The sequence below is a fragment of the Elephas maximus genome, chromosome 3, assembly GCF_024166365.1.
Source record: "Elephas maximus indicus isolate mEleMax1 chromosome 3, mEleMax1 primary haplotype, whole genome shotgun sequence".
Lineage (NCBI taxonomy): Eukaryota > Metazoa > Chordata > Mammalia > Proboscidea > Elephantidae > Elephas > Elephas maximus.
The window spans coordinates 141,225,380-141,513,737 of NC_064821.1; the positions used below are offsets into that span (position 1 = coordinate 141,225,380).

At 39.1% G+C, this 288,358-nt stretch overlaps 1 protein-coding gene across 1 annotated transcript; it reads left to right on the plus strand.

Annotated features, from left to right (window-relative positions):
* The first annotated feature begins 68,207 nt into the window (after nt 1–68,207).
* On the plus strand, nt 68,208–224,936 carry PLPPR5 (phospholipid phosphatase related 5). Its single transcript, XM_049875761.1, has 6 exons — nt 68,208–68,444; nt 136,762–136,894; nt 140,645–140,895; nt 185,878–186,054; nt 201,609–201,728; nt 224,729–224,936. The coding sequence occupies exons 1-6, from the start codon at nt 68,208–68,210 to the stop codon at nt 224,759–224,761; spliced, it is 951 nt and encodes a 316-aa protein (XP_049731718.1). The 3' UTR covers nt 224,762–224,936.
* Nucleotides 224,937–288,358: the final 63,422 nt, after the last annotated feature.

The window sequence follows — 288,358 nt, forward strand, 5'->3', positions numbered from 1 at the left end:
CTGACCTCTTCTCACACATGATAGTTTGATTTTTATCTTTAACTCTTGACTGTCCTAACAATGAACAATCCCACCATGGTTAATGTAAACAAAAGACGTAACCACTTTTACTTCATTTGCACTCAATCAGTATATGTGTTTGTAAGGAAGTCTCAAATTTACACAAATAGAGTTGATTTCCAGTAACTTATGTCATCTTTCTTAAAACCTTCTCCTTGCCACCTTACCAACAATGGTGGATAGCAGGGAAAATATAATTTGGCTTAATCCAGTAATTGATTTTGATTTGGTAATCTAAAATTTTTCTTTTTTTTTATTAATTAATTTTTTATTGTGCTTTAAGTAAAAGTTTACAAATCATGTCAGCCTCTCATACAAAAATTTATATACACCTTGCTCTACACTCCTAATTGCTCTCCCTCTAATTACACAGCACACTCCTTCCCTCCACTCTCCTCGTGTCCACTTGGCCACTTTCTGACCCCCTCTGCCCTCTCATCTCCCCTCCGGACAGGAGATGCCAACATAGTCTCATGTGTCTACTTGATCCAAGAAGCTCATTCTTCACCAGTATCATTTTCCATCCCATAGTCCAGTCCAATCCCTGTCTAAAGAGTTGGCTTTGGGAATGGTTCCTGTCTTGGGCTAACAGAAGGTCTGGGGACCATGACCTCCGGGGGCCTTCTAGTCTCAGTGACCATTACATCTGGTCTTTTTATGAGAATTTGGGGTCTGCATCCCACTGCTCTCTTAATCCCTCAGGGTTTCTCTGCTGTACTCCCTGACAGGGTAGTCCTTGGTTACAGCCGGGCACCATCTAGTTCTTCTGGTCTCAGGATGATGTAGTCTCTGGTTCATGTGGCCCTTTCTGTCTCTTGGGCTCATAATTACCTTGTATCTTTGGTGTCCATACTTCCTTGCTCCCAGTGGATTGAAACCAATTGATACATCTTAGATGGCTGCTTGCTAACGTTTAAGATCCCAGATGCCACTCTCCAAAGTGGGATGCAGAATGTTTTCTTAATAGATTTTATTATGCCAATTGACTTAGATGTCCCCTGAAACCATGGTCCCCAAACCCCTGCCTCTGCTACGCTGGCCTTCGAAGCATTCAGTTTATTCAGGAAGTTTCTTTGCTTTTGGTTCAGTCCAGTTGTGTTGACCTCTTCTGTATTGTGTGTTGTCTTCCCCTTCAACTAAGTAGTTTTTATCTACTATCTAATTAGTGAAAACCCCTCTTTTTCCCTCCCTCCCTCCCCCACCTCTCGTAACCATCAAAGAATATTTTCTTCTCTGTTTAAACTATTGCTCCAGTTCTTGTAATAGTGTCTTATACAATATTTGTCCTTTTGCAACTGACTAATTTCGCTCAGCATAATATGTTCCAGATTCCTCCATGTTATGAGACATTTCATGGATTCATCATTGTTCTTTATCGATGCATAATATTCCATTGTGTGAATATACCATAATTTATTTGTCCATTCATCTGTTGATGGGGACCTTGGTTCCTTCCATCTTTTTGCTATTGTAAACAATGCTGCAATGAACATGGGTGTGCATATATCTGTTCACGTAAAGGCTCTTATTTCTCTAGGATATATACCTGTAAGTGGGATTGCTGGATCTTACGGTAGTTCTATTTCTAGCTTTTTAAGGAAGCACCAAATTGATTTCCAAAGTGGTTGTACCATTTTATACTCCCACCAGCAGTGTATAAGCTTTCCATTCTCTCCACAACCTCTCCATCATTTATTATTTTGTGTTTTTTGGATTAATGCCAGCGTTGTTGGAGTGAGATGGAATCTCACTGTAGTTTTGATTTGCATTTCTCTAACAGCTAATGATTGTGAGCAGTTCCTCATGTATCTGTTTGCTGCCGGATGTCATCTTTAGTGAAGTGCCTGTTCATATCCTTTCCCCATTTTTTAACTGGGTTATTTGTCTTTTTGTAGTTGAGTTTTTGCAGTATCATGTAGATTTTAGAGATCAGGCGCTGATCAGAAATGTCATAGCTAAAAACTTTTTCCCAGTCTGTAGGTAGTTTTTTTACTCTTTTGGTGAAGTCTTTGGATGAGCATAGATGTCGGACTTTTAGGAGCTCCGAGTTATCTGGTTTCTCTTGTGCATTTTTAGTAATGTTCTGTATACTGTTTATGCCATGTATTAGGGCTCCTAGCATTGTCCCTATTTTTTCTTCCATGGTCTTTATCTTTTTAGATTCTATATTTAGGTCTTTGATCCGTTTTGAGTTAGCTTTTGTTCATGGTGTGAGGTATGGGTTTTATTTTTTTTTTTTTGCAGATGGATATCCAGTTATACCAGCGTTATTTGTTAAAGAAACTGTCTTTTCCCCAATTAACTGACTTTGGGGCTTTGTCAAATATCAGCTGCTCATGTGTGGATGGATTTATGTCTGGATTCTCAATTGTGTTCCATTGGTCTATGTATCTGTTGTTGTACAAGTACCAGGCTGTTTTGACTACTGTGGCAGTATAATAGGTTCTAAAATCAGGTAGAGTGAGGCCTCCCACTTAGTTCTTCTTTTTCAGTAAAGCTTTACTTATCTGGGGCCTCTTTCCCTTCCATATGAATTGGTGATTTGTTTCTCTGTCTCATTAAAAAATGTTGTTGGAATTTGGATTGGAATTGCATTGTATCTATAGATCGCTTTTGGTAGAATAGACATTTTCACAGTGTTAAGTCTTCCTATCCATGAGCAAGTTATGTTTTTCCACTTGTGTAGGTTTCTTTCGGTTTCTTGCAGTAGTGTCTTATAGTTTTCTTTGTGTAGGTCTTTTACATCTCTCGTAGGATTTATTCCTGATGCACTGCGAAGCCTAGCAACTTGTTGCTGCTTCTGCACAGTCTGTTGGTCCCCTGTCACTCAGATTGATTCCTTAATTCTGCATTTGATGCTCAGGGATTGTAGATTGTCATATGTGTAATTGATTCACTTATTTTTTCGAGTCTTTGTTGCAAGAGGGTTCAGCAGAAGCATCTGACTAGTTAGCCATCTTGGCCCTGCCTCTAAAATTTTTCTTTAGGTAACTGTACTATTCAGGTAAATTCTCTGTCAGATTTCCTCTTCTTCCCCCAGCTCCTTTCCAAGATGGTTTCAAGTTGCAAAATCAGGGGAAGTGATTGAGAGAGGGGAATATAAGATCTGCAAACACAGGCCCTTGTGTGTATTGACATACCATGCTAAAGTTTGTGGTTGGGGAATTTATTGCATCTTCTTTGATCGATAAGTTACCTTCACTTACTTCACTTACCAGAACTAAGAGGTCTTGAGTATGGCTGTGATATTCTTGGCTATAGCATTACTGAAGCCCTGCCAGATTTCTATGGAACTTCTAACAGGCACCATAGCTGGGCTCCCAGCTACAACCCATATCAACCCTGCTCCAAGGGCATGTGGTATCTTACAGTTCTTTCTATGGCACAAAGGAGTTAAAAGTGCCTTACGAGTTCTATCTAAGGCTCTCTGTCTAGAATCTCTACAAATATGGTGGGAGGAATACTCTCTAAGGTTATGTTCACCTAAAGGTGGACTTGTTTAAATAATTATTTATCCAGGACTCAGCCCGAGCTGTTATATCTCTCTGTTTTACTTCTAACGATTCCCGTTTGGTGTGGTAGATGCATGCATATGTCCCAGGTGTAATACAAAGGCAAACCAAACCAGTGGCAGTCATGTTGATTCTGACTCAAGACAACCCCACATATGCCAGAGTAGAGCTGTGCTCCATGGTGCTTTAAGTGGCTGATTTTTTGGAAGTAAATTGCCAGACCTTTCTTCCTATGTGCCTCTGGGTAAAAACGAACTTCCAAACTTTTGGCTAGCACCCACTGCTTTCTCCTGTCTGCACTACCCAGGGATGTCTGCCACATACATACAATACAAACCCTGTATCCCCAGCTTATGCCAAAAATATCTGATATTCTTTGATTTTTCCATTTAAGAATTGAGTTGAGTGAGGTATGCAGGGTCGGTTAAGCTTAAGTCACAGCCCATAAAACAGAACCACCACCAACAAGCGGCTACAAAAGCTTTTGTTTAAGACTGACTGAGGGGTTGAATCAAACAAGAATAATAGAGATACATTCTCTGGCAGGTGAAAAGGTGCATTAAAAGTATAAAAGTTGCTGCCAGTACTGTTTATTTTCTCAAGTCATTTGAGATTTTAGAGATGCCCAGTTTGTATTAAGGCAAATGAACCCCGTGAGATTTTAAAATTGTCGGCCCAGTTTTAAAATGTGGTTAACTGACTTGTTAATGTAGTGTAAGTTCCTAGGCCTGCATTAGGCCTATCAGTCTAATTAGGTTGCATGCCCACTGGGCACGGATTCTGAGTGCTTTACTAATGCTTTCTTTAAGACTCAGAGCATTTTCTGCCTCAGTAGAAGTCTTTTGTATTAAATCTCACAAAACAGTACTCAAATCACCACTTAAATATTGCAAAAATTAAAGCATATGATTTATGCAACTAATACTTTCACTCAAATTGAAAACTGGCCTCTGACTTTAAGAAAGGGCTTTGGGACTACTACATAATATTTTTGTTATTATTATTTTCTGAAAAGAATAAAGTGGAAAAAAGTGCAACAAAATGAGAGCAGTAAACTCATACGGATAATTACACTGAATGTAAATGGCTTAAGTGCACCAGTACAAAACAGAGGATGGCAGAATGGATAAACAAAAAAACAAACAAACAAAAAAAACCATGACCCATCTATATGCTGTCTACAAGAGACATACTTTAAACACAAAGACATAAACTAAAACTCAAAGGATGGTAAAAATATATATCAAGCAAATAATAACTAAAAAAGAGCAAGAGTGGCAATATTAATCTCTGGTAAAATAGTTTTTAAACCAAAATCCATCAAAAAGATGAGGAAGTATGCTATGTAATGATTAAAGGCTCAATACACCAGGAGGACATAGCCATAATAAATATATATACACTTAATGACAGGGCCCTAAAATATATAAAACAAACTTTAACAATATTGCAAAGGGAAACAGACAGTTCCACAATAATTGTAGGAGACTACAATACACCACTTTCAGTGAGGGGCAGAATGTCTAGAAAGGAATTCAATAAAGATATAGAAGATCTAAATGGCACAATCAACCAACTTAACTTCGTAGACATATATAGAACACTCCAACCAACAGTAGCCAAGTGTACTTTCTTTGCCAATGCACGTGGAATACTCTTCGGAATAGACCAAATTTTAGACAACAAAGCCAGCCTCAACAAAATCGAAAACATCGAAACAATACAAAGCATTTTCTCTGATCACAGTACCGTAAATTAGAAATCAATAACAGGAATAGCAAGGAAAAAAAATCAAATACATGGAAACTGAATAACACCTTGCTTAAAAGCCACTGGGTAATAGAAGAAATCAAGAATGGAATAAAAAAATTCATGAAATCAAATGAGAATGCAAACACATCTTACAAAAACCTTTGGGACCTAGCAAAAGCAGTGCTTACAGGTCAATTTATAGCAATTAGTGTTAACATAAAAAAAGAAGAAAGGGCTAAATTCAAAACATTAATGCTACAACTTGAACAAATAGAAAGAGAGCAGCAAAAGAAGCCCATAGACACCAGAGAAAAGCAAATAATAAAGATTTGACCAGAACTAAATGAAAAAGAGAACAGAGAAACAATACAAGGAATCAACAAGACCAGAAGTTGGTTCTTTGAAAGGATCAACAAAATTGATAAGCCACTGGCCAGATTGACAAAAGAAAAGCAGGAGAGGAAGCAAATAACCCAAATAAGAAATGAAATGGGTTATATCACAACCGAATCAACTGAAATACAAAAAAAGATCATAACAGAATATTATGAACAATTGTACTCCAACAAATTTGAAAACCTAGAAGAAATGGACAAATTTCTATAAACACACTACTTTCCTAAACTAACTCAAGCTGGGATTAAAAAATAAATAAACACACCCATAACAAAAGAAGAGATCGAAGAGGTAATTAAAAAAAAACCCAACCAAAAAAAATAGTCCTGTCCCAGATGACTTCATTGGAGAACTCTATCAAACATTCAGAGAAGAACTCACACCAATACTACTACAGACTAATATCCCTCATGAATATAGTTACCAAAATTCTCAACGAAATTCAAGCAACAGGAAATCAAAAAATAATTTGTCATACCAGGTGGGATTCATACCAGGTACTCAAGAATTGTTCAGCACTAGAAAATCATTCAACGTAATCCACCACATAAATAAAACAAAAGAAAAAAAAATCACGTGATCATCTCAGTCAACACAGAAAAGGCATTTGACAAAGTCCAATACTCGTTCCTATAAAAACCCTCAGGAAAATAGGAATAGAAGGGAAATTTCTTAACATAATAAAGGGCGTTTATACAAAACCAATAGCCAACGTTATTGTCAATGGAGAGAGACGGAAAATATTTATCTTGAGAATGGGAACCAGACAAGGATGCCCTCTATTACCACTCTTATTCAACATCACGCTGGAAGTCCTAGTAGCTAAGGCAATAAGGCAAGAAAAAGAAATAAAGGACATCCAAATTGGTAAGGAAGAGGCAAAACTATTCCTATTCTCAGATGATATGATCCTATACATAGAAAACTCCAAGGAACCCACAAGAAAACTACTGAAACTAACAGAAGTTTTCAGCAAAGTAGCAGGATACAAGACGACCATACGAAAATCAGCTATACTTCTCTGCACCAACAAAGAGAACTTCAAAAGGCAAATCAGAAATTCAATACCATTTACAATAGTCCCCTCCAAATACTTAGGAATAAATCTAACCAGGGAAGTAAAAGACTTATACAAAGAAAACTACAAAACACTACCGAAAGAGACCTACATAAATGGAAAAAAATACCATGTTCAACATTGTGAAAATGTCAACACTCCCCAAAACGATCTACAGATATAATTTAATGCAACCTTGATCCAAATTCCAACAGCCTTCTTTAACAAGATGTCAAACTAACCACCAACATTATATGGAAAGGTAAGGCCCCAGATAAGTAAAGCATTATTGAAGAAGAAAAAAGTGAGAGGCCTCACACTGCCTGATCTAAGAACCTAACATACAGCCACAGTAGTCAAAACAGCCTGGTACTAGTACAACAACAGACACATAGACCAATGGTACAGAATTAAGAACCCAAAGGTAAATCCATTTACGTGTAATTGATATCTGACAAGGGGCCAAAGCCCATTAAATGGGGGAAAAGACAGTCTCTTTAACAAATGGTGCTGGCCAACGGGATGTCCATGTGTAAAAAAATAAAATAGGACCCATACCTCTCATCATACGCAAAAGCTAACTCAAAATGGATGAAAGACCTAAATATAAAACCTAAACCGATAATGATCACGGAAGAAAAAGTAGAGGCAATGCTAGAGGCCCTAATAATTAAAAATAATAATAATAATGCACAAACACCAGAAGATAAACTTGATAACTAGAGCTCCTAAAAATTAAACACGTATGCTCATCAAAAGGCTTCACCAAAAGAGTAAAAAGAGAACCAACAGGCTGGGAAAAAATTTGGGGCTATAACAAATCTCTAAAATCTACAAAATTCTTCAACACCTCAACACCAAAAAGACAAATATGAATAATGCAATTAGAAAATGGGCAAAAGATATGAACAGACACTTCACCAAAGAAGACATTCACGTGACTAACAGACACAGGAAGAAATGCTCGTGACCATTAGCCATTAGAGAAATGCAAAGCAAAACTACAAGTAGATATCGTCTTACCTAATTGGCATTAATCAAAAAAACAGAAAATAATAAATGTTGGAGAAGTGGGAGGGAGATTGGAATTCTCATGCACTGCTGGTAGGTATGTAAAATGATGCAGCTACCATAGAAAATGATAAGGTACCTCCTCAAAAATTTAGAAAAGAAAATACCATACAATCCAGCAATCCCAGTCCTAAAAATATATCCTAGAGAAATAAGAGCTGTCATATGAATAGACATATGCACACCCATGTTCATTGCAGCGTACACTATTCACAATAGCCTAAAAATGGAAACAGACTAAGTGCCCATCAACAGATGAATGCATAAACAAATTTTGGTACATAAACACAATGGAACACTACACCAAGATAAAGAACAATGATGAATCCTTGAAACATCTCACAACATGGATGAATCTGGAGGGCATTATGCTGAGTAAAATAAGTCAATCGCAAAAAGACAAATATTGTATAAGACCATTATTATAAAATCTCAAGAAAAGGTTTACACACAGAAAAAAAAAAAAAAAGACCTTTAATGGTTATGAAGGAGGGGAGAGGTCAGGAGGGGAAATCACTAACTAGATAATCGTAGAGTAGCTTTAACTTTGGTGAAGGGAAAAACAACACACAATATAGGGAAAGTCAGCACAACTTGACCAAAACAAAGTCATAGAAGCTTCCTAGACACATCCAAACACCTTGAGGGGTCAAGGTACTGGGGCTGAGGGCCAGGGATCATGGTCTTGGAAGACGTCTAGGTTAATAGGCATAATGTAGTTTATAAAGAAAATGTTCTACAGACTACTTTGGTGAGTAGCATTTGGGGTCCTAAAAGCTTGCAAGTGGTCATCTAAGATACATCTACTGGCCCCATCCCATCCAGAGCAAAAGAGAATGAAAAAAAATCAAAGATACAAGGAAAATATTAGCCCAAAGGACTAAAGGACCCTATGAACCAGAGACTCCACCAGCCTGAGCCCAGAAGAACTAGATGATGCCTGGCTACCACCACCAACCACTCTGACAGAGATCACAATAGAGAGAGCAGGAGACAACTGTAGAACAAAATTCAAATTCACAAAAATGACCAGGCTTAATGGTCTGACAGAGACTGAAGGAGCCCCCGAGACTATGGCTCCTGGGCACCCTACTAACTCAGAACTGAAGCCACTCCTAAAGCCAACTTTTCACACAAAGTTTAGACAGACCTATAAAACAAACGGTAACATACGTGGGAATGTGTTTCTTAGTTAAATTAACTATCACCTAAAGCACAATAAAATAAAATTTAAAAAGTGAAGGAAAAAACCTAGGGCAAAGATCTATAGCTAACTTATGCACTGGATAGATGTGAGGCTATCAAACCCCTGTAGGATTTTATAATTCTAGATCTTTGTAAGAAAAGCATATTTTTTAAATTATACTCTATTATTTTTCCCAAAGCACAGTATTTTAGGAGAGCTGAAAGTCTGAGTGACTTGCTGTAATCTTTACAGAAGCAGACTGCCAAGTCTTTCTCCTGGGGAGTTGCTGGATGGGTTCAAACTGCCAGACTTTGGGTTAGCTGCCAAGAGCTTAACTTTGTGTCACCAAAAAAAAAAAAAAAAAAAAAATTTCTGTAGAGTCAATTCAGACTCAAGCTACCCTCAAATCACTAGCAACACATCAAATTCTCCAAGAAGTTGTCCAGCCAACCCACATAGAGTTGACTGTCACCTTCCCTGGTGGCCCAACATCTCCTTCACTCACTTGTGCTCCTTTTACTACCTCTAGCAAGACAGAAACACTTGCAAGGTGAACTTTTTATATGATAATTTTATTTTACTCAATCAAGACAGATTCCAAAATCAAAATCATTATACAAGTAAACAACACAGATGATAGACTCTTCCACTTATAAGGTATCTGAAGTTCAGCTAGTTAACTTTCTGATGTGGAAATTCCTTTGTAACATATTTCATAAGTAAATGATAAATATATAGCTACAGTTTATGGATATATATATTCTCAAGATATGGAATCATTTATTTTTCTTTAAAATGTTCTCCCTAAATTTTGAATTGCCAACAACTCAGGCATTTTCTCTCTCTCTCTTTTTCTTTCCCTCTCCTTCCCTCGGCTTCCTTTCCTCCCTCATTCCTGCCTCCCTTCCTCCCTCCTTCCTTCCTTCCCTTAACCATCCACTTTCTCTGAAACCTTGTGATAAATACTTAAGTGTCTCTGAGACTCAGTTACTTCACTAATAATACTGAGATAATAACATTGGCCTGTTGACGCTGTGTTGATTAAATAAGATAGCAATGTAAATTTTCAGCATAGTCTCTGATTCATGGCATGTACCCTGTAAGTCTTAAATTTCTCTTAACGAATAAAAAGTAGACAAACATTTTAACACTAAACACATATTCTTTATGGGCTGTATATTACCATGCCATTTTAGTGGCAAACTAAGACATGACCGATAATTTTTTTGTGTGTTTGAGCCATAACATTCTTTCCACTCATCATTTAGAATAAATTTTTAGAGGTTATTTATAAAAACCATAATGTATTTTTTCACAGTTTAATGAAAAAATAAATTACACACTATGCATCTAATAGAAAAAATTCATGCAAAGAAAATCAAAAGGAAGCTATTTATGTCCACTTATTCATGTGTTATTGATTACGTTGATTTAATTACACACAGTTACAGGATTTTAGAACTAAAAAAAAGAGCATAATTCTGGTCATCTCATCTTCTCCTGTCCTTGGGAGCATTAGTCCCCTTTCCAAGGGTAGTGCAGTTCCCAATAAATCAGAAACAAATGTGTCCTTTCTTGAATTATTTAGGGGTTTAAATTTTCCAGAACTTAGAAAACTTAGGAGGAAAAAGTCTTTTGCTTTATGTATTCCCTCGATTCCTATAATGGAATAGGGGAATGGCAAAGCGGAGTAAGAGAAAATAAGCAAGGGGATAATATCTGATTTATTTCACTCAATCAAGACAGATTCCAAAATCAAAATCATCGGACAAGTAAACAACAGAGACGACAGACTCTTCCACTTATAAGGTATCTGAAGTTCAGCTAGTTAAGTTCATGTTATTTCTGTCTTGCAGCATGTCAGTAGAGAAAGCACTAATTTTCAAATGAGAAGAAAAGTAAAACTTAATAGCATGTACTTGATCATAGTTTCCTAATCAATATCATTTTCTACTGGTTCATTTTATTTACCTTTGGGAAACTCTAAAAATGTGAAACTTTGCCCAAATGTGTAAAGATTTTTTCTGCCTTTTTCAATCTTAGTTTAGTTCTTAAATTTGATGCAAAATTTTCAAACGCAGAAAATGTTTAAATTTTATGTGTATAAGGGGAGCATTCAAAAGAGTATTTTGTCAGATCAAAAGTTCGTGATTTGTTCATATATTACATACAACAGCAGTCAAAGGGGATCAAAATCTGGCCCTTTCAATCCATAGAGCTTCGTCGCCCTTCTTTTCTTTTAACCACCACCCATCCCTGCCCGCCCCATTAAAATATCTCCACATAATTTATAGGCTAGTTAACAGTTGCTATTGAGTTGATCCTGACTCATGGCAACCCCATGTGTGTTAGAGTAACAACCATGCTCCATAGGGCTTTCAACAGCCGATTTTTTTGGAAGTTGATGTCCAAAAACCCTCCAATGGTTTGCACCACCCAAGGGCACCATCGGCTAATTATACTCCTCTCTTTGACAGTCTCTGTGGTTTCCTCGCCTCCTTAAAAAAAAAAAAATAAAGAAAATAAGACCCCATAATTTTCCTTCTATTTGGAGAGATCAACCAATATTTTGGCCCTTCAAGTTCCACCCAATCCCAGAATCCATTTCAAATCCACTTTCTAAGATGCGTCTCATATTCCTCTATTTGTAATTAGTATCTCTTCATCATAATCGCTTGTCAAAACTCCAACCCTGGTTAAATTTAATTTTGTTTTCTCTTCCTCCCCAAGCAGCTGAACAGAGCAAGATAAAAAAACAGACAGCCATGCTGACCAGTATAATTTTAAATCCTTCACCACTGACCTGAAGTTATCAAGAAATTTACCACATTTCCTTAGCTATTTCACTCTCACTCTTCTAGGTAAAGATTTAATATTTTATTCTCTCTGACAGAACACCAGTACCTCCTTCCCTCTCCATACTGTCTTTTGATGGGCTTGCTTCTTATTTTCTTGAGAAATCAGGCAACTAGAAGAAAAATTTTCACATGCTCTCACTACCAAATTTACCTACATCTGTACTTTTTTGTACTCACTGGAAACCCTGGTGGCGTAGTGTTTAGGTGCTATAGCTGCTAACCAAGAGGTCAGCAGTTCAAATCTACCAGGCCCTCCTTGGAAACTCCATGGGGCAGTTCTACTCTGTCCTATAGGGTCGCTGTGTGTTGGAATCCACTCAACGGCAGTGGGTTTGGTTTTTTTGGTTTCTGTATTCATAAAACCTCCTAACAATGATGAACTCATGAACAAACAAGTGGTGCCTCTAGGAACAAACACGTCCTTTGTGCATGGGGTTCTATTCATCTTACTCAAGGGTGTTACTCCTGCAACTGGTCCTTTTTCTCCCGCATCATTTTTTTTCCCCACCATTATTGGATAATTTTTGCCAGCACAAAACATATTATACTATCTCCCATCTTCAGGAAAAGCCTCCCTTAACACCACACCCCCCTCCAGCTACTACTCTATTTTTATTTTCTACATCTCTTCCTACCAAAATTTCTCAAGTGAGTTTTCCATTCTCACACACTCTACTTGCCCTTCCATTCCCTCTTGAATCCAAGAGGTTCATCAGAAAATTGGTCTATCTTCAAAATTGGATAGCTTCAAATGACATCCAAATTTCAATGTTTCACCACCTTCTCTACCATCACCCAATTCTGAAGAACCATCATATCTCACCTGAACTAGTGCTTTAGTTCCAACTGGCCTCCCTGCTTTCTCCAAAGCCCCTTCCCATGCACCCAGGGTAGTACTTTAAAAACACAAGTCACTCCTCTGCCCAAACCTGCCAAAAGTTTTACATGTAACTAAGAATGAAGTCCAAATCCATAATATGGACTGTCAGGGCCCAGCACAATCTGGCACTCTGCTAACTCCATGACATCATCTACTCATTTCTCATGCTGACCTCATCTCTCTTCAACTGTTCCCCTCTGGACACACTGCCCTTCTTGGAGATCCTTGAACACACCAAGCATACTCCTGCCTCAGAATTTTGCACTTGCTGTTCCCTGCTCTGGGAAGGTTTTTCCCCAACATATCAACAGGTTCACATGTCCAAAGTATATAACATGCAGTCTCGCCATCCTTGCTTCTAAGGAGCATCCTGGTTCTACTTTTTCTAAGACAGATTTGTTCGTTCTTTTGGAAGTCCGTGGTATATTCAGTGTTCTTCTCCAACACCACAACTCAGAGGCATCAGTTCTCCCATCTTCCTTATTCATTGTCCAGTTTTCACATGCACATGATGCGATTGAAAATACCGTGGCTTGGGTCAGGCACACCTTAGTTTTCAAGGTGACATCTTTGCTCTTCAATACTTTAAAGAGGTCCTTTGCAGCAGATTTACCCCATGCAATGCATCTTTTGATTTCTTGACTGCTGCTTCTGTGGCTGTTGATTGTGGATACAAGTAAAATGAAATCCTTGACAACTTCAATCTTTTCTCCATTTATCACGATGTTGCTCATTGATCCAGTTGTGAGGTTTTTTATGTTGAGGTGAAATGCATACTGAACTGTGGCCTTTGACCTTCATTAGGAAGTCCTTCAAGTCCTTTTCACTTTCAGCAAGCAAGGTTGTGTCATCTGCATAACACAGGTTGTTAATGAGTCTTCCTCCAATCCTGATACCCTTCTTCATATAGTCCAGCTTCTCAAATTATTTGCTCAGCATACAGATTAAATAGGTATGGTGAAAGAATACAACCCTGAAGCACACCTTTCCTGACTTTAAACCAATCAATATCCCCTTGTTCTGTCTGGACAACTGCCTCTTGATCTACGTAAAGGTTCCTCATGAGCACAATTAAGTGTTCTGGAATTCCCATTCTTCGCAGTGTTACCCATAGTTTGTTATGATCCACACAGTTGAATGCCTTTGCATAGTCAATAAAACACAGGTAAAAATCCTTTTGGTATTCTCTGCTTTCAGCCAGGATCCATCTGACATCAGCAGTGATATCCCTGGTTCCACGTTCTCTTCTGAAACTGGCCTAAATTCCTGGCAGTTCCCTGTTGTAGCCGTTTTTGAATGATCTTCAGCAAAATTTTGCTTGCATGTGATATTAATGATATTATTCTATAATTTCCACATTCTGTTGGATCACCTTTCTTGGGAATAGGCATAACTATGGATCTCTTCCAGTCAGTTAGCCAGGAAGCTGTCTTCCATATTTCTTGGCATAGGTGAGTGAGCACCTTCAGCACTGCATCTGTTTGTTGAAACATCTCAATTGATATTCCATCAATTCCTCGAGGTTTTTTTTTTTGCCGATGCCTTCAGAGCAGCTTGGACTTCTTCCTTCAGTACCATTGGTTCCTGTCCATATTCTACCTCTTGAAATGGTTGAATGCTGACCAATTCTTTTTGGTATGACTTTGGGTATTCCTTCCATCTTCTTTTGATGCTTCCTGGGTCGTTTAATATTTTCCCCATGGAATCCTTCACTATTGCAACTCGAGACTTGAATTATTTCTTCAGCGCTGAGTGTGTTCTTCCTTTTTGGTTTTCCATATCCAGCTTTTTGTACATGTCATTATAATACTTTACTTTGTCTTCTTAGCTGCTCTTTGAAATCTTCCGTTCAGTTCTCTTACTTCGTTGATTCTTCCTTTTGCTCTAGTTGCTCAACGTTTGAAAGCAACTTTCAGAGTCTCCTCTGACATACATCTAGGTCTTTTCCTTTTTTCCTGTCCTTTCAATGACCTCTTGCTTTCTTCATGTATGATGTCCTTCCACAACTCGCCTGGTCTTCAGTCGCTAGTGTTCAATGCATCAAATCTATTCTTCGGATGGCCCCTAAATTCAGGTGGGATATATTCAAGGTCATATTTTGGCTCTCGTGGACTTGCTCTGATTTTCTTTAGTTTCAGCTTGAACTTGCATATGAGCAATTGATGGTCTGTTCCACAGTCAGACCCTGGCCTTGTTCTGACTGATGATATTGAGATTTTCCATCTTCTCTTTCCACAGATATAGTCAGTTTGATTTCTGTGTGTTCCATCAGGCGAGGTCCATGTGTATAGTTGTCCGGCAGCCTACTTTTGAAAAGCATTAGCCAGTGAAAACCTTATGAATAGCAGTGGAACATTGTCTGATATAGTGCTGGAAGATGAGCCACCCAGGTTGGAAGGCACTCAAAAGTTGACTGGGGAAGAGCTGCCTCCTCAAAGTGGAGCTGACCTTAATGACGTGGATGGAGTAAGCTTTTGGGACCTTCATTTGCTGATGTGGCATGACTCAAAAAGAGAAGAAACAGCTGCAAACATACATTAATAATTGGAACCTGGAATGTATGATGTATGAATCTAGGAAAATTGGAAATTGCCAAAAATGAAATGGAACGCATAAACATCGATATCCTAGGCATTAGTGAGCTGAAATGGACTGGTATTGGCCACTTTGAATCAGACAATCATGTGGTCTACTATGCTGGAAATGAACACTCGAAGAGGAATGGTGTTGCATTCATCGTCAAAAGGAACTTTTCAAAGTCTATCCCGAAGTACAACGCTGTCAGTGATAGGATAATATCCATATGCCTACAAGGAAGACCAGTTAATATGACTATTATTCAAATTTATGCACCAAACACTAGGGCCAAAGATGAAGAAATAGAAGATTTTTATCAGCTGCTGCAGTCTGAAATTGATCGAACAGGTAATCAAGATGCACTGATAATTACTGGTGATTGGAATGTGAAAGTTGGAAACCAAGAAGAAGGATCAGCAGTTGGAAAATATGGCCTTGGTGATAGAAATAATGCCAGAGGTCGAATGATAGAATTTTGCAAGACCAATGACTTCTTCATTGCAAGTACCTTCTTTCACCAACATAAACGGCGACTATACACATGGTCCTTGCCAGATGGAACACACAGAAATTAAATTGACTACATCTGTGGAAAGAGACATGGAAAAGCTCAATCTCATCAGTCAGAACAAGGCCAGGGGCCGACTGTGGAACAGACCATCAATTGCTTGTATGCAAGTTCAAGCTGAAATGGAAGAAAATCAGAGCAAGTCCACGAGAACCAAAATATGACTGAGTATATCCGACCTGAATTTAGAGACCATCTCAAGAATAGATTTGATGGATTGAACACTAGTGAACGAAGACAAGACGAGTTGTAGAATGACATCAAGGACATCATCCATGAAGAAAGCAAGAGGTCACTGAAAAGACAGAAAAGAAAGAAAAGACCAAGACGGATGTCAGAGGAGACTCTGAACTTGCTCTTGAGCGTTGAGCAACTAAACCAAAAGGAAGAATTGATGAAGTAAAAGAACTGAACAGAAGATTTCAAAAGGCCTCTTGAGAAGACAAGGTAAAGTATTATAATGACATGTACAAAGAGCTGGAGATGGAAAAACAAAAGGGAAAGAACTGAAGAAAAAATTCAAGCCTCGAGTTGTAATAGTGAAGGATTCCATGGGGAAAATATTAAATGACACAAGAAGCATCAAAAGAAGATGGAAGGAATACACAGAGTCATTATACCAAAAAGAATTAGCCAATATTCAACCATTTCAAGAGGTGGCATATGATCAGGAACCGATGGTACTGAAGGAAGAAGTCCAAGCTGCTCTGAAGGTATTGGCGGAAAAAAAGGCTCCAGGAATTGATGGGATATCAACAGAGATGTTTCAACAAACATGCAGCACTGGAGGTGCTCACTCGTCTATGCCAAGAAATGTGGAAGACAGCTTCCTGGCCAACTGACTGGAAGAGATCCCTATTTATGCCTATTCCCAAGTAAGGTAATCCAACAGAATGTGGAAATTATAGAATAATATCATTAATATCACACGCAAGCAAAATTTTGCTGAAGATCATTCAAAAACGGCTACAACAGGGAACTGCCAGGAATTTAGGCCAGTTTCAGAAGAGAACGTGGAACCAGGGATATCACTGCAGATGTCAGATGGATCCTGGCTGAAAGCAGAGAATACCAAAAGGATTTTTACCTGTGTTTTATTGACTATGCAAAGGCATTCAACTGTGTGGATCATAACAAACTATGGGTAACACTGTGAAGAATGGGAATTCCAGAACACTTAATTGTGCTCATGAGGAACCTTTACGTAGATCAAGAGGCAGTTGTCCAGACAGAACAAGGGGATATTGATTGGTTTAAAGTCAGGAAAGGTGTGCTTCAGGGTTGTATTCTTTCACCATACCTATTTAATCTGTATGCTGAACAAATAATCCGAGAAGCTGGACTATATGAAGAAGAACGGGGCATCAGGATTGGAGGAAGACTCATTAGCAACCTGTTATGCAAATGACACAACCTTGCTTGCTGAAAGTGAAGAGGACTTGAAGCACTTACTAATGAAGGTCAAAGACCACAGCCTTCAGTATGGATTACACCTCAACATAAACAAAAATCCTCACAACTGGACCAATGAGCAACATCATCATAAATGGAGAAAAGACTGAAGTTGTCAAGGATTTCATTTACTTGCATCCACAATCAACAGCCATGGAAACAGCAGTCAAGAAATCAAAAGACGCATTGCATGGGGTAAATCTGCTGCAAAGGACCTCTTCAAAGTGTTGAAGAGCAAAGACCTCACCCTGAAGACTAAGGTGCGTCTGACCCAAGCTATGGTGTTTTCAGTCACATCATATGCATGTGAAAGCTGGACAATGAATAAGGAAGACCGAAGTAGAGTTGACGTCTTTGAATTGTGGTGTTGGCGAAGAATATTGAATGTACCATGGACTGCCAAAAGAACGAACAAATCTGTCTTGGAAGAAGTACAGCCAGGATGCTCCTTAGAGGCAAGGATGGCGAAACTGCGTCTTACATACTTTGGACATGTTGTCAGGAGGGATCAGTCCCTGGAGAAGGACATCATGCTTGGCAGAGTACAGGGTCAGTGGAAAAGTGGAAGACCCTCAACGAGGTGGATTGACACAGTGGCTGTGACAATGAGCTCAAGCATAACGATTGTAAGGATGGTTCAGGACCAGGTAGTGTTTCGTTCTGTTGTGCATAGGGTCGCTATGAGTGGGAACCGACTCGACGGCACCTAACAACAACAACATCATTATACTGACATACAAAAGACAGAATCTCACTTAATTACATCTGGAAGTATTTACCTAAATAAAGCTTTTGCTCTCTTTGGTGTGTACATTATTCTGAATGAAGGGCAGACCCTGAAGACACGTCAGTGGAGTTGAAAATAACCTAGCAAAATCTCCCTAGCCAAAGTCCTAAGAAGATTTAATCTGCTTGTTTCTATTAGACATAGTATATGTGATATTACTGGGATGAAGAAGACAAGAGCACAGAAATCAATAAAAAATAATCCAGCTTTCTGTTTGTGTGCCTCTTGAAGAGTAGGCAGAGGATTCACTCAATGATAGATTAGCTACATAAAACACGACACACGTACCCATTTAGTGGGCACTTTTGTGCTTAAATTCTTTAGTCTCCTTGGTTATAGAAAGCTGGACCAAAGATTGGCTTGCCTTCATCTTTCTCATAAAGTCAAGGGTGATATGCAGATCTTGAACAAATTTATTTGGGGATTAAATTATAGACCTTTTGATGTAAAAAGATAATTGATGTATTTTGCTATAATTTAAAACCAATTATACACTCCATGATTTTCTAACAGTGAACAAAAATAAATAATCTCAATCATGGTAATATTATCTGGAGTTAATGTTTTGTAACTTAGTTATTTACTTGGAACTTGTGAGATGGGAAACCAAATTATTTACTGGAGGTAGGCAGTATAATGATTATGTGCCTGCTCCTAACCTAAAGGTCAGGGATTCGAACTCATCAGCAGCTCCATGGGAGAAAGTTCTGGCAATCTGCTCCTGTAAACATTCCAGCCTACAAAACCCTACTGGGCAGTTCTACTCTGTCGCTTGGGTCACCATGAGTCAAAATTAACCTGACAGCACCTAACAACAACAGATTGTGATATAAGGAATCTACAGGAAGCCAAATATTTCACGTAGGGCTTTAACAATTTAATTGGAAGAAGGGGTTAAAAAAACAAACCCATTGCCGTCGAGTTAATTCCGACTCAGGGACCCTACAGGACAGGGTAGAGCTGCCCCATAGAGTTTCCAAGGAACGCCTGGTGGATTCGAACTGCTGACCTTTTGGTTAGCAGCCATAGCATTTAACCACTACATCACCAGGGTTTCCAGGAAGAAGGGGTTAGCACCCAGTAAGAGTCTACAGGTTTTCTGTCTTTAAAAAAAATCACAATCAATAGACTGCTTATAGACAATGGATTTTTCAAGAGAACATTAGAAAATTTCTGCCAGCTCTTGAGATAAAGGACCAGAGACAAAGATATCACATGATGAGCACTGCTGTTAGGCACTTTTGAGCTGAGGGAGGATTGGAGACTAAGACACAATAATAAGAGAGTGATATAAGTTGGGATAGAATGAAGAATTAAATTATCAGTTTTTAATTTTCATAGTATACAAGTTTGGAGACAGTGGTATTTCAGTGGTAGAATTCTAGCTTTCTATGCTGCAGGCCCGAGTTCGATTTCTGGCCAATGCACCTCAAGCACAGCCATCGCTTGTCTGTCAGTGGAGGTTTGTGTGTTGCTGGATTGGTCTCAGCAGAACTTCCAGACTAAGACAAAGTACGAAGAAAAGGCCTGGCTCTCCGCTTCTGAAAGTCAGCCAGTAAAAACCCTATAGATCACAACAGTCCAACTTGCAATTGATCATGGGAATGGTGCAGAACCAGGCAGCATTTCATTCCTTTGTGCATTGGGCTGCTATGAGACGGGGCCTGACTCAATGGCAGCTAATGACAACAACACAGTAAAAGATGGAGATTGTCTACAAATACCAGGTTAGACAGAACAGTTTAAGATTAAAGTGTAGTTTGAGTTGAAGTTTAAATGAAGGGAAAAAAAGAAGAGGGTAGAGAATTCCAAAGCAGGGCAATAGTATGAACAAAAACAAGGAAGGAAGAGTGGCATATAAGATGATAAAACTTGGGAGTTAGCATCAGGGAAGAGTGGGAAGTCATATGAGATCATTTAAAGAGGACCAGATAATACAAAAAATTTATATGTTTAGCATAGAATCCTTTGGAAGTAAATTCAATCTCTCTCAAAGAATGGTCTGGAAGGATTAGAAAGAATTACTAGGAGGGTGAGATGTGGAGTCATGGAGACCACATATTGCAACAATTTAAGCATGTGATGATGAAGACTAGGAATACTGTATGGAATATAAAGACCAAAGGAAGATATTCTTTCACTACTAAAATTAACCCACCCATATGGACTCTCTCTAATCCCTTTCATGTATTGCTTTTTTATAAGTTTCCTCACCACTTTATTTATTTTATTTATTGTCTATCTCTTCCCTCTAATTATAAACTGGTTTGTTTTTGTTTTGCTCTTCATTGTCGTATTTTCAGAGCCTAGAACAGTGCCTGGCACATGGTAGATACTCTCTCTCTCCCTCTCGCTCTCTCTCTCTCTCTCTATATATATATTTTGTAAATGAATGAATATTAGAAAATTTTTGAAGGAAGCAATGCTTAGCAGTAGATTAAAGAATGACAAGAAAGAAAAAACTAAAAAATTATTCTAGGTAATACAGCCTAAAAATTAAACATATGAGAATAATTGGATATTTTTTATCCAATGGACAGATTTTGTGGTTGGTTTTAAATTGGAACCTGAATAATATTGAGAAAGTATTATTTGTTTAGCCCTGTATATCTTGCATGGAGCACAACCCCTAGTACAAGGTTGGTGCTCCGTAAGCAGTGCTTAAAAGAATAAACGACATATTGGTTTTGAAGATTAGCAGAAGTGTTATATTGGGAATTGGAATGTGACTGAATAGCAGGAAATGATCAAGATAGGAAAGGTAAATACAAGAAGCTTCAACATGGAAGCCGTGTGGTTGGCGTGGCAGAGAAGTCTCGAGAGGTGGGAAATGCATAAATATTTAACATGTTCTCACAAATAATTTTGTGTAAAAAAACTTACTCCCATTTAGCCAAAAACATGTTTTAGCTAATTTAGAAATTAATTTTAGAAATTCACAAACCAGAGGCAGAGCATATGAACTTTAAACCTTTGAAGTTAATTTTATGTGTGTTTTTATTCATTAGGAAAATTTCTAAAAAGTTATGTGCAAATGAAATAAGGACGAATCTAATTACATTGACTTACATTAGAAGAGCTATTTTGTCTGCGTTTCTGACTGATTTTCAATTGGCAGTCCTTCGTGACACCTTCACCATTTCTCTGCCCTGCAAGATTCTCTGTCAATTAGTTGATAAACTGCCAGTATTTACCTTCATCAGGAGTTTGCTATTTAAAGGATGACTGTAATGAATTCTTCAGTTATAAGAGAAAATTATATTTGGGTGTATTGTGTTTTCTGAAGAGCAAGGAACATGTACCATTAAGCCTCAGAACTGTTTTAGGGTCATAAATTTATAAAGCATTTTTTTCATAGAATATGAAATGTAATAATTATTTTAAAGCACAGCAAATGCTGATGAAAGTTCATTAAAGTATGAAAGTAAGGTATAAAAAAAATAATAATGTCTTTAATAAGTGTAAGAATTTTACCAGCTCCGAATTCAAATTATCCAAGAGTGAGGACTTGATATGAACACCTAGAAGTACCATTCATTGTCTTCTGATCCATGTTTTTTGATCTTAAAACAAACTTGATACTTTTACTATACATGTACCACCCATTGCCTGTGAGTTGATTCTGACTCATATGACCTTACAGGACAGAGTAGAATTGCTCCCATAGGGTCTCCAAGGCTGTGAACCTTTGTGGAAGCAGGCTGCCACATCTCTTTCCCACAGAGTTGCTGATGGGTTCGAATCACCAACCTTTAGGTTAGTGACTGACTACTTTAACCCCTGGACCACATGGCTCTATTTAAATTGTGTTTGTCAGCGTGGGTAGGTATGTCTGCAGTATATAATTCAAGTGTCATGTATATGTATATATATGTATATATATATACACACCCACAAAAAAAATATTCAATTTATTTTACTTTTTTTTTCCTCTTTAGAAAACCTAAAGGTCATAGTTTGAGTTCATTTGACCCAATTAACAGCTTCAAGGAAATATTTTTTACACCATCTACAAAGGTTGGGAAAACAAATAACCTAAATAAATTCTGATTCTAATTCACTAACTTCTGAAATTACCGATCCAAAGACCAAACTGAGAAGGAAGGACCGGGAAAGTAGGATGCCTTGCCTTGTCCTCCTTTTTAGAGCCCCATAGTACTGATTCAAGTCGTATAGTTGGCACTCAATAAATAATGTTTCCTCTTCTCTGAGGCAAAAATATCAGCAATATGGTCAGTCATGCCTTGGGTGCCAACTCTTTTCGTATTTAATTTTCTTCTAAAACAAATGCCCTTCCCATTGTCTTCCTCGCCCTCTCTCAGCTATTCCCTTTCTCACACCAGATTTCAATGGTTTTCATGCTGGTGGTCTAAATTTCTTTCCCTACGCATCCCTGCCAATGATATAGCCGCAACCAGAATGATCATCAAACTATGTTTCTGTTCACAACTTTGATCTTTTTATAGATTAAATGATGACTAGGGATCAGGAAAAAATGTCTAGAAAAATACCATTGTATAACATACCCTGGTTATTATTCAAGACAGACTAGGTTATGCCTCAGTAACAAAAACTCCTAAAAATCTCAGTAGCGTTAAGCAACAGAAGGTTCTGTCGGTTTTTGTTTTGCTTTGTTTGGTTTTGCCTGTGTTACACATCCATCTCAAGTCAACCATGAGCCCTGTTCCTTCTTGTATTCACTTGGGGTTGTAGGGCAATATCATTGGGCCATGTTGAGGGAAATCATCACTGTCACCTAAAAGATCTCACCTAGAAGAGGCATGCTCCCATTCCCCTCACCTTGCATTGGCCAAGGAACATCACACACCCATGCCCTACTCCAAGGCGATGGGGAAGGATGGTTCCATCAGGTGCTCGGAAAGAAACAAATTACAAATCAGAAGAGCTGTTACGACTATCTCATCTGAACAGAACAAGTGTTATGTGTATATTATTTATTATAAATATAAATTTTCAGTTTAAGCTAGTGAAAAAGCACTTTAAAGAATAACCAAAAAATAAAACCCACTGCCTCCAAGTCGATTCTGATTCATAGCAATCTTACAGGACAGAGTAGAACTGCCCATAGGGTTTCCAAGGCTGTAAATCTTTACAGAAGCAGGCTGTCACATCTCTCTCCAACAGAGCAGCTGGTGGATTTGAACCAAAAAGCTTTTAGTTAGCAACAAAGCACATTAACTACTATGTCACCAGGGCTCCTTCTTAAAAAAAAAAAAAAAGAATAAAGCTCTATATAAATAAAATATATTATTATTATTAATGTATTCTAGTCCACATCGACTCATTAAAATGAAGAATTTTCTAATTATAAGGAATGATTGGTTTTAAAGTGCCCCTTGATTTTTTTTTTTTTTCAATTTCAGGAAGAAATTATTGAATACCTCCTGTTTTCTAGGCACTGAAACATAAAGATAGACAAGGCACAGCCTTCTATCAAGGAAATTACATGCCGGTAGAAAAGAGTCACAAGTAAACAATTATGGTATCAACAATTATGATAGATTGCATTAAATGTGTTGACAGAAACAAATGTAGGATAAAAAGAGGACACCAAAGAGAGAAATTGCACAAAGTCAAGTAGGGCTAGGCCAGAGTAGGTGACCTTGAGATGAGTCTTAAAGGCTGAAAAGAAGTTATTAGGTGCAGTGATGGCTCAGTGATAGAATTCTCACCTTCCATGTGGGAGAGGCAGATTTGGTTTTTGGCCAATGCATCTCCTGCACATACCCTGCCCATCTGTCAATGAAGGCTTGTGTTTTGCTATGGTGCTGAACACATTTTGCAGTGCTTCCAAACCAAGATAGACTAGAAAGAAAGGCCTAGAGGTCTACTTCTGAAAATCAGCAAATTAAAACCCTATCGATCACCATCTTTCGATCCACCATCTATCTTGGGGATGGCACAGGACTGGTAGTGTTTTGCCTTATTGTGTGTGAGGTCACCATGAGTCAAGGCCAACTGGATAGCAGCTAACAACAACAAATTACTAAGGGTAAGAGTATCCTGGTTCTGGTTCTATGCCATCCCAAGGCATAGAAACATGAGAATTGATTTGATGCTGAGAAATTACAAGCAGTTCTTTATGACTAGAGAATAAGATTTACAGGGGTGGGAGATACACGCAACAAAGTAAAATTAGAAAGGCAGGCAGATGCTTGTGTGACATGCCAAAGAATTTCAATTTAATCTGAAAGTTAATGATGAATGCTTTAGACAGAGCACTGTTGGCTGGGTGGATGATGGATCACCATTGTGCTATACAGTACCTGGTATAGGAATGGTGCTCGAAAAACAATCTTGAATAAATGAGTGAGTGAATGGTGACATGCAGGACAAAAGTGAGATTATCTCACCAAATACATTAGCCATTTTTCTAAAATTTTAAAATACCATACATTCAAGATAATAGTAATGTTTGTGATTAAAAAAAAAAAAAGTTGCTGTTGAGTCCATTCCAACTCATAGCAACCCTGTAGGACAGAGTAGAACTGCCTCATAGGGTTTCCAAGGAGCCACTGGTGGACTGAAACAGCAACTTTTGACCTTTTGGTTAGCAGGCGAACACTTAACCACTGGGCACCAAAAAAAAGGGCTCCAATATTTGTGATAGATGTTTCTAAATAAAGCAGTGACTCAGAAACGTAACTATTCATTTATACATTCATCCATTCATGAACTGATTTTTGTTCATTAATTCATTGATTGGACCTGTATTTATTTTATGCAAAGTACTGTGCTAAGTGTCATGAGAATCATATATCTATTGTACAGATTATTTCCTCTAAGAATTTTAGAATCCAACAGAAGAAATAAGACCCACACTTATGTAATTAATATGATGTGGAATGTGGAGGAAGCTATAAAAGAATCAAATATCAGTGCTTACTTTTGACTGGGGTTTATAAATGGTTTCTGGAATAGCATAGGTATCATTCAGGCTGGCCCTTGACACGTAGATTTGTTTTAAACTTTCAGCGATGGTGGAAGTAAATATGGTAGGCAGCAATACTTATTCCAAACAAACTACTCAATTTAGGTTCTTTGTTGTTGTTTATTTTTAATCTGTCACAATTATGAATCGGGCTAATTTTTAACAAAGCAGCCGATCCAGCAAAGCAGTCAGTAGATAACCTTGAATTTATTTTGCATATAAATGAGCTCTCATCTCACTAGCTATTCACATATAGTTACCTTTTCTGATTTGTGGAACAAGTATTGACGGTATCTTTTTGTCACCAATACTTTCAGAATATTAAAATTTAGCAACATTCCAAATGATTTTCAAATTGTACCTTTTAGAAAAGAAGTGTAACAGAGGGATTAAGTACATGTATAAATTTTTTTCATTTTCTAGCTCATTAGTTGGTAAAGTGCTGTCATTTATTTTATCCAAATAATTTATTAACCATTTGTTGCGTATTTATTATGTTCCAGACAATGTACCAAATTATTAAATAATTAATCCAATATTATATAATAATATCGGATTCATTAAACCTTTCGATTTCCCGGGTTTATCTGTTTGCTTTGTATGCCTTCTCTGATTTGATCTTCACAATGACAATATGGAAACCCCAGTGGCGTAGTGGTTAAGTGCTACAGCTGCTAACCAAAGGTTGGCAGTTCGAATTCGCCAGGTGCCCCTTGGAAACTCTGTGGGGCAGTTCTACTCTGTCCTATATAGGGTCGCTATGAGTTGGAATCAACTCGACGGCATGGGCTTTGGTTTTTTTTTTTTGGAATGACAACACGGGATAAATATTGTGATTGCCATTTTACCAAAGAGGAAACAAGTATAGAGAGTTTAGGTAAAATGGCCAATGTTGCATGAATAGTATGTGGGCATACAAGACCCAAACCTAGATCTGTTTGTTTCCCCCCATCAAAAATCAAGCTTTTAATTGGTGTATATATACTATTGCAGCAAAATGGAAAATTTGGCTCATCCCTACAGTCAACATAAGATATCCAACATACAAACAAACCAAGTAGTTTCTGAGAGGCATGAGTTGTCTTCTCCCTTTTGAAATCCCAATCCTTTGTGCTTTGTTGTATACTGAATGCTTAGGATGCATTTGTTGAAAGAATGAATAAATGAATGAATGAAGGAATGTAAATTGATACATAGAAAGATTGGAGCATCGGGAGACATTTTTGTGTAAGAAAAAAATTAGGAAGTTAACTGTCTTTCTCAAACACTTGTCTAATCAAAATGTCTGGGCTTGAACCTAGACCATCTAATTTTATCTCTATTCTTTTCTGTGATACCTCGGAGGCCTGCGTCCAGCACTGTTAGAGGAAAATGGCCCATAGACACAGACATGATACCTGTTATTTACTAAGATGACAATATCCTTGAATTCGGGGTTTGTTTCACATTTACTGTAAGGCTACACTGTCCTATGGCATGCACCAGAGAGGCAGTGTGTAGTGGCTAAGAGCATGAGCTATTGAGTCAGGTGGGATGGGTTCAGATTTAGGTTTTTCACTTTATGATGTGTGATCCCAGGGAAGTTGCTTAACCTCACTAAGCCTCAGTATTATTATTTATTAAATGGATGTAACAGTATCTAACCCATAGGATGTGAAGATTGAATGTGAAAATTGATTAAAAAATGCTTACCACAGTGCCTAGTATACTTTATATGGTCCAACAGCACTGCTTATTGTTTTATATCACCAGGCTTCTGAGAGGAGCTTTATTCAAAGCACTTTCCTAAGGGCTGTCCCTTTTGTGTCCTACTTTATTTTTTTTTTTAATCTAGCTTCTCAGCCAGTTCCTGTCAGCCTCAATCGAGACTTGCCTCTTGGGTTTGTTTGGCTGTCACTCCTGGTCTAATTAGGAGAATCTCTTGTTGACCTGTAGATTCTGTCCCCAGGAGGTCCCAGTTCTGTTTTTCCTATATCAGTACCTGATGTGCCTGTCTCTCCTGGAGGCTGACCTTGTCCTCATTTTACCTTCACTAATTCTCATTGGAGTCCCTGGATGGTGCACATGGTTAACACACTCAGCTGCTAACAGAAAGGTTGAAGGTTCAAGTCCACCCAGCGACACCTTGGAAGAAAGGTCTGGGGATTTACTTCTGAAAAACCAGCCATTGAAAACTCTATGGTGCAGTTCTACTCCGACATACTTGGTGTCACCATGAGTTAGAAATGACTCAACAATAACTGATTTGTTTTTTCATAACCCCCATTGATGCTGGAGGATGGTTATATCGGCTAATATTTATTGAAAGTTTTTATGAGCTAGGAGTTCTACCAGGCACTCACTTAATCCTCACCGTAGCCCTATATGTTAGAATAGCACTTTACAGATGAAGAAACTGAGGATCAGAGAGGTTAAGATGTCCAAAATTGCACTGCTAGGAAAAAACAAAGCTGAACTGTAAACCTAAGTCTGTTTAACACCAAATGTTGGTTCTTAACTATATAGTCTCTGCTATAAAGGACCTGCTAACCAAAAGGTCAGCAGTTCAAATCCGCCAGGTGCTCCTTGGAAACTCTATGGGGCAGTTCTACTCTGTCCTATAGGGTCACTATGAGTTGGAATCAACTCGATGGCAATGGATTTGTTTTGGTTTTTTTATAAAGGACTTCACGAAGTAGGGGTGGGGGGGAGGGGGAAGGAAACCATAAAATCTATAATTACAGAAAGTAAAATGAGTGAAATAACAGAAGTAAACATAGAAAACTATGTAGAAAATGAAGATGGGCTGGAATTCCCATTGTGGCTATCAGAGAAGGCTTCCAAAGGATTGTGATTCATCAAGTGTATGTGGAAATGTGTGCATTGTTTGCAAAACAAGTGAAAAAAGAGGGATCAGGAAGGGCTTGTATAGCATACAAGAAGGTAGAAATCTTTAAGATAGAGGAAAGGAAAGTATACCAAGAGAATAGGACATTGAAGCTTCCTATTTAAACAGGGGAATGATATAATTGGCTCTCACTCCAAAAAAGCAATGTGTAGAGGGATAAAAAAAAAACCCAAACCCATTGCAGAGGAGTTGATTCTGATCCATAGCAACCCTACAGGACAGAGCAGAACTGCCCCACAGGGTTTCCAAGGAGTGGCTGGTGGATTCAAACTTCTGAGAGATACAAATCCAGAGGTAGGGCGTGTGTCAGAGTCGATTGCATTAATATAGGGAAGAATGATGAGGCTTGAACTAAGGTGGTGAAAGGGAATGGGGAGGAAGGAGAAGATTTCAGAGAAAGAGAGAGAGGACATACCACCATTGCACTTGGGGCTGATTTAATACAGACATGAAGGAGAGGGAGTTCCTGGGTGGTACAAACAATTTGTGAACAGCTACTAATTAAAAGACTGGCCGTTTGAATCCACCCGGCAGCGCCATGGTAGAAGGCCTGGAGATCTGCTTCCCTAAAGATTTCAGCCAAGAAAATCCTATGGAGCTCAGTTATAACTATAACACATGGGGTTGCTGTGAGTCAGAATTGACTTGAAGGAAACAGGTTTGGTTTTTGGTTTGGAGAGAGAGGGAAAAAAATTAAATAACTTCCAAGTTTCCAGTTTGGTTCCCAGAAGCAAAGTGGTGCTATTAACTGAATTAGGGAACAAGTGGGGGAAAAAAAAAAAAAAAAAAAAAAACAGTTTTGGGGAAGGTGGGAACAACTAACAACTAATGGCTTTAATATTGATTTTGTTGAGTTTGAGGTGCCCGTAGGTCATGAAAGTGGAGATGTTGTTGCATGTAGGCGGCTGGAAGTCAGACCATCACTATGCTCGCCTCCTCACTGGGCTCCCTGCTTCTCCCTGTGTCCTCTCCATGTCTCTGCAGCCTATTCTGTACACACTAAGTTAAACAATGTCACGCCACTGTTTGCTAACAACATTTGCTAACACTGTTTCCTTCCCATTTCATTCAAAGTAAAAACCTACATCTTTACCATGACCTACAAGGGTAGACACATTGCATTGGGGGAATCTGTTGCAAAAGACCTCTCTGAAGCGTTAAAAAAGCAAAGATGTCACATTGAAGACTAAAGTGCACCTGACCCAAGCCATGGTATTTTCAATTGCCTCTTATGCATGTGAAAGCTGGACAATGAATAAGGAAGACTGGAGAAGAATTGATGCCTTTGAATTATGGTGTTGGTGAAGAGTACTGAATATACTCTGGATTGCCAAAAGAATGAACAAATCTGTCTTGGAAGAAGTATAACCAGAATGCTCCTTGGAAGTGAGGATGGCCAGACTTCATCTCACATACTTTGGACCTGTTACCAGGAGGGATAAGTCCCTGGAGAAGGACATCATGCTCGGTAAAGTAGACGGTCATAGAAAAAGAAGAAGACCCTCAATGAGATGGATTGATACAGCGTCTACAACAATGGGCTCAAGCATAACAATGATTGTGAGGATGGCGCAGCACCTGGCAGTGTTTCGTTCTGTTGTACATAGGGTCGCTAAGCATCGGAACTGACTCCATGGTACTTAACAACAAGGGCATACATAATCCGATGCTCTGTTAACCTCTCTGACCTCATCTCCTACTACTCTCCTTCCCATGCACTCAATTCTAACACCCCAGCTCCTTTGGTCTTTTTCAAATAAGCCAGGAAAGTTCCTACTTCAGCTTCTTTACACTTGCTGTTTCTTCTGCCTGGACTATTCTTTCCCCAGATATATCTGAAGCTGATTATCCACTTCCCACAGATCTTTACTCAAAAGCCATCCTCTCAGTGGGGAATTCCTTGACCATTGTATCTAAAAGTTCAGTCCTTGTCTTTCATTTCACATCTTTCTTCTCAGCTTTATTTTATTTTTTTCCTTTGTACTTATCACTAACACATGCTAAATTTTACTTATGTATCTTGTTTCTTTACTATAATGCAAGAACCATGGGAGTGGGGATTTCGTCTGCTTTGTTCAATGCTGAATCTATATTTAGATAAGTGCCTGACATGTAGGAGACATGCAATAAATATTTTGAATTAATGAATTAATTAATGGGAAAATCTAATCAGAGATATAGATTTCATGTAATCATTCATTCAGCAACTATTTTTTGAATTCTGTTATGTGCCAAGCATTGCTCTAGATTCTCTGAAATAACAGATAATGTGGTGAAAGTGATAATAATTACAGATAGTTAAATATGTGAGATTATAGATGGTAATAAGTGCTACAGAAAAAAAATTAAGTGAGCTATAACCTGTTGCCGTAGAGCTGATTTTGATTCATAGCAACCCTATAGTGAGCTAAGGGGGATGGATTTAAGAATCATGGGCATAAGATGTTAGAACCCTGTAAGTAAATGAGGGATCATATATGGTTTGTGATATGATGAAACATCAATATTTAAAGGATCAATGGAGGAAGAGAAGTCCATGAAGAAGTCTAAGGAAGAAATGTCAAAGAGATAGGAAAAAAGCCAGGAGAGAGTGGTGTTATGGAAGACAAGGGAACAGAGAGTCTCAAGAAAGAAAGAATAATCAGTAATGCCAAACACCTAACTCACAGAAGTCAAGTACTATAAGGATAAACATATGTTTATTGCACTGGGTGGGTTTATGTTTATTAGATTTTGGCATTTAGGTAAATTTACAAAGATTAATTTGAGTGGAGTAGTAAGATCAGAAGCCAGATTACCGTGAGCTAAAAAATATTGGGATATGAGAATGTCACTACAGTAAATATGATCCACTGTTTTTAAGAAGCTCTGATTAAAAAGAGAGAAAAAAGGAATTAAGAAGCTAAAGGAAACCATAAAAACTGTATTAGAACTATCTGGGATATAATCAGAGATTTGAATACCTCTTTCTCTCTCACAGTCTCTTTCTGTCATTCATACCCAGACACACACACAAAATTACACATTCACACATTCACATACTCACACATTCATACTGAAACGCACATATACCCACTACAATGGAGTTATTCACATGGGGTCACTATGAATAGAAAACAACTCAATGGAACCTAACAACAACCAGGTAACAAAGAACCTCAAAACTTAGCAGCTTAAAACATTGAACATTTGCTATCTAACAGTTTCTGTAGGTCAAGAATTCAGGCACAGTCTAGCTGGGTCCTATGCTCAGAGATTCTCACAGACTGCAATCAAAGTGTCCTCTGGGCCTGTGGTCATCTCAAGGTTTGACTGAGGAAGGGTCCACTTTTAATTTATCTTGTAAATATTTTATTCAAGTACAAAAAAAAAGAAAAGTAATCCCTAAAACTCAAAATTAAAATGATAGAAATGATCCTCACTATGTATCAAATTGGTGGTATAACCACATAAGGATGAACTATTTCAAGTTACTTTAAAACACAGGAATTTGAGTCTACGTCCCTAATGGGAAATACCCCTAAAAACAAACATGCAAACAAAAAAATGCCCCAACCTTGAAAACGAAAAAAAAAAAAAGTAAAAACAGTGAGTTATTTTCAGTGATCATATTGTTTGTGTTAGTGTTGATGTGATGTTGTTGTTTTGTTTTTTGTGTATTGTCGGATAAGGCAGATATGTAATTAATTATATTGATATCCTTGGGAAGTAGAATTTTTAGCATAAGAGGAAAGGGGAACAGATTTAAGACCAAAGAGGGTAAGTACATACCGTGTATTCCTGACTTTGAATTGAAATGCCTGTATAAACTCATGGTGTATTTTCTGCTAAAAAAAAAAAAAAAATTCTGGCTCTAGCCACTGAAAACAATTACCTGTTAGCAACAAGTAACTCCTAGCTGGATTTTGATCTCTAAATACCATTTCCCCCTAAAAGGAACCAAAGCGTCTTGGAAAATTAGCTGATTCTAGGCCTGGGAAAAAGCATGTATGAGATAATCCTGGACCATCTTATCAAACAAGAAGCAAGGAAGAATCTAATCATGGTAACTAGAATCACATCAAAAGCATCCAGGGACCAGAGGGTAGAGCAAGATGAGGAAGTGAGTGGATGCTCCCATTTACTCCCCCAACAACTAACCCAGTGAACATCAAATGAAAACAAGCACAGACTGAGATCCTAAAACTCCAGACAGCAGCTGAGGTGTTGAAGAGTCAGGGTGAGTCCACAAGTGGGTGAGAGGAGGAGCACGGATGGCATAGAAGCTGAGAGAATTTACCCCCTCACATCTGGAGCACTCACTCATTACGGCCATTTTGGGATGGGATTGGGCAACACCCCAAACAGGGAACATAGAAAAAAAGCTAAACTGAGGAAGCTGTACCCTGTTTTTTTAAAGTGGTACAAATTGGTCATGGCAGTTCATGGGTTGCACAACTGCGAAGGGGTAAAGGGAGACTGTGGTGGGGTGAGAGAGTGCTGTTGAATCTCACTGAGGCCCAAGATGAAAAGGCAATAAGAGTGGGAAGAGCTGTAAGGGCATTAGGATGAGGGGGATACTTCAGACAGGCAACACAGAGGGAAGCAGATGGCTCCCTGCCCAAAGCAAGACAACATGGGACAGCCTGTGTCAGGGTGCCCATGAAGGAGGGACATAGAAAGCCCCCCATTTTTGCCATGGGAAAGCCAAGCCCCTTCACTTATGTCAGCATTTATGACCAGCTGACACTCCCCACCTCAAATATATGTATTGAATTCCAGAGATCAAGCATGCAGAACTCTTGAATCAGCACTAAAAAAAACCTACAGATAAGTAAGCCCTCTAGTGGTTCTTAGGAGAAGATACCAAGCCCAATTGTGCTGGGCTGATTCTAACTCATAGTGACCCTGTAGGGTGGAGTGGAGCTGCCCTGTGGTGTTCCCAGGGCTGTGAGTCTTTGTGGAGGTAGACTGCTACATCTTTCTGCCATGGAGCGGCTGGGGGGTGGGAGTCACCGACCTTCCGGTTGACAGTTGAGCACTTGGCCACTGTGCCACCATGAAGACCAATCAAAAAATTTCCCATGAAAAATCAGAAAGCAGTTTTTAAAGTAAAAAATAAAAAAGATAACACAAAAAATCACAAGAGAAGGAGGTACAATCAAAAGAAAATTATGAAGAGGAAATTTCTTCTATGAAGGCCGCCAGACTAACAGAAAAAAAACAAATTGAAAAATTTCAGACTATGGTGCTAAATATATTTAAAGAAAGGAAAAAATACACAGAAAACAAACCAGCAGAGATCAGGAAACAAATGGTGGAACAAAACAAGAGCTTCAACAAGGTAATTGAAAACATTAAAAAAAACAAAACAAAACAAAACAAAGAAAACTGCTGGGACTGAAAAATAAAGCCAAAGAATTAGAAACAGCAAGAGAAACACTCAGCAATCGAGTTGAGCAGACAGAAGATAGAATGAATGAACTAGAAGACAAAATAACTGAACTTATCAAGTTTCAGAAGTAACAAGAGAAAAGAACAAACAAAAGCAAACAAACTCAAATGGAAATACGGGATTCAATTGTGAAATCTAACATCAGAATTATTGAAATCCCAGAGCACCGTGACAATAATAAAGGCTTAGAAAGAATTTTCCAAGAAATAATCAATGAGAATTTCCCAGACCTGAATAGCTGGGGAATATAGGAATCCAGCAAATATGGGAAACTTCACAAATCCCAATTAGAAGAAATACAAAAAGATTAACTCCACACCATATCCTAATATAATTCTTGAAAACCAAAGACAAGGAGAGAATTCTGAAAGCAGCAAGAGAAAAACACAATAAGAACCTATTGGAGGTGTTTCATAAGAATCAGTGAGGATTTTATCCCGGAAACCCTAGAAGCCAAAAGATAATGCAGTAACATATATAAAATACTGAATGAAAACAGCTGTCAACCAAGAATTGTCTACTCAGCAAAATTGTCATTAAAAAACAAGGGGGAAATCAATACATGCCTAAATAAACTGAACCCCTGGGAATTTGCCACAACTAGACCAGACCAGCTTTGCAAGTATTACTCGAGGGAGTACCCAAAATAGAAATGTAAGAGCATTAAATAAATACTCATATCTCTAAATGGGAGACAAATAAATAAATAGTAAGAGAGAGAGTGCTCCAAAAAACACAAAACACAGGCAATCGTAAGGACCAAGTATATAATATATTCATGGAATAAACTCAATAATTCAATCACTCAACCAGTACAACATCAAGTTTGTAAAAAATAAATACAAAGTAAACTTACCAAACACAGCTCGTGTATTCATGTTAATGAATACACACCAATAGAAATGGGGTAGCGAGGAGGATATCAGGAATAGATTTAATATGTTAAAGTTGTATGTTAACTGTTGTGCATAAGTTAAATATTGTTGCAGTTGTAAGTTGTGTAATTTAATGTGATAACCAGTAAGAAGTCACTGAGAAAAAATGCTGTAAAGAAAAGGCAGAAAGGCTCATCACAAGAAAGCAGCCAAATAAAAACACAAACAGAAAAATTGGAAAAAAAAAAAAAAAGACGCAAAATGCTCAAAATACAAATAGCAAAATGAGTAAGGTAGACACTATTTTCAATAATAACCTTAAATGTAAATGGTCTAAACAGCCCATGAAAAAGGCAGAGAGTAGTGAAATGGATTAAAAAAAAAAAATCATGATCCATCCTTTTGCTGTCTACAAGAACTACACCTTCGACATAAGACACAAACAGACCGAAAATAAAAGGATGGAGGAAAATATTCCATACAACCAGTAAACAAAAAACAGCAGAGGTGGCCATTCTAATATCAGATAAAATAGACTTTTTAAATAAAAATCCATTACGAGAGATAAAGAAAGGCATTATGTAATAATAAAAGGGCCAATCTAGCAAGAAGACATAATAATTACATAGGCACCTAAGAGCAATGCTCCAAAATACATGGAACAAATATTGACCAATATGAAAGAAGAAAGAGACAATGACACAATAATAGTGAGGAACTTTAACACAGCACTTTTAATTATAGGCAGAACATCTAAAAAGAAGGTCACTAAGTACATTGAGAACCTAAATAAAACCGTAACCCAATCGTACCTAATGGACATATATAGAACACTCCACCCAACATTAGGACAATACACATTTTTCTCCAGCATGCATGAATCACTTTCCAGAATAGACCATATGCTAGGACACAAAACAAGTTTCAGCAAATTTAAAAGGATTGAAATCATACAAAGAATCTTCTCTGATCATACCAGTATGAAGCTAGAAATCAACAAGGGAAAAATAAATGCATGCAAACTAAATAGTACACTACTAAAAAATTATTGGGTCATAGAAGAAATCAAAAGTGAAATTAAAATATTCCAAGAATCAAATGAAAATGGAAACGCAACATATCAAAACCTTTGGGACAAAGCAGAAGCAGTACTTAGAGAGAAATCCACGGCAATAAATGCCTACATTAAAAAAAAGGAACGATCCAAAATCATTAACTTAAACTGACAACTTGATTAAATAGAAAAGGAAGAGCAAAAGAAGCCAAAAGCTACCAAAAAAAGAGTAAATAATAAAGATAAGAGCAGAAATAAATGAAATAGAAAAACCATAGAAAGAATCAACAAAACCAGAAGTCGATTCCTTGAAATAGACAAACCACTGGCTGGATTGACAAAACAAAAAAACCAGAAGAGACAAGTGACCAAATTAGGAAATGAAACTGGTAACATTAAAATGAGTACAACAGGGATAAAGATGACCATAATGGATTACTATGAAAAATTGTACTGAAGCAAATTTGAAAACTTAGGTGAAATGGACAAATTCCTAGAAACACACTACCTACCCAAACTAACACAAATAGAAGTAAAAAAATTTTAACAGATCCATTACAAAAGAAGAAATTAAAGACATCATCAAAAAACTGCCAACAACAACAAAAAAAGCCCAGGACCAGATGGCTACACTGGAGAATTCTGCCAAACATTCAGAAAAGAGTTGACACCAACCCTATTCAATCTCTTCAAAAACATAGAAGAGGAAGAAATACTACCAAACTCTTTCTATGAAGCCAGAATAACCCTGATACCTAAACCAGGCAAAAACATCACAAAAAAGAAAATTACAGACCCATATCTCTTATGAACATAGATGCAAACATTTTCAACAAAATTCTAGCCAACAGACTTCAGCAACATATCAAAAAAGCACACACCACGATCAAGTGGGATTCATACATTACAAGCATAGTTCAACTTTAGAAAATCAATCAGTGTAATCTACCACATAAATAAAAGGCATTTGATAAAATTCAACACTGTTTCCTGATTTAAAAAAAAAAAAACAACTCTCAGCAAAATAGGAATAGAAGGGAAATTCCTCAACATAATTAAGGGCATATATGCAAAACAAACCAACAGCCAACATTATACTGAACAGAGAAAGGCTGAAAGCCTTCCCTTTGAGAATGGGAACAAGACAAGGATGCCCATTATCACCACTCTTATTCAACATTGTACTGGAAGTCCTAGCTAAAGCAATAAGACAAGAAAGAGAAATAAAAGGTATCCAAATCAAAAGGTAAAACTATCTCTGTTTGCAGATGACATGATCCTATACGTAGAAGACCCTAAAGATTCCACAAGAAAACTGTTGAAACTAATAGAATAATTCAGCAATGTTGCAGGGTACAAGATCAACACACAAAAATCAGTTGGGCTCCTCTACACTAATGAAGAGTATTCTGAAAAAAAATCAAGAAAATAATACCATTTACAACAGCCCCCTATTGATAAAATACTTGTTTTTAGGTATTAACCTACCCATGGACATAAAAGAAAATTATACACTGAAAATTATAAAACACTACTGTAAGAGACCAAAACAGACCTATGAAAATGGAAAGACATCCTGTGCTCATGGATTGGAAGTCTTAATATAGTGAAAATGTCAATTCTACCTAAAATGATCTACAGATTCAATGAAATCTTGATACAAATCTCAACAACATTCTTTGCTAAAATAGAAAAATTAATGAACTTTATATGGAAAGAAAAGAAACTCTGAATAGCCAAAGCAATACTGAAGAAAAAGAACAAAGCAGGAGGCCTCACACTCCCTGATACCAAAACATACTATACAGCCACTGTAATAAAAACAGTCTTGTATTGGTTCAACAATAGACACACAAACCAGTGGAACGGAATTGAGAAATCAGAATTAAACCCAGCCATAGCTGGACAACTGATTTTTGACAAGGGGTCAAAGTCCATTCAATGGGGCAGAAACAGTCTCTTTAATAAATGGTGCTGGCAAATCTGAATATCTACCTGCACAAAAATGAAACAGGACCCATACCTCACACCACACACGAAAACTAACTCAAAAGGAATCAAAGACCTAGATGTTAAACCTAAAACCATAAAATTCCTGGAAGAAAACATATGAGACCCAATCTTTTGTAAAAATTGGATAACATAACAGCAAATACAAGAATAGAAAAAGACAAAACAGATAAAGAAAATTTTTTAAAAAGCTTATGTTCATCAAAAGACTTTATGAAAAGAGTAAATAGACAACCTACAGATTGAGAAAACATCTTCAGAAATGATATATATTGTATAAGGGTCTAATCCCTAAAATGTATAGAATACTGTGACAACTGAACAACAAAAAGGCAAGCAACCTCATCATAACATGGGCAAAGGACATGAACAGAACCTTCACCAAAAAGGACATTCAAGCAGCCTAGAAACACATCAAAAGATACCATCATTAGCCATTAGAGACATGGAAATCAAACCTACAACAAGATACCATATCATATGGCTAAAATGACAGATGAAAAAAAAAAAATAGATAACAAATGTTGGTGAGGATGTGGGGAGATTGGAACCCTTATCCATTGCTGGTGGGACTGTAAAATGGTACAACCACTATGGAAAATGGTATAGACTTTTCTTTAAAAACTAGAAATAGAACTACCCTATGATCCAGCAATCCCACTCCTAGGTAAATACCCTAAACCCCACCCCACCCCCACAAAAAAGAATACTATTTAGTTGATTCTGACTCATAGTGACCCTACAGAACAGAGTAGAACTGTCACACAGTGTTTGGAGAACTGTTAATCCTTATAGAAGCCAACTGTCACATCTTTCTCCCACAGGGCCGTTAGTGGGTTTGAATGCTTTGGGTTAGTAACTGAGTGCTTAACCACTGCACCACCAGGGTTCCTTGGTATATAACCTAGAGACCTAAAAGTAATGACAAGAACAGACATACACACACCTATGTTCACTGATGCTTTACTCACGATAGCAAATAAATGAAAACAACCCAAGTGCCCAGCCATGGATGAATAGATAAGCAAAATGTGGTACATACATACAATGGACTACTATGCAACCATAAAGAATAATGATAAGTCTGTGAAATATATTATAACATAGATGAAGCTAGAGGGCATAATGCTATGTGAAATAAACCAAGCATATAAAGACACATATTGTATTATCTCTCTTTTATAAAAAGACAAGGATAGATATATAGAGAAACCAACATTCACTGGTGGTTACCAGGGAAAGGAGAGGGGAGGGAAATGATGCTTCAGATCATGGAGACTTGTTATTTCTGATGATGGAAAAAGTGGCACCAAATGTGGGTATAGTGAGTACAGTACAACCATTGGAAGAAATGCTGTCACTGAGAAGCACTCAAGAGAAAGGTTGCCTGTGCTAAAGAATTTGACATATACAAGATGGCAACAACTCCAAGAAAGACCAAAAAAGGAATGTTTGAGCACATATGGACCGGTATAGGCACATAATATATGCGTATGTACAGGTGTCTACATAGGTGAGAACAAATAGAAGTATGTATTAAAAAAAAATTTGCATTGCCATCGAGTTGATTCTGACTCATAGCAACCCTATAGGACAGAGTAGAACTGCTCCATAGAGTTTCCAAGGAGCACCTGGTGGATTCTAACTGCTGACCTTTTGGTTAACAGCTGTAGCACTTAATCACTGCACCACCAGGGTTTCCTAAATATGAAGAGGTATGTGTGAATACAAATATGTGGGTGCAGGCACATATATTCGTTGAATGTACAAATATGGATACTCCTCAGACATAAACACCTTCCAAGGTTGTTTTGGGGGTTTGAAAGCATGGTAGGATAGCCTCATGGGACAACTCAGTCAATTGGCATAACATAACCCATAAAAATCATGTTCTGCACCCTAGTGAAGTGAGTAGCATCTGGAATCTTAAAAGCTTTCTGGGAGCAAAAGCTCAAAGAAACAAGCCTACATGAGCCAGGACCTCATCTACCAAGAGATCAGGGGAACTAGATGGTGCCTGGCTACCACCACTGATGGTTCTAATTGGGATCACAATAGATGGTCCCAGATAGAGTGGGGGAAAAATGTGGAACAGAACTCAAATTATTAAAGAAAAGCCAGACAAACTGGAACAGTAGAGAACAAAGGACTCCCTGAGACTATGGCCCTGAGACACTCTTTAAACCTAGAACTGAGTCTACCCCCTGAGATCACCTTTTAGCAAAACAGCAGAGTGGGATACAAATTAAAGGAAATTACCTATTGATATTCTAGTAAAAAAATCTGTACGAGACTAAAGGTCAACAATTACTCAAAAGCAAAGATAAGAAGGTAAGGGGGCAGGGAAACTAGAGTACTAGAAATGACACAAACAGAACACAATTAAAGAGAATGTTGACATATTGTCATAAATGTAATTAATGTCACCAAAAATATGTGTGGAAATTGTGAAATGAGAAACAAACATGCTGGGTGAACTTTCACCAAAAACTCAATAAAATATTATTGGAAAAAAAAAAAAGATCCAGGGGCCAATGTATCCACCGCTCGTCTGTCATTTTGTCATACCGTGGTGGCTTGTGTGTGGCTGTGATGCTGGCAGCTATGCTAGTGGTATTTCAAATACGAGCAGGGTCACCCATGGTGGACAGATCTCAGCAGAGCTTCTAGACTAAGACAGACTAGGAAGAAGGGCCTGGAGATCTATTTCTTAAAAGATTGGCCAGTGAAAATCTTATGAATAGCAGTGAAACACTGATAGAGTGCCTGAAGATGAGCCCTTCAGGTTGGAAAGCAACTTTGGACATGTTATTAGAAGGGACCAGTCCCTGGAGAAGGACATGATGCTTGGTAAAGTAGAGGGTCAGTGAAAAAGAGAAAGACCCTCAGCTACATGGATTGACACAAGGGCTGCAACAATGGGCTCAAACATAGCAACCATTGTGAGGATGGTGCAGGATTAGGCAGTGTTTCCTTCTGTTGTACATAGAGTCATTATGAGTCAGAACCGACTCGATGGCACTATATATTCATATATATACATACACACGTAGGTGTATGTATATAAACTTAGGGATTTAAAAGTATTTGATACTTATACCATTGGTTACCTTTGGAGGATGCTAGGAAACAAATTTATTTTTTTAAATTGACATGGGTTGCTTAACTAAGAATTTTTCCTCTACAAACTGTGCAATAGAAAAACCGAATAGTTGATTAGGAGAACTATCAATATTTTTCAACCCTCAAAGAATTAAGAGATAAGTAATAGAAGAACATCTAAGGGGAAATCACCAGGTCAATGCCATTTACAGTGGCCCCCAGGAGGATAAAATACTTAAGAATAAATCTTACCAGAGTTGTAAAAGACTTACACAAAGAAAACTACAGTACACTTCTGCAAGAAACCAAAAGAGACTTACATAAGTGGAAGAACATACATTGCTCGTGGATAGGAAGACTTAACATTATAAAAATGTCTGTTCTACCAAAACCCCCACACATCTGTCAGTTTATCATACTGTGGGGGCTTGTGTTTTGCTGTGATGCTGGAAGATATGCCACCGGTATTCAGATACCAGCAGGGTCACCCATGGAGGACAGGTTTCAGATGAGCTTCCAGACTAAGACAGACTAGGAAGAAGGACCCACCAGTCTACTTCCGAAAAGCATAAGCCAGTGAAAACCTTACGAATAGCAGCGGAACATTGTCTGATATAGTGCTGGAAGATGAGCCCCCCAGGTTGGAAGGCACTCAAAAGATGACTGGAGAAGAGCTGCCTCCTCAAAGTAGAGTCAACCCTAATGACGTGGGTGGAGTAAAGTTTCGGGACCTTCATTTGCTAATGTGGCATGACTCAAAATGAGAAGAAACAGCTGCAAATATCCATTAATAATCGGAACCTAGAATGTACGAAGTATGAATCTAGCAAAATTGGACATCAACAAAAATGAAACATCGATATCCTAGGCATTAGTGAGCTGAAATGGACTGGTATTGGCCATTTTGAATCACACAATCATATAGTCTACTATGCTGGGAATGACAACTCGAAGAGGAATGGTGTTGCATTCATCGTCAAAAAGAATGTTTCAAGATCTATCCTGAAGTACAACGCTGTCAGTGATAGGATAATATCCATATGCCTACAAGGAAGACCAGTTAATACGGCTATTATTCAAATTTACACACCAACCACTAGGGCCAAAGATGAAGAAATAGAAGATTTTTATCGGCTGTTGCAGTCTGAAATTGATTGAACATGCAATCAAGATGCATTGATAATTACTGGCTATTGGAATGAGAAAGTTGGAAACCAAGAAGGATCAGTAGCTGGAAAATGTGGCCTTGGTGATAGAAACGATGCTAGAGATCGAATGATAGAATTTGGCAAGACCAACGACTTCTTCATTGCAAATACCTTCTTTCACCAACATAAACGGCGACTATACACATGGACCTTGCCAGATGGAACACACAGAAATCAAATTGACTACATCTGTGGAAAGAGACATGGAAAAGCTCAATTTCATCAGTCAGAACAAGGCCAGGGGCCGACTGTGGAACAGACCATCAATTGCTCATATGCAAGTTCAAGCTGAAACGGAAGAAAATCAGAGCAAGTCCACGAGAACTAAAATATGACCTAGGGTATATCCCACCTGAATTTAGGGACCATCTCAAGAATAAATTTGACGCATTGAACACTAGTGACCGAAGACCAGACGAGTTGTGGAATGACATCAAGGACATCATCCATGAGGAAAGCAAGAGGTCACTGAAAAGACAGGAAAGAAAAAAAAGACCAGGATGGATGTCAGAGAAGACTCTGAAGCTTGCTTTTGAGCATTGAGCAGCTAAAGCAAAAGGAAGAACTGATGAAGCAAAAGAACTGAACAGAAGATTTCAAAGGGCCTCTCGAGAAGACAAAGTAAAGTATTATAAAGAGATGTGCAAAGAACTGGAGATGGAAAAACAATAGGGAAGAACACACTTGGCGTTTCTCAAGCTGGAAGAACTGAAGAAAAAATTCAAGCCTCGAGTTGCAATAGTGAAGGATTACATGGGGAAAATATTAAACAACACAGGAAGCATCAAAAGAAGATGGAAGGAATACACAGAGTCATTAAACCAAAAAGAACTAGCCAATATTCAACCATTTCAGGAGGTGGCATACGATCAGGAACCGATGGTACTGAAGGAAGAAGTCTACACTGCTCTGAAGGCACTGGTGAAAAACAAGGCTCCAGGAATTGATGGAAAATCAATAGAGATATTTCAACAAACAGATGCAGTGCTGGAGATGCTCACTCGTCTATGCCAAGAAATATGGAAGACAGCTTCCTGGCCAGCTGACTGGAAGAGATCCCTATTCATGCCTATTCCCATGAAAGGTGATCCAACCAAATGTGGAAATTATAGAACAATATCATTAATATCATATGCAAGCAAAATTTTGCTGCAGATCGTTCAAAAATGGCTGCAGCAGTATATCGACAGGGAACTGCCAGAAATTCAGGCCAGTTTCAGAAGAGGACATGGAACCAGGGATATCATTGCTGATGTCAGATGGATCCTGGCTGAAAGCAGAGAATACCAGAAGGATTTTTACCTGTGTTTTATTGACTATGCAAAGGCATTCAACTGTGTGGATCATAACAAACTATGGGTAACACTGTGAAGAATGGGAATTCCAGAACACTTAATTGTGCTCATTAGGAACCTTTACATAGATCAAGAGGCAGTTGTTCAGACAGAACAAGGGGATGCTGATTGGCTTAAAGTCAGGAAAGGTGTGCTTCAGGGTTGTATTCTTTCACCATACCTATTTAATCTGTATGCTGAGCAAATAATCCGAGAAGCTGGACTATATGAAGAAGAACGGGCCATCAGGATTGGAGGAAGACTCATTAACAACCTGTGTTATGCAGATGACACAACCTTGCTTGCTGAAAATGAAGAGGACTTGAAGCACTGATGAAGATCAAAGACCACAGCCTTCAGTATGGATTACACCTCAACTTAAAGAAAACATAAATCCTCACAAGTGGACCAATGAGCAACATCATGATAAACAGAGAAAAGATTGAAGTTGTCAAGAATTTCATTTTACTTCGATCCACAATCAACAGCCATGGAAGCAGCAGTCAAGAAATCAAAAGACGCATTGCATTGGGCAAATCTGCTGCAGAGGACCTCTTCAAAGTGTTGAAGAGCAAAGATGTCACCCTGAAGACTAAGGTGTGCCTGACCCAAGCCATGGTATTTTCAATCACATCATATGCATGTGAAAGCTGGACAATGAATAAAGAAGACTGAACAAGAGTTGATGCTTTTGAATTGTGGTGTTGGCGAAGAATATTGAATATACCATGGATTGCCAAAAGAACGAAGAAATGTCTTGGAAGAAGTGCGGCCAGAATGCTCCTTAGAAGCAAGGATGGTGAGACTGCGTCTTACATACTTTGGACATGTTGTCAGGAGGGATCAGTCCCTGGAGAAGGACATCATGCTTGGCAGAGTACAGGGTCAGCGGAAAAGAGGAAGACCCTCAACGAGGTGGATTGACACAGTGGCTGCAACAATGAGCTCAAGCATAAAAACGATTGTAAGGATGGCACAGGACAGGGCAGTGTTTCGTTCTGTTGTGCAAAGGGTCGCTATGAGTTGGAACCAACTCGACAGAACCTAACAACAACAACAACAAGTTCTACCAAAAGCGATCTATACATTTAATGCAATTAAGATCCAAATCCCAAGGACATTGTTTAATGAGATGGAGAAACAAATCACCAATTTCCTATGGAAGGGAAAGAGGCCCCAGATAAATAAGGCATTTACTGAAAAAGAAGAAGAAAGTGGGAGGCCTTACTTTACCTGATTTTAGAACCTATTATACTGCCACAGTAGTCAAAACAGCCTGGTACTGGTACAACAACAGATACATGGACCAATGGAACAAAATTGAGAATCGAGACATAAATCCACCCACAAAGGAGCAGTTGATATTTGACAAAGGCTCCAAAACAGTTAAATGGGGAAAAGGTAGTCTTTTTAACAAACGGTGCTGGCGTAACTGGATATCCACCTGCAAAAAAATGAAACAAGACCCATACCTCACTCCATGCACAAAAACTAACTCAAAATGGATCAAAGACCTAAATATAAAATCTAAAACGATAAAGATTGTGGATGAAAAAATAGGGACAACGTTAGGAGCCCTAATACATGGCATAAACAGTATACAAAACATTATAAAGAATGTAGAAGAAAAACTAGATAACTGGGAGCTCCTAAAAATCAAACACCTATACTCATCCAAAGACTTCGCCGAAAGAGTAAAAAGACTACCTACAGACTGGGAAAAAGTTTTTAGCTATGACATTTCTGATCAGCGCCTGATCTCTAAAATCTACATGATACTGCAAAAACTCAACTGCAAAAAGACAAATATCCCAATGAAAAAGTGGTCAAAAGATATGAATAGATACTTCACTAAAGAAGACATTCAGGTAGCTAACAGATTTATGAGAAAATGTTCATGATCATTCGCCATTAGAGACATGCAGATCAAAACTACAATGAGATTTCGTCTCACTCCAACAATGCTGGCATTAATACAAAAAACACAAAAGAGTAAGTGTTGGAGAGGTTGTGGAGAGATTGGAACACTTATACACTGCTGGTGGGAATGCAAAACGGTACAACCACTTTGGAAATCGATTTGGCGCTTCCTTAAAAAGCTAGAAATAGAACTTCCGTACGATCCAGCAATCCAACTCCTGGGAATATATCCTAGAGAAAAAAGAGCCTTTACACGAACAGATATATGCATGCCCATGTTTATTGCAGCATTGTTTACAATAGCAAAAAAGATAGAAGCAACTAAGGTGTCCATCAACGGATGAATGGATAAATAAATTATGGTATATTCACACAATGGAATACTATGCATCGATAAAGAACAGTGAGGAGTCTGTGAAACATTTCATAACATGGAGGTACCTGGAAGGCATTATGCTGAGTGAAATTAGTCAGTTGCAAAAGGACAAATATTGTTTAAGAACTTGAGAAATAGTTTAAACGGAGAAGAAAACACTCTTTCGTGGTTAAGAGAGGGGTGAGTGAGGGAGAGTAGGAGACGGGCACTCTCTGATTAGACAGTAGATAAGAACTACTTTAAAACCCACCCACTTTAGGTGAAGGGAAAGACAGCACACAATACAGGGGAGGTCAGCACAATTGGACTAAACCAAAAGCAAAGAAGTTTCCTGAATAAGCTGAATACTTCGAAGGCCAGCGTAGCAGGGGCAGGGGTCTGGGGACCATGGTTTCAGGGGACATCTAAGTCAATTGGCATAATAAAATCTATTAAGAAAACATTCTGTATCCCACTTTGAAGAGGGGCGTCTGGGGTCTTAAATGTTAGCAAGCAGCCATCTAAGATGCATCAATTGGTCTCAACCCACCTGGATCAAAGGAGAATGAAGAACACCAAGGACACAAGGCGATTACGAGCCCAAGAGACAGAAAGGGCCACATGATCCAGACATTACATCATCCTGAGACCAGAAGAACTAGGTGGTGCCTGGCTACAACCGATGACTGCCCTGACAGGGAACACAACAGAGAACCCCTGAGGGAGCAGGAGAGCAGTGGGACGCAGACCCCAAATTCTCATAAGACCAGACTTAATGGTCTGACTGAGACTAGAAGGACCCCAGTGGTCATGGCCCCCAGACCTTCTGTTGGCCCAGGTCAGGAACCATTCCTGAAGCCAACTCTTCAGACATGGATTGGACTGGACAATGAGTTGGAGAGAGATGCTGGTGAGGAGTGAGCTTCTTGGATCAGGTGGACACTTGAGACTATGTTGGCATCTCCTGCCTGGAGGGGAGATGAGAGGGTGGAGGGGTTAGAAGCTGGCGAAATGGACACGAAAAGAGAGAGTGCAGGGAGAAAGCAGGCTGTCTAATTAGGGGGAGAGTAATTGGGAGTGTGTAGCAAGGTGTATACGGATTTTTGTGTGAGAGACTGACTTGATTTGTAAACTTGCACTTAAAGCACAATAAAAATTATTTTATAAAAGAGATAAGTAATAATCATCTAGGCAATAATCATCAATGGTTGATAATATCACTAGCAGAGAAAAACAAAGCAAAATAAAACAAAACAGATATTATGTATTTCCTAACAGAAGTACACACCAACACTTAAGAAGTATTCTTGCCAAAAAACAAAACAGAACTAGATCTACCTTCCAACAGATATAAATACAGGGGATGGAGAAACATATTAACTGACGTTGTTGTTGCATGCGATTGAGTGGATTCCAACTCTTAGAGACCTTATGGGACAGATTTTCATAATTCCATCCTTCTAAATGACCTTACCAATTCTGTTGTCTTAGAGTTGATTCTGACTCATAGTGACCCTATAGTACAGAGTAGAACTGCCCCATAGGGTTTCCAAGGAGCGACTGGTGGATTCCAACAGCCAACCTTTCGATTAGCAGCTGTAGCTCTTAACCACAGTTCAAATCCACCAGCCATTCCTATAAATTAACATAGAATTATGAGCAATTACAACCAATTGCCAAAACACAGATTTTTTTTACTGTAGCTACATAGTATGTTTTTTTTTTTGATATTTAAAAAATTTTACTGTGTTTTAGATAAAATCTTACAGAACAAATTAGTTATTCATTCAAAGATTTTATACACAAATTGTTTTGTGACATTAGTTGCGATCCCTGCAATGTGTCAGCACTTTCTCCCTTTCACTTTCCACCCTGAATTCTCAGTGTCCATTCATCTAGTTTTCCTGTCCCTTACTGCTTTCTTGTCTTTGTTTTTGGGCAGGTGTTGCTCATTTGGTTTGTATCCTTGATTGAATTATGAAACACATTCCTCACGTGTGTTATTGCTTAATTTATAGGCCTGTTATTCTTTGGCTGAAAGGTGGACTATGGGAGTGGCTTCAGTTCTGATTTAGGGTGTGGTCGGGGGGAGCATAGTCTTGGAGGTTCCTCCAACTACCACTAGACCAGTAAGCCTGGTCATTTTTTATGAATTTGAATTTTGTTCTACATTTTCCCCCACTGTGCCCTGGACCCTCTGTTGTGATCCTTGTCAGAGTGGTTGGTGGTGGTAGCCAGGCACTATCTAGTCCTTTTGGGCTCAGGCTGGTGGAGGCTGTAATTCATGTGGTCCTTTAGACTAAAATTTTCTTTGTGTCTTTGGTTTGCTTCATTCTCCTTTGCCCCAAACTTGCTGGGACCAATAGATGCATCTTAGATGGCCACACACAAGCTTTTAAGACCCCAGACACTAGTCATCAAAGCAGGATGTAGGACATTTTCTTTATGAACTATGTTATGCCAATTAATCTAGGTGTTTCCTAAGACCATGGCTCCCAACCCTCAGCCCCAGTAACTCAGTCCCTCAGGGTGTTCGGATGTGTCTAGAAAGCTTCTATGACTTTGCCTTGGTCAAGTTGTGTTGACTTCCCCTACATTGTCTATCATTTACTATCTAGTAAATGATTTTTCCCTCCGTTCCCCGACCCCGTAACCATCAAAGATTTTTTTTCTGTGTGTAAGCCTTTCCTTCGGTTTTTAAAATAGTGGTCTCATACAATATTTGTCCTACTGTGATTGATTTATTTGCTCAGCATAATACCCTCCTGTTTCACCTATATTGTAAAATGTTTTGTAGATTCATCATTGTTCTTTTTTGTTGTGTAATATTCCATTGTGTGTATGTACCATAATTCTTTATGCATTCATCTGTTGATGGGCACTTAGGTTGTTTCCACCTTTTTGCTGTTGTGAACATAGATGTACATATGTCTATTCATGTGATGGCTCTTATTTCTCCAGGATATATTCCTAGGAGTGAAATTGCTATGACATATGGTATTTCTATTTCTAGCAATTAAGGAGATGCCATAATCTTTTCCATTGTGGTTTACCAATTTACCTTCCTACCTGCAGTGCCTAAGAGTTCCAATCTCCCTGCAACCTCTCCAACATTTGTTATTTTCCGTTTTTTTTTACTTTTATTTTTTTAACTAGTCCCAGTAATGTTGGGGTGAGATGGTATGTCATTGCAGTTTTGATTTACATTTTTCTAATGGCTAATGGTCACGAGCATTTCCTCACGTGTTTGTTAGCTGCCTGAATGTCTTCTTTGGTGCAGTGTCTGTTCATATCCTTTGCCCATTTTTTAATTGAGTTATTTGTCTATTTGTTGCTGAGGTGCTGAAGTATTCTATAGATTTTAGAGATCAGACCGTTGTCGAATATACCACAGCCAAAATTTCTTTCCAGGTCTGTAGGTTCTCTTTTTACTCTTTTGGTAAAATCTTTTGATAAGCGTAAGTGCTTGTTTTTTAGGAACTCTCACTTACCTAGTTTATCTTCTGACGTTTGTGCATTGTCATTTGTGATATGTATTGTATTTATGCCATGTATTAGGGCCACTAGCATTGTCACTATTTTTTTGTCCCTGATCTTTATCGTTTTAGGTTTTACATTTAGGTCTTTGATCCATTTTGAGTTAGTTTTGTGTATGGTGTGAGGCATGGGTCATGTTTTTTCTTTCTTTTTTATATTTTTACAGATGGACATCCTGTTTGCCAGCACCATTTGTTAAAAAGACTAACTTTTCCCCATTTAATGGACTTTGATCCTTTGTCAAAGATCAACTGACCATAAGTGAATGGATTTACATCTGGGTTCTCACTTCTGTTCCATTGGCCTATGTGTCTGATACTGTACCAATACCAGGTTATTTTGACTACTGTGGCTGTATAGTAGCTTCTGAGATCAGGTAGTGTGAGGCCTCCTACTTTGCTCTTTTCCTTCAATATTGCTTTACTTATCCGGGACATCTTTCCTTTCCATATAAAGTTGGTGATTAGTTTTTCCATTTCATTGAAGACCAATTGCAAAATTTATTCCTTACCTGTACCTTTATTTGAACAAATTATAAAAATAAAAAATGAGACAATAGAAAAAAATCTGAATACTGAGTGTATATTGGATGATATAAAACAGTTAATATGAATTATTAAGTGTGATCATTCTTTTTTGTTTTATTTGAAAAAGTATTCTTATCATGTGGAGATATTAGTAAATTATTTATGGATGAAATGACATGTTGGGAATTTGCTTCAAAATAATCTGGGGGAATGGAGAGTGAGACTGATTGTGAGGTAATAGTTATTAGAGGCAGAGAATAAGAAGAGGAGGGTTTATTATATCATGCTCTTAATTTTTCTATACTTTGGGGAATTTCCATAATATTTTTGGTAAATCTAGGTGGTGGACACACAAGTTTTTTGGATATTACTTCTGCATTCTTCTGAATGTTTGAAATGTTTCTTAATAATAGTGGAAAAAGAAAAAAGTAAGGTAATTAGTACAATGCCTAGTATGTAGGACACATAATAAGTTGCAGTTTTTGGTTTTATTATTACATCCTTAAAGTAGCTAGTACCCTTCTATAACTCGATTTATTCATGCTTTCGTATTAAGAATTTCATTTTCAATTGATACTAACTCACTGATAAATCACTGAAATATCTTATTCCTCTTCTTCCTCCATAGTCCTATTTTTTAAATGGGAACAGTTGAAAATTGATAATTTCCAAACTCATTCTCTGTGCTTCAAGGTCCTCAAAGAAAATCATTCTTAATGATGTACTGATTTTATATGTAATCATATAAAATGTAACCAATGACTACATTGTTGTTAGCCTTTTGTTTTAAGTACAATTTTTTGTTAGTCTGCCTTTTGAAATGTTTTCATCTTTCTCAAAAAAAAGAAAAAAAAGTCATAACACATTACCGCTTTTCAATGACAAGTGGTAGGCCTTGTGAAAGCCTTGTGGGATTAATTTTAGGTTTTGCCTTCTTCACATGCTATGCTGATTCGAGGGGTCCCATGACTTAGTTCAGCCTGAAAACATGGCATTGGATCAATCAGTGAGTTTGGCACAACTTTAATTGCTCTGATATAAGACCTTAAAAAAAAAAAAAAGGAGTCATATTCATAAGGTATTTTTGCTGCTAAAAGAGAAAAATAAAAGTGTTTGTGTCTTTGACATTTTTCCCAAAGGGATAGGGAAGAAAGGGGTGGCATGGGGGATAGAAAGATTCCAGCAAATGGAGGGTTATGTTTCTTGGAGGCAGGGACCTTAAGGTCTGCCTTTCAACTTCAAAATTGAGCCTTGTTCTCATGGGAGTTTGGGTTTCCAAATTGCGATACCAAAGTCCCTTCACATTTACGTATCATTCTAAAACTCTGCTTTTCAATTGGGTTAGTGTGTTCTATTTTAGTACACTTCTCACTTTCTCTCCAATCTAAAAAAAAGACTTTAATACCAAAGCTAAATGAAAGTGAAAATGGTGCTTGTTTCTAGATAAAGTGAGAGCCATGCATCTTCTTGAGAACATTATATTTTTTATTGGTCTGCTTTTTCTCTGGCCGTCTTCTCTCAACTTTCCCCTGGTAGAGGACCTCGCTAGCTTCTTTTTGTTTTCATGAGTTGCTATGGCTACGTTTATCCTTCAGTCCCAGTGAAGGAAGGACACCTCCACAAAAGCTTGTACCATTGCCTATCTCACCTCAACCTCTTCTGTCTCTCTCAAAATCTACTGCCATGAACGGGTCCTTCCCCTTCTGACTCCTTCTTTCACTCATACATCTAGAGGTTCTTAATCATCAAATGTGTGCTCTGGCCTTCTCTTTTATGAGAAAACAAAACACAGTCTATACCTTGCTACCTTTTCCAGCCACTGTTCTATGCCCCTCACATTATTTATTCTCAAACTTCTAGAACAAATATTTTGGGCCCACTGCCTCTATTATCTTACTGCCTTCTGAAATATGGCTTCCTCTTTGAGTATTCCACAGAGAATAAAATTTTACAGCTCACCAGTTACCTAATTACCAAATCCAGTGGCTCTGACTCTCCTAATTCCCCTTGTCTGCAGATTCGGTCAGTGTCCTTTCACTTCTCAGTCATCAGCTTCTCTCCCTCCTTGACCTCCTTGACACTAAGAAATCTTCGATATTTTCAAACATTTTCAGCTCTTACTGTTCTACTATCCCTTACTCTTACCCTTATACTTAACTTTTTAAAATTGTCTGCAATATTGGAGTCCCAGGGGGCTAATGTACCTTAAGTGCAGTTACTACCCATTTGTCAGTGCTGCTATGATGCTGATCAGGTTTCAGTGGCATTCCCAGACTAATATGAACTAGGAAGAAAGGTCTGGAGATCTACTTCTGAAAAAAATCAATGAAAAGCCTACGGGTCACAATGGTCCAATTCCATTATTCATGGGGTTGTCATAAGTTGGGATCCAATTCAATGACAATTAACCACAACAACAACAAGGAGGCTAATATATAATAACATTTACTTGAAAAATTACACACAGGAATAAGCAAATGAATATAAACTACGCCTATAGATCCATAGCCAAAGGGGAATGTCAATATTTTCCACCTCCCCCGCTATCCCAAGCTCAGAGATTTAAAGAACTTATTCAAGGAATAAAAGTGTATCTCTAAGACAGAATTGTTGCCTGCCTACAAAAGAAGGAAGTGAATCTCCAGAACTTGCAGTCTTTAAATAGATAAGCTTTACCAAGTGGTAAAATGTGAACCAACGAATGCCACTATCACTCTCAGTAAAGTAAATCACTTCTCCTACTTGGGGAGAAATGAGCAAGACAATGAGGAGTGTTACTGTAGTGGAGGTCCCTCCACAAGGAAATATGAAGCTGTATATACTTACACAGTGTGGGAAAGTCTTCATTCTTACTATCTGGAATATAAAGTTGAAATACAAAGTATGAGCAAGAGGTAAGTAGGCAAAGAGGGCAGGGAGGAGCCTCCAAAGCAGCACTCTACACGTGCAAATGACTTATAATTAGAGGGGCATAGTGAGTACAGGCTGAAAACAGGCCAATATGGCGAAGTGCTGAGTTGTAAAATGCACTACTGTGTTTCTATTTCATAATTTATTACACCATTTTCCTATTGCTGAATATTTAGGTTTTTTCATCCCATCATTATAAATCATGCTGTCAAACCACAATGTTTTTCCTTAATTTGTAACTATTTTCTTAGTACAGATTGAAAAATATGCACTTAACAGGTCAAGAAGCCAGTTCTTGTTACATATCAGGTATTAGCTTTCTAATGAGGCTGTATGAATTCACATTCTACAAATAGTGTATGAAAATGTTCCCCTTAGTACATTCTGACTACCATATACATTTGGTAATTTAATAATTTGATACAATATATGGCATTGATTATCTGTAACTAATGAAGTTTGACATTTGTCCATGTATTCTGAGGGAGTGAGTGTTGGAGAAATTCTGCAACGAAGGTGAAATTGAACATCAATAGCTAAAAGACCTTTTGATCTGAGGCTAGATTCTTCCATTTATTCTACAAATACATGTGTAATTTCAGCCATGTGTCAGGCACGATGCCACATGTCAGATTGACCACAGAGCAATGGTTCCCAACTTTGGATGCACATTGAAATCCACCTGGGGATTATGAAAAAAATATGAATGCCTGGTTCCCACCCCTAGACATTCAGCTTAAATTGGCGTGAGGGGTGACCTGGGCAGCAAGATTTTTAAAAGCTCCCCAGGTAATTCCAATGTGCAGCAAAGTTTGGGGACCACTGCCAGAGAAAAGAAGGATCAAATCGCGGAATATGGTTAGGATGCAGGTGCTCCAAAGTGTATAAAAAAGGCTAAAAAAAGCAGTGTTTTGTGAGTCTGGAAGACTTCCTTTGTGCATGTTACTTCAGACAGTGGCTTTGGACAGTCCTGCTTGGATGACTTCAAAAGGACAAGACTAAGCATTTGGCAGAACAAGGCGCTGATGATAAACCAAATAGTTATTTACTATCTCAGTCTAAATCTTAGTTTTCATTTCAGAAGCCTGGGAGCCAGAGATGCATCAAATGTGACATCCTCAGTATCACTTGTGAATCAGTTGGGTTGAAAGGAGCTTTGCCTGAGTAAGTCATTGTTAAAACAGACTTAAGACTTTACTCAGTATGCCTGGTAAAAAGATAATAGTGGAATATTTTAAATGCACTTGATATGTTGGTATACAGTGGGTATACATTATGCTATTTTAAAATGCTGTATACTTGTTTATTTCCCCTCTTAATTGCTCTTCATAGAGTATCTCTCCCAGTAATTATATGTAAAGTGTGTGCAAAGATTCTTCTCCATCTCCTTTTGATTTAGTTATTGGAACACACAACATCTGCTAAAACTGAAGCCCATAGTCTTAGAAATTTTTCTTTCATTGTGCTCTCAGTCTGCACGTCATTAGTACAATTCACATGGAAATTCTGTAGAGATGCAATATTGCTAACAGATTGTACTTTCCCAGAAAATCTGACCCCTCAAATTTGATTTATTTAGCATATTTGCATTTTAATGGATTTTTTCTGAAAGGGTAATCTTCCCATCAAAATGGGCTGCTGTGATTTTACAGAGTAATTCACAATTTTTAACTCATTTATATGTGTTTATTAATGTGCAGTATGAATATTTGCACAATGTACAGGCGCATATGGATTATGTTTACCTGAAATGCATGGTTAAAATTTTGGAAGACTGAGCTTTTGGTATTTTGACTACCTTACAAATGTTAACCCTCCAGTTTAATACATTCCATTGAGTCAGTCTCCCGGTTTCAAGGTTAATAATAACAAGAGCGTGCATGGTACCCTCTGGTTTATTGTACCCTCTTCACATACATTAACTCATATAATAAAGTGCTCAGCAGTCCTGGGAAAGCTCAATAACCTTTGGAAGGTACAAGAGAACTGCTTAAAGGGTCAGTTCCTCCTTCTCCCAGTCTCTGTCATTAACCTTTCAAGGATGGAAGTCAATCCTGACTCAGCTGTTAGCTTTAGGTAACGGCAAATGGACATGATCAGTGGATGTTGCTAGAAGGTGATACACTATCTAGTAGGACCAGGCTGAATTCTGTTACTTTCTCTCTTCACTAACGCCAACCTCTGTCCAAATGCTTTTTTTCTAAGCTCAGTTGGCACAAATGTGGTTTTGTCAATGTTTCCTTCCCAGTCCCCTAGTTCTCCACAGGAATTGATACATTTCCTTCTAATCCCTGGGATAGAATGCCAATTGCTGCTACTATCCATCATGGGAAAGAGCTGCAGGACATTATTTACATTTTCTCCAGCTGTTGGATGGGATCTTCCTTTATATACAGTGATTTTTGTCTGAGATGTTCACGGTATTCCTTAGGATAAAACAAAATAAAACAAAAAACTTCAAAAGACCTTTGCAGTTATGTATCAGTCTCTATTGTTTCTAAGCAGCATGTTTTATCATCTTATAAATACAGATAAATCAGAATATGTACCTTTCCATATGGGACTACAAACTCAAAAAACATGTCACCTCCTTGTGAAAGAACCATAAAAATATCAAAAACTGTATTTTTATATTGAGGTCTTTTCTACAATCTTTCCATGCTTGAAATATTTCTTTTTTTTTCTTTTACTGACATGTTTTGTGTACAGTTATCTGAATTATAACAAACGTACAGATTCAGATAATCACCACAACCATTGGGAAGCAGAGCAGTTCCTTCACCCTGAAGAACGAAGAACTTTTCTGTGTCTTATAATCATACCTCCCACTTCTAGCCCTGCCAACCACTGATCTGTTCTCCATCACTATTGATTTGCCAGTTCAAGAATGACATATAAATTGAATCCTAGACTAGGCAACCTTTTGAAACTGGCATCTTTCCCTCAGTGGAATGCCTTTAAGATTAACCCAAGTTTTGAAGTTTTATTCCTTTTCATTGTTGAATAGTATTCTATTGTATGGGTATACCACAGTATATTAAAATATATCTTTTAATACACATAATGGTATTTACAGAATCAGCATGACATATTAAAAATTGTTAACCCAAGGCAATAGAAATGTCTTGGAAACTACCCAAAGATAGATTTACACACCAGTTCTGCTCCTTAGTAATTGTGGGCAAGTGGAAAGTCTCTCTGAATCTCGGATTTTGCAGTGGGGTGTAATGACACTTCATAAGATCCTCAAAAGAATTAAATAAGATAAAGCATGTGAAGTGTCTGACACATAGTAAGTAGTCAAATGTATCTGTCTTCCACCTACCACCAAGTGAAGATAGCATAATACATATTTTTAGAAATTTTTATCTTCCTGATTTTCAGGTGTGGAAACTCATAACATTAACTATTTTTTATAGTCAGTTTGTTAGCAAGTGAGATATAATCTATTGTGCCATGCCTTGTAGAGATCTTTGCACATAGTGAGTTCTTAATAAATATGTTTCTAAGCATGTTCAAGGCGATAGTTTGCATGCTTTTCTAGTAAAAGGTTATTTTATGTAGTAACTTCCTAGAAGCTAGGAATTTGGTAAACTTGCTTTGAATAGCACCAGCAAACTGGGGGTTTCATGTAATCTGATGATGATATGATAGATGCATATTTTACCTGTTTCCTGTATCCCCCTGGAGAAAAGAAGGTGATACTTAATTTCGTGACCATGGTACATATAGCAACCATATACATTTTCCACCTCTGGGGTTTATTGGCAAGCTACTCTCCAACAGACAGTATGTGCTGCATGCAGGTGGAGACATTTATAACAGTTTAAAATGAAAAAAAAAAAAAAATGAGTGTGTGCTACAAATTACTGCATTTACAGGGCATTGTATAAGGTGGTGCTGAATCAACGTTTTGGGCATGAAAAATAAGGATGTTGATAAAGTTATTTGGGACAGATATGTCCCACTGGACTTTTGGGGGGAAGATAGAGTTAGTGGGACACAGGTGTCCCTCTGGACTCTGAGGGTAGGATTGGTGAGATTAGGCAAGAAAAAAAATCCATAGTACCTATCCAAAATTCAAAGACCCTCAATGATTTAGTATGCACTTCATTAATGAAAACACATGGTATCAACAAAAAATTCAAAGCAGAAAATAATTGAGTCTTGAAAGGGTTAAATATAAAGGAGGCTTGGGTGGCCGAGACCACATTGGTAAAGCCCTCTGATGAAGCTGATTTCTAAGTACCCTTATCTCACTTGATACTGACTGGACTCCGTTACTTGTCAGTAATTGATTTGTTGCAATTGCTGGAGCGTAACGTATAGCTTCGTTATCAGTATGAGCAAGAGGAAGCAATTAAATTTCTGACCCAAAGATAAAAAATATGTGTGCTTTGCCCACACGCCTTATATTTTATTCATTTTATATTTCTGGCTGAACGAGTGAGCAAGACTGTCCCTCAGGTATCAACATTTATAGTATAAAAATTATGTTAAGGAGGGTTTCAGTGCAGTTGTAATGCCAAGTGAATCATTAAAGTTATGTGCCATCGATTCACTTTGAACTCATAAAAATTCACTTGGTCTCAAACTTAACTTTAAAAAGTTAAACTGGCAATCTATCAGATTGGAAGGCATAAATATCATAAAAAAGAGTAAATATAATTTATTATTTTTCAATGTAATAATTTATAGATCACCATGTGTAATGATCTTGAATAGGTTGGTTCACTTGAAACTGCCAATAATCAACTGTTCCTCACTTTTAAAAATGGTAATTTCATTAAAAACCAACAAACCAACAAACCCATTGCCATCGACTCAATTCAGACTCATAGCGACCCTATAGGACAGAGTAGAACTGCCCCATAGGGCAGTTCTTTTGGTTAGCAGCCGTAGCTTGCCGTAGCTCTTAAGTTTCATGTAGTTAAACTAATAAAACACTCTCATATTTCAAATTGGGAGAGAAATGGATGGATATCCCCAATCCTTCTCTAATCTTCCATTTCTGGTTCACCAGCCCACCTGGATTATCAAGTGTTAAAAGGATGGAGGAGCACCTACCCCACAAGCCTAGGGTCCCATCTACAGGTCCACTCAACACCAAAATAAAAATTCTGTATCACTAAGGAACATTTCCATTTTGTGCTACAGCAGAACTACAATTAGGCTAGGCTTAAAAGTCTGCAGATTCAAGTTTTAAATTGAAGCCTCTGTATGGTGTGGTACACTGTGTGTATTGTGTGAGGTGCTGCAACTATCACGTATTTCATCCATTTTGCCCCAAATTCATTTCACATGCCTGGAATGCTGTCATTAGTAATTTACTTTTTTTTTTTTTTTTGAGTTAGTAAGTCTTTGGAAACCCTGGTATGATAGTGGTTAAGAGCTACGGCTGCTAACCATAAAGGTTGGCAGTTTCAATTCACCAGGTGATCCTTGAAAACTGTATGGGGCAGTTCTACTCTGTTCTGTAGGGGCGCTATGAGTCGGAATCAACTCGACAGCAACGGTTTTTTTTTTTTTTTTTTTAAAGTCTTACGAGTGAAACTGCAGATACAACTGTTATAGTTCCTTTTGCAGTATAAGTTAGAATGTACCTTTGTATATGCTGTCTTGTTCAATTCTCACAAGTAACGACACATGTTATTATTAAGACCATCGTGTGAACTGTGGAATCCTGGGTGGTACAAATAGTTAACACTCTCGCAGCTAACTGAAACGTTAGAGGTTCAAGTCCACTGGGAAGCTTGGCAATCTACTTTCAAAAAATCAACCATTGAAAACCTATTGGAGCACAGGTCTTGTGTGACACACATGGGGTGCCCATGAGTTGGAATTGACTCAATGGCAACTGGTTTTTCATGAAAACTGTGATCTTTCTCACACAAACTCTTAGTCCTTGACATTTATCTTTGGATTGCTCAAGTAGACATGTAAAAACACAGGGTTTTACAGTGGAAGAACTTCTGGATTAAGCAGCGAAGCACCTATATTTAGGACATGCCTGAAATCCTTTCTCATGCAAAGTCATTTAAATACACTTTAAGATACAGCTACAGATAATCTCAGTAAAAAAGAATTAAGCTACTTGATTATTATAGAAGCATGACTTTGTTTCTACGGGAAAAAAAAAAAAAACTCGGGAACAAATTGGATTGGAAATTAGGAAACAGAGGTTCTTTTCCTTGCTCTGTGGCTTTATGACCTCAATCACTTTGGGATTTGATTTTTTTCTCTATAATAAATGGGATTCAACTAGTAGATCACCTCAACATTTCTTCTGACTAGTCACCATTAAAAACAAAAACCCATTGCCATGGAGTCGATTCTGACTCATAGCAACCCTATAGGACAGAACAGAACTGCCCCATAAGGTTTCCAAGGAGTGGCTGGTAGAATGGAACTGCTGACCTTTTGGTCAGCAGCCGAGCTCTTAACCACCGTACCACCAGGGCTCCAAGTCCTGTCACCACTGAGTACATTATAATTGATTTAGGGAAAATATTCTTCTTCATGCTTTCTCCAGTTTCCCAATCATCTTTGAGTGAGGCATTGTGCCATGAAGAAGGCAAAGAAGGGTGAATTGCCATTGTCTAGAGGGTTTTTTTCCATAAAAATTTCAGATGATTTTCAGAATGCTATTTTAGTGAAGAGGCAAAAATTTCTGGCTTTATTTTCTTGCTGTAATTTCATCATACTTGAATGGATTATTAAATTACTGGACTTTTCTCCCCACTAAGAGTTCAAAATTAGGAACAAGGAAAATAATTTTGGAAGGAAAGAAAAAAAATTTTTTTTTAAAACAATATCCTAATTACTGAATTGGAAGATACCACATAATGAAAATTTTACATTGTATTACTGTTAAACAAAATCATTTTGAAAGAATGGTTGGACAAGTATTTGGAAGAAAAACATACGACTGTGCATATTCTTTACTCTTCTGGTGATCACTTTTTGCTATTAAATAGGGTATTAATCATATTTACATTATTACAAACAATACTTCAATGTGTAATAATGTCTTCAGTTTAATCTAACGATAAGAATAAAATATTTAGTTTGTTTTTACTCACTGATGACTTGCTTTAATACTTCTTTTGACTCATATAGATCTCCCATAAAAACCCAGAAAGATAAATTGCAAAACCTTAATTAACTTCATAAAAATCTCATGGAATGGGATATCCTGGGGAACTACAGTTTTTATTAACAGAATTCTTCCTTTTTTTTGTCAGAATTCTTAACTTAGTAACCAAAATGTACTGACTATACCGCATTTTCCTTTGATGATTTGAGATTGGGACCATTATTTCAAAGCTCAGTTCTTTAATATTCATTGCTGTAGTAGTACAAGATGTAGAAGATTGATTTTCTACAAATGCTGATGGTAGGATAAATTCTAAATGTTGTTACAAAAGAAAAAATGCCTGAAATATGTGTGCTTTCTTGAAACAACACCAACCGCACTATTTATTTTGTGACTACTATATGGCAGAGGGGAAACCCTGGTGGCGTGGTGGTTAAGTACTACGGCTGCTAACCAAGAGGTCAGCAGTTCAAATCTGCCAGGTGCTCCTTGGAAGCTCTATGGGGCAGTTCTACTCTGTCTTCTAGGGTCGCTATGAGTCGGAATCGACTTGACCGCAGTGGGTTTGGTTTTGGTTTTTTATATGGCAGAGGGGCCCTGATGGTGCAGTAGTTAGGAGCTTAGGCTGCTAACCAAAAGGTCGGCAGTTTGAATCCACCAGCTGCTCCTTGAAAACCCTATGAGGCGGCTCTACTCTGTCCTATAGGTTCGCTATGAGTTAGAATCAACTTAACAGCAGCAGGTTTCAGTTTTTGTATGGCAGAAGAAATCCCTGGGTGGTGCAAACAGTGAACACATTCAGCTGCTAACTATAACGTTAGAGGCTCAAGTCTACTCAGAGGCACCTCAGAAGAAAGGTCTGGTGATCTGCTTCCAAAAAATCAGCCCTTGAAACCCTATGGAGCATAGTTCTACTCTGACACACATTGGATCTCCATGAGTCGGAATCAACTTAACGGCAACTAATGTATATGTCAGAAACGGGGAGGTGTTTTACCCACATATGTCTGATCCTCACAACTACCCCCAGTTGCCTGAAGAGTATCCCCAGTTTAACAACTACCCCCAGTTTAAGGAAGAATAAAACAGCATCAGTGTTGATTTGCCTCTCTTCCAAAAATGGTGTGCAATGTCCTACTGCTAGAGCCATGCCACTTAACTGAGGCTTCCAGTATGTGTGCACAGTCTGGTTTTGCATATATCAGGTTTTTACTAATCAAGATTATGAACAGTGATTTGTTTATATTTGCTTGATCCTAATTTTTAAAGTTTCTGAACTACAAGTTGATCATGACCCAGATACCAGCAAAAGGATCCATTTTGAGCATCTAGTTTCGGCTATTGTTTTATTTCGATCATTTACTCAGGACATTGAAGGACAACCAAAATAAATGCTGATTAGCATTCACAATCTGTATCTTTGACAAAGGACCTACAGCTGCAGTCAGCTTCGTTTGCCCCATTCATTCCATATCACTGCTAAAGAATCTTTCTTCCCAAAGTGCTGGCAGGATTTATGATTTTGCTTAGGATGGCCCCCATTGTTCATAACACAAATATTGACTTTTGGAAGCCTTCAAGTTGGTTTACAAACATGAAGTTACAAAGACACTTCAGCGGGATTCTATGCAGCATATTTCCAAATGGATCAATGAAGGTTTTGCTGAGCCGGCAGCGGCAGAATTAATTTTACAGAGTGTGGTGAATAGTAACAGTAACAGTAATGGCCATTTATTGTCATGAATGACCCAGACTCCGTACTACACCCTGGTGAAGTAAGCAGCATTATCCTCATTTGAGGATACTGCAGAAACTGAAAATTAAAATGACTTGGCCAAGGTCCCACAATTATGAGTCTACAGGGCTAAGATACCACTCAGGTCTGTTGAGCTCTCAGTTCTTGGGCTTGACCACCATACTTCACTGACATGCTCAAGGGTTTCCTTCCTTAATAATTGCTTTAAGTTATTCTCAGGGAGCTTGAATATTTGGAAATGTTCCCTGATTGTACGGATCCATGGATTTATACTTAACAAAACAATGTGTCTTTTCATGATCAAAACATGTGGGAAATAATCTGTATTCACAGATGTGGAAACAGTCCAGACAGTGATTGATCTGAGTTTAAGCTGAGTTGCAGTTTAATGTTGGGGGTGTAAATTCAGGACCTACTTAGATTATGCATTCCCTCTTCCTAAGGATAATATGTTTTCTAATGCAGAGTTTCCCAATGGTTTAATATTACTAAGCCTTTTATAAATATAAGCCATTCAACTTCTCTATGTAGTTAAGACTCATTACCTAATTTTAAAGATGGGCAAACCTGAGATACACGGAAAAAACACAGAAGCTAAGCAATATTATTACCATGTTCCAATTAACTTTTGCAAACTTTAAAAAATTTAGTTGCATATAGGAGTACACAATTCATTTATTTTTTCTAGCCGTATAATTTCTTTAAGCTCTTGTACTTGGCCCATTAGTGTTATATTTGTATCTTCAGTAGAGTATAACTAGGTTATCTAATAAAATGTATACTTTGTGATACTTGTTTTGAAAGTGAAAACTTAAAATATTGGAAATGTAGAAGAACAGAATAAGCTGTAATACAGTCACAGAGTAAGGAACTTTAAAGATCTCTCAGTACTCCCAGTTAAAGATAAGTACCACTTGTCCAGGTCAGAACCATCTGGCCTTTGAGAGAAACATACCATTGCAGCTGGAACCTCAAAGGCCGACACTCAAATTACTATACTAGCTGTTTTACTTCCTGTTTTCTTGAGAAAGCACCCACCTCCTAAAATCAAGCACTGTTCATTCTGTGAGGATGCAGTACCACATGATGTCAATTATAAGAGATCAAGAGTGTAATTCCAAATACTCCTAGCTCTCTTTAATTTGCCTTTGAAGAAGTTGTATCTTTGAACTTATCTAGACATTTTTAGATTAGGTTGACCAGTTCCACAATTTATTTCTTATTCAAGTTTCAGGAGTACTTCCTATAACAAATATTCTGGGAGTTAGAAATGCAGTGTATTTGTTCCTTCCCTAGATCTGGTTCATAATTAAGCTGTTAAGGTATAGCCTTTTTAAGGCCACATTTAATAATTATTAGAATGAATTATTATTATTTTTTTTTAGAATGAATGATCAGATGCCCTTAATTGTTCAGGAAAGCAGTTAACTGGTTTATTCAGATAACCTCCTTCCAAATACATTCCCACGAGATCTTGTTCCAATCTATATGTTAATATTTAAAGTTCCTCATTAGTACAAAGTCATCTAACTTTTCACACTCCTGAATCTCTTTAAACATCTCTACCTCAGGTTTAGCATTATGAATGCAGGGTTGCGCATGCGTATGTGTGTGATTGTGTGTTTTGAGACGGAATCTACTCTTTTTTTGTGGCTTCCCTAATTACTGTTTTATGTAGAGCCTTGATATACCATCATCTCACTTATATATTGAAAGCATGCTTTTTTCTCTGTTTTGATATGTGTTTTTGTTGTTGTTAGGTGCCGTCGAGTCAATTCCGAGTCATAGTGACCCTATGTACAATACATGGAAACACCACCCAGTTCAGTGCCATCCTCACAATTGTTGTTATGCTTGATCCCATTGTTGTAGCCACTGTCAGTCTATCTTGTGGAGGGTCTTCTTCTCTTTTGCTGACCTTCCACCCTACCAAGCATGATGTCCTTCTCCAGGGACTGGTGGTCCTTCCTAATCACATGTTCAAAGTACATGGGACAAAGTCTCACCATTCTCACTTCTAAGAGCATTCTGGCTGTGCTTCCTCCAAGACAGATCTGTTTGTTCTTCTGGTAGTCCATGGTATATTCAATATTCTTCACCAACATCACAATCCAAAGGCATCAATTCTTCTTCAGTCTTCCTTTTTCATTGCCCAAATTTCACATGCATATGAGGTAACTGAAAAACACCATGGCTTCTTGGGTGAGGTACACCTTAGTCCTTGAAATGTCATCTTTGCTTTTTAACACTAAAGAGATCTTTTGCAGCATATTTGCCCAATGCAATGCATCTTTTGATTTCTTGACTGCTGCTTCCATGGGTGTTGACTGTGGATCCAAGTAAAATGAAATACATGACAACATCAATCTTTTCTCAGTTTATCATGATGTTGCTCATTGGTCTAGTTGTGTTTGTTTTCTTTATGTTCAGGTGTAACCCATACTGAAGGCTGTAGTCTTTGATCTTCATCAGTAAGTGCTTCAAAACCTCTTCACTTTCAGCAAGCAAGGTTGTGTCATCTGGATAACAGGTTGTTAATGAGTCTTCCTCCAATCCTGATGCCCTGTTCTTTATTTAGTCCAAACTTCTCAGATTATTTGCTCAGCATACAGATTGAATAAGTATGGTGAAATGATACAACCCTCCTGCACACCTTTTTTGACTTTAGAAAATTTCCGGAAAATGGTTGAGTTTTCATCTTAGTTACCAGAAACACATGGAAACCAACATTAACATTTCATATCTTTGTTGGTCCTTAGAATACTCAGGCATCTCTTCGCCAAAAAGATTCTGTTAAGCCAATGAAGGCTACAACCTTGGTCCTAAATAGAATATCTCCATTTGACTTTCCCATAGTCACAGATTTGTTCTATGGAACCCACTTTAAAACAATCCTGGAGCCATGTACCAATCCCTTCGAGTAGACACCTTAGGTTTTTCAAAGTTAAATAGGAAGAATGCATTCACTTATCTGGCCATCCATAAATATGAAATGCTTAGTTACCCAAGGATTATTTAGTTTGTTGTTGCACTTGCTACCACACAAAGGAGGTGGTGCAATGGTTAAGCTCTAGGCTGCTAACCAAAAGGTCTTAGGTTTGAACCCACCATTTGCTCCCTGGGAGAAAGATGTGGCAGTCTGCTGCTGTAAAGATTTACAGCTTTCGAAATGCTATGGGGAAGTTCTGCTTTGCCCTACAGCGTTGCTATGAGTCGAAATTGACTCCACTGCAATTGGCTTTTTTTTTTTTTTTTTTTTTTGCCAACATAAAGAACCTCTCACCCCAACGTTTGTACACTTGTCTGTTATCTGTGGAAGAGACATGACAAATTATGTAGACAAGGACTATATTTTCCCGTGCTTGTCTAGCACATTACTAGTACTTACTAAAGATGAGTATTTGGTGCCTGTGTGTGTGGGGAGGGGGGGAGCTGGTTAGAACTGATGAATAAAAAATGAATAGTCCCCTCAAAATTAATGTAAGCATTTATCATTGTTCATGATAAATATGATGGGGGTGAACCACTTGAAGTTTAGAAACAGAAGAGTTGTAAATCCCACATTTTTCACCCTAGAATTTCCACTATGGTAGGAGGTGGGATGGGGAGAGTTTGAGGGACAGGACAGTGTTTTTGTCAGGAAAACTGACTGCTATAATATATTTGAAAGCACAATGATGCTTTGGGCATAAGGCTCAATTAAGAATTTAGGCAGGATTCCAAAGTATTCTTTGCATTTGAAAATATTTTTTTTGAAAAAAAATTAGCTCAAATGACTTACAGTATAAGAAAATAGAGTGAAGAAACACACTAAATAAGCACATTTTAGGGGTCAGGTACTTCATAGATTCTCATATTATCTTCAAAATAATCCCAGAGGTAACAAAAATTGGCTCTTTTTGCCCCTGAAGAAGCTCAGGCTCAGGAAGGTAAAGTAACCAGCCTAAGGGCACAGAGTTCATGCTCTTTCATCCACCTTTCACTGTTCCTATGAATAACCAATCTGCTGAAGTATTCGTCGAAGGGGAATTTAATATTGATGTCCTTAAAACGTGTATGAAGATCCAGTATTAACTTTGAATTTTAGCACTGGATGGTTAGTCAACCATCAACAATGCTATCTGACCACCTAATAGGGACAAATAATGTGTATGTTGAGGATTCTGAGGGAAAGTAATATCTTATTCCTGAGATTGGATAACATCTGAAAGAGAAGACAGGATATGCACAAATCTATAGGAAAAAAATATACGCCCCTACAGAAATATGGGTATGTTCACAAGCATTTTGTAAGCAATATGAATGAAAAGGAAGTAACTGCCGATAGCTATTGGAATGAACTGGGTTACTTGAGTTAGGTTAGATAAGTTTAAGTCTAGAAGTTAAATTTTATAGAATTAAAACACTATATAGGTGCTTATTATGTGTCATACATAATGAACAGATTATCATTTAATATTCATATTAACCCTGCAAAGTAGGTACTAGTATTATCTCCATTTCCCTAGCCATGAAACTAACGCAAAAAGAGGTCAAGCAGCTTGCCTAGGCTTCCAGAGCTGGGAAATGGCAGAGCTGGGACATGAAATATCAGTGCCAGTGGCCACCAAGTACTCCGACTCATGGCAACCCTGTGCATATCCGAGTAGACCTGTGCTTCACAGGATTTTCAATGGCTGATTTTTCAGAATTAGATCACCATGCCTTTCTTCCAAGGTGCCTCTGGGTGAACTTGAACCTCCAACCTTTTGGTTTTCAGCGAAGTGTGTTAACCATTTGCACCAACCAGGGACTCCTGGAGTTTGAACTAAGGCAGTCTAATTCCAGAGTCACTGCTTTGACATGATCTCACTTCTATGTTAATATGTCCATGTAAGTATGGTATGTGGGCTACATCTATGCACAGGCATGAAGATTGTGATTCTCCAACCCCAGACATAAGTTTTATATGTGAAAATGCTTGTCTATTGTTCTCAGAGGAGGAAATTCATTAATTTATTCAACAAATATTAATTGAATCCTTACAGTGTGCCATACACTGTTCAAGCTGGGGACAGATCAGTGATAAGACAGAAAGGGACCCTGTTTTGTTACAAGCACAGTGATAAGTACTCGATACACATGAACAATGCATTACAATGCATTTTAATTTTCAAAATAATACACACTTTCATTGGTTTGAATAAATCACCTACATTAAAAAAAATAGAGTCTTCTTAATCCAAAATTACCCTCAAAAGTTAATACTATTCTTCCAAAACTATTAAGTAGGATGGCGTGGGGGATTCCTATTTAGAACCAGAGGAGCAGTTTAAATACCCTTACAATCTTGGAATGATTTTCTGAATGAAACCTTGACATATATCCTTGTCATAGTTACATTTTCTAATATGGTAAGTCACTCTTGTGTTAAATTTAAGAGCAGTTTACTCCCACTGCCCAAAACTGCTTGTTATATATGTTGTTCAGTGCTGTCCATCCAGCAACCTGTAATTAGTTGTTGAATATTTGTAATAATGTGTGTTCTACATTAAAGAAATCAACACAGCCATTACTACCTCATTCTCAAACTACCAATCATTTGCCAAATTTAAACGGTCCTTTTTTGTAGCCTAACAATGATGTTTTTCTTGATAATAAACTCTCATCACTAAAAATCATCCAGCTCCAATTCTTTAAAATGAATTATCATTCTAGACACCTGCTAAGGTAATCCTATGGTTTAATTAAAAGGGCAGGACTCTAGGAATATTTTCTCCCATTGCCTTGTATATACATTATTTCTTTACCTGCTCACCAGAGTGGAAGCTGGGAGCTGTGTCAGGCTCCCCGAAGCGGCCCCTGAGAGTCTCTGCCTAAACTGGTGTTTAGGAAGGGACCCACAGAGATCACAGAAGGGCGCTTTACGTATATGCAGACCTATAACTACATACATACCCACGCACACCCGTGCATACCCACATATGGGTGCATTTTGCATGCGTGCGGTGTGAGCCTTCGTTGGTCTCCCACATATTTCCTGACTCTGGGGAATCTCGGAATCGCTGCAGTTCTTTGTAAATGAAGGAATAGCGAGATGAGGCATATTAGCCCTTTTCCCTTCCCTGGCGGCTGGCACCGCTGGGTCCCAGGAATCTGCAATGCTTCGTCTCACAAGCAGCTAATAAAGGGAGACTGAGAGAAGATGAGCAAGAGGAGAAAACGTGAACGAGGAAGGGGCTGATGTACAAGAAATGATGTTTCAGGAACTACCGAGTTATGATTTCTGTATTTTCTCTCTAGGAAGCTGGAAGGGAGGCAAAGAATCCTGGAATCTAAAATCCTCTGAGAATTATGTTTCTAATCGAGCCTAGAAATTACCGCGTTCTGTGCGGGGCTTGTGGACTCCGAGAGAGCGCCGACTGAACGCACCGGCTGAAACTCGCCGCGCGGCATTGAGCACTCTCGGCTTTGGAGGGGTTTGCGCTCCGAAGATGCGTCCACGCAACCATTTTCCCAGGCGCTGTGCGGGTTTCTGAAGCCGCCCAGCTGCTGCCTCGGAAGGGAGTTTCTAGAAGCTCCATCTCTATCTACTGCTTCTCCCCCCGCCCCCGCCTTTTTTTTTAATTTTTGTTTTTTACCCCGACAAGGAGCATCTCCAGCTCCACAGCATCCGCCCACTGAGGGGTACAGGTGCCACCGTCCCGGCTATTGCCACCGGTCCGCCGACGCCGCCTCCTCCTGGCGGGCCTGGGGGCTTGACCTCACGCTGCTGCACGGCGAACGGTCTCGTGCCGGGGTGCCGCGGCTGCTGTCGGTCGCCCGGGACTACCCGCCCTTCCGCGCCACCCCGCGCCCCCGCGGGCGGCGCTTGCGGCGGGCAGGGGGCGGGGAGGGGAGCAGGGACTCATCTGGGGGTAGCCGCCTCCTCAGCAGCCTGTCGGCACCTCGACACCCGAACCTGCCTCCGCCTCTTCCTCCAGCGGCTCCATCCCGCCTCCCGCGCCTGGTCTTCCCGCCGCCCCCGCCGCCGCGCCCCCTGTGGCTGCCTCGGCTGAGCGGGGAGGGGGCCCGCCGTGTCCGTTGCCCGCTTCGGCCCGGCCCGGGAGGCGTGCATGCCCCGGCTGCCCGCGGCGCTCACCAGCAGCATGCTCTATTTCCAGATGGTGATCATGGCAGGGACGGTGATGCTGGCGTACTACTTCGAGTACACCGACACGTTCACCGTGAACGTGCAAGGCTTCTTCTGCCACGACAGTGCCTACCGCAAGCCCTACCCGGGCCCAGAGGACAGCAGCGCCGTGCCCCCCGTGCTCCTCTACTCGCTGGCCGCCGGGGTTCCCGTGCTCGTGGTAAGCCCGGGGCGCTCGCCTTCGCCTCCAGTTCCCTTCTTTCGTCCCTGGCTTTCGGGCTTGAGGCCCGGGTTAGGATCGGGGCGCGGCAGCCTTTGCCTTCTAAGTTCCTGCAAGTTGTTGGGAGCCCTTTCCCAGAGGACATTCTTCTAGGGGGCGTGAAGGGCGGGTGGGAAGGAAGCCCCCATCTCTTCCCGCACGCCACCCCCGCACTCCCTGCGGTGGCTGCGGTGTTGGGTGATGGGAGTGGGGGATGGGAGCTAATAGGGACTCTAAGGAGGTGATAGGTGGTGGTCGGGGCTAGCAAAGAGGAAAGACATTGGGATGAGTCTTCATCCACTGTGTGGCCTGGCTCCGCTGACTGCTCTTAGCCTGGAAGATGAGCAGGAGCAGGGTTTGGCTAGGAGAGTGGGATCCGTTTCTGGGGGTGTGAAAGGGACGCCTGCTTCTGGAGTCGGGGCGCGTATTCTTATTTTACCACCGTCTTCCGTTTCAAGATGAGGGCACAAATGGGACCAAGTTGACCAGGAAACAAATACCCAAAACAGAGTATGAGAATTTGTAAATGAAGCGGCCCACAGCAGTGTCTTGCTGAAAAGCAGCGCTGGTGTTTAAACTACAAGAGCGCTTCAGGATGTGTTTAAAGGCAGCCCTACTCCCTCTTTTTTACTCCCTGGGCAGCTTAAGTCCTTTTCGCTTAGAGCCTGGCTGAGAGTGCCTTTGGATTTATGGACTCATTCTGAGTATGTGTGACTGACTGTACACACACACCCATAACTATATAGTTACTGTTATAATAATCACATAATAATTGACATATGTGGATATGGTACAAAGTTATTGGGGGGAGAATTAGGGGTTTCTTTAGAAAACCTGCTGCATTATGATTTCTTTGACAATGTCTTGGAGGTTCCCTTGCTGTAGCCCTGCCTCTTTTGCTCTGTTTAACAGATAAAAAAGAGAAAATTAGAAAGTGAGAGGAAAGGGACAATGAAGTTTTTATTTTCAGTGGCTGAATGTGCAAATTCTAGTAAGGAATGTTAAGAACATCTGTTGTATCCATTAGGTTTGGATATTTGTCTTTTCCTTGATTTTAGGGGAAATGATTTAATAAAATACAAAATAATGAAATGTCCCTAACACACACACACATACACACAATGGAATTCCACAAACCAACCAAGGAACTTCTTGATAACTTCAAAGCAACTTTGTTTATCACATGTACTGTGATAGTCGACTTCAGGTTCAGCTCCAGCGTAATGATTTGAAATGTGTTAGACTTCACACTGGAATGTGTTTTATTCTTTTTTTTTTTTTAGTATTGTAATTTACCAAAACGTAGCAGAAACCCCAAATCCAGGTTCATGTTTGTGTTCTATCTCCTCCACTTGAAAAGCTGGAAGAGGAAAAAAAAATTAGTCTGTTTCTTAGGGCACCTCTAACAGAATAGCTCAGGGATTTTTCAAGGATGTTACAAAAAAAAAAAAAAAAAAGCCTGTCATTGGTTTGGTTGCAACCATAATCGATAGTGGCTGTAACTCATCGCTTGGTAATTCCTGTTCTGTGTCTTATTTAAGTGAGATAGTAGTTTTTGCAATCCTAACCATCCATTAACCATCCATTCATAGTTGCAGGTGCCAGTAAGAGACAAGAACACATTGGCCCAAAGATGCTGACTATTCTCCACGTAGGGGTGAGAGATGCCTAGGAGGGGAAAGGTAATTAGTCATTGTTGAGCGTCTACTCTGTGCAAGGCATTGAGTGGGCATTGTTGTTGCTAGTTACCATAGAGTTGAATCAGACTCGTCGTGACCCCATGTCTGCAGAGTAGAACTGCTCCATGGGGTTTTTATAAAAAAAATTTATTTATTTTGTTTTGTTGAGAATATACACAGCAAACATACACCAATTCAGCATTTTCTACATGTACAATCCAGTGACATTGATTACATTCTTCGAGTTGTGCAGTCATTCTCACCCTTCTTTTCTGAGTTGTTCTCCATAGGATTTCCAAGGCAGTGACCCTTCAGAAACAGATTTTCAGGCTTCTCTTCCAAGGTGCTTCTGGGTGGGTTTAAACCACCAGCCTTTGGTAGCAGCTGAGCACTTAACTGTTTGAACCGCTCAAGGACTCCTAAGTAGTCATATCATAGTCTCATACATTTCTCACGGCAGCCCTCCCCAGAGATATTATTTCCAATTAACTTTTGAGGAAACCGAGGTTCAGATAATAAATTAAAAATACCTGTAAACACTAATGATGGGTGTGATATTTGTATGTCCACGAGACTGACAACCAAATGCCGTGCTATCTCCACAGCTCCAAAGATCATGTTTTCCGAAGGAAGATCAGAGATGGCTGATGGGCAGGCATGGAGGATATAAGTGGGAAGATATTAAAAGGGAGGTTCCAACTTGATCTTCATGTTTTGACTTTTAGTTCTTTTAGGCACAAAAGAAGGGATTTGGGAGTCAGTCTGAAGTAAAGGAAATGTTGAGTTTTAGAGGACAGCCATGCCATTTGTGGAGTTATTACTTTTTTTCTGGATTCTTTAGTAGGTTTTCTACATACCCTTCTCTCCCCACATACAGCGGCTGCACCCCCCTGTGGTGGCTGCAGTGTTGGGTGATTGGGAGGTAGATGGGAAGAAAGTGGAAGTGTAAGGAGATGATTGGTGGTGGTCAGGGCTAGGAGGGTTTGCTGTGAGAAATATATGAGACTATGACTATTCAGGAAACCCTGGTGGCATAGTGGTTAAGAGCTACGCCTGCTTACCAAAAGGTCAGCAGTTCAGATCCACCAGGTGCTCCCTGGAAACCCTGTGGGGCAGTTCTACTCTGTCCTATAGGGTCGCTGTGAGTTGGAATTGACTTGATAGTAACAGGTTGTTGTTTGTTTTGTTGAGACTATTCAGGAGTCCCTGGGAGGTGCAAATGGTTAAGCACTCTACTACTAACCAAAGGTTGTTGGTTCAAACCCATCCAGAAGGTTTTCTAAATATATAATTTACATCTCTGAAATTAATTTTTATTATCCTCATCTGATATTTAGGAGAACTGAGACTCGGAGAGATTAGGTAACCTGCTCAAGAACTGGGGTTAAAAAAATGTTACAGACAGAATTTTAACCCTAGTCTGTCAAATCCCCAAGCCTGTGCATTTTCTATTGTAATGTGCAAATACAATTTGTTCATAAATTGGTTTTCTACATAAGTGACTCCAACGAAGAGTCCCTTTTCTCATATCATACATTTCTTGGACTGTAGTGATAAAGGTTCTTCATAATATGTATATTTTTTAACTTTCCATCTCATTACTAATCCTTTAGGGCAATTTTGAAAAGTGGCTCTCCTCATTGCCACAATCTGTGCATTTGTATCATACTTGCAAAATGTATATATCTAATAATTGAAAACAATGGGTCTTTAAAACATTATCACTGTTATATAGTATTGGTTTGGGGCCCAGGTTTTGGGTCTGATGGATTTGAATTCAGATCCAAAGTACACTCTGATACGAAGTTGAAACTCTCTAATTGCTTTGTAACCTTGAGCAATTTATCTAAACTCATTAAGCCTCAATTTCCTTAAAGCACAGGATTTTGGATATTAAATTAGATATAATAGGTTAATGCCATCCTTGGCCCATAGTTGGTACTTTACAAGAGGTCACTATGCACTATAACATTATCGGAGTCCTTGGGTGATGCACATGGTTAACATTGCTTGGCTGCTAACCCTGAGGTTGGAAGTCTGAGTACACCTAGAGGTGTCTTGGAAGAAAGGCTTGGGCAGTCTACTTCTGAAAAAAATTAGCCCTTGAAAATCCTATGGAGCATAGTTCTACCCTGACACACATGGGGTTGCTGTGAGTCAGAGGTGACTCAACAGCAGTTGGTTTTTCATTTTATACTATTATTATTATTAATAAGTAATTCATTAAATACCATTTGAATGTCTTTTGTGTTCCAATCACTGCATCAGACAGAGTAGTGGTTATAAAGGCACCATCGGAAATAAACCATGGTCCCTAATCCTAAGAAGTTTATGACTTAATTTTGGAAATTAGGAAGCACACTGTCATGAATTGAATTGTGTTCCCCAAAAATATGTATATCAATTTGGCTGGGCCAGGATTCCCAGTATTGTGTGATTGTCCACCATTTTGTCATCTGATGTGATTTTCCTATGTGTTGTAAATCCTGCCTCTATGATGTTAATGAGCTGGGATGAGCAGCGGTTATGTTTAGAGGCAGGACTCAGTCTACAAGATTGGATTGTGTCTTGAGCCAATCTCTTTTGAGATACAAAAGAGAGAAGCGAGCAAAGAGACGGGGACGTCGTACCACCGAGAAAACAAGTGCCAGGAGCAGAGCGTTTCCTTTGGACCCAGGGTTCCTGTGAGGAGATGTTTCTAGTACAGGGGAAGATTGATGACAAGGACCTTGCTGCAGAGCCGACAGAGAAAGCCTTCCCCTGGAGATGACACCCTGAATTTGGACTTGTAGCCTACTAGACTGTGAGAAAATAAATTTCTCTTTGTTAAAGCCATCCACTTGTGGTATTTCTGAAATTTTTTTTTTTTTTTAGATAACTAAGACACACACCAAATACTATAATATAAACCAAAAATGCTAAAAGTTTATATACATACGTGTGTGTGTTTTGTTGCTGTTGTTGCCGTTGAGTTGACTCCAACTCCATGGTGACCCCATGCACAACAGAACAAAATGTTGCCTGATCCTGCATCGTCTTCACAATTGTTGGTATGCCGGAGTTCATTTTTGCAGCCACTGTGTATTTTGAGTGCATTCCAACCTAGGGGGTTTATCTTCCAGCATTACATAGGACAATATCCTTTTTTTTTTTTTTAAGTTGTGCTTTAAGTGAAAATTTACAGGGAAAATTAGTTTCTCATCCCACAATTAATACACAAATTATTTTGTGACATTGGTTGCAAACCCCTCCCTGTGTCAGTACTCTCCCTTTCTCTGCCTTGGGTTCCCTGTTTCCATTCATTCAGTTTTCCTGTCCCTTCCTACCTTCTCGTCTTCGCTTTTGTGCAGATGTGTCCATTTAGTCTCGTATACATGATTGAACTACAAAGCGCATTCCTTACATGTGTTGTTGTTTGTTTTATAGACCTTTCTAATCTTTGGCTGAAGGGTGAACTTTGGGAGTAACTTCAGTTCTGAGTTAAAAGGGTATCTGGAGGCCGTACTCTTGGGGTTTCTCCAGTCTCTGTCAGACCAATAAGTCTGGTATTTTTTTGTGAATTTGAATTTTGTTCTACATTTTTCTGCCACTCTATCCAGGTCCCTATATTGTGATCCCTTCAGAGCTGTCGATGGTAGTAGCCAGCCAGGCACCATCTAGTTGTTCTGGGCTCAGGCTGGTGGAGGCTGTGGTACTTGTAGTCCATTAGTCCTTTGGACTAATATTTCCCTTGTGTCTTTGGTTTTCTTCATTCTCCTTTGCTCTGGACAGGATCTAACCAGTAGATGTATCTTAGATGGCTGCTCACAGGCTTCTAAGACTCCAGACGCTACTCACCAAAGTCAGATATAGAGTATTTTGTTTACAAACTATGTTATACCAGTTGATCTGGATGTCCCCTGAGAGCATGTTCCCAACCTTAAGCCCAGTAACTTGGTCTCTCAGGGAATTTGGATATGTCTGTGAAGCTTTTATGGCTTGCCTTCATCAAGTGGTGCTGACTTCCCCTGTATTGTGTACTGTAGGACAATATTCTGTTGTGATCCATAGGGTTTTCATTGGCTAATTTTCAAAAGTACATCACCGGGCCTTTATTTCTAGTCTGTCTTAGTCTGAAAGCTCCATTGAAACCTATCCACCATGGTTCACCCTGCCTGTAATTGAATTACTGGTAGCATAGCTTCCAACTTCATAGCAATGCTCAAGCTACTACAGTAGAACAAACTGACAGATGGGTAGTGGATGTGTGTGGGCATGTGTGTGTGTGTCTAAAGAACTCTAGTGGTTCAGAAGAGGATAAGATCATTTTTGTTTGGAAGTGTGAGGAAAGGAGTCAGGGAGGAGATGGTAGCGTTTGAGATGTGATTTGAAGGAGAGACCGAAATGAAATTTGGGTTAGAACATCCCAGAAGCAGCTGCATGAACCACCCTGTGGAGGGAGAAAATGCAGACTATGATCTTGAAATAGTGACTAGTTTGGCTTGTTTCTAAGAATGATGTGGCGGGAACATGGGTACGTGACTGAAGAAGACGATTGGGGTCCCCATTGATGAGACCTGGAATACCAGGCTGAGAGATTATTCTTCACTTGTTAGAGATTGAGCAGAGACATGGTATGATTGGTGGTGTTTTAGGACATTATTCTGTCAGTAGTGTGTAGGGCTCTTCATATATATATAATTTTAAGTGTTTATCCCCAATTCTGTTTTATCTTGCTAATATTATTTTAATTGTGCTTTCAGAAAACACAAGTAATTTGAGCTATTTACATAGATGACATAGTTTATAATCTCTGAAGACGGGCACTGTTCAGTTTGATCTGTACAGCATCTGCCAAAGTGCCACCTACGGCATGTAGTTTAATTAGTGGTAGTTGGTTTTGATTGTTTAAAACAAGTGGTGAAGCTGATAGTTTCCATTCCCTACATTTGGGAATAATGGTCACTAGCAGCATTGTTCCTTAGATCTCTGAGGAACACAGGTGATCTTAAGGAGGTCCAGCTAGGCTATCCATCGCCACAGAGCCAGAACCAAGGAGGAAAAAAAAAAAAAAACTGGCACCAACCCAGGTAGCCACTGACACAAAGCAGGGCAGGTTTGAGGGCTAAGGGCCCTCTCTTTTTCTTTATGTCTGCATCCCCAAGAAATTCTCTTTGGATTCTGAGACTCAGATTCAAGGGATGCCACTACTGCTGCTGAGGTGGATAATGACAGGGAGGAATCTCTTACCCAGAGCCCCATCGTGTAGGATGAAACAGCTTTCAGCTTTCCTGTAGGCCTCTTTTCCCTCAGACCTTGCTTTGGGTGCCTCTCCTCTTCACAGCACTAGAACACAAATCCTGTGGTGTGGTTCAGGGGAAAAAAAGCACAGACATTGGTGGTAGACAAGTCTGGATTCTTATCCTGGTTTTTATCACATTCTAGCTGTGTAGCCTCAGGCAAAATGTTCTTAATCATAAATTGGAAATAAAAATATTGACCACTTGAGAGGCAATATGGGTAAAGGTTAAAGTCACAGATTTTGGAATTAGATTGGTTGGGTTGGAAGCCCAGTTCTGCCACTTCCCAGCTGTGTGAACTTGATCCAGTTATTCTCTCTGGGCATTGGTTTCTTAGATTGTAAGATGAGGATGTTATGAGTACTGTGTCTCATAGGGTTGTTAGGAGTATGAAATGGGTTAACACATGTAAGCATCAGAGTAGTGTCCAGCTACATTTTATTCCTCTCAAGTTTGTGTTATTAATCAAGACAATCTATTTAAATCACGTAGCAAAATCCTTTTGTTGGAGGATCCCAAGGCTAATATATTATTATAGTAGAGCAACCCATAGAGGCCACCTAGAGTAGCCATCTACACACCCACATAAATTAGGGAATCTGAATAGTGTAAGAAAAGTAAAAATCACTAAGAACTCTGTCCTTAGAATCAAGTCAATAGAATTCCTATCGTTGGTACTCTTCCATTTCTTCATGTGGGCCAACATTAGCTAATATTTGTCACACACTTCTTATGAGCCAGACACTTAATTTGGTACATTTAGTGTGTTACTTCATTTAATCCTCACCAGGGTAGTACTTTCTTTAAACATAGGCGCCGTGATTAAACCTTTTTTGCAAATGAGAAATATGAAGTTTACTCAATATTTTATGTCAGACTTACATTAAGTTATTTAAATCCTTTAATATAATTCATGGTCACAATAAACTTATGAAGGAGACTTGGGCATTAAGAATTTAGATGCCAAAGTTGCCAAAGCCTATGCATTTGGTCCTTTTGTTGTATAGCTTCATCCCGACACGTTAACCTACTCTTTAAAGATTTTCAGTCATGATGATTCAGTACCAGTGAAGTCAAAATTCTCTCAAACCTGTTATCCTCTATTTCAATTTGTTGGGTTTGTTGGGAAGCTTTATGTTCCATTGTAGATAATGGTCTTAATGTGTAGTGTAGGAAACTGTTTTGTTTCCTGTTAAGCTTGGAAATGCAAGTGGAGAGGTGGGTGGTGGCAGAAGGGATTCAAAGATATTTCTTTTGTTCTGATTTGAAGGCCTGTCTCCCTACCTCAGTAGCGCATGCTGATTCGGTGCTGCAGGCACCCTCAGTTCTAGATTTGCAGACCACACTGCCTGGAGAGATGAGGGGCCTTTATTCCTAAGGCAGGCTTCTCAAAATAAGACCTATGACTGGATTTGGGGGGGTGCAGTTAACCCACTGAAATTGTGTATAAAATATGGTATGTGTACATTTTTCTTGTAATAGCTTCCATGAGTTTATTAAATTGTCACAGATGTCCAAGATACCCTGAAAGTTAAGAACCATTCTTTTGGGGTTTATGAGTCTGTGTAAATTCCTCCTTATATCTTTTAGAACATTGCTTTACTCAGATACGCTAAATCATATTCATTCATGTTTTCTCTCCCTCCCTCCATTCTTCTTTGTCTCTCTTTTTCCAGTTATCTCCTTTCCTTTGCATAGTGATAAAGATATAGTGACACTGTGGAAAAAGTAAAGGTCCAAGAATCAGAAAAGCACCTGACTTTCTCTCTCCTCTTCTGTCTTTCCCTCCCCTGCCCTCCCCCATCTCATCACTCATTATCCATGTAGGTTCTCTGAACTGGTAACCTGGTCTGAAAAATGTTGGCTTACGCTTTCCTACCTGTCTTAGGCTGGGCTCTGTAGAGAAGCAAAACCAGTAAAGCATGTAAATATATTATAGAGAGAGATTTATATTAAGAAAATGGTTCATGTGGTTGTAGGGGCTGGAATGTCCCAAGTCCATGGGTCAGGATAGAGGCTTCTCCTGATTCATGAAGCTGCAGGGAGTTGTGAACCCAAGATGGGCAGGTCAGAGAGCAGGGCTCTTGTTCACAGTCTGCAAAAGTCAACAAATCCTAAGACTCTCAGGCAAGACTTCAGGTAAGCTGCTAGCCCAAAACCAGAGAACCGGAGGTCAGAAAAATAGGAGCTACCTGCAAGATCCAGAGCAAGCAGAAGCCCACAAGCCTTGCCAGAAAGTCCACTTACATTCAGTGTAGGCCACATACCCAAGGAAACTCCCTTCCAATTGACTGGCTACTCACAGCAGATCCCATCATGGAGGTGATCACATTTTATCAGATCTTGTCATGGAAGTGATCACAACATCATATGACTGCTAAACCACTGAGAATCAAGACCCAGCTGAGGTGACACACAGCCTTAACCATCACACTTCTTTTCAGAGCTATTGGGAGAATCAAATGGATGAGAATGTACCTTGGAGACCATACATCATTTCATACACATATGGAAAGCATAATGTGAGCAGGTTACACAGGTTGTGTAGCCACCTGGTCATTGGAGATGGTTAGGATGCTTACGGCACTGAAGTTCACACCCTTGTCAGCCTAACGCACTCTGTGGTGTGAAAAAATGAACGTGACTTTTATGCTATTTTCCTATTCCTTGTAGAAAGAACAACATACACAAATAAGTGCATAAGTAAAATAAACAACCAGTAGTATGAAATGGTCTTCTAACTAATTAGTATACTATTACTCCAGTACCCAGTGCTGTTTTTTTAAAATATGTCAATAAGCTCTGAATACTGTCAAGATTATTATAAAGGATCACCTCATTCATCTCTATAATTTGAAATAAGTAATGTTTTCAGGTAGCACTGTTGATATCATCTGTTAAGTATTTGTCTCATATTAACTTTCAAATTTTCACTGTGCCGGAAAGACTTTTTTGTTTTTGTAAAGGGCTCGAATGGTGAATAGTGCAGCTACTATGTACTAGGCACAGTGATAGCAGTTGAGCTTCTAAGATGAGTAAGGCATATTCCCTGCCCTTCAAGAGTTCAGACAATACATATGAAATTATAGCATGAAGCTTCAGTTATCTCTTATGTAAAATTGAGATAATGATACTTACTACCTTGTACGAATTAAATATGTCCATACAATAGATGCTTAGTAAGTGACAGCTAGTCTCATAGCATAAATGCCAATAATTTTTATTGAAAGTGTATGGAAAAATGACATGATGCATACTTAATCATTCTTATTGAATGAATGAGTTAACTCATTTATTCTTCACATTCACCCTTTCAGATAGTATATGCAGAAAGACTCCAGGGAGCCTAAGCAGTCTGTTCCAGTTGATAAATGACATGTATAAGATCTGAATCTATTAACTTCAAGTTTGGTGCTCTGTTGGCTGCATGCAGTTGCCCACTAATTCGATTCTTAGCATAAATGATGATATTCCAAAAGACAGAAGGTTAAAGTACATTGATTATATATCGGTGTGTTCTTTACAGTATTCATATACTTGTTATGGGCAGGTTCCATTAAAACAAAACATGCAAAAGAGAATTTAAAATCCGTATTCAAAAATAAGACTTTATTGGTTCCTAAAACCAGTGGAATAGACAGTTGAACTTTATTTTCCCAATTTAACATTCTCATCCACACAGGTTGAGAAGGCAAATTTCTGATGTCTGAATTATGGCCTTAATCTGTAGTCAGGAGGGTCCTTTTAACAGAATTTAGAGAATCGTAAAGACTACCATTTTGATGGAAGGTATTTTAAAATATGTGAAATGCAGTTCTATACTCAGTGCTATTTATACTATTTCTGAGAATGCCAGTTTTCACTCAGCAGGCTGGTTACTTTTTTAGTCCGAGTATGACAGATGTAGTTTGAGAATCACTGTCAGTAAAGTCACCTTTATTTTTTGGTAAAAACAGAATTTTAGATTTTTTCTCAGGCCAGGTATATTTAAAACTCCAAAAGAAAGTCTTTTGGTGGGCGTTTCTCATTGAGAGGACGTGGTATTTTAATACACGTGTGAGTAAAAGCATATACCAAAAAAAAACCCAAAAAAACTCATTGCTGTTGATTCGGACTCATAGCGACCCAGTAGGACAGAGTAGAACTGCCCCATAGGGTTTCCAAGGAGTGGCTGGTGAATTGGAACTGCTGACCTTTTGGTTCGCAGCTGAGCTCTTAACCACCACAGTGTGTGTGTGTGTGTGTGTGTCCATGGGTGGCACAAATGGTTTATGCTTGACTACTAACCTAAAGGTTGATAGTTTGAATTCACCCAGTAGTGCTGCAGAAGACAGGCCTGATGACCTGCTTCTGTAAAGATTACAGCCGAGAAAACCCTATGGAGCAATTCTACTCTGAAACACGTGGGATCACCATGAGTCAGAATCAACTCAACAGTGGGTTTATATGTGTGTATATATGTGTGTGTATATATATATATATATATAAATCTGTTGCTATTGAGTCAATTCCGACTCATAGTGGCCCATAGAACAGAGTAGAACTGTCCCGTAAATATATATGTGTGTGTGTGTATCTATTTATAGTGTGTATATAATAATTTTGTAATTTCTTGTATTAATTCATTTTTATCACCTTTGCTTTTCCCCTGTAAGCACCACCCCCCCACACACAAAAAAAACTTCCTGGCACATTCTGATTTTTCCTTCCAGACCTACTGCCAGCTGTTCTGTGCACATCTCTTGTACTCTCCCAGTAAAATAGCTGGCTTTTTCTCTATGATCCCTTAGACTCTTATACAAATTATGGCATTAAAACAACTTGATATTGTATTTATTTTAAACTTGATGGAAGTTGTTTCAGTGTGTTGCAGTTTAACTCAAGTCAATTTTGCCATGTTGAACTCTGAGGATATTTTTGGCAGATAAAGTAGCCAGGCACCAATTGAAGTTTATGGTGATGGGATTATAATGAATTCAAGTGTCAGGCCAAATTCTGCTGAATGTACAGTTTTTGTTGTTTTTAGGTGCCACTGAGTCAGCTCTAACTCATGGCAGCCTTATGATAACAACCCTGTGTCATCTTTCTGATTTTGCTGTGGTTGAGTCCATTGCTTTGGCTGTCGTGCCAATCCATCTCATTGAGGGTTTCTTGCATTTTTGTGGACCTACTTTACCAACCATGATGTCCTTTTCTAGCGATTTGTCTTCCGTGAAAATCTGTCCAAAGTAATAGATCCAAAGCCTTGTTATCCTTGCTTCTAAGGACCATTCTGCTTGTATTTCTTTTAAAACTGTTATTTAATAAATATTTATTAAAACAGGCAAAACAATATGTTCACCTAGTTCTGAACCCCTAGTTTTCTGTGTTTGAGGTATATTAAACCCTGTATAGAAGATTCACTGGAGTCAGACATGATGCAAACAAGGAGGATTTTGTGTCCTTGGTTGATAATGATCCAAGCAGAAATTCTCCTAAACTAATGGCTGGATCCTGGACCCATTGAGAAGAAGCCATGGTGTAAAAATGGCATGGCAGAGGTGTCTGACCTCCTGTAATTTCACAAGGAGGAAGAAGAATCAAGATCAACAGCCCAAGGCTGATTCCAGTGAAGTAGAGGTCAGACATGCCTCCTCTGTCTGCCATTTTTACCAATTCTGACACCAAGCAACCGTTCTAGACATTCTCTACTTCTCTGCTGGGTTTGATAATTTGTGGCAATGGCCACACAGAGCTCACAGACAATATTCACAATTAGGGGGGTTATTAAGGAAATAAACAACAACAAAAAAAACCCCAAAAAACAAAACACCCATTGCCGTTGAGTTGATTCTGACTCATAGTGACCCTATAGGACAGAGTAGAACTGCCCCATAGAGTTTCCAAGGAGCACCTGGTGGATTCAAACTGCTGACTTTTTGGTTAGCAAGCATAGCACTTACCCACTACGCCACCAGGGTATCCATTAGGGAAGTAACAGGTTACATTTCAGGTTCAGGAACACTCTGGACAGCCTTGCCTGCAGGCATGCCTCTCTGGCCCATCAGTCTCTGCCCTGCTCAGGCAAGCATTATGAAGCTCTTTTAGTTCTGCCAGTAAGTAGCCAGAGGCACCCCGCTCTGCCAGTAAGCCTCTGCTTGAAGTCGCTCAGCTCCAGCTTGGTGGGTTGGCAAACCTAGCTCCACCTATTGCCGGGAGGCACCTGACTCCACCAGCAAACCTCTTCCCCACTGCCTTCACCTGACTCCAGTCAGCTTTCTAGCTCCATTGGCTGGGCTGTCTCCTACTGGTCTCCTGGTTCTGCTGCCACTGTTTTTCTGCCACTGCTTCTCTCTGTCTTTGGTGTAACAGCTCTCTCTTTCAGTCTCCTGGTTCCAGGAGCTTATCAGCCCAGGGATCCTGGGTCCAAATGACATGCTTCACCCTGGCTCTTCTTTCTTAGTGGTGGTGAGATCCTCTCATGCCGCCTCTGGGATGGACTCTTTTTAAGCCTAGCAGGACCATCAGACTGACGAATTCCCTTGGTGGGCCAAATACCCTTATTTGCATAGTTCCACCCAGTCTTTTGGTGGGAGTTACAAGACCATGCTAGAAAGGCCATGTGAAAGTAATCCATCGCACTACACATGGGATGCAGGTTAGAGGCCTCACTGGGCTCTCACACCCTGTTCATCCAAGGGTGGGAAGTGTCTACAAGTATCTTAGTCAATCTGTAAAGCCTGAAAGTCTTTAATTTCACCAAAGCCCATTTTTAACATTCATCATGCTAATTAAAAGTCACTTGATTCATCAATTAAAAAAATCACTTTTATATCCACAATGCTAATTAAATAGGTTGTTAATTAAAATATAGATAGCAGAAAGACTTGCAGCAGCTTCTTTGGAGTAGGGCTTTTCTGGTAAAATACTCGAGACTACCCTCGGACTGTGTGTTCTTGGTAGTGTTTTAGCCGGCCACTCCCAGAATTATAGCATGAACAAACTGGTGTATACATGATATCACACAGATTATACTAAAGTATAATTGCATACTTCATAATTTAGCAACTGGAACTTCTTTATCTGCATTGTGTCTAGAATAAAACTCATTGCCATTGTGTTGATTCCGACTGATAGTAACTCCATAGGACAGAGTAGAAGTGCTCCATAGGGTTTCCAAGGCCGTAATCTTTATGGAAGCAGGAAACCAATGAGGTCTTTCTCCCGCAGAACGGCTGGTGGGCAAGAACCGCTTATGTTTCTGCTAGCAGTCGAGTGCTTAACCTCTGTGCCACTAGGGCTCCTTATGTCTAGAACAGAAATATGTAAGATAATGGGTGAATGAATAATAACAGATAATCATGGAATCCATGAAATTGTATTTACCTTATTGCCATAATCATATTTTCTTAGTCTGTTAAATATTTCATTCATTTATGCCTATTTTGCACCTGCCATAGTTTTTTTTTTTTTTATAGTATGGAAATATCTGAAACCCTTTGAATTGAAACCGTATAGGAAGAATGGAGGCATGCAAACTTCCCTCCCTTCTCTCCTCCCATCTCTTCTTCCTCCCTACTGCCCTCTTTCTCTTCTTCCCTCCATTCCTTCCTTCTTTGCTCCATCCCTCCCTTTTTCTCCCTTCCCTCCATCTCTCCTTCCTTCCCTCTCTCCCTCATTCATTCTTTCCTTGAGCAGATATCTGTTGAGCACCTTCCATGTGCTGCATACCTTGAAATCTAGGCTTAAAGAGGTTAAATGATTTGTTTCATGTCCCCAAACCAGGATTAACCTCCAAGTCTTTAAAGCAATATCAGTACATAAAATACTTATGAAGTCCTAGGGCAGTTAAGTACTCATGTATTCCAGTTATTATCAAAATAACTCGTGGCATTTCCTCTTTCAGAGAAGCAGGCTTTGTGTTGATATAACCAGAGAACCTTTATGCTGAGTAAATTGTGTTTCTAGTGATGATCCTTTTCTTTCTCTCTCTTTTTTTTTTTTTTTAGGGTGCTCAGTAGCATTAGCAGAGACTCTGTACTTTTCTGTCTTTATTTCAGATTTAGCTTTTTCTCACACTCGGTGCACAGCAGCACTTTTTACCCTGAGAAGAATCTTGCATTTCCAGAGAGCTCATCAAAGCAGAATGCTATGTTCTCACAGACACCAAAATTAAGCAGTGCTGGATTGAGATAGTGCACCTGGAGCCTCATCTTGTAATTTAAAATGAACTCCTGACATTTCCAATTAAAAACAAACAAAAAATAGTATCTTTGGGTTGGTGACATGACTGCTTCCTTCATACGTGCCTTTGCAGCATTGGGTTTGCTCAGTTACTGAAATGAATGAAGAGACTTAGTCAAAAGTACGTGACAACCATTTTGGCCTGTCACAAAGAAACCTTTCTTCCCTCTTCTCTCTGGCTTCTCATCACATGATTGCTTGGGGTCCTCTTTATATTTATACTGGGACAAAGTCTAGAATACAGATATGGGAATCCAGTAGACACTCTATTCAAACCACACTGTCAGGCTCCTTCTGCCGTACCGCTTTTGAGAAAGATTTGTGAATCCAGTGTGAAAGAGAACGTGCCTCTTCATAGCTGCAACTTTTTAGTCATGAAAGGAGATTTAGCAGTCTTGTAGTTTTATCTCTTGTTTTTCAAATAAATACCCAGAGAGATTAAGTGACTGGTCCGAGGCCAAGTGACTAAAGAGAAATCACGCAATTAGCTGACAAAAATGTATTAAGCGTTGCTGTAAGTACATTGCATGTATTAACTAATTTAACTTTCAATAATATTATGAGATGAGGACATTGAGGCACAAAAAGATTAAGCAAGTGGCCATGACCTTGAAGCAAGGGAGGGCATACTGAGCAGAAGGGTTTCATAAATGCCCTTTGCAGGGATGATTTTCATCCTAGTACCAGTACCTTGTGCTTTTTACCATTTCCCGACAGAGTTAAGACCACCTGCAATGAATCTTTCTGCGTGACAGTATTAGTTGGAAGGGAGAGATGGTGAGTATGTGATTGTCGTGATAGTTTTTGTCTTGTGACTTTATAGTATTGACTCAGAAGATTTTACTGAATTCTGTTTCAATGGTTAATGCTTAATCTTCGATAGTAAAGAGGCAACAATAGATAAGGAAAAAGTGCATTTAAGTCCCAAATCATTTGGCTCTATGATGTTTTCTTTTATGTTTCTAATATCACATCTTTTCGGAGAAAAGTAAAACTACATTTAAACTCTCTGGAAGTGGATATGGCAAAAATCTACCACTTTTTGATGCATAGAGGTCAAATTCTTATAGTGTGATTTTATCATAATGTAATATATAACATAATCTATAATGAGTATACAGCATATCCGTTGTGCTCAAAGCATAGTCATTACCTTAAGGCTTGATAACTGGTTAGGAGCATGAAAGAGCCATTCAGAGGTATAAATATATTTAAGTGTAAAGCACAGAAATTTATATATTAATTTTTTGAACTCAGTTTTTATTTTTCTTTTGAAAGGACACAGTCTGTTCTTAGGAATACTCTCAAAACGATAGCAATGTGGCCAGGTGCTGTAGTGCCAATACCTGGGGAACAGCAGTAACTTGAGAGAGCCGTTCCCTGTTATGCTGTGCTTTATGGAATTCTCTCTGCTCTTCACCTCCATATATATAAATACTTTCCATTCTTTGATTTAGGTAGTTCCAATCCTATTTTTTTCATAACTCCTTCCTTGATGCTTCTACGCAGCAGTGATCTATCTTTGCTATGAACTCCTTTTTGAATAATAGTCTTTGCCCCTTATCTTACATTAAAAAAAAAAAAAAAGATCTATTGCTGTGGAGTCCATTCCGACTCAGTGCGACCCTGTAGGACAGAATAGAACTGCCCCCTAGGGTTTCCAAGGAGCTGCTGGTAGATTCAAACTGCCGATCTTTTGCTTAGCAGACGAGCTCTTAACCATTCTTCGTAAAAGAGAAGGGAGGTTGCACCTGTGGGGTGGGGAGCCAGACAGAAAGCACAACAAAATAAAATGAACAGTGATTTACTGGCCTGAAAGGCAGATGACCTGAGCTTTCCTCTTCATTCTGCTACTAACTAGCTTCTAGACCTTTCTGACCTCTGTGCCATTCAATCTCTGGTTTGCAAGAGTTTGAACTCCAACTGGAGCAGGAGACTGACTCATTGCTTTCCCAGGCAGCCCTTTCTGTGTATGAAATAAGTCTGTCAGGACACTCTGTCTTACAGTGAGTCCCTGGGTGATGCAAACTGTTAAGGTGATTGGCAGCTAACCAAAATTTGGTGGTTTGAGTCCACCCAGAGAGCTGTCTTGGAAGAAAATCGTGGCAGACTACTTCAGAAAAATCAGACATTGAAAACGCTATGGACCACAGTTCTACTCTGACTCACATGGGGTTGCCATGAGTCAAAGTCAATGACGGCAACTGGTAAAAGCTGGAAAAAACTTACAATGAACATCTCTGAATCTTCTGCTCACTGGCCTCTCTCAACCTTTTGAAGTCATGTAGAACAATCTAGGTGGTTTCCCAATGTTTGAGGTTATATCTCAGTCCTCTGACACTTCTTGAGACTTCAAATCCTCATCCTCAGATGGCGTAGACTGAGTCCCTTTTACCATTCTGGCTGCTGACATCTGATTGCACTCCAGATTTCTATGTTCTGAGATGTAGCCCCAGAGCCGAAGGCTGTATGAGGTGTGTTCTCATCATTTCAAATGGAACGGGAAATGTATCTATTTGTATACAATCTTTTTCTTAATGCTTTAGCCTTGGGGTGGATATAAAGGGACCTCTTGGTCAATTAGCTCCTCTGTAAAGGGAGCAGGTTAAACATTTTTTCAGTTAGGCAAAACACAGCATGATGACTATATTCTCTCCCTCCCATGACCATGCAAATAATGTTAGGGGATCATAGCATTTTCTCTCCAGCTGAGACTGACCTGGACTTCTCAATCCTTAAAACAGAACTTTAGGCAACCTCTTCTAATGGGATTTGCCACCTTGCAATCAGATGATTATTGTATGTAGGATCTATAATGTAGTATAATGTATGGCTATGCATCGTTGTTTATTTCATACAAATATGTTGACCCTCAAATGACTGTAAATTCCTATAGACTAGCAAATATATCTCCTATCTTTGCCTCTTGCTCACCAAATACAAACGTCTTTCAAATGATAGATATAAGTAATTTTTTGTGGATTTTAAAACAATGGAATTGGAGAAATAATGAAATTATTTTAGGTACTCATGTTCTCATGTTTCTTTAAGACTATTAGGAATTTTCCATGTATTTGGATAAATGTTATTTTATATGATTCCAGGAAAAAAAAAAAAGTTGTTGAGCCGATTCTGACTCATAGCAACCCTGTAAGACAGAGTAGAATTGCCCCGTAGGGTTTTCAAGGAGCAGCTGGTGGATTCCGACTTCTGACCTTTTTGGTTAGCAGCTGAGCTTTTAACCACTGCACCTCCAGGACTCCTTTTATGTGATAGCATGTATTTATTTAGGTGTGCTACCTATCTGTAGACATTTAGATTATAAAATTCAAATTATGTTTTACTTTATTTCCAAGTCATGGCAGATTTCAAATATTTTCCGGTGTATATTCATTTAATATTTCATTTATTCAAATAGAATGCAGTCCAAAGTAAAACCATTTACTTCAAGTGGAGAATATTTCAAACACATATTTTTCTTTAAAAATTATATCTTGGCTGTGTAACTACCATCTTACTTTCTGATGTCTTTAATTGCACATAGTACATACTTTTATCATTTTAAATTGCTACCACTTAAGCATTTGTGTGGCATATGCTCTTGCTTCATCATTTGTGACATTTTCTATATTTCAATACTCTTATTTTTTTCCCCCAAACAAATCAGGTGCTTTAAAGAGCAAATCATCTTTCTTTCAATTTCATAAATCAGACCACTGATACATTTTACATCTGAAATGCATGTAAGTGTTAAAATTAGAAAACTTTTATTTTGATGCTGTTCTCATGCTGCATCTAGGTAGCTGGCAGTGTTTCCAAATGAGGCGAGTCATGATTTTATTGTTACTCAGGAGCTCTGATTCAGACTCTTACACATTTTCGTTAGTAATCATAGATTGAGTTGAAACATTTGACTCAATACTGAACTATTTTTGAGAAGAGTTTCCTCAGAGAGTGATGAAAATCAGTGGTACTTTAGAGAAGACATTAATGAGTAAAGAAAAGACTCAGTGTTGCTTGGGCAAGCAAATCCCTTACAATTTCAATTAACTTCAGGAGGAACAGGGAAAATAAAATTAGAATTTTATCGTGTATGGGTAATTTTCTTTGAAATTCGGGATTCCCCAATTAAAGTGAAATATCAACCAAGTGCAGATTAGCTCCTCACCTTATCAAATGGGTGTAAATGAAATCGCCTCCTACCAATCACGTTAAAGCACAATGATCTAGTATTCAGCAATTCGTTCCTTCATTTATTCATTAAGAAACATTTACTGAGTCCTCCCTGAACAAGGTTTTTTGTGTGTAATGTCTTCAAGATATCCAAAGATGGCACAAAGGACGCCTGTCCTAAGAAACTCAAAGTTCAGTGTCGGTAAACAGTTAAAATATACTAAATCCTGATAACCAAAACCAAATCCATTGCCATTGAGTCAATTCTGACTTATAACAACCCTATAGGACAGAGTAGAACTGCCCTATAGAGTTTTCAAGGAGCACCTGGTGGATTCGAACTGCTGACTTTTTGGTTAAAACCCGTCACCGTTGAGTCGAAGAGGTGTGTATAACTGGGAGAGGAAGTGAGGTCAGGAAGATGGGAGGAGGGATGAAAGAGAAGGTTTCTGAGAAGAGGAGGTGATGGTAGTTAGTCAGGGAAGTGAGGGAAGGGTGCTCCAAGCAAAGGCCATGTGCCAAAAAACTGAGGCTGGGGAAAGCTCAGCAGGCTGAAGTAACTACAGAAATGTCTAGAATGGGAAGGTATAGAGCACAGAAATAATTAAGTGCAGAACATAAGGCTGTCTAGTGAAAAATATAGTGCAATGACACTCAGAGATTCCTTTTCCAGCTTAAAGAGATAAACTTGTGATTCACACTCTAACCTCTTACCCTCACTTTTCTATATGCAAAATGGAACTCGACATCTACCTATCTTGCAAAAATCATTCTGTTTCTGTGACTGATTTTAATTTAGTAAACTAAAGGGAAAAAATTAGAATGTTGCCTTATAGTTTTATGGCATCTAAGACAATATTTATCGTATGTTACTCGGCTGCCAAGTATGTTCCTGAATACATATGTCTTTTCTCACTTTAAAATAACACCACTGTGAAATAAATTTTTAATTAGATGGTTGCTAAGAAGTTGACTCCAGTGACACACATATCACATGATTTAAAATCATTATTTGCAACATGTATAATGCTAAAATACCAATATTTGTATAATTATGAAAGTTTATGTGGGCATACACAATTAAAATTTAAATTGGCAAGAATTTTTTTTATTATTACTGCTATGTTTTGTTTCTATAGTTAGGTCATCTTGACTTGCCTCTTCTAAATTGCATAATAGGTGTGCTCACCTGTGTAATGAATGTCTTCAATCTTCTGATTATAAATTGGAAATTGAGGTCAAATGTATGTATCTATGTATTGCTCCTGAAATTTGAGGATACGATATTGCAGTTCTTTCAGAAAGCACTGATTATAATTTATGTGAAATTGAACAATACTATTCCTGGTAGGTGAAATTCAGATTTTCCAGTTTATAGTGTTAAGGATTGAATGTGTTTGGTTTCCTTGCAAGATGCACCATCCTTCTAAATTTAGTCATCTAATTAAGATTTCCATTCATGGGAAATGACTTCAAAGAGCACAGAAGACAAGCTTTTACACAAACAAGCTTTGATTGGATTAATTGGATTTGCATAAATTTTATGATGCGAATGTGCTAATGTCTTGGCTTCCTTCACTGAGAAGGAAGAACTTAAAGGAACTTGGAAGAGGAAACACATTAAAGCTTGCAAAGAAGCGTGTAAAAGCAGACAGGTCAATGGCATGGCAAGAACAAACCATAAGGAGCTGAAGCAGTAAAAACTTTGGCAACGTATAAATTGGCCAAGCCTGGAGAAGCTAGACGCAGGAGAGAAGAAATGGGAAGATTCAGACAAAAGGGAGCTAGATCAGGTCTGAGGCCTGGGGTGGGTTTGATTTTGCAGGGACAGGGGCGGGGGGCGATGGTGTAGTTAGGACAGGGAAGGTTGGGGTAAAGATGGCAGGTTGCATTGTGGGCGGCCTGGCTTCATGCACTGTGGACAGCAAGCAGCTGTAACGGGGGATACTTGGTCATCAGCGACCAGTGTTGAGCCATAGTTGTGGAAGAGATGGCGGCCTGGGACTGGGATGCTCAGAGCTGGGCAGAGCAAGGCCATGTGGTGGAAGTAAAGAGGTAATAAGATGAAAAGGCACACCTGAGTAACACAAAGCAGACTAATCAGAATCAGGAAGTCCAGAAGAGGCAAAGGGTAGAACAAGGCGGTGAGAAGAGGCCCCAGGCACACGGTCTGGGGAGCAGAGGCTTGGCAGCGCACATTGAGAGCACCTGCCTCCTGAGACCAGGAATCCATCCCAGGCTGCAGCAGTCAGGGGCTGAGAAATTGAATCTGGGCAGAGTTTACTTAACAGACGTGAAGTAACAGAATTAAAAAAGCCTTGATAGGGAACCAAACTTCTGACCTTACAGCTGCTAGTGCAGGAACTATTTATAGAACATTTATTCTGGCATTCATGTGTTAAATAACAGTAATGTGATAACGATACCAACAACATGACACCTTATATTTCCGTAGTGCTCCATCACTCGCAATATTTCTCAAAATAATCAGGGGACATGGATGTTATAATCATTTAGAGGTGATAAAACCGAGGCCCAGAAAAATTATATTTGTTCCTAGTCATGCAGCCAGAACAGTGGCAGAGCTTAGATGAGAGCCTCTCCCTGGCACTGAAACCTCTGTGTGTAAAGTACTTTGAAATGAATTAAAAAAAAAAAAAAAAAAAAACGGCAGCTGGTACAAAGGTAAATCACAGGGGCTCTCCTGACCTCAGGGAGTTTGGCGCCTGCGCAAGGATTCAGGCCCATTCAGAAATAACTAATTTTGAAGCTAAAATTACAAAATGTCATCCCAGCGATGAAATATTGTCACCAAAGCATGACTCCAGTGTCAGGAACACAAGTGTCCCAGTCTGATCCTACTTTTGTCATTAACTCAGATGGCAGCTATTTAGCTTGTGAATTAACCAAGCCAAGTCTCTTGATTTCTCCTGTATCCCTTCATTTATGTATTTATTCAGCAGTCATTTACCTACTAGAGCCCTGGTGGTGCAGTGGTTAAGAGCGCAGCTACTAACCAAAAGATGGGCAGTTTGAACCCACCATCTGTTCCTTTGGAAACCCTAGGAGGCAGTTCTACTCTGTCCTGTAGGGTCAGTGTGAGTCAGAATCATCTTGATGGCAACAAGTTTTTTTTTTTTTGGTTTTTATATCCCTTCATTTAATTATTTATTCGGCAATCATTTATCTACTGCCTTCTCTATGCCAGAAACTGGAAAAGTTTTGGTAACAAAGTAAATAAAAAGGAGGAATTGATAATTGAGACATAGCCATTGTGGACATTAAACCAAACCCACTGCCGTCGAGTCGATTCCGACGCATAGCGACCCTGTAGGATAGATTAGAACTGCCCCGTAGATAAAACCCATTTCCACTTTCCTCCTTTTGCTGGCATAAGTTTGAAGCTGTCAAAAGATTCTGTAATTTTTGTCTAAAGTCATATTCATGAGTTGTTTTGTAGCCATACCACCAGAGAGAGTTTTGGTTTGGGTTATACATGGGCATTTTGAAAGAGTTAGCATTCTTTATATTTCACCAAAAGGAACCCTGGTGACATAGTGGTTAATCACTTGGCTGCTAACCAAAAGATTGGTGGTTGGAACCCACCAGTCCCTCTGCGGGAGAATGATGTGGCAATCTGCTTCTAAAAAGATTTACAAAGAACTCATTGCCCTGGAGTTGATTGTGACTCATAGCGAACCTGTAGGACAGAATAGAATTGCCCACATAGAGTTTTCAAGGAGTGGGTGGTGGATTTGAATTGCCGACTTTTTGGTTAGCAGCCATAGCTCTTAGCCACTGCACCACCAGGTCTCCATAAAAATTACAGCCTTGGAAACCCTGTGGGGCAGTTCTACTCTCTCAGCACTGGGTTTGGTTGTTTTTTTCTTTTTTTTAATTTCACCATCCCGTTACTGTTTGTTATCTGTGTTTTCTGGTTTGTAAGACTGATTTAAGGTACGTTCCAAAAGTTTCATTTACCATGTTGTTGTTGTTAGGTGCCATTGAGTTGGTTCCAGCTCATACAACAGAATAAAGCACTGCATGGTCCTGTGCCATCCTCACAATCATTGCTACCTTTGGATCCGTTGCTGCAGCCACTGTGTCAATCCATCTGGTTGAGGGTCTTCTTTTTTTGCTGACCCTCTACCTTATTAAGCATGGTGCCCTTCTACAGGGACGGGTCCTTCCTGATAACATGTCCAAAGTACATGAGACGAAGTTCAGGCATCGTCACTTCTAAGGAACATTCTGGCTGACCTTGCAAGACAGATTTGTTCGTTCTCCTGGCAGTCCATGGTTTATTCAATATTCTTCACCAAGACCATAATTCAAATGCATCAATTCTTCTTTTTCTTCTTCGATCTTCCTTATTAATGGTTCAGCTTTCCCATGCATATGAGATGACTGAAAATGTCATGGCTTGGGTTAAGAGCACCCTAATCCTCAAAGTGACATCTTTGTTTTTTAAGACTTTAAAGAGATCTTTTTGGAGCAGATTTTCCCAATGCAATACCTCCTTTAATTTCTTGACTATAGTTTCCATGGGTGTTGATTGTGGATCCAAGGAAAATAAAATCTTTGACAACTTCAGTCTTTTCTCTGTTTACCATGATGCTGCTTATACGTCCAGTTGTGAGGGTTTTTGTTTTCTTTGTGTTGAGGTGCAGTCCATACTGAAGGCTATAGTGATAATAATGATGTTGTTGTATACTTTTCACATTCTGTTGGATCACCTTTATTTGGAATGGGTACGGATATGGATCTCTGCCAGTCGGTTGGCCTGGTAACTGTCTTCCTAATTTCTTTGCATAGAGGAGTGAGTGCTTCCAGCTTTGCATCAGTTCATTGAAACATCTCAATTGGTATCCTGTCAATTCTTGGAGCCTTGTTTTTCACCAATGCCTTCAGCGCAGCTTGGACTTCTTCCTTCAGTACCATCGTTTCTTGACCATATGCTACCTCTGAAATTGTTGAACATATAACAGTTCTTTTTCGTACAGTGACTCTGTATTTCTTACACCTTCTTTTGATGCTTCCTGCATTTTTCAATATTTTTCCCATAGAATCCTTCAATATTGCGACTCGAGGCTTCAATTTTTCTTCACTTCTTTCATCTTGAGAAATGCCAAGTGTATTCTTCCCTTTTGACTTTCTAACTCCAGGTCTTGGCACATTTCATTATAGTACGTTACTTTGTCTTCTTTAGCCTCCCATTGAAATCTTCTGTTCACCTCTTTTACTTCATCATTTCTTCCATTCACTTTAGCTACTCTGTGCTCAAGGGCAAGTAGAAGAGTCTCTTCTGACATCCATTTTGGTCTTTTCATTCTTTTCTTTTTAATGACCTTTTGTTTTCTTCATGTATGATGTCCTGATGTCTTCCCACAACTTGTCTGGCCTTCGGTCATTAGTGTTCAATGCGTCAAGTCTGTTCTTGAAATGGTCTCTAAATTCAGGTAGCATATACTCAATATCGTACTTTGGTTCTCGTGGACTTCTTTCAATTTTCTTCTGCTTCAACTTGGACTTGCATGTAAGCAGTTGATGGCCTGTTCTGCAATCAGGCCCTGGCCTTGTTCTGACTGATGATTTTGAGCTTCTCCATGGTCTCTTTCCACAGATGTAGTCGGTTAGATTCCTCTGCGTTCCATCGGTGAGGTCCACATGTATAGTTGCTGTTTATGTTGTTGAAAAAAGGTGTTTCCAACGAATAGGTCATTGGTCTTGCAGAATTCTGTCATGCGATCTCTGGTGTCATTTCTATCACTAAGGCCATATTTTCCAACTACTGATCCTTCTTCTTTCTTTCCAACATTCCAATCACCAGTAATTAGTACATCTTGATTGCATGTTTGATCAATTTCAGACAGCAGAAGTTGGTAAAAATCTTCAATTTCTTCATTTTGGGCATTAATGGTTGGTACGTAAATTTGAATAATAGTCATATTAACTGGTCTTCCTTGTAGGAGTATGGGTATTATCCCGTCACTGATAGCATTGTACTTCAGGATAGATCTTGAAATGTTCTTTTTGATGATGAATGTGCTGCTGCTCCTTTTCATTATGTCATTCCCTACAGAGTAACTTTTGCCATAGAGTCGATTCCGACTTACAGAGACCCTGCATAGTAGACCATATGATTGCCCAATTCAAAATGTCCAATGGCAGTCCATTTCAGCTCAGTAATACCTAGGATATCTATCTTCCAGTGTTCCGTTTCATTTTTGATAACTTTCAATTTTCTGAGATTCATACTTAGTACATCCCATGTTCTGATTATTAATGGATTTTTGCAGCTGTTTCTTTTCTCTTTGAGTCATGCCACTTCAGCAAATGAAGGTCCCGAAAGGTTGACTCCATCCACATCATTAAGATCAACTCGAACTTGAGGAGGCAGCTCTTCCCCAGTTGTTGTTTGAGTGCCTTCCAATGTGGCAATGTTCCTCTGCTATTCACCGGCCAGTTATTTTAGAAGTAGATCACCAGATCCTTCTTCCGAGTCTGTCTTAGTCGGGAAGCTTCACTGAAACCTGTCCACTATGAGTGACCCTGCTGGTATTTGAAATACCAGTGGCATAGCTTCCAGCATCACAGCAACATGCAAGCCATCACAATACAAAAAACTGACAAATAGCACTTACCATAGTACATAGTGTATACATGTAATGTACCGGTGAAAACTATATATATCTGTGTGTGTATATGTATATATATATATACATGTTGTGTGTGTGTGTGTATATATATATGTTGTGTGTATGTGTATATTTGTATGTCATTGTTATTCTTCATTGCCATCAAGTAGATTCTGACTCATGATTACCTCACGTGTAACAGTGAGTTGGAATTGACTCGATGGCACTGGGTTTGGTGTGTTTTTTTGGTAACAGAGTAGAACCGCTCCATAGGGTTCTCTTGGCTGTAATCTTAAAGGAATTTAGGTTAACAGTCGAGTGCAAACTATTTGCGTCACACACTGTATAATATGAATGTTCTGTAAGAGCCTTCCCTAGGTAAGAGGTCAGTTTCCTACCAAAGAATAAGCCATTCCTCCCAAGCAGATATCAGAGAATATAGTTCTTCACTAATAGGGAAACTAACCCGATTAAAAACAAACTAGGGATGTCAGGATGAGGAACTAGATAAGGAGAGGAGATAGTTTACCGTGAACAGCTTATTCAACTTGCTGCATTCACATAGCTTGTGTTTATAAAGTGGTTACTTAAGAAATGTAATAGATCCACAGAAATCATAGTCAAGAAAGAAACCAGGTTAGAAATTCTAGATGCATTAGCACACCTTCAAATAAGCAGTGGCAACATTGCTTTCAAGCAGGAAGGTAGAAAAAAAGTCAAGGGACACATTTTGTGACTTGAATCATTTGTGATCTATTAGTTTAAGGTAGAATATGTAGGAATGATGGATGATGAGCTGATTGTTGCACATTAGACCTCAGATATGATTGACATGTCAGAGCTGGTTCTGATTAAAGATCATGGCAAATGTCAAAACAGTTGATTAAAACACTCTACAGCCCACTAGAGCTTCGTGTATATTTATTTAATCCATTCACAAATCCATGCCCAGTTACTCGGTGGAGCTCCATCCTAGAGCTTTTTAACCTTTAAATACCAAGACATTTTAATAGAGAGGTGTGATGAAAAGGTTTCTAAAAGCTTTCCTTATACTTGATTTTATACTTCTGACTTATGAAATCAGTCAGATGTGCACACTAAATAAAACTTAAAAGTCTATATCCATAGTATCCATGCATCTCTCCCCTCTGCTCTTGTTCTTTTTAAAAGCGTCTGCAGCTGTGATGGGCTAGAGACATAGTAATAGAGTCTAGACTAGTGTTGTCCAGTAGAAATATGCCAAAAAACCCATTGCCATTGATTCGATTCTGACTCATAGTGACCGTATAGGACAGAGTAGAGCTGCCCCATAGGGTTTCTGAGGAGCCGGCTGGTGGATTCGAACTGCTGACCTTTTTGGTTAGCAACCTAGTGCTTAACCACTGTGTCACCAGGGCTCCGATAGAAATATAAGGGACTACAAATATGAGCCACATTTTAAATGTCTAGTGGCTGCATTAAAAAAGTTAAAAATAAACAGGTGAAATTAATTTTAATAATATATTTTGTTCAATTTAATCTATTCACAATGTTATTTCAATATGTGATCATTATGAACATTTATTAATAAGACATTTTATATGTTTTTTATGCTAAGTTTTCAAAGTCCTGAGTATATTTTATTTTACACTTACAGCGTGCCTCAGATTGGATTCACCACCTTATAAGTGCTCAATAGCCACAGGTGGCAACTTTATTGAAGAGAACAGATTTAGGCTTTTTTTTTTCCCTTAAACTTACTGGATTCCTAGTCTACTTTTTCTGTGATTATAGGGAACGCCGTTGAATTGGTATGGACCATTTTGATATGCACCTCAAAAGACACACCTGAATGCAGTTGCCTGTAACTGCTTTAAATGTAATTTTTAGAATAATTTTTTATAAAATACATTTTTTTTTACCAAACTTAGGAAATATAGAAATTTTAGAAGATTAATCTTGGGTTAAGGTATAGTACAGATTTTGCTTCCACTTGCCTGGCTGTGGGAGGAAGAAATTACTATATGTGGACTTCCCCTTTTTTCCAACTCTTTGCATAGGTTAAAGCAGCAGTCAGTTGCATTCCTTGAAGTTGTGGAGAAAGGTTATTCATGGCATCATTAAGGCATTCTTGCTTTTTTATTTTACTGTATAGAGTTATCCCTAATCTCCAGCACACACTGTGGCAGCCAGTGCCCCGAAGATTGCAGGGTCTGCATATTTTCTAAAGCTATGACTACTCCAGCTCTATCACAGTCCATTCACGTGTTTCTTCTTTCCCTCATTCATTCATTTATACAACTCTCAGTGAATATCTATTACACGCCAAGCAACTTGCACGGGGACTGCACTGGGTATGTTGTCGTTGCTGTTAGGTGCCGTAGAGTTGGTTCCAACTCATAGCCACCCTGTGCACAACAGAATGAAACACTGCCTGCTCGTGTGCCATCATTACAGTCGTTGTTATGCTTGAACCCATTGTTGCAGCCACTGTGTCAATCCACCTCGTCGAGGGTCTTCCTCGTTTCCGCTGACCCTGTACTTTGCAAGCATGATGTCCTTCTCCAGGGACTGATCCCTCCTGACAACATGTCTGAAATATGTAAGACACAGACTTGCCTTCCTGGCTCCTAAGGAGCATTCTGGTTGTACATCTACCAAGACAGATTTGTTCATTCTTTTGGCAGTCCATGGTATATTCAATATTCTTCACCAACACCACAATTAAAGGTGTCAATTCTTGTTCAGTCTTCATTATTCATTGTCCAGGTTTCATATCCATATGATGCGATTGAAAATACCATGGCTTGGGTCAGGCGCACCTTAGTCTTCAAGGTGACCTCTTTACTCTTCAACACTTTAAAGAGGTCCTTTGCAGCAGATTTACCCAATGCAATGAGCCTTTTGATTTCTTGACTGCTGCTTCCATGGCTGTTGAATGTGGATCCAAATAAAATGAAATCCTCAACAGCTTCAATCTTTTTGCCATTTATCATGATGTTGCTTATTGGTCCAGTTGTGAGGATTTTTGTTTTCTTTATGTTGAGGTGCAATCCATACTGAAGGCTGTGGTCTTTGATCTTCTTCATTAGTAAGTGCTTCAAATCCTCTTCACTTGCAGCAAGCAAGGTTGTGTCATCTGCATAACGCAGATTGTTAATGAATCTTCCTCCAATTCTGATGCCCTGTTCTTCTTCATATAGTTCAGCTTCTCAGATTATTTGCTCAGCATACAACTTGAATGGGTATGGTGAAAGGACACAGACCTGATGCACACCTTTCCTTACTTTAAACCACTCAGTATCGCCTTGTTCTGTCTGAACAACTGCCTCTTGATCTATGTAAAGGTTCCTCATGAGCACAATTAAGTGTTCTGGAATTCCCATTCTTCGCAATGCTATCCAAAGTTTGTTATGATCCACATAGTCAAATGCCTTTGCATAGTCAAAACATAGGTAAACATCCTTCTCGTATTCTCTGCTTCCAGCCAGGATCCATCTGACATCAGCAATGATATCCCTGGTTCCACATCCTCTTCTGAAAAAAAAAAAAATTGAAACCACCCTGAATTTCTGTCAGTTCCCTATCAATATACTGCTGCAGCCACTTTTGAATCACCTTCAGTAAAATTTTGCTTGCATGTGATATTAATATTGTTCTAGAATTTCCGCGTTCAGTTGGATCAACTCTCTTGGGAATAGACATAAATATGGTCGGTTGGCCAGGAAGCTGTTTTCCAAATTTCTTGGGATAGAGGAGTATTTCCAGCGCTGCATCCGTTTGTTGAAACATCTCAATTGATATTCCATCAATTCATGGAGCCTTGTTTTTTGCCAATTCCTTCACTGCAGCTTGGACTTCTTCCTTCAGTACCATTGGTTCCTGATCATATGCTACCTCTTGAAAAGGTTGAACGTCAACTAATTCTTTTTGGTATAATGATTCTGTGTATACGCAATGAAAAGGGATTCTTTAAGGAGTTCACAATCTAGTGTGAAAATTAAAAATAATAAGAACAGTTAAAAATGTTAACATAAAGTATTAACACATGTTGTCCACCACTACCCTCAACAAGAATATCGTTTATTTTTTCTTGGTGTGGTAGAGCTTGAGCCCAGATGTCCTAATTTGCTGGAAATAGGTCAAGTGTTCCTTTTCTCTTCCTTCACTTTTGTCAAAGATGCTAATTATGTCAATGTCCTGGGTTTCATCCTCACTTTTTTTCCAAGACTGTTATACCCCTATGAGAGAACCTTATGTCCGTTGTTGCTGTTAGGTGTCATTGATTTCAACTCATAGCTACCTCATGTGACAGAGCAGAACTGACTCATAGGGTTTCCTAGGCTATAATCTTTATGAAAGTAGATTGCCAGGTCTTTGTCTCATGAAGCCAATGGGTAGGTTTGGACTGCCACCCTTTTAGTTAGCAGCTGAGTGCTTAATCATTGTGCCACCAACCCCCAAAACCAAATCTGACTCATAGCGACCGTACAGGACAGAGTAAAACTGTCCCACAGGGTTTCCAAGGAGTAGCTGGCGAATTTAAACTCCTGACCTTTTGGTTAGCAGCCAGACTCTTAACCACTATGCCACCAGGGTTCCATTGTGCCACCAGGACTCCTTATATCCATATATGTGCTTAATTATCAGAGGCATCAGAAAAGGTTGGATAGATATTGGGAGAAGTTAATACTTTACTATTTCAGATTACACATTGACTGTACTAGTACTTTTATTTTAAGAATAATCACAAAATTATCCTTGTTGAAACTGTATTCATATTCAAGTATTGGCAACAAATGTGTTGCTGCAACCTTAGAAAGTGTCAATTCATCTGTATGCATGGACAAGTGCTTCTCATAGCTTCCTGTATATCTTCAGATATATGAGTCCCATTATGATTTTTATTAATGGAAGAGGGCAATTCAAAATCTGTTTTCCTGAACTGTTTCCAATTTGCAGGTGTTCTCACTCATCTGGATGCTGTTTACAAAAGATGGGATTGGACAAAAAAAAAAAAAACAAACCTATTATGTATCAGGACAGAGTGAGGCAGAGGCTCACTCTGTAGTATAACCCAATTGGATGAAGCCAGGAAGAGCTGGGTTGTGGAAACAATTGAGGGATGCATGCAGTAAAGGCACAGAAGAGTAGACTTAGCCAAAGGTGCTCTGGGCATTTGATCCTGCAGCAGAACATGGGTGCTGGGAGGAGTATTTAAAGATGACAGAGGTATTCCAGGAAAGGGTCTGCATCAGGGAGCCTTGTGGGGAGAAGTGGCTTATCCTGGTAGGTGGGAAGAACATAGCTTGCAGGAATCCATGATCATGTGGGCATTAGAGAAATATGTTATTAAGTAACCACCCTGTGGAGCTAAGCATCAGAGCTGCAGCACATGGGAGTCAGACACACAGGAAAAGGTAGCCCCAGCTTTAGAGGGACTGGTGTGCAAAGTAGGTGGCCGAAGCAGGGGTTCAGCAATAGGGATCAGCCAGCAGAAATCAGGAACAAAGTAGAAATTGCATTTCAGGAACAATGCATAAATCTTATCAGATATAGGCCAGAATGTTCAACCTGAATTAGCAGCGAGACTTGATGTTGAATCATAAAGTTGTGTATATCTCTCCTGCCTAAGATTGGGGTTTTCAGAGAATCAGGGAGGGCTGAACTTAAAGTTTGGGACAAAGGGGAAAGGTGTATATTTAAGTGATTCTGGCTTTAGGAAGAGGGTGGGAGGTGGGAGGTGCAGAGGCTAAGAATGTAATAGGATGAAGCACCTATAATCCATTTCAGAGCTCCACCTGCTACCTCCTCACCTAAGTGATTCCATCATTTGTGTCAGACCTGTTGCCAGGCATTTTAAGACCAGACTGGTTGGTTTAGGGAATTCCTCCATTGATTCAACTAACAAGGTTTTCTGAAAGGCAAAGGCAGTGTGAGAAAGTTTTCTGTTTTCAACAGTCAGAACCCTTTCCCTGCCAACAACCTTATTGCTTGGACATGAACTTCCTGCATCACTTTGCAACAGTGAATTTGGCTGATCAAGAACCCCCCTCTTGAAATTCTCTCCTATCCTGGTTTCTGTGACATGATAATGCTCCTCAATCTTGCTGACACTCCTGCTCCGTGTCTTCTGTTGGCTTCTCTTTTTATGTCCCGCTCCCCAAATGTAGGTGACCTCAAAATGTATCTTTGAGCCTTTCTTTCCCTCTGTGCTTCCTCCTCAATACCTGTGTGTGCCTCTCCCTTTGTTTTACCTCCACCATGGCCATGATCTTCAGGGGAGTTAGAAGCCTGCTATTAGCCTGGCTCATTACCTGGAAAGGATTACTGTAACAACTTCTTACAGGGCTTTTCACCGCCTCTCACTAGTCTCTCCTGCTTCCAGATTCATTTTCCTGAGCCATAGGTCTAATCACACCACTCCCCTGCCCAGAAATTTCATAGCCTCCCACTGTCAATAAAATTAAGTACCAATTTATCACCCAGATCTCAAAGCATTTACATCATGGTCAGATGTATTAGGTACCCATAGCTATTCCACATCCCAGCCTAACTGGGGCACTGGCTGTTTCTGAAGGACATCCTATCCCTTTTCCCCTCTGAGACTTTATTTATGCTCTCCTTTTGCTCTGCAACTATAGTAACTATATGTCCTGGTTTGCCTGGGTCAGTCCCAGTTTATCCCTGTTTTCTTTTCATCAGTATTGCCAAGCTTCCCATTTCATACTCAAAAGTGTCATTGTTTGAATAATAAAGTATATGGTCACCCTGCCTATAAAGTTCTTTCACCTTTTCCTTTTCACAGTCATCTTCCTCCCAATCTCCATTCTGTTCAGCTCGCTTATGGCAAAGATAGCCCTATCCTTTCAAGCCATGTTTTTGTTGTCAGTTGCTGTCAAGTCAGTTCCAACTCCTGGCGACCCCATGTACCCAGAGCAGAACTGTTCCATGGGGTTTTCAAGACTGTGACCTTTCAGAAGCAGATCACCAGGCCTGTCTCCCGAGGAGGTTCTGGGTGAGCTCAAACTGCTAATCTTTTGGTCAGTAGCCAAGTGCTTAGTTGTTTGCACCACCCAACGTCTCCTAATGAGCCTGTGCCTGTCTGGTTTTGAACTGGGGCCCATTCATGTGTGAGGTGAGTGTCATAACCACACTAAGGAAACCAGGTGGCTTTCTGTGGACCATATAAAACATGTCAACTTTCATGAGGCTTCCTTCCCTACTGCCCACTTCACATTACCAGTCTAATGTGCTCCCACCCTACTATGAATTCCTACCTCTACGCACATGGTATTGTAGTTTTTTATGTTTACATGTGTTGTTGTTGTTAGGTACCGTTCATAGCAACCCTGTGAACAGAACGAAACACTGCTCAGCTCTGCACCACCCTCACAATTGTTGTTATGCTTGAGCCCATTGTTGTAGCCACTGTGTCTGTCCATCTTGTTGAGGGTCTTCCTCTTTTTCACTGACCCTCTACTTTACCAAGCATACTGTCCTTGTCTAGGGACTGGTCCCTCCCGATAACATGTCCAAAGTGTGTGAGATGAAGTCTTGCTATCCTTGCTTCTAAGGAGCATTCTGGCTGTACTTCTTCCAAAACAGATTTGTTCCTTCTTTTGGCAGTTTACATGTAGTTATTTATATATACATATTTATCTTTCATAGCACTTCACAAGTGCAAGGCCTTATTCTTTGCATCGGCTAGATTGCTTTCAGCTGCAAATAACAAAAAACACTGATTCAACCATGTGAACAATAAGGAAATTTCATTATGTAATGTAACAAGGAGTACAAAGGTAGAGTGAATCAGAAATGACTAATTCAGTGTCTGAACAAAAGATCCAAGGTCTAGGTTTCTCTTCTCTTTCTACGTTGCCATATCTCAGTTCTGCTCTTGGTCTGCTCCCATCATGGTTGCTCAATGAGCACTGCTGTTCTAGATATCATATATATAGATGATGGTGTCCAGCAGCAGAACAATATTTTCTCAGTGAGTCTCTTTTTAAGAGTAAGAAAACCTCTTTCGGGAGCACCTATCCCTAGCGTGCTTCTTTGGGTGGAAAGCATCATACACCCCGGCTTAATCCAGCCACAGGTCAGGTGAACAGGACCATCAGGACTTGGCAAATCATTTGTCCCTTGAGGCTGAAGATGGGTTCTGACTCCCCTGAAGATCATGGCCATGGTAGAGGTAAATTACTGAACAAAATCAGGGCTCTGTGAGAAGAGAAATGGTTAACATTGATTAGGCAGACAAGTGTTGGCTGCCTAAAAGGTGTGGTTCAATCAGTACTTATTACATAGAGTTTAATTTTAAATGAAGGAGGCCTGATCGCACAGTGGTTAAGCACTCAGCTACTAATTGAAAGGTTGATGGCTCGAACCCACCCAGCCATTCCACAGGAGAAAAGACCTGGCAATTTGCTCTTGTAAAAAGTACAGCCTAGAAAACCCTATGGAGCAGTTCTACTCTGTGATATAGGGTCCCTGTGAGTCAGCATCTGGCAGACAACACAAGACAACAATAAGAACGACAGGTTTCAGTCAGGATAGGAAGGGTTTCAGTTCATCTGAGTATTCTAATGATATCATGAATTATAAAAAACTGATGTGAAATATACTTTTAAAATTTTTGGTAATGTATAATTCACTTCAATTCCGTTCTATTTAAGTTCATATAGACAGATTATAATAAAGATTTTGAAAGAAAACTTGATTGAGATTTTAATAGCCATCTAAAACTGCTGGCCAGTAAACTGCTCAGAGTTTCCTCATTATGTAGAATTGTTTCGTGTGGTTTTTTGAGGACTGTTTTTCTGAGTGTTTGAGTCTGATACAGGACTTCAAGTATCTGTTATGAGTTTAGCTTTTAATATCGATCTGCAAAGTTCTCAGTTTCTGCCAACTGTGAAATGTGATAAACAATAGGTCAAAAAAGTGTTATTTTAAAATGTCTTTTGGCACCAAGGGAAGCTTGGAAAGAGAGGCTGCTCAGTGAGGACCCTTGTCCCTTGTGCTTATTAGGGACTCTCATTCTTCCTATCCAGTGTCAATTCAGGGCTCACACCACCCCAAACCCTCTGTGAGTGAGTCAGAGATGGAAGGCAGAGCATTTGGAGCAGTGCTTGTGTTCTTTGCACAGCGTAGTCTGTCAGCGGGACTTGTTCAACCTTTCGAATGTTGTCACCAGTCAGCAACATAGACAGCCCCAGTGGGGAGAGCGTGGAAGGCCCAGCATGCTCTTAGTCAGCATGAGAAAGAGCCTGCACTATTAACATGAAAATGTCCCATACAATGAAAACATCGGACTCATTTTGTTTCTAACTGAAATAGAAATGGCAGAACAGAGGGCAACTGCCTCTAAAACCTTTGTTGGACATTGCTGTTCAGAGTTACAGACCTTGGTTCCAGAGGGCTTAGAGCTGGCATTTTGTGTTCTCAGCAACACTCTTGCTAACTGCTGAGATGTGCTGACTCCAAATATTTTGACAGCCCATAATAGGACTCAGAGAAATGGCAATAGAGAAGCAGAATCTAAGATTACATGTGGTTTAGACATTTGAACAAGTATTCAGAAGATGGAAACCCTGGTGGCATAGTGGTTAAGTGTTATGGCTGCTAACCAAAGGGTCGGCAGTTCGAATCCGCCAGGCGCTCCTTGGAAACTCTATGGGGTAGTTCTACTCTGACCTACAGGGTTGCTATGAGTTGGAATCCACTCGACAGCACTGGTTTTTTTTTTTTTTTTTTTTTTTTATTCAGAAGAGTTCAGGGGCTGGATAAGACTGATTTCCTTCCAAGTGTCAAGGAACCTTGTCTTAGTGCAAATTTTTACCCAAAAATTCAAATACATGTAAGTGCTAATCTGAATCTTGAAGGGAGGGATGGTGGAAAAACAGCATAGAAACTGAGTGAGTTGTGTATGGAAGGGATAATGAGTCATACTTTTTTTCCTTAACAACTACAGTCAATTCTGTATCAAAGAAAGGCTTTCACATCCATTCTATAGGCTTTTACTGTACTATTCAGCTTCTGCAAATGAATATGTAATTATCATTCTTCTGAGAGACAATATAAATCTAAAACTCTTCTCCAAAGTTTTATTTTTTTAAGATGAGCTTTTTTTTTTTTCGTTTTTCCCTAAATGAACCTTCTGTTACTATTATCTGAAATCATGTTACTTTCTTCACCTCTCAACAAATTGCCCCATCAAAAAGACATTTTGGGGCAACAAGGGCTTATTTGGGAAGGAAAAAAAAAAAAAAAGATGCAGTAGGCTGGGGATACACTGTGGAAATTCATATTCCCTGCCCACGCATACAGACTCCTTTGAATAAATGTAATGATTTGTTAGAGCACCTTGTTAGCCTTATTTTTCTAGGTTTTTTTTTTTTCTTCTTTAAAAAACAGATTCCCGTCCTTATGCTTCATGCAGAAAAGCTAATTGGGGGAAGTTACACTTATAAGTGCAGAAGTTCAGATAAGAAAGCATCAATTGCCAGCCTTTCCTTCCTAAAATAATGCAAAAAAATATATATATTGTAACGTCAAGTTTGACATTGAGCGATAAAGTAGATTAATATATACCTTATAAAGTGCGTTGACTCAATTCCTGCAAAGATCCCTGATGGTGAACATAACATTAAGATTGGAGCCAGACTACCTGGGTTTCAACCCCAGGTCTGTCATTCACAAGCTGCGAGGCCCTGGGAAAGTTACTTAACCTCTTTGGGCCTCAGTTTTCTCATCTGTAAAAAGGGGTAATAATAATACTTCATGGAGTAGTTGTGAAGACCCAGTCAAATTAATATATGTAAAGGATTTAGAACGGTGTCTGGCACATGATAAGTGCTATATGTCACTTTTGAAGATGATAATGAAGAGAATATATATATATATGATTTTGTATAATACATATGTATCATATGTAAAATCAAAAACATTTTAGATAATCAGTTTTAAAAATGTGTTTTCTATTATATATTGGAAATCCTTAAATTGGCTTGCCTTATCAGTTCACCTGATTAAGAGCTGCTAAGCTTTCTCATTTAAATTATAATTGTACCCTTTCCTAATACACTGTGAGCAGTAAGCTGAAAGTTGCACTTCTACCAAATACAAATGAGACCAGACTACAAAATGAGTTCGTGTTCCAAAATTCATCTCATTCATTTATTTCTGGGTTTTAGGCGCACTTTTCTTTGCACACTCTCATGAAACATTTTTAGTGGCTTGGTAAAGTATAACGATTTCCTATGCAATCTGCATCTTCTCTTCCTATGAAAGTGCTTTCAAAATGAAGTCCTTCAAAAGTCTAGTCATTTTTTCAGTAAAAACGAATGGCCTTGAAAGGCATTTGTTCTGACAGTCTGTTTAAAGATGAGAGAAATGAAAGCCAAGAAAATCGGAAGAAGATAGCCTCAAGGGAAAGATCTGTATGATGAATTTGAAATTGTGAGGAATACTGTTTCTGCTTTCCCAGGCAGAGCTGTCACCTCAAAGCCTATTTTCATGAAAAGGAGAGAGTTATCCAGAGTATCCCAGTTTAGCCTATTGAATACATAGTCCCTTAATGTGGGTAGGGCACTTGAAGGTGACCACTAATAATTCTTTGGTCTCATTGTACAACGGAAATCAATATTTTAGTACAGAAGAAATCTCAACCATACAGCAACACAGATTTTCTGAACCAGCAAAAAAAAAAAAAAAAAAAGATAGGAAAAAGCAAACAAAAAATAAAATTACTGTCTACCACACTGGCTAGGGCCACTTGTTAATTCTTCCCAGGTACCATTGCTGGCAGATACCACACGGAGGTCCTGTGGGAAAAAGCATGGCCCTTCTGAACTGTGGGAAAAGAATGTTATTCTTTCTGAGTCATCAGCCTGAAAGGTCAGGTAGATCCCAACATCCCTCACTGGCCACTTTCTGCTGTGAATAAATTTCAAAAGATTACTTAAATGCCTTTTTATTTCCCACCTGTGTCAACTTTTTGAGTAATATTTTTCTCTCTCATTGTGTGAATACTTGTTTTCATTTATTTTAAACTTTCCTCTCTCCTGAATAAGCAGGGGCGTGGTAAATAAGTTCACTGTTGCTTCATAAAGTCAGTCTCAGTTTTACTTTTTCTTTCTGAAGAGCCCTAATTTTTTTTTTAGCCAGTTATCTTATTATAGCTATACCAGCGAATCCCTCCTAAACTCTAATTTCTCTAAGAAGGAAGAAGACTTTTGCTTTTACCTATCTTCTCTAATGTTCCTTGGCCATTAGCTCTATCAGATACTTAGGTTTGTCTCTAGAACTAGCTAAACACTAGGCTGTAAAGTTAATAGTTTTCTTTAACAGATTGCCATGCTTATGGTCCCTGCAGGAAAGCTAATTGAAAGAAATTATAAGTGCACAAGTTCAGATAAAGAAAACTTTAACTGCCTGAGTTTTCTTCCTAAAATAAAGCAAAATAATAAAACGTTAGGATATCAAGTTGAACTGTAGCACCAGACTGCATGGGGTTGAGACCTTGCTTTACTACTTACTAGCTAAATGACCTTAGGTAAAAAAAAAGGCGTGTATAATCTCTCTCTGCCTCAGGGTCTTCATCCATGAAATGGAGAATTATATAAAAGAAAATAAATAATGCCACCATGGTGACGCTAGAAATCACAATTAAAAAAATATATTTAATAATATTTTATTGAATTTTTGGTGAAAGTTTACACAGCAAGTTAGGTTCCCATATGACAATTTCTGGACAAATTGTTCAGTGACATCAATTACATACATTGCAGTGTGTCAGCATTCTCTTTAATTGTGTTCTGTTTGTTCCATTTCCAGTATTCTAATTTCCTTGCCCCCTTATCTTCTCATCTTTGCTTTTGAGTAATTGTTGACCTTTGGTCTCATACAGATGGTTTCTAACTAGAGCATACATCTTACAGGCAATATTTAAATTGTGTGCCAATCTCCAATTTTGCTAAAAGGTGATCTCGGGATAGGCTCAGTTCTAGGTTTAAAGCGTTTCTTAGGGCGATAGTCTCAAGGAGTCCTCTGTTATCTACTGTTTCAGTTCGGATTTCTGTGTGTGCGTGTTTTAGGTAAAAGTTTACAGCACAAATTAGTTTCTCACTCAAAAATTTATACACAAATTTATACCTCACTCTCACCCTTTCCCTTTCCACCCTGGATTCTCTGTGTTCATTCATCCAGTTTCCCTGTCCCTTCCTGCTGTGTCGTCTTTGCTTTTGGGCAGAAGTTACTCATTTGGTCTCCTGTACTTGATTGAACTATGACTCATGTTCCTCATGTGTATTATTGCTTGTTGTATAGGCCTGTCTAATCTTTGGCTGAAAGGCTGACCTCGAAAGTGGCTTCAGTTCTGAGTTAGCAGGGTGTCCGAGGGCCATAGTCTTGATGGTTCCTCCAGTCACCATCAGATGAGTAAGTCTGGTCATTTTTTGTGAATTTGAATTTTGTTCTACATATTTCTCCCACTCTGTCTGGGACCTTCTACTATGATCCCTGTAAGAGTGGCTGGTGGTAGTAGCCGGGCACCATCCAGTTCTTCTGGGCTCAGGCTGGTGGCAGGTGTGGTTCATGTGGTCCATTAGTCCTTTGGACTAATTTTCCTTGTGTCTTTGGTTTTCTTCATTCTCCTTTGCCCTAAATGAGGTGGGACCCTTAGATGTGTCTTAGATGGCTAGACACTACTCAGACCCCAGATGCTAAGACCCCAGACGCTGCCCACCAAAATCAGATTTAGAAATTTTGTTACTCCAATTGACCTAGATGTCCCCCAAGACCATGGTCCCCAGGCTTCAGCCCAGTAACTTGGTCCCTTAAGGTGTTTGGATGACTTTGTCTTGGTCTATGACTTTGTCTTGGTCAAGTTGTGTGGACTTCCCCAATATTGTGTGTTGTTTTCCCTTCACCAAAGTAAACATTGTCGACTATCTAGTTAATGATTTCCCCTCCCTCGTAACCATCAAAGTGTTTTCTGTGTATAAACCTTTTTAAAATAGTGGTCTCATATAATATTTGACCTTTTGTGATTGACTTATTTCACTCAGCATAATGCCCTCAAGATTCATCCATGTTGTGAGATGTTTTGCAGATTCATCATTGTTCTTTATCCTTATGTAGTAAACCATGGATAACATCGTGAAGAATGGGAATTAAAGAACACTTAATTGTGCTCATGAGGAACCTGTACATAGATCAAGAGGCAGTTGTTCGGACAGAACAAGGGGATACTGAGTGGTTTAAAGTAAGGAAAGGTGTGCGTCAGGGTTGTATTCTTTCACTATATCTATTCAGTCTGTTTGCTGAGCAAATAATCCAAGAAGCTGGACTATATGAAGAAGAACAGGGCATCAGGATTGGAGGAAGATTCATGAACAACCTGCGTTATGCAGATGACACAACCTTGCTTGCTGAAAGTGAAGAGAACTTGAAGCACTTACTAATGATGATCAAAGACCACAGCCTTCAGTATGGATTGCACCTCAACATAAAGAAAACAAAAATCCTCACAACTGGACCAATGAGCAACATCATGATAAACGGAGAAAAGATTGAAGTTGTCAAGGATTTCATTTTACTTGCATCTACAATCAACAGCCGTGGAAGCAGCAGTCGAGAAATCAAGAGACACATTGCATTGGGTAAGTCTGCTGCAAAGGACCTTTTCAAAGTGTTGAAGAGCAAAGAGGTCACCTTGAAGACTAAGGTTCACCTGACCCAAGCCATGGTATTTTCAATCGCATCATATGCATGTGAAAGCTGGACAATGAATAAGGAAGACCGAAGAACTGACGCCTTTGAATTGTGGTGGTGCTGAAGAATATTGAATATACCATGGACTACCAAAAGAACAGATCTGTTTTGGAAGAAGTACAACCAGAACGCTCCTTAGAAGCAAGGATGCCGAGACTGCGTCTTACATAGTTCAGACATGTTGTCAGGAGGGATCAGTCCCTGGAGAAGGACATCATGCTTGGCAGAGTACAGGGTCAGTGGAAAAGAGGAAGACCCTCAACGAGGTGGATTGACACAGTGGCTGCAACAGTGAGCTCAAGCATAAACGATTGTAAGGATGGCTCAGGACCCGGCAGTGTTTTGTTCTGTTGTGCATAGGGTGGTTATGAGTCAGAACCAACTCGAGGGCACCTAACAGCAACAACAACAACAAGTATTCCATCATGTGTATGTACCATAATTTGTTTATCCATTCATCTGTTAATGGGCACCTAGGTTGTTTCCATCTTTTTGCTATTGTGAATAATGCTGCAATGAACATGTATCTGCCTATGTGTATTCATATGAGGGCTCTTCTCTAGGATATATTTCTAGGGATGAGATTGCTGGATTGTATGGTATTTCTATTTTACCTTTTAAGAAGGTGCCATAATGTTTTCTATAGTGCTTTTACCATGGCTAAGCACTCAACTACTAAGTGAAAGGTTGGTGTTTTTTTTGATGCTGAGCTTTATTAGCTGGAATTTTGTTGAGAATTTTTGCATCCATATTCCTGAGAGATTTGGTCTTCAATTTTCCTTTTTATGTTGTATTTACCTGGCTTTGGTATCAGGGTTATGCCAGCTTCATAGAATGAATCTTGAAGTATTCCTTCCTTTTCTATGTTCTAAAATAGTTTGGGAGTCCTGGTGGCACATTGGTTAAGATCTCGGCTGCTCACCAAAAGGTCGGCAGTTTGGATCCACCAGCTGCTCCTTGGAAACCCTATGCGGCAGTTCTGCTCTGCCCTTTAGGGTCAGTATTAGTTGTGTGAGTAGTACTGGTGTGAGGTTTTCTCGGAATGTTTGGTAGAATTCTCCAGTAAAGCCGTAGAGAGTTTGTTTTATTACCTCTTCAGTCTCTTCTCTTGTTGTGGGTCTATTCAGATTTTCTATGTCAGTTTGTGTTAGTTTGCATAGGTAGTATGTTTCTAGAAATTAGTCCATTTCTTGTAGGTTCTCAAGTTTGTTGGAATACAGTTTTTCATAGTATTCTGTTATGATGCTTTTTATTTCAGTTGAGTCTGTTATAACGTTCCGTCATCTCACTTCTTATTTGCATTATTTGCTTCTTCATCTGTTTTTATTTTGTCACTTTGGTTATCGGTTTGTTGATTTTGTTGATCTCTTCAAAGAACCATCTTTTCATTTTGTTGATTCTTTTGTTTTTCTCTTCTCTATTTCATTTATTTCTGTTCTGATCTTTATTATTTCCTTTCTTCTGGTTTCTGAGGGCTTCTTTTGCTGTTCTATTTGTTTGAGTTGTAGGACTAACTTTTTTATTTGGGCCCGTGTTTCTTTTTTGATGTGTTTCTTGCTGTAAATTGACCGCTGAGCACTGTCTTTGCTGTGCCCTAAAAGTTTTGGTGTGATGTGTTTTCCTTCTCATTTGACTCTAGGAAACTTTTTATTCCCTCTTTGATTTATTCTATTACCAAATTGTTTTTAAACAAGATGTCATTCAGCTTCCATGTATTTCATTTTTTAACCTTGCTCTTTGTGTTGTTGATTTTTACTTTTATGACATTTATGCTCAGAGAAAATGCTTTGTATGATTTTGATGTTATGGATTTTATTGAGGGTTACTTTGTAGCCTAAAATGTGGTCTATTGTGGACAATGTTCTATGTGCGTTGAAAAAGAATGTATCTTTTGCTGCTGTTGGGCTGAGTGTTCTGTATATGTATGCGGTCAAGTTGGTTGATTTTGGCCTTTAGATCTTCTGTATTTTTGTTGAGTTTCTTTCTATATGTTGTGTCCTTTACTGAGAGTCGTGTGTTGAAGTCTCCTACTATTATTGTGGAACTCTCTACTTCCATTTGCAGTGCTGTTAGAGTTTGTTTTATGTACTTTGGAGCCCTGTTGTTGAGTACGTCTATATTTCTTAAGGTTATGTCTTCTTGGTTGATTGTTCCTTTAGTTGTTACACAGTGTCCTTCTTGGTCTTTCATGATTGATTTTGCCTTAAAGTCTATTTAATCCGAGATTAGTTATTGCTGCTCCTACCCTTTTCTGGTTACTGTTTGCTTGATATATATTTTTATCTCCATCCTTTGATTTTTATCTCTAAGGTGTGTCTCTTTTAGACAGCATGTTGATGTGTCACACTTTTTCATCCATTCTGCCACTTTCTGTCTCTTTATAGGTGCATTTAAGTCATTTGCATTCCACGTTATTATCAATAAAAATGAGTTTATTGCTGTCGTATTACTGTGTGTTTTTTTCTGTGTGTGTGTGTGCTGCTGATGTTGTCTTTGTTTCTCTTACTTTACTGTGCTGAGTTTCTTTTGTTTCTGTATTTTCTTTCCTTTTGTTATTATATATTTTTTGTTTTCTGAGATTTTATGTTTGTCTTCTTTTCTATCCTGAAGAGTAAGTTTGCTAACTTACTTTGTGGTTACCTTGAAATTTACCCTTATCTTCCTAAGCTTGAACTAGTCTTTTATTACTTGATATCACCTTGGCTTCCTTTCCATTTGAAATTTCTATACCTATACCATTTATTTCCCCCTTTTATTGCTTTGACATTGTTGTCATTTATGGATTGACATCTCTATTTCCCTGTTTTAAGTCTTTTATCTTTGTTTTATTATTAATAGTCCTTTACCTAGGTTGTTATCTGGCTGATGCTGTCCTGTGTGCTAGACTCTGGTAGTTGTCTATTGTGTTTGGTTTTCTAACCAAACCACTCCCTTTAATATTTCCTGTGAGTCTGATTTGGTTTATATGAATACCCTTAATTTCTGTTTATCTAGAAATGTTTTAATTTTAACATCCTGTTTGAGAGAAAGCCCTCCGTGTCTGTACGTTTGTTGTATTGTGGTGGATTGCATGTTGCTGTGATAATGGAAGCTTTGCCACTGGTATTTCAAATACCAGCAGGGTCAGCCTTAGTGGACAGGTTTTAGCTGAGCTTCCAGACTAAAATGATTAAGATGAAGGTCCTAGAAGTCTACATCTGAAAAAAACTGGCCAATGAAAACTTTATGAATAGTAGCAGAACATTGTCTGATATAGTGCCAGCAGATGAGCCCCTGAGGTTGGAAGGCACTCAAAATAGCACTGGGGAAGAGTTGACTCCTCAAAGAAGAGTGTTGTTGTTGTTAGGTGCCATCGAGCTGGTTCTGACTTACAGTGACCCTACGTACAGCAGAATGAAACACTGCCCAGTCCTGCACCATCCTTACAATTATTGTTATGCTTAAGCCTGTTGTTGCAGCCACTGTGTCAGTCCCTCTCATTGAGGGTCTTCCTCTTTTTCAATGACCCTCCACTTTACTGAGCATGATGTCCTTCTCCAGGGACTGATCCTTCCTGACAACATGTCCAAAGTATGTGGGACATAGTCTCACCATCCTTGCTTCTAAGGAGCGTTCTGGTTGTACTTCTTCTAAAACAGATTTGTTCATTCTTTTGACAGTCCATAGTGTATTTAATATTCTTCTCCAGCACTTCAGTTCAAAGGTGTCAGTTCTTCTTCAGTCTTCTTTATTCATTGTCCAGCTTTCACATGCATTGGAGACAATTGAAAACACCATGTCTTTTGTCAGGCACACCTTATTCTTCAAGGTGACATCTTTGCCTTTCAACATTTTGAAGAGGTCTTTTGCAGCATATTTTTCCAATACAATGCATCTTTTGATTTCTTGACTGCTGCTTCCAGGGGTGTTGATTGTAGATCCAAGTAAGATGAAATCCTTGACAATTTAAATCTTTTCCCTGTTTATTGTGATGTTGCTTATTGGTCCAGTTGTGAGGATTTTTGTTTTCTTTATGTTAAGGTGTAATCCTAACTGAAGGCTGTGGTCTTTGATCTTTATGAGTAAGTGCCTCAAGTTCTCTTCACTTTCAGCAAGCAAGGTTGTATGATCTGCATATACAGGTTGTTAATGAGTCTTCCTCCAATCCAGATGCTCTGTTCTTCTTCATATAGTCCAGCTTCTTGAATTATTTGCTCAGCATACAGATTGAGTAGGTATGGTGAAAGGATACAACCCTGATGCACACTTTTGCTAACTTTAAACCAAGCAGTATCCCCTTGTTCTTTTGAAACGACTACCTCTTCATCTGTGTACACACTCCACATGAACACAATTAAGTGTTCTGGAATTTCCATTCTTTGCAATGTTATCCTTAATTTGTTATGATCCACATAGTCAAATACCTTTGCATAGTCAATAAAACACAGGTAAACATCCTCCTGGCATTCTCTGTTTTTAGCCAGGATCCATGTGACATCAGCAATGATATCCCTGGTTCTGCATCCTCTTCTGAATCCGGCTTGAATTTCTGGCAGTTCCCTGTTGATATACCACTGCAGCCAATTTTGAATGATTTTCAGCAAAAGTAGAGTAGACCTTAAAAGTGTGGATAGAGTCAAGCATTTGGTAGTTGGGAAATATGGCATTGGTGATAGAAATGAAGCCAAATACCACGATAGAATTTTGCAAGACCAACAACTTCATGACCGATACCTTTTTCAACAACATAAACAGTGACTGACTATACACCTGGACCTAACCAGATGGAATATACAGGAATCAAATTGATTATATTTGTGGTAAGAAATTATGGAAAAACTCAGTATCATCAGTCAGAACAAGACCAGGGGCCATATGTGGAACAGACCATCAATTGCTTATATGCAAGTTCAAGTTGAAGTAAATCAGAATAGTTCATGAGAGTCAAATTATGACTTAGAGTATATTCTACCTGAATTTAGACACCATCTCAAGAATAGATTTGACACATTGAACACTAATGACTGAAGATCAGACAAATTGTGGAATGACATCAAGAACATGATACATGAAGAAAGCAAGAAGTCATTAAAAAGACAGGAAAGAAAGACAAGACCAAAATGATTGTCAGAAGAGGCTCTGAAAGTTGCACTTGAATGTACAGTAGCTAAAGCAAAAGGACGAAATGATGAAGTGGAAGAGCTGAACAGAAGATTTCAAAGGACGGCTTGAGAAGACAAAGTAAATTATTATAATGAAATGTACGAAGTTCTGGAGTTAGAAAACCAAAAGGGAAAAACACACTTGGCATTTCTCAAGCTGAAAGAACTGAAGAAAAAATTGAAGCCTTGAGTTGCAATATTGAAGGATTCTACGGGGAAAATATTAAGCGACACAGGAAGCATCAAAAGAAGAGGAAGGAATACACAGAATCACTGTTCCAAAAAGAACTGGTCAGTGTTCAACCATTTCAGGAGGTAGCATATGTTTAAGAACTGATAGTACTGAAGCAGTCCAAGCTTCACTTAAGACATTGGTGAAAAACAAGGCTCTAGGAATTGATGGAATACTAATTGAGATGTTTCAATAAGTCGATCCAGTGCTGGAAGTGCTCGCTCATCTATGTCATGAAATTTGGAAGACAGCTACCTGACTAACCAACTGGAAGAGATCCATATTTCTACCAATTCCAAAGTAAAGTGATCCAACCAAATGTGGAAATTATCAAACAATATCATTAATATCACACAAAAGTAAAATTTTGCCAAAGATCTTTCAAAAGCTGTTGGAGCAGTACATCAACAGAGAACTGCCAGAAATTCAAGCTGGCTTCAAAAGATGATGTGGAACAAGAAATATCATTGCTTATGTTAGATGGACCATGGCTGAAAGCAGAGAATACCTGTGTTTTATTGACTGTGCAAAGGTATTCCGCTGTGTGGATAATAACAAATTATGGATAACATTGTGAAGAACAGGAATTCCAGAGCACTTAATTGTGCTCATGTGGAACCTGTGCTTAGAACAAGAGGCAGTCTTTCGAACAAAACGAGGACATATTGTGTGGTTTGAAGTCAAGAGAGTTGCATATCAGGGTTGTGTCCCTTCACCATACTTATTCAATCTATATGCTGAGCAAATAATTCGAGAAACTAGACTATATGAAGAAGAATGAGGCATCAGGATTGGGGGAAGACTCATTAACAGCCTGTGATATGCAGATGATACAACCTTGCATGCTGAAAGTGAAGAGGACTTGAAGCACTTACAGATGAAGATCAAAGACTACAGCCTTCAGTATGGATTGCACCTCAACATAAAGAAAAAAAAAAATCCTGACACCCTGACCGATAAGCAACATCATGATAAACAGAGAAAAGATTGAGATTGTAAAGGATTTCATTTTACTTGTATCCACAAACAGTGCCCATGGAAGCAGCAGTCTAGACATCAGATGACATATTGTATTGGGCAAATCTGCTGCAAAAGATCTCTTTAAAGTGTTAAGAAGCAAAGATGTCACTTTAAGGACTAAGGTGTGTCTGCCTCAAGCCATGGTGTTTTGAATCACCTCATACGCACATCAAAGCTGGACAGTGAATAAGGAAAACCAAAGAAGAACTGATGCCTTTGAATTACAATATTTGTGAAGAATATCGAATATACTATGGACTTGCAGAAGAACGAACAAATCTGTCTTGGAAGATGTACAGCCCGACTGCTCATTAGAAGCAAGGATGCCGAAACGTCATCTCACAGACTTTGGACATGTTATCAAGGGGGATCAGTCCCTGGAGAAGGTTATTGTGCTTGGTAAAGTAGAGGGTCAGAGAAAAAGAGGAAGACCCTCGACAGATGGATTGACACAATGGCTGCAACAATGGGCTCAAGCATAGCAACGATTGTGAAGATGGTGCAGGATTGGGCAGTGTTTCGTTCTGTTGTATATAGGGCTGCTATGAGTTGAAACTGACTCAACAACATTTGAGAGAGAGTTTTGCAGGGTGTATTATTCTTGGCTGGCAGATTTTTTTCCTTTTAGAGTTTTACATACATCATCCCATTGCCTTCTTGTCTGCATAGTTTCTGCCAAATAACATTAGTCTTAATGTTTCCCTTTGTAAGTGAGTTTTAATTTTTCTTGAGCTGCTCTCTGAATTCTTTCTTTGTCTTTGGTTCTGGCTAGTATGATTATGATGCCTTGGCATGATAGACTTTTTTGGGGGGTGTATTTTTTATCCTATATATATGGGGTTTGTTGATTTCTTGGATGGTCAGTTTTCCATCTTTCATGATATTTGGAAAGTTTTCTGCCAAGAAATCTTCACCAATCTTCTCTGTTTTCCATTTTGTCTCCTGTTCTGTAACTCTGGTCGCTTGGAGGTTTTTGCTTTTGATTGTGCCCCACGTAATTCTTAGGCTTTCTTCATTCTTTTCTCTGATTTTTCCTCAATGTGGTGTACATGGATTTGTCTTCAGTCTTGCTGATTCTATCTTCCATTGTTTCAAATTTGCTCCTAAAACCTCCTATTGAGTTGTTCATTTCTGAAATTGTTTTGTTTATCTTTTGGGTTTATAGTTGCTGTTTTTGTATGATTTTTAATTCTTTATTTATTTTGACATTTTATTCTTGTATTATTTTCCTGAATTATCTATTACTTTGTGTGTTCCTTGATTTTGTCTATTCTTTTTTTTTTTTTCCTGTGTTTTCGTTGGTACATTTCCTAATCTTAGAGAGCCCTAAATGTTAGTCTTTTGGTTTCTGTATCAGGTAATTTCACTGCCTTTTCTGCTATTGGAAGGTCATTTGATTCTTTATTTTTGTCACTTGCTGAAGCCATCTTTTCCTGATTTTTTTTTTGTATGTTTTCATAGTGTCTGCTGTGTCTAAGACATGAAGGTATTATTTTCTTTATTTATTGAACGTATGTGTGTTTGCTTCATCCTACTTCGTTTTGTTTTGACATGTCAGGACAGGCGGGCCAAGCATGCTTTGTTGCTTGCTTGTCTGTGGGCACAATTGCTCTCACCACCTTGTTTAGGCAGGCAGGGTAGCAGGAGTCAGGGAGCTCCTGCTTCACTGTACGCTGGTTTGACAAAGTGGCTGATGGCAGGCTCTGCAGGTGTTGTCTGCTTCCTGATGTTGGTCCAGTGGTCTGGGAGCATTCACAGTCCTTCATCAGGTAGGGGTGTTGAGGAGGAGTGGTATGGGCATGCTTCCCACTGTTCAGCCACCAGTCAAGTGGTGGGAGGGGAAGGGCAATTCAGGCCTAGTGTTGTGTCAGGCCTGAGTGCTGGGGATGCTCTAGCTGTGGTGACACAGCAGGGGATGGTGGGAAGGGGACATAGCATATGGCTACACTGCCATCTTTTCTTTTTTCTTCCTTACTTTTCTCTTTCCCACCTACCCCCATATGCCTCCTCCCTCCCGCTCCACTGGACCCTGCCATGCCACCATATATAGGGGGGAGAGCCCTGGTGGCTTACTGGTTAAGATCTTGGTGGCTATCCAAAAGGTAGGCAGTTCGAATCCATCTGCTGCTCCTTGGAAACCCTGCGGGGCGGTTCTACTCTGTCCTATAGGGTTGCTGTGAGTCAGAATCGACTTGACAGCAATGGGTTTTGGGGGGAGAAAGAGAAGAGATGGAAAGGAAAAAAAATGGGTATTAGGTGGGTGGGGGTGAGGTGGACATGGAGGCCAACAGAAAGAAGGGGAAATAGGAGGTAGAAAGAAAGAAAAATAAAAGAGAAAGAAAAAAGAATAAAATAAATGGCAGTGTGGTGAGGGCCAATGAATGGCAGCAGGGAGGACCTGGGGCAGTAGTGGGCCAGTTTGTAAGTGCCATTCTATACTTGATGGCATGGCAGGGTCCAATGGGGCGGGGGGAGGCATACAGGGGTAGGTGGGAAAGAGAGAGAAAAGTAAGGAAGAAAAAAGTAAAAAATGGCAGTGTGACCGGGGCCGGCAAATGGGGGCCGGGCAGAACTGGGGGCCAGTAGGAAGGGAGGGGAGGTGTCATAGTGGGCTTGGTGGGAGGATGAAAGAAAATAAATAAATGAAATTAAAAATGGCAGTCTTCCAGCAAAAGGCGATGTGTCAGTGGCTTTCTAGCCGCAGTGGTGTGGTAGGGTCTGGCGGGAAGAGGGAGAGGTGTCATACAAGGCTAGGTGGGAAGAAGAAAGAAAAGGAAGAGAGGGAAAAAGTAAATGCCATGGAGGGAGCTGATGAATGGGGACAGGGTGGACCTGAGACCAGTTTAAGGGAAGGGAGGTGATGTACGGGGTTAGGTAGGAAGGAGAAAAAGAGATGAAAAAAAGGCAAAAAATAAAAAGAGCACAGTAGGAGTGGGCAGGAGATAGCAGAAGGGACCTGGGATGGTGGTGGGCTGGTGGCACTCTACCCATGCTAGTGCTGTGTGGCCTGGCAGGAAGAGGTAGAAGTGGCATATGGGGCTAGGAGGAAAAGAGAAAGAAAAAGCAGAAAGGGTAAAAAAAAAAAAATGGTGTGGCAGGAGCTGGCAGGTGGGGGTAGGGTAGACTTGGGTTGGTGGCAGGCTGTTGGTTCTTTAGCCAGGGTGGTGTGGTGTGGACCGGCAAGAAGAGGTAGAATTGGGGTATGGGGCTAGGTGGGAGGAGGAAAGAAAAGGAAAAAAGGGGAAAAAATTTTGTGGCAAGAGACAGCAGTTGGGGGTGAGGTGGACACAGGGGGCGCTGGGGGTCAGTGGCTCTCAAGCCAAGATGGTGTGCCATGAACCGGCAGGAAGCAGTAGAGGTGGGATGTAGGACTAGGTGGGAGGGAGATAAAAAAGGAAGAAAGGGGGAAAAATGGCTTGGCAGGAGCCTACAGCTGGGGGCTCAGCAAACCTGGGGCGGTGGCAGCCAGTGGCACTCTAGCTAAGGCTGTGCAGCTTGGGTGAAGGTGAAGGTGACGTACTGAGCAGAAGGATGCGGGGAGGGAAAGCGTGTTTTTCTGGTTACCGGGTACTCTGACTCCTGTTGGGAGTTCCATGAAGTTGTCCTCTTATACCCCATGTCTGGGGTTATCCCTGGCTGTGTTCCAAGACGGGGACACTGTGCCATGTTAGTTGTCAGGGGACCTCCACTCTGTATCTCTCCTCATTCACTGTTTTCCTTCAGTTTCTTCTTCCATTTAGTGTTAGGTCTAGTTTTTTATCCCCTCATTCTATACTTAGGGTTCCAGGACTGACATTTGTATCTGTTTTATTTAGTGTTTTGGGTCTTTGCTGCAGAAGGATAGCACGATGCGCCCGTCTAGGGTGCCATGTTGGCTCCACCTCAGAAATCACAAATTTTGACGTACTAATATGCATATTTTTTTAATATGCATGGTGAATCTCCAGCGTGGTTAGGGTTTGCAGCTTTTAGCTGATTTTTTTGACCAAGAATCCACCCCTCCTAAAAAAAAAAAAAATTAATGCCCTGGTGAATGTAGTTTTAAAAGCGCTGAGATGGGAACATTTTATTATTGCTTGTGCTTCAGAGGCTCGTTTCTAAAAACTCCATCTCAAGGTCTCAAATGATACTTAATTTTATCACTTTTTTTTTTTATCATTGATAAGGAACAGGGAAAATTAATTATAATGTGTATTTTAGAAGGACTGAAAAGCATGCTTGTAACCTGTATACTAGGTTTATTAATTATGAGTTAGGTCTTTTGAGGAATGACAGGTACATTATAATAGTGCTGTCTTATGGCAGATTTGTGAACATGGAGAAGTTTTCTATCTTATGTATTTAAAAAAAGAACAAAACCTACAAGTATGCAAAATGAGTTTGTATTACAAAACAAACTCTTATAATTCATTTTTCTTATTGCTTATGTTCATTGCATTTATTATGAGTAGTTGGGCAAAGTATAAAAAAAATAAAGAGCATGTAAAGTTTAATCAGCAGTATTTATTTTAGCTAGGAAAGCATTTTTTAAATAGTTTTCTCAAGCTTTTCATCATTTAAAATAAGAATGTGCATATCTTGTAAGTCTATGCCTTGTCGTTAGGCAGACCACACCTCCTTTTTCAGTACTATCTTTCTGCTTGTATCTTTCTGCTTCTCCAACCTACGTGTGCATTCAAAGATTAGTCAGGAATTTCACACTATCCTAAGTTACCGAGGTCGTCTTCTCCATTACCTTATGCCAGACATCCCAGATTCCTGTCTCTCTCCATTTCCCTTACCACCATACCTAACCTATCACAGATCTGAGTTGGGCATAACCTTGAAGGTCACCTAATAATGGCTAAATTTACATAGTGTTTACACTCTGCCAGGCCCCTATTAAGAATTTTATTGATGGTTCCTGGGTGGCAAAGCCAGTTTAAACTTGGCTACCAAGTGAAAAGTTGGTGCTTCAAACTCATCCAGCTGTGCTGTAGAAGAAAGAACTGGTGATCTGCTTCTGTTAAGATTACAGCCAAAAAAACCCTATGGATCTCATTTCTATTCTGTGACACATGAGGTTGCCATGAGTTGGAACTGACATCTAGGCAATGGGTTTGGTTTGAGTTTTACTACAACTCATTTAAATGCTCACAACAGCCCCATGATAGTATTTTTTCTATTGTCTTCATTTCATAGATGAGAACAGCAAGGCAAAGAGAAGTTAAGTGATTAACCTAACGTTGTTAAGCCAATTAGGGGTAAAGGAGGACTCAGTATCATATAGTCTAGCTCTAGAGTTCATATGCCGTGGAGAAACTAGTATCTCTATCAGTGCTTCGGACAAATATTCAGTTGGCACTTCTCTGTCCAGTGCTGTCTGGTCCTCCATTCCTGGAGAGTTAATATTGACTGCAGTGCTTGTTGTTGTTGCTGTTAGGTGCCATCGAGTCAGTTCCGACTCATAGTGACCCTATGCACAACAGAACGAAAACGCTGCCTTGTCCTGAGCCATCCTTACAATCGTTGTTATGCTTGAGCTCATTGTTGCAGCCACTGTGTCAATCCACCTCATTGAGGGTCTTCTTCTTTTCTGCTGACGCCGTACTCTGCCAAGCATGATGTCCTTCTCCAGGGACTGATCCCTCCTGACAACATGTCCAACGTATGTAAGACGCAGTCTCGCCATCCTTGCCTCTAAGGAGCATTCTGGCTGTACTTCTTAGACAGATTTCTTTGTTCTTCTGGCAGTCCATGGTATATTCAATATTCTTCGCCAGCACCACAATTCAAAGGCATCAATTCTTCGGTCTTCCTTATTCATTGTCCAGCTTTCACATGCATATGATGCGATTGAAAATACCATGGCTTGGGTCAGGTGCACCTTAGTCTTCAGGGTGACATTTTTGCTCTTCAACACTTTGAAGAGGTCCTTTGCAGCAGATTTGCCCAATGCAATGAGTCTCTTGATTTCTTGACTGCTGCTCCCATGGCTGTTGATTGTGGATCCAAGTAAAATGAAATCCTTGACAACTTCAGTCTTTTCTCCATTTATGATGATGTTGCTCATTGGTCCAGTTGTGAGGATTCTTCTTTTCTTTATGTTGAGGTGTAATCCATACTGAAGACTGTGGTCTTTATTAGTAAGTGCTTCAAGTCCTCTTCACTTGCGGCAAGCAAGGTTGTGTCATCTGCATAACACAGCTTGTTAATGAATCTTCCTCCAATCCTGATGCCCTGTTCTTCTTCATATAGTACAGCTTCTCGGATTATTTTTTCAGCATACAGATTGAATAGGTATGGTGAAATGGTACAACCCTGACGCACACCTTTCCTTACTTTAAACCACTCAGAATCCCCTTGTTCTGTCCGAACAACTGCCTCTTGATCTATGTAAAGTTTCCTAATGAGCACAATTAAGTGTTCTGGAATTCCCATTCCTTGCAATGTTATCCATAGTTTGTTATGATCCACAGAGTCGAATGCCTTTGCATAGTCAGTAAAACACAGGTAAACATCCTTCTGATAGTCTCTCCTTTCAGCCAGGATCCATCTGACATCAGCAATGATAACCCTGGCTCCACGTCCTCTTCTGAAACCGGCCTGAATTTCTGTCAATTCCCTGTCGATATACTGCTGTAGCCATTTTTGAATGATCTTCAGCAAAATTTTGCTTGAGTGTGATATTAATGATATTGTTCTATAATTTCCACATTCTGTTGGATCACCTTTCTTGGGAATAGACACAATTATGGATCTCTTCCAGTCAGTTGGCCAGGAAGCTGTCTTCCATATTTTTTGGCATAGACAAGTGAGCACCTCCAGCGCTGCGTCTGTTTGTTGAAACATCTCAATTGATATTCCATCAATTCCTGGAGCCTTGTTTTTCGCCAATGCTTTCAGAGCAGCTTGGACTTCTTCCTTCAGTACCATTGGTTCCTGATCATATGCCACCTCTTGAAATGGTTGAATATTGGCTAATTCTTTTCGGTATAATGACTGTGTGTATTCCTTCCATCTTCTTTTGATGCTTCCTGCATCTTTTGATATTTTCCCCATGGAATCCTTCACTATTGCAAGTCGAGGCTTGAATTTTTCCTTCAGCTCTTTCAGCTTGAGAAATGCCGAGCGTGTTCTTCCCTTTTGGTTTTCCATCTCCAGCTCTTTGCACATGTCATTATAATACTCTACGATGAATGCAACACCATTCCTCTTTGAGTTATCATTCCCAGCATGGTAGACTATACGATTGTCTGATCCAAAATGGCCAATACCAGTCCATTTCAGCTCATTAATGCCTAGGATATCGATGTTTATGCGTTCCATTTCATTTTTGACAATTTCCAATTTTCCTAGATTCATACTTTGTACATTCCAGGTTCCGATTATTAATGGATGTTTGCTGCTATTTCTTCTCATTTTGAGTCATGCCACATCAGCAAATGAAGGTCCTGAAAGCTTTACTCCATCCATGTCATTAAGGTCGACTCTACTTTGAGGAGGCAGCTCTTCCCCAGCCATCTTTTGAGTACCTTCCAACCTGGGGGGCTCATCTTCCAGCACTATATCAGACAATGTTCCATTGCTGTTCATAAGGTTTTCACTGGCTAATGCTTTTCAGAAGTAGACTGCTGGGTCCTTCTTCCTAGTCTGTCTTAGTCTGGAAGCTCAGCTGAAACCTGTCCTCCATGCCACTGAATACCAGTGGCATAGCTTCCAGTATCACAGCAACGTGCAAGCCCCCACAATACAACAAACTGACAGACACGTGGGTGGCACTGCTTAGATGGTGTTAAAAAATCCTGGATACCGTTCTGCAAGAGTATTCTGAAAAGGGACACTGAGTTTGGTCACTAGCACACTTAGTCCTCAATCAGCGCTTACCTTATATATCTTCTTTTTTCATTCTCTACTGTTTTTAGTGTATTGCCAGGTAAGTTGTAAGCTTTTTTGATGGCCTCTTTCATTTTAGCCATAGCGCAGTGGACTTGGTCTAGAGGACGTGATTGAAGTACCACTGAGGCTGATCATGATTAGCTGTGCCACCTTTGTCAGGACACTTAATCTCTCCAGATCTCACTTAGATCATGTGGAAAGCAAGGAGGTTTGATTATTTTTTTTTTAATTTTAGGATTCATTTAATTAACTTCTTCTATAATCCCATCCTTCACTATACTGCCTAGAATAGCTCTTTGTACTCTGAAAGTACATAATAACTATTTGTTTAAATAAATATCTAAAAATCCTCTCTGAAGCACTCCTGACATAATCAGAGCTTTTAGACCCCTTGAAATATCCTGTAGAGCTTGGAGTGCTTGCAAAAATACAAATCACAAGCACCCTTCCCCCAGAATTCCTGACTGAGTAGGTCTGGATGAGGCATGAGAATTTGCATTTCCAACAAGTTCCCAGATGATGCTGATTCTGCTGGTTCAGGAAACACATTTAAGAAAGATTGCTTATAGAGCAGGAGCCCTGGTGGCATAGCAGTGAAGTGCTTGCTGCTAACTGAAAGTTGGTGGTTGGAACTCTCTCGGGAGAAAAAGACCTAGTGATTTACTCCCATAAAGATTACAGCCTAGAAAACCTTATGGGGACATTCTACTTTGCCACACAGGGTCACTATGAGTCAAAAATCAACCCAACAGCACCTAAAAACAACAGGAGCTCATAAAGTACTTTCAAAATAGACAAATAGCTGCCCATTGGTTTCCCAATGGAAAAGTGACTTAATAGGCTTAATCCATCCAATGATTGATATGAACCAATCCTGGGCAGTTCATTTAATGTATGCTTTTTTTTTTCTTCATTTATATGAATTATAGCACCTACTTCATAAGGTTTTTCTGAAGATTATATTGATTAATATATGCACAGCACTCGTAACAGTGTCTGCTGTTGTGGTGGTTGTTAGTTGCTGTGGTGAACTTTATGTATATCAGAACAAACTGTTGCCTAGTCCTGCACCATCTTTATGAACTTTGATATTGTTTTCGTTATCTAGGGCTGCTATAACAGAAATACCACAAGTGGATGGTTTTAACAAACAGAAATCATTCTTTCACAGTTTAGGAGGTTAGAAGTCTTAATTCAGGGAGCCAGCTCTAAGGGGAGCCTTTCTGTCTCTGTCTCTTTTGGCCCTGGGGGAAGGTCTTTGTCATCAATCTTCCCCTGGGTCTAGGGGTTTCTCCGTGCAGGGACCCCAGGCCCAAAGGACATGCTCTACTCCTGGCTCTTCTTTCTTGGTGGTAGTAGGTCCCTCTCGTCTCTTCCCATTTCTCCCTTTCATATCTCAAAAGAGATTGACTCAAGATACAACCCAATATTGTAGATTGTGTCCTACCTCAATGACCTAACTGCCTCTAATCCTGCCTCATTAATATTGTAAAGGTTAGGACAACATATAGGACAATTACATCAGATCACAAAATGGAGGATAACCACACAATACTGGGAACTGTGGCCTAGCCAAGTTGACACACATATTTGGAGGACACCGTTCAATCCAGAACAGGTATGTTTGAGCCCATTGTTGTGGTTATTGTGTCAGTCCATCTCATTGAGGGTTTTCCTCATTTTTACTGACCCTCTTCTTTACCAAACATGATGTCTTTTTCTAGGGATTGGTCTTTCCTGATGACTTGTCCAAAGTCTGCAAGACAAAGTTTCACCATTCTCACTTCTGAGGAGTATTTTGGGCTTATTTCTTCTAAGACTGATTTGTTCATTCTTCTGGCAGTCCATTGTATATACGATATTCTTCATCAACACCATGTTTCAAATCAGTTCTTCTCCTGTCTTCTTTTTTCATTGTTCAGCTTTTGCATGCATATGAGACAATTGAAGGTACCATGGCTTGGGTTAGGTGCCCCTTAGTCATCAAAGTGATATTTTTAGAACTTTAAAGAGGTCTTTTGCAGCAGATTTGCTGCAGTGCCAAAAAATCCAAAACCAGTTATCGACAACTTGATTCTGACTCATAGCATCCCTGTAGGACAGAGTAGAACTGCTCAATAGGGTTTCCATGGAGTGGTTGGTGGATTCCAACTTCCAATCTTTTGGTTTAGCAGCTGAGCTCTTAACCATTGTGCCACCAGAGTGCCTAGAACCTTGTAAATGCCATGTGAGTTAGGTTTTATTATATGACAAAAATGTTTTCTGAATTTCAATCTTAGGATATTCCCTTTATGATTTTTCTTGTAGCTGCATGCTACTTCAACTATTTTTTATTTAAACTTATTCACTTTACTAACGAATTCTTATAAAAGAAAACTTCATATCATTACCATAAGTGGAATACCATCATCACTTGTTGTAAATAGAAGGTAAACATAAAATAAATACAACTGAAGACGTTTTTCAATTTTAGCCCATTACTCTTTTGTGCCGACTACTGAAGACTGTGAGTCTAAGGCTTGCTCTCTATTTAAAACAGGGCAATTAGCAAATTCTAGCTGTTGTAACAAATAACTCCCCCACTTATCAGCGGTTTCACACATTAGAGTTTTATTTTTTACTCACATAAGAGTCCAGTGCAGATCTGGTGACTGCAGGACCCCAGTTTTCTATTTTGTGACTCCAGCTGCCCTTGAGGACCAGAGTTCTCTGTCTGCTTCTAGCCAACTGCTGAGGGAAGATGGAGAAGGCACTCGGGTGATTTTTTTTTTTTACCACTTTAGTCCAAAACTGGCACACATCACTTATTTTAACATTCCTCTGTAAATCCATGCAGATTGAGGTGTGCAGGGAATGTCAGCTCAGGCTAGTTTGCTACTTCCCATGTAAACTTTATAGTATAAAAGTGGGAGCACAAGTTTTTGGTGGTTAAATAGTGAAATGTATGGAGCTACAGCAGGACATCTATAGTTTTCAATTTCCAGAAGGGATTGAGCTACTAGTGCATCACTGACGATGTCACTTTTTCTAGTCCAATTAATTCTCCTCTCTCCTAACATCTCTGTACTCAGAAACTATGTTCCAAGAATTTAGCAACTGAATTATTAGCAAGGATGCTGAAATCCATACATAGACAGAACAAACTCTAGTTTTTCTGTATCATTACACAAAGTTAATGAGATGGTTTGCCGTGCAGCCTTTTTTCTCTTGATATGACTTAGAACTTTCCTTGACTAATTTGAAACTGATGATAAGAAATAAGCTCAGTATACATGCTCCAGTATAATAATGAAGACTGCATAAAATGATATGAATCTAAATATAAACCCAATATCTTTCAACATTTAAAGTTTAAGCGTGTCCCATGACTACACTTTTATGAATTAAAATCACTTTTCAGATTACCTGGGTAAGATATCATGTCACACATATTTGAAGGATGTGAGACACATGCCAAGTACCATCACACTGATTGCATGACCCCTACTGCTACGTTACATCCACAGTGGTTTCCTTGTACCAATTTCAAACCAATGATGCATGTATATCTTTGAGTCACAGCTAAAAAACTAGTTGAAGGGAAATTTCTAATTGGATTTTTGTAAGTGGAAACATAAAGCTACTTGGAAATTTGATGAAAGTCTGCAATGATTTTATCTTCTCAGAAAAAAATTACTTTGGTATTGTGTGATTAGGGAGTATGGATAACAAAAGGGCCAGCCTCTGGGAGTTGAGGTATGAAAGCAAAGTTACCAGAGATGTTGATACAGTTGCATCTGGTGATTCATGACTCACACCTGCATTTTCTAGGTTGCTATTTGTCAGCAAGATGATGCTTTTTACTCACAACCAAATAGCATAATGGATAAGAAACAGGACTGGATATCAGATCTGTCCTCAAAGACAGGATGGAGGCTTGGATGGACCATGGAGGAAGGGGCAGTATGTAGGTCCAGTTTTATAGGCAAGACAGGGTTCAAGAGCTTCATAATGTTCAACCAGTTCAATAAAACTTATTGGAGTGATCTAGCAAGAGGCGGGGTATGATGGGGAACATGGTAGGCAAGATTTGGGAGGAATGTCAGTGGGGTGCAGGACCTCCATCCACCAGGCTGAGCAGAACTCTTGCCCCCAGGGAGAGAGACAGTCAAGTTGCAGTGGGGAGGGGCCTGTGACTCAAGGAAGAACACAGTTGTTGTGATACAGCCCTGTCTGGGTAGGCGAAGCAGCAAGGCTCTTAAAAGTATTCAGCTTCTGAGCCCTTGGCATCTCATTACATTTCAGATCAGATTGACAGAGAGCATAAACAGATGCTAGCCTTCCATGGAGGGTGCTTGAGTGCTTCCTATAGGACTGGGGAATAGACAGGGGCTGAGCCTCTTGTGGCAGAGGAGGAGTAAGGGTGGAATGAGGTTAGTGAGCCCAGATGAGGGGAGCTGGAAGGCAGGTGCAAGAGAGAGGAGATGAGTGTTGACAGCTTTGTGCTGTGCCAGCCTACACTCTCTTTACCAGCACTAAGTGTGTTATTTTCCTTTCTCCTTTATGTCCTGATGAATGGAGAGCTTTGACTGAGATGGGGGAGGAATACCCACTATGAAAGGCTGACCCATAAGAGAGGATGAGGCTCCCTACCTGGACCACATGTGTCCTTCCCAAGATTCTGCTCCTTTCTCACTCTCTATAGACTGCCAGTACCTGTGCCAGGCAGGAGGAGGGGCCCTGTTCCTTCTCAGTCAGTTTCGGTTAACACTGTTCATCACTTCAACTCTCCTGGGAAACAGCTTCCATTTGTTAGATCACAGAAAAAAGGAACCTTTATCAAGAAAAGCTATGAAGTGACAAAGCTTTTAGCATTTTAGAGTCTCTGGCCTCTATGCCCGTGTTTCCCACTCCTAGGAGGGAAAGCATGCCAGTTATGCTCTACCCATGGGCTGTTTGGGGAAGATAATGAAAATGATAGCCAAATACTCCAGATTAAGAACCCCTTCTGTCTTAGTCATCTAGTGCTGCTGTAACTGAAATATCACAAGTGGATGGCTTTAACAAAGAGAAGTTTATTCTCTCATAGTCCAGTAGGCTAGAAGTCCAAATTCAGGACACCAGCTCCAGGGAAAAGCTTTCTCTCTCTGTCAGCTCTGGAGGAAGGTCCTTGTCATCAGTCTTCCCTTGGTATGGGTGCACCTTAGCACAGGAACCTCAGGTCCAAAGGACGCGCTCTGCTCCCGGCGCTGCTTTCTTGATGGTATGTAGTTCCCATGTCTCTCTGCTCACTTCTCTCTCTTATATCTCAAAAGAGATTGGCTTAAGACACTACCTAATCTCGTAGGCCTCATCAGTGTAATTGCTGATAACCCATCGTACTACATCATAGTGGTAGGATTTACAACATATAGGGAAATCACATCAGAAGATAAAATGGTAGACAATCATACAACATAATCATGACCTAGCCAAGTTGACAGATATTTTGGGGGGACACAATTCAATCAAAGACAATTTCTTTTCTCCGTAATTGGGAGAAAAGGACCAAAACACCAGGTCCTTAATTCCGCATCAGAACTAAGGTTATTCTCTCTTCTCAAGAAATAAATTTCAGTGAAAAGAGAACCTCAAAAAAATAAAGATGAAGATAGGAAGGGTGGTATGAAGCTCGTTGGGTCTGTGTTGAAAGACTGCTGTTTGTGTCGAAAGGGTAAGGAAAGTATTTCTGTACTCAGTTCTCTTATGTCTGGAGACTAGAGGAGTTGTAAAGGCCTTTATGAGGTGCTTTGTGCCCCCAAAACTTCCTCTTAAAACTGCAAATGTGCTAGGGGATGTAGTAGAACTCCAGAGTATAAAATGAGCATTAGGAAGTGCAAGTGAGGAACAGGGGGCTGACCTGGATTCACCTGGGAAAGTTGGAGGAAAAGCTTGTTACTCAAGTTCCCAGGCAGAGTTTGTGGTCAAAATAGCTCTGAAATTTGGATTTGGATTCTGGCTGTGTGAGTAATTGTGCGACTCAGGCATGTTTACTTTCATTATCTCTCTCTGGATATGTTTCGTTACCTACAAAATGGGCAGAGTGAACTGGATTTCATTTATTCATATGCCAATTCACATTTTCTGCCAGTCAACATTGACTTTAATACTGGAAATATAACAATGAATGATGGAAATATAAAGATGGATATTATACAATTCCTGCCTCAGAGAAGCTTTCAGTTGAATGGTGGAAACGGATGATACTGATACTTATAAAACCATGTGAAAAGTACCACAATGAAGGTACAAAGTGCTGTTGGAACACAGAGAAGGGAGGGATGAATTGTGCTAGGAACAGGCATAAAGTTGCGACAGAGTAGGTAATATTTAAATCATGTTCCAAGCTCAGAAACATGCTCTGTCTACCAAGCTATCGTAAGCCATGGACCAAGTATAAAAGACTGGACGTATAAAAATGCGTGGTTATGTTGGAGAATCAAAATGTTTAGCTGTGGCTAGAACATTGCATGTCTAGAAGCTGCATACAAGTTGCAGAAGCTGGAAAAGATCTCTTGTGTCAATTTCTGTTTGTCCACATGTTATAAGGACAAGTTAAAAATTATAATTATATTTTCAGTATATCAACCTGGCAGTGGACAGTTCTAAAAGAATAGAAAATGGGAGCTTAGAGTTGAGTTTTGAAGATGCCGTGGTGCAGGAAAGAAGAGATGAGGGATCGGATCTTAAAATGGTGATAGTGGAAAAAAAGGGACATATTTGAAATGTAATTAAGATACAAAGTCAACATGATTTAGTAATTGATGGAGGGAGGAGTATGAAGGTGTCAGAACAATGTGCAAAGCTGTGAGAATTTGATTTGAGTGTCTAAGTGGAGGACGGAAACCCTGGTGGCATAGTGTTAAGTGCTACACCTGCTAACCAAAAAGGCCGCCAGTTTGAATCCACCAGGCACTCCTTGTAAACTCTGTGGGGCAGCTCTACTCTGTCCGATAGGGTTGCTATGAGTTGGAATTGACTAGATGGCAATGGGTTTGGTTGTTCTTTTTTGTAAATGGAGGACAGTGGCTTAACTGAGATGGTGATGCCAGGAGGGACAGGAGATTTGGAGTAGGGAGACATGAATTTCATTTTGGATGTGAAGACTGAGGATTTCACTAGGCAGATCTGAGAGTTGCAATGTTGCTGTTTTGTAGATCACTGGAGACCTGCATCTGGAGTTCAAGGGAGAGATATGTATTTAGGATTCTTTACAGTATCAGAGGTTGTTAAAGCCTTGAGAGGAATGAAGTTCACCAGGGAGAGATTCTCGCAGAAAAGCCTAAAATAAAATGCTAGTGAACATAGAATTTAAGTCTGTAATTCACTGGAGAGAGGCTATTTCTTCAAGGTAAACTCAATCTACTTTAGGCCTCTGTTTAGTAACACTGTTTTCTTGGTAGGGACTGCTTCCAAATCCTCCACACTTATCTAATACCTTCCCTTACTCTAAGAGTAGTCAGTATCACATCCTATCATTCCTTGATGTTATGTTAATTTGGGTTCTGGTAGATGCAAATACTGAATGAAGTCAGATATACCAGAGATTTATTAGGGGAGCACCTGTAAAAGATCAATATGTGTGTGACAGGGAATCAATGCCATGATGAAGCATGGACCCCTGTGAAGGAGAGGGGGAAGGAAGGAGGAAGGAGGACTTGGCAGGAAGCCCCAAAGATTGAAACATAGTTCCAAGAAAGATTTGACCAGGTTGATGGAGAGTCTTTAAGCCAAATTTGCCCGTTGAAGGTATCTCACATCTCAGAGGAAAGGCTTGCCTTAGTACGTTCCATGTTTAGTCATTGTCTAGGAGGAACCTGCAGGAAGCATGGTCTCAGCACAGATGCAGTAGCGGATCTGGAGGAGTGACAGCTGGGGTTATCAGTCCCTTAGCCTCTCCTCAGCAGGAGAGCTGAATGATGCATCATGGCTATCACAGATGCATGCCTTTCCGAAACTTTCTAAGTATTCTTTTGGTAATTATTGTCCAAACTAGCTAAATAAAACTTAGCATGAACAATTGTCTTCATTTTCTAATGCTGCCATAATGAAAATACCACAAAGGAATGGTCTCACAGTTTTGGAGCCCAGAAATTTGAATTCAGGGCACTGGCAGGGCTACGCTCTGTCTGCTCTAGGAGAAGATAATTCCTGGTGTCTTTCAGCTTTTGTCAGCCCTCTGCATTTCTTGGTATTCCCTGGCTTGTAGATGTATCCCCACATAGCACTCATCTATAAGCCAGGATGTGTGTATGTGTCTCTCCATTTTTTTTTTTCTTTTCCCTTTTTATAAGACACCATTCTGAGGAGATTGGATTTAGAACTCAATCTACTCTAGTGTGACTTCATTAACATAAAAAAGGAAAAGCTCTATTTTCAAACAGAGTCACATTCCTAGGATAAGACTTCAACATACCTTTTGGGAGGTGTACAATTCAAGCCATACCAGCAATCTTGTACCATTATTAATTATATTGGTTTGTATCTACCCAATTAATGGAATGTCAGTGCCTAGCACTGTGCCCTTAACTCAGAAGGCATTTAAGTATTAGTCATAATCAGAATTGTTTTATTTTGATTACTGGAACTTCTCTAACAGAAGTAAACATTGAGAGTTGACTCAGGAAGTTGGGGTAGAGGGGAAGTTATGGTTTAAATGAGGAGTTCCATAAATGTCATAGTGTCTTCAAGAGAGACAGGGAACTACAGCATGTGAAGTAAATACACCCACTGACAAAAGAAGACACTAGGGCCTAGGCACATACATTTGGTGAGATGAAGTCCAAGTAGGTAAATACAGCATGGTATTCAGAGAATATGATGGAAAATGCTAGTGTAGGCCAGCAACTAGTGTGGGAAAAGTCCAGCATGATGTAACAGATGGGAGTTTGAAGTTGACATCAGGTCACAACAGACCACTTTACCTAAAGAGGTAATTTCATACACCATGGGACTGCCTTAACCTGGTTATTTGGACCAGGAAGACACCTATCCCAGGATGAACCACCTGGGAGTTTGGAATTGGCTTCAGTAAGTCTACTGAGTTGAACTGTCCTTAAACTGAGCTGGTATTTACTCAGAACCCAGGGATCCTGGAGATAGATGATTGGAACAACTGTATACACTAGGAAGCAGAGTAGAGCTGGCTTGCAGAGAGACAAGAATGGGTCAAGCATTCACACAGGAGCCAAGAAGAGAGAGTGTGACTCCAGGGAAAGAGAGATGATGAGAATGAGAGTTGTTGCCTGGACTACTGCAGACTTTCTATTCCTGGACCTAGTTCTGAACTCCCTGACCATAGGTTCTGGGATGACCCGCCAAACCTAGAATAAATTCCCTATTTTGCTTAATCCAGTTTGTGTGGGTTCCTTTTAGTGGCAACTGAAAGATATTGATTAAGACAGTGTTTTGGCACAAACGGGAAATTTAGAAACAAGAAATGTGCTGAGATACAAGCAAACAAAAGGTCAGCATTAGGTAAGCTACAGTCCAAGCCATGGGAAGAGTGGCCGGAACAAGGTGGTTCTTAGTCTGATAGGGACTTGGTAGCTATAACAGTCATCAAATCAGAGTCTACGCATGATTCTACAATATATGATCAGGTTATGGGAACCAGGGTATCAGGCAGAGGCTTTATCACAAGAACAAGGTACAATAAGTTGGTTATTAGAAGTCAGGCTAAAGGTCAGTCAGAGTCAGATTAGGACATTTTGATCTATTAAAATAACAGTCCTTAAATTCGAACTGAAGATGGGATTCGTTTATGCATTCAACAAGAATCATTGGGTATCTACTACATTCTAGGGTTCTTACTGTGTTAACAGCCTGAGCAAGACTCAACATGTTATGGGGCAGGACCAGTCGGGGGATGAAGACTGAGTTACAATTGCTGTGGAGAAGTCTGAGAGGGCAGGAATCAGGTGGGGAACTTGTTTGCTCATAATGTGTAATGGATGGGAGATCATTACATCTCACATTCTTTGGACATATTATCAGGAGAGATAGGTCCCTGGAGAAGGACATCATGCTTGGTAAAGTGGAAGGTCAGCAAAAGAGAGGAAGATCCTCAACGAGATGGATTGATGCAGTAGCTACAACAATGAGCTCAAGTATAACCACAATTGTGAGGATGGTGAAGGACTAGGCAGTGTTTTGTTCTGTTGTGCATAGGGTCTGTGTGAGTTGAAACCAACTCAATGGCACCTAACAACAACAACAAGGCCTAATAGACCTGGAAGAAGTTGAAACTGAAAACATCATGGGGGTGATTTCTTTTGAGGAACAGGGGAGAGTAGAGACAGGAAGGGAGATAAGAAAGTGTTAAACATCTGGGGCCTTAAAAGCCTGTGAGCAGCCATCTAGGATACTCCTCTGGTCTCACCCCTTTGGGAGCAAGGGAGAATGAAGAAAACTAAAGATACAAGGGAAAGGTTAGTCCAAACAATTAATGAACCGCATCTACCATGACCTCCACCAGACTTGAGTCCAGTACAACTAGATAGTACCCGGCTACTACCACTGACTGCTCTGACAGGGATCACAATAGCGGGTCTTGGACAGAGCTGGAGAAAAATGTAGGTCAAAATTCTAACTTACCAAAAAAGACCAGACTTACTGGCCAACAGAGACTGGAGAAACCCCAAGAGTATGGCCTCCGGACACCCTTTTAGCTCAGTAATGAAGTTGCTCCTGAGGTTCACCCTTCAGCCAAAGATTAGACAGGCCCATAAAACAAAATGAAACTAAAAGGGCACACCAGTTCAGGTGTAAGGACTAGAAGCAGGAGGAGACAGGAAAGCTGGTAATAGGGAAACAAAGTTTGAGAAGGGAGAGTGTTGACATGTCATGGGGTTGTTAATCAGTGTCATGAAACAATATGTGTAATAATTGTTTAATGAGAAGCTAGTTTGTTCTGTGAAGTTTTATCTAAAGTACAAAAAAACAATGTTAAACACACTGCTTACCAATTTTTTAGTTTCTTTTAGGGCCCTGGGGACAGCTGATATACCAATGAAAAATACCCCTTGTGCCTTCTTAGGCTGGATGAACTGATTCATCACACACCTACTCTACTAAAGCCAAGGTTATAATTTTAGGAGGATTTGGAAGGCTGAAAGCTGTAGCCTTCTCTAGTTCAATCCAGTCTCACCAGGTTGGCAAGACCAGACTCCTTTATTATACTTTGGTTAAACATTATCTGGTTTAACCTTGATCCCTAACCTACTTGGAAGAAGAGGTATAGCATGAAAGGAGGGAAAGGAGGCAGAAGGAAAGATGAACATTAAGTGATGCCTCATAATTATTTGCTCACATTGAGTAGGTGTAGAACAAACACCTACTTTCCTGTGAATGCCTTCTCAGCCTTCCACTGGCGGTTTTTGAATATTTTGTAATCACAGATATTACTTTTCATGGAGACCCCCAAAATTTCCCTGGAAATGTGAGGGACTTGCTGTACAGCATGTTAATTAGCCTTGACAAGATGTATTAAAAACTAAATAATGAGAATTCTGACTCATAGCCACCTGATAGGATAGAACAGAACTGCTCCATAAGGTTCCCAAGGAGGGGCTTTTTGGTTAGCAATCAAGCTCTTAAACCACTGCACCGCTAAGGTTACTATAGGGTTGCTATGAGCCAACTCGACGGCAGCAGATTTGTTTTGTTTCATTTTGTTTTAGTTAATGAGAATTAGGAGATGTACCATTGGCTGTAGTTTCTTTTCTCTTAATCTTATTTCTAGTGCTGTTGTTCATGGCATTAAATGGAGTCATAAGATCTGAGCTTGAGTCGGAAATGTTTGCTTGGCTTCTGATTGGCCTGATGAGGAGAAAATTATTTACCTCCCGTTATGGATTGAACTGTGTTCCCCCAGAATGTGTGTCAGCTTGGCTAGGCCATGATTTCCGGTGTTGGGTGGTTGTCCACCATTTTGTGATCTGATGTGATTATTCTTTATGTTGTAAATCCTAACCTCTATGATATTAATGAGGCAGGATTACAGGCAGTTACGTTAATGAGGCAGGACTCAGTCTACAGGATTAGGTTGTATCTTGAGTCAATCTCTTTTGAGATAGAAAAAAGTGAATCAAGCAGAGAGGAGGGGGACCTCATACCACCAAGAAGGAAGAGCTGGGAGTGGAGCATGTCCTTTGGACCCAGAGTCCCTGTGCCAGGAAGCTCCTAGACCAGGGGAAGATTGATGAAAAGAACCTTCTGCCAGAACCAACACAGAGAGAAAGGCTTCCCCTGGAGCTGATGGCATGAATTTGAGACTGTGAGAGAATAAATTTCTGTTTGTTAAAGCCATTCACCTGTGGTATTTCTGTTATAGCAGCACTAGACAACCAAGACACCTCAGTATGCTTCCATTTTCTCATCTGTGAAACCGAATAATAATACCTTGCTTGGTAATTTTGCAAACATGGAAACCATTTCAATTGGTACATACACCAATGATGGAAGGTAGTCAGGTCCCTTAATAGGTCAGCATAGTAGAGCAAAGAATCATTACCAGCCCCTAGTTCTTTTCCTTACTGGCTCCATAAATGGCCTGGAAAAAATCAGTTGGGTTCCAAGTTTTGGTTTCTTCACTTCTAAAACGACTATGATAATAATCCCCATTTCATATACTTTTTATGAAGAGAAAATGACATATGCTTATTAAAGCATAAAGAATGTATTAATGATTGCAATTCTTAATAATGCCTCCAAATGGAATAATGAGATATTGGCAGAGATAATCTCAAGGGCAAACACTCATGAATTGAATTTTTTCTTATTATAAAAGTATTAATATAATTTAAAATTAGTACCTCTATGCTAGATCCTTCTAAAAATATTTACAGAGAATCTGTTTTGATTTCTATGGCAGGATAAAATTGAAACACAGTCACTTCAAAAATAAAACATGGGATTCAATTACATATCAAAAATAAGTGAATGCTTCCTTAAAGCAATCAGAGCTCTTTTTGTAGATTTTATTTTTCAGTGGAAACTTCTAGAAAGCAAAAATGTTATAACCTATTTTATTCATAATTTATCAATAGCCTTTAAATTGACAGAAATATGGGTTATATACATAGGAACAAGGTTATAATAAGAAGGTCTGATTAAGTAAATATATCTTGGCTTTATGCTGAGATAGTTGCCATTCAAAGGACCTTATTTTTTAAAAATAAAAATAGTCTATATTTATCCTGGTTAAATTCTAATATTCTTTAACCTTATATTTTCTTGCAAGATAATAGTTGGAGAAACTGCTGTGTTTTGCCTACAACTAGCCACAAGAGATTTTGAAAACCAGGAAAAAACTATTTTAACTGGAGACTGTTGCTATATAAACCCACTGGTGCGTCGAACGGTCCGATTTCTTGGTATGTATTCATTAAATTGTTTTTATTGTTGGAAAAATGTTTATGTATAAGCTAACCGGTATTGTACCAGCATTTTAATGTATGCAAATATTAGATTTCCTTTCCTTTGAAATGTGTCAATTTGGTTTGAAAAATAAGTATTATGTACTACTTCCTCTTTGACGTTGTAAGACCCCACTTAAGGATGTCATTTCCACATTATTTTAAGGAAGAAAGAATACCACATTTGGATATTTAATATTCTTTTAAAAACTAACAATTACCCTAATTAAAAGAAGGTACTTACTCTGTTTATGAAATTTCAGAAGCAGTGTTTTGGGGGAAAATGATATTCCAGGTAGGATATTGAACATCATGAAGTGCAAGAAAAATGTCTTGGCAAGTAGAAGAAATGTATCACTAATAACCAAATATAGTACTCCATGCACTGCTTCTGGACTATTTTTTATGTAGACAAAAAAAAGTGTGGGTGATTTTACTAGAGGAAAAGAGTCACTGATAATTTAACTTTCAAACTCATATTTCAGCACTAATAAATATTGAACATTACTGAATTATTGAAAATCATCTCAATTCAATAGAAACTTGAGTAAGACAGTTTTTTTTAAACTGATGCAATAAATTTAACATGAATTTGTGTTTCCTGAATTTATCAGATACAAATGAGTATATTTTTACATTATAAATAATATTTGAGATGAATTCTCATCAGTATCTAAGAAACACATGAAGAGTATTGTGAGCCTTCACTATGTTTCTCGTATTAATAGAATCCAGATGAAGACCATGAGGATATTATGCATACATCACCTAATCAATATATAAACCCATTGAAGACTGACTAAATGTCATCATATCTTTAGATCTCTCTGAAGCATAAAGGTTTTCTTATCCAAAGATAAGACCATCAAGTTATACATCTCCAAAGCCCTCATCTGTCCTGTTTGAAAGGATAACTTTTAGGTGAAACCTTAAAAAATTCATTTTTCACATGTACCAATACTGTGTCTTTGACTCATTTCTCTTTGCACTAACCCGTTGTCCTCGAGTTGATTCCGACTCATAGCAGCCCTATAAGCCAGAGGAGAACTGCCCCATAGGGTTTCCAAAGCTGTGATCTTTACAGAAGCAGAATGCCACATCATTCTCCCATGAAGTGGCTGGTGGGTTCGAACCACCAACCTTTTGTTTAGCAGCCAGGCACTTAACCACTGTACTGCCAGGGCTCCTTCTCTTTGCATTAAAGTTATTTACTTATAAAATAAACAATAATATAATATAAGAAATAATAATATTTTATTGATTTGAAGCTTTCCTAAATTCTGTTAAACAGATTATATTGTGCCTTTTTTATTTAAAATATTTCTCTGCATTTGCATATGTATGGTACAAAACCAAGTGTGCTTTTAAGTTGCTACACGTTTCTTATATGATTTTGTAAAACATTAGGGAGTGCTTGATTTGTTTCTTATACCTTTTTTTTTGAGGGGGGAGCCCTGGTGGCACAGTGGTTAAGAGCTTGGCTGCTAACCAAAAGGTCGGCATTTCCAATCCTCCAGCCACTCCTTGGAAACCCTGTGGGGCAGTTCTCTGTCCTACGGGGTCACTAAAAAAAAAAAAAAAAAGAGTTGAAATTGACTCGATGGCACGCACAAAACAACAACCCTTTTTTTAATCGTGACTTGGGTGTTTCTAGTTTGTTAAAATGGAAGCTTGTAAGCAAAACATTACAGCATAATAGAGCATCGCTTTTTATAGTGACTTTATTCTTGAGGTCAGCAGAGTGAATACACTCCTGGGATCTCACTTTAATTTATTATCTTTGTAGTCAACTAAAATATTGGCCTTGGGCCTGATGCGCTGACATTTTAATTCTAAAGCACATTTGGGACCTTTACGTGTATCAAGAGATATTTCAGTATTCTTATCAGATATTTCACTCTATTTTAAACAGGAAAACCTATTACACTAGAAAAAAGGAACAGCTTAGTTAAATGAAATGAGTACATCTTAGCCTAGATTTCAAAGGAGTGAAAATGAAGACTTGTAATTTAGGTTCCCACGTTTGACCATGACATTTTGGAAAGAGAGGTTGCATACATTGACATTTTAATGAGCTCACTGCTTCTATTTCTCTGACTCTCCCAAATTTCTGCTTTTGATAACATTTACTTGTATGACTCACGGAATGCTGATAAAGAAAGGGCTTTTTATTGTTTCCTTTTAAAATTTTTAGATAAAGGTAGAACTAATGTCTCTTTCATAGCCATTTGGTTAGCATAGAGTTTTCCTGTGTGCAGGTTTGCGTGCATGAACCTTTTAAAATCTCACATAATATTCTGAAAATTAAAAGAATGGCCATGCATCTAATACTGGAAAACTATCCCGTCCTTCACGAATTTCCCCATGATTTCCTATACAACAGTCAGTAATGATCTAAAGGCTTAGCAAGCACACTAACCAGAAACATCTGGCTAAGAAGAAAAATATCTCATTATTAGAATTAGGTAATATTTTATTAAACTACCTATTTTGGGAAGTATCATTTTGGTTTAGTTTTAAAGGGTCCTGATGGACTTTCATTTCACAAAATGATAAGAAAATGAATTTCTTTACATTGGTACTATATCCTTGAAGGTTATATCTGTAAGTTTAATTGAAAATGATGCCAAAAAATTTCATTTTGCCTAAGTAGGAAAATAATTTTGACAGTAATAACATATTAAATTTAGAAAATGTTCTCCATATTCAAATAAATTGGCAAGTTCTTTACAAAGGAGAAAAAAAATGTTCTAAATTTCGACGGCACTGGGTAAGATAACCAAACCAAATATGTTTTAATACTGTAAAATAATTGAAATTTTATCATTTTGATTGCCTTATTGTTTTCAGAATTGCTCTAAATTTAATAAATTATGTGAAGGTGGCCAATCCTTAAAAACGATAAGGTGGGACTAAATTACTAGCTATTATGGAAACCCTGGTGGCATCGTGGTTAAGTGCTATGGCTGCTAACCAAAAGGTCAGCAGTTTGAATCCACCAGGTGCTCCTTGGAAAATCTATGGGGCACTCTACTCTGTCCTATAGGGTCACTATGAGTCTGAATCAACTCAATGGCAATTGGTTTTTTTTTTTTGGTTTCCGAAGCTTTTAGAAATATGTTTCTGAAGGCAAAGTAGGGAGTGAGTGATCTGAAACATTCTGCTTTACCTCAGATTTTCCATATTTACATGAAAACTGATAGTATTGGATTTTACAGCTAATTAGCACCTCCTGCAGAGTTAAAATCTGTCTGGGTGGGCTTAAGAGGCACAAATGAAAAGGGGACAACTGCTTTGCTTTATGTTAATTAGATTAAAAATATTTTCAAAAATAGGGAAAAAATAAAGACTGCTAACATTAGTAGAACGTTATTAGAACTTTCCTTCTTGGGAAACATGTTTCCATGTTTCAAGTGTATTTCTCAAACATAGTATTAGAATATATTTTCTTCTTTTATATTGTTATAAACCTGCCATGCATAAAAATGTAGCCAGTGGTAGACAGCTCAATATGTTGAATAATTTAGCACTCCCACAACTCCTGAAAGCTAAGGACGGAGCTGGGAAGGAGTGAAATAGAAGCCACCATACGTATGCATGTATGTATGTAGGGAATATTTTTGTCATTTCTAAAATATTTCCATGTTGGTTTACTGTAAACAGAAATACAAAAAACGAAGAGTTAAAATTATTTGTTTTCTTCCTCAGGAATTTATACGTTTGGACTATTTGCTACAGATATCTTTGTAAATGCTGGACAAGTAGTTACAGGAAATCTGGCTCCACATTTTCTTGCCCTGTGTAAGCCCAACTATACAGCGCTTGGATGTCAGCAGTATACACAGTTCATCAGTGGTGAAGAGGCCTGTACTGGTAACCCAGATCTCATCATGAGAGCAAGGAAAACATTTCCATCCAAAGAAGCAGCTCTCAGTGTCTATGCAGCTATGTATCTGGCAGTAAGTAAGGATTATAAAATTATCTTGTTCTGTATTTTTTAATTTCTTCAAATGTGGAAATGATTTTTTTCCTACTGTAATGACAGTCACTTATAGTACATGAACAGCCTTCTGTAGGCCATTTAATTTATTTTTAATAACTGTACTGTGAATTAAGGCAGTTGACTCTCATGGGATTATGTGTGGGTAGCTGGTTGTATTAGAAAAGATACCATTAGCATTTCTATTTGAGACTGTGTTTGTCTTTATATTAAAGAGGATTAAATGGAAACAAATTTGTCCTGTGGCATTCCCCATGAACTTGTAACAGCGCAATTAAGAGAATTACCCAGTTCTAATCTGTCCTGTAGGATCTCTATGAATCAGAATCAACTCAGCAGCAACGGGTTTTTTTTTCTCTTAGTGGCCTACTCAAGCTGTAAGCTCTAATATGCCCTGATGGGGGTGGAACAGGGGCCAGTCTTTTTCTAGAAGGCTCTTTTATTATCGGTAACTACATCATCATAATTCCTCAGCCAGTAAAACCAAACCAGTTGTCATGGAATCAGTTCCCACTCATGACGACCCCATGTGCTATAGAGTAGGACTGTACTCCATTGGGTTTCCAAAGAGCAGAACACCAGGCCTTTCCTTGGAGGCGTCTCTGGATGGGTTTGACCTGTCGATCTTTTCTTTAGTAGTTGAGCACTACCCGGTATCTCCCAAAAATATAAGGAAAAATGTAATTTAGAAATATAATTTAATTCCATTCTCAAAGAATTATCCAAAACAGCCTTCTAAATTATATTTTTTCTATATTCCTAAGTATTTGTCATAATTTTAATGGTAAGAGCCAGGCCCCAAGTGCACCCCACATGAGGTGGAGTGGTCACAGCTGACGTATTACCTACGTGAGAGAGAGAAAGGCAGACTTGGCAGGCAGCTCTGGACCCCAGCATTTGTTATCAGCCTTTTTCTCCAATCCCAGGATCTTGCCTTGCAACTATAGAGTTGGATTCCAGAAGTATGCCCTGCAGGCTTATCTGTAAACTCCAATAAAAAGTACAGAGACTTTAAATGGCTTTTTAGATTCTCTATTCCAGAGGTGCCAATAGCTACTTTGTTCTGATTTCAGCTAATTGGCAAGGGATTTGTAAAAATTTAGGATCAATTTGAAACCAAATTTGATCATTTCTAATACTTTGAAAAATTTAGGATTTTCTTTGCCCCCAAAGAACTATTTGAAATGTTTCCAGTGCAATAATATCAGGTTGTCACTAAAAGCAACAAAAAAATATAGCAGTGTCCTGTGACACCTCTGCTTGAGATTGGAAATAAAGATTACTAAAAGAGAAAGGGAGTTTAGGTGGCAAATATACCATTTTATATAACAGTTACAATGGCAGAATAATTTTAGAGGACCAAAGGGCATGCTCTTTAACTTTTGTAAAGTTTCTAAGCTAAGTAACACTATTCCTTATTGTCTGGACTTCTAAAAATTTCATCAGGAAAATGTTTACAGAGTTAAGGATCAAATGCCTTCCCAATCATTTTCTCTTCCACTGTTTTTGAAATTTTGTAAAATTTGTCTGTCACAGCTCCCTCCTAACCTTCTTACTGTGCTCCCCAACTCCGTTCCTCTAATTTCCCTTGATTTCTTTAGCTCAGTTTGCTTTCTTCTTCATTTTCTAAGGTACCCCTATGCGTGCTAGGAAATCTGCTAACCCAGGCATATCTGGCCATGAATTTTTCCTATCCACTAAGTTGCTAGATTACATGTTTCACGTCTACCAGACTATGAAGCACTCAGCCTTAAAATGAAGATTTAAAACTTGAGTGAATCAGAAGTCTCAAAACACTTAACCATTGATTGTCATCACATCTAAGTCTGATGTTTATATTTGTATCTGGATATACATGGAAATATATCTGCATATACATACCTGATCAAGCCAATGACCTGAGACAAATCCCAGATTACTTTCTGCCTCAAAGGCTTGTTACATGAATACTTAGCATGAATAGATGATAGCTTTTTCTGTATAACCAGGGTTTGGTGATCGCAGTAAATGGCCTTTTTATTCTGCCCAAGTAGTGTTTTCAAAGGCATTGTTACAGAGGAGGGCACTTCCTTTTATGCAGTGGAAGAATCTTAACACCTCTGACGTACACCTAGTCTGTTAGCCACCTGAAAACATTTGTATCAGTGGCTTCTGAATAATAAGCCATATTGTTCTAACCAATTGTCATTGAGCCAACTCTGACCCAGGACAAACCCATGTGTGTCAGAGTGGAACTGTGCTCCATAGGGTTTTCAATGGCTGATTTTTCAGAAGTAGATTTCTAGGACTTTCTTCTGAGGTTCTTCTGGGTGGACTTGGCCCGCCAACTCTCCAGTTACCAGCCAAGCACATTAACTATTTGCACCACCCAGGGACTCCTACTCTGTACTAAAGACTTAGAGATGCTACTACAGTAAACCCCGCAAATGCCAGAACCTGTGTAAGGCAGAAACCTGTCAGAGAAGGAAAACTCAAATTTTTTCCACTAAAATGGGGGATAGAAAAGTGGTAAGACTGCACCCTGTCAAAGGCAGAAAACTTGGAAAAACAAGGCAGCCCCATCAAGTTCTGGCTCTGCCAGGTGTCACCGTATTACTACTATTGCTACTACTATTATACTGAGCGTTTACTATGCATCAGGAAGTAAGTTCTTCGGTTTTATAATTTATTTAATTCTACTTAATAACCAATTCTTATTCATTATTCAGATTTATTTGTTATGGGTAATCTAATAATTGTATTAATTTAATCCTCATAATAACTCTTTGAAGTAGGTACCAACTAATGTTGTACCCATTTTACAGGTGAGGACTCTTAGGCAGTGAAGTAACTTGCTCAGACCCGTAGAACCAGAAATGTTATTGACTACAATGATTCCTTATGTTCCAAAGAGAGAAAATATGACATCATATTAGCCCTGATGGTGAGCTGGATTCCCTCCCCCGCCATGTAATATCAACATCCTAAAAAAAAAAAAAAAAAATTTTTTTTTTTTTTTAAATAAAGGTTAAAGCCAAGGGTGCAGATGGTAGACTCCTTTAGAGGAAAAACATTTAAAAAACACTCTAACTCTCAGAAATCTATCATTAAACAGTGGTTCTGACCAACAGTCAGGATTCCTGCTTGTAATTACGTTGATGAGTACCTCTGTCTTGTTAACAATAGATTCTTTTCTCTGGTAACTGCTTTTTCTCTTTTTCCCCACCACCCCTTTGTGTGTGTGACTGTGGGTGGCTGCTATGGCAACTCTGAATATAACTCCTGCTGGAACTGTAGGCTTTACAGTTAAGTTTTGCCGTTATATTTGAACCTACATACAAATATATTTCTCCCCAGCTTCACTAGAGACACCTTGGGAAAACTTTATATTTGAAACGTTGGGGTTTTTCAGACTAAAGCAGTCACATGAAATGCCTGCAGAACTTTGATGAGTAGGTAAATAGGGGAAAACAGCCATACAGTCAATATTCTCTGTGGAAATGGATTTATGGCTGTTTATGGCTTATACATACATACATATATATGGTGAGAACACCCTGGTGGCTCAGTGGTTAAGTGCTCAACTGCTAACCTTGGAAAACCTATGGGGTTCTACTCTGTCCTATAGGGTCACTATGAGTTGGAATTGACTCAGTGGCAATGGATTTGTGTGTGTGTGTGTATTTTTTTTTTTTTTTTTTGCTGTAGGGGTTATAAACATATGAAAACACATAAATAAAAATACATGAACCCTGTTATGAGGGATGTGAATAAGAATTGAGGCATACTTTCCTCCTACTTCTCTTTGTGGATTAGTAAATGAAATCAAGGAACTTAAACACTCCCTTAACATCTCATTTTAATTAAAGCTTTGGGAATAATTTGATCACACAGTTCTCCCTTACTTTACTGAGAACCTTTCAGGGAAAAAAAATCCCTATGCCTATTTTTGCAAATGCTGTTCGTTTCCCAGAAAAAAATTCTGAAGGTTATTTAACCCTCAAACCATCAAATTTATAGTTCAGTGTTAAGTTACATTAGAATAATATCTAAATTTAGCTTTGTTGTATTTCTTTTCATATAAACTAGGTGAAGTATTTTCCAGTTAAAACTAAATGAACTTCAAAGTTTAGAATGAGAAATCGTGATTGATGACTTTCCACTTAACTTCATAAACTCTTGAACTAGGAAGACATAAAATCATCTCTTTATACCACTTCCAACTCTGACCTCAGATTTCCTGAAAATATGAAAAAAAAAAAAAAAAGAAAGAAAGGGTGAGTTACATTTGCTAGCCTGTGTTTCCATTATTTATTGCTGTATAGTAAACCACCTAAAGCTCAAAATAGTAACAATATTTTATTCCTAGGATTCTGTGGGTTGACTTGTGGTTTTCCTGCTAGTCAAGCCTTGCCTCACTCTTGTGCTACCATTCAGCTGGGGGCCAGGATCATTTGGAACAGCTCAGATAGCTGGGCCTCTCTCACTCTACCAGGTCTTTGTCACAGGTCTTCTCTGATTACTGTTTCAGGCTAGTACTCTAAGATAGCAAAAGCCCAAGCTGCAAGGCTTATTTAGGCCTAGTAGGCTTCTAAAGGGCTTCTAAAGGAGCCCTGGTGACACAGTGGTTAAGAGCTTGGCTGTTAACCAAAAGGTCAGCAGTTTGAATCCACCAGATGCTCCTGGAAATCCTATGGGGCAGTTCTACTCTCTCCTATATGGACGCTATGAGTCAGAATCGACTCTATGGCAACAGGTCTGGTTTCTTTGGTTAGGCTCTGTCTTAGTCATCTAGTACTGCTATAACAGAAACACCACAAGTGGATGGCTTTAACAAACAGAAATGTATTTGCTGTCAGTCAAGTCAGAATTCAGGGTGTCAGCTCCAGGGGAAGCCTTTCTCTCCCTGTCAGCTCTGGAGGAAGTCCTTGTCAGTCTTCCCTTAGTCTAGGAGCTTCTTCATTGCAGGAAACCCAGGTCCAAAGGGCATGCTTTGCTCCCGGCACTGTTTGCTTGGTGTATGGGGTTCCCCTATCTCTCTGCTCGCTTCTCTGTTTTATATCTCAAAAGAGATTGACTTAAAACACAATCTAATCTTGTAGGTTGAGTCCTACCTCATTAACATAACTGCCACTAATCCCACCTCATTAATATCACAGAGATACGATTTACAACACATAGAAAAATCACATCAGATGGCAAAATGGTGGACAATCATACAATACTGGGAATCATAGCCAAATTGATACACATATTTTTGGTGGACACGGTTCAATCTGTAACAGGCTCCTAAACTTGTTTAGTGTCACTCTTCCAGTATTCTTTTGGCCCAAGCAAGTCACTAGGCCAGCCCGGATTGATGGGGGTAGAAGAATAAACTCCACCTATAGATGGAAGAGACATCAGAGTCAGATGTCAAGAAGGGAATATCCTGGGAGAGGAGAAATTTGGGGACATTAAGGAATTCATTTACCACAGTCTTTTCCCAGAATATTAGTGGAAAGCTCTAAAATAGCATTTTCCTTTTACCTCCCCCTCTTTGGTGCCCATTGATTTACATCATCCTATTCTCACTTCCCACACAACTCTTAGACCATCCCATGTGCAGTATCCATTGCTCACAGGCTGCTGAGACAAGGGTTAAATGAACACAATCTACTGATGTCTGTTTGCTTCTCCCCCATTTAGCAACTTTTTACCTAATTCTTTGTAGGTCATGGAAACCCTGGTGGCATAGTCAAGTGCTACAGCTGTTAACCAAAGGTTGGGAGTTGAAATCCACCAGGCACCCCTTGGAAACTCTATGGGGCAGTTCTACTCTGTTCTGTAGGGTCACTATGAGTCGGAATGGACTCGATTGCAATGGGTTTGGTTTTTGGTTTTATATAGGTCATGAGCAGAACCTCTTTCTGGGGTTATAGTTTGGGGAATGCATTCCAGTTTAGTTGTAGCAGTTGATTTTATGAAGCTGGTCAGGAATTGTGTTTTGGGGAACGTGTGTAAAAAAGAAAAAGTGAGAGTGGGTCAAAAGAAAAGCTCGGGGCTGCCTTCATATAGTTGTCTTCACTGCACTGGTGAAATCTAGTTCTGCCATGACAAAACCATTCTTCTAAATCTTCCCCGCTCCAGCAAGAGTAATTTAAGCCTAAAATGTATTGGGTCCCAGTGCTCTACATTTTAAATCAGCAAATTTGATTAAGCGTCTACTAGGTAATATTCAAAAAGTATTTATTGAACTTCCACCCTTGATGGGACTGCTGTACTATTCCTGTGACTACTGGTGGTATGGCCACCATTGTTAGTTGATTGACATTTTTCTTCCCAACCTTCAGTTAAGTGTTATTGGTAAGGGTTGGAGGAAGATACAAACGATGTCTGTGAAGTACCCATCAGATTCCAAGATTTTTCACTACCCCTCTTATTATTTACCTTCTCCCCCTGCCTCCACACTCCTCCATGAATGCCATATTTTTAAATCTTCTACCTAGTATATTATGACTTTCTCATCCCAACTCAGGTCAGATATTTAACAGAAGTCCATAATAGTAAAAATATAATAATGCTGTTTTGAAATTGCACGCATACAATTAGTAAAATGACTGGGATGAAAACAAGCACTTAAGTAAATGATTAAGGACATGTGGATACTCCGTATCCTTAGCCTAGTTTTTGACCTGGCCTCTGTAAATGGCATATTTGGGTATTCTGTGACTGACATGTAGCTTTAAAATGGTGTTTGCTTCTCCATCACATCCCAGAAGTTTCCTGTGTTTTCAACAACTTAGCATACCCACTGTGCAGCATGAGATCACCAATATTGCTAACAGATATGATATGGCTCCAGCCAAAAGCAAAGAGCATTGACATTTTAGTTAGTGCATGTGGGCTTATTATGGGTAAATATGCTATTCTATGAGCTTTTTGAAATATTGAGAATATGTCACAGAACTCCATTAATATGCCTGGGGTTTCTTAGGTGTTAGGAAACTTCCGCTTCGGAACTGTTGACAGTGTCTCACACATTCTAATTAGGAAAACAGGCCTTACTGTTATAAGAAAACAGAAGGTAGTCACAGCTGCATGATGACTTTTGTGGGCCCTAGGCACTTGGGCATCCATGGGCTCTTCCTCCATAAAAAAATATTGAAAGCTATGTTTTACAACTCTACTGCTATAAGTGAAATGTATAAATACTGTATATTAAAACATTTTCTTCAACCTTAAAGTTCATTTTTTTCCCTCCGAGTTTGAAAGAAATTAATGCATTTTTGTGGGTCCCTGGAAGTATCATGGGCTGTAGGTACTGTGCCTACTTTATGCAATGGATGAACCAGTCCTGAGCATGTTGTTGTTGTTAGTTGCCGTGGAATTGATTCCAACTCATGGCAACCCCATGTGTGCAGAACAGAACTGCTCCGTAGGGTTTTCAAGGCTGTGACCTTCTGGAATCAGATCCCCAGGCCTGTCTTCTAAGGCACCTCTGAGTGGATTTGAACCAAGTGGGGCATTTAACCATTTGTGCCACCTGGGGATGCCTGCCTTGAGGGTAGGACATAATTAAGTTTTAGATGGAGTACTATTATTATTAATATGGAACGCTGGTCACGCAGTGGTTAAGAGCTTGGCTGCTAACCAAAAGGTCAGCAGTTCGAATCTACCGGTCACTCTTTGGAAGCCCAATGGGGCAGTTCTACTCTGTCCTATAGGGTTGCTATGAGTCGGAATCTACTCAATGGCAATGAGTTTGTTGTTGTTGTTTGGTACTATTATTATTAACGTATGGTAAAAGAAAAGGCATTCCAGGTAAGGGGGAGGACATGAGCACCGGCAGGGGCAAGAAACAGTAGATACAACTAAAATGGAATGACCAAAAAACACCAAACCTGTTGCCGTTAAATCAATTCTGACTCATGGCAACCCTATAGGACAGAGTAGAACTGCCCCGTAGGGTTTTCAGGGAGCGGCTGGTGGTTTCAAACTACTTACCTTTTGGTCGTAGTTCATCATAGCTCTTAACCACCGTACCAAAAGAATGAGGAGGTCCTCAAAGTGGGGGGAGGGAGAAATATTTGGGGAGTTGTGGATTTAAGGATTAGCAAGAGTAAATAAATCAGACAAACTTGTAAACCAACCTTCATGATTTAAATTAATAAGCAATACAGAACCAAAAAATGACATTTCAATGTCAGTGCTTTAGAATGATTATAATTAATTCAATTTCATAAATATTTATTGAATATCTAGAATGCATCATGAACATACTGATAAACTTTTTCTGGACTTAAAATGATAGTCTGGTAGAGGGTAAAGAATTATAGAAGGAAGAAACTAAAAGGCAAATATTATTTCATCCTATTTCTGTGAAATATCTAGAATAAGCAAACATATAGAGACCAAAGTTTCTTAGAGGTTATCGGGGGCAGGCAGGAGGGAGCGAGAAAGGGGGACTTGTTGCTTAGCAGACTCTGAGCTTCTGTTAAGAGGGATGGAAAAGTTTGGAAATGGATAGTGGTGATAACTGAACAACATGGACATAATTAAATGTCACTGGATTATACATGCTAAAAAATGTTGAAAGAATAAATGTTTTGTTACGTATATATTTACCAAAATTGAAAATAAAAGAAGGAAAGAGATTAAAAGTATTTTAAGGAGATCGTCACAGAATCTCAGAGATGAAATGAGGAGGATTTGAACTCAGCTGCTTTCCCTAAGATTGGGATCCCCTGTGCTGATGACATGAGAGTCAGATGAAATGAAATTCATAGTTTTGGAGGAATGGGATGAGCTTGGACTCGGAGCTGCCAAGAGCCTGAGCCATTGCAGGGTGAGTACAGATTGAAGCTGTCTGCAAAGCTGGAAGTGTTTCATACCTAGACCTAGAGCCAGTGCTTGGACGTAGACCTCAAGGTTTCTAACCGTCATCAGCTTACTTAGAAGTTATGGCTAACCTTAGCCAAGTCTCTGGGCTCAACTGCAGTATTCAGTACAGCTGTTGCACTTGAACCGTCTTTTCTCCAGCTACAACTTATTGAAAAGTAACTGTTGCCCAGCATCGTGCCAGTGCCAGTTGCCACGGAGTTGATTTTGACTCGTGGCGACCCCATGTGTGTCAGGTACAACTGTGCTCCATAGGGTTTTCGATGACTGATTTTGAAGTAGCTCATCAGGCCTTTCTTTCAAGGCACCTCTGAGTGGATCTGAACTGCTAACCTTTCAGTTAATAGCCAAACGCTTAACCATTTGTGCCACCTAGGGACTGCTAAAACTGAGGATGTTGTTGTGTTTCGTCGAGCTGATCTGACTCATAGCAACCCTATAGAACAGAGTAGAACTGCTCCCCAAGGTTTCCAAAAAGTCGGTGGTTTGAACCCACAAGCAGCTTCATGGGAGAAAGATGTGGTAGTCTGCTTCTGTAAAGTTTTATAGCATTGGAAACACTGTGGGACAGTTCACCTCTGTCCTGCAGAGACAGTATAAATTGGAATTGACTCGAGGGCAATGTTTTTTGTTTTGTTTTGGTTAATCATCATAGGAGCAGACTGCCAAGGACTTGTCTCCCACAAAGCTGCCGGTAGGCAGCAGCTTTGAACTGCTGACCTTTTGGTTTCAGCTGAGCACTTAACCATTGCACCACCAGGGCTCCTAAAACTGAGGATAAGAGAAGCTAATTAACTTCTCTAAGGTCATTCAGCTAGTATGTGTTAGATGGAGGAATGTGACCCAGGTCAGGATCAGTGTGACTCCAAAGCCAGTATTCGGTCTTTTACGTTGGGATGTGTCAGCCACGTTTTGAATTATCTTCAGAGTGCAGTGCTTTACACACAGTAGATTAAGAGGACTTGTGAGTTGAGTTTGATTGAATTTTATGTAATATAAATTAGAAACATTTCTTGGAAAAGAGTACACTCAAGAAGTCTTATTTTCCAAGTGGTCAAGTAGCTCAAATACTAAAAATAATATAAATGGTCTTGATTATTGGATGGTAATTGTACTTTGATTTTAAGTGAATGCATATTTTATTCTTATGACACTTAATCTTTAATATTTTATGTATATTCTGCACATGATTTGAGGTGTTAAATAACTTTAATTGCTTTTAAAATAACAACTTCTAAGTTATCTTTAATGTCTTTACAGTGTGTAATAACTGGCTGCGTAATAGCCTAACTAGCACTGGCAGTGCTTATAGCTGATTAGAGCGCCATGGGAGGCAATACTGCTGAAACCCAAAAACCAAATTTACTGCGGTTGAATGGGTTCCAACTTATGGCAACCTCATGTGCTTCAGTGTAGAACTGTGCTCCACAGGTTTTCAGCGGCTATAATCCTATAAAAGCGGATCACTAGGACTTTGTTTTCTGGTTTTACTAGGTGGATTTGAACGTCCAACCTTTTGATTTCTAGTTTCAGGCAAACCGATTGTGCCGCCCAGGGACCTTTAGGCAATATCTATTGAGTTTATAGTCGGAGGTTCCTAATGCCTGGTAATTTGATGTCCCGTGGTCAAGCATTCCAGCTCTGTCAGGACCAATAACATGATCAGGTCAGATTTCAGAAAACACGTAATTCTCTGCTGCAGGTGACATGGCCTTGCCACCACCACCCCTCCCCCCGAACTCTAGAGGTCTGAGTTGTGATTCTCCCACTGCGGCTTGTCATAATCACCACCACATTCTGTGTTTTTCTACCACGGACACCTAAGCGCCACAGGGTCTGCTGGATCATATGGCCAAAGTAGCAGGGCTGCTTGTCCCTCAGCCTGTACCTAATAGAGTCTTTTCCTGCTCCAGACCCCACTAAGCTGGCAGTTTTTCATGCTACCTGGTATATGGACCAGAGCAATATTCCTACATGCTGCCTGGAGAACCCAAAGAGTCCTAATTGGTACTGTGCTTCCTTCTTTGTGGTAGAGGATGCAAGACCCAGTCATTAGTCTTTTACTTTGGATGGAGGCATGGATTGAATTGTGTCTTTCAACTTGGTTAGGCCATTATTCCCAGTATTGTGTGGTTGTCCTCCATTTTGTGATTATAGCTTTATGTTAAAGAGGAGTAGGGTGGGATTGTAACACCCTTACTAAGGTCACATCCCTGATCCATTGTAAAGGGAGTTCCTCTGGAGTGTGGCTTGCACCACCTTTTATCTTACAAGATATAAAAGAAAAGGGAAACAGGCAGAGAGTTGGGGACCTCATACCACCAAGAAAGCAATGCCGGGAGCAGAGCGCATCCTTTGGACCTGGGGTCTCTGTGCAGCGAAGCTTCTAGTCCAGGGGAAGATTGATGAGAATGCCAAAGGAGAGAGAAAGCCTTCCCCTGGAGGTGATGCCCTGAATTTGGACTTATAGCCTACTTTATTGTGAAGAAATAAATTTCTCTTTGTTAAAGCCATCCACTTGTGGTATTTCTGTTATAGCAGCACTAGATGACTGAGACAGATGGAATAGCTTAGCATGCCCCTCAACACTGGTTCTCTAAAAAGTTTATTAATATCACAGGCCCCTGAATCTTACAGTCTTTATCTTCCAAGACCTTATAACCAAGGCCTCCAGTATACTAGTCATCTCTTGTTCATCTTGCCTGACCAGAATAATGTCTTTGATGCAATAGATCAATATAATAGTCCGTGAGATATACAAACTATTCAGATCTCTTCTGAGATCTATGTTATGGCAGAGATATGTATCTATTATAACATAACTCTGCTGTGGCAGAGAGCGGGAAAGTTAATATAGCCCGACACAAACTGTGGTGTGTGTAGTTGTCTGTCCCATGTGAATGTGAACTACTTTCTCATCCTCTTTCTTGATTGGGATAGAAAAGAAAACATTCGACAGATCAGTGGTCACTGCTGCTTGGTTGAAGATTCAGTAGTCTATAGTCATTCTTCAGAATCCATCCAGATAGATGAATTAAAGGGAGATAGAAGAGGACTATCAGACCTGCATTTTTGAGATCCTAAAGGGTGGCACTAAATCTCCCCTCCCCTAACTCAGTATTGTTTTTCGTTTACTCTCTTGGTAGGATTAGGAGGATACAGCTTCAGAAGCTCCCACTTGAATTCCCCAATATGGGGAAGACCCCACCTGCCAAGTATTAGAAGACTCATTTATATGTTCACAGATAGGAAAGATGACCATCGGATGTGTTTGCAGAACTAGTATTTCCTCTGTGAGCCTGGACTCCACCTTTTACCTCTCTCTCACGTGCCCTACTCTTACAGAAGGCCTTGGTGACACTAATTCAGATCTCAAGAATCAGTTATCAACTTAGACCCCGTGTCCAATAGTCCTTACATGTCTGGGAATTTTCGTTCCCCCCAGTCACCTGAGTAAATGGTCCTAGGTCCTTTTGGGGAGGGACTAGGGGAACTGTTAGAGTATATACTTCCTGTAGTATTGCAGGGCCCTTCCCTCTGGGTACCTGCCACCTCTTCAGTCAATGAGCTTCAGTCAAGTCTGGTAACTGGGCAAAGGATTCTAATTTTTACGGAGTCATCCACCATAACCTCCAGCATTGTTGTTTTCTTGTGATTATGTGTATTATGCAGTACTCTCATTGATTGTCCTCTATTTTTCCCTGTCGTTGTTGTTGGTAGTTGCCATTGAGTCGGCCCCTGCCTGATCGTTCTCTGTCCCCATGGTTGGTTGCAAATCAGACCATTGTGATCCATAGGATTTTCACTGGCTGATTTTCAGAAGCAAATTGACAGGCCTTTCTTCCTAGTCTTTCTTAGTCTGGAAGGTCCACTAAAAGTTTTTTGGCATCATAGCAAGAGACAATCCGCCATTGACAGATGGGTGCTGGTTAAGTATCAGATGCATTGGCTGGGAATTGAACCCAGGACTCCGTCATGGAAGGCAAGAATTATACCACTGAACCACCAATACCTCATATTTTGCCCTAACAACAACAAAAAACCTGTTGCTGTTGAGTCAGTTCTGGATGCTATATTCTAGAACCATCTGCAAAATTCCCGTGGATCAAACCTGCTTGACTGTCACTCTGACTGTGTATTAATGATGATTAAAACAGCCTAGCTTCTGATGGTTAAGCACTGGCAAGTGGCTTCTATTTCTTCAGGGTTTCCATGGGTATTAAGGAGCCCAGCACTGTGACAGCCTCTTGTCATCAGCCCTGGCCGGAGAGGAGAACCATCACTGAGCTTTGGAGTGATGTTTGTATCCTTCTTTTGCCTGCTCACTCCTGATGCCTTGGTGAAGAGTGTGACCACTGGGCCTCCTGTGGTACATAATCATCTTCTGGGTCTTTGGGCCTGACATGATATATCCACTCCAGCATGCCCACTTCTGTGAGCCATTTAATTCCTTTCTGTACCATCTGCCAAGGCAAGTCAGGCATTTCATCTTTGTTCAAGGAGAGCCATCACCTTTTCCAGGCTTTTAGGAACCAGCCTCGCAGAGAGTTTGCATCACCCTCTGAGGCCTTGCTAGAGTGTTAAATCCCATATCCCAGAATAGAACCCGCATGCCTACAAACTCTCCCTCATCCTGTCTGTGTTTCAGTCTCCTTGGTCAACAGCCCTCAAAATCCAGCCCCATAATTCTCCAGTGGCAGCTGCTGGTACATGCTGGCTAATTACTACGGCTCTTTTCAGGTAGAGTCCCTTTCCTCTCTTATTAGGTTCATCACATCCGTGGGCAATTTAGCCCTAATTTTTGGGCTGGGAGCCAGGACAGGAGGCGTGGGCAGATTGTGGGTGGGGGGGCTGTTGTTTTGTGGAGAAGAGGCCTCTTTCTACCCTATGCGAGTGTTTTCTGGCACGGGGTGATGCCGCAGAGTACTAATGGGTAGCAGTGAGCCACATCTGAAGGCTCTGAGGGATCAGAGGAGTATCAAGGAACCAAAATCTTTAGGCACATCCACCCAGATAGCCCCATCCCATAAGCCAAGGTCTTAGATTTTCCCAAGCATGATCGTGACCTTGGCATAACAGACTTGCCTGGGTTGGGCATTCAGTCATCTTTGAAGATTCTCTTACTATTAACTGTCATGTCAAGAGTTTAATCTTCAGTTTTTTCTGCTCTCACACTGCTGGATGAAAGGGCTCTTTGTAAGCTACCCAAGAAGTTTAAGCTTGCTTTCCCATTTAGTTTTTAATTGTTAACTACCCTCAGATTTTTATTTTCCCTCTGTAGATACACCAACAAAAGTTAATAAGAGTTAGCCAATTTTATTATCCTTTTAGGCATTGTTCCCAAATGCCTATGTCATTGAATAGATCAAAGCATTCCTCCCACCTAGGGTGACCAACCACCTCAACATCCCAGAAACTGAGGTAGTTTCTGGGACCTAGTTTCCTGCAAAACAAAATTAGTTGATCACCCTACTCCTACCAGAATATTCTGCCATGTTACTACTGATGAGTTTTAGCAATTGGATTGTTATCTGGTGGACTATACGTGCTCCACATTTCCTATGGGATGGACCAGTCTCCAAACTCCGTATCAGATAGATAGGTAGGTAGGTAGATAGATAGGTAGGTAGATCAGTAGTTGCCATTGAGTTGACTCAACTTAGGGTGACCTAACAGAACTGCGTCTTACATACTTTGGACATGTTGTCAGGAGGGATCAGTCCCTGGAGAAGGACATCACACTGGGTAGAGTACAGGGTCAGTGGAAAAGAGGAAGACCCTCAACTAGGTGGATTGACACAGTGGCTGCAATAATGAGCTCGAGCATAACAATGATTGTAAGGATGGCCCAGGACCGGGTGGTGTTTCATTCTTTTGTGCATAGGGTTGCTATGAGTCGGAACCGACTCGACGGCACCTAACAACAACAACAGCATCAGAACAAAACCTTGCCTGCTCCTGCATCATCCTCACAATCACTGGTATGTTTGAGTCCATCGTTGTGGCTGTTGTGCCAATCCATCTCATTGAGGCTCCCTCTTATCCTCACTGGCCCTTGACTTTACCAAATATAATGTCCTCCTCTAGTGATTGATCCCTTCTGATGATCCAAAGTAAGCAAGTCAGACAGTGTCCTATTGTGATACATAGGTTTTCATTAGCTACTTTTAAGAAGTAGATCATTGGACTTTTCTTCCTAGTCTGTCTTTGTCTGGAAGCTCTGCAGAAACTCATCCCCCATGGATGACCCTGCTGGCATTTGAAATACTGATGGTATAGCTTCCAGCATCATAGCAACATGCAAGCCACCACAGTATGACAAATTTACAGATGAGTGATGGAAAATCCATCTTACCACCTGCTTACTTAGACTACTTTGTCAGGCAGGATCCTCAAGAAAACAGAAGCTCAGATAGATTTAGGAGGTAAGAGGGGCATTGAAGGGTTGGGTAACACTTGTGAACCATAAAGAAGGAAGAAGCAAGATTGGATAGGGTAAGTCTCAGACTGCAATTCAGATCTGACAAAATCTCAGCCAACCTTGAGTAAAGATTATCCATTAGAGGAGCCCACATTGAGCAAAAATGACCAAGCCCTAGTATTCATGTCATGCTCAGTCATTGGCTGGGGACTTCCCAGGAAGGCCTCTGCTTCAACCCTATGGAAAATCCAAAGGCATTACAGGTGGAGACGTACAGCTAACTGCTCTCCTAGCAACCGAATGACACCCTCTTTCTGGAAGGAGGATCAGAGTGAGGTATCACTGTGGCTGCCGTACTGTTTTCATCCAGTTCTAACTCAGAGAGGATCTAATAAGCTAGTGCACAATAACGCAATGTATTATCTTCTGTTATCTTTTTCCTGCCAAGTATATTTGCATTTTAAATGCTTTAACATATAGTAAAAATATATATATAATGCTGGAATTTCATTTATCAAACTTGTTCTAAGTTGAGGAAAAAAAAAAGTTGAGGAGATAGTTCAAATCAAGGATATTTCTTAGCACCTCTCCCACTATATTACACAAGAGGCTATTTTCTCCTTAGGAACACATTCTGCTTTGAGCTATTTGTTTGTTTATACCATCTAAAGAAAATCTTGGAAGGGGAACAAACGACTTCAAATAACAAGTAGAAATTCCTCTATAATAATACAGAAATTTAGAGTATAAAAATAATAACTATTATTATTGAGTGCTAACTGTGCAGTATTATTTACTGCTTTCTTTCCTTTGTCAAATGCATGAATCAGGCATTTCTTTATTTATAGGGAAGCGCTCTATTAGGTTATGGACAATGTAGGGAAATATATTTCCCTTGGACATGTTAAAATTTCCACTGTGTCAAAACCAACAACCAGACAAAATTTTTCTATTAATTTGAGCTACCATCTCATCTCTGAAACTTCTACAAAGATTAGTTTACACTCCCTTATATCATAAACCAGTTATGAGATGGATTTTGCACCCCCAACACACGCATACTCTACTGAAGCTACTCCTAAGAGAGAATTTGTCAGCCATCTTACCAAGACCCTTGTCTTGCTGGCCATTTCAGCAGTTGTGATGCTCTTGGTCATTCCCTCCTGTCTGAGCCTTTCCCTTTTATATACTTTGAGAACATCATATTTCTCAAATTTGCTTCCTCCCTCACTAAATGCTTTACCATGTGTCAGAGAACCACCTACTGGCATTTGCCAAGTTTCTGCTCTTGACCTTCTTTTCTACCCTGTGCCCATGTCTTTTCAAGTAAATCCCAAAACTCTTTCATTGACTTAACCTCTCTTCCAAGCTGCATACTTGGTTCTATGCAGTGTCCCATTTGCAACTCAAACTCAGCATTTCAGAAACCAAAATCATGATTTTGCCACTTTCCCAAAGTGAATCCTGCTTTTGTATCTCCTGATTTGATTGTTGGCATTCCTATTCTCCCAGCTACCCAAGCCTGAAATCTCTGCGTCATCAACTCCTCCCTCTTTCTCACCCCCACATCCAGATGTCTGAGTAACTCGGTTAGCTCCATGTTTGAAACATCTCTCAAGTCCAGACTCTTCCTTCTTCCCTTTATACTTCTATTGCTCGAATTCGGCCCCTTATATTGCTTGCCTTGACTACTGCAGGAGGTTCCTAAATAACTTCTCCACCATAATTCTTTCCCTATACCCTGTCCATTCTATACCCTGCTACTGGGGATGCACTCTTAAAGCATGACTTTTTAAGAAAGTCCCTCTTAGCACAAAAGCTTTCCATAGCTTCCCATTGCCAACCCATCAAGGTTCACATTCCTACGTGTGGCATTAGAGGCCCTCTTGGCCCTGGCTAAAACCTGTCTTTTCCGTTTTACTTCATAATGCCCTCTCATATTAACCCAGTTTTAGTTCATGTGAACTCAGTTCGTATTCGAACATTACCAGTCACTGAACACGGTAATTTTTTTTTTCCTACCTCTATATTTTTTTCTATTCTCTCAGCCTGTAATATTCCCTGTGTCTTCAGGTCAAAATTTCCCTGGTCAGAATTCTACCCACCTTTCATGTATCAGTCAGAGTTCTTGACTACAAATAATAGGAAGTTTTATTCTTTAGATAAAATGAGGTAAAAGGACAGGCTGAAAAATTGTGCTCAGGAAATGAGCAGGAACTGATAGAACCTAAGCATCTAGAACCACAGCCAGAACTAGGCCATAAGAAGGGTGTAGTGCGGATCCATTCCTGGGACCGTGGACCCTGGACACCACCACCACCTGTATCTATGAATGCCTCCACAGGCACGAATGCTGTCACAGTTGCCAGAGTAATGGATTTTTCACCTTCTCTGCTTCTTCGCATCAATCGCAGGAGCATCTCACTGGCCGAGTATATAAAAAAAAATCAATCAATAAAATAATGATTACTACTATTATCACATGGTTATTACAAAAAATAGGTGCCTGAGTATAGGCCATGTGATTTACCTGCTGAGACTTCGTGGAAGGTGGGAGGCGATATCCAACTCTGTTTGGCTTTGGTAGTGGGATAGGGTATATTCTAGGGATATGCATCCCATGAGGAGTCATAATGGAGAGAATTTCCCAGTCACCAGGAGGGAGTTCAGATACTCTCTAGTGGGGAAAAAAAGAAATGCTTTTTACCTTCGTGACCTTGACCAATGTGTATCTCCTTCTTGAAGTTTGTCTCATCTTTTTAGTTGAAATTAAGCTACTCATCTTCAGTGGTGCATCTGGAATATTTGACACCAAATCAAATCATTTTTTGTACGTCTTCTTAGTTGCCTAGTGCTTCTCTAACAGAAATACCACAAGTGAGTGGCTTTAAAGACCAGGAATTTATTTTCTCAAACTTTTAGAGGCTAATAGTCCAAATCAGGGTCTCAGCTGTGTCATTTGCAGGTAATCCCGGGTGTTCCCTGGATCCTTGGCTTGCAGGGGATCCCCACAAGGCACCCGTCTTCCCTTGTTTGTGTATGCCTCTGTGTCTAATCTGCCCTTTTTATAACTCAGAGGTGATGAGGTTTAGGACGTTCCGCACACTGATGTGACCTCATTAACATAACCAACAAAAGCTCTAATTCTAAACAGGATTACATCCACACGTGTAAGGGTTAGGATTCCAGCATGTATTTGGGAGCACCAATTCAACCCATAATCCTTCCTCTATGTGACAAAACTATTAAATAAATTTGTCATATAGAGAAAGGTATTATGGATTGAATTGTATCCCCCCGCCCCCCCCGCCCAATAACAGAAAAATAAACCTGTTGCCATTGAGTTGATTCCAATTCATGGTGATACCATGTGTTACAGAGTAGAACTGTTCCGTAGGGTTTTCTTGGCTTTACAAAAGCAGATTACCAGGCCTTTCTTCTTTGGTGCTGCTGGGTGGGTTCAAACTGCCAACCTTTAGGCTAGTAAGTGAGTGCAAACCATTTGTGGCACTCAGGCACCTATTTTTAGTAATAACCATGTGATAATAGTAATAATCATTATTTTATTGATTAATTTTTCAGTTTAAAAAAATAAGCAAAAAGAATATATCTTAATTTTAAGGGTACTTAAATTCAGTACAGTATTCCATGCATGAGCTAAAATGTGCACTTTCTTCACAAACATATTTCACTTTCTCACTGTTTCGTTGTTTTAAATTTTAAGCACAAATAAAAATTCCAAGTAGTAACGTAGATTGACAGAATTGAAATAACTTGCATTTTGTGTCTTTATCTTTACAATTATTTTACTATCCTTTCTGTTTTTGTTGGTGTTTTGAATCTACTGTTTTAACACAGTGGTTAAGAGGTTTAGAGCTTGGCTGCCAACCAAAAGTTTAGCAGTTTGAATCCACCAGCCGCTCCTTGGAAACCCTATGGGGCACATCTGCTCTGTCCAGTAGGGTTGCTATGGGTCAGAATCGACTCAAGGGCAATGGGTTTGTTTTTGTTTTTATTTATTTTAACATAGTACCACAGGAGTTGAAGACATTAACAGTGGCCAAAGCTTATTAAAATTACTCTAAATGTTTACCATCTTACTCTCCAGATGAATGTGAATAGCTTAGTCTACATGTTGGGGTCAAATATATAGTAAGGCATTCTTCAAATTAGCTTCCATGTAGAATACACTATTTATCAGAGATTACATAATAAAAACATGCTAATTTGAAGCTGCTTCTTGTTGTTGTTAGCTGCCATTGAGTTGGTAAACCCCAACAGAATGAACTGCTGCCTGGTTCTGTGTCATCTCCATGATAGGTTGTGGATTCAACCACTGTGATTCATAGGGTTTACAATGGCTGATTTTTGGAAGTAGACCATCAGCTCTTTCTTCCTAGTCCATCTTAGTCTGGAAGCTCCACTGAAACCTATTCAGCATCATAGCAACTTGCAAGCCTCCACGGACAGACCAGTGGTGGCAGCTCATGAGGTGCATTGGCCAGGAATCAAACCCTGGTCTCTCACGTGGAAGGTGAGACTTCTACCACTGAACTACCAATGCCTCAATGTGAAGTTTATGTATGCATTATTAACACTCAACAGTAACTCCAGCAGTTATTTCAAATTAGACCAGTATTCCATCTATATTACTCCATAACAGATCATCTCAAACTTAACAGCATAAAATAACCATTTTATTGGCCTCACAGATTCAGAAATTTTTAAATGGCACAGTGTGGCTGTCTTGTCTCTGCTCCATGATGTTTTAGGTTTCACCTGGGAAGACTCAAAGGTTAGGGGGTGACGTGATGGCTGGGGCATTGAATCATCTGAAGGATACTTCACTCACATGTCTGCACGTGAGCTGAGAAGACTTGAAGGCTAGGGCTTCCTACATGTGACCTTCCCATATGCCTGAGTTCCTCACAACATGGTGGCCCTAGGCAGTCAGGCTTCTTACTGGACTCTAAGCACAAGTGCACCAGTGAATAAGGAGGAGGTTCATCAGTTTTTATATCTTCATTGTGTCACATCTTCTACATACTGTTGGTTACAAGCAAGTCACAAGGCTGCCCAAAATCAAAGGGTGGGGAATGTGACTCTACCTCCTGATGGCATGGCACCAAGGGAGCAAGAGAGGGAGCAGGGATAGGGTGGCAACGCTGTTGCAGCTAGCTATGGAAAAAACAATCTGTTACTACCAACAAAATATTTGGGGGGATAAGAGTATTTTATCACGGACAAAGCATAGTAATAATAAAAAGCAGATAGACTTTTAGTAGGTTCTATTACTGTTTTTAAATTCTCTGTAGACAGCATTCAGTCTTATTACCTGTACCCGGGCAGACTGCTGCTACTGTCTCACCCTTAGCATGCCGCTGCCTGTCTTCTGATATCTGAAGGCACTTGAAAACATATGCTTAAAAAGGTTATAGATTAACCGTCTCTTATTGTTGTTTATTTCTACTTCCAGCAGATTGTAAATTTACTGAGGCTAAAACCCAAAAACAAACAAAAAAGCAAACCCATTACCGTAGAGTCGATTCCAACTCACAACGACCCTACAGGACAGAGTAGAACTGCCCTATAGGGTTTCCAAGGCTATAAATCTTTATGGGAGCAGACTGCCACATCTTTTCCCTGGGGAGTGGCTGGTAGATTTGAACCACCAACTGGTTAGCAGCCGAGAGCTTACACACTGCACCACTGGGGCTCTTTTTACTGAGGATAGAGCCATTTTCTTTTTTGAATAGTCATCACAATGCCAGCAGTGGCATGAATAGGATGCAGACTTAGGGAAGCACGTTGATTGGTTCACACAATTACAACCATATATTAGGTGCTCATTTTTAGTTAACTGGGTTTAAATAGATGCCATGCCCTTGCACCGTAATAAATCTAAAATCGCAAAAGTGCACTGATGGAGAAAAAGGTATTCAGATTTAGAGGCTGTGCCTACACAAAGCAGGGATAAATTGTTCTGGATAAATGTATGTTTAGGGTTTGGTTTTTTTTTTTTTGTTGTTGTTCCTTAAATAAATTAAGTATTGCCTTTTCTGTGGCAATTTCAGTAAAGCCAAGAGAGGTACCAGAGCTACACCTTGGCATTTATATAAGTCCCCCGCATGCCCTCCTGCTGAGCCTCTTTGCCACTGTAACCTCAACTGGGAAGAGCATTAATTAATCAGTCTTACAAGTGGAGATGATGCCTCCAGGAGATCCACGCACAACGGGATGATGGGGAGTTCCTGCTGCATACATACCCATTGACAATCCAAGTTCCCTGGAACAGGCCTGTGGGGGTGGAGGCAGCCAGGTTAGACTGAGAGAGAGGCTGACTGGCTGGTCCCTGCTTCTAGCTGAGTCTCTGTCTGCCCAAGGCCACGTCCTCACATCCTGTTTAGCAAAGCTTTAGACCTTCCAGCAGCCAACCTCAGAACCCCCCTTATACCCTCTGTCTCAGTTTCCTAGGGCTGCGACAACAAAGCAACACACGGTAGATGTCTTTAAAGAAGAGAAATGTATTATTTCACAGTTCTGGAGGCGAGGAGTCCAAATTCAGGGCTTTGGAAGGGCCATACTCTGTCTGTTCCTGGGGAAGATCCTCTTGTTTCTTCCAGCTTCTTGTAGTCCCTAGCGTTTCTTGGCGTTCATTGGCTTTTAGATATCTTTACGTGGCATCTGTCTTCCCCCTGCGTGACTTTGTTTTCTTGTCTATTGTCCTCTTTTATAAGACACCACTCATATGAGATCAGGACCCACCCTACCCCGATATGATTTCATTAATGGATAACATCTTTAAAAAAGATGCTATTTCCAAACAAGCTCACATTCACAGGTACAGGAGTTAGGATTTCCACATATCTTTTGGTGGAACACGATTTAATCTGTAGCACCCACTAAAAAACTCTGCAACTTAAGACCCTTTTGACTCTTATTTTGTTCGAACAGATGAATAATGGATAACTATTTTTATTTATTTTATTTATTTTTTATTTTTTTTATGTGTGCCAGTTATAGTGCTAAGTGCTTTTACCTAGATTATCTCATGTATGACATACATACTATTTCCAAACTAAAGATAAGAAAACTGAGGCCCAGAGGAATGTAATAACTTGCCGAGAGTCACACAGCTGGAATATGCTGGAGCCAGGATCTTGAATCCAGAAAGCCTCCCAAGTGTACTCTTCGAACTAATCTATTCCACCTCTCCCCAATGCAGCCAGTACAAACTACAAACGCACAGCCCAGGGTGACTGACAGAATAGAATCTCCTGGTTGCTTAGCTGGGCCCTTTGTTCTGGGTGGCTAAGGGCTCCATAGTGTCCCAGGAGTCGAGTTTTGACTCCCAGCCTAGTCCTTGGCTTCTCCTATGGCCGTGACATAATGTACTGTTAAAAGCATGCTGGCTTTTTAGTAAAGAGGGAGCCAGAAATCACAGTGTACCAGCCAGTTCAGGAGCATTGAGAGGAAGTCATTGCACATAAATCAGGAGTATTTCTTATACTTAAGTGTTTTTTTATTGGCTCCGTGTGCTTATATATTTGTTGCTATTAAGTTTAACTTATTTATCATGTCACTCACTAATTCAGCCGGGCCATTTTTAGTGTGGAATCACAAGGATTTTTAACTCACTGTATAATTAATTTTCCTTATTCTAGAAAGTTTTCTTATTGGGTACTTTCTATTTCATAAACCTCTATGGTGTTAAGATTGTAGCCTTGGAGTTATTTACAAATATAATTGAAATCAAGAAAATTAAATAGTAAAAGCAAACTGCCATATGCAGTAGTATTTTAGAATGATAAAACTTTTCTCCACTCCCACGTCCACAAACTTGGTTCAGGCCCTCATTACCGCTTGCCTGGGATACTAATAAAAATCTCCTAATAGCCTCCACTCTTGCCCATTGTAATGCATTAATTCTTCATGTAGTTTCCAAGTAACTTTCTAAAATGGAAATCATAACACAATGGATTGATTTGACTTCACGGAAGTAACCTGTCCAGTCAGGGCGCTCAGAATGGCTCCATACTTGGTTGCTGTCAACATCTTGAAATTCGTAATGATTTCTGGACAAGAGGCCCCTCATTTTCACTTTGCATTGGGCCCTGAAAATTATGTAGTCACTTCTGGTAATATACAGTCATGTAAACCACCCTCTTCCCCATCCTCATAAAGGCTCTAGAAGCACCTCCATGAATTTTCAAGAATTCGTGGAATACAGTTTAGAAATCCCTGGATTTTCTGTAAGCTTTCTTCCACCTTAAACAATTCTGTAATTCTATAAATTGCAAAGTGCTTTTACAAATGTAATTATTAAGGGATGCCAGAGACTAATGTTTACACAAATACTTCAAAAACTGATCCAGTGCTAATAAACCTAAGGTAGTTGTTATTTTGTGTGTGTGTTTGGTTGTTTTAACAAATACATTATACCATTTACTTGTATTGATCTGGTGGTCAAACAGAACACCCAGGACTTTCTTCAGAAGTGACCTTTATCTTTTCCTTTAAATTCACAGAACTAGTAATTTTCACTGTCACCATTACCTTAGTGTCATTAGGAAATGTCTAAAAGGGCTCAAAGTATAAGAGTATTGATTTACTATAGCACTTGCACAACATTTTAGAGAAGAAATGTAGGTCACAGATTCAAATAAAAGTTGGTTTAATTCTAAAAAACTGAAAAGGACTATGAAAAAAAGCTTGACAATCTACTTCTGAAAAACCCGCCAGTGAAAACTCTGTGGTTCACAATAGTCTGGTTCACAACTGATCATGGAAATCTCACAGAATCGGGCAGGATTTTGTTTCGTTGTGTATGGGATCTCCATGAGTCGAGGACTAATTCCATAAAAGCTAAAAACAACATGAGCATTTCAGCATAGATAAAGCGTAGACTCCGGGAGGAAGTGATGAGACTGGAGAAAAAGAAGAGAATGTGTCAAGGAGGCCCTTATATACCATGCTTAAAAGTTGGAACATTATTTTGAATGCAGTAGTGAGCTGTCCATGTTCTTCCTTGCCTTTTTAGGGATGTGGTAATAAGGGCTGAACAAGTGGTGTACATTTAATCCGGCGAGCAGATAGATTGCCATTTGTCTAGCCCATTTTTAATTTTAATCATTTGCCAAGATTTTCAAATTGGGAAATTTCATATCACAACTATATGTCTACTTAGTCCTGAAATATTAGTGGTATGGTGGCCTAGCCTTATATTCACCAATGGTAATATCTGAGCAGCTGCTCCCCCATGTAGAAGGCACACGTTCTCTTCTGTTACCTTGACGTAAATGAATTTGCGATCCTCTCTTTACAGAAGATATTTCTTCCTTCCCTTTTCTGCTGAAAGCCCCTCCTCCTCCCTCTTCTCCTCTCTCCTCCCTACAAGTATGAGTTGGTTGCCGCTTCAATTTTTCTTGAGGCAAGAAAAGGGTCTTATTTACCATTTTGTTCCCAGGGCCTAGGAAAAACTATTAATTTGACTTTTATTTTCTGTGAATTCTTTCTGTGGTTAGTGTTCCGCTACATACATCTTAATTATTCTTATTTATCGAATTGCATTGTAATTATCTTCTTACATGTCTCTCTTTTCCTGTACACTAAGAGTTTCCTGAGGTCAGTAAAGAAAGATTTCTCTATTCCTGTATCTCTAGCTCCAAGCACATTGTCAGGACAGAGTAAAGGCACAATAAAGGTTAATTGAACATGAATCAGTGAATGAGGGAATGAATAAATGAATCCCATCTGCATCTCTCTCCTTCCCAGAAAGCCTCACCTTTCATTCCTAATTTTTTTTTTTTTTTTAACTGCCCATTGCCTCCTCCTCCCAACTCTGGGTACCTATTAAATCGTCTTTGGTCATGATGGATTTGCCTATTCTAAATATTTCGTAGTGGGATCATACAATATGTTTTTTGTTTTTTTTTTTCGTTTGTGACTGACTGATTTCACTAAGTATGGTGTTTTCAAGGTTCATCCATATGGTGGCATGTATCAGGACTTCATTTCTCTTTATGGCTATAATACTCCATTGTACATATATACTACATTTTGTTTATTTATTCATCTGTGATAGGCACTTGGGCTATTTTCACCTTTTGGCTATGGTGAATAATGCCGCAGTGAACACTGGTGTACATGTGTCGTTCTAAGTCACCGATTTCAGTTCTTTTGGGTATATGTCTCGGAGTGGAATTGCTAAGTATCTTAGTTTCTTAGTGCTGCTATAATAGAAATACCATAAGTTTGTGGCCTTAACAAACAGAAATTTATTTCCTCACAGTTTAGAAGGCTAGAAGTCTAAATTCAGGGTGCCAGCTATAGGGAAAGGCTTTCTCTCTCTGTTGGTGCTGTAGGAAAGTCCTTATTTCTTTTCAGCTTCTGTTCCTTTGCGATCTTCATATGGCTTGGCATCTCTCTTCCCCCCACCCCATCTTTGCTTGCTTGCTTAATCTGCTCTTACATATTTCAAAAGAAATTGACTCAGAACACACCCTACACTAATACTGCCTCATTAACATAACAAAGAAAACCCACTCCCAAATGGGGTTATGACCATAGGTATAGGGGTTAGGATTTACAACACATATTTTGGGGGAGGAGGGGCCACAATTCAATCAATAACATTGGGTCATATGGTAACCTTTTTTAAGAACCACCAAACCATTTTCCACAGTGGCTGTACCGTGTTACATTCCCACCAGCAACATGCATGTGTTCCAATTTCTTCCCATCTTCACCAACACTTGTTATCCTCCCTCCTCTTTTTTTTTTTCTTTAAATAATAACCATCCTAGTGAGTATGAAGTGGTATCTCATTGTGGTTTTGAATTGCATTTCCCAGATGACTAGTGATATTGAATATTCCTTAACTTGTAATCAATAACTTTCTCTGGCATATACATGTTAATTGGTTTTCTAGGGAGTCTTTTCTTGTCTATCCAGAAATGCATAGCCTGACTTCCCCACCTTGTCATATCTGGCCCTGGAGGACATCACACGTGGCAGCCACTGGCTCCTATCTATAAGCAAGCACACTCCTGCCTCTGCTTCCTCAGCCATGACCCATTGCCACCCAAGTTCCAGGTCCCAACAAAGCAAAGATGTTGGGGAAACAAGACTGAAATAATCTGTACTATCCCTCCTGTTCCCCTCAAGGTCTATCCCATGAGTATGAATATACTTTCACACCTCCTGATTCCACTGAAGCAGTGACAACTTGGGGTCCCTGCCTACTGTCTCCCTCCCCTGCAGCCAGTGCTGCACCACCTGCCAGATACATCTTCCTCTAGCGCCGTTAGCACCTATGATACCCCCCTCTTTCACCATAAGTAACAAATTCCTTCACATAGCTTTCAAGGCCATGTTAGTTTTTCCAACATGATTCTCCAACTTCAGCCAGATATGCTTACTCATCCTTGGCAGGACTCGCCTTGCTCCGTACCCCTTAGTGCCTTTGCTCATTTCACTCCATGCATCAAAATGCATCCTCAACCCCCACCCTCCCTTTATAAGGAGAGATCTTTCCAAATCAGTTAATACATTTCTGCTATTTGGATGCTCAGTTGGTCTCTAGTAGTTTCTCAGTTTTCAAGGCTGGTTGGTAACCCCTCCTGTTTAGTCAGGGTCACTACCCTCCAACAACCATGGTTTGGCTGCCAAGAAGTCATAGCGCAGGCCTTGGCCCAGCATCGTATCTCTGTAGCCAGTCCTCTAGTGTCACCATCACACCATCACAACAACCCACAGTTTCACAACTCTTTATCCTCAATGCTGAAATCAAAAACAGAAAAAACAACTCGAAGCATAATTAGTTTTGTTCTTGGGTTTTAAAACTCAACCTGACCTGAGGTAATTTGTTGAGTTTTAGTCTTTATTTATTATACCTGTGACTATCTGTATGTTTTGATGCAGAAAGGTTAGTGCATTTCATCCTGGGGGACATTTGTATTGTCAGGCATGCGTGCATGCGAGTACACAGAAACATCCAAATTACCAACAGGTCCTACCAGTTCTACTTCCTAAATACTTATCCACTCTGTCCATAACTGCAGCCATTACTTCAGTCCAAGACATGATGATCCAGCACCTGGAACCACCTCAACCAAAGTGAAACTTTCAAACTCAAATCTGCTCTGGTCATTTCCTTACATCCCTTTAATGGCACCCCACTTTCGTTTTAATAAAAACCCACACTCCTTAACTTGACACACAAAGCCTTTTGTAACCTGATCTCTGTTAACTCTTTGTTGATTTCCTGCCATCCCCCTCTCTGCACCATACCTCCTGGCATACAGCTGTACCCATACCCACAGAGCCTTCAGTCTGATATGCTGGGTTATTTTCAGTTTCTCTGTTGTAAATGCTCTTAGCACTCCTCGAGCCCCATTCCCTTCTCCAACACTGAGTTAGGGATGTCTCCTCTGACTTCCATACTGCATCTTTCATAGCATTTAATTCAAAGTTGTACTTGCATATGTTCCCCATGAGACTGTAAGCTCCACTGGTGCAGCAGCCCTGTCCTTCTGATGGCGTAGTGGTTAAGAGCTACAGCTACAGCTACTAACTGAAAGCTACTACAGCAGTTCGAATCCACCAGGCACTCCTTGGAAACTCTGTGGGGCAGTTCTACTCTGTCCTGTAGGGTCGCTATGAGTTGGATTTGAGTTGATAGCAATGGGCTATAGAGGGGGATCCCAATAGATATGCAAATTAATGGCAAGGTAAAGAATGATGGGTCCTGTGGGTTGGTCACGTGGGGATATTAATGGAACTGGGAGATCTAGGGCCTGAGCCTGTCCAATCTCAGAGGAGTATCTCTCCTTTTCCATCTGGCTTCCTACCTTTCTTTCCCAGTCCTGTGGAGCAGGCTGGCTATTTCCCAGCACATTTCTTCCACCTATTTGATGGTTTCTTCCCTCCCTGCCCCCAACCTAGAGCAAACATCAGGTTTTTTGAGAGTTATGTTTTACTAAAATTTTGTTGTTCTTTTTAATAGCAGGTAGGGAACACAAAGACATCCTCTTCTTCTGCCCTTGTTTCTCATTGTTCATACATGCTGAGGAGTACTTATCCCTGATATGAAACCCTAGAATTGCATAGAAAATACTGTGTGCACGTGTTTATGCATTTTTTTAAATCAGGGAGATTAAAAAACTTTTATCAGATTTTCTGTGAATTCCTTGACCCCCTAAAATTAAAAATTATTGTTTTATCAGAAGATAAAGCCATGAATAGAGGTGCTATGTGTAAAATGAAGTAAGACTTGGCTATTATGTGTATTTCATGATTTATTCATTATCAGACATTTATGAAACAGGTCATGTAGCGTAGTCATTCAGAGCATGGGCTTTGTAGCTAAACTGATTGAGTATGAATCCCTGCCTTACCATCTAAGAGTTGTAAGTCCAAATTACTTAACCTTTTTGTGCCTTAGTTATCTCTTCTGTTAAGTACCAATGTCTTGGAATCTTTCGGAATACATGAGTGTAAATACATGTAAAGCACTTAGCACAGTCCATGACACATAATAGGCATTCAATAAGTCATTCCTTTTAATATTATTAGCTACTTATTGAGTATTAGCCAGGCACCGTACTAGCTAGGCATTGAGACTTCAAAGTGAAAAGGACATTTCTATCCTTTATAAGCTAGCAAAGGAAAAACAAATCATTGTAATACAAACATGATAAGTTCTTTCATAACACTTGGGAGATCTGGTAGTACAGTGGTTAAAGCACTTGGCTGCTAACCAAAAGTTCAGTGGTTCAAACCCACCAGCCACAACTTAGGAGAAAGATGTGGCAGTCTGCTTCCATAAAGATTTACAGCCTTGGAAACCCTATGGGGCAGTTCTCCTCTGTTCTGTAGGGTCACTATGAGTTGGCATTAACTTGATGGCAGGAGAATTGTTTTTTTGGTCTCAAAACAGTTATGAACAAAGTGCTGGGTAGCAAAAGGAGAAAGAGATCACTTACCCCCACAGCTGGAACTGAGTTGGGGGTATGATTGTAGATAAAGGGAGGCATTAAGGAGAGAGTTATCTTTTGACATCTTCTACAACTTGTGTTCTTCCAATCCCATAGCTTCTTGGAATGAATGTTAGAAGCTGGTGGGTGTAAGAAGAGAGAGGTCATAGGGGTTCATCCTCTCCATTTTCCTCCCTCTTCTTGAGGGGGAGTGAAGTGAGAGTTGGAAACAGAGTCAGGATGCAATGGGGAAGAATCTAGGCAGCTTTTAGTTGAATGAATATTGACGAAGTGGGGAAAGGAAATCCTGAGCCATGAGAGGAGGAAGAGAAGGGCACCTCATGAGACCCCTGAACGATTAACCAGAGCAGCTCCCCACGCCTGCCACCAGCTCTTCACAGATGAAGCTTAGGAATGAGGTCAGTGGTATCCTATATGCAGTCTTCAATTTTGAAACATCCCTTGAAATCTCACACTGTGGTTAATAGTTGAGATATTTATTGAAACTAGTGTGAAATTGATAAAGGAATTTGTTAGTGATTGCATGCCTGTGTATACCATCTGTTCAGATGTACCCAGAGTAACTATGAGACTTTGTGTGCCTTGTGCCACACATCTCTTCACCTCATTGTGATATTATGTTCATCTTTTTAGGTATTATATAAACCTTTGATTATATAACTTAAGACAATAGCTAAGGATCTGGAATCTGGTTCTTAGTAGTGTTTTTGTTTTTCTGATTCTAGATGGTATATAGGTATATTAGATAAATATAGTGTATATGATACAGAAATCTTATATACATTTAACAGATCACATACACACACACACATACACAAATGACAGTTTCTGTTCTTAAGTCTGAGAAATGTTTTGAGTCCTAAAGATTTAGCCACATGGTCAGTTTTGAAGATTAGTCAGAGATACCTGAGATATGCTTTCACCATTTTACCCCTAATTTCTTGTCCCTAACATTAAACTTGATTTTTTGTTTGTGTATTTTAATAGTTTTGCAAGTTCTATTTTCTTCATTTCCCTTTAAGAGGAACTAGTAGAAGTAATACCTAAACCTACCTTACAGTAGAGTGCACATTTTTCTTGTATTTAAAGATTTCCCGATTGATCTTTTACTTATAATTTTAGATCCTTGCTTGCTAGTCAGTGAATTTTAAGTTTTGGAGAAGATGGGGTTCTTAAAATCACAGCAATCCAATGCCTTTTGCTTGCATTTAACTGCTCACATGTCACCTAGCTTTCTTTCCTTGTATCAGAGCCAGAAATAAGACAGCAGCCTATCTTTATCTAAATATCCTCTCACTTTTTATCTGGTGTCTGAAAAACAAATGTTAAATAGTGAGTATGTGTGGCTCTTGATTTCATAGAAGACAAAAAAAATGGCAAATAAAAGTGTTTTCGTTCTCCTCACTGACGATGAAGAAACACCACACGTGCCATACACTGATCAGTGTGGTGATGCTGGAGAGAAATGGTCTCCATGTAAAGTCAGCCGTGGCTGCCCTTTAGCGATAAGGTAAATGTGCCAGTGATGAAGGGGCCGTTATTCACAACCAAACCATCAATCGGCCATTGTGCTGAAGGCAGCTGACTCACTGAGCGTATTCTGATCTTAACTGCATGTACCAGCTGGTCCTGAACACTGAGGTTGTTGTTACTTACAACACATTCGTGACTCCCTAGTGTTGCCCATTGAAAGACATCAACTACATGGTAAATTCTGGGCCTGTGATTATGTAACCTTTTGTTAGGTACCCATCAAGCATGGTTATAAAGTTAATGAATGCTTATTCTTAATTTCTCAAATATAAACTGTTAAGGACCTTTATTCCGGTGTTCTAGTAGCATCAGAAATCATCTAAATTCCTGGGGGACAATAAGAATCAGGACCAGCATAAAGCTGGTACCTATAAGGCAGAAGTCAGACATACCTCTGCTCTCTAATTTCTTCATCATTTCTGATACCAGTCGTCCCCCCTCGACACTTTTCTACGTCTCTGCTGGGTTCAATGATTCATTGCAGTGACCACACAGAACTCACCGACCATATTCACGATTTTGTGGTTTATTAGGGTAGTAACGGAAAAAAAAAATTTCTTTTTTTTTCTTTAACGGTACAACTTGTATCAGGATCAACAGGCTACAATTTGGGATCAGGATCAGGACACATGTAAGTGAATTCTGGGAGGCTCCCCCGAAGTTGAGAGTATATCCTTCCTTTCCTTCTTTGGTGCAGGACAGCTCACTCAGCTCTTCTTGGCTGTGTAAGCAAGCAAGCCCTTCTCTGTACTGTGCACACCACTTCCTCATTGTGCAGGCTTCTTCCTGGCTGTGCACGACCCTTCTTGGCTATGAAGGCCTCCTCTCAGCTGTCTCAAGACAGGTCTCCTCTCAGCCCTCTCAGGACAGGCCACCTCTTGGCCATGCATGCTCCCTCTCAGCCATGCAGGTCTTCTCTTGGCTGTGCGTACCCACTCTAAGCCATGTAGGCCTCTCTGCTTTTGGCCTTCTGCCATCCGCCTCTTCACTGCCGACTAAATCAGCTTGCAACTAGTGTAGCAACTTGCTCAGTTCTCTTAACTGCATTCCTAGGAGCAGGTTTCTGCCATTACCACCACTGACTCTGCCGCAGGGCCCCTTCCATGCCTGTCACTGTTGGCTCTGCCAGAGTGCCCCTTCCAGGGACCTTGCTGTCTTCAGTGTTAGAGCTTGACCTATGTTACAGCTTTTTTAAGAGGCTCCTTGTCTCCTCTGTTTCTCTCTTCCTGTCTCTCTAAAACCTGTGTGGGGTTGGCTCTTAAATAAGTAAACTCCCTGTCAACTTCAAGGCATGGCCCTCCCAGCAGGTCACAAACTGACCAATCCCCTCAATGGATCAGACACCACTTGTTTTACATAGTAAACTGACCAGCCCCTCAAAGTGGATAAAATAGACTAATTAGAAGCCAGACCGCAGCCCAGGGCTTGACAAAAAGTATCAAACCATCCAGTTGTTTACAGCTTACCCAAGAAGTGTAATGAACCTCTACAAAAGTAACAAACCCTCTGGGGTAGAAAACTAGGGCAAAGGTAACTCCTCAGGGCTTTGGGGAATAAAATTTCTCAAGCCCTTTTTCCAGAGAACCAAGGCAAGAGGTCCGATAAAGGAACTCATTGCACCATAATCCCTATGCCCACAAGTAAGGCAATTTAACTTATTATTTCTCCCTGCAAGTGTATAGTTTTAATCCAAATGAATAGTTTTAAAATTTTAAGTTTGTTCCAGTCTCAAAGCAAACATAATCTTCGTGGTGTCATGTGATAATAATAAAACTTCACTCATTGTGTGATTATATTGCTAAGTCTGCATTTTACATATATTCAAACAGCGTTCAACAACTCTTTACTGAGCAACTATTACAGATCAGGCACTCTTCTGAGAGCTGAGAATAAAGCAGGTTCACATGTTGGAAATGATCTATGAATGAAGCAGGCCTGCGTTCTCGTCAATGTATTATGACTCGTGGCAAACCCCATAAGATGAGAATTATTGTCATTTTCATTTTACGGTTGATATAACTAAGACTCAGCAAAGTCAAGTAATCTGCCTAAGTTCCCAGAGATAACCAGTGGTAGACTGGCATTTTAACCCGGGTCACTGAACTTCTGTGCCTAAGTGAATATGAAATCCTCCAAGTGTGTAAAGGGCATCAATGAAATACAAAACAATTGGTCAACTTTGGTGACGTAAAATAAAAAAGTCATTGCTATGGTATTTAGCACCTGAAAAGAATAGACTAAATGTGATTGTCTAACTCTAAATTCAATAAGAGTCCAATATACTCAATGATAAGATGTTATTAGATAATACATCATTTGAAACAGTAAAAGTTGTTTGATGAAGTGCAAGAGGCCTAAAAAATGGCTGTAGGTTTGACATCCAACTTCAATCAATGTGATAAATAAAATAATATATTTTTAATTCCCCTCAAATCATAGTGTTTCAGTCACCATTGTCCAATAAAAATATAATGTGAACTATATATATAATTTTTAATTTTCTCATAGTCACATTAAAAAGAGCAAAAAAAAAACCTCATAAAATTAATTTTTATGTTTTATTTTTCTCCGTATACCCAAAATATTTCCATTTGAAACATGTATCAATACAAAATTAATGAGATATTTTGCATTTCCTTTTTTTGCTCTCAGTTTTTAAAATCCATTCTATATTTGACATTTACATCTCATTCAGAAACTAAATTTCCATCTGAAATACTTGATCTATATTTAGGTTTCATAAAACTCACAGTTGACAAAGTAGGTTCACATACTCAATTTGTTCTAAACAATTTAAAAAAAATCAAGTATCAGTTTTGAGATTTAAAGTTAACAAAATTAAAAATTCAGTACCTCAGTCTCACTAGCCACATTTCAAGTGCTCAAAAGCCACAGTAGCTAGCAGCTACTGTATTGGACAGCACAACTCTAGGATTTCTCAGCCACTATTTGGTGCCTCACAGAAGAGCAGGCCTCCAGAGAAGGACTGATACCAGACAGAAAAGGAAGACAGTCTTTAGCTTCAGCATCTAAATTCCAAAGCTACCTGTACACATCACAAGCAAAATTTGTGGATCTGAATATTTTATTACAAGCCGGGATGTACATCAGCCCACAGGAGGCGTAATGAGCACTTCCTGTCTTAGAAGGTAGGAGGACTGGAAGAGCGGGAAGGGCCAAATGACAGATGTAAGTATTTGGGTGAGCACTCTGAGGTTAGAAAAGCAAAGAAGGGAGTTGGTCACCAGATAATAGAAGCCCCAGAGAGGTTCAGGAGAAAACAGAAAACAGAGAGGCCTGCGCTTCACTTCTGCTTTGAAATTCTGGGAGAACTCAACCTCAAACCATACTCCAGTGGCAGATAGGCTGGGCAGCAGAGAAGGCGGCTACAATGGGAGCCAGAGGACCCTGTAGCAGAGCCTGAGAGGACAGACAGCCTATCTGGGAATGGAAGAAAGATGTGGTGGACATTGAGAGAATTTTTATAGCCTGTGAGAACCTAGATGAACCAAGTCAACATGGGAGCGACAAGGACACTAGCAGTGGCTGTCAGTAGGGTGCCCAATGACCCAGTGGGCAAAGCATGTAGCAGTGAAGGCCAGAGAAGACTGAGAGGAGACTCCATACACTGTCCTCTGGCTGCTCTGAGGTTGCCTCCCCACCTCTACTATGAGGTCACGCAAGCCCCCAACTGGACCCCAGTGTCAATTTGCCAGAAGTGGGAAGATAGGGTAACATATTCACAGATTCCAGGAATTAGGGCATAGAAATCTTTGCCCATTTGCCCATTGTCATCCGGTTGATTCTGACTCAAAGCAACCCTATAGGACAGAGTAGAACTGCCCCTAGAGCTTCCAAGGAGCACCTGGTGGATTTGAACTGTTGACCTTTTGGTTAGCAGCAGTAGGTCTTAACCACAACACCACTAGGGTTTCCACATCTTTAGGGGGATGTTATTCTTCCTTGCATAGCCTCCCCATGGCTACAAAGATTCACATCTGTCCCACATGCAAAATATATTCATGCCATCTAAAAGTCCCAACCCATTATAGCATCAAGTCAACATCCAAAATTTCACCTAATTCTCAAATCAGAAGAAGGTTCCAAACCTTCAAGTTTCCAAACCTCATCATTTAAATAATCTAAAATAGGTATGAATGGGACTCTGGGGTACAATTCTTCTCCCATCTGTGAAACTAAAGAAAAAAGTTACCGGGTTCTAAACTACAGTTGTAGGGCATAAATGGAATACCAGTTATAGATATTCCCTTTCAAAAAGGGAGAAAAGGAGTTACCAGTCCCAGTCAACTTCAGAATCCAGTCAGGCAAACTCCATTTGGTTTCAAGGCCTGAGAATGATCCTATGCAGCTCTGGGCTCTTCCCTAAGTCATCCTTCCTTTTTCATGAAAGATAGTACATGTTTGCAAATGAGTGGTTTTATCAGCCTGTTTCCTGCCTGTGAAATTTTTAGTGTCTAGCGGAATTCTCGGAGCCCTGGTAGCACAGTGGCTAAGCATTTGGCTACTAACCAAAGGATCAGTAGTTCATATCCACCAGCTGGTCCTTGAAAACCCTATGGGGCTGTTCTACTCTGTCCTATAGGGTCCCGTGAGTTAAAATCAACTTGACGGCAAAGGGTTTTTTTAACAGGCAGAATTCTTTCATTTCATAAGTCTTTCCCTTTCAGTTCAAGCTGGCAGTGTTTCTGCTAATATAAAATACTCAAGAACCTTGTGGGTTTCCTGTGTATGGCATGGGAATTCACTTCATTAGACAAGAGGCTCCTACACAGATCTTTCCTATAGAATCTCATCCCTATTTTTTGGCTTTTGCTGAGAATGCTAAAGGACATCATCCTTAAGATTCCTAAGTGCTTTCCGGTTTGTTTGAGGGTATCTGTGAGCCACACTTAGTATTTTTAAAGAGACTTTCATGTGATTGAATACTCTGACCTTTTGATCTTTCTGAGGCATTAGCAAAAGTTTGTACAGCTACAGTTTAACTTCTAGATCAAGCTTTCCTGACAGTGAATCTTAATTTTATCATCTTTGTAATCTGTATATATTCTTTTCCAAATCACCATGTCTGTTCCTTTTTGTTTAACAATTTATCCCTTTTCTTTCATATTTTCCTCTTGCATTAAGCAGGAGTAAAAACGAGGCTGTACCTTGAACACTTTGCTTGGAAATCTCCTCAGCTAAATATTGAGTTTATCAGTTAGAAGTCCTGCTTTCCACATTGGAAAACCTGGTGGTGTAGTGGTTAAGAGTTTGGCTGCTAACCAAAGGTTGGCAGTTCCGATCCACCAGGCACTTCTTGGAAACTCTATGGGGCAGTTCTGCTCTGACCTATAGGGTCGCTATAAGTAGGAATCGACTTGATGGCAATGGGTTTGCTTGTTTGGTTGGTTGCTTTCCACATATCTATAGCACACAATTCAGCTAAGCTATCTGCCACTGTGTGACAAAGATCTCTTTTTATCTAGTTTCCAATAGCATGCTCCTCATTTCTTTCTGAATCTTACTACCAGTGCATTTAAAATCCATTATGGAGCTGTGGTGGCACAGTGTTTAAGTGTTCAGCTGCTAACCAAAAGGTTGCCAGTTCAAATCCACCAGCTGCTCCTTGAAAACACTATGGGACAGTTTGACTTTGTCCTATAGGGTCACTATGAGTCAGTTGACTTGACGGCAACAGGTTTTTGTTTTGTTTTTTAATTGTTTATTAATAGTCTGTTCATTCTAAGATGACTTATATTTTCTCTGCATGCTCCTCCCTTCCTTTGCAGTCCTCACTAGCAGAGGAATTAACACCCACATTTCTATTTAAAAGGCTGTTGAAGGCAACCTAGGCTTTTTCTATCATGCTCCTCAAAATTCTTACAGTCTCTAAGCACTGGCCAATTCCCTAGATATTTCCACGTATTTTAGGTATTTGTTACAGCAATGCCCCACTTCAGGGCCCAAAATTTGTATTAGATTTCAATTGCTACAATAACATATTACCACAGTTTTAACGACTTAATACAACACGGATTTATTATTTTCTTTATTACAATTCTGTGGATAAGAAGTCTCACCTGGGTCTTAATAGGCTAAAATCAAGGTTGGGTTCTTTTTGGAGACTGCAGGAGAGAATCTGTTTCCTTGCCTTTTCCGACTTCAGGAAGCCATCTCCATTCCTTGGCTTGTGGTCTCCTTCCTCCATCTGCAAAGCCAGCAATATAGCATCTTCACATCTCTCTCTGATTACAGTCAGGAAAGAGTCTCCACTTTTAAGAACTCCTGATTAGATTTCCTGGATAATCCAGGATAATCTCCCCATTTCAAAGTTCTTATCCTTAACTGCATCCAAAATTTCCCCTTTTGCATATAAAGCAACATATTCATAGGTTCCAGGGAGTAAGGCACGGATATCTTTAGGGGGATATTACCCTTCTTATCACAAGTCCCCACTCTGTACCAGTTATTGCTCCAAACAATATGAGACAGAAAAGAGGAGATACTCCATAAGCAAGTAAACATATATTCAAGGTAATTTCAGATAGTGATAAACACTTTAAAGACAATAACAGAATGAAAAAAATTCACTTTTTGTCAAGCATGCCACTCACTTATTCATTCATTCAATGATTATTGGACACCTGCTATGTAAAAACCACGGTTCTTGGCATTTCATATTGAGTAGTGAATGAGTAGAGGTTCCATTCTAATGGGGTATTCTTGTGGAGGGGACAAATGTCATGCAGAAGATATTCCATCTTCTCTCTCTGTACCTTTACATTCTTCACCTATGCATTTATTTATGTATTCGTTCAGCAAGTCTATATGGAGAGCTTACTATTGGTCAGGCAAAGTGCTATCTAGGGACAGGGTTTACAGTGATGGATTCAGATATGGCTTCCTCCTTGCTTTAGTGAAGGAAACAACTAAAATAAGTAATAGTGCTCTGAGAGAGGATGAACAAGAGCTTTGAGAAGATTACGTATGTTATCTGTGTGCCTGGGACATCTTTCCCCCATCGCTTTTCCTTTGTCTGGAACTCCTGTTCTCATCCCTTAGGATCTAATCTTAGTTAGATGTTTCCTCTGTAAAGAAACTGAGCACAGCCTCTGGTGTATGGCAGGTACTTAACAAGCATTTGTATGTTTTTATTTATTTTTCTTTACATGTTGTGTTTCCTCAATTTACCAAAAATAAAAGCATGCTTTTTATAACAAGTGAGCCAAGTCACATTACAGAATAACATGGGTATTATGACGATATTTTAGTAATGGTGAACAAGCAATCAAAACCCCTATCTATATGTATTAATGCTTGTATATATTTGTATAAAGAAGGATAAAACAGTGTATGAATACACAGCAGACTTTTGTTGTTGTGTGCTGTTGAGTTGATTTTGATTTACAGGATTCTATAGAGTAGAACTGCCCCACAGGGTTTCCAAGGTTATACTCTTTATGGAAGCAGACTGCCACACTTTCTCCCTTGGAGAGGCTTGGTGGGTTCGAACCTCCTACCTTTTGGTTAGGAGTCAAACAATTAACCATTGAGCCATCAAGGCTCTTAAACCCATTGCTGTCACATCTGTATAAGATAGAGTAGAACTGCCCCATAGAGTTTCCAAGGACTGGCTGGTGGATTCAAGCTGCTGACCTTTTGGTTATCAGCAGAGATCTTAACCACTTTGCTGCCAGGTCTCCACCAGGTCTCCAGGCGTTAATAGGTAGCAAATAATGAGCTTTAGCTGTCTGCATCTTTATGTTAAAAAATGTTTGTGGAATGAATGAATAAGAAATGTTAACAATGGTTAAATGGGTTGGCCTGTAAGGTAGTGAGCATCCACTGATCCCTGAGGACTGTGAGTGGATTACATCCTGTTCAAATCACACACCCTCCTGTTTGTGTTTTATTTTAGCTACATTTTGACATCTGGCTAATCTAGATGGTTTCATAAGTGAATTAAAAACCAAGAGAGCATAAATAATCAATTCCTGTTCTGTATCCAACTTGTTTAATAGATTCTTATGCCATAATTTCCTCTTCTGCAAATTAGGAATAATAGCCTTTCTGTAAGGATAAAGGAATTAGACTGGTTAAAAGGTACTTATATTCATAAAGTACTGAAGAGTTGCTGAATGCAAGTGAAAACTCTCTAATTTTTCTTTTGTGACATCTATACCAACTGATTATGCTCCAGAAAATCTGTACAATATAAATCACCTTAGAGTTGAATGTGAGCAAATGTCACGTTTCTGTAATGATCCTTGAAATTTAATCTCTTTCCCTTCTGCCTCTGCACATTAAGTAGGGATGTAGAAGAGGACGAGCTAAATCCTAGGTTGTTACTAATATAGAAGCTTTCTCAGGAGTTTGCATACCATCCAGACTGTGTCATTGGACTCCTTATAAGCCTATTCCTGAGTCACTAGGGCAGCTTAGGAATCAATTCAACATTCAAAAGAAACTTCCAAAAATTGTGGCCCACAGATTACTGCGTGCCTATACAACATGGAGTTGCCATGGACTGAAATCAACTTGATGACAACTGTTTTTTTCACACAACTTGGACAATAAGATTTGGGTTGTGTCAGAGATGGCCTTGGAGATGAAGGAGGAGGCAGATGTTTTCCAGAGCCACATAGAATCTGTAGGTGCACCTGACCCAAGCCATGGTATTTTCAATCATCTCATATGCACAAGAAAGCTGGACAATGAATTAGGAAGAATGAAGAAGAATTGATGCATTTGAATTATGGTTTTGGTAAAGAATATTTAATATGCCATGGGCTATGAGAAAACAAACAAATTTGTCTTGGAAGAAGTACAACCAGAATGCTTCTCAGAAGCAAGGATGGCAAGACGTCATCTCACATACTTTGGTCATGCTATCAGGGTGACCTTGGAAAAGAACATCATGTTTGGTAAAGTAGAGGGTCAGAGAAAAAGAGGAAGACTCTCAACGAGATGGATTGACACTGTGGCTGCAACACAGGGCTCAAACATAGCAGCAGTTGTGAAAATGACGCAGTACAAGGCAGTGTTTTATTCTGTTGCTATGCGTCAGAACTGACTTGATGGCACGTAACAACAGGATTTTCTATATGGACCACACTTACACTACCCGCATTCTCCCTGAAAAACAGAGTATAGATGTAGCCTCACTCTTGTGGTACTGCTGCTTCCTTCTTTTTCATTTAGTTCCAGTTCTCTAGCATTTACTCATATTTAGCCTATGTCCATTGGCCATGTCCTCCAGGCAAGAAATCAATGAAGAAAGAAGAAATAAAGATTTGGAGGTGCCTAGGCGATTTCCCCTTACTTCCTATTTACATCTCTCCTTCCTCAACAGTACCACTCCCAACAGTCCAGTTGTGTATTCTTCATAATAATCTTTCTGTTGATTCAATTATTTTCATCTGCAAAATGAAGATAATAATAATATTTGACCCATAGGGCTGTTTTGAGGATTTTATGAAATAACAATGTAAAATGCTTGGGACGGTACCTAGAGCATAAAAAAAAAGAGCATAGCAATCACTTATTAAATGGTAGCCGTAATCAATATTAGCAGTATTAATATTTTTTCATTATCATCCCACATTTATTTTGTCTTAATAAGGATTGCATATCTTTAGGGTTCTGATGGATGTGAAGAAATGAAAACATAAGAAATCTTTCATCAGCCTTATAGCTGTGTTAAAGAACATCTCAGAAACATTCCAAATTTTATTCTGTGTTCAAATGCATGAATCAAATCAGGGATTACTTTATTAGATACATCCCTGGAAACCTGAAGTGGTGTGATATCTTTGCCTTGTTATTTGTGTGGGAGAGCTTCTTAACACATTCTATCAGAATGGCAAAAGCATCGTTTTCTTTTTCTCATCTCTTCCTGTTTCTGTCATGTATTCCTATTCTCCATAACTGAAATTATTAATGTCTCTTGCTTGTAAACGTAGAATGCATAGGCAAAACTCCAAAGGCTGCAGGCCAAGATGGAAACAACTCTTTTTTATTTTTATTTTTTACAGAGTATTGGGACCTGGGATAGATTGTGCAGGACTAAAACTTGCCTAGAGAGAAGCTTTGTGGGGTGTTTAAATATTCATACAGTTTCTTCTGTCAGCTAACAAGTTTGCAAACTTTGCCCAGAAAAAAAAAAAAAAAAGAATTACTGAATTTCATTGTCTTGGTTGGAAATGGCCAGTATGAACTAAAATCTTAAATGCTCGTTTTGGTTCAGTCTCTTAGGCAAAAAAAAAAAAAAAATTAATTCAACACGGGAGAATAGGCAAGTAGTTATATGCATTTTGGTGTATTTTTCTAAGTTTGTTATCAGTATCAGATACTGACATTAACTCTATAAAACCAGTTTCCTGATTGTACTGTCAAAATCATCTCTTGTTTTTTTTTAATTGTGCTTTAATGAAGGTTTACGGCTGAAGTTAATTTCTCATACAAAAATTAATACACATATTGTTATGTGATACTAGTTGCAATCCCCATAATGTGCTAGCATATTCCCCTTTCCACCCTGGGTTTCCTGTGTCCATCCAACCAGCTCCTGTCCCTTCCTGCCTTCTCATCCTGCCTCTGGACAGGAGCCGCCCATTAGGTCTCTTATATCTGCTTGAACTAAGAAGCACCCTCCTTATGAGTATTATTTTGTGTTTTATAGTCCAGTCTAATCTTTGTCTAAAGAGCGGTCTTTGGGGATGGTTTTAGTTCTGAGTTAACATAGCGTCTGGGGCTATGATTTTGGGGGTTCCTTCAGTCTCAGTCAGACCATTATTAATTCTGGTCTTTTTACGTGAATTTGAGTTCTGCTCCACACTTTTCTCCTGCTCCATCAGGGACTCTCTGTTGTGTGCCCCGTCAGGGTGGTCATTGGTGGTAGTCGGGGACCATCTTGTTCTTCTGGTCTCAGACTGATGGAGTCTCTGGTTTACATGGCCCTTTTGTCTCTTAGGCTAATATTTTCTTTGTGGTCTTTTGGTGTTCTCCTTTGCTCCAAGTTGGTTGGGAGCAATTGATACATCTTAGATGGTCGCTCCCAAGCTTTTAAGACCCCAGATGCTACTTACCAAAGTGGGATGCAGAACATTTTCTTAATAAACTTTATTATGCCAATTGACCTAGGTGTTCCCCAAAACCATGGTCCCCAGACCCCAGCTCCAGCTGCTCTGTCCCTCAAAGTGTTTGGTTGTGTTCAGGAAACTTCTTAGCTTTTGGTTTAGTCCAGTTGTGCTGACTTCCCTTTTATTGTGTGTTGTCCCTCCCTTCGAAATCATCTCTTTTACACTTACTCTGCTAATAGCTTGAAATAACAGCTGGCACATTCCACTTGCACTCAACATATTTACTTCTATAGTAACCAAAACCCCAAACACCAAATCCATTGCTGTTGAGTTGATTCCAACTCATAGTGACCCTATAGGACAGAGTAGAACTGCCCCATAAAGTTTCCTAGGCTGTAATCTTTATGGAAGCAGACTGTCACATCTTCCTTCAGAGCAGCTGGTGGGTTCAAACCACTGACCTTTCTGTTAGCAGCTGAATTCTTAACCACTGCACCACCAGGGCTCCTGGTATAGTAATACAAAGTGTAAATTATAAGCGACTGAGAAATACAACAAATCAGATTGGGGGAAGGATCAAGTCATTTGTTGAGCATCGTGGCTCACAACTTCTAGACATGTCACACAGTGCAATTAATGGACACTATATGTTCTTGATTAGCATATGTCAAGATGCCAGAAGTATAGGTTTCTATTAAGTGTTTGGAGCCCTTGTGGCACAGTGGTTAAGGCCTTGGCTACTCACCAGAAGGTCAGCAGTTCAAATCCACCAGCCACTCCTTGGAAACCCTATGGGGTAGTTATACTCTGTCCTATAGAGTCGCTATGAGTCAAAATTGACTCAATGGCACCTAACAACAACCACATTCATTGTTTTGCTTTGTTTTTGGCTGACACATTTGACTCATTGTAATTAGTTTTTTGTTATCATTGTAATTTTGGCTCATAAAATTTAGGTAAGACAAAGTAATTTCACAATTTCAGGTAATATGAAAGCAAACCTTGGAGCTATAATTGAACCTCAAAGTCCTTCTTCAAAGTAATATTTATTTAGTGGAAATGTATCCATTGCATTTTTTTTATAGATATGTTAAGGAGCTTTGACTTTATCAAGTACTGTTGTTGTTAAAAACCAAAAAACCAAACCCATTGTTGTCCAGTTGTTGTTGTTTGGTGCCGTCAGATCAGATCTTAAAATTAGCAACCCTGTGTACAACAGAATGAAACATTGCCCAGTCTTGCACCATCCTCACAATTGTTGCTGTGTTTGAGCCCATTGTTGCAACCACTGTGTCAGTCTATCACATCGAGGGTCTTCCTCTTTTTCACTGACCCCCTGCTTTACCAAGCATTATGTCCTTCTCCAGGGCCTGGTCCCTGATGATAACACGTCTAAAGTACATGAGACAGAGTATCACCATTCTCTTTTCTAATGAGCATTCTGGCTCTACTTCTTCCAAAACAAATTTGTTTGTTCTTTCAGCAGTCCGTGGTATATTAAGTATTCTTCACCAACACCGTAAGTTAAAGGTATCAATTCTTCTTCTGTCTTCCTTATTCCTTGTCCAGCTTTCACGTGCATATAAGGCAACTGAAAATATCATGTCTTGGGTCAGCTTCACCTTAGTCCTCAAAGTGACATCTTTGCTTTTGAAAATTTTAAAGAGGTCTTTTGCAACAGATTTGCAGAGTGCGGTGCGTCATTTGATTTCTTGACTGCTGCTTCCATGAGCATTGTTTGTGGTCCAAGTAAAATGAAATTCTTGACAATTTCAATAGTTGTTGTTTCAATATGGTTTATAGAAATACAAACATTAAAAATTTCTTGATCAGTTTTCCCTTTCTGAAAGCATTGTCACGAGTGATCTAAAAATGTAAATTCAGATAAAGGAGCTGATGCTGAAGCTGCTTATGTACAACCAAATACCCCATGGGATTTGGTTTCTTGGTTTGAAGGTTTAGGGTCATGGTTTCATGGGACATCTGAGTTAGTTGGCTTAATAAAGTTTTTAGTGCTTCTTTTCTACCTCCAGTTTCATTGCATAGTGCTTGGAGTCTTAAAAGTTTGCATATGGCCATCCTAGGTACAACAATTGGTCTCTATTCAACTGGAGCAACAGAGGAAGAAGAATCAGGAATAGAAAGAGGAAATGGAATGTGTGGCTAATTGCCTGTAAGAATTGCCTCCTTTGCCATGAGACCAGAAGAACTGGATGGGGCCTGACTGTTGCTACTGAACATTTCAGTCAAAGATCCTATAGCAGAATCCCAATCAAAAGGGGGGAAATGCAGAACAAAATTTCAAATTCACATGGAATCCAGACTTTCTGGAGCTGTGGATGTTGGATAAATCATGAAACTATTGCCCTGAGATAATCTTTAAACCTTAAACCAAAAATATCCTCTGAAGTCTTCTCCAAACCAAACACTAGTTTAGCATAATTACTACAGAATGTCTGTCATGAGATTGTGCTCTTTTAAAGAACTTTCTGTATGGCATCAAATTAACAACAGCTTTGATGGTGAGATAGGAAGCCTAGAGGGCAGAGAGTTTATGTTAATGGTGGAAGGAACAATTTGGAAAAGGAGGCGAGAATGGTTGTACAACTTGAAGAATGTAATCAGTATCACTGAATTGTACATATAGAAATTGTTGAATTGGTGTATGCTCTGCTGTGTATATTTTCAACAACAGCAGAAAATAAATTATTTTTAAAAAGGGAATAGGTAAGTTAAAAATAAAAAATATGTTACTTATCATATTTGTGCTCAGTGTTCTTAGCTGATTAATGTTACATAAGAATTAGTCATTGTCATTCCTAAGAAATGGCTGTATCAGGTAAGTAAAACAGAATGATTGCTACTCTTAAGTTCTGCTTTTAAGAAATTTTATTTAAAAAATTATAAACTATAGTTAATGATTTGAAGCCTATATACACATACACACATGTATGTGTGTACATGTGTCTGTGTGTGTATTTATACATAATATGTATGTATATCAAGGAAATACCTTCATGAAAAGCCTTGTTTTTCATTTAACATTTCAGATGTATATTACCAACACAATCAAAGCCAAAGGAACAAGACTTGCTAAGCCGGTTCTGTGTTTGGGCTTAATGTGTTTGGCCTTTCTTACTGGACTCAACAGAGTAGCAGAATACCGAAATCATTGGTCAGATGTGATAGCAGGCTTTCTGGTTGGAATATCTATAGCAGTATTTCTGGTAAGTACAATTTTATTTAGATATCATTGGGTTTTAAAGTAACCTGTAGGAAAACACAAGTATGAATTGTTGGATTTGTCTAAATGTGGTGTGTCAAATGAAAATATATGTTAAGTCCTTCATTTCTTCCTTCTCTCCCTTTTGTTCTTCCTGAAGTCAGGTGGGGGAAGGGTGAAAAATGTAAATCGTACACTTAAAGTGCATAAAATATTTTCATACAGAATGGGACAGGGCTAAAAACCCAGAGTCTTCCCCAGCTAGTCCTTAAGGTGAGGTTGTTTGGAAATATTTTAAACTTCCTCAGGGCCGTTTGCATCTGGTAGTATCTAGAGCATCTGAAAGTGCCCTAGTGCCTTACCGCAGACTCTCCATGAGCCACTATGTCACAGTGCTCTCCAACAAGTAAAAATCACTGGTGGGATGAACCGTTTCACTTCAGTAACTAAGAATTTATGGATGGATTCCAAGACAACACCATCTCAAAAAAAATTCTGCTCAGTAGTGAACAGCCTGCACGGTGATTTCTAATGAAGTGAGCACACCATCTATATTCCTAGTATACAGTCTATTTGGAATGTGCTTGTAGATTTTGGTTGTTGGAAAATATATTTTAGTCTGGGTTTAGAATTTATCAGTCCATTATAAATATGGGTATGCCACATTTTACCTAGATGAAAAAGAAATGTGTAAACTATAAATCAAAACACATTTTTGCATTGATACATTATAATTTAAGAAAGACTTTATTTCCATTTTGATTACATTTAAATTGTCAATTGCTTCTCACACTTAACTTTCCTTCCTCAGGCTCCTTTAACTAGTTAATAATGGGTAAGCAAAATATTATATGAACCTTTCTAGCTACCAAATGTTTGAGCACAATTTATGTACCAGGCAGTTTACTAGACATTTTAAAAAGATTATTTCCTTTAGAATCTCCTGTTAGGAAGTGGTGACCATGCCATCACCTCTCCTTTACTCCTTGTTTTTTTTTTTGTTTTTACCTTAGTATCATTCCCTCTGATTCCCCAAGGTCCCTTGGAGACTTAGGCCACCTCTCTCACTCCCAGAGATATCCTGCAGCATCATGAAAAAACTGAGACCCAAGCTGAACCAAAACATTTTTCCTTGCTTTCAGGTAGCACAGTTGAGACTCATTAACATTAAAAAACAATCTAACAAAAACAAACAAACACTGCCCATCAACGGATGGATAAACAAATTGTGGTACATACATACAATGGAATACTACACACCTGTACAGAATAATGAAGAGTCTGTGAAACATCTGATCGTGTGGCTGAATCTGGAGGACATTATGCTGAGTGAAATAAGTCAATCACAAAAGGACAAATATTGTATGGTCTCACTTTTATAAAAAGTCAAGAATAGGTATGCACACAGCAACATTCTTTGATGGTTACCAGGGAGAGGAAGAGGAGGAAGGGAGGACTACTTTCTAGGTAGCAGACACTAGTTATTTTTGGTGAGAGGAAAGGCAATACCCAATATGGACGAAGTCTGCACATCCTGTCCAACATAAATGAAGACACTAAGAAGTATGTAAAAATAAGGGATGATTTAGGTAAATGCTATAACACGCAATTTTGCAACAACAATAACAACCACCACAGAATATGTGTGTGGTGTCTTAGTCATCTAGTGCTGCTGTAACAGAAATAACCACACGTGGATAGCTTTAACAAAGAGAAATTAATTTTCTCACAGTCTAAGTAGCTAGAAGTCCAAATTCAGGGCGTCTCCTCCCGAGGAAGGCTTTCTCTCTGTCAGCTCTGGAGGAAAGTCCTTCTTGTCAATCTTCCCCTGGACTAGGAGCTTCTCTGCACAGGAACCCTAGGTCCAAAGGACGTGCTCTGCTCCCGGTGCTTCTTTCTTGGTGGTATGAGGTCCCTAATTCTCTGCTTGCTTCCCTTTCCTTTTATCTCTTGAGAGATAAAAGGTGGTGCAGGCCATATCCCAGGGCAACTCCCTTTACATTGGATCAGGGATGTGACCTGGTAAGGGTATTACAATCCCACCTTAATCCTCTTCAACATGAATTTACAATCACAAAATAGAGGATGACACAGAATACTGGGAATCATGGCCTAACCAAGTTAATACACACATTTTTGGGGAGACATAATTCAACCCATGACAGGCAGAGAATGCATGCATATATGTATGGAGGAAGGCACATGTGAATATATAAGTCTACGTGCACAAGTGTATCTGTAACATGTATATACATGTTTATGTGCATCGCATATGTATTCATATATACAATAAACCACATGGGGGCACAGATAAGAATGCTGCCTAAACACAGCCAAACATCTTTTGGGATAGGTTTACTGGGTTTGAAGGCTTCGGACCATAGTCTTATGGGATAACTCAGTCACTTGGCATAACATAGTTCGTAAAAATAATGTTCCACATCCTAGTCGGGTGACTAGCATCTGGGGTCTTAAAAGCTTGTAAGCAACCATCTAAGATACAACTATTGCTCTCTACCCATCTGGAACAAAAGAGAATGAAGGAAACGAAAGACTCAAAGAAGAAACTAGTCTACAGAACTAATAGTCCACATGAACCACAGCCTCATCTAGCTTGAGAAGAGAAGAACTAGATGGTGCCCAGCTACCACTACCAACCATTCTGACCAGGGTCACAATAGAAGGTCCCAGACAGAAAGGGAGAAAAATGTAGAGCAAAGCTCAAATTCCTAAAAAAAAATTCAGATTTACTGAACCAGTAGAGACCAGAGGAACCCCCAAGACTATTGTCTTAAGATAGCCTTTGAACTTGGAACTGAAGCCACTCCCGGTGGTCACCTTTCATCTAAACAATAGATTGGCCTATAAAATAAATAATACCACTCATGAATACTGTGCTGCCTTAAATAAGCAACTATATGAGACCAAACGTTCAACATTTACCCTAAAACAAAGATGAGAAGCTAAGGAGGAGCAGGGAAGCTAGATTAATGGAAACAGAACAAAAAGAAAGGAAATAATGAGAATATTGACACCTTGTAAAAAACATAACCAATGTCATGGAACAAGTTGTGTAGGAATTGTTAAATGGGAACATAATTTGCTATGTAAACTTTCACCTAAAGCACAATCAAATTGAAAAAAAAAAAAAAACCTCCTTACATAAATCCTAAGAAAATCATAGACAAGTCAATGGGCATACCAATACACCAGTAGTTGTGATTCCAAAGCACTAGTATAAGATGTAACTGCATTTCAGCTACATGAGTCCAGAACATCTTCACTAGCACCTCATCGGGCTTCCTGCCTATCTTCCTGTGGCTCTTGCCATCTTCCCTTTACTGCCAGTAAACATCATGATACCTTGCAAGGCCAAATCCAGAACCCAGTATGTCCCAATCTGAGAACCATGTAGTGAATGAGAGTTGAACTGTGCATCCCCCCTTGGGCTCAAGACCTTCCTACTGAACATAATCAGAGCATTCCATAATGCCCCTTCAGATGGGTACACACCCAGGACAAGGACCTTATTTAAAAAGTTGTGTGAAAACACCTTAACCAGATAATAGCTAACCATAAATTTTTCATTAATTCGCAAACATTCATGAATGTGAGTGCCTTCCAATGCCAGGCACTGTGCCAAGAATTAGGGATGCAAGGCGGCTCAGATACACACAACCCTCTCTCCTTTAGGAATTGCAGTCTGGTTTGGGACTCAGAATAGCTATTATTCCCTCAAATACCCTTTCTCTGTCTTCCTTCATAAATAGTATTTATTGAGCACTGACTATAATCCAGGCACTGTGCTTGATGCTGGGATTAAGTACATGAAAAAGATAGAAGCCATGTACTTAAATACATCACAGTCTGTTGGAATGAGATAAATACAAAGAGCCTTTTGTTGTTGTTGTTAGTTGCCATCGAGTCAGCTGCAACTCATGGCAACCTTATGTATAAAACAATGAAACATTGCCCAGTCCCATGCTGTCTTCATGATCATTGGTATATTTGAGTCCATTGTTGCACCTATTGCATTGATCCATCTCATGGAAAGTTTCCCTCATCTTCACTGACCCTGAACTTTACCAAACATTATGTAATTGGTCTTTCCTGATAATGTGTCCAAAGTAAGCAAGCTGAAGTCTCACCATCCTTGCTTTTAAGGGGCATTCTGGTTGTATTTCTTCTAAGACTGATTTGTTCCTCCTTCTGGCAGTTCACAGTATATTTAATATTCCTTGCCAGCACCGCAATTCAAATGTGTCAGTTCTTCTGTCTTCCTTTTCCGTACTCCAGCTTTCGCATGCATACCAGGTGTTTGAAATGCTTACAGTGAGCCCCCACTGTCATCCAAACCCAGGGCACAGCATGTGCCTGCGACAGCAGAGCATCCCTGGAATGGTACCAGTCATTCAGCATGAGTGACAAGAGGGGAGAATGGAAAAGGACACAGGGGACATCCTGAATGTCCTTGTATGTTATGAGAATAATCTGGACTTAGGTTTAAAAATGTAGGTGATTCAGGACCACTGATAGGCTTTAAGTGCTTTGAAATATAAGAACAGCCTGCTTGAATCCCACCTCCTTTATATACTCATCATATACCATTACACAATTTACTTTTTTGGAGCCTCAATTTCTTCCGTTTGAAAATGAGACGAATAACACCCTCCTTAAAGGGTCACTAGAAGGATTTATAAAGGTGAAACAAAATACTGTATGCTCAGGAAATGGGCACATGAATGAAGTAAGTTTCATAGTAATTGTTTCCTCTCCATTCCTGTCACCCTGTAATAAGATTCATGCTTTAAAATTATGGTTCCAGGTGAAGATAGAGGAGGCAGGTTATGCAGAATAATGGAAATAAGATGGTGCAAATTGGGCCTTAGCGGGCACAGAGAGAAGGGAGCATATCTGGAAGCTATTTAGGAGATGGGGGCAGGGGGTTGGAACCTGATGGAAGGCAGAAGATGCTGGGACAGGACCCCAGGGAGTGAGTGATCCATGATGATTCCCAGGTTTCTCATTTGGGCAACTAAGTAGAACATTTATTTTGAGCAGTGACTCCAGCTCTGGCTTGCAATATCCTGGGGTGTTTCCAATTATCTTGCAGCATGTGCAGAATTCTAAAATGATTCCAGAATAAAATTAATGCTAACTTACTACAAGGCTCCGTGTCTCAGTTAAAGATGTCTACAGCTCCTGGGCACCCAGACTCAGTGACTACATTTGCCTTTGACTCATTCTCCTCCTCATTCATCCCCCATGCAGGTGATTCATCTAGTCCCAGTTCGTTTATACTACAAAAATATTTCTTCCATGTCTTTGCCATTCTGACTACAACCCTTGAATTCTAGAGATCATTGCTTCTCACCTCTATTAATTCTGTAGGTTTCTAGCTACCTCTTCACTTCAGATTCTCCTCCAAATACCCACATTCTGCTTCTGTACACATTTTATTTATAATATAACTCACTGCTAATAACCACCATAAGCCAAAGAAAGACCTCTGTCCTGCTGCATCAAATCCAGCCCTTTCCATTAGACTCCTGGGGTCCTTGATAACCTGGCTACACTGTACCCTTATTGTTGATAGTTGCTGTGAAGTCTCCTCAACTCATGACAACCCCTTACACAACAGAAATGCTGCCTGATCCTGCACCAGCCCCATGATTAGTTGTAGATCAGTCTATTATGATTCAAAGGACTTTCATTGGCTGGTTTTGGGGAGTAGAGCCAGGCCTTTGTTCCTAGTCCATCTTAATCAGGAAGCTCCAGTGAAACCTGTTCAGCATCATAGCAACATACAAGCTCCACTGACAGACAAGTGGTGGCTGACCATGAGGTGCACTGGCAGGGAATCGAACCCAGGTCTTCTACGTGGAAGGCAAAAATTCTACCACTGAACCACTACTGTCCACACACTCTTCATAAAAAAAATAAAAATTTTTGGCAAGTTTATTTTTATCTCTTAACAATATAAATCCTGAACTTCAAATCTAGTCAGTTTCTGTCTTCTCTCACAAACAGATTCTGTCCATTCCAAACATTTGCTTCAGTGGAAATACCCTTTCCTCTGTATATTTCAGAGAGCAAAATGGGTTTGTGAGTCAGACAAACCTAGGTTCAAATCCTGCTTTATGCCATTTGCTAGACGCACGACTTTGGACAAGTCACTTAGCCACTGGTTCCTAAAATGGAGAGCCCTTTCCTGAATTGTATTTAAAACAGCTACCACTCCCCAAGGAAAGAATGCCTCCCTTGTCCCAACTTCACTTTTCTCCATAGCTGTCATTGGCTTCAACTTTTAGTATACCACATATAACTTTTTTCCTTTTTTTCCTATCAACACCACTAGAATGTAAGCTTCTCATGATGAGGGCTTTTAATTTGTTTTGTTCACTGCGATGCCTAATATCTAGAAGAGGGCCTGGTATATTGGAGGTGCTTAATAAATATTTGATGAATGAGTGAACAAATGAATGAAGAGTCATTTTATTTACCACCCAGAGCTCTTTTGAAGGCTAAGTAGAATAACTTACATAGTCAGTGCAGCCCAGTGCCTGGGACAGAGAAACACTCGATAACATGGTCCTCACCTTTGACATCCTTACTCACTTGAGATTCCAAAGAGGTAAGTTTCAACTTCTTCAAGAAGTATCCCTGGTTATCTGCTTTCCCCATTTCTCCTGAAATTTTTTTTTTGTAGTATATCTTTTGTGTGTGTGTGTGTGTGTGTGTGTGTGCTTTAAGTGAAAGTTGACAAATCAAGTCAGTCTCTCATACAAAAATTTATATACACCTTGCGATATATACTCCTAATTGCTCTCTCCCTAATGAGACAGCGCATTCCTTCCCTCCACTTTCTCTTTCATCTCCATTCCGCCAGCTTCTGACCCCCTCTGCACTTCCATCTCCCCTCCAGACAGGAGATGCCAACATAGTCTAATGTGTCTACTTGATCCAAGAAGCTGCTTCTTCACCAGTATCATTTTCTATCCCATAGTCCAGTCCAATCCCCGTCTAAAGAGTTGGCTTTGGGAATGGTTTCTGTCTTGGGCTAACAGAAGATTTGGGGACCATGACCTCTGGAGTCCTTCTAGTCTCAGTCAGGCCATTAAGTCCGGTCTTTTTACGATAACTTGGGGTCTGCATCCCACCGCTCTCCTGCTCCCTCAGGAGTTCTCTGTGATGGTCCCTGACAGGGCAGTCATCCGTTGTAGCTGGGCACCATCTAGTTCTTCTGGTCTCAGACTGATGGAGTCTCTGGTTTATGTGGCCCTTCCTGTCTCTTGGGCTCATAATTACCTTGTCTCTTTGGTGTTCTTCGTTCTGCTTTGCTCCAGGTGGGTTGAGACCTATTGATGCATCTTAGATGGCTGCTTGCTAGCATTTAAGACCACAGGAGCCACTCTCCAAAGTGGGATGCAAAATGTTTTCTTAATAGATTTTATTATGCCAATTGACTTAGATGTCCCTCGAAACCATGGTCCCCAGATCCCTGCCCCTACTACACTGGCCTTTGAAGCGTTCAGTTTATTCAGGAAACTTCTTTGCTTCTGGTTTAGTCCAGTTGTGCTGACCTCTCCTGTACTGTGTGTTGTCTTTTCCTTCACCTAAAATAGTTCTTATATACTATCTAGTGAATACCCCTCTCCCTTCCTTCCTCCCCTGTCTCGTAACCATCAAAAAATATTTTCTTCTCTGTTTAAACTGTTTCTCTAGTTCTTATAATAGTGGTCTTATACAATATTTGTCCTCAGCATAATGCCTTACAGATCCCTCCACGATATGAAGTGTTTCACAGATTCATCACTGTTCTTTATCAATGCATGGTATGCCATTGTATGAATATACCATAATTTATTTATCTATTCATCCGTTGATAGACACCTTGGTTGCTTCCATCTTTTTGCTGTTGTAAACAGTGCTGCAGTGAACATGGGTGTGCATATATCTGTTCATGTAAAGGCCCTTATTTCTCTAGGATATATTCCAAGGAGTGGGATTGCTGGATTGTGTGGTAGTTCTACTTCTAGCTTTTTAAGGAAGCGCCAAAGCGAATTCCAAAGTGGTTGTACCATTTTACATTCCCACCAGCGGTGTTTAAGTGTTTCAGTCTCTCCACAGCCTCTCCAACACTTATTCTTTGTGTTTTTTGCATTAATGCCAGCCTTGTTGGAGTGAGATGGAATCTCATTGTAGTTTTGATTTGCATTCTCTAATGGCTAACAATCATGAGCATTCCCTCATGTATCTGTTAGCTACCTGAATGTCTTCTTTAGGGAAGTGCCTGTTCATATCTTTTGCCTGTTTTTTAATTGGGTTGTCTTTTTGTAGTTGATTTTTTGCGGTATCATGTAGATTTTAGAGATCAGGCGCTGATCAGAAATGTCCTAGCTAAAAACATTTTCCCAATCTGTAGGTAATCTTTTTACTCTTTTGGTGAAGTCTTTGGATGAACATAGGTGTTTGATTTTTAGGAGCTCACAGTTATCTAGTTTCTCTTCTGCATTGTTAGTAATGTTTTGTATACTGTTTATTGCCATGTATTAGGGCCCCTAACATTGTCCCTATTGTTTCTTCCATGATCTTTATTGTTTTAGATTTTATATTTAGGTCTTTGATCCATTTTGAGCTCGTTTTTGTGCATGGTGTGAGGTATGGGTCTTGTTTCATTTTTTTGCAGATGGATATCCAGTTATGCCAACACCATTTGTTAAACAGGCTGTTTAACTGACTTTGAGCCTTTGTCAAATATCAGCTGCTCATATGTGAATGGATTTATGTCTGGATCCTCAATTCTGTTCCATTGGTCTATGTATCTGTTGTTGTACCAGTACCGGCCTGTTTTGACTACTGTGGTGGTATAAAAGGTTCTAAAACCAGGTAGAGTGAGGCCTCTGACTTAGTTCTTTTTCAGTAATGCTTTACTTATCCGGGGCCTTTTTCCCTTCCATATGAAGTTGGTGATTTATTTCTCCATCTCATTAAAGAATGTCGTTGGAATTTGGATCAGAATTGGATTTTATCTATAGATCGCTTTTGGTAGGATAGATGTTTTTACAATGTTAAGTCTTCCTATCCGTAAGCAAGGTATTTTTTCCCACTTGTGTAGGTCTCTTTTGGTTTCTTGCAGTAGTGTTTTGTAGTTTTCTTTGTATAAGCCTTTTACATCTCTGGTAACATTTTTTCCTAAGTATTTTATCTTCTTGGGGCTACTGTAAATGGTATTGATTTGGTGATTTCCTCTCCAATGTTCTTTTTGTTGGTGTAGAGGAATCCAACTGATTTTTGTATGTTTATCTTATATCCTGATACTCTGCTGAACTCTTCTATTAGCTTCAGTAGTTAAGGATTCTTTAGGGTTTTCTGTGTATAAGATCATGTCATCTGCAAATAGAGATACTTTTACTTCCTACTTACCAATCTGGATGTCCTTTATTTCTTTATCTAGCCTAACTGCTTTAGCCTAACTGCTCTGGCTAGGACCTCCAGCACAATGTTGAATAAGAGTGGTGATAAAGGTCATCCTTGTCTGGTTCCCGATCTGAAGGGGAATGCTTTCAGACTTTCTCCGTTTAGGATGATGTTGGCTGTTGGCTTTGTATAAATGCCCTATATTATGTTGAGTAATTTTTCTTCTATTCCTATTTTACTGAGAGTTTTTATCATGAATGGGTGTTGAACTTTATCAAATGCCTTTTCTGCATCAATTGATAAAATCATGTGATGGATATGTGATGGATTACACTAATTGTTTTTCTAATGTTGAAGGATCCCTGCATACCTGGTATGAATCCCACTTGGTCATGGTGAATTATTTTTTTGATATGTTGAATTCTATTGGCTAGAATTTCGTTGAGGATTTTTGCATCTATGTTCATGAGGGATATAGGTCTGTAATTTTCTTTTTTTGTGGTGTTTTTACCTGGTTCTGATATCAGGGATATGGTGGCTTCAGAGAATGAGTTAGGTAGTATTCCATCATTTTCTATGCTTTGAAATACCTTTAGTAGTAGTGGTGTTAACTCTTCTCTCAAAGTTTGGTAGAACTCTGCAGTGAAGCCGTCCGGGCCAGGGCTTTTTTTTTGTTGGGAGTTTTTTGATTACCTTTTCAATCTCTTTTTTTGTTATGGGTCTATTTAGTTGTTCTACTTCTGATTGTGTTAGTTTAGGTAGGTAATGTTCTTCTAGGAATTCATCCATTTCTTCTAGGTTTTCAAATTTGTTAGAGTACAATTTTTCGTAATAATCTGATATGATTCTTTTAATTTCAGTTGGGTCTGTTATGATGTGGCCCATCTCGTTTCTTATTTGGGTTATTTGTTTCCTTTCCTTTATTTCTTTAGTCAGTCTGGCCAATGGTTTATCAATTTTGTGAATTTTTTCAAAGAACCAGCTTTTGGCTTTGTTAATTCTTCCAATTGTTTTTCTGTTCTCTAATTCACTTAGTTCAGCTCTAATTTTTATTATTTGTTTTCTTCTGGTGCCTGATGGAATCTTTTGTTGCTCGCTTTCTATTTGTTCAAGTTGTAGGGACAGTTGTCTGATTTGGGCTCTCTCTTCTTTATGTATGTGTGCATTTATCGATATAAATTGACCTCTGAGCACTGCTTTTGCTGTGTCCCAGAGGTTTTGTTAGGAAGTGTTTTCATTCTCGTTGCATTCTATGAATTTCTTTATTCCCTCCTTAATGTCTTCTATAACCCAGTCTTTTTTGAGCAGGGTATTGTTCAGTTTCCAAGTGTTTGATTTCTTTTCCCTGCTTTTTCTGATATTGATTTATACTTTTATGGCCTTATGATCAGAGAAGATGCTTTGTAATATTTCAATGTTTTGGATTCTGCTAAGGTTTTACCTGAATTTTTAAAGCACTCAGTCTGTCCTGTTACAACCTAACAAGGAATTGCATTCTGTCCTGAGTTTATCAGTCTTCGCCCATATGTATTTTGTTCATGGTTAGAGAACAGAATCTCCATGGTTAGCAAAATGCAAAACAAACAGTAGTTGAGCAGTAGTAGTAGATTGATCAATGTTATTTTATGAGTATACCTCAAAGCACTTCCAAAGAAAAGTATATTACAGTGTCAAGCAGTATGGTTCCAGTTTATTGAGCCATAGCAATAGTTTCTTATGTTATCATACATAATAACAATAATAGCTATTTGAGTGTCCTTTGCTACATTAATCAAGTAATCCCCCCAACAGCCCACTGAGGTGTAGTTATGTTTGTTCTCATTTTGCTGATAAAATAAACAGAGGTCTAGTTATATTTAGTTTGCCCACATTCACAAAACTGGTAAACAACAGAGCCCAGGATTAAAGACCCCAAAACCCATGTACTTAATGATTTTTCATTTGTCACAAGAGAAGAGGGGAAACAAGCACGATGGATCAGATTAATTTATTACTGTCATTACTCAAGAAAGAAAATGTCAGTGTAAAAAAGTATTTAAGAAGCTATGCGGGAATCCAAGCAAGAGGTCATGGTCTTTGGAGTCTTTGGAGTTGGTGGTGAGGCTAGAACAAAGCAGATGGAAGAAATCAAGATATTTAGGAAGCAGAATTGAGCAGAATGAGTGACAGGTTGAATATAGAGGGCATAAAAGATAAATCCAAGTTTCCTGGCTTATGCAGCTGCATGGGGATGTTTCCCTTCCCTGAAAGAGTTCAGAAAAGGCTCATTTTTGAAGTGGGCTAAGGATATGGGATATCTTGAATTTAGTTTTAAAAAATTTATTGAACTTGCCTTACCTTTATCAACCAAAGAAGTGGAGCTAATTTAGTGATCTGTTGAAACTTCTTCACTTTCTAGTTGAGAAAAATGAGACCCAGAAAACTGCCCAGGAACTTGCAGACTCAGGCAGACTCAAGATCAAAAACTAGGTCTTTTGCTTTTTCCTACCAGTATATTTACGGGTAGGATAGTAAATACGAAGTGAAGTCCATAATTGTGAGTGGTAGCAAGCAAGATTTTTAAATATTTAAATATGATTATAAAGATTTGGTAATTTCCTTCCTTTTAATTTAAATAATAACAGTAATGAAGAATAATCATAATGCCACTTAATGAGTATATTTACTATGTTTTAGGAGTTTAAGTATTTCACATAGGAATTCTCAACTTCTTCAGCAGTATTCTCCTAACCCTTAGTTAAGGCAAGAAGATAAGGTATACAACCTTTAAAGCAGTTTCCAAACCTATAAGTTAGAACACAATTACACTTACTTGAGAAGCCCATATTAATTTAAGATGAACCTTTTTAAATCTCATGAGTCCATAGTTATTTATCCATAGTTATTTATCCATGTGTATAGAGGGATATCATTGCTGATGTCAGATAGATCTTGACTGAAAGCAGAGAATACTAGAAAGATATTTACCAGTGTTTTATTGACTATGCAATGGCATTTGACTGTGTGGATCATAACAAATTATGAATAACATTGCAAAGAATGGGAATTCCAGAACACTTAACTGTGCTCATGAGGAACCTGTACATAGATCAAGAGACAGTCATTCGGACAGAACGAGTAGTTACCGGGTGGTTTAAAGTCATGAAGGGTGTGCATCAGGGTTTTATCCTTTCACCATACTTATTCAATTTGTATGCTGAGCAAATTATCTGAGAAGCTGACTGTAGGAAGACGAATACGACGTCAGGATTGGAAGAAGACTTATTAACAACCTGTGATATGCAGGTGACACAACTTTGCCTCCTGAAAGTGAGGAGGACTTGAAGTAAGTACTTACTGATGAAGATCAAAGACTACAGCCTTCAGTATGGATTACACCTCAACATAAAGACAATAAAAATCCTCACAACTGGACAAATAAACATCATGATAAATGGAGAAAAGATTGAAGTTGTCAAGGATTTCATTTTACTTCGCTCCACAATCAATGCCCACAGAAGCAGCATTCAAGAAATCAAACGATATGTTGCACTGGGCAAATCTGCTCCAAAAGACCTCTTTAAAATGTTGAAAAGCAAAGCTGTCACTTTGAGGACTAAGGTGCAGCTGACCCAGGCCGTGGTGTTTTCAATCACCTTGTACCCATGTGAAAGTTGGACGATGAATAAGGAAGACTGAAGAGTTGATGCCTTTGAGTTACGGTGTTTGTGGAGAATATTGAATATTGGACTGCCAGAACAAACAAATCTTTCTTGGAAGAAATAAAGCCAGAATTCTCCTTAGAAGTGAGGATGGCGAGACTTCCTCTCATGTACTTTGGACACGTTATCAGAAGGAACCAGTCCCTGGAGAAGGCATCATACTTGGTAAAAGAGAGGGTCAGTGAGAAAGAGGAAGACCCTCAATGAGATGGATTGACACAGTAGATACAACGATGGGCTGAAACACAGCAATGATTGTGAGGCTGGTGTAGGACTAGGTAGTATTCTACGTAGAGTCACTATAAGTTGGAACCGACTTGATGGCATCTAACAACAACAGCATAGTTCTTTTATTTCAACAAATTTTACTTCAGAAGAACATTTAGCAACTTTTTTTATCTGACCAATTTTTCAATAATTTTTAATACTAATGAAAAGGAAAATTGTACATGTATTTGAGGAAATGGCTGTGAAACTGTCTGATTTTTTCTTGTTTTTGTTGGCTAATTTTTTTTTTATTCTTTGTACTCTAAAGCAGGGGTCGATTGATCTGCGAACTACAGCCTACAGGCCACATTTGGCTCATTACCTATTTTTGTAAAGAAAGCTGTCAAAACACAGCCGTGCCCACTTTATGAATTTCCCGTGGCTGCTATTGTCTGGCCCACAAAGCCAAAAATATTTACTCTCTAGCCTTTTACAGATACAATTTGATGACCCTTGCTCTAGAACTCTTAGTATCTATTAGCCCTTTGTAGTGTCATGAAATTGGCAAGATTGTTTGATAGTAGGTTTATCAAGGAGCCCTGGTGGTACAGTGGTTAAGATCCATGGCTGCTAATCAAAAGATCAGCAGTTCAAATCCACCAGTCGCTCCTTGGAAACCCTATGTGGCAGCTCTACTCTGTCCTATAGTGTCACTATGAGTCATAATCAGCTCGATGGCAGTGACTTTGGCTTTTTGATTTATCAAGTGCTCATCTCCAATTCATTCCTATCCCTTACTTTAAAAGTCTTGATGGCAATGTTAAAGTTGGTATACCAGATTATGCTTCTGATCTGTAATGCTTCAGGGAAATGGAAAAATAATAAGTATATGCCAGTTTGCAAGGAAATTCTTTTTTTCCACATAAAATCTCATAGTGCACGTTATTTATAATTGTATTTAAAAGCTTGAGAGTAACCAAGATCTAATTGGCCTTTGAAAATATTCAGTAATGATCTCTACTAAAGAAAAGGCTTTCCAGTGGAGCCTTTGTAAACATGCACAGTGTAGCTATATAACTACATATTAAGCATTTATTAAAAAATATGAATATTAGGTTTAAAAAAAATTTTTGTAAGTTCTAAATATTGATTTGATAATAGAATATAAAGCACAGAAAAAGGAAACTCAAGAATGCCTTCAAAAAAAAAAAAAAACCGTTGTCATCAAGTCGATTCCAACTTGTAGCAACCCTATAGGACAGAGTAGAACTGCCCCATAGGGTTTCCAAGTAGCACCTGGTGGATTCAAACAGCCTGCCTTTTGGTTTGAAGCCATAGCTCTTAACCACTATGCCGCCAAGGCTCCAAGAATTCCTTACCCAGTAGTTAATATAAGGAAAGATAGCAAGTAATTTTCTTGTGTTAATTTACTTTTTCTCAAAGTGTTGATCCACCTGCATCAGAAGCTTCTGGAATGCACTTTAAAAATGCTGAATTGGAGCCCCCATGCTCCACCTACTTAACCAGAAGCTTTAGGGAAGGGTATAGGAATATGCATTTTAACAGTGCCGGAACTTTATTTTCATACACAATAGAGTTTGAGAACCTCTAGTTTAATTAAACTTTGTCACTTATGGCATTTGATCAATTGAAACAGGGATTAATTTCCTTTCTTTAAAGAGTCTTCTATTTCAGGAGTAGTCACAGTAAGCTATTGTTGAAATGCCAAGTATGTATGGGATATAATAATAGACAATAAACTAGGTTAATTAAAGGGTAGCTACTTTTTTTTTTACTAAATTTGAGGGTGCCAATAGTAGAAGGTTTATTATGAATATAGTGATCTTGAACCAAAGGGAAATAATTAGCATTTAAATTAAGTTGTAGGTTAGCCACATTAGGGAAAGGTTAGCTTGCTACGAATTTTTATAAGGTTATGATGTTATTTTTGGATTGATTTGAGCGTTGACTATATCTTAAATAATGACAATTTTAGAATAACAAAATTTTCGTTATTAAGCTACGTGAATTTTCTTGACTATACATATGCATGGCTGTAGTAATTAAAATTTGTATAAGATAAATCTGAATGTAACGTTACATATTTGTACTATTTAAGTAATTTTAATACTTTATCACTGTGATTAGATTTATTAAGCCACTTAAAAAAAAGGTCATTGTCAGAGGGAGCACAGTTTTGCTTTAACCGTAATTGTTTTTGAAATTTTAGGTTGTATGTGTGGTAAATAATTTTAAAGGAAGACAACCAGAAAATGAGCACATACACATGGATAATCTGGCGCAGATGCCAATGATCAGCATTCCTCGAGTAGAAAGCCCTTTGGAAAAGGTAACATCTGTACAGGTGATTCATAATTTAAATTCCAAGATGTGATGATTATCTGAAGTAAATGAATAATTATTCCTGTGTGTTTATCTGGAGAGTGCCTGTGCATTCATTATTGACTTTCTGAGACAATCTCAGAGTCTAATGTGGTATTTAACAAGAATTTAGCCACTGAAGGGATTATCTTAGAGAAATGCATATCACATTTTAATGTCTCCTCGTATCCTTCTTGCAAAAAGCTGAGTACCTGTGTATGGAATATGTTCAGCTTCTTACTAAGGAACATTGTTGAATGGTCTCATGCATAGACCCAATAATGCGATAATTTTACTGGAGAATATATGCATCTTTTTCATAAATATATTCCATTTCTGTCATGCTCCACTTATTTGAGAAGGCACTTAGTATAATGCCTGGCACATAATCGGGGCTCAATAAATATAGATTGCACCTCAGTGTGTAAAGTTATGGCAGCAGGAAAACACCAATCATGTGCTCCTAATCAAGGATGGTGGATTCGAACTGCTGACCTTTTGGTTGGCAGCCGAGCTCATCTTAACCACTGCATCACCAGGACTCCTTTGTTTACCAGATAGGGTAATATATTTTAAATGATGATATAGTTATGCCCAGAGGGCTGCCAGTGTCTTTGTCTCAGCTCTGTCCACCTCCACATTTTGATCAGTATCTTAGCTGAAGAGTTCAACTACATGCTAATCAAGTGTTTAAATGGTGTGAATCTGTGAAGGATGCATTGGATGAAAGAATAAAAGTACTTGAGAGACTGCAATAAGATAAAATTAATGATTAACTGAAAGTGTAGTAAATATTTTGCATTTGGATTAATACAGAAAAAGTTTATGTGTAAGGTAAGGAGCAACTATGTTAACTGCATAAATAAAAATGATGTGGAGGGTGTTGTTGCTGTTAGGTGCCATTGAGTCAGCTCCATAACCCATGTATAACAGAACAAAACATTGCCCAGTCCTGAGCCATTCTCACAATAGTAGGTATGTTTGAGCCTATTGTTGCAATCACTGTGTCAATCTATATTGTTGAGGGTCTTCCTCTTTTTCACTAACCCTCTACCAAGCATGATGTCCTTCTCCAGGGATTGGTCCATCCTGATAACATGTCCAAAATAAGCAAGATGAAGTCTCACCATCTTTGCTTCTAAGGAACATTCTGGCTGTGCTTCTGCCAAGACAGAGTTTCTCATTCTTCTGGCAAAAAAAAAAAAAAAAAAAAATCTGGCAGTCCACAGTATATTCAGTCTTCTTTGCCATCCCATTATTCAAATGTGTCAGTTCTTCTTTGATAATCCTTATTCATTGTCCAGCTTTCACATGCATATGAAGCGATTGAAAATACCATGACTTGGGTCAGGCACAACTTAGTTATCAAAGTGACATCTTTCTTTTTAAAAATTTAAAGAAGTCTTTTGCAACAGATTTGCTCAATGCAATACATCATTTGAGTTTTTGACTGCTGCTTCCATGGACATTGTTGATCCAAGAAAATGAAATCTTTGAGAACTTTAATATTTTCTCCATTTGGCGTGATGTTGCTTATTGGTCCACTTGGAGGGTGTAATTGGCTGCAATTCAGCATGTTTCAGCAGCATGATGTGGCTGCCCATAGAGTTAATATGATCTTAAGTCTCGTTTTTAAGTCTCACTTAGAGAAAATGATATCCTAAATGAAGGGATTTATGGTTTTTCCTGCACAGCTCTGGAATATTATATGCAACTTGGAATATTATATACTTCTCTTGGCGAAACATTTATTAAGGTGGGCATTGATACAATAGTCAGCACTTAAAATATCTGTTAAGTGAGTGAATGAATAAGTACAGGATGGTGCGTGATGCCAAGTCATGGATTATGAGGTACTTGAAGTAATGAAGGACTTCCATGTGGATAGGGCATGAGATTTGTTCTGAGGGGCCTCAGAGATCACTATTAGGATGAAAGAAAGGAAAGTGTAGGGAGTTAAATAATGGCTGGAAAAAATGAAAATTTTTCTTTAAAAATGGAATGGCTACCCTAAGAAAAAAAAAGTGAATTATTATTACTGTTATTATTTTACTAAAGGGTTCAAGTAAGGTTAAAAAAAATCACTTATATGTGATATCATAGAAGAAATTCAAGTATTGAGGTGAGAATAGAAGTACTAGATGGTGACGATGATGATGATAATGGTTACCATTTAATGGTCATTCAGTATGTGTCAAGCACTATACTGATCACTTACATAAATTCCAAAAAAAAAATTTCTAGTGCTCTGCAAGTATAATCTCAGTCCTTACAACAGTTTTAAAATCTGGGCACGATTATAGTGGCAAAGACCACCATAATAGTCCACCTGAATCCTTCTTTTCATCATCCCTTTAGTAACTGAATTCTGTTTTAGCTGTGCTCATGATTGTCCCGCTGCAGTCTCTATTTCTAACCTCCATGTGTCTGTCAGTTTGTTGTACTGTGGGGGCTTGCATGTTGCAGTGACGCCGGAAGCTATGCCACCAGCATTCAGATACTAGCAGGGTCACCCATGGCAGACAGGTTTCAGCTGAGCTTCCAGACTAAGACAGACTAGGAAGAAGGACCCAGCAGTCTACTTCTGAAAAGCCAGTGAAAACCTTATGAATAGCAGTGGAACATTGTCCGATATAGTGCTGGAAGATGAGCCCCTCAGGTTGAAAGTCACTGAAAAGATGACTGGGGAAGAGCTGCCTCCTCAAAGTAGAGTCAACCTGAATGACGTGGATGGAGTCAAGCTTTCAGGACCTTCATGTGCTGATGTGGCACGACTCAAAATGAGAAGAAATAGCTGCAAATAACCATTAATAATCAGAACCTAGAGTGTACGAAGATCTAGAAAAATTAGAAATCATCAAAAATGAAATAGAATGCATAAACATCGATATCCTAGGCATTAGTGAGCTGAAATGGACTGGTAGTGGCCATTCTGAATCAGACAATCATATGGTCTGCTATGGTGGGAATGACAATTTGAAGAAGAATGGCATTGCGTTCATTGTTGAAAAGAACATTTCAAGATCTATCCTGAAGTACAGTGCTGGCAGTGATAGGCTAATACACATACGCCTACAAGGAAGACCAGTTAATACAAATATTATTCAAATTTATGCACCAACCACTAAGGCCATGGATGAAGAAATTGAACATTTTTGCCAGTTTCTGCAGTCTGAACGTGATGGAACATGCAATCAGGATGCATTGATAATTACTGGCGATTGCAATGCAAAAGTTGGAAACAAAGAAGGGTAGGTAGTTGGAAAATACAGCCTCAGTGATTGAAACAATGCCGGAGATCGCATGACAGAATTTTGCAAGACAAGCAACTTTCTCATTGCAAATACCTTTTTTCACCAACATAAATGGCAACTATACACATGGACCTCACTAGCTGGAATACACAGGAATCAAATAGACTACATCTGTGGAAAGAGACAACGGAAAAGCTCCATATCATCAGTCAGAACAAGGCCGGGGCCGACTATGGAACAGACCATCAATTGCTCATATGCAAGTTCGGGTTGAAACGGAAGAAAATTAGAATGAGTCCAGGAGAGTCAAAGTACGACCTTGAGTATATCCCACCTGAATTTAGAGACTATCTCAAGAATAGATTTGAGGCACTGAACACTAATGACCGAAGACCAGACCAGTTGTGGAATGACATCAAGGACATCATTCATGAAGAAAGCTCAAGATGTCATTAAAAAGGCAGGAAAGAAAGAAAAGACCAAAATGGATGTCAGAAGAGACTCTGAAACTTGCTTTTGAAAGTCGAGCAGCTAAAGCAAAAGGAAGAAATAATGAAGTGAAAGAACTGAACAGAAGACTTCAAAGGGCAGCTCAAGGAGACAAAGTAAAGCATTATGATGACGTGCAAAGAGCTGGAGATAGAAAAGCAAAAGGGAAGAACACGGTCGGCATTTCTCAAGCTGAAAGAACTGAAGAAAAAATTCAAGCCTCGAGTTGCAATAGAGAAGAATTCTATGAGGAAAATTTTAAACAACACAGGAAGCATCAAAAGAAGATGGAAGGAATACACAGAATCATTATACCAAAAAGAATTGGTCAGCATTCAACCATTTCAAGAGGTAGCATATGATCAGGAACTGATGGTACTGAAGGAAGAAAAGTCCAAGCTGCACTGAAGGCATTGGTGGAAAACGAGCCTCTAGGAATTGACTGAATATCAACTGAGATGTTTCAACAAACGGATGCAGTGTTGTGGAAGTGCTCACCCCTCTATGTCAAGAAATTTGGAAGACGGCTACCTGGTCAACCAACTGTAAGAGATCCATATTTATGCCTATGCCCAAGAAAGGTGATCCAACCAAATGTGGAAATTATTGAACAAAATCATTAGTGTCGCACACAAGCAAAATTTTGCTGAAGATTATTGAAACACAGCTACAGCAATGTATTGACTGGGAATGGCCAGAAATTCAGGCTGGATTCAGAAGAGGACGTGGAACCAGGGATATCATTGCTGATGTCAGATGGATCCTGGCTGAAAGCAGAGGACACCAGAAAGATGTTTACCTGTGTTTCATTGACTATGCAAAGGCATTCCACTGTGTGGATCGTAACAAATTATGGATAACGGTGCAAAGAATGGGAATTCCAGAACACTTGATTATGCTCGTGAGGAACCTGCACATAGATCAAGAGGCAGTTGTTGGTACAGGATAAGGGGATACTGTGTGGTTTAAAGTCAGGAAAGGTGTGCATCAGGGTTGTATCTTTTCACCATACCTATTCAATCTGTATGCTAAGCAAATAATCCAAGAAGCTGGACTATATGAAGAAGAACAGGGCATCAAGTTTGAAGGAAGACTCATTAACAACTTGCCGCATGCAGATGACATAGCCTTGCTTCCTGAAAGTGAAGAGGACTTGAAGCACTTACTGATGAAGATCAAAGACCACAGCCTTTAGTATGGATTACACCTCAACATAAAGATGACAAAACTCCTCACAGCTGGACCAATAAGCAACATCATGATAAACAGAGAAAAGGTTGTAAGTTGTCAAGGATTTCGTTTCACTTGGATCCACAATAAACGATCTTGGAAGCAGCAGTCAAGAAATCAAAAGACGCATTGCATTGGTCAAATCTGCTGCAAAGGACCTCTTTAAAGTGTTGAAAAGCAAAGATATCACCTTGAAGACTAAGGTGTGCCTGACCCAAGCCATGGTATTTTCAATTGCATCATGTGGATGTGCAAGCTGGACAGTGAATAAGGAAGACAGAAGAAGAATTGATGCCTTTGAATTATGGTGTTGGTAAAGAAATATTGAATATACTGCCAAAAGAGCGAACATATCTGTCTTAGAAGAAGTGCAACCGGAATGCTCCTTAGAAGCAAGCCTGGTGAGACTGTGTCTTACATACTTTGGACATGTTGCCAGAACGGATCAGTCCCTGGAGAAGGACATCATGCTTGGTAAAGTACAGGGTCAGCAGAAAAGAGGAAGACCCTAAACAAGATGGATTGACACAGTGGCTGCAACAATGGAGTCAAGCATAATAACTATTGTGAGCATGGCGCAGGACCAGGCAGTGTTTCATTCTGTGGTACGTAGCATCCCTATGGGTTGGAACTGATTAGACAGCACCTAACAACAACAACACAACTAAGTAGACCAAGGAAATGTGAGCAGGAGGGATATGTGCAACCTCTGGGTCATCTCTTTGAATACTCTTGCCCTGGATTTCCTCTTCCCCTTCTTGCTAAATAGAAAAGGCAATGACGGAAGCAACCTTGGAAGTCACTTTCTTAAATGGCTAATCCACCCTGCCAACTTGGGTCACTGAATGAGCTCAGGAAGCAGAGACATGCCAGACGGTTCTGAGAAACACCTTTTTTTTCCCTCTAAACTGTTGGATTGTGTTAATCTCTTTGCTATAGTGGTTTAGTTAGCAGCCAAGCCATTAACCGTTTGCACCTCCCAGGGACTCGTTCACTTTGGTAATTACAGACTAAAGTTTGCCTGGATTTGATTCTCTCCTTTATCCAGCAGAAGGCATTGGTACCACACTCTGCTGAGCTCCAACTTTCCTCTCAGCTCATTTCATTCCCAGTTGAAGGTAGAATGATGTCCACATAGTGGGGTCTGCTCCCAGCACTCATACAGACCCTGGGAAGATCACGAATTGAGGGGCTGGAAATGTATCTCATGCTTTCCTTTGGAACTCTGCTGCTGACAGGATGTGTATTTGTGCTTATCAGCCAGGAAGCTCATCAGGAGGAAGGCAGTCACTTAAAGGAAGCCTACAATAGCTTCCTCTTCTTTTTCTGAGTATTTGGGATAAATATATTGCTTTTCATCACAGTCTCATACTGGGGGAAAAAGTGAATATAAATGTTCTCCCTGTAGTTTGATCTTTGGAATTGATAGTTTGACAGTAACATTAGATTCTTAAAGCTGGCCCACCAGGAAAAGAGAGGGAGGCCTCTGTTAAGGTTTGGTTGGCAGGCATGGCCACAAGTTTTAGCATTATGAAGCCAACCTGTCATTTTCTGGTTGTCAGTTTTGTGCAAAGAAGGCAAAGCAAAATGTTTCTTTTAGAAGCTATGTACTTAAATAACCTCTTATGTTCAAAGCACATGTTTGATAAACTATAAGCTACAGAGTAATTATAGCATGCAAGCATTCTTTATTTTTATGCCAGCAATTTATCCTTTAATTATAGGGAGTTTGTCATATAGTTAATTACCATATTTTATGAGGAAAAGTCATGATTTTCTGAAAGCTAAGTAAATTTGAACATTGATTACATTTGGTTTTCTGAAAAGAATTAGTCATCTGTGGAAACTGGCCCATCATATTCCAATGTCCTGCAGATATTCACGTTACCCTTCATTGTAACTATTTGTATTATCAAATCATGAAAAGCCTAAATGTGTATCAGTAGTAAGTTGCTGAGTAAAGTCTCTGCATGGTTCGTACTTGCCTTCTAACCTAAAGGTTGGCAGTTCGAACCCATCCAGCTGTACCAGGGAAGAAAAATCCTGTCAATGTGCTCCCATTAAGATTATGGCCAAGAAAACCCTATGGAGAAGTTCTACTCTGTAACACATGGGGTCTCCGTGAGTCGACTCAACGGCAACTAACAACAACAGTCAATTGTTAACTGTGGTACATTTCTACATGGGACACAGTACAGTAATGTGTTGTTTCTACTCACAGGTTTTGAAGGTGAATTTTGGACACCAACTCAAGTGCTCTGAGTCGGTTTTCTCATTCATAAAAGTCTCTACCTCATGATTGTTGTGAAGGTTCAGTAAGCTAATAGTGAAGCACTTACAGCAATGACTAAGCCTATGAAACTCTTAATAATTGTTGTTGTAAAGTGCCGTCCTGGTGGTTCTGATCCATAGTGACCTTATGTAGGGCAGAACTAAATGTTGCCCAGTCTTGCGCCATCCTCGTAATCATTGCTATGTTTGAGCCCATTGTTGCAGCCACTGTAGCAACCCATCTTGTTGAAGGTCTTTCCCTTTTTCACTGACCCTCTACTTTATCAGCCATGATGATGGCTTTCTCTACAGATTAGTCTGTCATGATAACATGTCGCCAGCCTCACTTCTAGGGAACATTCCAGCTGTACTTCTGCCAAGACAGATTTGTTCCTTCTTCTGGAAATGCATGGTATATTCAATAATCCTCACAAATACAGTTATTCAAACATATCAATTGTTCTTGTTTTTCCTTTTTCATTGTTCAGTTTTTGCATGCATATGACACAATTGAAAAAATACCATGGCTTGGGTCAGGCACACCTTAGTCCTCAAAGTGACATCTTTGCTGTTTAATACTTTAGAGAGGTCTTTTTCAGCAGCTTTGCCTAGTGAAATATGTTGTTTGATTTCTTGACTGCTGCTTCCTTGGATGTTGATTGTGGATCCAAGAAAAATGAAACTCTTGACAACTTCCGTCTTTTCTCTGTTGATCATGATATTTCTTATTGGGCCAGTTGTGAGGATTTTTGTCTTCTTTATGTTGAGGTGTAATCCACATAGAAGGCCGTAGTCTTTGATCTTCATCAGTCAGTGCTTCAAGTTCCCTTCACTTTCAGCAAGCAAGGTTGTGTCATCTGCATATGGCAGGTTGTTAATGAATCATCCTGCAATTCTGATACCTCATTCTTTTTCATATAGTCCAGCTTTTAAGATCATTTGTTCAGCATACAGATTGAATAAGTATGGTGAAAAGATAACAACTCTGACACACACCTTTTCTGATAATTGCGTACTTAATTGTCAATTACAATTGTTATTACTATTTAACAATTAAATGCATGAAGTAAATTTAAATGTATTAATGTGGAAAGTTTCCCAATACGTATTGCAAAGTTTTTTTTTTTAAGTCGCATTTTTTGTATGTATATAAAATAGCAACTAGGTGGGTTCAAACTGACAACCTTTCGTTTAGCAGCCAAGTGTTTAACCACTGCACTCCCAGGCTCTTTAAATCCAATTAATGCCCTATAATTTCAAAGGGTGAGGACAGGAGATAAGAGCAACCTCTGAGAGAGTAAAGGACCCATTCCATTTAGACTATATTTCAATGCCTTGGGCCAACACCTTTTTGAGTCGGGGATAGCAGATAGGCAAACACAAACTAAAAAAGAGCTTTCAAGCAAGAGGCCTTTCTTTCATCAGGCTTCTCATTAATATGGGTTCATGCCAGATGAAGGAAACCTTTTCTGAACTGAATGGACATCCCCACAACAGGATGGGTATTACCTTTATTCAAAGAGCAGTAGCAAAACAAACTGTATCAAATGACTATACCATCCTCCAGTATGTCAACAAACATGGGAATGGAAACTGTGTAGAAACAAAGTCACTTTTCCAAGGATGCCCAGGGCCCCAGCTTCTTCTCCCACTCCATCAGCCTGGTAAATCATCGAAATGATGATATAAAACTGTACCCTCCACTGAGTTACTAGGGCTTAGGGCTGGGGACCATGGTTGCAGGGGTCATCTAGGTCAATTGGCATAACATAGTTCAGAAAGAAAATGTTCTACATCCAACTTTTGTGAGTAGCATATGGGGTCTTAAAAGCTTGTGAGAGGCCATCTAAGATAAGATACATGTACTGGTCCCATCCTGTCCAGAACAAAGGAGAATTAAGAAAACCAAAGATACAAGGTATCATGGATTGAATTGTGTCCACCAAAAATACCTGTCAACTTGGCTAGCCCATGACTCCCAGTATTGTGTAATTATCCACCATTTTATCATCTTATGTGATTTTCCTATGTGTTGTAAATCCTACCTCCATGATGTTAATGAGGCAGGATCAGAGGTAGTTATGTTAATGAGGCAGGACTCAATCTGCAAGATTAGGTTGTGTCTTCAATCTCATTTGAGGTATCAAAGAGAGAAGCAAGCAGAGACACGGGGGAACCTCATACCACTCAGAAAGCAGAGCCAGGAGCACGTGTCCTTTGGACCCAGGGTCCCTGTGCCGAGAAGCTCCTAGACCAGGGGAAGACTGATGACAAGGACCTTCCCCCAGAGCTGACAGAGAGAGAAAGCCTTCCCCTGGAGCTACTTCTTCCCTCCTAGACTGTGAGAGAATAAATTTCTGTTTTTTAAAGCCATCCACTTGTGGCATTACTGTTATAACAGCACTAGATAACTAAGACACAAGGGAAACATTGGTCCAAAGGACTAGTGGACTGCAAGTACCACATCCTCCACCAGTCTGAGCCCAGGACAACTAGATCTTACCACTGGCCGCTTTGACAGGGATCACAATAGAGGGTCCCGGACAGAATGGGAGAAAAATGTAGAACAAAATTCAGATTCACAAAAGACCAGATTTACTGGTCTGACAGAGACTGGAACAACCCCCAAGACTATGGCCCCTGGACACCCTGCTAACTCAGAACCAAAGTCACTCCCAAAATTCACCCTTCAGCCAAAGATTAGACGGGTCTATAAAACAAACAATAATACACATGAGGACTGTACTTCTTAGTTCAATCATGTATATGAGACCAAATGGGCAACACCTGCCCAAAAGCAAAGACAAGAGGGCAGGAAAGGACAGGAAAAATGGAGGATGGAAACAGGGAACCTGGGGTGGGGAAGGGGAGAATGTTGACACATGGTGGGGATTACAATCAATGTCACAAAACAATTTGTGTATGAATTGTTAAATGAGAAACTAATTTGCTCTGTAAACTTTTACCTAAAGCACAATAGAACAAAAAACTGTACCCTCCAACATTTCAGCTAAAGATCTAAGTGGAAGATTCCCAGCCTATTTTTGGAAACAGTTAAGGGATCCTTGATTAATCCATTCCCATTCATTTTAGGAAAGTATGTCTATACTGATTCAAGCATGAGAAACAGGACAACTTAAATCCTTTAAAATGATTTCATCACAGAGAAGAGATTTCAATAGACAGAACACGTATTTGAAAAAAGATTAACTTGAAGAAGTTTAATTAGATTTCTTGTAGATAGCATCTTCTTTACACTGGCAGGGAAATTAAAGAACGCACGTGAAATTAGAGATGAAAGATAGTTTTCTTACATTAGGAAACTAATGTAAGAAAACAGATAATGCAATGGCAGAATTAAAACCAGTACTAGAAACTATAAAGAACAAAATTCGCACTGGGCAGAGTCAAATCAGTTATGTTAAGGGCAGGTTTCAGAATATATAGTAAAAGAACAAGAGAATGCAATTGATCTGAAAGGAAAAGATAATGGATATGGAGACTGGCACAGAGACCTAACATACGAATCATTGTAGATCCTGAGGAAATGAACAGGCCGGGGTTTGAAGCCTACTTCAGCTGCTTAATAATGAGGTGGGATTAGAAAAATTATTCTTTCTCTCCTTACCTGAAAAATTGATACAATAATTGTTTCCCTGCGGGGTAATTGTTGGAATTAACAGATCACAAATAAACTTCTTGGCACATAATAGTTGCTTAACAGAAGTTAGTTACCTCCTTCAACAGTAGTAATTCCCTTAAATGAGGATTTTTACTTTATTTCGTACTAGGATGCCCCTATAAATATAACTGATGGATTTAAATATTTATATGGATTGTCTATGTCATACATTGCATATGTGGCAGAAAATATTATAATATAAAACATTGCATACATTAGCGTCATAGCAATAACAAAACCAACCCTGTGGTTTCTTGCCAAGACAAATGTGATTATACATTATCGTGTTCCCTGAGATAAATTCCTCTGAGGTTTCGGCATGTGGTGCACGAACTATGGCAGCCTATTTAAAATTCAGTTGCTCTTCTGTAATGCAAACTTTGTTTTACAGAGCTGCTGAATGGTAATGTAAATGTTATATAGGACCTTGTCAAAACAGCTTTAATGGTGATTAGATATCGGAATAGGTAGTGAAATTAAAAATATTCATATTTTAGGCATTTTTCCTTAATCTAAGCTTTGAGCTCTTATAAAAAAATATTTGAAGTAAAGCAGTGTTTACATGCCATAATTTGCTCTCATTTGTTAAATTTAATTTTGCTTGAAAAAAAGTAAATTGAAAAGGTAAGTTTAAAAATTTCAACAGGCATCAACATTTTAGGTTAAAAAAACTAGCACATTCTGCTATTACTTTGCCATGTGCTGTTTTTCCTATCTGTGCTCACATATATTCAGCATTTATTTTTCCATGCTATTTATAAATTACACTATACGAATAATAAAAGCCAGGTTTGCTTCAGCTGTCTAAGAGACCGTTCATAAAAGTGTCTTTCAATAAATTACTTTTGAATACAGACACCCAGCTTTCTCATTTGTGAATAAATGTAGAGCTGATGACTGCACCTTTAAATTATATGATTTATTCAGTCATTAGTTAATGAAGGAGAGAATGAAGCAATGGTTGATTTGAAGAATCCCTTGCGAGGCTTACATAATTAGAAACCCCTCATACCCATTCATCCCCCTCTTCTCTCAGATTTGTTCCCTTACAGTGGACCATCTCAAAGACACCATTGATGCCATCACAATCAGAAGCACTACAACACTATGAAAAATTTTTGTAGGGAAAATATAAAATTATTCAATAAAACTAGAAAAATAAACCAATGACTCAATTAACAATCTTAAGAACCAGCCAGTGTTTGTTTTTTGCTGTTTTGGTTAAAGAAGCAACCAATAAACAAAAGGAAATTGTGCATATTGTTAAAAATTTGAAAATAAGGGAAGCAAAACAAAAATGAATAGGAAGCACCCATATCCCATCACAGTAATAACTGGAAGGTTTTGTTTTGTTTTGTTTTTTAATATCCTTCAAGACCCCGTGAGTGTGTGGAGCATGTGTGTAATACAGGCTCCTACTGTACATTCTGTTCTATAATCTGCTTTTGGAGCCCTGGCGGCGCAGTGGTTAAGAGCTTGGCTGCTAACCAAAAGGTTGGCAGTTTGAATCCACCTTGGAAACCCTATGGAGACATTCTACTCTGTCCTGGAGGGTTGCTATGAGTCAGAATGGACTTGACGGCATGGCAGGGGCAGGGAATCTGCTTTTATTCTTATATCATTGTGTCCTGGATACTGTTGCAGATCAATAAATACAATAATCCTATCAAGCATGAGAGTAAAAGGAAATCTGTAAGGAGAGCTTCGTATGTGTCTGGAATTATGCTAAGAACTTCATACATAAAATCTGATTTAGCTTTTATAGAAATCCTTGAGCCATCTTATTACTTACAGAGAAGGAAATATAGAGAGGTTAAGTGACTTGCCAACACCATTTAACCTTTCTGTTCTGAAACAAGAATATGAAACCATATTTGTCTGACTTCTGAATTCAAGTTCATATATGCTATACAACATTGTATCAATACATTGAAAAAGTTATAATCTGTATAAATTATCTAACGGTTACCTTTTTCAGGCATAGATGATTGTTTCCAATTTTCCACAGTTATAAACAGTACTAAACATCCCTAAAATATATATCTTTGGAAGCTCAATTAATAATTAGGATAAATTCATAGAAGTGAAATACCGAGACAAAGAGGATGAATACTCTTGATTCATATAAACAAATGAACCTTGTTTACTTTCTAACAGTGGGAAATATTGTTCTTCATAATCTTTACCAATCTCATAGGCCATAAATAAATATCTCATTTGAATGTGTGTTTTTTGAACATTTTCCAGTAAATTCATTTTACTTTTTTGTGTGTGTGACTGAAGCAATCAGATTTTGAAACAATAATTTAATAACAGACAAACCAAATTACAGACACCTCTTGGCCTTTAGACGTATTTAGAATCACTTTGATTCTTTGACTCTTTTGGTTCTTCTCTGTCTGGTAGCATTGGGCTGCTTATGTCACAAATCTAAATATTTAAAGACGTTTTTAAAAAAATGAAATAAATTAGGTTAAAATACTAGCATGTAACAAAGCATGGGTAGCATTTATGGATATGAGTTATCATCAGTTGTTATGTATGGTAAAATTTTTATTTGGAATTAGATTTCCAATATATGAAACTTATAACTAATATGACCATGGCTAGTGGTCCTGATATTTGTAGGTTTGGGGTTTTTTGGTCAGGTTTATTAAGGCATGATTTACTCTTCTATTTAGTGGGAAGCTTTGAATTTTGACACATACATACTGTCATGTAACCATCACTGTAATCAAGTTATAGAACATCTCAGTCATCCCAAAGGCTCTCTCCTGCCCTTTTGTAATCAACCACTCCTCTGACCTTCAACCTCTGGTAATCATTGATCTGTTTTTTGTCCCTATGCTTTTGCCTTTCCCAGAACGTCATGTAAAAGGAATCAGATATTACGTAGCCTTTTGAGTCTGACTCCTTTCACTTAGAGCAATGCACTCGAGATTTAGCCACGTAGCTACATGTGTCAGTAATTTTTTTTTTTTTCCTTTCATTGCTGAATCTGACATTCCATTGTCTGGATGTACCACAGTTGGTTTATTGAGGACATTTGAGTTGTTTCCAGCTTTTCACAACTACAAATAAAGGTGATATAAATATTCACATGCAGATTTTTGTCCGAACATATATTTTTCTTTCATTTGGATAAATACTTTGGAGTGGAAATGTTAGGTTGTATGGTAAATGTATATTTACCTTCATAAAAAAAAATCCAAATTATCTGTGTAATGGCTAGTGCCACTTTTAGATTTGAATGGTTCTGAAATGATTCTAAGGAGCTCTGGTGGCACAGTGATTAAAGCTCTCAGCTGCTAACTGAAAGATCAGTGGTTCGAACCCACCGTGGGAGAACGATGTGGCAGTCTGATTCCACAAAAATTACAGCCTTGGAAACCCTGTGGGGCAGTTCTCCTCTGTCCTATAGGGTGTCTATGAGTAGGAATCGACTCAGTAGCAGTGGGTTTTTGTTTTACAGGAAATGATTCTGGATACAGCTCATCTGGATTTTTGCTGACTAGTGCCTCTCCATGAAAGTGGGCAATGTTTACAAGAGGAGTTATAATCAGCTTCTGACTGTACAAGGATTCATCATGCAATTGGGTCGTTATCCATGTCCTTTCATTCTTCTCTGCCAAGTAGCATTGGGCTGCTTACTTGGCACATCTAAATATTAAAAAAAAAGAAAACATTGCCATTGAGTTGATTAGTGACCTTACAGGACAGAGTAGAACTGCCTCATAGAGTTTCCGAGGAGTGGCTGGGGGATTTGAACTGCCAACCTTTTAGTTGGCAGCCGCAGCTCTTAACCACTGTGCCACCAGGGCTCCAAATACTTAAAGAAGTTTTTTAAATTTTAAATAAATTAGTTAGGTTAAAATACTTGTGTATAACAAGGCATGGGCAGCATTTACAGATATGAGTTATCTTTCTTATCATCAATTGTTATGTAGAGTAAAATTTTTATCTGGAATCAGATTTCTAATATAGGAGACTTGTAACAAATACCAAAAAACAAACATTGTGGCTACATTTCCCAGCACTCATGAACTTATAGTCTAGTGGGAAGATAGATAATTTTGTAAGCAAATGCAGAACAAGATAATAATGGCTATGCTAGAGGAGCTCATAAAAGGGAGACCTGTGCAAGCTTGGAGTCTCTGGGTGGCGCAAATGGTTAAGTGCTCGGCAACTAGCTTGAAAGGTTGGCAGTTTGAATCTACCCAGAGGTGCCACAGAAGAAAGGCCTGGTGATCTGCTTCTGGAAGGTCATATCCATGAAAACTCAATGGAATGCAGTTGTACTCTTTAACACACAGGGTCACCGTGAGTTGGTATCAGCTTGACAACAACTGGTTAGCCAGACTTAGCAGTGCTTTCAGCATCATCCAAGGGAAAATCTGGAGGACAGTTAAAATTTAGCCCAGTGAGAAAGAGAGAAAAGCATGTTTAAGATGGAGGAATCAGCTTGCAGAAAGGTTTGGTGTAGCCGGTGAGGCAAGAGTGTGGAGACAAGAGACTTGAGGATGTCTTATCAGATGATCAGCCATGAGGTCCAGAATAAGTGGAAAAGAGATTTCAGAAGGAACACGATAGACTGGAGCATATGGGTAAATTAAGAGTTGGGAAACTTCAATATGGTCACACTTTATATTAGTGTGAAGGAAATAGAAGGACAGGAGGTAAAATGGGAATCATACATTTCTAACATGATTGGTGGTTGAGACTACAGCTGTAAATATGGGACAGAATGGTGGTAGCAATGAAGGTAATTGGATTTAGGGAGGTTAAGAAATTTAAAGGGCAGAGTGCATGGATATTCATTTCCACCAAACACACTAATATAACAGACTTACATGGAGTTTCATGTCAATAAGTTTGGGAAACCCTGAGGTAAAGTGAAACAGAAGTGCTTGCTGTGCAGGTCTTCTCAACTTTAGTGTGATAATAATATGCATTGGGAAGTACTAAGAGAAGACGGTAATGTGCAGTTGTTCCCAAAAGATATTTTGAATACAAAGATATATTTTTGGAAAATCATTCAGGGTTACTGCTCCTTTAGTCAGTACTGTTTTACCAGTGAAAAGATAGCGTTAAAAAAACAAACAAACTGATTTTAGATGGCTGATTATGCTTACTTTACAAATCAATCACTTTTCTAAGTCTTTAGAACAGTGATTCTCAGACTGGTGTGGAAGGGAGTCAGTTTCTTGTGGTACTTGTTAAAAATGCAGATTTCTGGGATGAACCCCAGAGATTCCGATTCCGGAGTAGGAGTCCTGCGTTTGGGCTTGGGGATCTACACTGTAACAGGCACCTGACATGATTCAGTTCTAGAGCCAGCACTTGGCCTGGATCCAACTGGGCCTGCAGAGTTTCTGATACAGTGGTTATCAGTATTGGCTGCACAGTAGAATCATGCAGGAAGCCTTTAATATCCCTGATACCCTGGCCACGTCCAAATAAATTAAATCTGTAGTCTCTAGGGTATGACCGAGGCATCAGTATTTTCTAAGCTCCCACACATTTCCAACATGCAGCTAAGGTTGAGAACCAATGGTCCTATAGATTTGTTGCGGAAGAAAGCCTTAAGCTTCTTTGCTCCTCAGGACTTGGAAATAGTTCACAAGATCTGTAGCTAATGCTCTAGTAAAAGCTGGGCCTGCCTCTGCTTTAATTAGCTCTTTAGTAAAAACCACCTAGAGATTTCTCCTTTCTCTAGAGAGAATAGATTCTCTCAGGAGCTTTTAGCCCCTTTTTTCCCTTGTAGTGTAGAAAGGAAATTCCTGAGTGGAAACAAAGCTCTGAGCTAATATAAAACTCTAAACTGAAATAGAATCCCACTAGAGAGAAAAAATAAGGACTCTAGAAAGTCCTTTTTTCCCAAGAGGGCTAGTCACTCTGGTTCTGTCATAGTTTAGCTTTTGTGTTTCCATATCCCCACGTTCTTAAAACAACAAGAAATTGCTTAGCATGACTTTTACAATTAATTTAACAGGCTCAAGTCTGCATTTCTCTGATGGTTTCTTCTTAAGTAGACCTAACATTATTTCTCTTTACTGAAATACCAACATCAAAAACTATCATGAGGAAACTTGGGTCTTAGAGCACATACTTCATGTGCCACTGCTTTTCTCCCTTCCTTGCCTTTCCTATTGCCCTCCTCAAAGGACGCAATGAAGGAAGGAAGCAAATAGCAAAATAAAGAGGGACAACATTTTGGAGTATGATGTTCATCTTACCTCCCTTTGATAAAATGTAGGCTGTGACTATATAGCATTAAAATTGCTGATTGATTTAATAATAGGACCAAAATTCTTTATTCTAAATCCTTAGTGATGGATAATTTTCAGGATTCAAAATATTTTATAAATTAGAAAGAAAATACAGTGTAATTTGTTACATAAACATGGTCTGGTTTAACAACTCAAAAATCAAAGACATGCAGAACAACTGGACTAAATTAAAAGCAAAGAAGTTTCCTGAATACAATCGAATGCTTCAAAGGCCAGAGTAGCAGGGACAGGAGTTTGGGGACCATGGTTTCAGGGGACATCTAGGTCAAATGGCATAACAAAATGTTTTCAGAAAACGTTCTGCATCCCACTTTGGTGAGAGGCAGCTGGGGTCTTAAACGCTAGCAAGTGGCCATCTAAGATGTATCAATTGGTCTCAACCCACCTGGAGCAAAGGAAAATGAAGAACACCAAAGACATATGGTGAAGATGAACCTAAGAGACAGAAAGGGCCACATAAGCCAGAGACTCCATCAGCCTGAGACCAGAAGAACTAGATGGTGCCCGGCTACCAACAATCACTGCCCTGACAGGGAAAACAACAGAGAATCCCTGATGGAGCAGGAGAACAACAGCATGCAGATCTCAAATTCCTATAAAAAAGACCAGGCTTAATGGTTTGACTGAGACTAGAGGGACCCCTGGAGGCCATGTTCCCCGGAACCTTTCTTAGCCCAAGATTGGACCCAAGCCCGAAGCTAACTCTCTAGACAGGGATTGGACTGGAGTATAAGATAGATAATGATACTGGTGAGGAGTGAGCCTCTTGGCCCAAGGAGACACATGAGACTATGTGGGCAACTGCTGTCTGGAGGTGAGATGAGAAGGAAGAGAGGGACAGGAGCTGGTTGAATGGACGCAGGGAATACAGGATGGAGAGGAGGAACGTGCCGTCTCATTTGGGAGAGAGCAGTTAGGAGTACATAGCAAGGTGTGTATAACTTTTTGAATGAGAGACTGACTTGATTTGTAAACTTTCACTTAAAGCACAATAGATAAAAATTAAAAAAATAAATCAAAGACATGGCTATGTCTGCACCAAAACATAAAGAGTATAAATTGCCTCACGTCAGTTCAGGTTAGGTTTTTGTCACTAAATGAATTTGTACAACCCTTATGAAAAAACAGTTGAATTTAAAATTTTTTTTGGATATTTTGGTTGTAGGTAAAGAATTATGGGGTTATCAGTTAAACAAACGGAGAATTTCTTTTGTTTAAATTCCAATCAATCATGAAAAAAATGTTTTCGTTTCTTCTATCTCTCTCATTATTATTATTTTGCTTTTTAGCTCAATTCTGTTGCTTGTATAAATAACTGTAAATGAATTATATATGCTTCAGGAGCAAGAACCTTTATGTGTATTTCATTTAGTTTCAATAAAAATGCATTCAGATAGATGATGTTATCCCCACTTTACAGATGAGAAAATTGGGGCTTAGAAAAGTTAAATTGCTTATAAAAAGTTAAGTTGTGATGGACCCCACATTCAAGCACTTGACATTCAAACTACTTGACTGCAGAGTCCACTGTACCACACAGTCAATAGCAGCAGAGCCAAAGACATAAATAATATCTAGATTAACAAACCAAACCAAACCCATTGCCTTCAAGTTAATTCCAACTCACAAAAGATTTTCATATAACTTTAAAGAAAGTAACTGGAAGAATATACTACCTCAGCATTTCACCTAACGATATATCAGCATAGAAACTTTGGATAAGCTATTACTTTGTCCAAATAAATATTTAAATATTTCATTAATACATAAAACACATATTGTAGGTGTCCAGAAACCAACGTATTGAGAACGGCCAAGAAGAAAATCCGCAGGGAAGGTCCTTTAAATACTGTCTTGCAAGGCTCTTCAGCTGGATAATGGGAATAAGCCACTGTGAACACCTTCAATTAAGGCAATAAACGTATGGGCGCAAGAGCGCACTGGTGTTGGAGCTGATTTGGGTAACTACGGCAAATACAGAAAAATGTATCCTTCTGTGCAGGTTTCCATTACAACCAAAAGAGATCTAGGAACTAGAGCTTATTATTATTATTGTTATTACTTAGCTTTCAAATATATTTTATTTTTTCACTGATTTTTTACTCATTGATAAGAATTCAGAATTTCTCAACTAAATTGCCCTTAATAATGGCTTTTCAAGCTTTCCTATTGTTTTAATTCTAAACACTTCCCTGGGGTGCTCTTTTTGCATTTCCCCCTACGATTTCGTTAGGTAGCAAGTCATCATGTCATAAATAAATGACAGTTTTGTTTTAAATAACATTTTTTAAAGAATTACAGAGTGTAATTTCTACAAATGAGATGTCGAATAAATACTAAACTAGAAATTTTCGTGCAGTATAGTTAAAAAAAGTATAATTAGAGCTCTAAAAATTGACATCCTACTGTCTTCAGAATCCAAAACTACTTTTTAGAAACAATGTTTTTCCATGGGACCCCTGCACTGAAGGACTGGACTCAGTATTTTGCTCCCTGGTTTGCTGTGGACTTGAATGAACAATTTCTAATGAGTGGGTCATGTCGCATATTCTAATCTTCAACTCATTGGGTTGGAACTCTGTCATCTCCACTATAAACCTCTGTATATACAGTTGCCGAAGGTACCAGTAATTGTACTGCTACGTCATGTGACCACTTTCTTCTTGTGATTCTGATTTAAATTTTTATGCATGAGTCTTTGGTTTGCTTATTCCTTGCTTGATCTATCCTCTACTAATAAGATTTAATACTGCTTATTTAGAATTCAGCCAGATTAAAAGGGGAAGTTCCTTGTAGGGACTCCCTCAGAGGGAGTCTATTTCTCAGGAAAGGGAGCCTGAAAATATAAAATACAATTCATATTTTTTATATTATTGAAAAAAATGCCAATGGAGAAATGACCAATATCATAGCTTCCTCCGATAGGAATTATGTTGTCCATATATTTCACATCACTCATTAACATACCTTGTTAATGTAATTTTTACAATTATAATCATAGAGTCTTATAGGTATGAAGGACCTTAGCATTTATCTTGCCCCTTCTCTTGGTTTTCTCTAGATTCCTTCAGGGAAACCCATTGCTAAGCTAGAAAAGAAATAATCTTATTTGTAAAAGCCTACTGAAATAAATAACCCATCTCCTTATTCCATAGTATAGGTTCATTTGTTCTTAATGAAGTTAATGAATGGATGGCTCCTGTCCCCTCTGCATATGTCTTTCATGTACTTAGAACCTATTACTCAATTTCCCTTTAATTTTTCTTTCCTATGTGCAGTCAGTTCAGTGCTTTATTTTCATCTGTTTCTCTCTGCTATTCACGACCAACTTTAAATCGTGAGCCCAGAGCAGGAGCCTTCTAATTCCAGACTAGTAGGAAAAATCATCCGGGAGGTTAAATTGGAGTGGAATATGAGGCTAAAAGGGTGCTAGTCTGAAACAGCTAGAGTTGCCCCCCAGAGACCTTAGATCTAAAAATGTAGTTTGTCTAGAAATAAACTGTTACCCTTGCAGGTTAACTTAGCGATGATTTGGTATAAGGAAAAATTGTAATATAGTTTGGAATTTGTGGGCAGTGAAAGGAAGAGGTAGTAGCCACCCAACACGTGATTTTAATTGCCAAGACTGAATTCCATTGTTTTCCAAGATCTTAATAGCACTTACATTTTAATATCTCATTTCTAATGTGACCTTACAACCTTCTTTGGGACAGTCCTGGTACATACGGGCAGTTCCTGTGTGTTATTAGCTCCTCCCTTTCCCCTCAGTATGTCCAGGTTTAGACAATAAATTACACAGTCACACTACAGTCATTGCACATTCTTCCTCACTCTCCCTAGTTTGTACTTGTGTGCTTGGTTTTTCCTCTGCTTGCATTTTCCCTTGCATTGATCATCAGTGATTTGTTTCTGGTCACTTCTCGGCTTTATTAAGGTCTTTTAATAGTTCAATTGTACATTCCAGGGAGATGGTTGTCCCCTTCACTTAGGATCATTTTCAGCTAATTTAATAAAACTTTTGGATACTTCATTATCTAGGTCAAGGACAAGAACATTGATACCTAAGCCAATGGTCTTTGGAGCGCCGCTCTTCCCCCTGCCCCATCCTGCCCTCAGTTTTTATTTCCTTTCCTCTCTGTCTCCACTGTCACTTTTCATCCTTTCCTTACCGTCCAGTTGCCACTGACTGATTAATCTTCAATTTATGACTTAGTATCTTTCAAGCAATTACTGTGTGCTAGGTCCTGTCCAGAGGTGTGACACTCCTGTCAGCTTTGTGCTGAAACACTGTATATCAAATTGTATTTTCTCAGTTCATAGATTTCGTATCCCCCTGGGGGCACTGGAAATAAAACAATTTCCACAGTTTTTATTCAATCATAGTGCATTATATAACTCTGACAAGTCTTTTTTGTCCTGAAGTCATGCTTGCACTTTTGTAAGGAAAACTCAAGAAAACTTACAGATGAGCTACTGAATTTTTCAACATTTTCACCTTGTATTTCTTATGGGAAATGAAAGTTTCTAAACTCTTATCAGGAGCTAGTGAAAAAGTGAGCATGCTCTGCTCACTACTGATTCTTACTAATAATGTCTTTCTCCAGGTTGAAGTGAGTCAAACCTAAAAAAATAACACCCTAAACATTAGGCAATGTTAACCTTCTAGCTGTGATTTAATATACATAAATTCTGTAAAAATTAATTTTAATTTCTTCACACACAATTTAAAGATGTTTTAGCTAACTAAAATGCTTTCTTTTAGCTTGTAAAGAACTACAAGTACGTGAAAGAAGTCTCATGGCATACATTATATGAAATTTTATTTATGATGTCTTTATACTATAAAGAGTCCATGTAGCAACATGATAAACATGACTGATAACACTGAATTATACACTTGAAGAATGTTTCTATGGCAAAAAATTTGTCACATTTGTATATTTACCACAATAAAAAATAAGATAAAGCAAAGGAGGAAAAAAAAAGATACAACACAAACACTATTGTGAGGACATTCGAAGCAGGTAATGTGATGATCAAACCCTTCTGTAGTGTTTCTGTTATTCGTGGGGGGCTATCACTAATGTTCGACCTTGATACAGATTTTTCACTTTAATATTTTAGCACCGTGAGATGTCCTGTGGTATGCTTAAATCCATTTAAAAATTAGCCATTCCACAGGGTGTCTTCGTACACAATTGGGGACCAAAAAAAGGTTCTGTAAAGAATTATATGACTGGGTAAACAACAGAGATTGCAGTCTGGAGCCTGAATTCATGCATCAAAAATGAAGAGTGTTTAAGTAGATTTTTGTCAACTAGCAACTGCCATTTCAGTCTGAGCATTTCACCACCTCGTTCTATGCCATCTGTCTCATAGAGAGCAGTTCATCTGAAACCCCAATGTGCAGCGTTAAAATTTCATTAACAATGAACAGAATATTAACGTGTCTGGCAGTGCTATTTTTCTCTCTCCAAATTTCGGTGTTAATTTGGAATGAAGCAGATAAAACTTATTCTAGTTGTTTAATTAAGAACCTTGGCTAATATATACCATTAGCAGCTAAAATTATGTAATAACACATGGAATTTAGTTTAATAATGCTGTATGATTTTTGCGATTTAAACATATATGGATTATAGCTTTGCATTAGGCTAGTGATTATTTGTAAAAAAAAAAAAAAAGCACCAAACATTTTATAAAACCAATTTCCCCAAGATTCTGACTTTGCAATTCCTTTTCCTTTTTGCAGAACCACATCACCGCCTTCGCAGAAGTCACATGATATTGAAGCAGATGGTCTGTCACTGCATTGGACATCATCCCTTTTCACCATCCACTCATAGCGCCCAAAGTTTGTTTGATCACAAAAGAAGTTTTTAAAGTCGGCTAATAGTTTTTATAATTTTAAAATCAGTGGCAACCTATCTGTTTCCCCCACTAGACTGTGAGCTCCTCGAGGGCAGGACTGTGTCTTTCTTCGCTGTACCCCCAGCACCTACAACACTGCCTAGCACAAAGTAGGTGTTCAATAAAAAGTTGACATCCGAATGAACGAATTAATTCTTAAATAAAATGTTTGCTTTAGTTTCTCACAGCATCGTTGCAGCTATGTGAAAAGAAACTCTCCATTTGGGATTTCTTATAAAAGCTAGTTAAGCTTTTTATTTTTTTCATTTATCTGTTCAGCAGTATGCCATATTTAATTTGAAGTGGACTTTGAAAGTCATGGGGGTTTTTATTTTGATGCAGCATGACATTATTTCCATTCTAACAGATTTCAGTGTGTGAAATTACTTTTAGAAAGTATGTTCTTTACTAAAATAATGTTTGCACATTATATCATGCTCTATTTCACTTAAAATACCACTCATACTATACATTCTAAGACTGGTGCTTCTGCTTTTGAAGGGGAAAAATGCCAATTTTTACTGTAATAAGTAATGTATCATAATTAAAAATTATTTATTTGGACTTTTTTTCTGAACATTGTGGTTTGATTTTAGACTTCACAGTGTTTGAATGCAGGCAGTATTTAAGATGATTTAAATGAGTCAATTCAGCAATGGTACACATTACTAAGCAATCTTCTCTTGGTAACAGTGTCTCAAGAGTAATTAAAGGCTCCATTCCTAGGCTTGTTTACTAGTCAAGATTCCATGTAGTTTAAATGGGAAAGAACCACACCCTGACACATAATTTACGTGATATAAAATGGTTAGCATATTTACTTTTCATTTGTGTAGTACTTTATAGTTTACAAAGTACATGTATGTTCATTATTTCATTTAACCCTCAGAATAACCCCATGTAAACGTTAAGCGTATGGCTTTAGTTTTATAGACAAGAAAAATGAAACCAAGACAGGGTAAATAACATGCCCAGTTCCACACAGCAAGTAAGACGCAGGGTTATAACTTAAATTCAGGTTTTCTGGCCCTGAACTAGTATTCTTTTCAAATATGCCACAGCTGCCGTATTTTGAACACATCGAGGCCTTTCGGAGGTCAGTAAAGTCCTTTAAAACTACCTATGTTTTAAAAAATTAAGAAATGCCAAAATAGAATTACAAAAGCTATGTGGTATTTTAATAATGAACACTTTTAAGATATGCAAATATATAATGATCTATTTATAATTCTATTTAACAATAATGTCAAAAGCCTAGATGTGAGACTCTTTGTCTAGGCAAAGCCTACATCAAATGGCTCTCTTGCCACCCTCATCCCTGGTCCTCAAACCCCAACTCCTCAGGAGAGGCCCTGAGGAACATACTTTCTATTGAGCATGTGGAATTAAGGATGAAAACCATGATAATATAAGGAAGACGAGCCGTTCAGTCTACTCCTCAACAATAACCACAACCTTTAAGACTGCCTTTAGTAGCTCAGGATTATATGAGCAGGAGTTAATTGACTGAAATGAATCTTTCCAAACTTGACAGTATTACAGAAAATAAACTGTTAAATTGCCTCTGTCTTTTCAGCAGAATTCAGCAAATAAATATAACCAAAGACTTGTCGATTACTCCCAATAGATGTTACTTGCCCATTTCCATCATTATGGGAGTCTGAAAAATTCTACTAGCAACAAAAAGAAAAAAAAATTTTTTTAATCCTTATTTTTACCAGCTCCAAAACTCCATGGCAATTCAATTCTATTGAAGTTTAGAGTCTGAAAAGCTTGGAATAGCTTGACCCTCTTTGAAGACGTCTTTAGGCAATAACAGCAGTAGGGAATCACTGGGAACGGAAGTGAAGAGGATGATCAGACAGTCCAGGGAGGCTTTCAGAGTTCGATCAGTTCTGTCACTTGTAGGGGGAGGAAGATGTGACAGTCTGTTCCATAAAGATTTACAGTCTTGGAAACCCTATAGGGTCGCCATGGAGTTGGAATCGACACCACAGCAATGGGGTTTTATCAATTGCAGCAAAATTTTTTTTCAGGGAAATGTGAAATAAGCAGGAATGCTTTTTCCTTTTGGACCCTTTGCCTTCGAGGCGATTTGACTCAAAATGACCCTTTAGTGTAGAACTGCCCCACAGGGTTTCCAAGGCTGTAAACCGTTACAGAAGCAGACAGCCCCATCTTTCTCCCGTGGAGCTGCCAAGCTTTCAGTTAGCAGCCAAGCAGTTAATCGCTGTACCCCAAGGGTTCCTTTTCCTGTTGAAAGCCCTACCTAAATACTGACATGTCAGTTGTATCTTTGCCCCTAGTAAAACCTGGCCTGAATGCAGGAGTTATAACTTCTTAAAAAAAAAGATTTAACCCAGCATCAGAATAAGGTAATTTGTAATATTTAAAGGTCATTCATTGGCCCAAGATGATGCGATGAATGATTCTGCCATGAAGGAAATTCAAAAGACAGAAAAAAAAAAAAAGATCAAGTTGCATAAAGCCAGCAAAGAGCCCTTAATCTTGATGCTGTTACTGAGAATAATGAAAAACACACTAAAGGAAATATTAATATGTAAGTATGTACATATGTAGTCTAGTCAAAGCAGGCAAACACATGTCTTTCTGATAAAGACATCTCCTTTTTATTCTAGTTACTTGGGGCCCAGGTCAGTATAAATTGGTCAACCTGAAAATTTCAGTAGCCTCTGTTTGCATGGCAGAAATTCTGCACGTGTTTTATCTGAGTCCTAAGATTATCTAAGATTATTTAAAAGGCTCTTTTATGTTAAAAGAGAGGTGAACCTTCTTTGACAGACTTTGTGGATGTCACTTCTAACTGGGCCTCTCTTTTCTCAGGATCTACCCTAGACAAATATCTCAGTTACATTCACCATATCGTTTCCTTTGTGAAAGAAGCAGTCGGGGAGAAAATAATTCTCTGCTGTGTATTGTATTTTTCAAATAAAAATTTAAAAATTAAATTTAAAAAAATGATTTTTGATTTTTTTTCCCCATGTTTTAGTTCTTTATTGGGGGTGCAGGAATAAAGAATGTTAAGGAATATATAAGACATAATTGTTGGAGGGCTTGGAGAATGTTTGGAAATAGATCACAGTGCTCAGATTAGACCACTTCCATAGGCAGCTAAATGATTCTCCGCATCCCATGGGCTATCATGAGAGTTTACCCACCTTATTTGCATATCACAACCGTTTAGCAACTAGTCAGGACACTGGACAGGTACACCGTCTACTGCATAATCCTCCCTGTGTTCTTACATGCTTTCTATGTTTGTGCAGGTTGCTGAGGAATGGATGGAAATGATTTTACTTCTGCCTCTGGGGCACCATTTATTACATTTTGATTGCATACTCTAAAAAGTTGCCCTGGACACATATCAATGGCTCTATTTCCACCTCACAAACATTGACCTTTTTTGTAATTTGCCAAATATGGGCATTCTAATGAATTTTGTGAATTACAATTAAAAAAAAAAATCTGTTGAGAGAATTACTCCCAGATTTTAAGGGAATAAGTCTTCTCCTAAGAAGAAAAATTAGATTATTTAAATTCTTTCTTGTTGCCTTTACTTTAGATTAACCAAAAGATCAACAGTTCAAACCCACCAGCCACTTCTTGCAAACCTTACAGTTCCCAACATCGATGGTACGCTAAAGGTCTACATAAAGTTACAGTGGTAAAACTGGCCTGAAGCTAACCTGCTACCTGTTATCAAGAATAAGCAAAGGACATTTACATATATTACAGCAACAGCTAAGGTTAATTAAAAAAAAAAAAAAAATTGCTCCTTAAACAACATACTGTTATTTGACTAGAGTTAAATTTAAAAATACCTAAAGCTTTGTGACTTAGAAGCATTTACTATCCCTCACAAGTCTGTGTTTTAACTATTTTTCTCATATGAGTTGGGCTCATTCATGCATCTGCAATTAGGTAGATAGCCCTGTGGGTCTTAGCTGGACTCATATATGGGGTTGTCTGACTCTAGGCTGGTCTAGGATTGCTTCCCTAAGGACAACTGGGCTTTCCTTTTTGTGGAATCTTAGCTATAGTTTCTATCAATCTGTAACGTAAAAGCTTTGTAACTTTATGAGGATTAATTATTAGATCTCCTTTTACTCCGATTATTCATTCACTTGTTTTTCTCTGTCCAAATTAAGAAATACTGGTCTTGTAAGTGGATAGAATATGTTTGTATCAGAGCGCCCCCTCAATAATTCAGACTGTTGGTTGGAAGAAGGGGAGCAGAAGGGGAGTAGTCGTTCAGGAAAAGTGATTTTTTTCCGGATAACTGAGCTTGATACTTCAGGCAATCTTTGTAAATTAGATTGCTCAAATTTTGACTTAGTAGGTAAATATACATGATTTAACCCACCCAGCTTTTGCACATGAATCATTTTTGATGCTCTAATAAAGTAAAACTCTTAGGAGTTATGAAGAGCTATGTAGGGGAGCATATAGGGGAGTTTATTCCCCCAACCTAAACAATCTCAGAGGCTGCGATTGTGTATTTGATATTTCCCTATTCACCTTCCTTACGGCTTTCTCTGCCCTCTGCTGTTAATTCTCGTTATTTCTTGTCTTGAAAACTATCCTAGCAACCTTCTCAGCCACTTCCAGTCTGCTGTTCATTGTCTTAAAATTGTCTCTTTAATAGTTATGCCCTACAGAAGAACTAAAGGACGTGAAAGAAGCCCAGTTCGCCGTGGTGTTGTTGTATCAAAAATTAAGTCAGTTATGTCAAAGTGGACTCTACTCCTCCCTTAAGAAATAAAATGCTTGGGCTCTGTGGTAGCTGTTTTCATTGCTCATGTTACTCTGATTTATTTGTTGTGTTTCTGATTTCAGGTAGCTCTCTATGGTTTAGATTAAAGTCATCTGATCATCAAAAATGGGGCCATGATTATATATTTGTTCTGGGTAAGTATATCTTGATGAAGGATATTTTTCTCACTACTAAAAATAAGAAGGTGCAGCATGAAATTTCCTGATGTCATGTTAAAGCATAATCAGAAAGAGCCCAAATAGATGTCAAAAAATGTTTGCTATCTTAGAGGATGATTTAAGCAACTGGTTCAATGTTAATACAGTTTTATTATAAATGAGATTTAAACCTTTGGGGTCCTAAATTGCAATGATTGAATGTGAAACTCCACTGCTGTGAAAATTTCAAACTCTCTCACTTTATTTGTGATTGAGTGCTTCGTGTGATAGGAGAACCACTTGTATATTATACCAGATAATTCAGTGATATGGACCTGTTATTCTTAAATGGGAAATTCATAAGACATATGGTGACAGCATCTGGGATTATATCCAGACCGCTTCAGATGACTTTACAGAAATGCTGAAGACATATGGACATCCCAGTTGGGCCAACATCAAAAGAAACTCTGATACTGTTCATATTAACGGTATATATTAAAAAGGAGTGACGCTGCTATTTTTCAACTTTTTTTTTTTTTCTTTTCGCTGGATCTTTTTAATTCAACAGATTTCCAGAATTGTTGTAAGGATAGCAGAAGCAATGGTAAGAATATTTCTTTTCTACCCAGATTAATCTAGATGTAGGTACGGAATTGTCATACATTATTTGTACTCTGATAAAAACTTATGTTTTTTTTTTTTTTAATTTTGACTAAAATGTGTTTGTTTTCTACCCTGGATAATAAACCAGGCAAGAACTTCTATTCCTATTTACTTTCTGTGGTATTCTGGAATAGTGGAAAAGGAACAGGCAGAATTGGATTTGATCGTAGGTGTCTTCATCATTAGTTTTATGGTTTAGACCATGTTATTGAAACCTACTAATACCTATGTCAGTCAGGTTGCAGTAGATTACAGTAACAGGCCCCCAAATCTCAGCCAAAAGTAACTAATGCTTATTTCTGGCTCATACTATGTGTCCATCAAGGGTCAGCTGGAGATTCTGATCTATTTAATAGCCATTATTAATTGAGACCGAGGCTGAGAGAGGAAAAAATTTTTGGAAAATAGTCCCTAACTATGGTAGAGGGAAAACAGACCAGTGGTGAGATGCCCTTGCCTCTTAATAGTGTGCCCCAAAGAGACACATCACTTCTGCTGCTTTCATTGGCCAAAGCAAAGCACATGTCCACACTTGGCTTCGGTGGAGTGTGAAAGTGCCAGGAAGGGAGAGACAGCACCAAGAATCTGTAAATAATCCCAATGACCATCTGTCAGAAATGATATGGACATAAATTGAAAGTCGTTAATTCCTTCATTTATTCATTCAACAATGTTTACCCAGCCCCTACTATGGGCCAGACAATGTTTCAGACACTAGCCACGGAGCAATGCACAAGACAAAGCCCCTGCCCTCAGGGAACTTTCATTTTATTGGAGAAGTCAGCAAAACAAAGAAGAAAATAAATTTGTAATATAGTTTTAGGTAATTATAAGTGTTATGAAGAAAAGTCAAGCAGGGAAAGAAGATGGAGACACAGACTTTGGAGCGGGGATACAGGGTGGATATTTTAGGCAAGGTGTGCAAATTTCCTAACACAGTGCAAATCAAGTGTGGGCACCCAATAGAGTTTTCTTTCTTCCCAGCATCCTAGTTGTTAACATCAACAGAAAACTCAAAGTAAACTTTGCAACTATTAAATTAACATTAAAAAAAATCATTAAAATTCTCAATTCTGGAAAGGAAGTAATACGACTGATACACACGTATATTTCTGCTGGCAGCGTAAATCCCTTTGGAAAGCTATTTGGCAACATATTTGATGAGCCACTAGAATGCTCATAACCTTGACCCAGTAATTTTATTCCTGGGAATTTGTCTCCAAAAGTGATATAATAATCACAAAGATTATTGTTGCAATGTTATTTACGATAGCAAAAACAACCCCAATGTAAGCAATAGGGGAATGATTAAATGTATTATGGCTTACAAATTATATAGAATATTGCATAGTCATTAAAATTATAATTATGCAGATTATGCAGTAAGAGGAAGAATGTTTATGATACAGTTTTAAATTAAAAAAACAGGAGGTAAATTATACTTCATGATTATTATTATGTAAAAATCATATATGTAAATGGGCAAGATTAAAAGAGAATGTGAAAAAGTGAAATCTAGAACATGCAAATTTGTGGTAATTAAATAATATATTTTAGTTATGTCTTTACCATCAACAGTGTCTAAAAAATACTTCTACAGTATTGTTCGTGTAATGAATCCAAAATTATAATTAAAAGGGACATGGGGAAAAATTCTCTTCACAATGGGCTTGATTTTGAATGGAATCCTAATACTTCAGTGATCTAATCTGGTTGAATTTATCTTATACTACAGTGTAACCCTGAAATCAGCAATTCTGTTATGAACAGTGATGTCTATATTAAATTACTATTGTAAGTGATGCCCTCTGTCTTAAAAAAATAGATCCTGAAACTTAATGAATGACATAATCAGCTGTTAACTTACTTCTAATAAAAAAAAAAAATTTTTAATACAATATACTAAAATAGGATTTTATAGTTTAAGATATTTCATATCTAAGTTGCTAAAGTTTGGGAGAAGAGCATACATGCCCTTATTGTTTCAAAATAAATAATGGACTAGGGCCATTGGTTTTCTAACAAAAGGGGGCAATTTTTACCCCAGATGATATTCAGCAACACCTGGAGACATTCTTGGTTGTCATAACTGGAGAGGGGCTACTGGCATATAGTGGGAAAAGGTTAAAAAAAAAAACAGAAGCAAACCCATTGCCATCAAGTTGATTTCACGTCATAGCAACCCCATTGAGTTACAGAGTAGAATTGTTCCATAGAGTTTTCTTGGCTGTAATCTTTATGGAAGCAGATCACCAGGCCTTTCTTCTGTGGTGCTGCTGTGTTCAAACCACCAACCTTTAGGAGCACAAACCATTTACACCGCCTAGGGACCTAGGTAGAGACCAAGGATTCTGTAACATCCAACAATGTACAGGAAGCCCCCACAACAAAGAATTATCTGGTCCTAAATGTTCATAACACTGAGATTGAGAAACCCTGTGCTAGTCAGTGGAAAGACCATGAGGTTGACAATAAAGAAAGCCAGCTTTAAGTTTTAATTCCACCACTAAAAAGGGTGGCCTGCACTCTTAGGAATACATCCTAGAGAAAAAAGAACTGTCACAAGAATAGATGTATGCACACCCATGTTCACTGCAACATTATTCACAATAGCAAAACGATGAAAACAACCTAGATGCCCATCAAGAGACAAATGGGTAAACAAACTATGGGACATACACACAATAGAATATTATGCAACAATAAAGAATAATGAATCTGCAAAACATCTCCCAACATGGATGAACCTGGAGGGCATTACGCTGCATGAAATAAGTCAATCACAAAAGGACAAATACTATATGAGACCACTATTATAAAAATACATGGAAATGTTTCCACACACAATCTTTCATGGTTACAAGGGAGGGGAGGGGTAGGGAAGGAAAAACATTAATTAGTTAGTAAATAAGTAGTAACTTTGGTGAAGGGTAAGACAGTACACAGTACTGGGAAAGTCAGCACAACTTAACCAAGGCAAAGTCATAAAAGCTTCATAGATACAGCCAAATACCCTAAAGACAGAGCTGCTGGGCTGAGGGCTAGGGACCATGGTCTCGGGGGACATCTAGCTCAATTGGCATAACATAGTATATAAAGAAAATGTTCTACATCCAACTGTGGTGAGTAGTGACGGGGTCTTAAAAGCCTGCGAGTGGCCATCTAAGATCCATCTACTGGTCCCATCCCAGCTGGAGCAAAGTAGAATGAAGGAGACCAAAGACACAAGGAAAAGGTTAGTCCAAAGGACTAATGGACCACAACTACCACAACCTCCACCAGACTGAGCCTAGAACAAGCAGATGGTGCCTGGTTACCACCACCGACTACTCTGGCAGGGATCACAATAGAGGGTCAACAGTCAAATACATACACACAGACACACACACACACAAAGACCAGGCTTACTGGTCTGACAGAGACTGGAGAAACCAGGAGAGTATGGCCCCTGGACAGTCTTCTAACTCAGTACTAAAGTCACTCCTGTGGTCCACCCTTCAGCCAAAGATTAGACAGATCTATAGGGCCAACGATAACGCATGTGCAGGTTGTGCTTCACAGTTCAATCATGTATGTGAGACTCATGGTCACACCAGCTGAAAAGCAAAGACAGGAAGGCACGAAGGGACAGGAAAACTGTAGGAATGGAAACAGGGAACCTGGGGTAGAGAAGGAGAGAGTGTTGACACATCGTGGGATTGGCAACCAAGGTCACAAAACAATTTGTGTATTAATTGTTTAATGAGAAATTAATTTGCTCTGCAAACTTTCACTTAAATCACAATAAAAAAATAAATAAAATAAAAAAGGGTGGCCTGGAGCTGGCCACTTAAATTTTGTCTCTCAATTTCCTTATATGCAAAATGGAGGTAAGTTATATCTATCCTACCTCACAGGGTGGTTCAAAGAGTAAAATGGGAGACATATTGTTAAAGTGCTTTAAGAAGCTAAAATGTGCCATATAAATTAAGAACAATTAGGAACTAACTTATGAACAATTGCTTTTGACACTTTGAATTTGTCACATTTCCCTGGAGAATATTAATGAAAACCATGACAAAATTATACCACTTTTCTGACAGTCTGCATATAAATAATCTAGCTTCCTTAATCAATTGTCTGTCCGTTTTCTGTGTTTGAATTTCTACATTGTCACTGGCTCCTTAATCTCCACTACGAAACATGCCCAGGATCTTTTGGTTACCTTCCTTCCACCCAAGCTCCACCTCAAGTTACCACTTCCCCTCTCCCACTTCTTACTTGTTACTTACAATTTCTCACCTCCCATTCACTTCACTGCCAAGTGTCATATAACACACCCATTTCTTCATTGCAACTGCTCAGAGTAACTTCGACCTCCCATACATATAGCTTCCGGCAGGAACACGGGTATTAGGCTTGAGCCTCTGTCATCAAGAAAGGGACTGCCTAATTTTTGTATGAGAGACTGACTTGATTTGTAAACTTTCACTTACGGTATAATAAAAATTAAAAAAAAAAAAAAGAAAGGGGCTGTCTACCAAAAGTAAGTCCAAAAATGATTAGGGTATTTATTAGGCTTGTTACCATGACAGACATGAAAACATGAGGATCAAGACAGCAATCTGATTACCAGATAGAACATAAGGTTAGGATCAGACATTGGGAATGAAGCAGAAACTCAGGTTTATTATTTAGTTTATTTAACAAAAATGTATATAGCCCTTACATGTCAGGCTATTCTAAAGCACTTTAGAAATATTAATTCATTGGACCCTCCTAAAGGAAGATAACTCATCATCATTTTATTACTGGTGCCTATGACAGTACATGGCTTATAATGAGCCTTTAATAAATGCTTTTTGGGAGGAATGAAAAACAGGAGGAGGGAAAGGAGGAAAAAGAGGAGAGGATGAGAAAAAAAAGAAGAAAGGAAAGCAGAAGAGGGAAAGAGAAGGAGAAAGAGAAGGAACACATTGCTACTCCTAAACAACTAGGTTGAAGCTACTTAAATCTGTATTGTCTAGATCAGGGTTGGCTCCAGGGCATGGAGTAAAGCAGCGAATATAGGTAGGTGATTAAGAAGGCTGTGCTATCTTTGAGGAGGGGATGGAGAAGACAGTAACAACCAAATGGCTGACATTATTGATCACTTGCAACATGCTACTATTGGGTATGCATTAGTCCATGCTATTTCTACATATCACCTTTATTATTAATATTATCTCCAATTTTACATACAAGTAAATTGAAATTTGTATATAGTGACTTGCCCTGTACACAGATCATAAGGTACAGAGCTGAGATTCAAATCCAGGTTAGCGTCCCTGCTCTCAACCACTATGCCAAACTTAGGCTGAGAGCAAAGAAAGCCTGATAAAGTAGATTAAAACGTGGACCCACTTTTGAAGTGCTCAATGTATTGCCCCTCTTAAGCAATTAGGACTACTTATAGCACATTCTACAGGGTCCAATCTAGTCAGCATTTGTGGCATAGTCTGAAAGGTGTACAGGGAGATGGGGGATTGGAGGGTGGCAGGATAAGATGCAGGTTCTTGGCATTTACGTTATATAAATAAATACCTGCTTTAAAATCTTTCTGATGACTGCAAAAAGCAAAAGACATTAAATAAGCTCTGATATAACTGTGATATATATACAATAGCCTGAAACTAGAATACTCTTAAAAAAAAAAAAAAGCCAACTTATGCAGCAGAAATTTTGAAAACCATTTTATTATTTGTACACAAACTCCTATTTCGTTTGGATACACCGTCAGCTGCAAGGGGGAAAAATCATCTTAATAGTAAAATATTAGCTAATCCAAATATTTAGGACCTGGAAATGCTGGCTAGTAAAAATTTCTCTATAACCAAGAACTGAGAGCATCCTCATTTTTAGGCATTTTTCAGAGTGTTTCAGCTTTAGAGTTTCCAAGACACAACTGTTGTTGCTTGCTGTATTTTGGTGGCTTGTGTGTTGCTATCGTGCTGGAAGTTATGTCACAGGCATTTCAAATACCAGCAGGTTCACCCATGGTGGAAAGGTTAGACTTAGACACACCAGGAAGAAAGGCCTGGTTATCTTCTGAAAGTCAGCCAATGAAAGCCTTATGGATTACAATAGACCATTGCCTGAGACACATTAGTGAGGGTAGAAACTTCAGAAAATGGCTGGTGCACTGGCTTACGGTATCTTTGTTTGTGAACTCCGTCTCTTCCCAATCTTTGTTTTAGTTCCAGAGCTTGGTTATTACCCTCACTCTTCTTGAATTTGGTATAAACTCGTCTCAGGCCAGAAATGAAAAAGAAGTTTCCAATCAAATTCCAGCTTAATTTTGAAATGCTACCGGGGTTGCTAAGTTAAGACTGATTGTGAAGCTGCATCCAAGCTCAATGGGAAAGGATCCAATACTTAATTAGCAATGCCTGTCTTGTATGCTGAGGTGAAACTTGTAGGAAACTGTGCAATATTAGGCACCTATATCTTTGTGTCTGCTTTCATCATCATGCACAACCTAAATAGGACTGATCCACCTACCCTGAAAATAATCGATGAGTTAACCAAGCCTCTTCAAGTCCTGAAAAATTGTTCTTTCGTTCAGAGACTCGAGTTTCTTTCACAGGTGCAGACTGACGAAATTTGAACACAGAGCACCTCCCAGCCAAGAGCTCCCAACTCTCAGTCCCCCTTACTTCTCTCCTTCTAAAAAGCCATGTAATAAGGCAGATCTCCATGTGATAAGCTAGATTCTATGGGGAAAATGTTAAATGATACAGGAAACATCAAGAGAAGATGGAAGGAATACACAGAGCCATTATAGCAAAAAGAACTGGTTGACATTCAACCATTTCAAGAGGTGGCATATGATCAGGAACCAATGGTACTGAGGGGGAAGTCCAAGGTTCACTGAGGCATTGGTGAAAAACAAGGCTCTAGGAATTGACTGAGTATCATTTGAGATGTTTCAACAAATGGATGGAGCGCTGGAAGTGCTCACTCATCTATGCCAAGAAATTTGGAAGACAGCTACCTTGCCACCCAACTGGAAGAGATCCATGTTTATGCCTATTCCCAAGAAAGGTGATCCAACGAAATGCAGAAATTATTCTACAGTATCATTTAGTATCACATGCACGCAAAATTTTGCTGAAGATCATTCAAAAGTGGCTGCAGAAGTATATTGACAAGGAATGGCCAGAAATTCAAGCCAGATTCAGAAGAGGACGTGGAACCAGGGATATCATTGTGGATGTCAGATGGATCCTGGCTGAACGCAGAGAATGCCAGAAGGATGTTTACCTGTGTTTTATTGACTATGCAGAGGCATTTGACTGTGTGGATCCTAACAAATTATGGATAACATTGCAAAGAATGAGAATTCCAGAACACTTAATTGTGTTCATGAAGAACCGGTACATAGATCAAGAGGCAGTTATTCGGACAGAACAAGGGGATACCGAGTGGTTTAAAGTCAGGAAAGGTGTGTGTCAGGGTTGTATCCTTTCACCATACCTATTCAAACTGTATGTTCAGCCAATAATCTGAGAAGCTGGACTATATGAAGAAGAAATGGGGCATCAGGACTGGAAGAAAACTCATTAACAACCTGTGTTATGCAGATGACACAACCTTACTTGCTGCAAGTGAAGAGGACTTGAAGCCCTTACTGATGAAGATTAAAGAGCACAGCCTTCAGTATGGATTGCACCTCAACATAAAGAAAACAAAAATCCTCACAACCGGGCCAATAAGCAACATCACGACGAACAAAGGAAAGACTGAAATTGTCAAGGATTTCATTTTACTTGGATCTACAATCAACACCCATGGAAGCAGCAGTCAAGAAATCAAAAGATGCATTGCATTGGGCAAATCTGCTGCAAAGGACCTCTTAAAAGTGTTGAAAAACAAAGACATCACCTTGAAGGCTAAGGTACGCCTGACCCAAGCCATGGTATTTTCGATGAATCATATGCATGCGAAAGCTGGACAATGAATAAGGAAAACCAACAAAGAACTGACTCCTTTGAATTGTGGTGCCGGAGAAGGATATACCATGGACTGCCAAAAGAATGAACAAAATCTGTCTTGGAAGAATGCTCCTTAGAAGGATGGTGAGACTGCATCTTACATACTTTGGAGATGTTGTCAAAAGGGATCAGTCCCTGGAGAAGACATCATGCTTGGTAAAGTAAGGGGTCAGCAGAAAAGAGGAAGACCCTCAATGAGATGGATTGACACAGTGGCTGCAACAATGGGCTCAAGTATATGGATTGTGAGCATGACGCAGAACCAGGCATGGTTTCGTTCTGTGGTACCTAGGTTCACTCTGAGTCAGAACCAACTCGATGGCACCTAACAACAACAACAACATGTGATAAGCCTACTCCAAGATCTACTAACTGTTCTGAGACATTGATCTGGGAAACTGCTCAGCTTTTATCATGGCTCCTTTATGCATATAGGCCAGGAATCTCCTAAAAGTAGTCTTTTGATAAATCATTCTTGGTCCATTTTGTGAAAACACACAGGCACTTTCCACATCCACCATTATTCATGGCAGACATTGCTTATCTATCACCAAGTCCTTTCTCACTGTACTTGGATGCAGTTTCAGAATCAGTGTGCAACTCAGCAATCCAGGGTGGATACGGAAGGAGTGATCCACTCATGGCTAGGAATCAGGCAGACCCATCTTTCTCTCCACCAGAAGATTGGGTGTCTGTGAGAAGTCATGATTTACTCTAATTACATCATGCGTGCTGTATGAGGGGAAAAAATAACTCCAGAGGTAGAGTATACCAAGCCTATAACTCAGGCTGAACCCAGACAAAATGATGAAGTAGGCTAAATTAATTTTCAAGTCTCTTTCCATGTGTCCACCCCTTTCTTTCGTCATAATCCAGCTGGCCTAGAGTCCTTCACTACAGTTCTTCCCAGGCCAAATATGTTTTTTCTTCTAGTAATTACTTCCTCTGTCTCAAAACTTGTTATTTATTGCCTCATTCCTTCCAAACTAAGCTCTCAGCCTGAGTACTTCTCAGCTATTTAAGAAATGCTGGCTGTGTGACTAGGGGGGGAAAAAGATTAAGAAAAAAATGTCCCTTTGATGTTGATGCAAGGAATTATTTCAAATAGGTAATTATTAAATATTGAATCTTGTAAATTTGTGTATAAGTAGCGTAGGGCAGATTTTGACTACTTGGATCAACTCTACAGGTTGTTGTTGTTAGGTGCAGTTGAATCAGTGCCGACTACTAGCAACCCTATGGACAACAGAAACACTGCCCAGTCGTGCATCATCCTCACAATCATTGCTGTGTTTGAGCCCATCGTTGCAGCCACTGTGCCAATCCATCTTGTAGAGGGTTTTCCTCTCTTTTTAGGACCCTCTACTTTACTAACTATAAAGTGTTTCTCCAGGGACTGGTCCCTCCTGATAACATGTCCAAAGTACATGAGACAAAGTCTCACCATGTTCACCTATAAAGGACATTCTGGCTGTACTTCTTTCTAGATAGATTTGTTTGTTCTTCTGCCAGTCCATAGTATACTCAATATTCTTCACCAACACCATAATTCAAAGGCATCAATTCTTCTTCAATTTTGTCACCCTTCAGAGATGTCTTCCCTGACCTGCCTTTCTATAGCAACTTACACAGTCATTGATCACTCTCCATCCCAATATCCAGTTTTATCCTTTGTAGCTGTTATCAATATGCAGAATCATTTATATATTTGTTTATCTAATTATCTATTATCTGTCTTCCCTGCATTAGAATTTAAGCTCCAAGAGCTAGAGCGGGGTAGTCAGATGCTTCCTGTGGTCCCTCTTACAACAAAGACCTGAAAAAAACAAGTGAATTGGTTATATATGAAAATCTAAGAGCCCTGAACATCAAAGGCAAAGTTGAGGAATAGGACTAAGTGGCAGGGGGAGGGAGAGATGCTTCAGAAGCAGTGAGGAGTTCCCAGACCTGACCCGGCAAGAACGGGCACCCCACAGGCCAGATCTGCTGGCTCTAGCCCAGTGAAGCGAACAGTAGCATTTGGGATGCGTTTTCCACATTGGGAGAGATCAAGCGGCAAAGAGCGCACTCACACCTCCGGAATCAGTGAAAAGCAGTGCTCCTGCCAAAAGATAAATAAAGAACCCAGTGCCGTCGAGTCGATTCCAACTCACAGCGATCCTGTAGGACAGAGTAGAACTGCCCCATAGAGTTTCCAAGGAGCACCTGGCGGATTCAAACTGCTGACCTTTGGTTAGCAGCCATAGCACTTAACCACTATGTCACCAGCATTTCCAAAAGATAAATATATGTGTCTAATCCACCCCAAAGACCAAAAAACACCCCTGTGGTGAAAAAAACTCTCTCCCATTTATCTGACCCCTTCCCACTCTGCCCCAGGTCCTGAGCTACTTTCCTTGGGCTGGAAGTAAGACCTGTCTCATGTCCTGAGCCAGTCTCTCAGCCTTGGAGAAGGAACAAATTAACAAACAGGGAAAAATTGTCTGCCAGCTCCCTTAAGCCAGGAACTCAGGGCAGAAACAACTCCTTTGCCTAAGCACAGGCATAAGGGGTCCATGGACTTTGAATGCCTTTCACCCCTGTGTAGACCTGTGTGGGCCCATTTCAATAGCATATGCTCTCATTGGCACAGGTACAACAGGATATATACCTGAAGTCTAACTTCAGCTGTTTCCGCTGTATGGCGGAGAGATAGGTTTGTTACATTCAACACTGCTCTGCCTATTAAGCAAGGTCCTCACTTGTCCACATCAGGGCTCCACCCACACCACCATACCACTCTCAACAGGGGTCCAAGGATAAGTGGTGCCTCCCAGATCTTACAGCCAACAGCACTGAGTGCCCATAGTCCAGCTGCAAATCCCACCCACCTATGCACTCTAGGGAACAGGTACACACTTTCCTCAAGACACTCAAGGACAGCTGTCAACCACTTGCCTTGCTCAGTGCATGACCCCATGGTACAGCCAGATACCTGTGCCCACACCAATCACCCATGTCCATTGAAGACTGTAGGTGAGAGCCTACACCACACACTTAGTGACCAACTACCTGGACACCTGAGCTGAATCCAAACGAGAAAAGTAAGTGGACTCCTGGACTCATATACATAGCAACAGCTCTAACCACTGGTGACAGGACATTAGAGCTTCAAAGGGGCCAATAATCAAACTAGCTCACTTGAGCTGCCTATTTGGGCATATCAAAACAAAAGAAAATGAGAAGCTAGGACACGGTAAGCAAACATAAAATAAATAAATACAATAACTTATTGATGGCTTGCAGATAATAGTCAAAAACAAATCACATAAAGAGGCAGACCATGATGGCTTCAGGAGAGGCAATACTAACCTCAGATAAAATAGACTCTAAAATAAAATCCACCATAAAAGAAGGAGCACTATAAAGAAGGGCACTATATAATGATTAAAGGGATGATCCATCATGAAGACTTAACAATAATAAACATCTACGCACCCAATGACAGGGCTCCAAGATACATAGAACAAACTCTAACAAAACTGAAAAGAGAAATTGACAGTTCCACAATAATAATAAGAGACTTCAACACACCACTCTTGGTAAAGGACAGAACACCCAGAAAGAAACTGAACAAAGATACAGAAAGAGCTAAAGAGCACAATTAGCCAACTTGACCTCATAGACATATATGAACACTTCACCCATCAGCTGCAAAATACACATTCTTTTCCAAAGCACTTGGAATGTTCTCCAGAATAGACCACATCTTAGGCCACAGAGCAACCCTCAACAAAATCCAAAACACTGAGATAATACAAACTATCTTCTCTGACCACAATGCCATCAGAGTAGAAGTTAACAACAGGAAGAGTACAGAAAAAAATCAATTACATGGAAACTGAATAACACGCTGCTTAAAAACCACTGGGTAACAGAAGAAATCAGAGATGGAATAAAAAAAATTCCTAGAATTAAATGAGAATGAAAACACATCATATCAAAACCTTTGGGACACAGCAAAGGCAATCCTCAGAGGTGAATTTGTAGCAATAGATGCACACATCAAAAAAGAAGGGACAAAATCAAAACATTAGCTACACAACCTGAACAAATAGAAAGAAAACAGCAAAAGAAGCCCACAGCCACCAGAAGAAAGGAAATAATAAAGATGAGAGCAGAAATAAATGAAATACAGAGTAGAAAAACAGTAGAAAGAATCAACAAAACCAAAAGCTAGTTCTTTGAAAGGATCAACAAAATTGACAAACCACTGGCCAAAAACTAACAAAATGAAAACAGAAGAGGATGCAAATAACCCAAATAAGAAATGAAATGGGGGACATTACAACAGACCCAACTGAAATAAACAGGATCACAACAGAGTATTAAGAAAAACTGTACTCCAACAAATTTGAAAACCTAGAGGAAATGGAAAAATTTCTAGAAACACACTACCTACCCAAACTAACACAAACTGATGTTGAAAATCTGAATAGATGCATAACAAGAGAAGAAATTGAAAAGGCAAAAAAAAAAAAAAAAATTTCCAACAAAAGAAAGCCCTGACCCAGATGACTTTATCGGAGAATTCTAGCAAACATTCAGAGAAGAGGTTACACCAGCACTACTCAAACTACTTCAGAACATAAAAAAGGAAGCAATATTTCCAAATTCATTCTATGAAGCCAGCATAATCCTGATACCAAAACCAGGCAAAGACACCACAAAAAAAGAAAATTACAGACCAATATCTCTCATGAATATAAATGCAAAAATTCTCAACAAATTTCTGCCAATAGAATTCAGCATCATATCAAAAAAATAATACACCATGACCAAGTAGGATTCATACTAGCTATGCAAGGATAGTTCAAAATTAGAAAATCAATCAAGGTAATCCACCACATAAATAAAAAGAAAGAAAAGAATCACACGATTATCTCAATCGATGCAGAAAAGGCATTCCACAAAATCCAACACCCATTCCTGATAAAAACTCGCAATAAAAAAGGTATAAAAGGAAAATTTCTGAACATAATAAAGGGCATATATGCAAAACCAACGGCTGTTAACATTCTTAATAGAGAGAAGCTGGGAAACATTCCCCTTGGGAACAGGAACAAGACAAGGATGTCCTTTATCACCACGCCTGTTTAACATTGTGTTGGAAGTCCTAGCTTGAGCAATAAGGCAAGAAACAGAAATAAAGGGCATCCGAATTGGTAATGAAGAACTTAAACTCTCTCTATTTGTGGATGATATGATACTATACATAGAAAACCCAAAAGACTCCAAGAAAAAACTACTGGTAGTAATAGAAAGATTCAGCAGAGTAGCAGGATACAAGATAGACACAAAAAATCAGTTGGATTCCTATATACCAATAAAGAGAATGATGAAAAGGAAATCAGGAAAACAATACCATTCATAATAGCCCATAAAAAAAAAAAAATGCTTGGGAATAAATCTAACCAGGGATGTAAAAGACCTATACAAAGAAAACTACAAAACACTACCGCAAGAAACCAAAAGAGATCTACATAAATGGAAAAACATACTATGCTCATGGATAGGCAGAGTCAACGTTGTGAAAATGACAATTCTACCCAAAGCGATTTACAAATACAATGTAATACCGATCCAAATACCAACAACATTCTTTAAAGAGTTGGAAAATCTTATCATTAACTTTATACGGAAAGGGAAGGAGCCCCAGATAAGAAAAGCACTATTGAAGAAGAATAAAGTAGGAGAACTTTCACTACCTGACCGCAGAACCTACTATACACCCACGGTAGTCAAAATAGCTTGGCACTGGTACAACAACAATGGAACAGAATTGAGAACCCAAATGTAAATCCATCCACCTATGGTCACCTGATCTTTGACAAGGACCCAAAGTCCATCAAATGGGGAAAAGACAGTCTTTTTAACAAATGGTGCTGGCAAAACTTGATGTCCATCTGCAAAAAAATGAAACAAGACCCACACCTCACACCATATACAAAAACTAACTCAAAATGGATCAAAGGCCTAAATATAAAGCCAAAAACTATGGAGTTCATAGAAAAAAAAAATAGGATCAACGCTAGAGGCCCTAATACAAGGCATTAACAGGATACAAACAACAACCAACAACACATAAGCTCCGGAGGATAAGATGGATAACTGGGATCTTCTAAAAATTAAACATTTATGTTCATCAAAACAGTAAAAAGAGAACCTACAGACTGGGAAATATTTTTGGCAATTACAAATCAGACAAAGTTCTAATCTCTAAAATCTATAAGAAAATCCAATACCTCTACAACAAAAACACAAATAATCCGTTTAAAAAATGGGCAGAGGAAATGAACAGACACTTCACCAAAGAAGACATTCAAGCAGCCAAAAGACATATGAGGAAATGCTCACGATCTCTAGCCATTACAGAAATGCAAATTAAAACCACAATGAGATACCATCTCACCCTGGCATTACTGGTATGAATCAATAAAACAAAAAATAACAAATGTTGGAAAGGCTGCAGGGCGATCAGGACTCTTAATTTAATGCACTGCTGGTGGGAATGCAAAATGAAACAACCATTTTGGAAAACGATATGGCGCTTCCTTTGAAAGTTAGACATAGAAATACCATACGGTCCAGCAATCCCACGCCTAAAAAAATATATCCTAGAGACATAAGAGTCATCACATGAATAGACACATGCACATCTGTGTTCATTGCAGCATTGTTCACAATAGCAAAAAGATGGAAACAACCTAGATGCCCATCCATAGATGAATGGATATACAAACTGTGGTACATACACACAATGGAGTATTACACAACGATAAAGAACAACGATGAGTCTGTGAAGCATTCCTAACATGGATGAATCTGGAGGGCATTATGCTGAGTGAAATAAATCAATCACAAAAGGACAAATATTGTATGAGACTACTACTGTAAAAACTCATGATAAAGTTTACATACAAAAAGAAACAATCTTTGATGGTTACGAAGGTCGGGAGGGGTGGGGATGGAAAAACACTTAATAGAAAATAGATAAGTGGAAACTTTGGTGAAGGATAAGACAGTACACAATACTGGGGAAGACAGCATGCCCTGTACAAGGCAAAGTCATGATAGCTCCATAGACACAACCAAATTCCCTGAGGCACCGAATTGCTGGGCTGAGAGCTATGGAGCCCATGATCTTGGGAAACATCTAGTTCAATTGGCATAACATAGTTTATAAAGAATATGTTCTATATCCTACTTTGGTGAGTAGCGTCTGGGGTCTTAAAAGCCTGTGAGTGGCCATCTAGGATACTCCACTGGTCTCACCTCTTTGGGAGCAAGGAAGAATGAAGAAAACTAAAGATACAAGGGAAAGTTTAGTCCAAAGAACTAATGGACACCATCTACCTCGGCTTCCACCAGACTGAGTCCAGTAAAACTAGGTGGTGCCCAGCTACCACCACTAACTGCTGTGACAGGGATCACAATAGAGGGTCCCAGACAGAGCTGGAGAAAAATGTAGAACAAAATTCTAACTCAAAAAGAAAGACCTGACTTGCTGGCCTGACAGTGACTGGAGAAACCCTGAGAGTATGGCCCCGGAACACCTTTTGAGCTCACTAATGAGGTCACCCCTGAGGTTCACCCTTCAGCCAAAGATTAAACAGACCCATGGAACAAAACAGGACTAAAGGGGGGCACCAGCCCTGGGGCAGGGACTGGAAGGCAGGAGGGAACCAGAAAGCTGGTAATAGGGAACCCAGGATTGAAAAGGGAGAGTGTTCACATGTTGTGGGTTTGTTAACCAATGTCATAGAGCAATGTGTGTACTAACTGTTTGATGAGAAACTAGCTTGTTCTATAAACCTTCATCTAATGTACAATAAAAAAAAAGAAAATATCAAATTTTTAATTGGCTTGATTTTTATAAACCTCTTTAGGCTACGTAAGTTATATCTGTGTAGCCAACATAGCATGCTAGCCTTTGGTTTCCAACTCTAGGATAACTGTTCCCTTGTTGTTTTTCCCAAGAGAGATGCAGTCTTTGGCTCTTTAAGGGGTTTGGCTCTCTGGGTTAGGGCACATTATTTTACCAGACTGTGTAGGGCAGCAACATACCATGTGGCACCCTCGATTAGTAGTGATTACAGCCCCTTCTTCTAGCTCATGTAAATACCTAAGGCAGCCTTGGTTATTGACAATACTGCATAACATTAGGATAACCTTGTCTTTCTTCTGGGTCATGCATTCTTTTTTTTTAATATATTGAGGTTTTCCGTGTTTATTCTTTATTGCAGGGGGTTTATTGCTTTCCTTTCAGCTAGTAGGCATTTGAGACTTCGATCTAGCCACATCATCAAGTAATAATGATTCCCAATTTGTTAATTTGTAGGAATTTTGTTTCTTCAGGGTTCTCCCTTAGCTAATAATCAAATGTATCATGTTTAATTTGGCCTAGTCAATGTACTTGAATAGCATGTTATAAATTCCATACCAGAACTATTGATTATACTTCAGAATTATCTCATATATTCAGGTCGTCTTCTTTACCAGATCAATTTCTGTCAGTTTAATTCCTTTCTTTCATTACAGTAAACGTTCAATTGTTTCATGATACCACGTCTTATGCTCATTTTGCCAATCCTCCACACTGCTGCTGGAATGAAAATTCTAAAGCCAAGGTTTTGCCACAATCAGATAAATATTTATAGCCAATTTTCTCTAAGTTAAACTCTGTGCACCAAATCATGCGTTATTATCAGACCGTAATATATACTTGGAGTTTCTGGGTGGCACAAGTGGTTGAGTGCTCAACTAGTAACTGAAACATTGGTGGTTGAATCTTCCCAGAGGCACCTCAGAAAAAAGGCCTGGCAATCTGCTTCCAAAAGGTCACAGCCTTAAAAACCCTATGGAGTGCTGTTCTGTTCTGCAACACATAGGTTCACCCTGAGTTGAAATCATCTCAATGGCAACTGGCTTGTTTTGGTATTATACACTTAAAACAACATTATTTGCCATTCTCCCAAGCAATGTAAAATTTAGTTCCAATTTCTGAAGCGACCTCTTGCTGTTTTGCTTCTCTGGCTTTGCCATGCCCACACTATGTCATCCGTTACTATCTTCTTCTGCTATCTTTCAGGCACTAAGCAAACATAAGCTCTATTTGATCAACTCTTGAACAACTCCAAGTAGTAAGTCCCTGTCATACCGGGGCTGTCTACCTTTGTTACAGAATTCAACACATTGTTTTCAAACCACGTGTTGTTCATTTATGTAGACTCACTACTCAAGAACAGAAACTTCAAAATAGTAGACTTTCATTAAAAGATTTTGGTATAAACAAATCATTTCAAGATTCTTTAGCAATATTGCATAATGGCTAAAAGCAAGGATTTGGAAAATAAAGACTTGATTTCAAACTCCAGATCTTACACTTATTAAAAACCAAAAACCAAACCCGCTGCCGTCGAGTTGATTTCGAATCATAGTGACCCTATAGGACAGAGTAGAACTGCCCCATAGAGTTTCCAAGGAGCGTCTGGCGGAATTGAACTGCTGACCTCTTGATTAGCAGCTCTAGCACTTCACCACTACACCACCAGGGTTTCCTTACACTTATTAGCTGGGTAATTTTGAGCACATCAATTTTTACCTGTCAAGGCTTCAGTTTTCTCTTTGAAAGGTGCCAATAAGAAAATGAAAGGATAATTAAGATACTGGAAGAAAATATTTGCAACAGATATATAAGACATAGAACTTATATCTAGAATATAAAAAGAGACCTTAAAAAAAAAAAGATACAACTCAATAATTCAAAGACAAATGATCCAATAAAAAAAGGTGTAAAAGATTTAAACTGACACTTCACAAAAGAATATTTATGAATTGGAAATAAGTACATGAAGAGATATTCAGCATCTTTAACCATTAAGAAAAATGATACCATGGAGACACTAATGAAATAAAGCCAACCTGGCCATGTTGATATCGGGTAAACCTGAATTCAAAGACAAGGAATAATAACAAAAAGAAAGAGAAAGAATTCTCAGTGATAGAGGTGCCAATTCATCAGGAAGATAAAAACAATCTTAAATATATTTAACTGAATAACACAGCTTCTAAATACCAGAAAAAAATGTACAAAACTAAAAGAAACAAGAGGTAAATCTACAATCATATTTGAAGAGTTTAACACTTCTCTCTCAGTAATTAAGAGAACAAGCAGAGAAAAAAAATCAGTAGGATATAGATGATTGGCATATCACTATTAATCAATTTGACCTAATTGACAGTTATAGAACACTATATCCAACAACTGCAGAAAACACATTGCTTTCAACTGTACACAGGACAGTCATCAAACCAGACTATACATATGCTGGACCATAAAAACAAGTCTCAATAAATCTAAAATATTGAGATCACATAGAGTAAGTTCCTTAACCACAATGGCACTAAAACTAGAAATCGAATTTAGAAAAGTAGAAAATTCCTAATATATGGGAATTGAATAACAGAATCCTAAATAAACTATGGATCAAAGAATAAATTGTAATGAAAACTGGAGAGAATCTGAATCACTTTGACTACTATGTAAGAATAGACAAGGGGGAGGGAGTAAGGACCAAAACAAGGAGACCAGTTAGATGGTTATTACAATTATCCGGGTAAGAGATGATGTTGGAATGGTTGAGAGTGGTAACAGAGTGGTGAGAAGTGGCCAGATTCTGAATATGTTTAAAAGTATAGCCAACAGGTTTTGTTAATTTTTGGATATGGGGTTTGAGAGAAAGAGAGGAGTCAAGGATTAATCCTTGCTTGAGTATGCAAAAAAGATAGCTTCCATTAAGTGAAATTAAGAAGATTGAAAAACAAACAAATTTTAGGGAAAATAACATGAGTTGAAATTTGAGCATACTTACTTGTTAAGATCTCTATTATCCATTTGGAAACCCTGGTGGCGAGTGGTTAAGTGCTATGGCTGCTAAACAAAAGGCCGGCAGTTTGAATCCACCAGGCGCTCCTCGGAAACTCTGTGGGGCAGTTCTACTCTGTCCTATATGGTCGCTATGAGTCTGAATCGACTTGATGGCAACAGGCTTTGTTTTTTTTGTTTTTTTTTATTATAACAGCTGTTAACAGTTGGATATATGAGTCTGTTGTTCAGGGGAGAGCTTAGCACGAAAGATACAAATTTTAGTCTTATATATATATACCAAAAACCAAACCAAATGAGTTGCCATTCGAGTCGATTCTGAATCATCGTGACCCTACAGAAAAGAACTGCCCCATAGGGTTTCGAATGAACGCCTGGTGGATTCAAACTGCCGACCTTATGGTTAGCAGTCAAATCTTAACCAATATGCCACCGGGGTTTGTATACATACATACGTATACATATACACAAATACACACAATGCACATATAATGTGTACCTGTAATACATTCAGTAGTCTATACTTACATACTGAGATGACAAAAGAAGTAAGATCCCTGAAGCAAGCCAACAAGTAAATGGCCAGAAAAAGGAGAAAGAATCAGCAAAGGAGAGCTGAGAAGCTGTGGCCAATGAGGTAGTAGGCAAACCAAGAAAGTACGGCACCATGGAAGCCAAGTCAAAGTGTTTCAAGAAAGAGAAGGACTGCTTCTACTTGTAGGGTGAGCATGACTTAAATGTGAATGGGAGCCTGAACTGACTTTTGATTTAGAACATCCAAGTCATTGGTGACATGGAAAAGACTAGTTTTGGTGAAGTGGTGGGGGTAAAGTCTGATTGTAGTGAATTCAAGAGAAAACAGTGAGTACAATAGTGTATAGAGACAACTGTTTTGTGGAGGGTTTTTTTTTTTTTTTAAAAGAGGAGAAATAGGGTAGTGCTGGTAGGGAAAGTTAGGCCAACAGGGCATATTTTCAAATGGAAGAATGTTGGCATTTTTGCATATTGATGGAGAAAATATAATAGGGAGGAAATAACTATCAACTCAGACACAAAAGGAAAGAATTGAAGAGGTGTTGGAGGTCGGAAGTTTGAGGAGAGGAGGTATGAGATAGTCATTTTAGGGAACAGGACAATGAATGGAGCAGGAAATATAAAATTACTGTTTAGCAGCATTATGAGTCTAATTAATGTCACTGATTGTGAACTTAAAGTGAGACCAGACTTCATGATTGCTCATTTATCTCCAGATATTTTCACCTGAGCGGGTACTGGGTATAAGGCAGGCAGAGATTTAGACTTAATTTTTTTTTTTTTTAGGATTGGGGCTTTGCCAAAAACGTAGGAGAAAGATGAAATTGTATTCAAGGAAGTGATTATAATGATTGATAATGGAATTTAAGGAAGAAGGAGGATGTGACAGAAAGTAAAAAGGGGGTAGAATCAATGGATTTTAATTCTTAAACAGAGGTGATACTGTGATCGGAGCAACGAAGAAGTGAGCAGAAAAGATAAGAGCTGTTGGATGTTTGGCATAAAGAACATGGAAAGATTGCAGTTATTGGAATTAAGAGTGGGAATGAGTATCTGTGGTGGTTTAAAGGACAAAATCATTAGAGGAGAGCAATTTAAGAAGCTGAGATTTTAGGGTTCTGGAAATACAATCTATGTGACTGTAGAAATCACCCACGGTTTTGACAGGAATAGTGGAGAGAGTGACAGTAAGCCAGGATCTAACATCTTCAAGGAATAAAGAGATGTTGGTTGACTTGCATCTGGGTGTAATCTGTTGACATGAGATTAAAGCACAGGTGGGTAGAGTTAAGAGAAGGAACAGATGGCCTGGTAGGGACAACAGGAGAAAGGAATATTCCTACCTCACCTCCAGGCCCTGACTGAATACAAATGCAGAGGGGAAAACAACCTCCCCAAGAGAGACTCACAGCACAGCATTGTCCTCAGAAGAGAACCTGATTTCAAACTCTTCCTTGAGGATAGAATAATACCGGTCTCTAGAAATAGCCCAGGAGAGAATGACTGTCACTAAATCTGCTTTTCTGGCATCTGAGGTGTCTGCTATAACTTGACACTTCCTTTGGTGTCATAAGAAAGTGTTACTGCTGCTTCTCTGGCAGTCTCAACCAATCCCCAAACTGCTGACAACTTAGAAGATCTCACACCTATTGGTGACAAAATTAGTCTCCATGTGATGAGACAGAGGTTCTCTGTCTCTCTCTGCCTCCTTCTTTCTCCTACTGTCTGTTTTTGGAGGGGGAGGGTAGAGGGAAGGGATGATGGGATAGTTCGAAACACTTTTGGCTACTTGTTAGTATCAGAAGGTAGAAAGAGTATACTGCCAAAAAAAAAAAAAAACACTAAATATATAACTGAAGCGTGCAATGTGTTAATACTTCTTAACACATCAAGTGGGATGTGACGCATCTTGAAAGCAACCAGAGAGAGTTTTGAAAGGCGAGCCCTCCCAGCTAGGAAAATGTCAGAAGACTATATTAAAAAAGAAAAACTATCAGTGGCTGGATGCCCATCTCTGCCATAACCCTGTACACTTTTCTTCTTTTGTAAATTGGTTCGTCAGCAGAGGAAAATTGTTCTTATGGGAAACTTCCTAGATTTCGAGACTAGAGTTAGGACTTAATTCCTAACATATCTGGTGAAATGAAGTGAAAGAACTTGCGGACCCTTCAGTAAATTTTCTTTTCTAAAGTGGTTTAGATTAAGATAAAATTACTGAGATAAGATCACTGAATTTCAAATCACAATATTGGAGTTCCAATCCTGATTCTGCAACATGACCAACCACTTCTGGTCTCAGTTTCAACATTACTTTCTCAGAGAATTCCTCTTACCTCCTAAGTATCCCTGTTATTCTTGTTATGGACCCCTATCAATCCCTGAAATTCCCTTTTGTAGCTCCTTGCAGACTTATACATTTGCGCTCATTTATTTGATCTATGCCTTTCCTGCTGGACTATAAGCCTGTGAAACAAGGGAGTGCCTAGCCTCAGCTCCTATACAGGTGCTGGTATATAGAAGTTCATCAGGAAATACTCATCGTTGGGCTGACTGACTGGGCACATGACTTAACCACACTGGACTTTAATTTCTTCAAACCTGCTCTGCAGACTTCACAGAGCCATTGGGATCAAAAGTATATTTGTGAAGTTCTTTTATAAGAACTTTTATAACATATATTTTTGAATGTACCAAACAGCTTTCCAATATATTCATAAGGTTAATTCATCACTATTACTACTTCTCCTAGAAATAAGTACTTAATTTCCATGGTTCCTTTAATTACATTTCAAATAGCTGGCTTCAAGAAATCAAGCAAACCTCAGGAACCTGAGAACTTACTTTAAATACCACCAGATTTATTAAGATCACCTGAAAATTTTAAATTACAAATTTCTGAGAGTAAAAGTCACCTGGGGGCTTTCCTGAGATTCCCCACTGTCTCCTTCAAGTACTATAATCAATAGTTTTTTTTTTAAAACTAAATTCTTTGTTATTCATCTCACAGTTGAATATATGTGCTTCTGAGTATAAAAGCAGATAAGCTCAATATTAATCAGAAGCTGAAAATTTTACATGTTGACCCAGACTATCTGACTAGTGCACATAGCACCTTAGCCATTCATTTATACACATGCCTATCCATCCATTCATCCAGCCACCCACCCATCCATACAATCATTCATCCCTCCATCCATTCATCCATCTATCCATCCATCCATCCATCTATCCACCCATCCAATAGATATTTGGTGAACAATGTGCTTGGTGTTCAGGATACAAAGAAATGCAGAGAGAGAATGCAAGGCCATGTTTTTTTGTTAGGTACCATTGAGTTGATTTTTGACTCATAGCAACCCTGTATGACAGAGTAGAACCGTCTCAGAGGCTTTTCTAGGCTGTAATCTTTATGAGAGCAGATGGCCAGGTCTTTCTTCCATGGAGCTGCTGGGTGGGTCCAAACTGTCGATGTTTCAGTTAGCAGCCAAGCACTTAACCATTGCACCACCAGGACTCCTTAGGTACTGCAATAATTATGCATTTACATGATTTTAAGTATCATAAGAACTATGCTGGAGCACATAAATACGTGGAACTCAGAATGTAGGCCCAAGAAATGCTTTTTGGATAAGAGGCCACTTGAGCTGAGACCTAAAAAATTAGTAAGAATTTAACAGGAAAAAGAAAACAGAATATTTCAGGAAGACATGGAGGTAAGACAGAGGTTGAAATATTTAAGAAATTTTAGTCATTTAATATGGTTAGAAAAAGTATATGTGTTCCAGGAGTATGGGATGGAATTATCAGGGATATGAGGCTAAACAGGATTGTAAATATCAGATCATGAAAGCCTTTATATGTTTGCACTGCTCTTAAATGCTCGTACAAATTATAATCTGAATGTGGGCCCATAGAAACCATTTCTCTGTGTTCTCCAAGTTAATAGTCAATAGAAAAATAGAACTGAAAGATATAAATCGTGTGTAGACCCTCTGATTTGTCACCTGTGTGTGGACTTGATGAGGGTTTCTAGTTGCAGGCAATATTGCAGGAGTCTTCGCTTATACAAATGTAGGGAATAATCAACCAAGACTAATCAAAATTCACTACACAAGAGCCTTTTCTTCAATGTGTAAAACCAACCATCTCAAGGCCAATAGAAAGTGACATCTTATAGGTAGTAGGTCTCCTGATGACTCACCATTTTAGCTATAACCAGTCCCTTAAATAACTTCTATCATTTATATGAAGAACAGGGCACCAAGACTGGAGGAAGGTGCGTTAACAACCTGTGTTATGCAGATGACATAACCTTGCTTGCTGAGAGTGAGGAGGACTTGAAGCATTTTCTGATGAAGACCAAAGACCACAGCCTTTAGTATGGATTACACCTCAACATAAAGAAAACAAAATTAAATGGGGAAAAGATTGAAGTTATCAAGGATTTCATTTTACTTGGGCCCACAATAAACACCCTTGGAAGCAGCAGTCAAGAAATCAACAGATGCATTACATTAGGCAAATCTTCTGCAAAAGATCTCTTTAAAGTGTTGAAAAGCAAAGATGTTACCCTAAAGACTAAGGTGCAGCTGACCCAAGCCATGGTGTTTTCAACCACCTCATATGCATGTGAAAGCTACACAATGAATAAGGAAGACCTAAGAACAATTAACACCTTTAAATTGTGGTGTTGGCGAAGAATGTTGAATATACCATGGACTGAAAAAAGAATGAACAAATCTGTCTTGGAAGAAGTGCAGCCAGGATGCTCCTTAGAAGCAAGGGTGGTGAGACTATGTCTCACATACTTTGGATGTTATCAGGAGGGATCAGTCCCTGGAGAAGGACATTATGCTTGGTAAAGCAAAGGGTCAGTGAAAGAGAGGAAGACCCTCAACAAGATGGACTGATGCAGTGGCTGCAACAATGGTCTCAAGCATAACAACCATTGTGAGGATTGGCAGGCCTGGACAGTGTTTTGCTCTGTTGTACATAGGGTCGCTATGAGTCGGAACCGACTTGACAGCACCTAACAACATTATTTATATAACAATTATCCTGATTTTTCTGGAATGGCAACATTTTCATGTAATACTTTTCTTTTCAATAAATTTAATTTATTAAATGTATAACTAAAGTAAATGTGATTTATTTATATTTTAATAACTAAATATGCAAATAAAAATAAATTTTGTTCAGATGAATGCCAAGAATTTAGGTTCCCCAAATTTGGTTCTTATGCCTCTTAATTTTCCTATGCAAATGATTTGATATATTAAAAAATAAAAACCTGTGTAAGAAAAAGTTCATAATTCCTTCATGTAAATTCATCTCAGGAGATTATATAGCCAAATTTATAAGGACCACTTAAGTTGCAATATTTTCTTTAATCTCCCAGGTAATTAACTTTCAAGCATACCAAAGAGAACGGTAACTCGTATATACCTATGTGGTAATCAAGTTTCAAGATGGCCTACAAAGATCCTTCCCTCCTGGTATTAATGCCTTTGTGTCAGCTCTTATCACACTGATTCATGGCTGGCCTGGATGACCAATTGAATACTACGGAATGGACAGTATGTGACTTCTGTGGTTAGGTCATAAAACATGGTGGCTTTCACCTTGCTCCTTCTTGGATTACTCTCTCTAGGGGAAGTCAGCTGCCATGTTGTGAGGACACTCAATAGGGTATGTGGAGGTCCACTTCGTGAAGAACTGAAGTTATCTTCCAATAGTCAGTACTACCTTGCCATCCATGTGAGTGAGCCATCCTGGAAGCAGATCCAGTGAAACCTTCAGATGACTACAAGCCCTGATGACATTGTGACTGAAACTTCTTGAAATAAACTGAGCCAGAACCATCCAGCTAAGCCACCACTGAACCCTTCTCCAACAGAAACTATGTAAAATAATAAGTGTTTATGGTCATATTAAACCACAAAGTTTTGCAGTAATTTGTTGCACATGGGAATAGATTTCTAAAGCAACCTACTATTGGTCACTTATAATCCCAGATAATAGTGAATACAATGGTACTGGAAGCAGTAGCTCAAGAATCAAAAGGTTTTGGGTATTGTGGTGAACCAAATAATGGTTTCTCAAAGATGTCCAGGTCCTAGTCCCCAGAACCTGTGACTATGTCACCTTATATGACAAAAAGGACTTTGCAGATGTGAAGAAATGGTAAGATCTTGAGATGGGGATATTATCCCTGGTTATTTGGGTAGTGCATTGGTTAGAGCAATTGACTGCTAACTGAAAGCCTGGTGGTTTGAAACCACCAGCAGCTCCACAGGAGAAAGATGTGGCAGTCTGCTTCTATAGAGATTTATAGCCTTGGAAACCCTATGGGGTCACTCTATGAGTTGGAATTGACTCGACGTTGGTGGGTTTGGTTTTGGTTTAATGTAATCATAAGAATTCTGGTAAGAGGGGGCCAAGAGGGTTAAAGTGGAGTAGGAATAGGTGAAAGCAAGAGGTTGGAGTGGATGCAAGAAAAGGGCTCTGAGCCAAGGAATGTGGACAGCTTCTAACAGCTGAAAAAGGGAGGGGAACAGATTCTGCTCTGAAGCTTCCAGAAAGACCACAACCCTGGTCAGACTTCTGACCCCCAGACTTGTAAGAGAATAAATCTGTGTTATTTTTAGTCGCTAAATGTGTGGTCACTTGTATAGCAACAATAGAAAACTAATATTGTACCAGTGGTGGGGGGCGGGGAGGGCAGCTAAGCAGTCCAACAGTGGTTGAATTCACTTCTCCTCTTACAACAGCTTCCTGAGCCTAGCATACAATCCTCCAAACTTCTATTCTGAACAAATGTGCTCCAAAGGCTGCTATCCAGCAAAACGAAGAGATTCAAATGACTCTCATCATTTAATTAAGAAACACATTTGACAATGCTAAGCCTCCTGAGCTTTCACCCAAAATGCATGCAATTTTTAATACAAGAGTACAAAATTCTGTTCCCAGCATAAGCTCTGTGAATATGTGTTGATGATGATACACAGCAAAACTTACGAAAAATAATTTTAGATATAAAGGAAATATGAGGATCTTTGAGTGTTTGCGCTTTCCGTAAGTGGATTTGATGCAGTCTTATGGCCCTAAATTTTTTGAATGATAGTAACAAGCCTAATACTTACATAGCATTTCATGCAATGCTTTATATAACACCTCAGGTGATCCTCACAACACCCGTATGTGGTCGGTAAGACTATTATTAGTATTTTCATTTTATTTATGAAGAATCTAAGTCTCAGCAAGGTTGACTTCTCAAATGTCATCAAACTAGAAATGACAAGAGCAGTGACATGAATCCCCTTACTCATTTCATAATTAACACTAAAAATATATATACCTCATGGTTTTATATTGTGCTTTCCAAGTGTTAGTTAAAGGAAAAAAATGTCATTAGAAAAATAACTGGATAAAATATGATTCTTTTTCTTTTGGTGAATATATGTTGAAAATTCCTACATCCCAGGCACCAGGCCTACAACTGTGAACAAGAAGTTCATTGTGTAGTGGAAGAGACATCGAGTAGGTTGGCATTTCCCCTTTACACTGGTGGGAGCTATGACAGTGGCAAGCACTACATGTCAAGGGAGCACATGGCAAGGGACACTAATCTGGACTTCCCAGAGGTGGCGACTCAAATTTGTAACTGGGATTGAGAAAGTTAGCCAAGCAAATGGGGTATGGGGATGAGAGAGATGTTGCAGGAAGAAGATACAACGTGTGCAAGGATCTGTATGCAAGGAAGAATCTGTCACTTTTCTAAGTCCGGTGTAGCTAAATGTGACCTGGGCGTGAATCCGAAGTGGTGAGACATGACACTGGAGAGCTACATGGGACCAGTGTTGCCAAGGATATTATGAGGCATTGAAGGGTAGTAGGACAGGAAGTATGGACACACAGAACATATCTCTGTGTTACAGTCAATGAGCACAGGCTTCTCAGCCTGGGGAGTCTTCACTGGTTCATCTTCCCAGGTTCTGGGCTCCTATATATGCAGGTCACAAACTCTCTCTACACATCAATTCATTTATGTGCCATCAGGTTCTGAGAAAAGGATTCTAGTTATCCCAAGCTATTTGAAAGTGAATAACTATTACAAGCCTGTTCAGTGAAAACAGAATTAGAGTAAAGGGGGTGGGGAACAGGTTTCAAAGAATGTTTCAACACAGCAGAACTGCCTCCTCATGCCCGCAATGGAGAATACGTGCGGTGTGATGGATTGCTTTTGTGTGGCCTTACTCACCTTGGTCTTATAACTCCCACCCACGTAATTGTGCAGAATTGTACAGATAGGGTAATTGTAGCCCACGAAGAGGATTGGTCAGTTTTGCCATCCTGCTGGGCTTAAAATGACCCTTCCACCACCAAGGAAGAACAGCCAGGAACCAGCACCTTCTTTTGACCCAGGATTCCTGCACTGAGAAGCTCCTGGACCCAGGAGATGGAGAGCAAGCTGTGACCCTCAAGGTGGCAAGAAGCAGCAGAAAAGACCCTGCAGCAGAGACCTGGCAGCAGGAGACGGCATGGTGGGCTTCCTGGCCCAAGGATAGAGAAAGCCTACGGGCAGAGGCCGAGGGCCAGTCAGAGCTGTGCCTGCGAGCATGGCTGGGAAGAGGCTATGCTGCTGGAAGAACTGTATCCTGAGTGTTCCTGAGCCTGAATTGTAACTGTTACTGCCCTAATAAACCCTGTAATCGTGAACATTGTCTGTGAATTCTGTGTGGCCACTGCAATGAATTATCAAACCCAGCAGAGAAGTAGAGAGTACCGTTGGAGGGACGATTGGTGTCAGAATTGGTAAAGATAGCAGAGAGAGGAGGCATGTCTGACCGTCACCTCATAGAATCAGTCTTGGGCTGTTGATCTTGATTTTCCTTCCCCCTCGTGAAGTTAGAGGAGGTCAGACACTGCCTCCATGCCATTTTTACAGTATACTTACTCTTCACCATATACCACCCTGATGCCAGTAACACAGAGCTGAGCCTTACTCCTTGAGGAGGACCACTGACTAGAAGGATGTTTTCTTAAGTCTTCCTTAAGAAATTGCCAGACCTTTCCAGTTTCAAAGTATTAATCTGTGCACTTCATATTTCAAAGGCCTGTCCTCTAATTCCTTCTGGACTGTTGCTGTCATTGTTAGCTACCATCCCATCAACTCCAACTCTGACTCATGGCGACGACATGCGTGCAGAGTAGAACTTCTCCACAGGATTTTCAAGGCTGTGAATTTTTGGAAGCAGATTGCCAGGCCTGTCTTCTGAGTCATCTCTGGGTGGGCTCAAACCACCAGTCTTTCAGATGGTAGTCGCATGCTTAACTCTGGTGCCACCCAGAGACGCCTTCTAGGAGAACTCCTAAAATACATCTGCTTTTTCAGGCTGCATAAATTTCTATTAGATCTTGTTCAAGATGATCTCCTTCCTTGAATCTCTTCCTGGCTTACTTCTTTGTAATATCATGTTCTTTTACCTTGTATTCACTTGGGGCTTAATCTTATTATCTATGGTCTAGGTTCATGCACCTGGCAAGGAGTAGATGTGGTAAGAAATTTTTAAAAGGTAGTTAGTATACCATTTTGCAAACTGCGTAACTCCAGAAGTGTAAGACCTGGAGTGTAAAAAGCATTTTAATAGTTTAGAAATACAAACTTAATGCAAAGTAATGTTATGTTAAATAAGGATTAATTCGCTTACCATGTTGTGTGTTATGGATTTAATGAACAGCCAGAATTAATTCACTAAGTGTCAGGCTAGGGACTTAAAAAAAAAATCAATAGGTTTCCTAGCAATACAAACTTAACTCTTAGGTGGAATGAGTTTGTTTATTAAATATGGCCAAATTATTCATTGTAAGTGTTTTAAGAAGGAAAGGTATTTATCCTCTTATAGCTGTTTTAACTGTGGGGTTGAGATGTTAAAATCATTTGTCAGGAAAATTCATAAGAGGTGCAGTGGGGTACAGCGGACAGCACTTTGAACTAGGTAGGTACCAGTGAGAAAACATGTCTTATCTGTTTTGTTCATTGCTGACTCCCCCTTCACCTAAAACAGTTCCTAGCATCTAGTAGATGCTTTGTGGTTATATATTCAATAAGCGAGTGAATTAATATCTTTCCAGTTCAGTCCTGCATATACTCGAGTAGAACTGCCCCACAGGGTTTCCAAGGAGTGGCTGGTGGATTTGAACTGCTGATCTTTTGGTTAGCAGCTGAACGCTTAACCGCTATGCCACCAGGGCTCCATCCAAGTTATAGGCTACCTTAATTTTACTCTTCTACGGTGACTTACTTAAGCCCTCCGGTTGTACTTATTATCAGTGTTTGGCTAATTGCTCTGTAAAATAGTAAATAAACCTATTTTCTTTGAATTTCACATATCATGAAGCTGTGCACAGTGCAAGTGCTGAAAAAAATTAATGCTGAAGTTTATACAAGGTATAAAATAGTACAATCTCTTCTGTTATCAAGTACCTTCTTCATATGCTTGTTGAAGGATTAAATGAGATGATATGTACAAAATGCAGAGCTGGTCTAGAGAAAGCCCTCAATAAATAAAATTTGCTAACATACAGTTTAGCTTAGTGTAGAAGAAATACATTTTGAATTAGACATCTATGGCTTTAAACTCTAACTGTATGACCTGATCAAGCTACATAATCTCTCTGTATTCATAGGGAGGCTACATTTCCTCATGTTTTCTTGCAAAAATTTTGTATTATATTGGAAAGATGGCTGTGATAATGTATGACAATCTCTCAGCAGAGTGATTTCCACATAGCAAGTACTCAATAAGAGATCATTTTAGTGTTACTGAGTATAAAAAGACTGTGCTAGACACTGAGTGGAAAATGGGAATGTAAGAAATGTGAATAATGAACACATCAGTTTTTACTTCTTGATAAATTCAAAAAGCATATGAAACTACGGTAGTTAGGAAACTCTAGCTACTATAACAAATAAACACAAAATTTCAGTGGCTAAACCTAATAGAAGCTCATTTCTTACTCAAGTAAAAGTCTAAGGTGGCTGTTCCTGTTTGGCAGGATCAGCTTTGTTCCATGCAGTGACTCAGGGAACCAGTCTCCCCTGTCTTGTGACTCTGAAGTCCCTTAGGACCTCAGCATCTTCTGCTTCCAGCCAGTAGAGGGGGAAAGGGAGAGAGGGAGACATAGTAGAAGGTATAATTACTTTTATAAACCCCAGGTTTAGAAGTAACCAACTTACTTTGGCTCACATTTCATTAATGAAAGTCATTTACCCTTAGGGCTAGGAAATGGAGTTCCTGGCTTGGTAGGACTCCCAGCAACAACTAGACACTATGAAGGGGGGAAAAAAATGTTGGTGGGCAGCTTAATCATATCTGTTATGGAGGCAAACCTATAACAAAATAGAGTGATCTCAGGATACGGAAAAACTGCGGGTTACAGTCTGGAAGTAAAACCAGCCAGTCCTGAGACTCCATATTGGAGCTCTGGAGTTCTGGGTCACTTTTAAATCTTCTCTCTGCTGTGTAATCAACAGTAGAAAATCCTACTGGGTGGTAGAGTCAGAAAAGAGACTGAGATGATGGGAAGTGCTATTATATCCTATTTCGGTAGTATGATTAATATAGGATTCTAGAGTAGTATCCCAACCCAAGAATTTAAGCTTACGGCTGAAGAATTTTGATATAGTTCTTCCTCTGCTTACCCCTGGCAGTATGAGGCTATAAGTCAGATAGAACATAACCCCTTGGCTCGGACATTCTTCAATCATAAATGTGGATCTCTGTGTGTGACAGGTCTGACCTTATGAGGAATGATTGAGTTTTCTGATTTTTATTACTTTGTTTGACAGAGGATCATTAAAATAAAGTTAGCATTCAGTAACAGCACTAAGCTTTTGAGAAGACCTTTTCTCAAAATTAGTTAGGTGAGCAGCACTGTCGTACAATTTGCTATCACGCAATAAGATATTCCAAATGCTAGTGCTGAGAATGCCATTCATTGAAACGCAGTGCACAGCATGCAGATATGTAAGAAACTGCCAGAATGTGAAAGCATCTTCTAAAAATTAATAAACCGAACCAAATCGAATAGCTTATGGCGGGTCCCAGGCAGGGAGGAATAAAAGCTATCCAAAGGGAAATGTGCAGTGGCCAGAATTAATTTACCTGTGAACCAGTTCTTCCACATTAAAGGGAATCAATAGAAAATGCTTTGCTAAAGGACTTAGACTTGAGTTTAATTTGAAAATAACTCATTGTAGTAATTTATTATTAAAAATTATATCATTATAACTGGAGCTGAGTTTATTCTTATAGTTAGACTTCTAAATTACCTGAGAATGTACAGTTGTTTATTTTTTTAAATCCAAAATAATAAATGATAGAATCATAGTGTGGCACACATTTGCTTATGGATGAAGAGTTTCCTTGCTTACATTCTTTCAAATGTTATTTTTTCAAGCCCAAGAGACAGAAAGGGCCACATAAACGAGAGACTATGTCAGCCTGAGACCAGAAGAACTAGATGGTGCCCGGCTACAACCGATGACTACCCTGACAGGGAACACAACCGAGAACTCCTGAGGGAGCTGGAGAACAGTGGGATGCAGACCTCAAATTCTCATAAAGAGACCAGACTTAATGGTCTGACTGAGACTAGAAGGACCCCGGTGGTCATGGCCCCCAAACCCAACTCTTCAGACAGGGATTAGACTGGACAATGGGTTGGAGAGAGATGCTGGTGAGGAGTGAGCTTCTTGGATCAGGTGGACACTTGAGACTATGTTGGCATCTCCTTTCTGGAGGGGAGATGAGAAGGTAGAGGGGGTTAGAAGCTGCTGAAATGGACATGAAAAGAGAGAGTAGAGGGAAAGAGTGGGCTGTCTGATTGGGGGAGAGCAATTGGGAATAAGTAGCAAGGTGTATATAAGTTTTTGTGTGAGAGACTGACTTGATTTGTAAACTTTCACTTAAAGCACAATAAAACTTTTTTAAAAAAGTTATTTTTTGCAAGTAATTATATAAAAAAGATGTCTGTGATTTCACCAGCAAATATTAAGGCTGGGAGAAAATTATCCTTGAAGAAAACACGAAATTTTGGTATGGTACTTTTGCTTTCAAAAACATTTTCTTATTTAATGGTAGGGCCTTATTAAAATGTAGAACACTGATTCCAGTTCTAAAGTTGTTTAAATATTCCATAAAAATTCATAAAAAACATACTAGCACTATAATTTAGTACAAATAGTTATACAGTGGTGCATGAGAATTTCATATCAGAATTAACTGTAGTGTAGGACAGTTGCTTATTGAAAACGAGGTTTTAGAAGCTACAACAGATGGTTAGATAGTCGGTTTGCTAGGTTAAATGAAATTAGTACAACCGGTTCATACTATTTGTCTCTTATACAACTAAAAACTTACATATTTAAGAAAAGATGAGTTTGGACCATAAAGCAAGAGCCTACCTTTCAGTGAAAGACTACCATTTCCATGACAGTGAAAGGAAGGCCCTTCCCCCAGAGCGAAAATGTACATGAGAGTTTATAAATTACAAGGAAGAGAAATTAAGGTCCAGGAATGAATCCTCTATCCAGTATTAATAAATAGGCCAACAATACAAAAAAAAATGGTTACCAACTTCAGCAGAGCTATAACCAGTTATTTAATCCCAAGAGCACCAAATATTCAGAATACCATAACTAGGAGCCAGGAAGTACATGTAATACAAAGAGGAGTATAACAGTTCCATGGCCATCACACTTTGTAGTAGTGATATTCCCAATTGCTTTAAGTATCATGACAGGTAGAAGGGTTCAAAGGAAAACAGATTGAATGCCGAGACTAGAGGCATACTTTGAACAAATCACTTAGGCACTCCGGGCCTCCATAACCTGAGATGTAAAAGGCAGGGTTTAAGGTGGACGACTCTAATCTGTCTTATGCTTTAGCATTCTGAGCATTATTCTGTGCTAGGGCTCCTAGTTCAGTGATATAAAGCAGGAAGTGGCACCTTCTTCAAGCTGAAGTAAAACCATTAGCCTAAAGTTCCTCTGAGACTCAGCAATTATGGTCCAGAAATGAAAGGGAAGAAACATCAGTTAGTGCCAAAGTAATTACAGAAGCAAGGCCTTTTAAAAACAGATGTCACCCCAAACTGAATGTCAAAGAAGTAACAGCAGCAAGATGACATTATTCTAAGTGGCTGCTAGTTTCACATATTATTCTGTAGTTTAGATACAAGAGAGACCTTTTAGGTCATGGCAAGAAAAATTAACCAAACTTTGAGAGGAAGCCATTCATTACTTGAGAACAGATGGGGCTTTACAGGGCTGATTGATTGGCTTACATGACTTCTCATTTACTTTTGCACACAATCATAAAGTAACACTTTTCCTACACATTGCCAGTGTGCCAACTGTTAGTCTCCAACCAAAACAGGAGAACTGTTTAAAAAATGAGAAGAACCACTGAGGTAATATCAAATTTCTCTGGCACAATATAGTAATATGGCTTCCTATTTACCAAGTGCATTAACATGTCCGAGCCAAGAGAATTAAGCAAATAGTTATTCTTCTAGAAAATTCATCTTGAATGTAGGAATTCAGGTGATCATGATTAAGCATTTTCTAGGCCTCATTCCAAAATCAATGATGAATTTTGAGATAAAGACTATGTTTGTATCTACCCTCACTGTCTCCCCTTCAACAGGTTTCAAGAAGCTGAAGCAAATAGATTGAATGAAAGCTACACATCTATAGCACTTACCAGCCCCACTGGCACAAAGACCTTGTGCTGGTCTGAGAGGAAGGAAATTTCGCAGTCAGAAGAAAATTTGCAAAACTGTCAGTGAGCTCAAAATTTTCCTCTTAAGCACAACAAAACAAACTCATTGCCATTGAGTTGATTCTGACTCATAGCAACCCTACAGAACAGAGTAGAACTGCACCCATAGGGTTTTCAAGAAACAACTAGTGGATTAGAACTGCTGACCTTTTGGTTAGCAGTCAAACCCTAACCACTTCTTCATCCTTCATCCAATCACAGGCATCTTCCGTAATAATCAGTCCTCAGAGCTTCAAAGCAGTTTCTTTCCTGCAGAAGAACCTTTCTATCCCTTTCCAAGATCTCTTACAGCAGGAACCTGAAATTATAAAACCAGTGTCTGGCCATTCCACATTAGGAAACTTACTCTTGCTCCCTAGAGAATGGAATGAAAGGGGACTGATAAATGAGTTAATTCATCCTGAGTGTATATACCAGTGAATAAAGAATTTAAGAATTATCAATGGCTCTTTGTTTTTCATCTGCTCCTATGTACACAAACTAACAAGTAATTTAGAACTCCATCCCTGAGAAAATATTTGCAGTTAATTCCTCTTAAACTCTTACTACCTCCACTACCACTACTCAATTTATAGGGATATTGATTTAGTAAAACCATTAGTAGACATAGAAATATAATAACAACATTAATCTCAAGCTCTAGATGAAATCTAAATCTCTCAAAAATATTTTCCACTCGGGCTACAGTGTGTTGGATCTCAATGTCCTCATTCTTCAGATCAAAAAACTAAATAAACTTATTCTATTCATTTATTTTATTTTCATCTTTGGCAGTTAAAAAAAAAACACAGATTGGAAATCCTTTGTCATATCTCCCATGGAGGGGGCTCTGCATGACATCCAGAGCTAGATCAGAAAAGACAACACAAGCCTTTGCCCATTCACTGGTACTTTTGTGCTTGGAGTTCTGAATTGCCACATGAGAAGCATTACTTATTCTTTTCTATCTTACGGTTCTATTTCTTTTTCTTGCCTTATTGCACTGGCTATGATCACCAGTACAATGGTGAACAAAAGTGTATTGTTCCTGATTTTAAGGGGAAAGCATGTTGTAGTTCCCCATTAAGTATAATTTTAGCTGTAGAGTTTTCATAGGTGCACTTTATCAGATTAAAGAAATTCCCTTCTGAGTTTGCTGAGATTTCCTTTTTTTAAATTATGACTAGGCATTGAATTTTTGCAAATGCTTTTTTTTACATCTATTGAAATGATCATAATTTTTTTCTCATTCTGTTACTGTGCTGAATTACAGTTAACTCTTGAATGTATGTAATAAGCCTCACTTGGTCATGATGTATTATCCCTTATACATACTGCTAAATTTGATTTGCTAATATTTTGACCAAAAAATTTATGGGGGATGTTAGACTAGTAATTTCTTAACTAGGCCATAAATTTTTTAGAAGTCAATACTTAATTTCCAAATATTTGGAGGCTTTTCTAGATGTCTCCCATTGTTGATTTTAATATAATTCCATTGAGGTTAGAAGATATATTCTGTAAGATTTAAATTTTTTGAAATTTATTTAGACTTATTTTATGGTCCAGCAGATGGCCAATCTTGGTAAGCTGTTTGCTATAATGTCCTGTAAATATTAATTAATTCAAGTTGGTTGACAGTGTTGCTCAAGGCTTCAATATTCTTACTGATTTCTCAGTCTACTTTTTCTATTAATTATTGTTAGAAGAGTGTTAAGTCTCCAGCTACAATGTGAATTTGTCTATTTCTCTTTGCAGTTGTATCAGTTTTTGTTTCCTATATTTTGAAGCTCTAGGTGCTGTAAAATTCCAGTTCCTCAGACCAAAAACTTGGAGTCATCTGGGGCTAATATCTTTGTTTATGCCATATATCCAAATTGTCATTTCTGTTTGTTCTACATGCAAAATATATCCAGAACCTGCTGAGGGCTGTGGGGACTGTGGTCTTGGAGAACATCTAGCTCAATTGGCATAACATAGTTTATAAAGAATGTGTTCTACATTCTACTTTGGCTAGAAGCGTCTGGGGTCTTAAAAGCCTGTGAGCGGCCATCTAGGATACTCCACTGATCTCACCTCTTTGGGAGCAAGGGAGAATGAAGAAACCTAAAGATACAAGGTAAAGATTAGTCCAAAGGGCTAATGAACCACATCTACAACGACCTCCACCAGACTGAGTCCAGTAAAACTAGGTGGTGCCCGGCTACCACCACTTACTGCTCTGACAGGGATCACAATAGAGGGTCCCAGACAGAGCTGGAGAAAAATGTAGAACAAAATTCTAACTCAAAAAGAAAGACCAGGCTTGCTGGCCTGACAGAAACTGGAGAAACCCTGAGAGTCTGGCCCCCAGACACTCTATCAGCTCAGTAATGAAGTCACTCCTGAGGTTCACACTTCAGCCAAAGATTAGACAGGCCCATAAAACAAAACAAGACTCAAAGGGCACACCAGCCCTGGGGCAAGGATTAGAAGGCAGGAGGGGACAGAAAAGCTGGTAATAGGGATCCTAAGGTTGAGAAGGGAGAGCATTGACATGTCATGGGGTGGTTAACCAACGTCATAAAACAGTATGTGTACTGTTTAACGAGAAACCAGTTTGTTCAGTAAACCTTCATCTAAAGTACAATAAAATATATATATATATGTATGTATGTATGTATGTATGTATGTATGTATGTATGTATGTATGTATGTATCCGGAATCCAATTACATCTCATTACCTTCACTGTTGCCACTGTAGTCTAAATTATCAATATCTCTCACATGGATCATTGCAACAGCCTTCTAGCGGTCTATTTCTATCCTTGCCACCCTACCATTGATACATAGCTATCCTTTGAAAATGCAAACAGATCATACCACTCCTCTGCTCAAAATACCCCATTGGCCTTCCATCTCTCCTATCGAAACCAAACTCCTTACAAGGACCCACAAGGCCCTACATGATCTACTCCCACCCACTCCTTACTTCATCTCTTACTCTCCCCTCACTAAGTTTGCTCCAGTAGCCTCCTTGCTGTTTCTAAAGTGTGCCAGGAACACTCCTGCCTCAAATGTTTTGCAGTTTGTTTTTTTTCTGTCCAGAAAACTCTATGAAAAAATATTATGGCTCCTTCTCTCACCTCTTTCAGTTGTTTGTTCAAATGTCACCCTGTTTTAAATTCCAACTCCTACACCCTTTCCTATTCCCCTTCCTTTTTTTTTTTTTTTTCTGTTTTATTTATTCCCATCTGGCATGTTATATATTTTATTTTTTTATTCATTATTTGCCTCCCACGAAAGACATAAGTACCATGAGGGATTTTTGTGGTATTCACTGCTGCATGCGTAGTGACTAGAACAATGCTTGGCACACAGGAGGCTTTCAATAAATGTTTCTTGAGGGAATGAAATATATATTTTTTTCTTCTAGTAAAGTGGTTCTCATACCTACTCCACATAGGGTCCTCTGGGAACCACTTTAAAAATATTAATTTCCAGACTCCCCAGGGGTCAGACCCTGGATAAGCTTAAAAACCCTCCCGTGTGTTTCTGATATGCAGCAGAAGGAAGCAACCTAAAACAATGCCTAGCCCATGTTAGCTTTTCAGTAAATAAATTAGATATTGACCTGAGTCTGTGCACCGGCTCTCCTAGTAAACATGTGTAGAAAGAATCTGAGTCTCAGTTTCTCTGCCAATACCTCCCTCCTATCTCAAAAGTTTACATAAGACAAATGGGAAGATGCTTTGTAAACTTCAAGGCATCCTGAAAAGGCAAATACTTTTTAACTGCTACTTTATTTCTTTAATGAATTTGAGCTGAGTGTCAAAGAGACCAAATTCTATTCCTAATTATTTCATTCAATGGGCTAGGTGGCTTTGGCCAAATCATTTCACTTCTCTGGGTCTCTGTTTCTTCATTAGAAAAAATAAGATTGAACTCAAAGATCCATAATTCATCAGTTGGATATTTTAGCATTATATTCTTCCTTTCCTTAGTTTGATTGGTGAAATTTTATTTACAATTTCCTGACAGTACAGGCTGACTAAGTGAATGTGAGCAAGCTGAGAATGGAAAGAGCAAAAAGAAGCAAGACATCCACAACTATTTCCCCCCAAATAATGTGCATATAATTTATTTTAAATTACAATTCATAATCTGTCATGTGTTTTATATTAAAGGCAGGGCTGAACTGCCCATCGGGTTTTCTTGGCTGTAATCTTTACAAAAGCAGATATCCAGGTCTTTCTCCTACGCAGCCGAGTGCTTAACTGTTTGTGCTACGAGGACTTCTTGACAAAGGCACACACAACATTATTTCAATACGTGTTTAGTCATTCACTCTCCCTATAGGCATACCACATTGGGCAAAAAATCGGAGAAAAAATGTGGCGATATAAAAGGGAGAACAAAGTCCTCAGTTAAAAACCTTTAAATTGACCTGCATAGTATTATTAAAATACTACATACTCAGTACCATGTTGCAACGGACTGCTTCTCTCCTGAAGTCATGCAGAAATACACCGCTCTTGTGCCCACGCTACACCAGGTATTTGTTTTGCTAGATCATCTTCCCTTACAGGCAGCATGAAGAAGGAAACCCAATTAGAAGCTGAGTGACATTTGCTCTCATTGATTTCCAAGTCCACAAATCCCAGGTGGGACTCAATTTTGATTAACAAAGGTCAAAATTTTTGAATACCAGTGTGTGTCAATAGAATGCATCTCTTGCCATGACCTCATCTTCTGAGTGAGGGTGGCAGATAGTGTCTCAGCTAATACACTTCTCACCTACGATCAGGACATACCTCTTATACAAACTATGCTTCATCATTCTCGGTTAAAAAACAACACTTCACATGTTTATCCAGATTTTTACTTTGCAACACATTCTCTCATACATTCCCTCATATGATGTTGAAGGATTTTTTTTAATGATAGTTTTTCATAGCTATAGGTTTTAATCTCCATCTTGCCAAGCTCAAAATTTCAGCTGAAAATAAATGATAAATAGATAGATGATAGACAGACAGACAGACCTTTTCAATATATTAGTGTTGCTGTTGTTTAGCTGCTGTCGAGTCAACACCAACTGATGGCGACCTTACGTACAACAGAACAAAATGTTACCTAGACCACCGTCTACTCACAATTGCTAGCACGTTCAGTCTGTCGCTGAGGATTTTGTGATGATCCATCTCACTGAGGTTCTCCCTCACCCTTGTTGGCCCCTACTTCATTGAACATGATGTCCTCTGCTAGCAATTGATTCTGCCCCCCCTCGCCCTGCCCCATAACATGTTCAAAGCAGGAAAGTTAGACTATGTTCTGTTGTGATTCATAAAGTTTTTATTGGCTAATTTTCAGAAGTAGGTTGCCAAGCCTTTCTTTCTAGTCTGTCATAGTCTAGAAGCTCTTCTGAAACCTGTACGCTGTTGGTCACACGGCTGGTATTTGAAATACCAGTGTAATAGTTTCCAGCATCATAGCAACATGCAAGGCACCACACAGCATGTCAAACTGATGGACAGGTGGTGGTGAAAAGACTATCCTTCCCCAATTGAATTACCTCGGTGCCTTTGTAAATGACTGCATACGTATTGGTCTATTTCTTAAACCTCTATTCTGTTACATCCGTTCATTCACTCCCTCACTTATTCGTGTATTTTATCCTTAAGCCAGTACCACAATGGGTGTATTGCTATCACTTTAAGGGAATTTTAAAATCAGACAGTACTAATCCTCCAATTTTATTGTTTTTCCAGGTTGTTTTGGTTACTTTAGGTTCTTTACTTTTTTATATAAATTTTAGAATCAGTCCACTCGTTCTAAAATAATTCCTGCTGAGGTTTTGATTGTTCGAAATAGAATTTATAGATCAAAAAGGAGATAACTAGCAACTTAACAGTATTGAGTCTTCCAGTCCATGAATACGACAGTTATAATACACCATTTATTTAAGTCTTCTTAACTTTCTTTCAACAATGTTTGGTAGCTTTCATTGTAGAAATCTTGCAGATTTTTCATTAAACTTTTGCTAATACTTCATGGTTTTGTTAGTATTATAAATGGTATGTTTTCATTGTATTTTATATTCTACTTGTGCTAAATTCAAAACTCTAATTGATTTTTATATCGACTTTGGGTTGTTTGACCTTGCTAAACACTCCTTTTGTAAATATGTTATAAAATTGGATCAAGTTTTTATATCCAGTCTCACAATCTATGATTATTATTTGGAATGTAACTCCATTTCCGTATGATGTAATTGTAGTTAGGCCTAGATCCTACTCTTGAATTTGCTTTCTATTTGTTCCCCCCTTATCTGTTCTTTCATTCCCTTTTTCCTGACTTTTTGTTTTTGCATTGTATTTTTTTTTAATTTCATTTCATTCTATTGTATTGGTTTTTAATCTATACTCTTATTTTTACAGTAGCTGTTCTAAAGGTTTCAGTAGGCATCCTTAACATAGTATAGCCTATTTTATATTAATATTTCAACACTTCATTTATTATGTAAGAACTTTACAAGAATAGAATTTCATTTAAATCTGTCTTTGAGCTATTGTCACATATTTTACTTCTACATACATTTATAAATATAAATATAAAATTACTTTTTATTTAAATAGTTAATTGACTTTTAAGGAAATTAGGAAAAAAAGAAAATTAGTTTTTGATATTTACCGTTTCTGGTGCCCTTCACTTATTCCTGTGGATCCAGATTTCTACCTGGTGCTATTTTTTTTCAGCCTAAAGAACATACTTTAAAATCTGTTGTATTGTGGGTCTGCTGGTGACAAATTTCTATAGCTTTGTTATTTTGTCTTCAGTTTCGGAATGAGTTTTCACTGGATATAGAATTCTAAAGGCGTACTGGTAGTACAGTGGTTAAGCACTCAGTTGCTCACCAAAAGGTCAACAGTTTGAACCACGAGCTGCTCCATGGGAGAAGGATGTGGCAGTCTTCTTCTGTAAAGATTGCAGCCTTGGAAACCCTCTGGGGCAGTTCTACTGTGTTCTATAGGGTTGCTATCAGTCGAAATCAATTCAACAGCATATAACTACAACAAATAGAACTCTTAAGTTGACAGGGTTTTTTTCCCCATGTTTCAACAATGTTGTCCAACAGTCTTCTGAACTTTATTGTTTTTAATGAAAAAATTCAGCAATTATTTTTATCTTTTTTTTTCCTGTGTGTAGTGTGCCTTTTTTCCTATGCCTGTCTTAAAAAATTTTTTCTGTATCTTTGCTTTTTAGCAGTACCCACTGCTGTCGAGTCAATTCCAACTCATAGAGAGCCTATAGGACAGAGTAGAACAGCCCCATAGAGTTTCCAAGGAGTGCCTGGTGGATTCGAACTGCCAACCTTTTGGTTAGCAGCCGTAGCACTTAACCACTACACCACCAAGGTTTCCTTTTTAGCAGTAAGAGAATAAAATGCCTAAAAATGGCTTTATTTTTGCATTTACCTTGCTTAGAGTTTGTTTAGCTTACTAGTTCTGTAGATTGCTTTTTATAATCCAATTTGGAAATATTTCAGCTAATGTTTTCTGTTTTAAATGCTTTCTGTTCCATTCTCTCTATCCATACCTTCTGGACAACTAATATATCTTATGACTTGGTATGGTCCCTAAGGTCACTGAGGTTCCTTTCATTTCTTTCAATATTTTTTCCTATCTGTGTTTTGCCTTGAATGATTTCTATTGATCTGTCTTTAAATATACTGATACTTATGCGTGTGTGTGTGCATGTGTGTGTTTTCCCAAGCCGAAAAAAAAAACTGTTGCAGTTGAGTTGATTCCGACTCACAGTGACCCCACAGTACAGAGTAAAACTGCCCCGTAGGGTTTCCAAGGAGCAGCTGGTGGATTTGAACTGCTGACTTTTTGGTTGGCAGCCCAGCTCTTAACCTCTGTGTCACCAGGGCTCAGTGTGTTTTCCATCCATTGTTAATTCTATTCAACAGATTTTTTATTTCAGAGATTGTATTTTTTCAATTTTAAGATTTTCATTTGGTTCCTTTACAGCTACTGTGTCTCCCTCCTGAAATTTTCTCATTCCTTCATTAAATGTATCATTTTCATATCAATTCTGTAAGACATTTATTACAGTTATTTTAAAGTCCTTGTCTGTTAATTTTAACGCCCGTGGATTTATTTCTATTGAGTGATTTTTTCTTAATTATACATCACATTTTTCTGTTCTTATTCGTGTCTGTATATATATATACTTTTTTTTTTTTTCATTTTAAACTGGCGACTGTGGAGAAAATGACTTCTATTATCTATCTCTGAATAGTATTGGCATTTGTCTGAGCAGGCAGTCAGATTATTGCCAGATGACCTTGATCTTGTGGAGGATCGTTTTAGATTGTTAGGGAGTGTCTATTTCAGTTTTGCCCTTAAAGCTATGATAAATTCCTTAGTTCTGGCCATGTTCTTTCCTTCTTATTCATGGTCCCTCTGGCTCTTCAATAGAAATTCCAAGGATTTTATCAAGCTTCTGAGGACTCCAGGCAAAATTTAGCAGCGTGCATCTGGCTCTTAATCTCTGATTAAGTGGCTCTTGGCCATGGTTGTGTTTTTGTGTGAAGGCTCAGTTGGGAGGGGGATGGTCATTTGTTTCCAAACTTACTTACGTGGTTGTTGTCATCCTTGGTCCCTTGCCACATGGGCCTCTTCACAGGGCTGCCTCATGATGTGGCAGCTGACTTCTCCTAGGACTAGCAATCAAGAGAGTGAGAGGAAGCCCCAATACAGCATTTGTAGTTTTTTGTTTTTTTTTTTAATCTGATTTCAGATAATTTCGGCCATATTTTATTCTTAGGAGTGAGTCAATAAGTCCAGGCCATACTTAAATAGGAGGGGATCATGCAAGGGAATGAGTACCAGGAGGTAGGGATCTTTAGATGTCATTGTAAAGATTGCCTTATATACCATGATGGAGCCCAGGTGGCACACTGGTTAAGCACTTAGCTGCTAACAGAAAGGTTGATGATTTGAACCCACCCAGTGGCTCTTCGGAAGAAAGACTGGTGATCTGCTCCCATAAAGATTACAGCCTAAGAAACCTCCTTGGGCAGTTATACCCCATGGGGCAGTTATGGGGCTACTTTGAGTTAAAATTGACTGAATGGCACCTAACAACAACAACATACCATGTAAGCTTTTATGATTAATAAAATGTATAGCGTTCTTTTCTCATTGAATGCCATTTTTAGTTTGTTGGTTTCAGATATCCTTATTCTCACAATAATCCCATCAGGTTGGCAAAACTAGGTCACAGACAATCAAGACACAGATCTTAGTGACTTGCCAACAGAAACCACAACTTTGAACTTCTAAGTTCTTTATTGTATAATCCAATGGTAGGACATTCAGAGGGCAACTCCCACTCCTTTTTCTGGGCTCAGCTGAATTATCGCTTTCTCTGGAAACAGTCCCTGATTCTCAAGACTGAACCTAGTGCACACTTTACACACTATTTAGGTCTCCATTGTTGCCTTAGCACAGTACTTAGTACCTTGTGTTGTAACTTCAATTGTACTTGTCTGTTCAAGGAACTAGAATGCAAATTTTTGAGGGCAGATATGGTGCCTTACTGATGCTGGCACATCCATTTTTTTTCTAACAATCAATCGGCAAGTAGCTACCTTGGGGTCAGAAATGTTGAGCTCTAAATCCCCAAGAGGTCATTCAGTCTTTTTTATTTTTATGTAAAAAAGTAAAAATAATACTGATGTTTGTTGACAAAAAGAAAAGGAGGAAAAAAAGGAGGGGCCAATTAAAGGTGGAAAAGAGAGAAAAGGGATAAAGAAAAGAAAAAACACAACTCTCTCTCTGTAACATTCTTCTTACCAGATTTGCTCGCCCACTGGCCTAGGGATTTTCTTAAAATGTATCTCCAAGATGAAATAGAAATAAAAATATTAAGAGCAGGTTGTGCATTAGCACGGTGGTAAATCAACCGCTGTGGCCTCTCCTCAGTTATTGGGCCTTCCTGCTGGGTAATTTGAGAAGCCATGACAGGCATTGTGTGACATTCCATGAAGGTCATTTTTGACAGTCCATAGTTAATTTTCTGACTTACAGCACTTGGCTTTTTTTCTAAATCTGGAGATGATGATTCTTTTGTGTACTTTGGCTTTTCACTCATTAGATTCTCCAGGATTGCATTGGAGGATTGTAGAAAGTCTTTTGAATGACAACATTTCAGCACTTTTTCTGAGCATTGAGGAATATTGTCACTGGGGCTTTTGGAGGATGGATTATTTTCTTGGCAGGTAGTATGGCCTCCACAGGGCTCATTAGGCTTTCTGCAGGGAAGATCTAAAGTGCACAGTTGAATACTGTCATAAAAAAGGGAAGCAGTGTGGGTCTAATTCCTAACGGAGCCGCAAAGACTACAGTTTCTTTTTGATCTCTGAATTCCTAAGTAGGCCTTTTATAGTTGTCATATTACTGACTGCTCATTCCAGAGCCATGATTCTATTTCTTTCTAAAACTTTTATGCTCAGAGTGTTATTTTGATGCTTAGCATACACGAGCAGATTCGGCACCTTTGTGTACTAAATAATATCAACATTTCTGTCTAACCGGTGTGTATGAATTCACAAAAGAACTCTTCTTTTGAGGACCTGGTTTCTCCAAGTTAAGCAGTCATTCACCACACTCAATTCTGTTTCCTTTCTGTTCCTCGTGTAACGACAAAGTTACGATATCCTTTATCTGATCACTGACGTGGAAATGTTAATATTAACGATGTTCTGTTGGTGACATGGATTGGAGAGAATGTCTCACTTTGGTTACTGAGGTGATTTACATATTCGAGGAAGTTCTTGTTAGACTCATGTTCTGGGTGATGAAAGGACTATATTATGGCCTAAGTTAAAGGTCTGCATCTCAATAAGAAGATAAAATGATAAGATCATTTTACATGTAAAGCTTGCATTCACTCCCATTAACAAAGATTTCATATTGTTTTAGAAAAATATGACTACTTGAAAGAAAAGTTTAATTCCACTCATGGAATAAACCATGTAATCCAACATTAATCTTTTTAAAATTAGGTATGCATTGAACACCACATGGACATAAGTTCAAGGTTTTTAATAGTTCAAGGTTTTTAATCACAAACCATTATTATTTTTATCCATCACAAATTGATAGGTATACCATTGGTGATAACATTTTAAAATGTAAATTTAAAAAATGAAAAACGTGGCTTGCAGGAGAATTTTTAAAACAATTTCAGAACATCATTCAGTGTTTACTTGCATTAGTAGTAGAGCTGCTTATGGCAAAACTGGAAATCCATTTGCAGAAAAACAAAACAGGATCCTTACCTCACACAACGCACAAAAACTAACACAAGACCTAAATGTAAAACCTAAAACTATAAAGATTATGGAAGAAAAAATAGAGGCATAACTAGGGGCCCTAATATATAGCATAAATAAACTATCAAGCATAACTAAAAATGCACAAACAGAAGAAAATAAACTAGACAACTGGAACTACCTAAAAATTAAATACTTATGCATGTCAAAAGACTTCACCAAAAGAGTAAAAAGAGAACGCACAGGCTGGGAAAAAAATTTTGGCAACAACATATCTGACAAGGGACTAAACTCTAAAATTTACAAAAAAAACTTTAGCACTTCAACAACAAAAAGACAAATAATCCAATTAAAAAATGGGAAAAGGACATGAACAGACACTTCACAAAGAAGACATCCAGCAGCTAAAAAATACATGAAGAGAGGCTCACAATCATGAGCCATTAAACTCCGTTGTCGATGAGTCGATTCTGACTCATAGGGACCCTATAGGACAGAGTAAAATTGCCCATGGAGTTTCCAACGAGCACCTGGTGGATTTGAACTGCTGACCTTTTGGTTAGCAGCTGTAGCTCTTAACCACTACACCACCAGGGTTTCCCACCATTAGAGAGATGCAAATCAAAACTACAATGAGATACAATCTCACCCTGTTAATAATAGCACTGATCAAAAAAAAAAAAAACAGAAAACAACAAGTGCTGGTGAGGTCGTGGGGAGATTGGAACTTCCATACACTGCTGGTGGGAATGTAAAATGGCATTAAAAAAAAAGAAACTGTGAAAAACCTTATGGCACCTCATTAAAAAGTTAGAAATAAAAATGCCATATAATCCAGCAATCTCACTCCTAGGTATATATCCTAGAGAAATAAGAGCTGTCACATAAATAGACATACACGCACTCATGTTCATTGCAGCATTATTCAAAACAGCAAAAAAATGGAAACAACCTAAGTGCCTATTGGTGGATGAATGGGTAAACAAACTGTCATAAATACACACAATGGACTACTACACAATGTTAAAGAATAAAGACAAATCTGCGAAACATCTCACAACATGGATGAACCTTGAGGACATTATACTGAGTGAAATGTCAATCACGAAAGGACAAATATTGTGTGAGACTAATATAAAAAGTCAAGAAAAGGTGTATACACAAAGAAACATTCTTTGATGGTTACCAGGGATGGGAGGGCGAAGGAGGGAAAATCACTAACTAGATAGTAAACATGTACTAACTTTGGTGAAAAAAAAAATCTTCCTTCTTCATTGCCCAGCTAAAATGATAGCTATTTCATGATACAGCTATCTGTTGTTATTGTTAGTTGCTGTTGAGTCAATTTTGACTCACAGCAACTGCATGTGTGCAGAGTAGAACTGCTCCATAGGTTAAGGCTGTGACCTTTTGGAAGCAGGGCACTAGGCCTGTCTCCTAAAGAACCTCTGGGTGGGTTCAAATCCCCAACATTTTGAATAGTAGTTGAGTGCCTAACCATTTGCCGCCAAGGGACACCTAGGAGACAAAATATAAAATACGATCTGTATAAACCATTCATTCATATATCCATTCCATGAATATTTACTAAACACTTTCTTTGTATTGAGGTCAGTATTATGTACTACAGATACAACAAAGACCAAAACTATCTAGATCCTTGCCCTCAGGACACTTGAATATTCAAAATGAAATACTTTGGAAATCAAAGCCTCTTAGGATCTTAGCAACTACATCATTGTGTTATTTATTACATTATTTAGGTGGAAAAAGAAAGGAATGCAATAAATATTTTATTTCCTTCTGTAAAGTGTAGTCTTTCTTATTAAGACCTGTCTGGAAAATTGAGAGCTTGGGATGTAAATATGTAAATGGATTATCTTCCTCCATGGGGCTGGATAATCTTAATTTAACAAGAATCTTAACTCTGTGGTAGTGCTCAGCTCCCACTGAGATGTTCATTTCTTTGCCAAAACAGAGTGATCAGCTTTAACTATGTGAGCGCAACATGGCTCCTTGTCAAGCAGATGGTGAATGTACCTCATCTGCAGACATGTGTGCAAAGAAGTTGCTTTACTAACATGCTGCATATATGTTTTGCAGTTATAACAAACACCCTCACGTATACATATCAGCATTAACGCTCTTCACCTATGACCAAGAAAGCCCCATATTTGCTTAAAAATGAGATAGACAATATTTTCTCTATAGATGCTGGCAAAGACCAAAATGTCTGTGGTCTAAGGATCAGTCTAATTCTTTGTTCTCTTTTCTTATTAGCATTAGAAAGACACTGTAGTATTTGCAGTGTTTTCTATGAGAAGTGTGCTTCATTTACTTTCAAAGATGTGTATTTTTAATCTATCTTCAAAGGATGTACCTAATTAATTATTTTGAACATTTGTTTTTCTTTCCAGATTAGTAGCTTAAAGAGACAGGTGATAACATGCAAATCTTCCTCCAAACAAAACCACAATTACAGGGCCCCTTCATCCACTTAATCCATATTTTTGCTACTTTCTTCCCACTACTAAGTAAAGACATTCAATTGTAAATATATTCCAAAGTAGTGCATTAAGATCAGGGAATTGCTGGACACATCATCTGAGAGACAGTAGATGTGATTATAACAATGACTTCAAAATTTGTTTTATATGTTATGGGGTACTTGGTTTCTTTAATTATGACTAAAATGGTAAGTGCTCGACTACTAGCCAAAAGGTTGATGGTTCAAACCCACTGAGAGATGCCTCGGAAGACAGTCCCGGTGATCTGCTTCCGAAAGGCCATAGCCTTGAAAATCCTATGGGGCAGTTCTACTCTGCCCACTCACGGGGTTGACATGAGTCGAAATTGACGTGACAGCAAATAACAACACAACAACAAAGTATTTATTGTATACCTAGAACTTGAAATATCACTATGGAAGTAAAAATGAAGTATAAAACATGGTACCCTAAATAAATTCAGATTTTACCTAAGAAAGAAATAAACGCATATGTGTCCAAGTGTCCTATTTAACCCAAACTGGAAGTTTGGCTGTTTGCAATATTGGATTAGAAACACCTAGCTGGATGTGGTTCCTTTGTTTGAGTGAGAAAATCCGGTGGAGAGCCATTCTGAAGGGATGGGTGGAAGTTATCTTGAAAATGCATCCTCTAAGCTCTCCAATTCCTCTGTTACTATCCTCTCACAGCACACGATACATTTCCATTGGGATTATTATGATACCCATCTAACTGATCTTTCTGCATCTAAATTTGCCCCATTCCAGTCTAATCTAATCTCCACATTGCAGTCAAAATGATCTTTCTAAAATATGTCTGATTCTTTCATTCCCCTGCTTAAAAACTTCAGCGAATACTGTCAGGTTGCTGTTTTCAGGTGCCGTTGAGTTGGTTCCAACTCATTGCAACCCTATGTACAATGGAACAAAACACTGCCTGGTTCTGTGCCATTCTCTCAATCATTGTTATGCTTTAGCCCATGTTGCAGCCACTAAGTCAACCCATCTCACTGAAAGTCTTCCTCTTTTTCGCTGATCCTCTACTTTACCAAGCATGGTGTCCTTCTCCAGGAAATGATCCCTCCTGATAACATGTCCAAAGTCTGTGAGATGAAGTCTCACCATCCTTGTTTCTAAGGATCATTCTGGCTGTCCTTCTTCCAAGACAGATTTGTTCATTCTTTTGGCAGCCCATGGTATATTCAATATTCTTCACCAACACCACAATTCAAAGGCATCAATTCCGCTTCGGTCTTCCTTATTCACTGTCCAGCTTTCACATGCATATGAGGCGATTGAAAACACTATGGCTTGGGTCAGGTACACCTTAGTCTTCAGGGTGACATCTTTGCTTTTTAACACTTTAAAGAGGTCTGTTGCAGAAGATTTGTCCAATGCAATGCATGTTTTGATTTCTTGACTGCTGCTTGCATGGGCATTGATTGTGGATCCAAGTAAATCAAAATCCTTGACAACTTCAATCTTTTCTCAGTGAATCCTATTGGTCACATAATTAAGTCAGAACAGGTCTCTGAATGATCTGGCCGCTGTGACATGTCAGCTTATCCCTGCCTAGTTCCCCTTCACATTCCATACTCCAGTAGAAATGAACTTCTGGCAGTTCTTTGAATGCCTCATGCTCACTGCTGTGCTTGGGCCTTTGGCTTCACACATGCAGACTCCTCCACCCTCAGTTCTCTTCCCACCTGGCTGACTCTGATTAATTCCTCTGATCTCAGACCAGATATTTCTTCATGCGGGAAGGATTTGGGTTAAGTATTCCTTCTGGGTGTGGTCATAACCTCTGTACTTTAACCACTATAACACTTCTCACGTTCTATTTTAATTTCCCTTTTGCCTTTCCCACTAGCCTCTAAGCTTTCTGGGAAAAATGTACTTGGGTACAATGATGGAGAGAAGGAAATTATCACACAGGAAGCGTAGCACAGGGCATGAAGTACAAGGCAGCCTTAGAGGTTTTAGGTGATGAGGGTGCTTGGAATTCTGTTGTACAAGAAATAACTGGGAAAAAAACTAATCAAAGCCAGTTGAAAAATAAATAAATAAAAGAATCAGGGAATAACATGTAACAGGCAACCTAGTTAGAATTGATCAAATATCCATGTATTCTTTTAAATTTCCCAGGCTCTCTTGCAGTTAGGATATGGCCACGTGACTAGTTCTAGCCAATAGATTGTGAGTGGAAGTGATGGGTGTCACCTTCAGGGTGAGGCAATTATAGTTCTTTTGCTGCTTGCATCTCTCTTTTTCTCCAATTAAGCGATTCTGAAGGTCACATGTTCCAGAAAGCATAGTTACAAAATGGAGAAAGGCTTCCTTCCTGCATCAGTGATATGAGAAAGAAATAAACCTTTATTGTGTTAAAGCACTGAGATTCCTGGGTTTGTCTGATATGTATGCTAATTACCCTGACTAATACAGGGAATAATGACTGTCTTCAAGTATTTTGAGAAAAGTCATACAAAAGAGGGGCAACATTTGATCTCTTAATCCCTACAGAATTGAACTAAAACCAAAAGATAAAAAATACAGAAACAAATAGATTTTTTAAAAGAATTTTTTTAAAAAAATCAGAACAATCCAAAGACAAACTTGGTTCTCTTGAAAAATAAGCACTGCTCGTGTTTGGACACATGGAACTGTGTAGAATGGATTGGAGTGTTTCACAGGTGATTGGACCAGGACTCCAACAGAGAGGTGCATCACTCTGGAGGAAGCAGTGGTTTTTAAGAAGAAGACGGATCTCCAGCAAGGCTGTCTGGGAAGGCCTGTGTGCTGTTTTCTAATGTCAGAAGACATACACATTCTACTCACCATTCTGGAAAGCTGTTATGGCCACACATTTGAACTCTTGCCACACTAGCTTTGATGAACAGGCAAACTTCCTCAGCTTCCCAAATATCCCTCTAATCATTCCTTTACCAACACTCACCACCTCCTGATCCTAGCTTTTCTAATCAGCATCTTTTCTCTGTCTATATGTCTGCCTTTGTAGTTGCCTCACTGCCTTATGTGGTTCCGTTGCCCATTACTTTGGATTTTCCAGTCATGAACCTTGGATGTCAGGGAATGTGACCTTGTGCCTCTCAGTCTTAAACTCAGATGAGCTAGATGTGCTACCTTCTGGAAGTATGCATGCCTTTCAGCAGGAGATGGCAATAATTTGGTGCTTGTGGTTTGTTCATTTTCAACTCCCTGTATGCTATGTGGTTCAGTGGTAGAAAGAATTCTCTGCTCCTCTCTCTCTGTGAAGGCTTGGATATTGCTATGATACTGAACAAGTTTCAGAGGAGCTTTGAGACTAATAGAGACTAGCAAGAAAGACCTACCACTCTACTTCTGAAAATCAGCCAGTGAAAACTCTATGGTTCACAAAGGTCCACTCTGCAACGAATCACGGGTCTGGCACAGGAACGGGCAGAGTTTCCTTCCTTTGTGTATGGGTCTGCCATGAGTAGAGGCCAACACCACCTGGCAGCTAGCAACAACAATATGCTACAGTGAAAAGAGAAGGACTGTTCTGAAGTAAATTTGCAACAATCCTTCCAGGTAATATCTTGTTAGAAAGGCAGGTTCAGTTCTTGCCCATTTGACTGCTTCCTAACACAATATACTTCAAAATGGACTCAATAGGCTATGATATGACATTCACTCTATATTCAAAATTTATTTATTATCTTCTCTGTATCATGTATGAGGTAAATACACTTGTGCAGAGAAAAATACAAGGTCTCTGCTTTTAGAACTTGCCTTCTAGCAGAAATGTAGAAAACAAGCAAGTATTGATGAGTGATAGGAAGGAGATGTGCATAAGGCCATACCAGAATCTGACAGAAACATCTAATTTAGTCTGAGTGGTCTACTAGCATCCCGGATTAGACAGCTTGATTTATCTAGGGAAATCTAGAAAATAGACTATTTATATCCTCCAACAATCTAGCTCACAAGCTGACATGTTTCGTCAGACAATTACCACCACAACCCCAAACATAGTTATGCATGTTGTTGGCTTATGACCAACAAGTAGAGCAGTCTGGAAAGGAAAAAAAAAGATGTAGCATCTCTCATGAAAAAGCAAAGTAGAACTTTTGCCAATGTAACAGTCAAGATCCAAAATTCAAGAAACTTTCAGAAAAGGAAGTACAAAGCAGAACTGTTCAACCATAACAGCTTATCCCAAGGCAGAGAAAGAGCACAGATGGACAAGGGATTACTACCACGTGCAGCCCAATGCCACCACCAGACCCAGGCTCAGCAGTGCTCTGAGCCGGCGTGCAGAACACCCAAACGCCATGCGCCACGGGCAGCCGTGTGCAAGCCCCACTGAAAGGCCGGCTGGTTGCCTTTTTACTTTTTAAAGCTGGCATTTAAAATCACTCCGACAGATGGAAGGGAAGTATGTAATAAAAGTTGACATTTCATTTTACTGTGTATGTTTGTTAAGTTAATTCTATTATCATTCACTGGGAGATCGGTACTGAATGGTAATCACACTGTGGCAGCTTGCAGCTAATGTAAAGAGTACACAGTTTCTAAGGACCAAATGGATACTAACTGATTGGCAATAATTAATCAAAAGTATGTCGTTACCTTAAGAGGTTCCAGGGTGAGATAAAAGTTAATGTTATAGAAGGATAAGTGTATGTTTTGTATTTCATATTTTGGAACATATTCTTTGAATTTACATGTTCTCTTTTTTTTTTTTTTTCAGTAAGAAAGAAAGGGTGAGGGGAGACAGGACAAGTGAGAGAAAAGAGAGGAGAGAGGGAAGGAAAGAAGGAGGAAAGGAGGGAGGGATGGAGGGAGTAAGAATCTCATCTCTGTTTCATTTTGTACTTTCATTTTGTCAGAACTCAAATTTTGAATTTCTCTTTCTGTAAGTAAGGCAGCATTCTCTTTTCTAACACCCTTTCTATCGCATCATCCAAAAGGCAGCTTTTAAACAGGTAACTCTCAGCTGCAGTCCTTTACTTGTGACTCAGAAATGTACCCCTTCACATATTCACCTCAGATAAGTAAATATAAAACTATTTGCAGCTCTCAATTATATTATTTCACCCCAAAAGTTATAGTAAAAGTATTTGATTTTACATAATTCTTAGGAGTTGTAGGAGAATTACTTTTTCCCCACAAATTTTTTTTTCTTGCCTCATTTCTGATATTCTATTTTACAGTTTCCCAACATTTGTCTTTTCTTATTCCTTTTATCCAGTATGCCACTATAGTAGATGCTACTGGCACCCTGCCCATATATCTGTGCCCATTGCCGAAGTCACCCACGGCTGTTCCTGTACATACCAATGTCTTCATATGTGTAACACATGATATCCTAGAGAACTTGAATTTGCCTGTGATCCTTAGCCATGGCACACTTCTGGTATGTGTGCTAGGGAAAGCTACACCAGTGTAGTCCCTTTAAAAAGCTGTCGGAATCCACATAAAAAGAATGTTCTAGGGGAAGAAAAAAATACTGGGACATATGACAGACAAGGTGTTAATATTCTCAATATATGAAGCATACATACAAATGGATAAAAAAGTTAAATATCAAGATTTAAAAATAAGCAATGGGTATGGATAGATAATTTGCAAATGGCCATAAACAGGAAAACGTTTTCAACAATACTAGTTACGACAGGCTTCATTTTCTAGAGATGACTGCAACAATATCTTCTATTCCATGCTCTTCTTACAAGGTGATTTTGACACTCTCAACCAATAGTGTAGCCCCAGTGACAAGACATGACTTATGTGGCTAGGTCAAAAAGTGCCATGCTCTTCCACCTGCTTTCTTGAGATACTGAGTCTTGGAGCCCAGCCACCATACTGTAAAGAAGTCTGAGCAACTCATGGAGAGAACCATATGAAGAAGAGCCATGGTCCTTGGCCCACAGCCCTGGTTGAGTTCCTAGGCAACGGTCTTTCTGTAAGGGAGCCATCCCGAAAGTGGAGCCTCTAGCCCTCAATCAAGCCGTCCCTTTTGACACTGCATGGAACAGAGATGAGCTATCACCATAGAGTCCTGCCCAAATTGCAGAGCTGTGAACAAAGTAAATGATTGTCATTGTTTTAAGCTACTATAACTTGGGGTGATTTGTTATTTAGCAATAGACAGTTGATACATAATGTCACCTGGAAATGGGTGCTTTCATAACAAAAACCTAAAACATGTGCTATTGATTTAGGGATATGGCTGGAGGTGTGTGGGAGCTATAAGGGCTATGTGAAAGCTTGAAGGGCTATGTGGAGAGTGTTAACAGATGCCTAAAGGGCCTCAAAGCCCAAAGGAGTCAGTCAGGGTTTAAAGAAAATTAAAAAAAAAAACACTTGTTATGTAGTGACAGAAAGTTTGTCAACACCATTGCCTCCTATAATGTAAAAAACAGAAACTGTACCTCATGAACATGAAGGTATAGCTAAGGAGATTTCCAAGCAGAATATTGAAATTGCAACCTACCTTCCTTCCCAGACTTTGAAAAGATACGAAAGGAAAGAGTTCAGCTAAAGAACAAACTTGGGGAGCCAAGATGGCTGACTAGGCAGATGCTACCTCGGATCCCTCTTGCAAAAAAGACTCAGAAAAACAAGTGAAATCAATCACATACATGACAATCTACGAACCCTGACCATCAAACACAGATCTAAAGAGTTGACCTGAGTGACATGTGAGTGAAAAGCTGCACCCTGAACCAGCAACCGCTTCTGGAACCCGCAACCCACCCCACAGCCTTGAGCTCCCGCGGTTCCCTGGTGCCCAGTGGCAGGGCTGATTGCAGCTTGCTGAGGTGGGGCAGGCATGGGACACAGCCCTAACCCCTAGCCCCCTGGGGTAACCTCCGTAGAGACTCAGCCAGAGCAAGCAGGCTGCACACTGATGGGGCTAATGAGAGAACAAACAACCACGGGGAAGCAGCGACTGTTTTCGGAGCTTGAAGCCAGCATCCCAGTCAGAAAACCTTGGCGCCGGGCTTTGGACTGGGTGCAGGGGAGGTGAGCACCGCATCCTGAGATGGCACAAACATGGGGCGCAGCCCTAGCCCCCAGAAGTGACCTCCGGGGAAGTCCAGCCAGTGCACACAGGAAGTGCAGTGACACGGCTGACAGGAGGAGAAGTCACCAGGAGGCAGTGACTGATTTTGGAGCCGGGAGTGTGGTGTCCCAGCCGGGGAACCTTGATGCTGGGCTTTGGACTGGAAGCAGAGGAATTAACCATGGCTTCTGAGACTTTTTTTTTCTGAGACAGCACAAGCACAGGACACTGGCCTGACACTCGGGGGCAATCTCTACCCAGCCAGTGCACACAGCCCACACGCTCCTTGGGAATCTCAGATAAAACAGTGATCCCAAGCAAGATAAGTAACTCTGTCTATATTCCTGGGTGCTACTTTCTCCTATCTATCTGATCTCTCCCCTCCCCTCCCCTTCCTAGGTGGCTTCATTAACATTGGAATATCCTGGGCCAGAGAGTGAACTGCTCTGCAGTTTTTTTTTCTTTGTTTGTTTGTTTTTGTCTTTTCCTAACCCATTCTCCAGGCCTGAGAGAAGCAGCTACAAAAAACCCAGGGACCAAGAATCCTTCCCTGACTTCCCAAAATTGTACTAAAAATATAGAACCAGCTCCAGCCAAGCATTTGTGATCCATAGTCTTGGGCTTTCATCCCTACAGGGAACAAGGAGGCTATTATAAAGCAAAGGCAATTCTGATAGTGATCCGACTGTAATTGTTTTAGCGGACTACTGGAAAGACAAGTTTCCCAGGTCTGATATCTCTACCTATTAAACAGAGCCCTCGCTGACCCACAACGGGGAACTGAGGGCTGAAGCTCCACCCAAACCACCTAACCTCCTGCCATAGGGGTCTGAGGATAGTGACACCTACCAATCTGTAGAGGTACATGCATTGGGTACCTAAGGTACAGCTGCAGAGCCCACCCACCAAAGTGCTTCAGGAATAGAGACACATCTACCTCACTGGCACCTGGGGGAAGCCTGTCAGCATCCTGCCCCCCCTGTAATGTGAACCCCTGCTGCTACTAGAATCTGGTGCACACAACTATCACCACTACTCCTCTAAGCGAATAGGTGACAGTCTACCCCACACACTTCATGACCCAAAATCAGATTCTACTCAAGAATACTGAATGGACTCTTAGGCTTATATTTCTGGTAACGGCCCAAACCAGCTGGTAAGAGGACATAAGTGATTCAAGGGCTACAACAATAAAGACAATGCAATCTAGTAGACCAACTATGTATATTGAAAGAAAACAAAACAAGATAAGACTCAGTGAGCAAATATAAAATAAATCATTACAATATCTTATAGATGGCTCAGAGACAACAGTCTATATCAAACCACATAAAGAAGCAGACCATGATTGCTTCTACAACTCCCCAAATTAAAGAATCAAAATCTTTCCCAAATGAAGATACAATCCTGGAATTGCCAGATGCAGAATATAAAAAAACTAATTTACAGAATGCTTCAAGACATCAGGGATGACCTCAAAAATGAAATAAGGCAATCTATACAAAAAGCCAAGGAACACACTGATAAAGCAGTTGAAGAAATCAAAAAGATTATTCAAGAACATAGTGGAAAAATTAATAAGCTGCAAGAATCCATAGAGAGACAGCATTCAGAAATCCAAAAGATTAACAGTACAATTACAGAATTAGACAACTCATTAGGAAGTCAGAGGAGCAGAATCGAAGAATTGGAATGAAGAGTAGGGGAGTGGGAGGATAAAGCAATTGACACCAATATAGCTGAAGAAAAATCAGATAAAAGAATTAAAAAAAATGAAGAAACCTTAAGAATCATGTGGGACTCCATCAAGAAGAATAAATTCCATGTGATTGGAGTTCCAGAACAAGGAGGGATGACAGAAAATACAGAGAGAATAGTTGAAGATCTGTTGGCAGAAAACTTCCCTGACATCATGAAAGACGAAAGGATATCCATCCAAGATGCTCATCGAACCCCATATAAGATTGATCCAAAAAGAAAAACACCAAGACATATTATCAACAAACTTGCCAAAACCAAAGATAAAGAGAAAATTTTAAAAGCAGCCAGGGAGAAAAGAAAGGTCTCCTTCAAGGGAGAATCAATAAGAATAAGTTCAGACTACTCAGCAGAAACCAGGCAGGCAAGAAGGCAATGGGATGACATATATAGAGCACTGAAGGAGAAAAACTGCCAGCCAAGGATCATTTATCCAGCAAAACTCTCTCTCAAATATGAAGACGAAATTAAAACATTTACAGATAAACACAAGCTTAGAGAATCTGCAAAAACCAAACCAAAGCTACAAGAAATACTAAAGGAAATTGGTCAGAAAATCAATAACATCAGATAACAACACAAGGTCACAAAACAGAACATCCTGATATCAACTCAAATAAGGAAATCACAAAAACAAATTAAGATTAATTTTAGAAAGGAAAAAATGCTCAAAACAGGGAATCATTGAAGTCATTATATAAAAGATCACAATAATCAAAAAGAGGGACTAAATACAGGAGACATAGAACTGCCATATGGAGAAGAAAACAAGGCGATATAGGATGACACAAGTTAGGTTTTTACTCAGAAAAATAGCAGTAAATATTAAGGTAACCACAAAGAGGTCTCACAATTCCATAACTCAAAATAAAAACTGAGAAAAACATAAAGACTCAGCAAACATAAATTCGACTACTATGAAAATGAGGAACAC

Coding starts and splice junctions, on each gene's coding strand:
- PLPPR5 (XM_049875761.1), top strand. CDS start 68,208: ATGCCCCGGCTGCCCGCGGCGCTCACCAGCAGCATGCTCTATTTCCAG. Junction 136,895..140,644: donor TCGAACGGTCCGATTTCTTG/GTATGTATTCAT, acceptor TTTCTTCCTCAG/GAATTTATACGTTTGGACTA. Junction 140,896..185,877: donor ATGCAGCTATGTATCTGGCA/GTAAGTAAGGAT, acceptor TTAACATTTCAG/ATGTATATTACCAACACAAT.